At 47.3% G+C, this 283,465-nt stretch overlaps 8 protein-coding genes, 3 long non-coding RNA genes and 1 other non-coding gene across 55 annotated transcripts in view; 4 read left to right on the top strand and 8 right to left on the bottom strand.

The window, feature by feature from the left end:
- PARN (poly(A)-specific ribonuclease) overlaps positions 1-29,528 on the bottom strand; it is a 173,122-nt gene extending 143,594 nt beyond the window's left edge. For 6 of the 16 annotated variants that reach the window (XR_016226277.1, XR_016226280.1, XR_016226279.1 and 3 more), the window contains exons 1-13: positions 29,335-29,528; positions 28,870-28,947; positions 25,284-25,363; positions 24,744-24,811; positions 24,578-24,659; positions 21,599-21,659; positions 11,702-11,867; positions 10,423-10,488; positions 9,340-9,378; positions 8,224-8,266; positions 7,189-7,269; positions 3,533-3,589; positions 1,408-1,485 (exon numbers count right to left, since the gene is read on the bottom strand). Coding sequence is in view for 11 of the 16 variants with exons in the window: in XM_002711762.6 (XP_002711808.2) it covers positions 1,408-1,485; positions 3,533-3,589; positions 7,189-7,269; positions 8,224-8,266; positions 9,340-9,378; positions 10,423-10,488; positions 11,702-11,867; positions 21,599-21,659; positions 24,578-24,659; positions 24,744-24,811; positions 25,284-25,363; positions 28,870-28,947; positions 29,335-29,353 (918 nt within the window). In the remaining 5 variants the exon portion in view is untranslated. Of the gene's footprint in view, positions 1-1,407; positions 1,486-3,532; positions 3,590-7,188; positions 7,270-8,223; positions 8,267-9,339; positions 9,379-10,422; positions 10,489-11,701; positions 11,868-21,598; positions 21,660-24,577; positions 24,660-24,743; positions 24,812-25,283; positions 25,364-25,674; positions 25,791-28,869; positions 28,948-29,334 lie in introns of all 16 variants that reach the window. The other 10 variants (XR_016226281.1, XR_016226278.1, XM_070064792.2 and 7 more) reach the window with 8 other exon arrangements.
- Positions 29,529-30,248: 720 nt separating this feature from the next.
- Positions 30,249-55,381, top strand: BFAR (bifunctional apoptosis regulator). Of its 22 annotated transcripts, none has more exons than XM_089321796.1 (11): positions 30,273-30,569; positions 38,470-38,760; positions 39,491-39,536; positions 42,407-42,738; positions 44,966-45,170; positions 45,833-46,002; positions 48,538-48,682; positions 51,165-51,338; positions 52,543-52,745; positions 54,170-54,353; positions 55,192-55,381. In XM_089321796.1, the coding sequence occupies exons 4-11, from the start codon at positions 42,476-42,478 to the stop codon at positions 55,213-55,215; spliced, it is 1,368 nt and encodes a 455-aa protein (XP_089177922.1). In that variant the 5' UTR covers positions 30,273-30,569; positions 38,470-38,760; positions 39,491-39,536; positions 42,407-42,475; the 3' UTR covers positions 55,216-55,381. The 22 variants fall into 22 exon arrangements, 20 of the variants coding, with proteins under 20 accessions (XP_089177929.1, XP_089177927.1, XP_008255969.1 ...); XM_089321797.1 differs by having other exon boundaries at positions 30,312-30,569; positions 39,371-39,536; XM_089321801.1 differs by lacking the exon at positions 55,192-55,381 and having other exon boundaries at positions 30,257-30,569; positions 39,496-39,536; positions 54,170-55,158.
- Positions 55,382-56,759: 1,378 nt separating this feature from the next.
- PLA2G10 (phospholipase A2 group X) lies at positions 56,760-72,935 on the bottom strand. 3 transcript variants are annotated; one of them, XM_070064806.2, is made up of 4 exons: positions 72,758-72,935; positions 70,238-70,397; positions 69,173-69,279; positions 56,760-56,956 (listed from the first exon to the last, which is right to left on the bottom strand). In XM_070064806.2, exons 1-4 carry the CDS (start codon positions 72,822-72,824, stop codon positions 56,814-56,816), a joined length of 477 nt encoding a protein of 158 aa, XP_069920907.1. In that variant the 5' UTR covers positions 72,825-72,935; the 3' UTR covers positions 56,760-56,813. The 3 variants fall into 3 exon arrangements, with proteins under 3 accessions (XP_069920907.1, XP_089177930.1, XP_089177931.1); XM_089321804.1 differs by lacking the exon at positions 72,758-72,935 and adding an exon at positions 72,500-72,666; XM_089321805.1 differs by lacking the exon at positions 70,238-70,397 and having other exon boundaries at positions 72,758-72,926.
- A 5,321-nt stretch (positions 72,936-78,256) lies between these two features.
- Positions 78,257-150,738, bottom strand: LOC138847097 (uncharacterized). Of its 2 annotated transcripts, XR_016226284.1 has the most exons (6): positions 150,543-150,738; positions 148,456-148,630; positions 141,304-141,339; positions 111,679-111,771; positions 98,004-98,160; positions 78,257-82,146 (listed from the first exon to the last, which is right to left on the bottom strand). It is a non-coding gene; the product is annotated as an uncharacterized LOC138847097 (long non-coding RNA). The 2 variants fall into 2 exon arrangements; XR_016226285.1 differs by lacking the exons at positions 78,257-82,146; positions 148,456-148,630 and adding an exon at positions 93,194-93,420 and having other exon boundaries at positions 150,543-150,716.
- LOC149120610 (uncharacterized) lies at positions 114,883-119,184 on the top strand. Its single transcript, XR_016226287.1, has 4 exons — positions 114,883-115,004; positions 118,046-118,096; positions 118,226-118,288; positions 119,074-119,184. It is a non-coding gene; the product is annotated as an uncharacterized LOC149120610 (long non-coding RNA).
- Positions 124,772-128,793, top strand: LOC103348558 (uncharacterized). Its single transcript, XM_070064803.2, has 5 exons — positions 124,772-124,959; positions 125,067-125,102; positions 125,190-125,257; positions 125,369-125,463; positions 128,644-128,793. The coding sequence occupies exons 1-5, from the start codon at positions 124,876-124,878 to the stop codon at positions 128,655-128,657; spliced, it is 297 nt and encodes a 98-aa protein (XP_069920904.2). The 5' UTR covers positions 124,772-124,875; the 3' UTR covers positions 128,658-128,793.
- A 6,152-nt stretch (positions 150,739-156,890) lies between the features above and the next one.
- Positions 156,891-174,267, bottom strand: LOC138843076 (RNA polymerase I-specific transcription initiation factor RRN3). Its single transcript, XM_017342474.3, has 5 exons — positions 174,247-174,267; positions 173,671-174,128; positions 172,345-172,450; positions 159,358-159,456; positions 156,891-157,125 (listed from the first exon to the last, which is right to left on the bottom strand). The coding sequence occupies exons 1-5, from the start codon at positions 174,265-174,267 to the stop codon at positions 156,970-156,972; spliced, it is 840 nt and encodes a 279-aa protein (XP_017197963.2). The 3' UTR covers positions 156,891-156,969.
- On the top strand, positions 166,932-168,240 carry LOC149120609 (uncharacterized). The gene is made up of 3 exons (XR_016226276.1): positions 166,932-167,062; positions 167,718-167,795; positions 167,892-168,240. It is a non-coding gene; the product is annotated as an uncharacterized LOC149120609 (long non-coding RNA).
- A 13,467-nt stretch (positions 174,268-187,734) lies between the features above and the next one.
- LOC100341685 (group 10 secretory phospholipase A2) lies at positions 187,735-208,411 on the bottom strand. Its single transcript, XM_008257757.5, has 4 exons — positions 208,232-208,411; positions 205,690-205,849; positions 204,643-204,749; positions 187,735-188,016 (listed from the first exon to the last, which is right to left on the bottom strand). The coding sequence occupies exons 1-4, from the start codon at positions 208,296-208,298 to the stop codon at positions 187,874-187,876; spliced, it is 477 nt and encodes a 158-aa protein (XP_008255979.1). The 5' UTR covers positions 208,299-208,411; the 3' UTR covers positions 187,735-187,873.
- On the bottom strand, positions 196,040-196,222 carry LOC127491498 (U2 spliceosomal RNA). Its single transcript, XR_007920221.1, has one exon. It is a non-coding gene; the product is annotated as a U2 spliceosomal RNA (small nuclear RNA).
- Positions 208,412-212,559: 4,148 nt separating the features above from the next.
- LOC103348559 (transport and Golgi organization protein 1 homolog) lies at positions 212,560-223,871 on the bottom strand. Of its 4 annotated transcripts, none has more exons than XM_008257761.5 (13): positions 223,738-223,871; positions 221,390-221,461; positions 220,809-220,871; positions 220,504-220,570; positions 220,227-220,365; positions 217,906-218,007; positions 216,842-216,902; positions 216,708-216,743; positions 216,564-216,631; positions 216,364-216,449; positions 215,208-215,278; positions 213,812-213,953; positions 212,560-212,731 (listed from the first exon to the last, which is right to left on the bottom strand). In XM_008257761.5, the coding sequence occupies exons 2-13, from the start codon at positions 221,429-221,431 to the stop codon at positions 212,718-212,720; spliced, it is 891 nt and encodes a 296-aa protein (XP_008255983.3). In that variant the 5' UTR covers positions 221,432-221,461; positions 223,738-223,871; the 3' UTR covers positions 212,560-212,717. The 4 variants fall into 4 exon arrangements, with proteins under 4 accessions (XP_008255983.3, XP_089177915.1, XP_051703806.2 ...); XM_089321789.1 differs by having other exon boundaries at positions 216,570-216,631; XM_051847846.3 differs by lacking the exon at positions 223,738-223,871 and having other exon boundaries at positions 221,390-221,557.
- A 1,570-nt stretch (positions 223,872-225,441) lies between these two features.
- On the bottom strand, positions 225,442-264,347 carry ACSM1 (acyl-CoA synthetase medium chain family member 1). 2 transcript variants are annotated; one of them, XM_051847828.3, is made up of 14 exons: positions 264,240-264,347; positions 257,524-257,766; positions 252,553-252,763; positions 249,143-249,350; positions 247,963-248,103; positions 245,358-245,517; positions 242,312-242,391; positions 238,843-238,966; positions 237,773-237,853; positions 237,153-237,254; positions 229,775-229,902; positions 228,489-228,588; positions 227,480-227,599; positions 225,442-225,781 (listed from the first exon to the last, which is right to left on the bottom strand). In XM_051847828.3, the coding sequence occupies exons 2-14, from the start codon at positions 257,713-257,715 to the stop codon at positions 225,695-225,697; spliced, it is 1,734 nt and encodes a 577-aa protein (XP_051703788.2). In that variant the 5' UTR covers positions 257,716-257,766; positions 264,240-264,347; the 3' UTR covers positions 225,442-225,694. The 2 variants fall into 2 exon arrangements, with proteins under 2 accessions (XP_051703788.2, XP_051703789.1); XM_051847829.3 differs by having other exon boundaries at positions 257,524-257,762.
- Positions 264,348-283,465: the final 19,118 nt, after the last annotated feature.

Here is a 283,465-nt window from a genome sequence, read left to right as displayed (position 1 = left end):
GAGACATGAAAATTCTCAAGCACACCAAGTCTGAAAGCTGTCCATGTGGAGAAGTCTGGAGTCATGAAATGTGTATCCAATCAGGAGAGGCCACAGGTGGGGGTACAGATGGTGGTGTCTAGCTGAACTTATGAAAGCAGGTAAGATCATTACCAACAGAAAATATGGAGAGAAAACAAAGGAGTGGAGGACAGAGTGATGGAGGGGTGGGGGACAGTCAGCAGGAGAGGAAGCGCCAGAGAGGAGACCAAGAAGCTCGTGCTTCGGTGCACTGAGACAAACTGGCTGAACAGGGAAGGACAGCACCCAGGTCAACAGAGAACCTAAGGGAAGCAAGCGGGTTAAAGAATCCTGTAGGACCTGACACAGCCCAGTTGGCACCACACACCTTCCATGGCATTGTCACATCTAACTGTCGCAGTGCCAAACTAGCGGCCTACACCTGTGGCCTAGGAACCCCTGCCCAGTACTAGATGAACAAACCACTGACAGGTAGACAATGAAACAATGTTTACCCTTGCTCTGGCAAAGGCAAATGAGTGAAAACTCCTTAAAATGGCTCATTTATACAGCTTGTCAAAATTTTCTCTGGGGGCTGGCGCTGTGGTGTAGCAGGTAAACTCACTGCCTGCAGTGCTGGCACCCCATATGGGCGCTGGTTCGAGTCCCAGCTGCTCCACTTCCTATCCAGCTCTCTGCTGTAGCCTGAGAAAGCAGTAGAAGATGGCCCAACTCCTTGGGCCCCTGCACCCCACATGGGAGACCTGGAGGAAGCTCCTAGCTCCTGGCTTCAGATCGGCACAGCTCTGGCCTTTGGGGTCTTCTGAGAAGTGAACCGGCGGACGAAAGACCTCTCTCTCTCTCTCTCTGCCTCTCCTTCTCTGTGTAACTCTTGACTTCAAATAAAATACATAAATCTTTTTTTTTTTGACAGGCAGAGTGGACAGTGAGAGAGAGAGACAGAGAGAAAGGTCTTCCTTTGCCGTTGGTTCACCCTCCAATGGCCGCCGCGGCCAGCGCACTGCGGCCGGCACACCGCGCTGATCCGATGGCAGGAGCCAGGAGCCAGGTGCTTTTCCTGGTCTCCCATGGGGTGCAGGGCCCAAGCACCTGGGCCATCCTCCACTGCACTCCCGGGCCACAGCAGAGAGCTGGCCTGGAAGAGGGGCAACCGGGACAGAATCCGGCGCCCCAACCGGGACTAGAACCCGGTGTGCCGGCGCCGCTAGGTGGAGAATTAGCCTAGTGAGCCGCGGCGCCGGCCAAAATACATAAGTCTTTTAAAAAAAGCTTTAAAAAAATTTCTCATGGAAACATCTGCATCCAAGAAGGTGGCACCCAAGTAGAAAACACGTTCTCTGTAATAGAGCACTGTGGATTTTGAACCCAGGCTGGCCAGCCACTTACCGCAGGCAGAGGGCAGTAGAACTGATGGACCGTGTGCATCACATCCAAGAGCATGTTGTGCCCAATAACAAGCTTTCCCTGAAGAAGGTCAAAGTCAGAAAAAGATTTGAAGGTACAAAATTATACTGAGGTGTGAGAACAAAATGGTTCAAATTCCAAGTGAATTTTGTACTAAATATATATTTCTACATTAGAATACACACAGAATATACAAATCAATAAATCTGGTCTGGCTTTGTTTCTTTTCAATGTACTAGAGTATTAAATCCAGAATAAAAGGTCAAAGTACCAAATAGTTCTGGCTTCATTTCTCTTTATTTCTGATTTTTATTAACCTTGTCACCCTCAAGAACCAGCAGTACAATTCTGACTGAAAAGCTTTTCAAAGGTAAAAATCTAAAACATGCTGAGTTCCCTGAACAGTCAAATACTTTGTAAACAAAACTCTAAATATACATTTTAGAACTCTATTCTTTAAAACAAACTACATTTAAAAAAATTTTCAGCTTTATTTAAGACAGAGACACACACAGACAGAAAGAGTTCCTCCCATCTGTTGGCTCACTCCGCAAATGCCCACAGCAGCCCAGGCCTCCCACAAGGGTGGCAGGGACCCAACTGTTTGACCCACCACCTGCTGCCTCCAAGGTGCCCATTAGCAGAAACCTGGAATCAGAAGCAGAATAGGGTCTAGAATCCAGGCCCTCCACTATGGGATGCTGGAGTCTCGACAAGCGGTGTAACCACTCGTCTAGACCAGTGTGTGTCCCAGCCTACGTATTCTGAAAGCTATATTCAGGGGCAGCTGTTGAGCCTAGTGATTAAGACAACAGTTAAGATGTCCATGCTGCATATCGGCTTGCCTGGGTTCAGTGCCTCGCTCTGGGTCTTGACTACAGCTTTCTGCGAATGTGGGCCCTGGAAGGCAATGGTGATATCTCAAGTAACTGGGTTCCTCATTCCTGGGATTGAGTTCCTGGATCCAAGATTTGGCTTAGCTCAGCCCCAGTTACTGTGGGCATTTGAGGTGTGAACCAGCAGCTGGGTATGGGCATACCAAGTAGCAGCTTAGTCCTTGTACCAAATGCCTACCAAGATGAGTTATTTTTACCTTTTAGCATTGTTACAATGCATCATTATTTTTTAATTTACTGATTTATAAATTTTTTAAATTAATTTTCACTTTACTTATTTTATATTTATTCATTTTTAAAATTAATTAAAATTATTTTAAAATATATAATTTAGTAAATTTAAAAATATGCATGCACTGTAATAATTCAAAAAGGTAAAAATAAACATCAGCTTGGCGTAAGGACGCCCACATCCCATCACAGGTTTGAGTCCTGGCTCTGCTTCCAACCCAGCTTCTTGCTAAGGTATACACTGGGAGGCAGCAAATCATGGCTCAAGTACCTGAGTCCCTGCCACCCACAAAGGAGATCCAAATTAAGTTCTGGACTTCTGGCTTCAGCTTGGACCAGCCCTAGCTTTTGCCAACATTTGGAGAGTGAACCTGCAGACAGACGATCTCTCTCTTGTCTTGTCTGTCTCTGTTTCTCTGCCTTTCAAGTAAGTTTCTAAATATTAAAAAAAAAAAAAAACCACCTAATTTTTAAGCATATTAAACAGATTTTGAGAGTCTACATAATTTATATAAAAATTCACAAAGCATGTTCTTGAGTACATTTCAATGAAAATGTATTGCTTTTCATTTGTTTATATCTGCTGGATTCTTCTACTTTGGGAACAAAACACCTTCAGTCAAACATCTGATTTTTTCTCCCTTATTTTACTTATTTTTTTTTCTTATTCTATTTGTTATTGGCATAGAAAATAAACATTAGTTTCATGTAGCCAGACAAGTATAAGGACATTATAATATGATCCTCCAATGTATTTTATAAGAAAGTCTTTCCTGAAAATGGTTCAGATAGAATATAGCGATTTTGATGTCTCACCAAATGCATTATATAAATCTATCCTTATGAAATTCTAACTCCTTCCTCATATCAGGTCAACATTCTAAATGTGACAAAATGATTCATCTGTAATGATAATGAGGCACTTCATCTGAAATACTATATTCATAATCCAGCTAAAAGAAAAAGTCTGGTTCACTTACCGAATTTGCAATAGCATGAATGACTCTAGAAAAACCCACAGCATCATTCAGTTCTTCCTAATCAAACAAAACAAAAATCAAAATAAAACTACTCAAGTACAATTGACCTTCCATTTAAATGGGTCCTGCATTTGTGGGATCAATGAGGGATTGAAAATATCCCCCCAAAATACTACATCTGTATTGAACATTTACAGATCTTTGTTCTAACAATATAACAACCCTTTTTTTTTTTTTTTTTTGACAGGCAGAGTGGACAGTGAGAGAGAGAGACAGAGAGAAAGGCCTTCCTTTTGCCGTTGGTTCACCCTCCAGTGGCCACCGCGGCCAGCGCGCTGCAGCCGGCGCACCGCGCTGATCCGAAGCCAGGATCCAGTGCTTATCCTGTTCTCCCATGGGGTGCAGAGCCCAAGCACTTGGGTCATCCTCCACTGCACTCCCGGGCCACAGCAGAGAGCTGGCCTGGAAGAGGGGCAACCGGGACAGAATCCGGCGCCCCGACCGGCACCAGAACCCGGTGTGCTGGCGCCGCAAGGCGGAGGATTAGCCTAGTGAGCCGCAGTGCCGGCCATTTTTTATAAGATATTCAGAGCACAGCTCTCTGGGATCCATCCCTACTCACTTTCTTCTCTGCTTTGTTACTAATGGCATTTAAATAGTCTCAATGTCTCTTACCTTGAAAAGTCATCCTTAACTCTAAGCCCCATCCAACTACATCCCTTCTTGCTGTGTTGCAGTGAACTTGCTGGAAGGTTCCTCGCACTCATTGGTTCTAGATTAAGTCCCAGGTGCTCCTCGCCCTCTGCCCTCTGGCTTCACCCACACAGAAGCTGCTCACTTCCTTATCACTACTCAAGGATAACAAGTGTTTGCAAGGATGTAGGGAAACTGCAACCCTGTACACCACTGGTGGGATTGCCAGATGATGCAGTCACTGTGGAAAACAATTCAAGGGCTTCCTCAAAAGAACCACATGTCACTCAGAAATTCCACTTTAGGTGCCCTCCCGAAAGAGCTGAGAGTAGGACTGGAAATAGCTATTTGCACATCCACGTTCATAGCAGCACTATTCCCAACACAAAAGCAACTCAAGAGTCCAGCAGCAGATGAATGGATAAACAAAATGAGGTCCATCCGTCACATGCAGTATCTCTCAGTCATGGAAAGAAAAGTGTGGGGAGCAATTCGGACTATACTGTTACTGGAATTAAGACTTATTCTATGCATCTGCTCTCCCACAATATGGCGCTGGGAGAGAAGTAAACAGCTTCCGCACAGCTGCCTCCAGTTCAACCAATTAACTGTAGGACTTGCTCCTGATTGGAGAGCAGCGTACTCGGCGTGTGGGCAGCCGAGTTGGGATTGGCGGAGGAGGACTATAAAGGAGGAGAGAGACGGCATGCGCCAGGAACATCTATGGGGAACATCTAAGGGAACCCGCGCAGCCCCCGAAGAAAGCCGGCCGGCGGTGTGCCGCTCCCCTGCGGAAGTGGGGAATGCGGCCAGGGGGAACTGCCCTTCCACGGAGGTGGAAGGGATAGTAGCCAACCCGGGAAGAACCAGCAGCAAACCCGGGGAGGGCCGAGCAGACAGAAAGAACAGCGCAGGGTCCTGTGTCGTTCCTCCACGAAGAGGGGGAGCGACAGAAAAGAAACTCTGACACCTGCTATAAAGCCAGTCAGTCACTAAAGGAGAAATGCTGTATGATTCTACTCCCACGAGCAGGTGGAGAGGTCAAATTCCTGCAGAGAACAGAATGCTCCCGCCAGGGGCTGCGTGGGGGCTGGGGAGGGAGGGGCAGGGAGTTGCTCATGAGTGCTGCATACAACTTCAGCTTTGCAAGATGAACAGATGGTTGTACAATTATGTGAATGTGATGTCACTGAACCTTACACTTAAAAAGATGGTAAATTTTATGTTACTGTGTACTTTGCAGAATCAATATAAAAGTATTTTAAAGTACTATATATTTTAAAAAGAAAAAAACTACTAATAAATCCAAGGGGAGTAACCAACACTCATATACCACCCTGTCTCCCCCTGGCTATGTCACAGTCATCTCTTGGGACATTGTTTCTGCTTCTGCCCATTATATTTAAATGCTGCTGGTTCTCAGGACTACCCTCCCCCACTCCCCCCAGGCCTCTTCTCATTCCTAATGCACCTGTAGGTGCTCTGATCTGGGCCTGGTCTCTCTGCCAGTAACAATTATGTCTAGCCCTCCCCTTTCCTCACAGGGCCAAAGACAGAATGGGACATCTTTCTCCACTGTAAGGGAACATTTCTGCCTGGGTGTCCTGGCAATTTTCCATGTATCCAAATAGGCCACACAGGTAAACAGAAGAGAGAGGTTTTAAGGGGCTGATAGCAGGCCATCTCCCACCCACTCCTCTTTCTCTCTGGGGAATGGCATGAGACAGGGAGTGGGGCTTTTCCCCCTCAGAACAGAGCTACAGGACATAAAAGCACTGAGCTGCAGTGGCATCCCACAGTGGAGCACTTGGTTCAGTGTCTGGCTCCAGCTCCTAATTCCTGCTTCCTACTAATGCAGACTCCGGGAAGCAAGGATGATGGGCTCAAGTAAGTGGGTTTCGGCCACTCACATGGAAGATGTGGAGTGAGTTCCTGCCTCCTGGCTCTGGCCTTAGCCAGCCCCAGCCCCAACCCTTGTGGGCATTTGGAGAGGGAACCACAAAATGACAGCTGATTCTCTCCATCTGTCTCTATAAAATAAATAAAAGCACTGAGCTGCAGTCCAGTGGTGGCTCCTCAGTAGCAGGGTGGCTCACAAACCACACGGCAACCACCTGGCCCCTGTTGTCCTTTTGGGCATGAGACAAAGACCACAGACAGCTGCCACCTTTCACTCACCTTCCTTTCTCTGTGTTGGTGATAAGCTGTCTGAAATCTGAAAGTAGCTCACTGTATCTTTACTGGGTGAGTCAGCCAGGAGCGGCCCTGAGTTATCTAAAGCTTGACATTCATCCACACCCAAGCTCACTCCTGGCTGCCTCCACCAGCTAAATTCCCCACCAGTATCAGTCAGTTCACCCCGATCTGGGTGCACCATTGAGGTGTTCAAGTATCTGGCTTGAGCATCCTCTTTCTCCACCCCTTCCTCTTCCACCACTCACATCCAATCATAAGTTCCGCTGAGTCTACCTTCCATACCTCCACAGTCCTTTTACTGTGCTCCTAACCATGCCACACCAGGTCACTGCTGTCTCTTAGCTGGGTTACTTCATAGCTGAACTGGTCACTGAAACCATTCCTCAACACGGCAAATTGGGTGATGTTACAGCAATGCCTACGTGACCATGACATCCAAACCTGCAGCATCTGAACTCTGCTTCAGGAAAACTAACGTTGGATATGGAAACATCAGCCAATGGGCAGTGAAGCTGGCAGTCGTACAACCTGATTCACAATATGCTTAAAACTGTTTCATCTCAGTGGAGGGCAGTCAACCAGGATGCTAGACTCACTTTGTTGGCTACAGCTAGCCTAGGTTTTTCTGACAATTCAATACACTTATGGCAGAAAAATATTCATTAAACTGAATCCAATATGTGATCTAGAAATACACAGCAAGGAGCAAATCGGTGTCTGTGCTGTGCTGCCATTTCTCACCCAAAGGAAAGTAACAGCACCGTTACCTGTTCTTTAGCGAGTCTCTGCTGCTCTCGTCTTTTGCGTTCTTCTTCATCTACTTTGCTGATAACTATGTATCGCTCCTTCTAAAAGAGAAAAAGCAGATATATAATTGCCTGTAAGCAACTTGACCCAAAAGATTCCGCATCCTGCTACCATTAGAACTTAAAATTTCTATCACTGCATACTCACGAGCCTAACACACAAAGTATTTCAAAATGCTACCAAAAGTTGAGCTAATGCATCACAAACCAAAATTTTGCTTCTACATAACAGACTTCAGCAAGAATAAAGCCTTTTCTAGGATAAGCACTGAAAGTTACGTTGCCTTGGAACATTAATTTCTAAATACTTAGGTTTTAAAGTTAAATATTTAGATTAGATTTTATAAACGTAAGAAAGAAGTCTTGAATTTTTTGGGTAATGTTCTAGCTATCTAGTGCTTTCTTTTTCATATACTGTATTTTGTGTCCATTAAACAAACATACAATGAAACCTTCTATGCCAAAGTTTGAAATTCACCTTCTATCAAAATTCTTGATTTATTTAATACTAACTTGATATCTGACTTAAGAGCAACAATCAAATTCCAAAATGTTGCAAAAGGAACCCACAGAACCACATCCACTGCCCACCACAGTTCTGTCAGTTCAGGTTGGCAATACATGACAAGAGCGAGCCTCATGCTTCTGAACCAGATTCTAAAATCTACTTTTACCTGCCCACAGGACACACGCCATTTTTCGTATACTATCAACTTCCTGTCAAAGTTAAGGACCTGAAGCAATGTTTGTATATGTCCAGGTTTACAACACATGTTCATTCTATTTTCCTCCAAGGTCACTATAAAACAAGCTATGAGACAGGAATGGATCCCAACTGTCATGCTCAGCCTCAATGGATACGCGGAGAAAGGTTAAATGATTTGCCCGAGGTCACCCAGCTCACAGGTGACACAGCCAAGGTGTCACTTCTGACTTCTAACACATCGATGTGTTACCATATGTTTAATATCATCCTCAAATAATTCGTGGGGTTACCTTTTCAGTTTCTAAAGTCTCAACATGAATGCCTTTGGGATATCTACAGAAGAGAAGGAAAACATGCTATCAGTAGATGAGTCAAGGACAGCAAAAACCCAAGTATTTTTAAAATTATATAGCAATAAACTAAATGGAATGTTTCATTACATATGAAATAATGATCACTACCATGAAGACTTTATAATAAGCCTATTTCCTAATATTTCCTCTGTTAAATGTTTCCTTGTCCCTGCTCTTGAACACAAAGGGATGTATCTGATTTCAACTGAACTTTTTTTAGACTTTGGCAGGGCCAGCACTGTGGTGTAGCAGGTTAAACCACTGCCTGCAGTGCCGGCATCATATATGGGCGCTGGTTCAAGACCCATCTGTTCCACTTCTGATCTAGCTCTCTGCTATGGCCTGGGAAAGAAGTAGAGGATGGCCCAAATCCTTGGGCCCTTGTACCGGCATGAGAGACCCCAAGGAAGTTCCTGGCCCCTTGCCCTTGGCTTCAGATAAGCACAGCTCCGGCCATTGCAGCCAACTGGGGAGAGAACCAGCGGATGGAAGACCTCTCTCTCTCTGCCTCTCCTCCTCTCTCTGTGTAACTCTGATTTTCAAATAAATAAATCTTAAAAAAGAAAAAAAAAAAGACATTCTTTAAAATGTCTTGCATCTCATAATATAGTCAACTCATTATCACACAATCTTATCTTGCTTCCAAATATAATAATGCCTATTTCCTAATGGAAATTTTGAAGGTCTTTTTAGATTGCCAGGAGCCTATCAAGGGAAGGTTTGAGATGATGCACTCTGCTCTAGTTCTGCACGCCAGGCTGCATCCTGAGAGGTAGCAGCTGATATGTCTCAAGTACTTGGGTCCCTGCCAACATTATGGGAAATTCAGGTTGAGTTTCCGGCTCAAGGCTTCAGACTGACCCAACCACAGCTATTACGTAGGGAAATTTGGGATATAAACCAGCAGATGAAATATCTATGTGTCTCCTTCTGCCTTTCAAAGAAAAACATTTTTTAAAAAATTTAAGAAAAGGGAATTTGGTTCGGTTAAATTACTAAGAACTACAGAATTTCAAAAGGGAACAAGAGCTCTCATATACAGCATCAACTTACTTTCTGCTCAAGGTCTGATAAATTAATTTTCTTTGGAACCTACAAAAGAAAAAGTATTGATTTTGCATCATTAGAAGTAAACCCTAACTGACTGATCACACACTCGTTGGGATAAGACTTCATTAGAAATGACAGGTACTGGGGCCAGAGCTGTGGCACAGGTTAATCCTCCACCTGCAGTGCCAGCACCCCATACGGATGCCGGTTCAAAACCCGGCTGCTTCACTTCCAATCCAGCTCTCTGCTATGCCCTGGGAAAGCAGTGGAAGATGGCCAAAGTGCTTGGGTTCCTGCACCCGCGTGGGAGACCCAGAGGAAGCTCCTGGCTCCTGGCTTCAGACTGGCCCAGCTCTGGCCACTGCAGCCATTTGGGGAGTGAACCAGCAGATAGAAGACTCTCTCTGTCTCTCCCTCTCACTGTCTGTAACTCTACCTCGAAAGGAAAGGACAGGAAAGGAAGAAAGAAATGACAGGTACTGTGTGAACAAAGACAGGCAGGAAGTCCAAGGTGGGAGGATTCCTGTCACCTGCCCTTATCAAAATTTTGATATGATACTGCTTTAACAGAAGAGGAGAAGCTCTTATCTCATTAAAAGATTACTTCCTGCAGCTACACAGTATCTTTAAAGTAGACAATGCATGAAAACACTTGTGAAGCTCGACAGGAAGTAAAAGGAAAAAAACGATGTTCAAGTTACTAACTGTGAAATGCTGATGTTTTACTGCAGAGAGAAAGTAAACGGATGGAAGCAGACAGACAGTGAATTCTTCTCTTCTGAAGCCTTCATGCATCAAACACTCCTCAAGGCCAAAGAAACGAGGCCCCCTCCTGTGCAGAACTTAAAGTCGAAGTTGCACAACAGTTTTCTTCCCACCAGGTACAGAACAAAACATTCATTCAGCGTCTCAATATATAATCACCCCTGCTGTGTTAATGCTCAAGTTAGTGCTTAAATCCTGGGAGCGTACCGATAATAAAAAGGCTATTTATAAAAGTGTTTTTAAAGGAGCAAGTATATCAACTGTCAGAAATCATCTCCCTTTCCAGAAAAAGAACATGCAAAAATGTTCAGGACAACTTACCCAGTACATGGCTCTAAATCTAAGTTCTTGTTCTCTTCACTTTGTAATAAATCTTCTATCTTCTCTCTGAGGAATCAGAGTCAGACCATGACCATTAGTACCCTGATGAAATGAAGTCATCAACAGAGCAACCACATTCAGAAGCAGTCTGAGTATGAGAGTAGGTGTTTTACACATACACTCACTTCTGTGTATGCGGAACAAAGTAATTCCAACAAATCACGCTATAACCTTGAAGCTCAAAGACTTAAAAATGACTTATTTTGAACACATTCTTCTGAGGGAAGCAGATTATTCTTGACATTGATGAATTAGTGGCAGCTTATCAAGTAATTTTTGGCTTTTCTATTTGAGCAGTTACAGCAATAACTAAACTTAGCAAGACTGAAGTAGAAATGCTAACTATCCTGACTTGATCATCACATATTGAATACATGTACTGAATTATCAGTACCCAAAAATATGTATTAATTAAAATAACCATTAAAATCTTTTATAAAACACACTAAGCAACTCCAGATACTCCTTAGTGACACACTTCCTTGTCAGAAACCTCACTGCAAGAGAAAAAGCACACAGAGGCTGCAATCTGGATGGGCCTGACCCCCTCCTGTGCTTTGGGGAAAGTGGACAGTGGCTGTCAGCTCCCTTGGTCGAGGCAAGTTTGTCCAGGTACTGAGCTCTTGTGCCTATTGACATGTAGGAAATTCCAGTATGCAACATGTAAAACTGTATAAAACTGGCTCTTGGGCTGGTGCCGTGGCTCACTTGGCTAATCCTCCGCCTGCGGCGCCGGCACCCCGGGGTTCTAGTCCCGGTTGGGGCGCCAGAGTCTGTCCCGGTTGCTCCTCTTCCAGTCCAGCTCTCTGCTGTGGCCCGGGAAGGCAGTGGAGCATGGCCCAAGTGCTTGGGCCCTGCACCTGCATGGGAGACCAGGAGGAAGCACCTGGCTCCTTGCTTCGGATCGGTGCAGCACGCCAGCTGCAGCGCACTGGCCGTAATGGCCATTTCGGGGGTGAACCAACGGAAAAAAAGAAGACCTTTCTCTCTGTCTCTCTCTGTCTAACTCTGCCTGCCCAAAAAAAAAAAAAAAAAAAAAAAAACAAAAAACAACTGGCTCTTGTTGCACAAATACAGATACGGCACAACTAACTTCTGCCACTCACATACACCTGTGAGTACACTGCGTGTGTATGTAACACAGGTTTGAGACGTAAGTGTCGGCCTGGCCCCAGTGCATGTTACCCAATGCATTTTTGGTTTCAGTTTAGGAACTTACACCACTTGGTCAATAAACTTCTTCTGATCCTCAGGAATCGTCACAGGATGCTTTGAAGCGTTCGGGGACACGTATGCTAGAGTTCCTGCACCGTTGGTCTGCGAACGTTTTTCATCATACTGCTCTCTTAACTGTCTTTCTTCTTCCTGATTTAAATACGGAATTCCTAAACACAATTTTAAAAAGAATACAACAGAAGTGTTTAACATATATTTTTTTAACAAACCAAAGAGTCTAAAATACTCAGAAAAGATTTACCTTAAATATCTAACTACAGAAAAGACAAGTCATTTTGAAATATGCTGGTGTGTTTGTTTCTTCATTCTTCCTCAGAACAAATATTTATCTGGCATGGATGCTGTGTCGGGCAGTGCATGAGGTACTGGGGAACTGACAGTACACAGTAGATGCTGCTCTGTAGTGGAGGGCACCACTTTTGACAAGGTCATTAGAAGAGGTCTCTGTGATAGAAAATCCAAAGCATGAGAATGAGTCAGATGCAGAAAGAGCTGGGGGAAGAGTATTTCAGGCAGGGAAACATACATGACCAGAGGACAGAAATGACTCAGATGGTTCCAGAAACAGCAAGAGAGCTAGTGTGGCCACTAGAATGATCTGACACCAGGTTGAAGAGAAGATGGAGCAAGGCCACATAGGGCCTTACAAGCCATGCTAAGAAACGTATTCTGAGGGCACAGCGGGTTAAACTGCTGCCTGTGACAGTGGTATCCCATTATCAGAGTAACGATTCAAACCCCACTGCTCTATTTCCATTCCAGTTCCCTGCTAATGCACCTGAGAAAGCAGCAGAAGATGGCACAACACATGGGCACCTGACACCCACAAGGGAGACTTGGATGGGTTCCAGGCTCCTGGCTTCAGCCTGGACCAGCCTGGGCCATTGCAGCCATTTCAGGAGTAAACCAATAGATGGAAAAATCTCTCTCAATAAAAAAGAAACAAACAAATGGATAACATCCATCTATATAGCAGTTATACACCTTTTAAAAAAAAAGAGAAAATTATTTTGTTCTACAAGTGATGGAATACCCTTAGGTTTTAGACAAAGTAATAACAGCATCTGCTTTGTGTTTTAAAAGTTATGCTGACTATTAGGAGTGGAAAGAGACAGCCAAATTAGCAACAACTGTCCAGGCAAGAGGTGACAGCACGGAAGTCGGTAAACTTCATCTTACAGGGCCAGGTAGTAAATGCCTTAGGCAGGCTATATGGAACCCCTGTCACAATACTCAACCCTGTCACTGCAGCACAACATGTACATGGATAGGCATAGCTGTGTTCCAATTAACATTCCACTTATAAAGCAGGCAGCCAGTGGCAGGTTGTCATTTCAGATGCATAGTAAGATTATGGAGGGGAAATGAGTGACCTTTGAAACAGGAGAGAATTTCTTGATATCAAGGAGGTGAGAGAAAAGGAAAAAGTAAAATCAAGAATGACACCTAGAGGCAGTCATTGGGTGCAGCAGTTAAGATGTTACTTTAGACACCCACACCTCATATCAGAGCGCTTGGGTTTTGAGTCCCTGCACCACTTCTGATCCAGCTTCCTGCTAACGTGCCTGGCAAAACAGCACAAGACAGCCCAAGTACTTGGGTCTCTCACCCACAGGGAAGACCAGATGGAGTTCTGGGTCCCTAGTTTCAGCCTGGCCCAGCTCCAGTCCCAGTTGTTATGCGAATTAGGGGAATAAACCCGTGAACAGAAAAATCTCTATGTCTTTCTTTGTTTCTGTCATCCTGCCTTCCCAAAAAAAAGATATCGAGCTATCTGGTTTAAGCAACTGGAAGGATAGTAGAGTCACTAACCGAGATGGGGAAGCTGGGAAGAAATGGGAATAGAAATCAAAAGCTTCCTTCTGCACATATAAATTGTGTTGCATACACAATTTTTTTTAAAGGTCTTCCTTCCGTTGGTTCACCCCCCAAATGGCCACTACGGCTGGCACACTACCCCAATCCGAAGCCAGGAGCCAGGTGCTTCTCCTGGTCTCCCATGCGGGTGCAGGGCCCAAGCACTTGGGCCATCCTCCACTGCCCTCCCGGGCCACAGCAGAGAGCTGGACTGGAAGAGGAGCAACCGGGACAGACTCCAGCATCCCAACCGGGACTAGAACCCGGGGTGCCGGCACCGCAGGCGGAGGATTAGCCAAGTAAGCTGCAGCACCGGCCGCATACACATAATTTTTTAAAAGATATACTTTATTTATTTAAAAGGCGCAGTGAAAGAAGCAGAGACAGAGAAAAAGAGATCTTTTCCCAGTTGGTTCACTCTCCAAATAGCTGCAATGGTTGAGGCTGGGCCAGGCCAAAGCAAAAGGACGGGCCAGGAGCTCCATCCTGGTCTCCCACGTGGGTGCAGTGGTTCAAGGACTTGCTCCATCCTCCACTGCTTTCCCAGGCACATTAGCAGAGAGCGAGATCAAGAGCAGAGCAGCTAGAACTTGAGCTGGTGCTCATATGGGATGAGAGCATCATAGGCGGCAGCTTAATCCACTGAACAGCAACAGGAGCCCAAGTTGCATGCATTTATATATGCTGGGGTATGTGTGTGTGTTTATGTGTACATATGTAAAGAGAAAGAGAGAGAGAGGTGCTATAGAGCACAAGAGAAAGTCGTTGCAACATAAATTTAGTTATCATCAGGATATGGGAAGAATTAAAAGCCATGTGGTGGGGGAAGTGGGCATGGATGTTTAGCCCAGCAACAATACCCTGCACATCATACTGGAGTGACTAGGCTTGATAGCAGCCTCTGGCTCCCCACCATAGCTTCCTGCTAATGCAGACTCGGGGAGGCAGCAGTGATGGCTCAAGTAACTGGGTTCCTGCTACCCACATGGGAGGCCAGGATTGAGTTCCCAGCTCCCAGCTTCTGCCTAGCCCAGCCTGGGTGATCATAGGCATTTCGAAAGTAAACCACCCTATGGAACTTAGGCTCTCTGCCTTTAATTAAATACATTTTAGATAAATAAATAAATAACTAAATGGATACATAAATAAAGGCCATGCAACACTAATGGACTTTTAGAAAGAATAATGAATGTGTTCGGCACACGTTCCCTTGGACTAACCCCTAAGGGTAAAACCTGCCATGGGACTCCAAATCCCATTAAGTTGGCAGGTACCAATGCCATCTTACTAGTTGAAGTCATCAGTTGAAGTTCATAACTGATCATAAAGACAGGATTGTCAAAGAGATCACATAAATAAGACCAAGTGCGGGCTAATAATAATTGACAGAATTAAAAGGAGAGAAAGATCCAACATGGGAAACGGGATACACAGCAGACTCCTAGAATGACAAATGTCCTAAACAGCACTCTGGCCTCAGAATCAGCCATAAGGCATTGAGATCTGGCTAAAAAGCCCATGAGAGTATTTTAGGCATGGAAAGTCAAGACACTTTGCCAAAAAATGACCTAAATGAAAGATCTCTGTGAGTGAGATCCCAGTGGAAAGAAGGGGCCATCAAAGGAGGTACCTTTCTCTGAAGGGAGAACTTACACTTTGATTATGGCGTTGTCTAAAAAATGTTGGAGTTTGTGTACTCAAGAGGCCTCCATAGCCTTGGCAGCTCAAGACAAGAGCCTCGGGTGATCAGTGACATCATAAATAAGACTGTCAACAGGGCCGGCGCCGTGGCTCAACAGGCTAATCCTCCGCTTAGCGGCGCTGGCACACAGGGTTCTAGTCCCGGTCGGGGCGCTGGATTCTGTCCCGGTTGCCCCTCTTCCAGGCCAGCTCTCTGCTGTGGCCAGGGAGTGCAGTGGAGGATGGCCCAAGTGCTTGGGCCCTGCACCCCATGGGAGACCAGGAGAAGCACCTGGCTCCTGCCATTGGATCAGCGCGGTGCGCTGGCCGCAGCACGCTGGCCGCGGTGGCCACTGGAGGGTGAACCAACGGCAAAAGGAAGACCTTTCTCTCTGTCTCTCTCACTGTCCACTCTGCCAGTCAAAAAAAAAAAAAAAAAAGACTGTCAACAACAGGAGTCACTGTGCACTTGCTCCCCATGTAGGACCTCTGTCCTTAATGTGTTCTATTATGAGAATTAACGGTAAAACTAGTCTTCAAATAATACTTTATACTTTGGGTGTCTGTGTGGGTACAAACTGTTGAAATATTTATTTACTATAGAGTTGATCTTCTGTATATAAAGATAATTAAAAATCAATCTTAATGAAGAATGGGATGGGAGAAAGAGTAGGAGGTGGGATAGTTTGGGGATGGGAGGGCAGGTATGGGGGGAAAAACTGCTATAATCCAATAGTTGTACTTATGAAATTTATTTTTATTAAATAAAAGCTTTTTATTAAAAATAAGAAAAATGCCATTTGTGAACAATATTCATTGAAGCAAGAATCATAAATAGATGCTGAAGTTAACTGACAAAGTGATCCACATTAACATCACCACTACTGGGACTAATCAAGACCATGTTCCAGGGCAGCACTGTGGCATAGTGGGCAAAGCCGCCACCTGCAGTGCCAGCATCCCATGTGGGCACCGGTTTGATTCCTGGCTGTTCCACTTCCAATCCAGCTCTCTGCTATGGCCTGGGAAACAGTAGAAGATGGCCCAAGTCCTTGGGCCCCTGCACCCACATGGGAGACAGACTGAGCTCCCTGCTAATGTGCCTGGGAAAGCAGTAGAGCATGCTGGAGCCAGGGAGAAGAGAAGCACTTAGAGCTACAGACTGTTATAAAACCAGGTATAATTCTGTCAAAATGTACAGCCAGATGAGGACCAAGACTTGACTTGAGGGGTGCAGGCTCCAGTGGAGGCCAGCCAGTGCAGGGTCCACACAGAGGTGTGGAAGGAAGTGCATCCTGAGAAGAGTGAAGAGAAGACTGGGAGAAAAAAGCAAACAGTGAAGCACACCCCCTGTTCAAGGCGCTCCGCTCTGAGTAGGAAAATCCTAGGAAAGAGGAGATGTGGAATCAAGTGAGGGGGCTGGTGTTTATCTGATCTGGAACAAGATGAGGGTGTCCCTGCAGGTACACTTAATCTTCTGGTGTCATGGATCTCTTTGTTGGCCTGGTAAAGCCGACAGACCCCTCCTTCAGAATAATGTGGTTTTTTTTTTGTTTTTGTTTTTTTGTTTTTGGGGTTTTTTTTTGTTTGTTTGTTTGGTTTTTTTTGACAGGCAAAGTGGACAGTGAGAGAGAGAGACAGAGAGAAAAGGTCTTCCTTTGCCGTTGGTTCACCCTCCAATGGCCACCGCAGCAGGCGCGCTGCTGCTGGTGCACCGCGCTGATCCAAAGGCAGGAGCCAGGTGCTTCTCCTGGTCTCCTATGGGGTGCAGGGCCCAAGCACTTGGGCCATCCTCCACTGCACTCCCTGGCCACAGCAGAGAGCTGGCCTGGAAGAGGGGCAACCGGGACAGAATCCGGCGCCCCGACCGGGACTAGAACCCGGTGTGCCAGCGCTGCTAGGCAGAAGATTAGCCTGTTGAGCCATGGTGCCAGCCAGAATAATGTTTTTAAATGCCTATCATAAAATATACAAGATAATAAAGGAAAGCAACTGTATGGAAATGGTTGTAAAACATTTTTAAACATCTGTAATGTGACAGCAACTTCTTGATCAACACATTCAATAACACAATGTAATGACAGAAAAGCAACTATAATAACATAAAAATATTGTTGAACATAAATATTCAAGAAACCTGCAAGCAGTAAAACGTCATCTCAAGATACCTGGGATTTCCACCAATGACAGTGTCCCAAATACTGCTAACATTCCTCTGGCTGTAGCCTACATTCATAATGGAAGAAACTGGTAAAGTTCAGGTTTATAGAACTATAGATATTTTCTCCTCCAAGTCCCTAAGTCCATCTATCAGAGGTGGGGTGGGGAGGAAAGGGGGCCTGTGGACTAGCTGGCGTCAGTCTTGATGGCAAGTTTATAACGGTTCCTCTACTGACGCACAGAGAAGGAGGAGTAAGGATTCAGGAGACAGAAGGGCAACCTGGGGAGGTAGTGGCTGACAGGGAGATGGACTAGCCTTCAACAGGGACAGGGACTCTTTCTCCTCCATAAAGAAGGGAGAGAAGCAGCTGGGTTCAAACTTAGGATACATTGTGGTCTGGGGGTGAGAACAGGGAGCAGCCCTTCTTGGAGGCATCTATTTTCATGCAATAGACAATGTCACAAGCTGAAGTGGAGAAAGAAATGGTGGGGCCGGCTCTGTGGCATAGCAGGTAGAGCCGCCACCTGCAGTGCAAGCATCCCATATGGGTGCCAGTTCGAGACCTGGCTGCTTCACTTCCAACCCATCAATGGCCTGGGAAAGCAGTGGAAGATGGCCCAAGTCCTTGGGCCCCTGCACCTGCTTGGGAGACCTGGAAGAAGCTCCTGGTTCCTGGCTTCAGATCGGCACAGTTCCAGCCATTGCAGCCAAATGGGGGAGTGAACCAGCAGATGGAACACCTTTCTCTCTCTCTCTCTGCCTCTCCTTCTCTATGTAACTCTTTCAAATAAATAAATAAATCTTAAAAAAAAAAAAAAAAGAAGTGGTAAAAAAACATCTTTAGACATCTTTAGAACTAGAAAGGGAATTTCTAGGTCAAAAAGGGCAGGGTCTCTGAGCACAACTGAGTGCTTGTTTGAAGCTTGTGCCCCCAAAATTTGATGCCAAATCAGCTCAAGTGTGTCCTATTTTCCAGCAACCTGCAGAGGCTCAGAAGCGGAGAAGGTGGCTGGCACATTCAACCAGCCTGGGCCTTTGCAGAGCAAGCACAACGAAGGCGACAGGGAGGGGAGTGAGAATGGACAACGAGCCAGGGGGACACGAAGTCAGGGAGGAAAGGGCAGGTAATGGTGGGCAACACGGCGCTGGGATCAAGTACTAGAGTAAGTGAACGGTAACGAGGAGGGTGGAGTGCAGGGGGAGGCACTGCAGGTGATGCCATGACTGAGGCTGATGGTGCAGTGCAGGGAAAAGAGGCGAGGCTGCTGACCCCTGGTCAGGAAGCAGACAAGGCCGAGCATGCCCTGGTCACCCCTGCACACGCTGAGGTCACCAGAATGAGGAGAGAGGCAGCAACAGAGAAAAGGAGAGTGAACCAGAGCTGTGGCGGCTCAGCAGGCACAGGGTGGCAGGGGAAACCAGGATGACACCTGGCCCGGCCTGGCCAGAGAGCAAAAGAAAGAGGTGAAACCACGTGCCCTGAGAGGGCGCAGGGCAAGCAGTCATGGGAAATGTCCACTGGTTCCTGCTCAGACAAGGAAGTAGCACCTCAAAGACGGCCAGAACCCGAGTCTGGCACTGAAGAAACCAGCGCGGAGGGAGTGACGACACAGGGGATGAGGGCCTGCATTGGCCGACACAACAGAACCACAGCAGGGAGACCAGCCTTGGTGACAGCCGATGGCCTGCAGCCTGACTGTGCTGTGATTACAACGTTCCAAGGTCTGACGATGGAACAGTGAGGCACGCCCCACCTTGGGGATTCTCTTCTTTTATCAAAGTGAAACCAGCAACCTGGGTAACTACACACACCTATTGGTACTGTTCCAACTGTGCTCCTAAACACATTCGAAACTTCTGTTTTATATTGGCTTTCAGAGTCAAGATTAAGACAGATGAGCAAACCAAAGAATTAAATGAGTAATACCCCAGTGGTGTCGCCCAACTGCTGCTTCATGAGTTAAGCAGTTTTGTGTCCCGGGTCCTTCCAATTTTTTTTAGTATTTTCAAATATCAAAATTTTCATCAAGATTAAACACAGTACCCATGAAGCAATTAAGAAATAGGGCATGGGTTCTAAAGGCCTCACAAGATCATACTGAGAAGGGAATTGACCTGAAGTCTACCTATATTTTTTAAGAAAATCTACTTCTTTTGTTGCAATAAATCTCCTTCCTTACTTCACTCATTAGTTCTACACTCATTATTGAAAACAATGTATTCAAGTAATTTTTGAAACTTATTGGCTTTATAGCAGTATATAACACCGCTGGGAAAAGAAGGGGTTTTCCCAAACAACAGGAAAGAAAGCCATTCCTGTATTCACACACCTATTATTCACAAATATGCAAGGGTTGGCTCCCTGATGCACAAGATTCCTGCTGGGCACCAGGGATGTAAACGAAGGAGTTTCAGTCCCTCCTTGGAGGTGCACCGGCCTGCAACACCAGGAGCCTGCCACCCCCACTGTGCAGTCTATGTAGATGTTTCCCTCCCAAGAGAGACAAGAAACTGCCTCCTATCACAAAGCAAGTGGCAGGGCTGGCGCTGTGGTGCAGCAAGTAAAGCTGCCACCTGCAGGGCCGGCATCCCATATAGGTGCCGGTTTGAACCCCAGCTGCTCCACTTCCAATCCAGCTCTCTGCTATGGCCTGGGAAAGCAGTGGAAGATGGCCCAAACCATTGGGCCCCTGCACCTGCTTGGGAGACCTGGAAGAAGCTCCTGGCTCCCGGCTTCAGGTTGGTGTAGCTGCAGCCCGTTGGCAGCCATCTGGGGCATGAACCAGCGGATCGAAGTCCTCTCTCTCTCTACTTCTGCCTCTCTGTAACTATGCCTTTCAAATAAATAAATTAATTAAAAAAAAAAAAAAGTGGCAAGCACAAAAGAGGGTTTTCATTATAGTATTGCTGGAATACAGCTACTTTTAAAAAAATTTTATTTATTTATTTGAAAGGTAGAGTTACACAGAGGCAGAGGCAGAGAGAGAAAAGTCTTCCATCAGCTGGTTCACTCCCCAAACAGCCACAACAGCCAGAGCTGAGCCGATTTGAAGTCAGGATCCAGGAGCTTTTCCTAGTCTCCCATGTGGGTGCAGAGGCAGAGGCTTAGCCTACGATGCTGGCTGTGGCATACAGATACTTTTTTTTAAAAAAAAAAGATTTATTTGGGGAAAGCACAGTGGTGCAGTAGGTTAATCCTTTACCTGCAGTGCTGGCATCCCATGGAGTGCCGGTTCTAGTCCTGGCTGCTCCTTTTCCAATCCAGCTCTCTGCTGTGGCCTGGGAAAGCAGTAGAAGATGGCCCAGGCGCTTGGACCCCTGCACCTGCATGGGAGACCAGGAAGAGGCACCTGGCTCCTGACTTTGGATCAGCGCAGCTCTGAACATTGCAGCCATTTGGTGAGTGAACCAACGGAAGGAAGACCTTTCTCTCTGTCTCTCCCTCCACTGTCTGTAACTCTACCTCTCAAATAAATAAATCTGTAAAAATAAAAAACTTTTAATAAGATTTATTTATTTTTTTATTTGAAAGATAAGAGTTACAGAGAGGCAGAGGCAGAGGCAGAGAGAGATCTTCCATCTGCTGGTCCACTCCCCAAACAGCCAATCCAAAGCCAGGAGCCGGGAGCTTCCTCCAGGTCTCCCATGCAGGTGCAGGGTCCTGAGGACTTGGGCTGACCTCCACTGCCTTCTCAGTTTACAGTAGAAAGATGGATCGTAAGTGGAGTAGCTAGAGCTCAAAACAGCACCCATGTGGGATGCCAGCACTATAGATGGAGGCACTGGCCTCAACCATACAGCTACTTTTAAAAGTATTATTCACTCGTCATGCTGCAAGAAAACGGGGAAGCACCCCTGGGTGATGAGTTAGGTAACTAGGTCACACTAGTGGTAGAACAAGTTACACTCATTAAAATCAAGAGTTCAAAAGGCCACATTTGAACTAAATGAAGTAGCATCTACTACTTGTAGATGCTACAAGTAGTCCATGGTTGATAGGGTTTAAACAAGAAAAACATCAGAAGAGTTTGTAAAAATCCTAAGGCTGCATGTGGTGTACTAGAACTCTAAACTTGTCTCTGACAGCAGACAGACAGTGCGAATTCTAACCAAACCCAGGTTTACTTTGTAGGACATCTAGAAGGTTTAGAAGCTCTAAACGTAAATCACACATAATCTTACCATTGCAGAAAACTTTATTAAAATCAAATCCTTGGCTTGCTAGGAAGTCGATGCTGGAGCTCTGCAACAAGAACAGACAGAACACACATTGTGGGGACCACACGGGCAGGGAAGAGGACAGACGCAGGACAGTAACTCGGCCACAGGATCAGCATGCCAAAGATCTGAAGACAGCCACTTATTTCTGCTCCACGGCTGTCAAAACATGTATTCGTTTACTTAAAATATCGAGGTTCTTCTCCTCTACAGCTTATTTTTTAAAAAATCCTTGTTTCACACTATTTTTTAAAAACCCACTGGGTAAGCAGATTTTCTCCCAACAGACAGAAGGCTCCAGACTTCGACTGCTGTCCTGACTAGGAGGTTTTCAGTAGACAAGAGATGTATCATGTTATCCCATCCCAGGTTCAAGTTTAAGGTAGCTCACATGCACACCTTGTTAAGGCTTCATTATCTGGGTGGCCATTCAGCCTAGCAGTGAAGATGCTGCTAACATGTCCAGCTCAGAATGCCTCTGTTTCAGTCCCAGTTCCAGCTTCCTGCCAATGCAAATTCCGCAAACCAACTGGCGATAGGGTAGTTGGGTCCCTGCCACCCCCATGGGAGACCTGAACTGAGTTCCCAGCTCCTGGCTCCAGCCAGTCAGTCCCAACTACTGCAGGCATTTGGGGAGTGGACCAGTGGATGGGGTGCGTGCTATCATCTTCTCTCTCAAATATCTACCCTCCTACATAAATATATATATGTATATATAGGATGTATATATATATGTATGTGTGTGTGTATATATATATATACACACATATACTCACACACACACACATAGATATCACTGTTGAACTCAAGTTCAGATACTGAAAACTCAGTTATCTCAACGGATGTTCTTATCATCCTGCACTTCAAAACAGTCCATCTCTGACAAATGCACCAAAAGATGGACTGTAGAAACACACTTCTGTCCTTCTTCACGACTTCAAAACATCCTACTTTCCTTTATCCCATTAAACTCAGTGTAAAAGACTCATCTATTCCTTTCTTGACATTATTTTTCAATCAAATCACCCTCTGGGTTCACAAGAATGAGTTAATGACAATGAACAACACATTTAAAAATGGTTAGAATGGTAAATATTACATTATTCATACTTTATACGTAAAAAAAGCTTTGAGCCAATAAAATCTATTTGTGGTTTACTAGCCACATTTGATTTGTCCTAAATATACCTTTTTTTTTTTTTGACTGGCAGAGTGGACAGTGAGAGAGACAGAGAGCAAGGTCTTCCTTTGCCGTTGGTTCACCCTCCAATGGCCGCCGCGGCCAGCGAATATACCATTTGAGATTCAAGAAATAGCACAGCATTTGGTAGGACTATGTGAGGCATCTATCAAAATTTTAAACGCTTATGTCCTATTGCTCTATTCCCCTTCTAGGAAATCTGCCCTACGGAAAAATTCTTACATGTACCAAAAGACATATTTTATGGAAACAATGACTATGGCATTGTTTATAATCATCAGACAGCCTCCAAATTCCAACTAAGAAATTAAATAAACTATACAAGGTTCAGGGTTAGCGCACAATGGGGTAAGCCACTGCTTTGCTTACGATGCTGGCATACATACTGGGCATCCCAGATAGGAGGGCTGGTTTGATTCCCGGCTACCTTGCATCTGATCCAGCTTCCTGTTAATGTGGCTGGGAAGGCAGTGGAAGACTGCCCAAGTACTCGGGCCCCTGCCACCCATGTAAGAGACTAGGTTGGAGTTCTTGGTTCCTGGCCTCAGCCAGGTCCAGCCCTGGCGGGTGCAGCATTTGCAAAGTAAACTAGCAGATATAAGATCTGTCCTTCTCTGTCACTTTACTTTTCAAACAAATAAAACTTTTAATAGACAAATAAATTACAAATATTCATGCTGTGAAACATGAAGAAATTCTGTTCAAGGTAAAGTGTCAAGTTATATAAAACGTGAATATTAGAATTCCATTTCTATTAAAGAAAAATGCCAAAATGCTAAAATTATGTAAGTAGTTTAGCTCCTTCTATCCTTGCATAGGATATATACATACTATGTTCTTTCAGAAAGCAAAACTACCTAAGTGGGAAGAAGGAAAATAGGATAGGAAAAAGCCTGCACTGTAGGTTCAACTCAAAGGCAAGACATTAAAAATGTGAAATAGAGTCACATTACAAAGCCATATTCTCAAATTCTGCTTTGTTAGTGAGAAAGCTCATGTTCTGACTTCCATCTGTGCATCTTATTCCTTAATTCACCCTGAAGTAAAGGGGACAAGGGAACAATGATGTCATTAATTTACAATCCTAAAGTGAAGGTCACAGTGGTGAAATGATCAGGCCAAAGTCCAAAGGTAGAACCATTTTTTTTTTTTTTCTTTTTCTGCTAGAGAAAGAGAGACAGTGCATGCTCACATTTGCTGGTTCACTCCCCTGATCCCAGCTATGGCTGGGGAGCAGGACTGGGTTGGCCCAAAGAATCAGGAATTCAATCCAGGTCTTTCATATGGGTGGCAGGAACCCACTAACTTGAGCCATCACCACTGCCTCCCACGGTCTGCATTAACAGGAAGTCGGAGTCAGGAGTTGGAACAAGGTATTGAACTTATATACTTCAATATAGGATGCAAGCATCTTAACCACTAGTCTAAGCATTCATCCTTGAACCAGCTCTTTGCTATGGCCTGGGAAAAACAAAGCCAAGTGCTGGGGCCCCTGCACCTGCGTGGGAGACCGGAAGAAGCTCCCTGCTCCTGGCTTCAGATCAGCCCAGCTCCGACAGTTGCAGCCATTTGGGAAGTGAACTGGTGGATGGAAGACCTCTCTTTCTGGTTCTCCCCCTCTCTGGCTGTTACTCTGCCTCTCAAATAAATAAAATCTTAAAAAAATTTTTTTAAAGAAAACTCAGATTCCACATTGCTTCATCAGCAAGTCATGAAACAAAAAACTCATTTATGCTACTAACCTGACAAACAAATTTGACATCTGGCGAGGATCTATTGAAGGGTTTCGGGAAAACATAGAAGTTAAATGACTTTGTTATATACCTGAGAAAATAAGATGAAAGGAGACTTAAGAGGTTACATCACGCCACAATGAAAGAATTCCAACCACTTGTTAAAACAACCTACTTTGAATCTGTGTGGTCATACTTAAAAGTGCAAAGGCCAAACTGAAACAGCAAAAAGTCCATGGAATGCTGGAAAAGGGAAATAAAATATCTGTCACAACAGTGCTGCATATCTGACATGAGCAACAGTATTCTCAATCAGGCAGGCTTTCTGAATTACTCAACTTGACTTTGGAAGAATACTTCCAATTAGAACAAATCACATAGGTTAGGCTTTAGAAGCACTATAAATTCATATATATTCTTAATTTTTTCCCAGTTAAGCACTTATCCATCAGCCAGAGCATGATATTAGGTCTATTTCCAAATGAGTAACATAACCACATATTTCCTACAAATCAGATTAACATCAAAGATATTAACCTTTTCCCAAAATGTTTTCCAGCAAACAATTATTTTTGCTGTTGCTTTAGACATTTGGAGTTGAGAGTAAGTGTTACACTTAGAACACGTGAATGTGTGAGTTTAATGATCAGATTTCTCTAGATCTCAAGGAAGGTCAACATGGGAGTGAAAAAGCCTTTCTAGCACATCCACCTGCCTTTTTAAGCTTCTGATATCTTTCTTCTGGAGTGTCAAAGCCATTTGTTAATGCAGTTACTGAGGGTCCATCGCTGATACCTAAATTTTAAGAAAGAAAAGTTTTTAATTCATTAATAAGTGATAATATAAAAAAAGCACACTTTTAAATGCCACTTTAATTTCATGTTTTTATGAATTAAGATGAATTGGGTACTGGCCAGCACCATGGCTCAAATGGCTAATCCTCCGCCTTGTGGCGCCGGCACACCGGGTTCTAATCCCGGTTGGGGCACCGGATTCTGTCCTGGTTGCCCCTCTTCCAGGCCAGCTCTCTGCTGTGGCCTGGGAGTGCAGTGGAGGATGGCCCAAGTGCTTGGGCCCTGCACCCCATGGGAGACCAGGAGAAGTACCTGGCTCCTGTCATCGGATCAGCGCGGTGCGCCGGCCGCAGTCGGCCGCGGTGGCCATTGGAAGGTGAACCAACGGCAAAAGGAAGACCTTTCTTCTCTCTCACTGTCCACTCTGCCTGTCAAAAAAATAAATAAATAAAAAATAAAATAAGATGAATTGGGTACTGTACCCCCCATGTTTATAACGGCTCAACTCACGATAGCTAAGATGTGGAATCAATTCAGATGTCCATCCACTGATGATTGGATAAAGAAACTGTATATACATAATGGAATATACTCAGCCATAAAAAGGATGATATCCTGTCTTTTGCAACAAATTGGATGAAACTGGACACTATTATGATTAGTGAAATAAGCCAGTCCCCAAAAGACAAATACCATGTTTTCCCTGATTTATGCTAATGTATAGAGTACAAATAAAATGTAATGTATACAATTCAAATTGGCATTTTGAGATTTGATTGTTGCTTACAGCCCGTCTATACTCTTGAGGAACAGCAGTGTTTCTATTTAAAAACAAGGAAAAAAAGGTTAATTAGAAGTGTTCCCTACCAGATGTTCTCAAAATCAGCATTATTTTTACTAGCTATAAGGCTGAATTCTATAAAGGTTGAAAATCCTCATTTTGAACATCTGAAATGCTCCAAAACCTAAAACTTTCTGAGTGTCAACATGACAGCAAAAGTGGAAAACGGCCAGCACTGTAGTACAGCAGGTTAAGGAATCCATACGAACGCCAGTTCCGGTCCTAGCGGCTCTGCTTCTGATCCAGCTCCCTGCTAGCGCTCCTGGGAAAGCAGCAGTACATGGGCCCCAATGGGAAACCCGGATGGATCTCATGGAGTTCTGGGCTCCTGCCTTTGGCCCAGCCCACTCACACCATCACTGTCATTTAGGGAGTAAACCCGTGTTATGAAGACCTCTTTCCCCCATCTCTCCCTTTGTCTGTCACCCCATATTTCAAATAAATAAATCCTTTTTTTTAAAAAATGGAAAACAACATGTGATCTCACGCACTGAAAACTCAGGCACATTAACGTTAGTATACACAGCTGTTCTCAGGCTGTGTGTGTGACGCAGACAGCAAACAAAGGACTTGAACAGACTTGAGTCCCATCACAAGATACCTCATCATTTATATGCAAACAGTACAAAACCAAAATCTGAAACACTTTTGGTTCCAAGCATTTCAGATAAGGGATACTCAATCTGTGACAATAAACTTGTTTTGACTTGAGAATGGGCAGTTCAAATGCTAACACGGGTTTCACAACCAGGATACCACTTAAGAAAATAACCTTTGTGCTTGAGTAAGAATTGCTACTTTCTAAAGGACTAATGCAAAGTCAGACATTAACAAATCCTTTAGTGTATTACTATTAGAGTACCAGTCTGGGTCAACAGTTTGCAGTGACATCTGTACAAAGTCATTTTTAAGGTCAAGAGAATATTAACTCTGGTGAAAACTCTTAGCTTCCCAAGGAACTGACTCTAGCTAAAAAGTGAATACTTAAAACCAAGGATCAAATTGACTCCAGCATAGATTTATAAAGAAGTATATTTTTCTAAACATGTAAAATCAGATAACTAAAGGCATCTGACATTCACAATTCAAAAATTGGTCTTGGGGCCAGCATTGTGCAGCAGTGGGTTAAAGCCCTGGACTGAGGCGCCGGCATCCCATATGGGAGCTGGTTCTAGTAGCGGCTGCTCCTCTTCTGATCCAGCTCTCTGCTATGGCCTGGGAAAGCAGTAGAAGATGGGCCCCTACACCCACGTGGGAGACCTGGAGGAAGCTCCTGGCCCTGACTTCGGATCAGCTCAGCTCTGGCTGCTGTGGCCATTTGGGGAGCGAACCAGTAGATGGAAGACCTCTTTCTCTACCTCTCTCTGTAACTCTTCCAAATAAATAAAATTAAATTAAAAAAAAAAATTAGCTTCAGGACCAACACTGTAGCCTAGTTGGTTAAGGCACCATCTGTGACATCAGCATTCCACATGGCTGCTGGTTCGAATCCTGGTTACTCTACTTTCTTTTTTTTAAGATTTATGTATTTATTTGAAATGCAGAGTTACAGAGAGAGCGGAAGAGACAATGAGAGACGTTCCATCTGCTGGTTCACTCCCTAAATGGCCGCAATGGCCAGAGGTAGGCCAGTCCAAATCCAGGAGCTTCTTCCTTGTCTCCCATATGATGCAGGGGCCCAAGGACTTGGACCACGTTCACTGCTTCCCCAGGCACATTAGCAGGGAGCTGGATCGGAAGTTTAGCAGAGACTCAAAGTCACACTCTTATGGGATGCCAGCACTGCACGTGGTGGCTTTCCCCTCCAAGCCACAGCTGCTCCACTTCTGATCCAGCTTCCTGCTAATGCATCTGGGAAAGCAGTAGAAAATGGCTCAAATGCCTGGGCCCCTGAACCCATGTGAGAGACCCGGATGCAGCTCGTGGCTTTGGTCCTGGCCCAGTCCCAGCTGTAGCAGCCATCTGGGAAGTGAAACAGTGGATGGAAGATCAATCTCTCTAACCCTACCTTCCCAATAAATAAATAAATCTTTCAAAAAAATATTAGTCCTTGCACACCACAACAATGAAAAAAAAAAAAACTGTAAGCACTGGTAGACACACACACACACAGACACCTGCTGAGGTAGGCAGTGACTCTTTCCACGAATGCACAAAGCAATACCCGCATGTCCCTACAAAAGGCTGGCCCTATCTAGCGACAAAAAGACACTTTACGATGCCACTTCCACGAATGAGGTATCTAAAATGCCGACATGCTGCCAGAGGTTCGGGGCAGGGAAGAATGGATTCAATGTGCAGTTTCAGTCGGGGAACATGGCTGCAGCGGTGGGAAGGCACCTGAAGCCACTGTACTGGAAACCAGACAGTCCAAATGGCACATTTTGTGTTATGTCAATTTCGCCACAAAAGGGGACAGAAAGCCTGACCTTAACCCTCAAGCTTTGCACCACGTCCATGTCAAACTGTCTCAAGCACCCCCAAAGCCTCCGTTTCCGGCTGAACCCCTCAGAGACTGGCCAATGACAAAGCTGCTGCACCCCTTCCTCGCTCTGCAAACGTTAACACTCGGATGCTCGGCTCAAGGCTACGCAGGCAGGAGAAGCTGGGGGTTTGGAGGCGGGAGGCGGAAGAGGCCCCCGCTAGGCACGGCAAGGCAGGGATACCTGAAAACTCCCCATCGATGGCGAAGAAGTCCGCCTCCTCGATGGCCTGGTACACTTTGTGAAGATTACTCTTAAAATCTGCGGAGAGACCGAGAAGAGGCTCAGAACCGGCGGTCCGGCTTCAGGGCTCCTAAGGGGACACGCTAGGGGCTCCCGAGGCCGCAGGGCCCTGGGCGGGCCGGGATGGGTGTTCCCCCAGGGGTGCCTGAGCCGCTCGGGGCGCCCTGGTCGGGGAGGGCGAAGGCCCGGGGTCGGGGCCGGCCCCGGAGGGCACAAGGCCCCCTAGGGCTGCACGGCCCGCCCCAGGACGAGGCCCCAGGAGGCACTCGGGGTTAAGCGAGGGCACAGCCCTCAGGGGGGCTGACTCAGCCCAAGGCCCCGCCAAACCAGCTGGCTGCGGTCTGGGCCTGGGAGGCTGAGAGGGGGTCGCGGGGGCCCGCGGGGAAGTGCACGGCGGACACGCACTGCTCCGGATTATCTCCATTCTCGCAGAGCGGCCGGAACCCCGGCCTCGCCCGGGCCCGCCTCAGCCGTTCCACTCGCAGAGTTCCGCGGCGAATGCGGCGGCGTCCCCAGCGGCAGCAGCAGCGGAGCCCACACGGCCGCGACTTCCGGAAACAGCGCGCGCCGGCTGCGCCTGCGTCAGCGCTGGCGTCAGCGGCGGGGGCGGGGCCCAGGCTGCGCTCCCGCGCTCCTCCCAGGGACCGGAGAGGGGGCGTGGCTAGGGGCGTCCCCGGGGCGTGGCCTTTGCGTTGGAAGAAAGCGAGGTTTTTGCCTGGTTCCTGGTGCGGGTGAGGATACAGTGATGACCCGGAAAGCACAGGCCCTGCCCCCTCTGGAGCTTAAACGTGGGGCAGAAAAGGGGAAAGTCAGGAATTAAATGTGCCCCTTAGAAGCACTTAGCAAAATAAACAAACAATAAGCAAATAGTGCAAGAGAAAACAAGGGAGTGTGTTAGGTGATCATGGAAAGCAAATGGAAGCTCGCGCAAATACAGACGCTGTTTTTCTGCCATAAATGATGATGAAAATGTGTGCACACAATTTTTGAGTAATTTATTTAAAAATGTTTATCAAAAGGCATAAAAAATAAACATGTATTAGAAAAAGAACGGGAATCAGCCTGAGCTCCCAAAGGACCCGGATGCTGGAGGTAAGGGGGAAACCATGGTGATCAAACCATTTAACTCTGATCTTAATACTGCGGCTTGTAACGTGAGGTGTACAGTGTAAATCTGTAATTTTTAAGTTTCTGGACAAAACCGTTTCCTCTGGATACAGAAGGAGCCGCCCGACAATAGCGAGACAATCCCGGCCCTCAGGCTGCGGCTCCGAGGCCCCGCCCCGAGCCGGCACGCGAAGGGAAGGGGCGGGGCCCGAAGGCACGCATGCGCCCTGCCCGCCGGGGCTGGCCGCTCTAGGCAGCCGGGAGGTCGCAGGGTCGAGGGGGCTGGCAAACCAGCGCGGCCTCTCCTCTATGGTCGCGGGCCGGGGGCCGTCTCCTCGGCCGTTTGTTTGAGGTTACTTCCGGAAGTGAATCCGCTACCTCCGCTGTGCTTCCGCTGGGGGTCCGGGCGGAGGTCTGTCGCTGGAAGAGTGAGCGGTAAGCGGCGCGGCTGGGGACGGCGGAGCGAGCGGCCCGGGCTTGATCTTGGGGCGTGGTGTGGACGACGGAGCGGGAACCTCTTCGACGCGGTCGGGGTAGGTTGGCGCGCGAGCCCCGTCTCGCCCGGGCCCGGGTCGTCCTGAGCATGCTTGGTGCTGGCCGCGATGTGGGGACCCCTGCTTGGCCGCCTCTCCTCGCCCCTTCCGAAGAACCCTGCGTGGGCACAGTGGGTGTGACTGGACCCTGCTTGCGTTCCCTCCGGGGTCGGGGTCGGAGCCGCAGCCGCAGCCGCTTGCCCCAGGGCGGGAGAGCGGGCGCGGCGGCTGTGGGGGTGCCCGCCTGCCGGCAGAGCTTGCCCCAGCCCCGCCCGGACCCGTCGGGCTCCTGGCAGGCGCCAGGCTGAGCTTACGGCCCAGTTTGCGAGGCCCAGTCCTGCCCGAGTGTGGGGTGACCGCTCCCGCGTTATAAAATAGGGTAACGCAGGAAGGGGAAGACCAAACCCCAGAGTCGCTGGAACCCGGCTTTGCCAAGCCTCACGACTCGGAAACCTGAACTTGTGCAAAAAAGTTTTTGTTTTTGTTTTTTCCAAAAAGGAGGAAGGGGTGAGCAGATGAGAATTCAGGTTGTGTCTAACTGGGGGTCCTGGGAGGGGGGGGCAGGAGGCAATGCCCCCGCCTTGGAGATGAGAAACTAAGAACCCAGAAGCTGCCTTGCCCTTAACTGTCGCCGCTGGGCCCTCCCCACCCAAGCCTATTGGTCAGTTCTTTGGGTGGTCTTGACGTCACGCCTGAAAGGCCAGTGAGCAGGAGCTTAGCTCTGTGGCTGGTCAGGCACCCCGGAGCCTGCACAGGCCCTGCGTGTCAGCGGGCAGCCAGCCTGGCTGTGTCTGGACCGTCGTGCTCTGCGTGTCCCTGGGTATCTTCATACACTTGGTAGAAAAACTGGACTTCTCCGGGGGATTTTTTTTGGGGGGGGGGTGCCCCAACATTTTGCATTGGCATTAACTGCATAGCCTGCGCTCAGCAAATGCCACTGTTAATAATTCACCATCAGCCGTACAGCACGCTTGGTTGGGGTATCTGTGGGCGGAGTTTGTCATCTGATCTTTGGCCTGTCAAAGTTGATATATTTTCCTAGACTGATAAATGGGCTCAGGGAGAATACAGTGGAGACCGTGTTTGGAGCCCCGCTCAGTCTCACCCCGACACCTCAGTGTTTCAGCTCCACCAGCCTTTCAGGGTGCCTGCCGGCCAGGAGGTGAGCAACACGCACAAGGAAAGCTTACATCAACGCACAGATAGGAAACGTTCGTTTGGGTCCCAAGAAGTTAGTGATTAAAGGCTGGATTTGGGTCCCTGCTGTCGGATGCTTTTGTCCCAGAGGTGGGGTGGAGCTGTGTTACAGGTGGAGGGAATGGTGTAGCACTGTGGGGGAATGCCCTAGGAGCAGGAATTAACAGGTGGGACTGCAGTGCGGGGTGTGAGCAGGGGCTAAGTAACCTGAGTGTGTTTATATATTCATGCCTTTAATTCTCAAGGCGAGATTGTGCTCTGAGTTAAAAAGTTACGCTGCTTGCTGACCGGCCATAAAGATTACAATTATGGGTTTTATGTTCCAGTAGTAACGGAAGGTTTTGCGCGAAGAGGAGGCTTGATCAGTTTTGCTTTAAGAGGATTATTCAGGCCATGGAGAGGGGAGGAGTCAGCAGGAAGAGGATCAGAAATGTCATGCACACTATTTTGCTCCTTGAGGCATGCCTTGTCTGAGTCATGTTTAGGCATGTAAATGCTGTGCACGGACAGTTACTCAAGGCCTTGTTTCAAATGCACGTTCCTGGGCCGCTTTCCCAGACATACCGGTCCGAGTTCACCAGAGTTCCTGGTGAGTCTTACAGCTGCTCTCGTAGGGGGTCACATAGTCATTGATTTGATTTTTGTGTACCCGTATCTCGAGTTACTCTCAGTCATGATGCTAGAATTCAGTGATTTAGTTCCTGACCTCAAGGAGCTCAGGATTTGCCTGGAGAGACCAAGACATGACTGAAATAGTAGTGTGTAAAAAGTAAGCGTCAGCCGAATCAGAAAAGGAGATGTCAGCGTATGTGCGTCAAAGAAGTTATTTTAGGGGCTCGCACTGTGGTATAGAGGTAAAGCCGCCACCTGTAGAGCCAGCATCCCATATGGGCGCTGGTTTGAGTCCTGGCTGTTCCACTTCCTGTCAGCTCCCTGCTAATGAGTCTGGGAGAACAGCAGAGGATGGCTTGAGTGCTTGGGCCCCTGTACCCACGTGGAGGACGCAGGAGAAGCTCCTGACTGCTGGCTTCAGCCTGACCCAGCTCTGGCTGTTGCAGCCATTTGGTGAATGAACCAGTGAGGGGAGAAAGCGCTCTCACAGTGAAAATGATATGACAGGCTGGCGCCGCTGCTCACTAGGCTAATCCTCCGCCTGCGGTGCCGGCACCCCGGGTTCTAGTCCCAGTTGGGGTGCCAGTTCTGTACTGGTTGCTCCTCTTCCAGTACAGCTCTCTGCTGTGGCCCGGGAACGCAGTGGGCCCTGCACACGCATGGGAGACCAGGAGGAAGCACCTGGCTCCTGGCTTCAGATCGGCACAGTGCGCCGGCCATAGCAGCCATTTGGGGGTGAACCAACAACAGGAAGACCTTTCTCTCTAACTCTGCCTGTGGAAAAAAAAAAAGAAAATGACATGACAGCAGACAACGCAGCAATGTCTAGTCAGCCACCCCCCAAATACCCGTGGGATGAACTTAGATGACCTCGAGGCAATAACCATGCGAGGTCATCCCATCCGCACCCAGTGAGGATCCCCACATTTGTGGCAGTCCTTGGGCACCCCAGGCTCTCAGGGCAGCCACTAGACCTCATCCCACCTACATGTTTGCCTTTAATCTCGAAGTGGACACAGAATTCAGGCTCTGGATTCCAACACCTGTGGAAAGGCTTCTGCTAACCAAGGGCCTAGGATATGCTTGTGCCTTCCCAGAGAATGCAGGACAGCCCATTTGGGTACCAGCCAGAAACATCAAGCCTGCAACTGACAGCCAACCAGAACCAGCTGAACAAGACTGAGAGGCCGCATTGTTATCAGACGCACCTGCCTTATCACCCTACCCTGAGAAACTGCCCATAGCCACATCTGCTACTGTTTTATACCCCACTAGCTCTGGTCAGCCACTTGAACGGCCCACAGCCTGCATGCGGTCACGCCATTCCTGATTACCGTTGTTCCTCATTCCTACCCTCGTCTGAGCAAGCACTCCTGTGGTCTCCTGTTTTGAGCACTGGTTAGTCAATGACGGGTAAGATCCCCTGGGGGACAACCTAAGACAGGCACAGCTGCGTACGGAGACCACATGGAAACGGGGTCAACAATGGCATGGCCAAGAATCATGCCTCCCGTTGCTCAAAAATAAACGAAAAGGGGGAAATGTGGTGGAATGAGAAGGCCATGCCAAGATGGCCACTGGCAAGCAAGTGTCAGTTACTCAGGAATGGCTTTGAAACCTACCTGGCAATGGAGCCTGCCTGGCAATGGGCTGTGATTGGTTAGGGCATAAACTGCCCCTTGATTGGATTGGCTGCCTCGGCTGTATAAGCTGCTGTACCAACTGAAATAAACGAGTCTGTGGGCTTCTCGCCTCTGGCCCATTTTCACCCGACTCCCAGGGTCTATGTGGTGACTACACGCCTCTTGCCCCCACTGCGCTTCTCCTCTCAGGACGAATCCACAGCAACAAACCAGCAGATAGAAGATCCCCTCTCCTGCCTCTCTCTCTCTCTCTCTCTCTCCCTCTCCCTCTCCCTCTCCCTCTCCCTCTCCCCCTCTCCCTCTCCCTCTCCCTCTGCCTCGGCTGCCTCTCTGCAACTCTGTCTTTCAAATAAACAAATAAATAAATCTTCCACAAACACACACACACACACACACACAAAAGCCAGTATTTTAGAAGCAATAGTTAAAGCTTGGGTTTCTTGGTGGCCACCAGTAGTTCTTGGCAGCTTTCTGAGTCATATCCATCAAGAGACTTTATATGGGATAGGTCCTTGAGTATGTGCCAGATAACAGAAACAAAAGAGGACAGGCTTAAAAGAAAAAAAAAAGGCTATGCTCAGCCTGCCCTGTCTTGCCCAACACCACCCAATGGCAGTAAATCATGGGACTTCAGCTGTAGGCAGCAAGTCAACACAAGTCAACATCCAAGAGAACCAGCAGCCTTTACCCTAGAGGTCACCACCCCTGTCTGGAAAGGAAGTCTGTGGAGCTGGAAGAACACAAGGTGACACAGTGAGACACTGGGTATGCTCCCTTGGTGTTACTGCAGGAGCCAGTTTTTGCCCACTGCAGCAAGTGCATAATATTCTGTTCCTGTTGCCATCTCCAACTCTTGCCTTGCTTACCCTTGGGAACAGTTATTTCACAGTCCCTAGAAATGACCACTCTTGCCATCCAGTAATATCTAGTGTCCTGCCAGGGCCCACAGTGATGTCCCCAGAAGACGACCTGGGGTGCCAGGAGTAGGAGTTCCCCGAGCCACTCCTGTTTGTGTTGTAAATGGTTCTGTTTGGAACAGAGTGTTGATGCTAATGGCTACCAGGTAGAGTTCAGGTTCCAAAATGCAGCACTGTCAAATTCTAGTTTGTTTTCGCCAGTTTGTTTTTTTTAGCTGGGTGGTAGCAGCCCTGTGGTATGGCCTAGATGATGGAGGATTTAATCAGTCATTTGAGCAAGTCACTGTTGTCAGTTACATTACTGGGATAATGTGTTCCAAGGGTGGGCTTCAAAGTCAGGCTGTGATTTAAAGCTGGCTCTTGGGGCTGGTTTTGTACCATAATGGGTTAAGCCTCCCCAGTATCCCGTATGGGCTCAGTTTGATTCCTGGCTGCTCCACCTTCCATCCAACTCCCAGCTAATGCATCTGGAAAAGTAGTGGAGGATGGCCCAAGCCCTTAGACCCCTATACCCATGTGGGAAATCTGGAAGAAGCTCCTGGCTCCTGGCTCCTGGCTCCTGGCTCCTGGCTTCTGCCTGGCCCAGCCCCAATCGTTGCAGCCATTTGGGGAGTGAATCAGTGGATGGAAAACCTCTCTCTCTCTCTTCTCTCTCTCTGTCTCTGTAACTCTACCTTTCTTTCTTTTATTTTTTTTTAAGGTTTATTTATTTATTCAAAAGTCAGAGTTACACAGAGAGAGGAGAGGCAGAGAGAGAGGTCTTCCATCTGCTGGTTCACTCCCCAATTGGCGCAACGGCTGGAGCTGCACTGATCCGAAGCCAGGAGTTTCTTCTGGGTCTCCCACTCAGGTGCAGGGGCCCAAGGACTTGGGCCATCTTCCACTTCTTTCCCAGGCCATAGCAGAGAGCTGGATTGGAAGTGGAGCAGCCGGGTCTCAAACCGGCGACCATATGGGATGCCAGTGCTTCAGGCCAGGGCATTAACCTGCTGTGCCACAGCGCTGGCCCCTGTAACTCTATCTTTCAAATAAATAAAATAAATCTTAAAAAATAGAAATGATAGTAGAACTTATCCCTCACAATAGATTTTGAATGAAAAGGTGGAACCATGAACATATGCAGCTGAACATGAAGATTGGGCTTCCTGAGCATTTAGCGGTCATTATTAGCTGGAGTATAAAAAACGCTTACCTAGAATTAATACATTGTTTCATAAGCTCAATAAAATTACATTGTTAATTGACTTTCCTAAATGTTGGTTGGATGTCTTAAGAAGCAAACAGTAACAGCAATCAGTAACAGCCCCTGTGGATAAGCCCATAGTGAAGCACTGGACACACCAGCCAAGTCTGTCCCAGGGAGGAACGGCCATGTTCTTCCTGGGTTCTGTAGTTAATTTGCTTAGTATTACTGGGAGGTCATGGTGGCCTACCCCTATTCTTTGGGGAATTTTTGGATCACTGTACTGCCAGGTAGGTATGTCTTTGTGAAAACAGAAAAGATCGTGTTAATGGGTATCTTGGAATTGCCCAAGTCATTAGAGGTTATGAGAGTGTTTAGGTTTCTTTTTTAAATATTTATTTGTTTTCATCTACTTGAAAGGCAGAAAGAGAGAACAAGCAGTCTTCTATCCACTGCTCTACTTCCCAAATGCCTGCAACAACCAGGACTGGGCCAGGCTGAAGCCAGGAGTCTTGAACCTCCATCTGGGTCTCCCTCGTGGGTGGCAGGGGCCAGGTGCCGGAGCCACCATCCGCTGCTTCCCGGGATGCACCAGCAGGAAGCTGGATCAGGAGCAGGGTAGCTGGGACTCAAGCTGGCTCTCTGATATGGGATGCGGGTATCCCAAGTAGCAGCTTACCCTGCTGTACCACAATGCACACCCCGTGAGAGTTGTTTTCTGTCAGTTGTACCAACAGAACAAACTTGTAAACACAGTAGGAAAAAAAAATCAATTTTTCTATTTGTGCATATGTGCATGAATATTAGTGCTTTCTGAGGTTGCATTGTGTTTCTTGGCACCAAATTTCAGAGATGGTGTGTTCCTTAGGAAGTAAGGTTTTGTTTTTGTTTTTGTTTGATCTGTTTACTTTAGAGGCAGAGCTAGTGCCCCATCTGCTTGTTCACTCCTCAGATCCTACAACAGGGTCAGGGGAGTGTGTGTGAAGCTGCAGTGGAAACTCCAGGTCTCCCCCACGGATGCAGAAACCCAACTACGTGAGCCATTACTGCTGCCTCCTGGGGTGTGCGTTAGCAGGAAGCTGCCAGAGGCAGTCGGCACTTCGATAATGGACGCAAGCAACTTAACTGCCAGGCTCAATGCCTACTCCTAGGTGTAGTATTTTATTTTGTTTTCATTTATTTGAAAGACAGAGATGAAAAGAGATCATCCATCTGCCAGTTCGCTCTCTATGACACCACCACTCAGGTCTGGGTCAGGCCAATGCCAGGAGCCTGGATATCCATCTGGATCTCCCATGTGGGCGGCACCTGGTGCCTCCCAGGGTGCTCATTCGCAGGAAGCTGGAAAGAAGCAGAGCTGGAACTCACCCAGGTGCTCCGGGAGGGGATGCTGGTGTCCCAAGCCGCATCTAACCCCAGCGCTAAATGCCCATTCCAGAAACCCTGCTTTTTACTTTGAAACCCCAGCTCTTCAGAATGACTGGCGCTGTGGGATCCCAGAGGTGTTGGGTGTTGGCGTACTCTCCAGTTCTGTGGTGCTGCGTCTGTTGTTGGCCTTGTAAACCATTTTTTATACGCTGTTTTAGAGGCTTGTCCAAGTGCAAGCATTCTTCCTATTAGTTTGAACTAGGCAATGGACGCTTGTATTTCAGAAACAGCAGTGTATCCATGTGAACGGCGCACTGCGGGCGAGTGAAATGATTCACCTGCCGCCAGCCCTGCCCACATCCCCTCGGTCTGCTCGAGGCCTCAGAGACAAGGCAAAAACAAGTGGACAGAAGAGTGGCCGAGTGTGAGGCTCTGCCGCGTGCTGCCCTGTGCAGGAACTCAGCTGCTGGCAGCTCGTGCCTCTTGCCGACCTAGCCAGGCTCGCAGGGAGCGGCGGTACACATCCCCAGGAGCCGGGGCCTTCTCAAAGAGCCCTCTCATCAGCGCCGGCGCAGGAGGGCGTGCGCCCATGTAGAACGGCGCCGTGCCCCATGGTGGTGCAGCTGGATCCGGTCATTCACAGGCACTCCCTCAAAGGAATGCCTCTGCTCCTTGGAAGTGACCAGAGGCAGAGCTGCCAACTTGAGCTGGCCCCAAGGCAGCCTCAGCAGGCACCTCGATTGGCTAAATGACACCTTTTAAATACTCTTTACCAAGTGTGATTTGTTTTCTCGTAAGAAATACGCTTTCAGATCTGCTAAGCAGGGACTGCTGGTATTCTAGTTTGAAAAAGGCTCACTGGTAAGAAATTCATTTCAACGTGTATTATCTGTAATTTCTCAGCAAATGACTCTAAGCCCACATATTTAGCCTCTTTTGCTGCTGTTGTTTGTATTGATTTATTTTTATTTGAAAAGCAGAACTACAGAGAGAAAGAGACAGGAGACCTGTCCATGGGTTCATTCCACATACGGCTGCAACAGCCAAAGCCATGAGCCTGGAAGTCCATCAGAGTCTGCCACATGGGTGCAGCACCCCAAGTGTCCGGGCCATCTCCCGCTGCCTTCCCAGGCGCATTAGCAGGAAGCTGGACTGGAAGTGGAGCAGCGGGGACATGAACTGGCAGCCATATGGGAGGCCGGCGTCGCAGGCGGTGGCTTGACCCGCTGCCCCACGGCGCCAGCCCCTTCCTTCATCCTCTTTACAGCTTGGTATGTCCAGCTGCTCACCACGCTTTTCCACCTGCGAGTCTTGTCACCTCAGCTGAAGCTTCCCCGACACCTGGCGCTGCGTGTTTACAGCGGCCCAGTTTCTGTCTGAAGTAGTTTCTTCCCTACGTCTGCAGTCTGGCCTCGCTCTGCCACTGAGGCCCGTAAATGTGTTTTCCCACATCCGTGTCTGCATTTTCCTTTTGGCTTTAGGGGTACTGCCTCCTATCAAACCTGCCCTCGTTCCTTTCCCTGCCTCCCGCCTGCGCCTCCTGTGCAGTGAGCTTTATCATCTCCTGCACAGCTTGGCTGATCTCGAGGCTGTGAACCCCTGTGTGCGTCCCTCTGCTGCCTCCCCCTCAGCCGGCACCCAGGACCCGTGTCAGCCCTGTGTCCAGCTGTGTCACTCACTGCCAGATCTCTCCTGTGACACAGAGTCCACTGTGACTCAGTGTCCTGGAAGGACATGGCGCAGTACCCGGCTTGGAGCAGGTGCTCAGTAGATTCTAATGCTTGGTGACTGTTTCCTAGGAGAATGCTCTCTGCATGGTGTGATGTCACCACCGTTAGCACAGTACGTGAATAACAGCGGTTAAAGTGTTTGTGTTTCCAGGAACCGATACCAGATCTACCACTTCCTTAACAATGTGAACAGCACTTTTATCAATGTTACTGACTGTTGAAATCTGGAACTTGCCAGCAATGTTCATTTAGACTTTCTTTTCCCCAAAAGAACAGTTTTTGAAGAGTGTGCACAGCAGGTTGCTCCTTTCTTTAATGTAAGTGAATTTATCAATTTATAGTTAATCTTTTAAATTTGTGTTTATCTATCTTGTTTGAGCTGAATGAAGAAACTGTAATCCGCTTTTTTTTAAGGATTTACTTATTTATTTGAAAGGCAGAGTTACACAGAGAGAGAAGGAGAGGCAGAGAGAGAGAGAGAGAGGTCTTCCATTGGCTGGTCCACTCCCCAGTAACAGCCAGAGCTGGGCTGATCTGAAGGCAGGAGCCAGGAGCTTCTTCCGGTTCTCCCACGTGGGTGCAGAAGCCCAGTAACTTGGGCCATTTTCTACTGCTTTCCCAAGCCATAGCAGGAGATGGGTTGGAAGAGAAGCAGCTGGGACTTGAGTCAGCACCCACATGGGATGCTGGCACTGCAGGCAGCAGCTTTACCAGCTACGCCACAGCACCGGCCCCGACTCCACTTTTAACACTTAGTTTGAATTTAGCTGTGTTGATTCTCTGAGTTGGTATAATTTCATGTGTATTTTTGCAGTAATAGTAGTGACATGTTTTCATTACAAACAACTTGGTAAATACAGAAACCCAAACCAGAAAAATCACTCATGATCCTCCTCCATCAGAGACTTCTAACACTTTTCTTCTAATCATTGTTTATTAATTTATTTATTGAAAATGCAGTTCTGTCATGCATATGTGAGGTTGTATGGCCTGTAAAAGGTGATAAAATTCTTTTTCACTGCATTTAAAAATCAAGTAAATTGCTCTCCCTTATGGCATACATAACCACACAGCAGGCTCTGTGCTAGACACTACAGTGCATTCCCTTAACTTAATTCTACAAACATCCCAGTGGGGAAATACCTCCCTACAACCCCACCTAGTCCACCACCACCCGCTCTGTGTTGTGGAAAACCACTCTTTCCACAAAGCTGCGGCACAGAACCTGCACTGGCTGGGAACAACCAACAGGGATGCCGGCTACGTCCTCATGCTGACCTATACCTAGCCTCTCACGGTATCATTAGAATAACCATGACTGACACTCCGATTCCCATGATGTAGCTCGTACCAAGATGCTTCCCAGGCCGGCGCCATGGCTCAATAGGCTAATCCTCCACCTTGCGGCGCCAGCACACCGGGTTCTAGTCCCAGTCGGGGCCCCGGATTCTGTCCCGATTGCCCCTCTTCCAGGCCAGCTCTCTGCTGTGGCCCGGGAGTGCAGTGGAGGATGGCCCAAGTGCTTGGGCCCTGCACCCCATGGGAGACCAGGAGAAGCACCTGGCTCCTGCCTTCGGATCAGCACGGTGTGCCGGCCGCAGCGCACCAGCCACGGCGGCGATTGGAGGGTGAACCAACGGCAAAAGGAAGACCTTTCTCTCTGTCTCTGTCTCTCTCACTTTCCACTCTGCCTGTCAAAAAAATTAAAAAAAAAATAAATAAATAAATAAAAAGATGCTTCCCAGACTTCCAAAACAGGCAAGAAAATGGGAGGTACCTACACCCCACCCCAAAATACCACCCCATATGACTATTCAGTTCAATCCCGCCCCAGACTCGACACCTGTGCCTCCAGATCCCAGAACGGGACTCAGTGTCACGGGTGCAGCTCAGTCCCCCTCGTGCCCACCTCCCTCTCACGTGTGTCCTTTCGCTTTGCAAATAATCCCTGCTTTCTGTGGTACCTTTCTCGTGTCTTGTCCGTAAATTCCTTGCTGCATCAGAGACAAGACTCTGGACACAGCCACCCCACAGCATTAGCACCCCCATTGGATGTGGGGAAGCTACGTCTCATGGCAGGGGTTAGGGAAGACCGCCCTGGGACCCGTGTTCCTGACCATTGTGCCTCCAACGTGTGGCCAGCGTGGGTGATAGAGGGCAGTTGCCTTCCTCTCCCCCCCCCTCGGTAGGGAGGCTGAGGAACTGTCCTGCACCAGAACACGAGCAGCAGTGTGGAGAACACCTGTTCACACACTGCTTCCGCCATACACCATCCCAGCCGCTTCGCTTCACTCTAATCCTCGCCAGAAGCCTTTAGGTCTCTGTACTGTTGCCGCCATTCACTGAGAAAACAGGGCTCCGAGATCCCAGCGGCCTGCTGTGGCAGCCCCTGGGAAGCAGTGGTGATGGCCCAGGCAGTTGGGTGCATTTCACCCACGTGGCAAACCTCGATTGAGTTCCTGCCTCCCGGCTATGCCCTGGCTGTCTCAGCTGTTGCAGTCACTTGGGGAGTGGGCCAGCGAATGGGAGCTTACTCTGTCTCTCGAATAAATAGGTAAATAAAATCATATACCTGGGAAGAACTTCAGAAATGTAGCTAGGAATGCTGTGGCCAGAGAAAGTATCATTTGCAAAGAACTTAAGAGAAAGAGCAAATTCTCCACCCCTAGGCTCTAAGTCTATCGAACGTCTCGCTACAGTGTTTTACTTCACCTGATTTTGAAAGGTATAACAAATAGACCAAAAAGGAAATTTTAGTGATGGTCTTGTTTATGGAAAGTGAATTCTCATAAATCAAGATTTTTACATTTAAAAATGAGAGCTTTCAGGGTATGAGTGTTTGGCCTAGCGATTAATACCCCAGTTGGGAGAGCTGGTTCCCCATCAGCGTGCCTAGGTTCAGGTCCTCTCCTGGCTCCCTGTTCCAGCTTCCTGCTAATACACACCCTGGAAGGCAGCAGACGATGGCTTAAATAGTCGAGTACCTGCCACTGTCGTGGGAAGACCTGAGTTGAGTTCTGGCTCCCAGGTTTGACCTCAGCCAGCCCCAGCTATTGCAGGCATGTTCTCGCTCTCAAGTGAAAATGAATTAAGTTAACATTTATTTTTTAAAAAGTAGATCTTTACTAGAGTGGCAGTAATCTCAGACAACTACTACTTGTCCGTTTGTTTCTGCTTTTTTCCCCAGACTTGATGCTTCGCAGCAGCTTCCTGCATTTGAATTTGTCTATGGCTGTGCAGCCCAAAACTTGCTGAGATGGAGGAGCCTCAGAAGGGCGATCCGGTCCCCGCGGACCTGCAGGAGGAAGACCGTGTGCAACGCGCCGGCCCCCCGATTTCTGTTAGTGAATTTTCTTGCCACTGCTGTTACGACATCCTGGTTAACCCCACCACGCTGAACTGTGGGCACAGCTTCTGCCGCCACTGCCTCGCTTTGTGGTGGGTGTCTTCAAAGAAAACCGAGTGTCCGGAATGCAGAGAAAAATGGGAAGGTTTCCCCAAAGTCAACATCCTGCTCAGGTAACACCAGGCCCACCCCGTAGCTCGTCCGGGGTGCTTCGCCTCTGTGGGAGCTGCTGGGTTCGGGAGGGCCTCAGGCTCGCAGCCGACCGCCTCGACCTGGACCTGAGGAATGCGAGTGGGCACTCGGGGGTCTGGAGAGGCAGGCTCGCTGCCTCGCAGGGGCAGCCGTTGTTGCCTCCTTCCTGTAAAGGAAGCTGCAGCTCAGTTCTGATGACAAGGCCCTTGCTGTGATCCTGCGCCGTAGCCTGCCTTCTATTGATCTGTATTTACGGAGGAACAGAGAAAGAGGGAGACCTGATTCGGTGCTGCTTTCATGGTTTGTTTTCCTAACTTGCACAACTCTGTCCCAGTGTCACAGTAGTGGGGCTTGCCACGCAGCGTCACACGCCCACAGCGAGGCCTTCCAGAGGGCCCGCCCTTTCCTGCGCCCTGCGGTCGTCACGGCCCTGTGAGGTCTGGAGGCTGAAGGCCTCGTCCCCTCTTCTGTAGCTTTAGCAATACGCGCAGCCTTCCTGATAGGAACTGAGGAGCAGAGTGTTCTGAAAACGTTAACCCAGCGTTCTGTCTGTCACGGTGTTTGTTTACACTTGGCCCTTCTCAGATTTGCAGTATAGGAAGGTCACTCTTAAATTGAAGGAGTTCTCTGACTGTATAAAATTGAAATTGAAAGAGCCCTGCAGTGTAACCCGGGGGCCAGCTCACCTTGGCTTTTTCCTCTTCAGAAACTAATTTCTCACAGCTCTGTTAACTAGCTTTTTTTTTTTTTTTTACTATAACAAAATGCCTGAGGCATGCTACTTTATAAAGAGGTTTGTTTTGAGCTCACAGACAATGTAGCTGGCCGTGTCACATTGCAACAAGGAGCCTGTGTGTGTGTGGTCTCCCTTTATAAAGTCGCCAGGGTCTCCATGCTAATGCCTGACCCAGTCTGATCACCTCGGAAGCCCCCACCTCTCAGCATCAGACTTGGATTAGGTCTCTGCCCACTTATTGCCTTCAGTGTAAGACTTTGGGGACTGCACCTGCTGCATGAGTTCAAGGGGACAAGCATAGGAACCGAAGCAGTAACATAAGCAATGTGTGTATACATTCATTGTCTGCATTCTTTTTAGATACTGGAAAATTACTGGTGGAGCCACACACCCCTTGGACTCCGTCCTACTCCATCTTAGAGTCCGTCCCTCTTTTTCCCTAGAGTGAATAGTGCGCTAATAGAAAATGCACATCTTTGGCCAGTGGTGTGCCATCTGCAGTTTGCATATCCTCTGGCCATGTATCTGTCTTTATCCATCTTGACACATAATAATCCAAGAAATTCATTTTTAAAGGCATGTGGATGAAATACTATATTTCATTTTGCTGTTTCTCTAACAGTGGAAATGTAGATTGTTGCTAATTTTTTGCCTTTGTCAATATGGCTAGAAGACATATTCTTTTTTTAAAATTTTTTTTATTTTTTGACAGGCAGTTAGAGAGACAGAGAGAAAGGTCTTCCTTCCGCTGGTTCACCTCCCCAAATGGCCGCCACGGCTGGCGCTGCACCGATCTGAAGCCAGGAGCCAGGTGCTTCTTCCTGGTCTCCCATGCGGGTGCAGGGCCCAAGCACTTGGGCCACAGCAGAGAGCTGGACTGGAAGAGGGGCAACCGGGACAGAATCCGGCGCCCCGACCAGGACTAGAACCCGAGTATCGGCGCTGCAGGCAGAGGATTAGCCTAGTGAGCTGCGGCGCCGGCCATGGAAGACATATTCTTATCCATGCTGCTAGGTCCCTGCGTAACATTAAAGGTTGTCAGTTTTGGCCGGCGCCGTGGCTCAATAGGCTAATCCTCCACCTTGCGGCGCCGGCACACCGGGTTCTAGTCCCGGTCGGGGCGCTGGATTCTGTCCCGGTTGTCCCTCTTCCAGGCCAGCTCTCTGCTATGGCCAGGGAGTGCAGTGGAGGATGGCCCAGGTGCTTGGGCCCTGCACCCCATGGGAGACCAGGAAAAGCACCTGGATCCTGGCTCCTGCCATCGGATCAGCGCGGTGCGCCGGCTGCAGCGGCGGCCATTGGAGGGTGAACCAACGGCAAAGGAAGACCTTTCTCTCTGTCTCTCTCTCTCACTGTCCACTCTGCCTGTCAAAAAAAAAAAAAAAAAAAAAAAAGGTTGTCAGTTTTATTTTGGCCTGTCAATTGTAAGTCACACATCTGGCTTGTGATTTTCCCCCCGCTGTTCTCCATAGAGATGCCATTGAGAAGTTATTTCCTGATGCCATTAGAATGAGACTGGAAGACATTCAGCAGAACACTGACATAGTCCAGAGTCTCGCAGCCTTTCAGAAACACGGCCATGACCAGATTCCTTTAGCTGCCAGCGCAGGCCGAGGCAATCAGCAGAGAGGAGGGGGTTTCTTTTCCGGCGTGCTCACGGCTCTAACCGGTGTGGCGGTAAGTCCATCTCCTTGTTTCTCTGTTCCCCTGCCGCGTACCCCCGTCCCTGGTGTCCACTGAGGTCAGTTCTGCTGAAATTGTGGACATACTTGATGGCAGGACAGCATGGAATGCGGTGCATACGTGGAAATCTGCTTGGGTCGTATGATTTCTTCGGGAATGTTGCTTACGTGCATAGACCACATAATGGTCCGCACCCGGTCATTGTCGGCTTTATCCTGCTTAATCCTCTTCGTAACCTATGCAGCGGGCTCCGTTATTATTCTCGTGTCAAAGCTGAGGAAAGAAGCGCAGAAAGGAGCCTGAGCTGGGAATGGAGACTTTGCCTCCACCCTGCAGAGGCCGCCAGTGTAGACTTTCCTCTTTCAGTTCTGTGCTGTGAAAATCTAGATGTGCTCCGGCAGGAAAGGCACGAGTGTCAGTTTGGCCCAGCAAGTTGAAGGAAGAGGTCGAGCGTGCAGCTGCCCCCGGGTGCCCCGTGCTGAGCCCTGTTCTGGTCTCTGTGCAGAGAAGAGCGCGGGAGAGCTGCGCTCCCAGTTCTCCGTGGCCGTCGTGTGGCCCTGCTGCCGCGTCCAGACGCAGCCTCATGTCTCGCAGCTCAGCCTCCTCCCTGCCCTCTGGCCTCGCTGTGTCTTAAGGTCCCTGTCCCTTTTCCCCAGGTGGTCCTGCTTGTGTATCACTGGAGCAGCAGGGAATCCGAGCACGACCTCCTGGTCCACAAGGCTGTGGCCAAGTGGACAGCGGAAGAAGTTGTCCTCTGGCTGGAGCAGCTGGGCCCCTGGGCCTCTCTCTACAGAGACAGGTTTTTATCTGAAAGAGTAAATGGAAGGTGAGGAGCAAGATCTTCTGACACCAAGGCCACCTCGAGAGACAGCTCTGCTGAGACGCAGTTCGCAAGTAGCAGAGTCAGCCCGTTTCAGTGTACAGTATCGGTCGTTGTTAGCATGGTCACAGATGCGTGCAGCCATCACCCCAGAGAGGTCCTCCCCCAGCCCTGGCAAATACCATGCTGCTTTCTGTCCCGTGGATTTGCCTGCTCTGGACCCCCTTGACGACGTGGCCTGTGACGATACGTGGCCTTTTCTGTGCAGCTCCTCCCCTGAGCGTAGTGTTTTCAAGGCTCCCCACGCACAGCAGGCGTCCATACCCTTCCTGTTCACGGCTGGGCGTGGATAGCCCGTACTTTCTTATTTTTTTGACAGGCAGAGTGGACAGTGAGAGAGAGAGACAGAGAGAAAGGTCTTCCTTTGCCATTAGTTCACCCTCCAATGGCCGCCTCGGCCGGTGCGCTGCGGCCGGCGCACCACGCTGATCCAAAGGCAGGAGCCAGGTGTTTCTCCTGGTCTCCTATGGGGTGCAGGGCCCAAGCACTTGGGCCATCCTCCACTGCACTCCCGGGCCACAGCAGAGAGCTGGCCTGGAAGAGAGGCAACCGGGACTAGAACCCGGTGTGCCGGCGCTGCAAGGCAGAGGATTAGTCTATTGAGCCGCGGCGCCGGCCCCGTACTTTCTTTATTCATCAGTTGATGGACATTTGGGTTGATTCCATTTCGGGGCTGTAAGGTACAGTGCTGCTGTGGTCATTCACGTGCAGGGCTTTGAGAGGGCACAGGTTCTCAGCACTCTTGTCGTGCAGTGGCTGGGTCACGTGGGGACTGCGTAACTTTGAGGAACTGTCTGTTTTCCATAGCACCTGTACCGTTTCATGTCAGTGTCATCTGCTTCCTGGTTATAAAAGTAACCTGTGTTTGTGATCTTAAAAGAATAACATAGAACCGTGTGATACTGACAGTGGAGCTCCCTCGTAGGCCGGCCTTCCCAGAAGAACCCTGTTACCTTGTAGACCCCTTTCTAGACTTTCTCAGTGTTGATACGGATACAGACGTGCATCATTCCTTTATTTAAACTGAACTTGCAGTTGTACTAAACAGCAGTTTTCATATGTGCACTTGCAGATGTTCCCTCCCCTGTGCAGGTGTGGTGCAGGGCGGAGGGAGCAGCCGCTCTCCCCAGCCCGCTGACAGGCTCTGGCCTGCGCCACCTTCCAGCCCAGCCGCGTTGCCCTCCACTGAGCCTACAGCACCCTCCTCTGGGCAGGGGAGAAGCTCCCAATTTGTGTTTGTGAGAATTCGCCTCCCCCAAAATTATGGTTAAAAACAGTCTCTCTCCCTAGCTATTGTAGTGGACTCCGGCATAACCTTCTTCCATCGAGGGTCATTTTCCAGAACTGGAGTTTTTGGTCAGAGGGAGTGAACCTGGGCAACGCTACTGAATGCCTTCCCGTCACCCGCAGAAGGACCACAGCTCAGACTTCCCGGGGGTTGCATGTACCTGTTGGGCTCTCTTCTGCCAGGGTACGGGGGTGTTTGGAATCATGAATCAGTGTAAGCAGAAACAGATTCTAAGGTTTTTATTCAAGGGAGGGCTGGGTAAGATTTATTTATTTGTTTGAAAGGCACAGTAACAGAGAAAGTGAGTGAGAGATATGGAGAGAGATGCCATTGGCTGGTTCACTCCCTAAATGGCTGCAACAGCCAGGATTGGGTCAGGCTGAAGCCAGGAGCCAAGAACTCCGTCTGGGTCTCTCACGTGGTTGGCAGGGATTGGATCCTGGTACTTGTGCCATCATTTGCTGCTTCCCAGGCACATTATTAGCAGAGAGGAGCCGGGACTCGAACCGGCAACCCAATGTAAGATGTGGTGTTCCAAGCAGTGGCTTCACCCTCTGTGCCACAGTGCCTGCTTTCTCTTTCTTTTAAATTTGAGAGACAAAAAAGAAGCAGAGAGAGTGATTGCCCCTCTGGTCATCTGGTGCACTCCCCAGAAGCCTGCACTGGCTAAGGCTACAGCCAGGAAAGCAATCAGACCTCCCGCGTGGGTGGCAGGAACTCCATTACCGGAGTCGTTACTGCTGCCTCCGAGGGTCTGCGGAGGTGGGAAGCCGGAGTGAGGAGCTGGCGCTGGGAACCACACCCAGGCAGGCAGCTATGGGATGTGGGCAGAATGCACACGCCCGACAAATCGCTACGCTTCGTGTCATAATGTGTTACTGGATTTCCTTCTAGTCTCATTGTTTTGTGCACATACTTTTTTTTTGTTTTGTACACAAACTTTAAAAAGTAGAGTAATGTGTCAGACGTCAGAGTACATAACTGAGAATCAGAGACTTCCACAGAAGGGGCTGGTGCCACTCACCCTGCCCGGTGGCACGGGTCAGGGATATGGCCCATGATACGCCTCTGTTATTTTCTGTTATTAGTGGTATTGCTGTCTGCGGGGGCTCACCTCACCTCGGGCCTCTGAGTGGGGAGGTTTGCTCCCGCTGAGTCATCTCACGGAATCTCACCCTCCTGCCCCTGCACAGGTTGCTTTTAACATTGACAGAGGAGGAGTTTGCGCAGGCGCCGTACACCATAGAAAACAGCAGCCACCGCAGAGCCATCCTGCTGGAGCTGGAGCGCGTCAAAGCCCTGGGCGTGAAGCCGCCCCAGAATCTCTGGGAATATAAGGTGAGCGCGTCATCGGCTGGTGTGCAGATGGAAAGGACAGCAGTCGTCCGCGTGCCCGCTGCTCGGTTTAGGAATGAGGCGGCTGCAGGTGCAAGCGAAGCCCCCAGTGCTCTCCCTCCGCGGCGGGAGCCGTGCTCCTGAGCTCACGCCTGTTCCGATTGTGCCCGTGGGGTCGAAGGCTTCACTCCCTAGGAAGGGGCGTGGATTGAGCACAGCCTTCCGTCCGTAGCGTTTACCTCCTGAATGTACCAGGGACTTCACAGAGTCTTAGAAACTGGAAATAGAGGTGGACTGCAAGAGGAGCAACCGGGACTAGTACCCGGCGCCCCAGCCGGGACTAGAGCCTGGGGTGCCAGCGCCACAGGCGGAGGATTAGCCGAGTGAGCCACGGCGCTATGGCCCAGAGTGCAGTGGAGGATGGCCCAAGTGCCTGGGTCCCTGCACCCGCATGGGAGATCGGGAGGAAGCACCTGGCTCCTGGCTTTGGATCGGCGAAGGTCCGGCTGTAGCGGCCATTAGGGGAGTGAACCAACGGAAGGAAGACCTTTCGCTCTGTCTCTCTCACTGTCTAACTCTGCCTGTCAAAAAAAAAAGGTTGAAATCCATGAATAGTGTTTTCTAAGGTTTATTTTTATTGGGGGTGCGGGGGAGGCAGGAGAGACCCAGAGGCTCACTCTGGTCGGGCTTTGGTGTTGGGTGACACTGTTGTCCTGTGCTGTGTTTTCTTCCATGAGGAGGCTCCGGACACCCTGTTGTCTTCTGATGGTCCCAGCCACTGTGGTCATTGATTATTTAGATCCATTGGTTCATTAAGGGTTGCAAAATGACTATACGTTAATCCCCTCATCCTCCACTTACTAGCTGAAATAAGTCTTTAAGAGAGGAAACGTCGGGGCCGGCGTTGTGGTGTCGCAGGTTAAGCTGCCACCTGCAATGCTGGCATCCCAGAAGGGAGATGGTGCTGGAGCCCTTACACCCACATGGGAGACCTGGGAGAAGCTCCTGGCTCCTGGCTTCAGCTGACCCAGCCCTGGCTGTCGTGGCCATTTGGGGAGTGAACCAGTGGATGGAAGATGCCCCTCCCCCGCTAACTCTGCCTTTCAAATAAAGAAACCCTTACTTGTGACTTCCCGGAGTACACTCCTGACTCTGCCCCTTTCTTTGTAAGTTTCAGAGTACGAGACTTCCTCTCTCTGGGAGCAGTAACGGGGTCTTAACACTCCTGATGTGCTTCGTACGTGCTAGTTCCCACTCTCCCGAGGCTCAGATCGTCCTCTTTTCTGGACAGGCGCCTCTCCAGTTGTTTTCTGAGGCCATTTATTAACGTTCCAGGTGAAGTAGAATGCACCTGCCGGTGAGTCCTTTTGCCGTGACCTGGTGACTCTTCACTACTTCCTTGTCTCGTGTGCCAGCACGTTCAGGTGACTTTTGTTCCTGTCCTGCCTCAGGCCTGGAATAAGGTCTTACACAAGGTGAATTTTCTTTTTTTAAGATTCATTTGTTAATTTGACAGGCAGAGTTATAAACAGAGAGAGATCTTCCATCTGCTGGTTCACCCCCCCAAATGGCCACAATGGCATGGTGTGGACCGGGAGCTTCATCGGGGTCTCCCACAGGGTGGCAGGGGCCCAGGTACTTGGGCCATCTTCTGCTGCTTTCTCAGGTTTATTGGTAGGGAGCTGGATCAGAAGTGGAGCAGCTGGGAGTATGAACTGGTGCCCTTATGGGATGCTGGCATTGGAGGCAGCAGCTTAACCCACTCCATCACAATGCAGGCCCAGAAACCAAATCTATTTTTTTAAATCTTTCATTATAGAAAATTTCAGATCTATATAAAAATAGAGGAAAGATTTAATAAGTAAATAAATAAACAACTCCTGTCTTCAGCCTAGCCTAGGCCTGGCTGTTGCAGTCATTTGGGAGGTGAACCGGCAGATGGGAGGTTCTATCTCCCTCCCTCCCTCCCTCCCTCTCTCCCTCTCTCTTTCTCTGTCTCCCTCCCTCTCTCTCCCTCCATCTCCTCCACCTCTTCTCCTTCTCCCTTCTCTCTTTCTGTTGCCGCAGTTTTCAAATTATATCTGTAAAAAGTCACACTTAAAAACAATTGAATAATAAACCATTGATAGCATTACGTAGTTGAGTAAGAGTTTTACTGTGGCATAATTGACCTGCAGTATTTCAATAATCCTTGGTTAAGCTGTGACCTAGAGACCGCCGTGGAGTCACCGCCACAGCCCAGGTGTGAGCGCATGCGCCTGCCCCTCGTGAGCCATCCCTCCCCACCCTCCCCACTGTAGCAGGTGGATAAACTTACCTTTTCATTCATTCTCCCTGAGCTCACTGCAGCACTCTGTGTGAATCACTAGGCTGCTTCTGCCGTTCATCTTGCACACCGTGCACAAGGCCGACGGCTGGGGGCATGAGAGGAGGAGTGCAGTAGGGAGCCGGTGTAACGTGACCTTGGCCGCCTTGTCCTCTGCAGGCCGTGAACCCGGGCAGGTCCCTGTTCCTGCTCTACGCCCTCAAGAGCTCCCCCAGACTCGGCCTGCTCTACCTGTACCTTTTTGACTACACGGACACTTTCCTGCCCTTCATCCACACCATCTGCCCGGTGCACGAGGACAGCGCGAGGGAGGACGTGGTCTCCAGGTTTCTGGTAGGTCTGTCCCAGCGCCTCTGGGCGGGGAAAGACACTGGACACGTGGCGGCGGCCTGTTCCGTGCGAGCAGACGCCGGCCAGCCCTTGGGTGAAGTTTGCAGGCAGAGCCCCCCGCAAAAGAAAGTGAAGTGGGGCCTTTCCCGCGGCTGGAAGCTCACTTTGTTCCCTCTTACACAGCAAGAGGGGCTGCTCTGCGCCTGAGTGTTTAAAGACGGAACATGCTGTCCTGTTACAGAAGGAGATCGCGTGGGTCTAGAGCAGTGGATCTGTGGGCCTTCCGGTTTGGAAATCCCCCGCTGCCAGGACCCCCAGCTCCGCCTCTGTGCCCCTGGCCTGAGAACAGGAAGCCACAGCGTGGCTGCCGAGGCCACCTCCTTCTGGGGTCTGCCCCAGCGAGCCTGCGGGACTGCTGGTGGGCGCGGTCCCTGGGTTCCCTGCGTGGGGCTGGTCCTGTGAGAGCAGCGTGCTCATCTGTGTGTACCAGAAAGCGCCGAGTGCCGGAGTCATAACACACACTCATCAAGAGCGATGCCTGATTGCAGTCGGCCACACCTCGGGAACCGCGTGCTCGTTGCCCGCCTTGTAGGCGTTCCCTATTGCCGGTGCCGCTGTGACTCACTTGGCACCGTCAGCACAGAACCCTGTAGAACGTTCCCTCTCGGATCCGCCCCAGTAGCCTTCATCTGCGGTGCTGGGCAGCTCCTCTGCCCCCCGAAATTCCCTCGCTGTGGTGTCTGTAGTTCCCCACGCCGCCGGTCGCTGTCACTCTCCACAGCTGGGCCGCGGGCCCTCGGTGATGCTCGGAGCGCCCCTTGCCGTGCCGGAACACCGGGCTACGTCACTTCCTGATAACCCGGCTTAGGTTCTCATTCCTGAGTTCCCACAGTTGTGAAGTAAGCGCCTTGGTTCAGAGTATTTTGGTGAAGTTTAATAATTGAAGGTGAATTAGGGGCTGGTGCTGTGGTGTAGCGGGTAAAGCCCCTGCCTGCAGCACCAGCATCCCATATGGGTGCCGGTTCGAGTCCTGGCTGCTCCTCTTCCGATCCAGCAGAGGCTGTGGCCTGGGAAAGCAGTAGAGGATGGCCCAGTCCTTGGAAATGTCACTTCAGAGTGCTGTGTGTGTTAATAAACGTGGAACTCCCTGGGACAGTCACGGTATTTTGGGTATGTGATTTCTGTGTCCATGTGTTCCTTTCTCAAGGACCTTAGAGAGCCCACGTGGAAGCAGTGGAGAGAGTTCCTTGTCAAGTATTCCTTCCTTCCGTACCAGCTGATTGCTGAATTCGCCTGGGACTGGCTGGAGGTGCACTACTGGACGTCACGGTTCCTCATCGTCAACGCCATGTTGCTCTCGGTTCTGGAGTTATTTTCCTTTTGGAGGATCTGGTCAAGAAGCGAGCTGAAGTAAGTGTGGTTTCGTGTAGGAGATGCTTGGAGCACCGGGACTGGGAGAGAACGGCCGAGTGGGACAGAGATCCCCTCGAAATGGTACTGAGCACCTCCTGCTGCTCGGGCATGCGGCCCAGCAAGACGGAGCTGCCTGTGTTGGGGGCCAGGGAGTCAGAGCCGCGGTTAAAGTGTTCCCTGTGTATCTCTCAGTATGTGTAACAATTGTTTGAAGCGTTACAGAGAGAGAGATGTTCCATCCACTGGTTCACTCCCCAGATGGCCACAGCAGCAGCACTGGGCCAGGCTGAAGCCAGGAGCCAGGAGCTTCATTTGGGTCTCCAGGGTGGTTGTAGGGGCCCAAGTACTTGAGCCATTTTCTGCTGCTTTTCCCAAGCCATTAGCAGGGAGCTGGATGGGAAGTGGAACAGCCAGGACTCGAACCAGCACCCATTTGGAATGCTGGCACCACAGGTGGCTACTTTACCTGCTTCGCCACAACTCCGGCACCTATTTGTTGTAATTTTTTTAGTGGGAATTTGAACCTAGCTCTTTCCAATCCAAGCCAGAGCTTTGTTTTTGTTTTTGTTTTTACTTTGGGGAAGGCAAAGTGAGATAGTGCCCCTCCGTCCCCTGAAGGCTCACTCCTTCACTCCCCCAGTGCCCACGACAGCCTTGGCGATTGGATTGGGGCGCTCCCTGTGCTCACCCACAACTGGGGGCTGGTGGGGCCCCGTCCAGACCACATAGGAAAGAGAGGAGGCCAGTTCCCGAGAGGAAAACTCAGAGACCGAGAAGGAAGGGGCGTGGTGCCCCCACCACCCTTGCACGCTTTGACCGTGATGTCCTGTGACCTGAAGGGTTTTCTCCCTCCTCGTAGTCGGCAGCCATCTCCTTCCCGCCCTGACTCACGCAGAGAATTTGCGTGTCCCGGCCCTGCCCTCCCCTCTGCCCAGCAAGGGCCTCCAGCCTAGCAGAGACAATGCAGATGCCGAGGCAGCGAGTGAGGGGAGTCACTTGGCCTAGCGCTGAAGATGCCTGGCCCCAGCTCCGAATTCCAGCTTCCTGCGAGTGCCGACCCTGGCAGGCAGCAGGAGGTGGCTTACGTAGCTGGGTCCCTGCCGTGAGAGTGGGAGGCGAGTTCCTGGCTCCCCGGCCCACCCCCATCGTGGTGGGTACTGGGGAGTGGATCAGTGAGGAGGAGCTGACCCTGTCCAGTAATCAGTATGCACCCATGTGTGTCAGCTGGGTGAACGTGACAGAGCGGTGACGAGGGTGGGGCTGGGCTGTCTGGGGACCAACCAGGCCGCGGCGGCCTGTGTAGTGGGTTCACATTGGGTTGGGTTGGGAACTGAAGGTGGCCAGCGGGAGGCGCCGAGGCGAGGCGCAGGGCCCGAGCACACGGCCCTGACATGGCCTCAACTGCCGTCTCCCTTTTGTAGGACAGTGCCTCGGAGGATGTGGAGCCATTTTTGGAAGGTGTCAACGCAGGGCCTTTTCGTGGCCATGTTCTGGCCCCTCATCCCACAGTTTGTCTGCAACTGCCTGTTCTACTGGGCGCTGTACTTCAACCCCATCATCAACATTGACCTCGTGGTCAAGGAGGTCCGCCGGCTGGACACCCAGGTGCTGTGAGTGGCCTGCCCAGGCCCGCAAGACGCCGGTCTCCCCACCCCACGTGCCGGGGCGCAGCAGGGCTGAAAGGAGAGGCCTCCTGCTTCGGCCCCCACAAGACAAGGTGCTGCTGTGTGTCGGGCGGCGGCCAGGCCCCCTCCCGGAGACGGCCACCCCGCACACGCCCGGAGGGCCGCCAGCCGCTTTCCTCACTGGGACCTGGGAGGCTCAGGCCGTGATGGCTGCCAGGACTCGGGGTGCTCAGAGGACACGGCCTTCACAGTCCCCCTTGCCCTGGCCTCGGGGACCGACAGAGGCTCCCAGCACCCAAGACCAGGCCTGATGGGGCCAAGCCTGTCCCGGAAGTTGAGGTTCAGAAAGCAGGAATAAGCTGTCACAGGCAGACCGTTGCCCATAGAAAATGCAGGGGGAAATCTAAAATTCAATCAACAATTCCGCTTACAGAAGAGGTGCCAGGCTTCAGAATCAAACCTCCAAGAGGATCAGGTTTGAGACTGGGATGGCAGACAATGCTCGCTGTTCTCTGTGCAGTCCCTGGAGTTCGGGTGGGATGGCGGGCGGTGCGTGGAGGGCCGCTCCCAGCATCCCCAGCTGCACTTGTGTGGCCTAAAATCATTGCTTAGGGTTTGTTTTGAGGAACTCAATCTGTAAAATTAATTTCCACGGTAGTGCTTTGTTCAAGGAAGCATTTTGTAAATTGACCTTGCACTGTATAATATGTAATCTTTATTGTCCTGTCCCGGTGTATAAAGCAGCAAATACAATTATACCAAGTGCTGTGATTGTAAATATGAAACGAGCTGACTGATGGCCTTTCATTTCCTTCCAGCGTGAAAACAAGTGTGAAATGTGAGCTCTCTGAAGACTGGCTGCGAAGATGAGCTTGTGTCCGGTTTCCCCTGTGACTCTGTTCTTTCACCCCGTGTGTCTGTGAGTGAGGCTCTACTCAAACTCTGCATCTGGAAGTTTGAGGAAATTACTTGAAATAAAAATAAGAAAAGATTTTTATACAGGTAAAACCTGTAAACAAAGTAATTTTACAGAAAACATGGGAAAAAACCCGCCTTGCGCACAGGACCGACTAGCCAGACGTTTCTCCTGACCTGCTGTGGCACTGCAAGCGGGAGCCGGCCGGAGGTTCCCCGAGTGAAAGGAGGGAGAACGTTTCCCTCCCTCCCGCGTTTGCTCCTCGGGCCCCAGGGTGCCCGACTTGAGCTGGGGAACCCTTGCGGGCCCGGGGACAGGCAGTGTTTTACACCCCTGCTCCCCTGCCCTGGGGGACGCCAGTACTTCCAGATGCAGAGCTGGGGCTGCCAGCAAGGGCTGCTGAGCTTGCGCTGACCCCACTGGCGGAGCTGGGCCTGGGCCAGTCTGCAGGCTGCCACACTCAAGGCAGCACCTCCCTCCCCCAGCGCACGGCCGGCACACTCTCCCCACCTGCTCCCACATCCTGCTTCCAGAATGAGTAACACCCAGCTCTGCTGTCGGGAGGCAGGTCTGGGAGAGCGGGTGTGGAGCACACAGGCTGGGTCCTCGCCCCTTATCACCAGCAGGAAGGGGTGGGCACACTCAGATCAACGGTGCCTCTCCCCTCCCTCACAGACAGACCTGATCCAAAAATGGCACTTCTGGAAATCTGGGCTAAGACGTAATAAAAGGGGAGGAGTCCAGAGGCAGCCAAGGCTGACTGAGGTGTCCCCACCGCAGCCACTGACAAACACGGGAAGTGCCACCAGTTCCTACACGTTAGCAGTGTAGAAACTGTAGCCAATACGACCTTTTGAAATGACTTTTCCAATGATCGTTTTTAAGGACATGAAGAAAAGAGTAGGAAAATCATACGGTATAGTGTCCACTACCTTTAAACTCTGGAAAACTCAGGTGCTAACGGTGATTATCCCAGACTGTGGGAATCGGAATGCTTTCTCCCCCTGCTTCCTGTTTCTCTGTATTTTCCTTGGTCATAACAGCAATGAGCCTGTGCCACTCTTGTGATCAGGAAGTTCATTTTAGCCATTAAAGGCGGGGCGGGGCCGGGCGGGGAATGCCCTTTCTGACGCTAACAGTGCCTAGATTGAACATCACACAGGTGGGCAAGGTGTGGCCGTCTTCTTTATGGCTGTGTCCCAGAACCTAGAACACAGCCAAGCACATAGGAGGTGTTCATTCCTATTTGACCACTGGTCATCCGTAGCGGACAAAAACCACCCTTTCATAAAGGTGTCAACAACGGTACCAACCTCAGCACAGTGGTTTTGTGAAACAGGCACAGGACGTTTGACCTTCCCCCGATGAATGCAGGCTCCGGCGGGGCTCCAGGATGGAGAGAGCAGACAGCAGGGCTGCCGCTTTATCTCTTGGCCCCAGTCGCCTCCAGTAAAGAACTGAGTGCTGTTGTTCCTGGTGAAAAGGACCTTTATTTCCTTGTGCAAGCGAACACTTCAAGCCCGGCTAGTCACACTTGGGCGAGTCCTGCTCACACAAGAACTGGGGGTAGAAGAGGTACTTTAAGTTGTACTCATTTTGGGCAAAGCAGTGGGCAATCTCCTGGTCACACTTGCACATGAGTTCCTGGCATTTGTCCTCTGTGGGCCCTGGAAGAAGAGGGAAACTGAGGTCAGAGCAGGGACCTGCACACTTGCAGGGAAACACCCAGGGAAGCCAACAAAGCTGGAGACAGGAAGGGGTAGGAATGGCACGTGGGGCACTGGACCGTTCCCGCTCGTGGCCCTCGGCAGGCAGGTGGTGTCAGGCCCACTTCACAGCAAAGCTGTTGTTCCACATGGCAGGCCAACATCCGAGCCCCCTGTGGCTTCTCCACATCAGTGTTAACACTGGTCCATCTGGGGACTCACGTGGTAACACAGCAGGTGCCAGCAAGCCTTGCTGACCAGGTTTGGGACGCCTGCTCTGCTACGTCCTAGCGCCGTTATTGGACAGCCTGGCTGAGAAGTGTAGGAAAAGCGCCCGACACGGGGCGTGGCACTGGCCGGGAGTACTTGGTGCATTTGGCTCTCGCCTGCGTGTTTCTGCCTCTTTTCTCCAAGTCTCTTGCAGATGCTCCTTCAAGAAAAAGAGCTTCCTTTAGGTGACAGTCATGTGCTGCATCTCATCCCTCCATCCAAGGGAAGTCTCCTCACTTGGGAATTCCACTCCTAAAGACTCCCTGATTGGAGACACAGACTCAAAGACCATAGTAATGGGGGATTTCAATTCCCCGCTTTCAGCAATGGACAGATCAACAGAAAATCAGCAAGGAAACAGCAGTTAATCGACACTATAGACCAAATGGACCTAACAGATTACTACAGAACTTCCCATCCTGCAGTCATTTACAACAAAATGGAGGAATCTGGAAAACATCATACTGAGTGAAATAAGCCAGTCTCAAAGGGACAAATACAGTATGTTCTCCCTGATCTGTGATAACTAACAGAGCACCTAAAAGGAAATCTGCAGAAGTGAAATTGACACTTGGAGAAACAAGGACTTGAACAGTCCCTGTCTTGACTTTGGAGGAACAGGTTGTTTTTTTTTTTTTTTTCCTTAATGGAGAATTGGAATGGGAATGGGAGAGGAAGGAGGCGGTAGGGTGGGAGGGCGGGTATGGTGGGAAGAATCACTATATTCCTAAAGTTGTACTTAAGAAATTTGTACTTGGCCGGCGCCACAGCTCAACAGGCTAATCCTCCGCCTTGCGGCGCCAGCACACCGGGTTCTAGTCCCAGTTGGGGCGCCGGATTCTGTCCCGGTTGCCCCTCTTCCAGGCCAGCTCTCTGCTGTGGCCTGGGAGTGCAGTGGAGGATGGCCCAAGTGCTTGGGCCCTGCACCCTATGGGAGACCAGGATAAGCACCTGGCTCCTGCCATCGGATCAGCGCGCCGGCTGCGGTGGCCATTGGAGGGAAGACCTTTCTCTCTGTCTCTCTCTCTCATTGTCCACTCTGCCTGTCAAAAACAAAAAAAAAAAAAAGGAAAAAAGAAAAAAGAAATTTGTACTCATTAAACAAGGTCTTTTTGGGGGGCGTGGTGGGGAGGCTCCCTAATTGGGCTTGGAACGATTTTGCAGTCTTCAAGTCACATAGAAATCTCATCTAGAAGATATATAATGCCTTAAACAGCTATGGATGCATCCCTTAACCATGTCACCACTGCCCTCTGGTGTGGGCATTTAGTTCTTCACATTAAAAAAAAATCCCCACCATTAAATCCTTCCAAGTCCCTTCAAGAGGCACAGTGAGGAAGCAGGAGCTCTGCAGTCAGCCAGCTTCGTGCCTTTGGAAACACAGCAGGTGCGGCTGCCACTTGTGATGCCGCCATCCCATACCCGTGCAGTTTGGGTATCGGCTACTCTGCCTCCAGTCTAGCTCCCTGCTGATGCATTTGGAAAACCGGCAGAAGATGGTCCAAGTGCTTGGGCCCCAGCCACCTATGTGGGAGACCCGGATGGACTTCTGGGCTCTTGGCTTCGGCCTAGACAAGTCTTGACTGACTTATGGCCATTTGCGGAGTGAAGCAATGGATAGAAGATCTGTCTCTCTCTCTCTCTCTCTCTCCCTTTCACATAAATAAATACATCTTTAAAAAAATTTTAAAAAAGGACATCACTTCATCCGTCCTGGACTCAGTTTCCTCAAGACCACTATGGGGATAACAATAGTACCTACCTAAGGGCTGCTGGGAGAATCAAAGGGCCAGATCAGTAAAATGCAGGGCACAGAGTTGGCATGAAGGAAGTGGAAACTCCTTCCTTCAACTGCCAGCCGATCTTCGCACAGGTTCTTGGAGACCCGAGGGAGAGGAGGCCTGGAGTGAGACAGCTCACCAGTTCTAGGGAGAGGAGGCCTGAAGTAAGACAGATCCCTGGCTTTTTTCTAGGGAACATGGCCAGAGCGCTTGCTGGGACAGGTGAGGCTCAGTGCAGGGAGGCAGAGGGCCTGAGACCCTCGGAGGACCACCTGTCCAGGCCCGCGCAAGGACTGATGAAAGGAACTTAGGTGTGTGGTTACACACGGCTTCCCACTTTGGCTCAGGATCTGGCAGTTTTATTTTTTAAATATATATCTTTTAATAAAAATTTATACTTGAAAAACAGAGAGGGATCGATCTTCATCTGCTGATTTACTTCCCAAATGGCCACAATGTCCAGGGCTGGGCCAGGCCAAAGCCAGGAGCCAGGAACTTCTTGGTCTCCTTCATGGGTGCAGGCTCCCAAGCCCTTGGGGCATCTTCCACTGCTTTCCCAGGCACATTAGCAGGGAGCTGGATAGCAAGTGGAGCAGCCAGGACTATATGGGATGCCAGCACTCTAGGCAGTCCCCAAGAGCTTACAGTTTCAAGAGTTCTATTTTCTTTTCTTTTTCTTTTTTTTTTTTTTTTTTTTTTTTTTTTTAGGATTTATTTCATTTATTTGAAAGGGAGAGTGACAGAGAGATAGAGACAGAGACCTTCCATCTGCTGGCTCACTCCCCAGATGGCTACAACAGCCAGGGCTGGGCCAAACAAAAGCCAGGAGCTTCTGATCTCCCACAGGGGTACAGAAGTGCCATCTTGCACTTCTTTCCCAGCTGCGTCAGCAGAGTTGCATTGGGAGTGGAACTGCCAGACTCAAACTGGCATCCATGTGGTTGCAGTGCCATACGCGGTGGCTTACCTGCTGTGCCACGACACTGACCCACGAGTCCTGGTTTAAATAACCTCCCTTAAGGCAGTGGTGATGGCTCAGGTAATTGGGTTCCTGACACCTACGTGACAGACCTGGATTCAGTTCCTTCCTGCTCTTGATTTCAGCCTGGCCCAGTCCCAGCCACTGGGGGCAGCCGGGGAGTGAACCAGTAGAGGGGCACTCACTGTCTGCTTACCTCTCTGCCTCTCAGATAACTTTAAAAATTCAAATACCCTCCTTTTAAAATAATGTCAGTTATTAAATAATTTAGTTATACTAACATTCATTCACATACAATTCCATCAATGTCATAAATAGAAAATCAAAATATTGAACAAATATAAGGAATCAATTAAAAAAGAAACCTAAGCACAAACATCAATAGCAAAAACCCATGAAGATAAAAAAGTGTCATATCAGTCTAGTTACATACTTGAAGTCCGTGAACCCCCAAGTTGGGGTGTGCTGTTTAAATAAGGAGAGGTTATGGGGGCTGCCACCTGTAGTGTCGCCATCCTATGAGTGCCAGTTCAAGTCCCGGCTGCTGCACTTCCAATCCAGCTCTCTGCTATGGCCTGGGAAAGCAGTGGAAGATGGCCCAAGTCCCTGGGCTCCAGGAGCTCCTGACGCCTAGCTGTTGCCCCCATCTGAGGAGTGAAGCAGCAGATGGATGACCAACCTCCTCCCTCTCTCTCTGTGCCTCTCTGTAACTCTGCCTTTCAAATAAATAAATCTTTAAAAAGAGAGAGAGAGGTTAGGGAATGTAAGAGGTCTAACCCCTCTAACAGACTATCATAGTTTACACTGAAGAGAAAAATAAGAGGTACCAAACATGTTGCTATGTTCTTTAAAATTATGCATGTCAAACAGAAGGTAGAAAAACACCAGAAGCTTAGCAAAGGGGTGTCTGTGTGCGGCGTCTGTGGGATTCTGGCTCTTGCACCTGTATATTTTGTAATTGCAAGCTTTGCGACCAGATGATACATTCATCGTGGAAGAATCGATCTTATTAACAAAACTTGCAGAGTAACCACCCCAAGAATGTAACGTACAGGGGTAGGTGTTCGGCACAGTGGTTAGGATGCCACTTGGGATCGCCGACATCCCACATTGGAGTGCGCAGGTTCCAGTCTGGGCTCCACTTCCGACTGCAGCTACCTGCAGACGCACACTCTGGGAGGCAGCAGGTGATGGCTCAAGTACCTGGTTCTTGCCACCCACCTGGAGACCTAGACAGAGTTCTGGCGCCCAGCTCCAGCCTGGCCCAGCCTGACTGGTGCAGTCATGTGGGAAACCACAGATGGGAGCTTTCTTTCTGCCTTTCAAATAAAATAACTAAATAAATACTCTTTGAACAAACAATTAATGTACAGTGTGAGCTAAACACAGTGGCAGCTCCTAAAGGAAGTGACTTGTGAGACTTTTGGTTGCCTTCTTTCCTCCTAATCTTTATTAAGTACCCCCCCATTCTCTCCTTCCCTACCCCCTACAAATAAGCATAATCTACACTTTTACTACACTTTATCTTAGCCAAAAGGCCGAGAAGTGGTATAATTTACACTTTTAAAATGTAAATTATACATTAATTAAATTATACATACAAATGCCCCTTCACATAGTTCTCTATTCCCCCCTTTAGCTGTCCACCCCACCCCCAGCCCTTCTGCCATGTCAATTCTAGCAAAGCCTCAAGTAAACCATTTGCCTCAACTATTTAGGACTCTAGGATACAAAAACCCTCACAGAAACGCACACAAATCTGCGAGCACCCCTGGTCTTTGCAGCCATGTGTAGCAGCTGAGCAGGAAGTGGACAGAGTAAAGCACATTCATGTCATGGACCCAACGGACTCAACCAAGGGGGCACTCGCCAAGGTCTGCAGACATTTCTGCTTGTCACAACAGGGTGAGGAGGTGCCACGGGCATCAGGTTGGTAGAGGCTAGCAAAGTCCAGGAGGTCGTCCCACAACCAAGAATCATCTGGCCCAAGAAGCCAATGGTGTCAAGGCTGAAAACACCTGCCAACGGATTCTTAACTAACAAGCATTAAAAGAACGGGGGTCACGTACACATTCTAAGATGTCCAAGACACGGTGGTAAGTGGAAAAATAAAAAAAAACAAAGAAAATAAAAGCGGTGTAATCTCAACAGAAGTGTGTGTAGGGCTGGTGCTGTGGTGTAGCGGGTAGTCTCTGCCTGCAGTGCTGGCATCCATATAGGCCCTGGTTTGAGTCCCAGCTCCTCCATTTCCAATCCAGCTCTCTGCTAAGGCCTGGGAAATCAGTAGAAGATGGCCCAAGTCTTTGGATCCCCGTACCTGTGTAGGTGACATGGAGAAAGCTCCTGGCTCCTGGCTTCAGATAGGTGCAGCTCTGGCCATTGTGGCCAATTGGGAAAAGAACTAGCAGATGGAAGACCTCTCTCCCTCTCTCTCTCTGCCTCTCCTCTCTCTGTATAACTCTGCCTTTCAAAAAATAAATAAATATTTAAGAAAAAAAAAAGTAAGACTTGCCTACATGGTTCCATGGCCTCAGGAACCCAACAGAATCACATTGTTCAAGAAGAATAAACACAGTGGGTGGGCGGTTGTGGCACAGCAGGTTAAGCTGCTACCCCAAATGTCCACATCCCATATCAGGGGGCTGGCTGGAGTCTCAGCTGCCCTTTTTTTTTTTTTTGACAGGAAGAGTGGACAGTGAGAGAGAGAGAGATACAGAGAGAAAGGTCTTCCTTTTCCGTTTGTTCATCCCCCAATGGCCGCTGCGGCCGGTGCGTTGTGCCCAGCGTACTGCGCTGATGCTAAGCCAGAAGCCAGGTGCTTCTCCTGGTCTCCCATACAGGTGCAGGGCCCAAGCACTTGGGCCATCATCCACTGCACTCCCGGGCCACAGCACAGAGCTGACAGGAAGAGGAGCGACCGGGACAGAATGCAGCGCCCCAACCGGGACTAGAACCCAGGGTGCTGGCGCCGCAGGTGGAGCATTAGCCTAGTGAGCCGTGTCAGCTGCCCATTTTCAATCCAACTCCCTGTTACTGCATCCAAGGAGGCAGTGGTTCAAGAGTTTGGGCCCTGCCTCCCACGTGGGAGACCCAGATGCTAACTGGATCTCCTGGCTTTGGCCTACCCTGGCTGTTGCAGACATCTGGGAAGTGAACCAGCAGATGGAAACGCAATCTTTCTCTCTTTTTCTCTCTCTGCTGCTCTTTCAAATACATGAAAATAAATGAATAAACATTTTTAAAAATCCAAAGAATCACAATGTGAAAGAAAAAATAGCCACCACGGGTTAAGCTTACAATTAAGGCCTGACAGTAAATATTATTATAGCCTCAAAAAATGTAATGTATTTGTCAGGTCCATAAATGGAAAATGGGCAAAACCTGTAAACAAACAACCAAGTTCAGAATATCCCCAAACAGAGTAAGAGGATATTTTTAGTGAAAAAATGCATAACAGATACCTTGGTTCTTTCTGTTGGGTTCGGGAAGGATGGCCCTGTAAACAGGCATGGACCCCACCAGCACACACGGCAGTAAATGCTCCACAAACATTCGCACGTGAGTAAGAGCGAGCAGAACAGGCCGGTTGAAGGGAAAACAAAGATCTTCAGCAGCTATCCCAATCAGGCCTCACTTCACCTCCTCCTCTCTGTCCACACTAGAAGGCGGCAGTTTAAGGACGAGCTACTTCCTCTCCTATGGGCCTCAGTTTCCCCAACTATAAATGACATGTTTGAAACATGACATCAAGAGATTCTCAGGCCTCAAGATAGAGATTATGTCTCCACGTTAACTCGGCTTTGCTCTTATGCCAAATCCTAATGCGCAGTGAGGGAACATGACCCAGGATCCGCGTCCTCCCGGGGGCAGACATCTGGGACCCAGGGTGAAGATGCTGCTTGCTATGCCCACCCGGATCAAAGGGCCTGGGTCTGTGTCTTGGCTCTGCTTCCAATTCCAGCTTCTCACTGACACACCCCCTGGGAGGCAGCAGGTGATGGCTCAGGTACTCAGGTCTCTGCCAGCCTTGTGGGAAACGTGGACTGGGATCTGGGCTCCTGGCTTTGGCCTGGCCCGGCCCTGGCTATTGCAGGCATTTTTAGCTGAACCAGAAGATAAAAGATCTCTCCTTCTCTCTCTCTTTTCTCTCTCTCTTTCTCTGCCTTTCAATAAAAATAAATGAAACAGGACCCCTTATCTCACTCTACAAATTAAAATTAGTACAAAATGGATCAATTGCCTAAATGTAAGTTAAAACTATAAAACCATTAGAAGAAAACAAAGGGGAAAACTTTGATGACCTTGGATTTGGCAACAGATTCTTAGGACAACAAAAACTCGAGCCACTAAAGGCAAAACAGGTAAGTTGGTCTTCATCACATCTAAAAATATTCGTGTACCAAGTTCATTAGCAATAAAATTAAGACAGCCTACAGAAGTCAAGAAGACATTTGCAGATCACAGATCAAAGTTCCAATATCCAAAATGCAGAAACAACTCTGACAACTCAACAACAAAAAGACAGAAATGCAATTATAAAGGGACAAAGGGGCAGCAGGCACGTGGCCTGATAGCTAAGATGCCCGCGTCCCACCCTGGAGGACCTGGGTTTGATTTCTGGCTCTGGCCTCTGATTCCAGCTCCCTGCTAATGCAGACCCTGGGAGGCCGCATGATGGCTCCAGCTACTGGGTTCTGCTACCTTGTAGGAGACCTGGATGAAGTTCCTGGCTCTCAGCTCTGGCCCCAGCTCAGCCCCAGCCATTGCAGGCATTTGGCCAGTGAACTAGTGGAGGGGAATTTGTTTCTCTCTCTCCCTATTTCTCTGCCTCCCAAATAAACACTTTCAAAGATGGACAAAGGATATGAATAGAAATTTCTCCAAAGATACAAGAGTGGCTCAGAGGCACATGAAAACATGCTCAACATCATCAGTGATTAGGGAAAAGCAAGTCAAACGACACGACGAGATCCTGCTTCACACCCACCAAGAAAAATCCAAACTGCAACACAGCAGCGCTCACAAGACTGCTGAGACCCTGGATCCCTCACGCGTGCTGGAGGCACTGTGCAGCGTGGTGAACCAGCCGGAGGTTCTTCAGAAAGCAACGCAGACGCCCTGTGACTCAGCCATTCTCCTCCTGGGCACACATTCCACAGAACTGCAAACAGGGACTCACACAAACACTTGCTCATGAGTGTATGCAGCTGTGCTGTTCACAACAGCCAGGAGTTGGAAACAACGCAAATGCCCATAACTGAATGATGGGATAAACGAAACAGCACATTCATCACGGTGGAAGATGATTTGCCCATCAGAGGGCCAAAGTGCCAAGGCCTGAAGATGAATGAACTGCAGAAACAAGATGCTAAGTGAAAGAAGCCAGACTCGGCCTGCTCTGCGGCTCACTAGGCTAATCCTCCGCCTGCGGCACTGGCACCCTGGGTTCTAGTCCCGGTTGGGGCACCGGATTCTGTCCCGGTTGCTCCTCTTCCAGTCCAGCTCTCTGCTGTGGCCTGGGAAGGCAGTGGAGGATGGCCTAAGTCCTTGGGCCCTGCACCTACATGGGAAACCAGGAGAAGCACCTGGCTTCGGATCAGCATGGTGCGCCGGCCGCAGCAGCCATTGGGGGGTGAGCCAACGGAAAAGGAAGACTTTTTTCTCTGTCTCTCTCTCTGTCTACTCTGCCTGTCCAAAACAAAAAAAAAAAAAAAAAAAAAAAAAGGAAGCCAGACTCAAAAGACTCCTATTGTCCCTGATTTTCTGTGAATATCCAGACCAGGTAAATCCCTGCAGATGGAAAGCCAAGGGCAAGGTTGCCAGGTGCTGGTGGGGGTGGGACAGAGGAATGGGGACTGTTTGCTCAATGGGGATGGTTTCTTGTTTCTTTTCTTTCTTCTTCTTTTTTTTTAAAGGTTTATTTACTTATTTGAAAGGCAGGGTAAGAGAGAAAGAGAGAGACAGAGATTTCCCACACAGCTGCAACAGCCGGGCTGGGCCAGGATGAAGCCAGGAGTCAGGAACTGTGTTCCTGCTTCCCTCCTGGGTGGTAGGGACTCAAGTACTTGAGCCCATCCCTTGCTGTCTCCCAAGTGCAACAGCAGGAAGCTAGATGGGAAGTGGAGGTACTCCGATATGGGATGCAGGTGTCACAAGCAGCGGCTTAACCTTCTCTCCCATAATGCCTGTGCACAGGTGGGCGGTTTTTTGTTTTGTTTTTTTGAGAAAAGGTGAGGAAAACCTTTTGATGCTGACTGGATAACATTGAGAATTGACCAACTGGATTGTACACTTAAATGGCCGATATTACATTTACTTCCAAATGAAAAAAAGGGATGGAACCATTCATCTGGGTCATTTCTATCCTCAGATAACTTCAAGTGTCAGGGCCCAAACTCTGCCTTCCCTGCATTCTGCCTGCATTGTTACTTGCTTCTGAGTTTTTTTTTTTTTTTTTAATTGATTCAATTTTTTTACTTTTTTGGTAGGAACAAAACATGGAAAATTATCAACCATCAGAAGATCTCAAAAATAAAGCCCCCATTCCTTTCCCAATCAGTGTGTTAAAAAAGAAAACAAAACAAAAACAGTAAAGTTGCTCTGAGCAACACTTAACATTTTTAAGTTTTTGTTGTTCTTTTAACTTTAGAAATGACTGGTTATGTAAAATGGATCCTGGATGTTAGAATGGAGTATGGAACAGTTATCCTCATTAAATACAAGTTGCTTGTGGTGAGACGGAGAGGGAGAGAGAGACTTTTTTTAAAAGCCAGAATTAAAAGTAGGTATAGCCGGCACCGTGGCTCATTTGGCTTATCCTCAGATTGTGGCGCTGGCACCCCAGGTTCTAGTCCCGGTCGGGGCGCCGGATTCTGTCCCGGTTGCTCCTCTTCCAGTCCAGCTCTCTGCTGTGGCCTGGGAAGGCAGTGGAGGATGGCCTAAGTCCTTGGGCCCTGCACCCGCATGGGAGACCAGGAGGAGGCACCTGGCTTGTGGCTTCGGATCGGCTCAGCGCACTGGCCGTAGCAGCCATTTGGGGGGTGAACCAATAGAAGGAAGACCTTTCTCTGCCTGTCTCTCTCACTGTCTAACTCTGTCAAATAAACAAAATAAAATTATTATTTTTTTTTTTTGACAGGCAGAGTGGACAGTGAGAGAGACAGAGAGAAAGGTCTTCCTTTTGCTGTTGGTTCACCCTCCAATGGCCGCCACGGCTGGCGCGCTGCAGCCAGCACACCGTGCTGATCCAATGGCAGGAGCCAGGTGCTTCTCCTGGTCTCCCATGGGGTGCAGGGCCCAAGCACTTGGGCCATCCTCCACTGCACTCCCTGGCCACAGCAGAGAGCTGGCCTGGAAGAGGGGCAACCGGGACAGAATCCAGCGCCCCGACCGGGACTAGAACCTGGTGTGCCGGCGCCGCAAGGTGGAGGATTAGCCTAGTGAGCCGCGGCGCCGGCCAAAATAAAATTATTTTAAAAATGAAGTAAAAGGATTGAAAGAGATGGCTGTTTTGTTTGGTGGCTCAGAGTTAGAGCTATGTCTATGCACTGCCCCAAATCCTGTGCTGGTGCACTCTCAGTGTGTCACCCTCCCTGGAGGGGCTGTGTCTCGTCATTTCTCCACGACATCTGCTGTGCACGAGTCACCACTGCACTGTCACGTCCTTTTCTTAGGAGATAGCCCTTATCTCTGGCCCTGGTTTACAGATAACAAAACTAGGGCTCAGAGAACTCAGCACTTGCACCAGATCTTACAACTAGAAAGAAACCCAGGCAGAATCCGAATCAATGACTGTGATGTCGACCACTAGGCCAGGGTTTGCCAACTCCCATGTTCACCAGGACAGCTACGGTTCACGTGAGACACAGAGGAAGCGCTCCAATCACAGCACGGCTCTTCATTCTGACAAGCAAAGGGTTCACGCTCCCCTCCTTCCTGAAACATTCAGCCCTTTGGTTGATCTTCCGCTTTCCCAGAAATATTTCCCTTTCATAGCAAAATCATCAGGGCAATGACATATGGTAACTGACACCTGGCCTCAATGCTAGACAATGGAGCATGGTGGGGACTGCAGCAGATGGAAGAGAGAGGTCAGGCCTATAAGTGGCAGCCCCCTCTAAGCTCCAGCCAATGGGTTCTCCTGGGCCTGGTGCTGTTAGCGCCTCCAACTTTCTTTTATTATTTATTAAGATGATGATGATGGTTGTTAGTTTATTTATGCGAGAAGTACAGAGACAGGGAGAGAAAGACAGACAGGTATAGAGAGTTCCCATCTGCCGATTTGCACCTCAAATGCTTGCAATGACCAAGTCTGGGCCAGGTGAAAGCCAGGAGACAGGGACTCCATCCAGGTCTCCCATGTGGATGGCAGGGACCCAACCACTTGAGACATCCCTCACTGCCTCCTAGGGTCTGCATTAACAGGAAGCTCGAATTGGGAGTAGAGCTGAGAATTGAAACCAGGCACTCCGATATGGGAGATGGGTGTCCTGAGCACCATCTTTACCCTTAGGCCAAATGTCAGACCTTCCTTTATAACTTTTAATTCACAACTAATTCACAAAGGCATTCTCTTTGTAACAACTGGAACATAAAAACAACTCAAAGCTGCCTTCTACCATTGCCTCCCTCCATCTGATCCTGTCCCCAGACACAACCACAGCCATCCTTAGTTTGGAGAGAATCCTTACATACCTTTTTCTGAATTTTCTATGTGCCTATACATGGCCACAGAAAGCCATATGGCTTCTACTTCTCAAGTTTCTTTTCTTTTCTAAGTACAAGGGTGTTATACTGGCAAAATCATTCTGTAGTTAGTTTTTTCTCTCCACATCTTCCTATGCTGGCAGGAAAGTCCACCTTATCTTTTCTCCAGATTGTAGTCATGGGTGTGTTTACCCAGGCCTCTGCGGATGGGCTTGGTTGTTTACACCAGGTGTCATTGCTATCTTTTTTCATTTTGTCTAGACAGCAGAGAAAGGGGTTGTTTTGTTTGCCAAGTGCTCTGCATCATTTACAAGAGATGAACCCACAGGGTGGCCCGTGGAGAGCTGAGAGCTGTGGAATGTTATCACAACAAGGGCACACGCCCCTGGGCAGCGCCAGGGTGCTGGGGGACGGCTGGTGTGGGCAGCGCAGAGGACTCACCACACAGGACCTGCTGACCGACACACTCCCAGGGGTAGTGCTCCATCTTGGGACTGCAGCCGGCCTCTTCGGCTCGAGCGTAACAGCAGTCGTGGCGGTGGCAACACCTATGGGCAGCAGAGGGCAGACCTGTAAGTGGATGCAGGCAGGGTGCCCTCGTGGCCACCCTCCCTTGCTGGGACTACGGGTGAGTGAAGATTATCCCCGTCTGGGAGAGAACACCACTGGTCCCTGCGTGTCCTGCACTGACCCCGTCCCTGGAGCATTCCTGAGCCTGGTCCCTGCCTGCTTTACTCTGAGTCTCTGAGCTCTCACTCTGGGGCCTCCTCTCTGTTCTCAGAGGGCACCAGGCCCCGCCCCCACTCGCCCTGACATTGCCCAGGTTGTGCCCTCTGCCTGGGATGACCCCATCCACTCTTCATCCTTTTGGACCAGCCCAACCACCAACCCACACCCCAGGATCTCAGCCCGGCCTCCTGCTGTCTCACTTGGCTGTGGCCGCGCCCTTGATATGCCCTCCCATAAAACACACCTCCCTCTCTTCACTGCACTCATTAAAAACCCTGCTCATGTCTGCAGCCACGGTGTCTCCAGCCCTGCCCAGGCCCTGACATGTCATCAGGCCTCAGTAAACTTCCCCTGAACAATTCCATGAGGAACTCCCCCAGTAGCCCTTATGCCTATCAATCATTCATTCATCCTCCCATTCATTCATCCCCTGGCATTCTCTCCATCCACCCACCAGCCTCACTCGTGGAGCTCCTGCCCTGCCCTCTGGAAGGTAGGGGAGACAGGTCACCAGATACGTGCACAGCGAGGTGCGGGGTAAGCAGAGGGGACCTGGGAGGCCAGGGGAGGGGCAGACCCAGCAAGGCTTCAGGGAAGGTGTCTCTAAGTAGGAAACAGATCACCAAATTGTGGCGGCAAGCAACCAGAGGCAGGAGCATCCAAGGCCCGGGGAGAATCAAGACCTCTGCGTGACAATCCCAGCTCCCCATCTGGGTCTTTCCTCAAGGCCTTGACTAGCGGGGACCCTCTAGCCTGGGGGCACAAACGTGCACTCACCAGTCGACGGCATCGCGGGGCTGGCCGTGGCCGCCCAGGCCACAGAAGCAGCCATAGTCGACATAGGCCATGGGGCTCCGGGTGCCGACACAACTCACAGTCCCTGCCAGGTCCAGAATCCCACGCCGGTGCACATGTGACCTCCTGGAGGCTGGGGTGGCTGGGGAGGGTGGGGGTCAACAAAGGTCAGAGGTCACAGGACAGGGCCTCCTTGGCCCTAGGGAGGGCAGTAACGTGAGAAGGGCATTGCAGCTTCACGCCTGGGTTTGAACCTGCCTCCCTAGCTGTGGACACATCACTATCTTCTCTGTGCCTTGGCTTCTTCCCCTGTGAGGTGGGGGATGAGGCGGCCTCAGCTCACAGAGCGAAGCGAGGTAAGGCCTGTCAGGCACCTGGCACGTTCTGTTATCAATATCCTCAAGGCAGCCATGAAAGGAGAAATGAATCAGAGGTCACAACAGGTTGTGGGAGGTCCTACCACTGGGCCTTTGCACAGACTGGTGCTGCTCCCGGGAAGGCCCTGCCAACCAAGCCCTTGCACCTGGCACAATCCGACTGTAAGCCGTGTATTAGATGTTCATCCCACCGCCTATGCAGGAACTGGGCATCAGGACGCTAGCTAGCATCCTTGTCACTGGGGAGGGCTCCTCTGTGGGGCTTCCCAGTCCCTGGGCCTGCCCTGGGCCCCACCCTCCTTCCCCTCCAGACACTGGCCTGGAGATGGTTGAATCTCCTCCTCTTCACTGCCCACACACAGCTTCCTCCCAGACGGGGAGCTCCTTAGGCTGTACCCATCCACGTCCCCGTGTCCTGACACAGCTCAGATACACAGCAGGGCCCAATCAATGCATCTGACAGGTGAGGAAGAGGAGGCCAGCTGTGGGGAAAGTGACTCCCACACTCCACAGCCAGCAAGATTCTGAGCTCAGCCTGCAACACCGGCTTCTGGCTTGCAAAGCGCTGCTCCTTCCTCCTGGCCCTGGAACAGCAGGGGAGGGAGGCTGCCAGGGTGCCAGGCCTAGGGGCATTGGCAGCACAGCGGAAACTCGGGCCCAGGGTGGCCTGTTTGTGGGGAGGCTGCTGGAGAGAGAGCCAGTGCGCTGGGAGCTGAGCATGCGATCTGTACCTAGAGCGTGTGTCCCTCGCTCAGACTTTGGTGAGAAATCCAGATCAAGTTTAACTCCTGTTTGTTTTTTTCACATGAGGAACCAGGAGCAGCTTCACGTTGAGAGATGGAGATGAATCCATAGGCAGCAAATGTGAAAATGAGCTCAGGGTTCGGAGCCTCACCTTGTCCTCACTCTTCCAGCAGCCTCACCCCTGCCTCCAACCTTCCATGGCTCCCGTGGAGTATGGCTAAAGCTCAGGGGTCTCACTGTACCCCAAGGCCCTGCATGGGTCACCCCCCACTTCAGTGTCCTCTGTGCACTGACACTTGTCACATATGCCTTCTGCTGCAAGTGCCCTCCCTCTACCCTCCGACAGCTCCCAGCTGCCTCCTCCTGGAATCTGCCTTGCCTACCCTGGTGACCCTCACTACCTGTGCTTCTGTCTGCATGTTGGGGGTGGGGGAGGTTCTAGTCTGGAAGTCCTGGGGAGCAGGACCCTGGCAGAGGCAGCAGCTGTGCGGGCAGGTCCTCTGCAGCCACCATTGAACACTAGACTCTCAGCCCCCCTCCCACAGGGTCCTGGTCCCAACTCCACACACCAATGCTGTCCCCAGGTATTCTTCAACCTAGCATGACCACTTTCTGGTATCTCAGAGCCTTTGTCTCTGGAGGGCCCGGGCATGGGGCGGGCACCCAGCCCTGGGTTTGGAACCAAGGAAAACTCCCTTTGTGCCAACATAGGTGGAGCAGGTCGTGCTGGGGTCTGTTTGCTCTGTCTGCCCGCATAGCCTCCTTGGGGAGTGCCAGGGCTGCTGTGGGCATCCAATGCCCCCAGGTCTCTGACTGTGTGTGTGTGGACGCCCACTGGGCACCTGCATGTGCCCTGGGGCTGTCTCAGGTGTTCCTGTGCCACGTGAGCTTGGGCTGCTATCAGAGGAACTTGGCTGGTCTGCAGCTGGGCTCTGTCCGTGAACCTGTGCAGCAGCTGTGCACGTGAGTGCCCAGGTGAGTCTGGGGGCTGCTCCCTGTGAGGATCACCAAGGGAACTCTCCAGGGGTGGAAGAGGAGGGGACAGCATGATTACCCCACCCCCGAGCCGGGTCCCTTCTGCCCCTGCTTCTCCCACCCTGTGGTGTCCACCCGGTGATCTTACCTGAGACCCGGGGATAGGTGACAGGGTCACTGCACAGGACCACCACAGAGGGTGAAGAGGGCTCCGGGCTGGTGGGTGGGTGGGGTCTGGGATGGGCTCTGACCCCTTGGAGGAGTAAGTGAAAGGCAGGACTCTAAAGAGGGCTGAGGGACAGGGATCCTGGATCCCTGGGAAAGATGCAGGGAAGGGCATCAGAAGAGAGGGTTGGGGGCAGTAGGGAGGGCCGCGGGAGTCTCTGGAGCCTGCTTTCCCACTCACCCGCTGTGCGTCCAGGCCCGGGTCCCAGCGGCGGCAGTGGGAGCAGCAGCAGCAGCAGCAGCAGCATTGGCGGGCACAGAGGTAGTGGACCGTCGGTGGCGGCAGGTGTGGAACTATCCTGCCGGCTGCTGTAGTCACCCAGCCCGGGGCCGACCCCCACCCAGGCCTCCAAACAGCCCCGCCCCCAGCCTCACCTTCCTGTGCTGGGCGGAGCCAGGCAGGGGCGGGCACCTGGGGCCAAGCCCAGCACACTGATCTCAGCCTCTGGGACCCGGGACCTGGTGCTTCCATCAGGAGAGTCAGGCTCTGCGATGCCTCCACGGAGCAAAGGAGCACAAAGGTGCTCTGTTGCTGGGACCTGCAACCCCTGCCTGCTCACCTGGGCATCCAAAACAAGCAAAAGACTTGGGCAAAGGGTAGTGCTGAATTTACCTAACAATGTTTTTAGAAAGATTTCATTATGTGAAAGAGTTATATAGAGAGAGCAGACTAAATAAAAAGAACCTCCATCCACTGGTTCGTTCCCCAAATGGCCACAATAGCCGCAGGTTGGGCCAGGTAGAAGCCAGGAGTCAGGAGCTTCATCCCGGTCTCACATGAACGGTCAGAGCCCAAGTACTTGGGCTATCGTCCATTGCTTTCTCAGACCATAAGCAGAGAGCTGGGTCAGAAGTGGAGCAGCCGGGACTCAAACCACCATCCATACGGAATGCCTGCGGCTTATCCTGCTGCACCTGCACTGGTCCCAACCTTAACCATTTTCAATGCAGGAAACTGCTTCTGACACCCTCAAAACTGACTCCCCACAATCTGCCCACCCCCCCCACCATCACCACCCCCACCATCACCACCACCACTATCACCACCACCAGCATCACCACCACCACTATCACCACCACTACCATCACCACCACCACTATCATCACCACCACCATCACCACCACCACTCTAAAACGGTAGCCGGAGATTAGCCTGAGATCACCCCATGGGTTCTGGTGACAGGCAGGGCTGCAGGCTGCACAGAGAGGCAGGGGCTGCCTGAGCCAGCCCAGCATCTCACTCCCTCCTGCCTATCCAAGGCCCATAAAACAACTCCACCAAGGGACTGAGCTTAGGACAGTGTAGACAGTGGGCACTCAATATTGACAAGGGATGACAATTATGGTGCACAATATGTGTTCCCTTTTAGCTCTTGGAGCAGCAGGTCAATCAGTTACCCACTTCTGTTAGTGTGGCCTCGTCACTAATCTGAGTAGCCCTTGAGGACACGCTAAGGGCCAGCTCCTCCCTCCTCAGCCATTGTCTGGGGAAGACAGCAGCAGCCAAGGTGATATGGTGTCCCCAGGTGTCTATGGTGAAGATGGCGCTGCCAGCACTGGGTCTGGGGACTTCTCAGCACCTCAGCCCTTTGGTATTCCTTGCAAGGAAGACCCTGGGGCCAGAGAAGAGGAGAGCCCAGAGCAGGGGAACTGAGGGTCCCCGTCATTTCCTCCTTGCCCCTCTCAGCCTCTGTGGAAATCCGAGGCCTTGGTCCCCGTGGCTGCAACACTGTGGCCTCAGCGTCTCTCTGCTGGGGTGTGAGCCCCTCCAGGCAAATCCAGCAGGGGCTCACCCACAGCCTCAGGGCCAGGTCCTGTGCTGGGCTAGAAGGGGACCAGCCATGCTTTCTCCCTCAAGATGCCCATCTTGGGCTGGAGGGACAGGCTGAGAGCTTGGACAGTGATAGCTGTGGGTGCCCTGAATTGGGGTGAGTCTCCCCTACAGTCACTGATGGCTGAGTCTGGATCCAGGACTCTCAAACGTGTATATCCAGGGAGCTGAGGGAGCAACTGGGAGAGCAGAGGAGGAGCGAGGAAGCCACCACAAGGGACCAGCACACAGAGGGCGACTGAGGGTTTTTCCCAACAGGATCTCCCAGGGATCCTTCCAGAAGCATGATCCCCACTTCCTGTCTCCCAGTGGTTGAGGACTGCCCCCTGGGGAGCCAGGCAAGAAGTGAGATCACAATCCTCATGGCTAGAACCTGAGCTGAGGCCAGAGGATGGGAGCCAGCAAGTAGGAAGGCTCCAGTCCCTCCCCAAGCCAGGCCCATGGGGTCAGTGAGGTCTGAGAACATTCTCCAGCCCAGATGACTAAGCTGACCTTGCCCCCAAGTGGCTGGAGTTGGTGAGAGAAACATAGAAAGCAAGCTAGGCAGAGGGACCTGCGTACGCCAAGGGGAAGACACAGGACAGAGCCCAGTGCAAGAGGGGACTCTCAGAACACCAAGGGGCAGCGAACAATGCTGCAGACCTGAAGGTGAGCCTGGTGGGCAAACCAGGCATGAAAATGCAGCCAGGACCCCAGTGCTATTTCATCTTCAGATTGGGGTCAGATGGAAGAAACTGATTTTGTTGGGAAAGATTATGAAACCATGGGCAGTTATCCAGGGCAAACTTGAAGTTAGAAAGCGAATGTCAGTGGGAAAAACAAAATCCGAGGAAAGTACAACAAAATGCAAAACAAAAATTTCCCACTCTCTGGGTTGCAGGTGCTACTGTCACTTGCAGAGCTAGCTGAGCCCCTGTTGCTAGGACCGTACTTCCCCATGCCATCTCCAGGCAGGGGGGTGGAGCTTGGAACTGGGAGATGGGGGCGAGCCTGTTTCCCTGTGTGCCTCGGTCCCCTCCACTGTCAGGTGGGCCAGAGGGAGGCTGGGAAGAGTAGCAAGGAGAAGGGGCAAGGTTATTTCCCAAGAGGGGGAGGGGGAGGGGAGGGAGGAAAGGAAAGAGGAATAGGGGAGAGAGGAGAGGAGAGGGGAGAGAGATCTCCTGTCTGCTGATGCATTCCCCAAATACCCACAATGGCTGAGCCTGGAGAGCCATCACCGCTGCCCCCAGGATCTGCTCTAGCAGGAAGCCGAAATCAGGAGCTGGGCACTGAACCCGGCTTCTCCGACATGGGATACAGGTGTCTTGACAGCTGGACTAAACACCTGCTCCCTGGTGCTGGGTTTTAAAAAGAAATGAACACCCAGACAGCATGAGCCACCATGCAATAGGGATGGAGGCAGCGAGGAAAATGCCCAGGGGTTGCTGCCTCCACGAGAAGTCTCTGGGGTGACCTGGCAAAGGGTAGCTGTTTCCTGGGGTCACCCCCTTCAGTGACAGGCCCAGGGCTGGACCCAGCCATCCCAGGAAAATTGAGGGAATTGGGTATCCAAGTGAATGACGCCCAGGTACCTCTGAGCCTTGGGACCGGTGGTAGCACTGCCTTCCCCTCAGCCCCCTCCCTTTCACAGAGACCCTGATTTTGGCTCCACCCCCCCCCCCCCACTGCCTTCTTTCCTCCTGTGCTGTCTTTCTTTGTTTTTTTTTTTCCCTCGCTTGTCTCTCCCTATTGCCCTCTCCTCTCCCCATCCTCCTGCCTCCCCCTGACCCCTCCCGCAATAGCCTCTGTGCAGGAGGCAGAGTCGCGGCGTCTATCACTCCACACTAGACACCCTTGTCGAGGGCAGGCAGCAGGTGCTCAGGGAATATTTGTCTTTTACAGTTTATTTATTTACTGATAAGGTGGAGTGTCAGAGACAGAGATCTTTTACACACTAGAGTTCACTCCCCAAATGCCTACAACTGCCAGGGCTGACTCAGGCCAAAGCCAGCAGCCCAGAACTCCATCTCTCATATGGGTGGCAAGAACCCATGTACTTGGGCCACTGCTGTCTCCCAGTGCACTAGCAGGAAGCTGGATCGGAAGCTGTAGAACCAGGACCCCAACAAGTGTTCTGTAACACCCGCCCCCAGTGGATCTTGATTGACTGTGAACACAACCAGCACCCAGACCCAGGAAACACAATGCTTCCTGCACCCCAGACAGCTCCCCCAGGCCCCCTTTCAGCCAAGGCCACCCCCAAGGAGAACTTGCTTCTGCCTTCCTCCTCCTCTCCCTCTCCCTCTCCCTCTTCCCTTTTCTCTCTGCCTAATAAATAAACACAATAAATTTTTTTAAGAAAATTGGCCTATAACAACTCTGGCCCCAAGCTGTATATCTGAAAGGTGGATAGATCTTCTGACAGCAGAGTTAGAACCGTACTCCGTACGATAACAAATCTTGCTCACAGCTCTTGTTCCTGAGAGCCTTTGCAGCTTATAGGAAAGCACTGAAGCCACAGGCTTAGTCAGGAGGGCGTGGATTACACAGCCGGACGATTCCTTGTGGAAAATCCATGTTACTATCATCTTCTAATGACAGTCTGTGCCATATACTTTAAAAGGTGAGGGGACAAGAGGGTGAGGCTTTGTTTTTCTTTAATTAATTTATTTAAGGCAGAGTTACAGAGAGGCAGAGGCAGAGAGAGAGAGAGGTCTTCCATCTGCTGGTGCACTCCCCAGATGGCCGCAACGGCCAGAGCTGCGCCGGTCCAAGCTGTCCTTCCCTAACTGTGTCCCCAACAAGCCACAGGCTGGGACAGCCTCTGTGTTGATGCTTTTCCCTTCACATGGGATCTTCTTCCCCATTTCAACATTTTTTTGCTTATATATTTTCATTTTATTTGAAAGGCAGAGAGACAGACAACAGGCAGAGATCTTCCATCTGCTGGCTCACTTTCCAAATGTCCTCAGCAGTCAGGGCTGGGCAAGACCAAAGCCAAGAGCCAGGAGCCAGAATTCAATGCAGGTCTTCCATGTGGGCAGCAGGGACTTAACTACTTGAGCCATCACCTGGTGCTCCCAGACTGTGCACTAGGAAGCTAGAATTGTAAGCATAGACTAGACTCAAATCTAGGCACTCTGCTACAGGATGTAGGGGTGCCCCAAGTGGCATCTTAACTGCTGTGCCAAATATCTGCCTCTCCCTATCTTTTTTCATCCAGTGAGTACCTATTTCAGGATCTGACTCCAACATCCCTTACCCAGCCCACATCTGTATTCGCAAACAAAGCCTTAAAGCACGCTGTGGTAGTTCACTCCAGTGTCTCTCTTGATAGGTGGTGAGTTCCTGGAGAAGAGGGATATCATATTTAGCTCTGAATCTTCAGGGCCTTAATGCAATGTCTGAATTTTACTAGAAATTTTTAAAAAATGTAAGGCCCATGAATTATTTGAAGAGCACGACTCTGCCTGTCAAACAGATCAATCTACCATTCTGGTAGGGAGTCTACTCCTCTGCTGGTGCCTAAAATTCTCTCCTTTGCTTCTCCTTTGATTTAGAGAACAAAGACTACAAAAGGCAAGGTCTGAATCCTTTCATCTCTATGTCTTCCTCATTCCTGACATGTGCTAAGTGCTCAAGTCTCCAAGAGCTGCATGGAGAATTATTTCAATCATACAAATTACCTGAAACAAGAGAATCAGGGGAGAAAATAATGATCTCTTACAGAGACGCTGAGTCCTTTCCTTCCAAAATTATCATTTACAGTGTGGACGAGGTGGCCACGTGGTTAAGGTGATGGACTGCTAATCCAGTGTGCTCTGCATTCGTGGGTTCAAATCCCAAAATTATCATTTACTAGTGTTTTTCTCTTTTTTTCTCTTTTTTTTTCTGCCTTTTTGGCTATGGGCTGATATATTCCAAGGCAGCCACATGTGTCATATTTTGATCTTTTCTTCAAAAATAGAAATAAACATAAATTACTGAAAGTATTTCAAGGCCAAGTTTTCAAATTGCACAAAACCAAAACAGCCAGAATGCTTTCCCCTTATGGAAATCATAGAATATATATGTGTGGGGGCCGGCGCTGTGGCATGGTGGGGCCACCACCTGCAGTGTGGGCATCCCCTATGGGCGACGGTTCGAGTTCCGGCTGTTCCACTTCCCATCCAGCTCTCTTCTATGGAAAAGCAGTGTGGAAGATGGCCCAAGTCCTTGGGCCCCTGCACCCATGTGGCAAGACCCAGAGGAAGCTCCTGGCTCCTGGCTCCTGGCTTCGGATTGGCGCAGCTCCAGCCATTGTGGCCAACTGGGGAGTGAACCAGCGGGTGGAAGACCTCTCTTTCTCTGCCTCTCCTTCTCTCTCTGTGTAACTCTAATTCTCAAATAAATAAAAATATTTTTTTAAAAAGAATATATATGTGTGTATCGACCTAGAGAAGAAAATAAATATACCTTCTCTTCAAGGGGAGTTGGAGAAAATTATAAGGAAATGAAACCAATTCATATGAAATACAATGAACATGTTGTTGGCTAATATGTTGGCACAGTTTCAACAAGGAGCAGTTAACTCTGGCAACAAGATTGGAGAAAAGACCAGGATATTGACACATGGCAACACACACTATTACAACAGCATTTAAAACAGGGAGAAGCAGAACCACCAATTGTGACCTTCACATGATTCTTCCTACTTTCTAATTGACAAAAGCTGGGAACTCATGTGGAATTTGTCAACACAGCCTTGCCCATAAATTCATTAAAGAGGTTGGCACAAAAGGCCTTGCAGTTTAGTAGAAAGCTCACGTGATAGTGCACATAGCCAAATATTTTCCAAACTCCAGAATCATTCAAGTTTCACTCATATGATTAAATTTTTACTTTAAAACAGACTCACATAAAATGGTTTTTTACCTAAATGAATTTCAAAAAACAACAGTCACTGCTGTAAAGAGAAAATCAACATCACTTGTGGAACTTGTCCACTGAAGGAACTTTGTGAACCCAGATTACACTAGCTGGGTCCAGTTTTGGCCTAGAGCACCACTAGAGAGAGGTATTCAAGATCACTGACCCCAAACTAAGTCTCCCTGATAACAGTGAAAAACATTGAAAGAGGAAATAATTTCCTCTGGGGTCCACATGGTAGCTTGCAGGTAAAACCACCAAAATGGCTGCTCCTCTTCCTATTCAGCTCCCTGCTGGAGTTCCAGGGAAACCTGGGAAGGATGGCCCAAGTCTGTGGCCCCTTCACCCACATGCGAGACCAAAGAAGCTCGTGGCTCCTGGCTTCGGTCTGGCTCAGCTTTGGTTGTGCAATTTGGGGAGTGAACCAGTGGATGGAAGATCTCTCCCTCTCTCCCTCTAGCTCTCTGTAAAGTCTGCCTTTCAAATAAATAAGTCTTAAAAAAAAAAAAAAAGGAAATATTTTCCCACCCTAGGACTCAATGTCATTTAATGTTGGGTCCCTGCACCTCACCTGAAATCATCTCGTTCCAGAAATGCTACAGAGCCCAAATCACCCATCTCCCCCCGACCTGAGGACTCCCAAAAGACCTTAGTTCCCACCCTGCCTCCACGAAGCCCAAATGAAAGGAGCAGAGCTCCTGATCTGGTGGGGTTGGCAAACCTTGGCATGCGCCCATTCAGAGAACTAGGTTTAGAAAACCCGCCAGCTTCCAAAATTGCTCATCTCTGAAGGAGAAGGCCACTTCACTCCCACTCACTTTGTTTTTCAGACAGAAGGACCCTGCAGCAGTTGAAGCCTCAGGTGGCTGATTGTCCCTCCAAAGGCACTTACTTGGCAGAGCTCAGCACAGCCATTCAGATGGCTGCTGTCTGGCCCTCGCTAGACAGAATGACTTTTCTTCTTGGGCTCTGAGGCTGGAGATGTCTCAGTGGGGACGAGTGGTTGCCCCGGAGTGGCTGGAGGTGCAGCCTCAGAGGCAGGTGACGCGGTGTCGGGGCGCTGTCCTGGTAGTGGGGCCGTCTCAGAAGCCTGTGCAAGTGGCTCCGTAGGTGCCTCCAGGACAGGTGCAGCCTGACGTAGAGAAATCTGCACTGCAGAGGTGCTCTCAGTGGCCTGGGGAGGCGGAAGCAGGGCCCGCGCAGTCTGAATCTGCTGGGTCTACAGTCTGGAAAGCCTGGTCAGACAGACGCTGCAGCACAGGAACCTGGGTGCCCACAGCCTGGGTTCCAGAAGCCTGAACAGGTGGAAGCCGAGGTCGGGAGACCAGAGGAAAATTCCAGTGCTGCCTCTGTGAGGCCAGGCACCACAAGTTGGCTCTGAGAGGACACAGGGACCCAGAGATGGCACTGAGAGGCTGAAGAAGGCAGAGGCTGGCTCTTAAAGGTCACAGGGACCTGGAGGTGGCTCCATGAGGCCGCAGGTAACATGGTGTGGCTCTGAGAGGCCACAGGTGCCAGAGGGTGGCTCTGAGAGTCCACAGGAGCCAGACAGTGGCTCTGAGAGGCCCCAGAGACGTGGAGGATTGCACGTCGGGCCCGGGCACGCCCCTGGCTTCAGCGCTCCTGTTTTCCCTTTGTTGTTTGCCGCGGGGACCACAGGAACAGACTCGTGCTCGGTTATCGCAGACCCGGAGGTAAATTCTCTGAGGGCTTTCCACCGCTCCACTATCTTTCCTGTTGTGAAATCTGTGGACCTGTTTGCCCAGATGTTTAGTACTTGAAAAAGAGGGACTGCTTTCTCCTTACTCCCTCCGGAATAGGAAAAAGAAAACTGTCAAAAATGGACAAGTAGGGGCCAGCACTGTGGCGTTGTGGGCTAAGCCTCTGCCTGCGGCGCCGGCGTCCCATGTGGGCAACGGTGGGAGTCCCGGCTGCCTGTCTTCTGATCCAGCTCTCTGCTGTGCCCTGGGAGAGCAGCGGAAGATGGCCCAAATGGTTGGGCCCCTGCACCCACATGGGAGATCTGGGTTGAGTTCTTGGCTCCTGGCTTCAGTCTGGCCCCACCTTTGCTCCTATAGCCTTTTGGGGGAGTGAACCAGTTGGTGGGAGATTCTCTCTCTCATGCTCTGCATTCTAACAGGCAAATAATTTTTTTAAAGATTTACTTAGTTTTTTGAAAGGCAGAGTTACAAAGAGAAAGAGGAAGAGACAGAAAAAATAAATCTTGTAAAAATGCAATGTTAAATATTTAGAGGAAGGCATTTGGCAGAGCAATTAAGATGTCCCTGGGGACACCACATTCCCTATCAGAGGGCCTGGGTTCAAGTCTGCCTCTGCTTCCAATTCCAGCTTCCTGCTAATGTGTGCCCCGCACATTGTTCAAAGAACAATCTACCACTGTCATGCATGTGGTAGCTCTGGGCTGAAGTCCTGGCCTCAGTCTGACCCAGCTTTGGCTGTTGTAGGCATTTGACGAGGTGGCGGGGTCGGGGTCAATCCGTGGATGGAAGATCTCCAGCTCTAAGTCTCTGCCAAAGCTAGGATCCTGGAACTCAACCTCGGTCTCCCACGTGGGGTGCAGGGTCCCAGCTACCTGACCCAGTACCTGTTGCCTCCCAGATGCACATTTGTGGGAAACTGGATCAGAAGTGGAGCAGCTGCTACAGCCCAGAGTCTCGGATATGGGACACCCACGTCCCAAGTGACAACTTACTCACCGAGCCAAATGCCTGCCCTTAATCCAGTGATTTATACATTTCCAGGTTCCTCATTTTCAAACTCAGAGAGTAGACTCATGTGCATTGCTGGAGTTTTACATGCCTGAGGCATACTTTCAAAGCTGCATTCTCCCGCTGTAACCAAGGAATAATTACGTGGCCTATAAACATATTGTCAGGTATTCTTATTGGAGAGCTTTATGATTTTTTTCTGTTAATAATGTTCCATAATGATAAACTGACTAATATTCCACACCAATAAAGTTACATAAAAATGTGTAATCTATTTGCACCAAGATGGTTTTCACACACACACACACACACACACACACAATGCTTTTCAATAAAGTCAATTTATCCTTCATCTATTGCTATGATGTGAACCTAATTTACAATGACATATTTGTTTATGATGGGCTACATCTGTTTTATGATCAAAAAGTAAGGAAGGTGTTTTTCTTTCTGTATTCTTAGCAGTATTTCAGGTCTTGTGATTCCCTATTAGCACTGCAAATTCCTTTTTTTTGTTAAATATTTTATTTATTTTATTTGAGAGATAGAGTTACAGACAGTGAGAGAGAGAGAGAGAGAGACAGAAAGAGGCCTTCCTTCTGTTGTTTCACTCCCCAATTGGCCGCAATGGTCGGAGCTCAGGTGATCCGAAGCCAGGAGCCTGGAGCTTCTTTTGGGTCTCCCACGTGGGTGCAGGGGCCCAAGGACTTGGGCCATCTTCTACTGCTTTCCCAGGCCACAGAAGAGAGCTGAATTGGAAGTGGAGCAGCCGGGACTCAAACTGGCACCCATATGGGATGCCAGCACCACAGGCAGAGGATTTACCTACTGCACCATGGCACCGGCCCCACAAATTCCTTTTGAATTCTACTGCACAAATAAGGCACAGATTCCTTTCTATCATTAGCTCCATGACTAGCTACATAGACATGATCATAAACTCTGAAATCCTCTAAATCTGGAAAAAGTTCACAGTTTAGACTTCCAGCGCATCCTCTTGATCCTTTAATAAGAGATATATTATTTTTTGTGTGAAACATAACATCTAAAAACACAGCTGCCGGTGCTGCAGCTCAATAGGCGGATCCTCCGGCTGCGGCGCCAGCACCCTGGGTTCTAGTCCCGGTCAGGGGCGCTGGATTCTGTCCCGGTTGCCCCTCTTCCAGGCCAGCTCTCTGCTGTGGCCCGGGAGTGCAGTGGAGGATGGCCCATGTCCTTGGGCCCTGCACCCGCATAGGAAACCAGGAGAAGCACCTGGCTCCTGGCTTCGGATCAGCGTGGTGAGCCGACCGCAGCAGCCATTGGGGGGTGAACCAACGGCAAAGGAAGACCTTTCTCTCTGTCTCTCTCTCACTGTCCACTCTGCCTGTCAAAACAAAACAAAACAGCATATTGTTGTACAGTAATACAAGCCTCTGAAGGCTTCCCTGGGGCCTTGATGGCTTTCATATTTGAGGGTTCTCCTGAACCCATCCTACCAAACACTCAATATTACAGCTAGTACCAGTGACCGGAAAGATTTCCATTAGGATTGGGTGATAGACTTTGAGATAAAGTATTGAGTCATCAGAAACTTTTACATTATAAATACAAAGAAACTTTGAGAAAAAAATAAAATCTCAAAGCCCGTGCCAATGGTTGGTAGAGGTATCTACCATGAGATAATGAGGACTCTAAGTTTTTACTATTTGTTTGCTCTCCAAGGAGTCCTGCTTGCTTTTAATAAGAGATAATGCAGAACCAACCTTTGGGTGCTTTTTTTGTGAGATATACCTTATATTTTGTCATTATTATTTTTTTTTTTTGACAGGCAGAGTGGACAGTGAGAGAGAGAGACAGAGAGAAAGGTCTTCTTTTGCCATTGGTTCACCCTCCAATGGCCGCCGCGGCCGGCGCACCACGCTGATCCAATGGCAGGAGCCAGGTGCTTATCCTGGTCTCCCATGGGGTGCAGGGCCCAAGCACTTGGGCCATCCTCCACTGCACTCCCTGGCCACAGCAGAGAGCTGGCCTGGAAGAGGGGCAACCGGGACAGAATCCGGCGCCCCAACCGGGACTAGAACCCGGTGTGCTGGCGCCGCAAGGCGGAGGATTAGCCTAGTGAGCCATGGCGCCGGCATATTTTGTCATTATTAAGCTTACCTATGAGTTTAACTTGCAATACTCTCCATACATTTAACCAAAGCCTGCATATACTATAAAGTGATATTAACAGCATTATCTTCCCATTGTCCTATGTTGTGATCCTGTGACAACCAATGTGATTCATGGTTTTTGACAAGAACAAATATATAAAGTGTATACCAGAACAGCAGTCACCTTGTGGTGTTTCTTTTCTTTTTATTCCTTCTAACATATTTTTGGTAACAAAGTGTTTATTCAGTCATTTAAACATAACAATTTAAAGCTGGTCTGAATTGTTCCTAGCATTTCCATTTCTTCGGGTTTTCAGTAAGCTACAGTTAGGTTAGGAGGCACGTCTTTTCTTTCCTCCTGCTTGGCGCAGCCCCAAACTGAGGACTGAGCCTGCCTCAGGGCCTGCACTGTGGTGCGAGGCGTGAAGCTGCCACTTGGGAGGACGGCACCTGCATTAGAGCACCGGTTCCTGACTGCTCCACTGCCCACCAGCTCCCTGCTAATGTGGCTGAGAAGGCACAGAAGATGGCCCGAGTGCTTGCTTGACTCTGCCACCCATGAAGGAGACCAGGATGCAGCTTCAGGCTGGCCAAGCCCTGACGGTTGCTGCTACTCGAGGAGTGAGCCAGCAGATGGATGATCTCTTTCTCTCTCTCTCAAATAAATAATTTTTTTGATAGGCAGAGTTAGACAGTGAGAGAGAGAGAGAGAGACAGAGAGAAAGGTCTTCCTTTGCCGTTGGTTCACCCCCCAAATGGCTGCTACAGCCAGCGCGCTGCGCCAATCCGAAGCCAGAAGCCAGGTGCTTCCTCTTGGTCTCCCATGCGGGTGCAGTGCCTAAGCACTTGGGCCATCCTCCACTGCCTTCCCAGGCCACAGCAGAGAGCTGGACTGGAAAAGGAGCAACCAGGACAGAACCAGCACCCCAACTGGGACTAGAACCCAGAGTGCCGGCGCCACAGGCGGAGGATTAGCCTAGTAAGCCGTGGCACGGGCCTCAAATAAACAAATTGAAAGAGAAACAAGAAGAGAGTAGGAGACCTGAATTGCATTCCTGGTTCCTGGCTCCAGCCCTGGCCCAGCCCCATCCCAGTGTTTGGGAAGTGAAGCAGCTGATAAGATCTCTCTCTCTCTCTCTCTCTCTCTCTCTCTGTTTCTCTGCCTCTCAGATATGCTTTAAAATATTTTGGGGCTGGCACTCTGGCATAGCAGGTAAAGCCACTGCCTGTGGTGCCAGCATCCCATATGGGCACTGGTTCAAGTCCTGGCTGCTCCACTTCCAATCCAGCTCTCTACTGCGGTCTGGGAAAGCAGTGGAAGATGGCCCAAGCACTTGGGCCCCTGCACCCAGATGGGAGACTTGGAAGAAGCTCCTGGCTCCTGGCTTTGGATAGTCCCAGCTCCAGCCGTGGCAGCCAACTGGAGAGTGAACCGGTGGATGGAAGACCGCTCTCTCTCTCTTTCTCTGCCTCTCTTCTCTCTGTATAACTTTCTCTCTTTCAAATAAATAAATAAAAACATTTTTAAACTTCCGTTAAGTCTGTGGGGGCTCTGGTCCCATTTTATATGGTTTACTATCAAGTCATTGTTCTCAGAGACATTAGATAATGAAAGAATGGGTAGCCAATGATGAGAGCCATCAACCAAAATACTTCTTTAAAAAATTTTTTTTAAACTTTTATTTAATGAATATACATTTCCAAAGTACAGCTTATGGATTACAATGGCTTTTTCCCCACCATAACTTCCCTCCCACCTGCAACCCTCCCCTTTCTTACTCCCTCTCCCCTTCCATTCACATCAAGATTCATTTTAGTTTCTCTTTATATACAGAAGATCAGTTTAGCATACATTAAGTAAAGATTTCAACAGTTTGCTCCCACACAGAAACATAAAGTGAAAAATACAGGTTGAGTACTAGTTATAGCATTAAATCTCAATGTACAGCACACTAAGGACAAAGATCCTACATGAGGAGTAAGTGCACAGTGATTCCTGTTGTTGACTTAACAAATTGACACTCTTGTTTATGGCATCAGTAATCACCCTAGGCTCTTGTCATGAGCTGCCAAGGCTATGGAAGCCCCCTGAATTCACCGACTCTGATCATATTTAGACAAGGCCATGGTCAAAGTGGAAGTTCTCTCCTCCCTTCAGAGAAAGGTACCTCCTTCTTTGATGACCTGTTCTTTCCACTGGGATCTCAAGCGCAGAGGTCTTTCATTTAGGGTTTTTTTTTTTTTTCCCCAGAGTGTCTTGGCTTTCCATGCCTGAAATACTCTCATGGGCTTTTCAGCCGGATCTGCATGCCTTAAGGGCTGATTCTGAGGCCAGAGTGCTGTTTAGGACATCTGCCATTCTATGGGTCTGCTGTGTATCTCACTTCCCATGTTGGATCATTCTCTCCCTTTTTTATTCTATCAGCTAGTATTTGCAGACACTATTCTTGTTTATGTGATCCCTTTGGTTCTTAGTCCTATCATTATGATCAATTGTGAACAGAAATTGATCACTGGGACTAGTGAGATGGCATTGGTACATGCCACCTTGATGGGATTGAATTGGAATCCCCTGGTATGTTTCTAACTCTACCATTTGAGGTAAGTCAGCTTGAGCATGTCCCGAATTGCACATCTCTTCCCTCTCTTATTCCCACTCTTACATTTAACAGCGATCACTTTTCAGTTAAGTTTCAGCACTTAAGAAGAATTGTGTATTGATTACAGTATTCAACCAAAGGTATTAAGTAGAACAAACAAAAAAAATACTAAGAGGGATAACATATCAAGTTGCTCATCAACAGTCAGGGTGAGGGCTGATCAAGTCACCGTTTCTCATAGTGTTCATTTAATTTTAACAGGTTTCCTTTTTGGTGCTCAGTTAGTTGTCACCTATCAAGGAGAACAAGTGGTATTTGTCCCTTTGGGATTGGCTTATTTCACTCAGCATAATGTTTTCCAAATTCCTAACAGGGATCACTTTTCAGTTAAAATTTAAACACCTAAGAATAATTGTGTGTTAATTACAGAGTTCAACCAATGGTACTAGAACAAAAAAAATACTAAAATGGATAAAGTATTACATTGTACATCAACCGTCAGGACAAGAGCTGATCAAGTCACTGTTTCTCATAGTGTCCATTTCATTTCAACAAGTTTCCCCTTTGGTGCTCAGTTAGTTGTCGCCAATAGGGAGAACATATGATATTTGTCCCTTTGGAACTGGCTTATTTCACTCAGCATGATGTTTTCCAAATTCCTCCATCTTGTTGCAAATGACCGGGTTTCACTGTTTTTGACTGCTGTATAGTATTCTATAGAGTACATGTCCCATAATTTCTTTATGCAGTCTACTGTTGATGGGCATTTGGGTTGGTTCCAGGTCTTAGCTATTGTGAATTGAGCTGCAATAAACATCAATGTGCAGACAGCTTGTTTGTTTGCCAATTTCATTTCCTTTGGGTAAATTCCAAGGAGTGGGATGGCTGGGTTGAATGGTAGGGTTATATTCAGGTTTCTGAGGAATCTCCAAACTGACTTCCATAGTGGCTTAACCAATTTGCATTCCCACCAACAGTGGGTTAGTGTCCCTTTTTCCCCACATCCTCTCCAGCATCTATTGTTGGTAGATTTCTGAATGTGAGCCATTCTAACTGGGGTGAGGTGAAACCTCATTGTGGTTTTGATTTGCATTTCCCTGATTGCTAGTGATCTTGAACGTAACAACAGACACCACAGAAATAAAAAGAATCATCAGAAATTACTACAAGGACTTGTATGCCAGTAAACAGGGAAACCTATCAGAAATGGATAGATTCCTGGACACATGCAACCTACCTAAATTGAATCAGGAAGACATAGAAAACCTAAACAGACCCATAACTGAGAGACAGAAATTGAAACAGTAATAAAGGCCCTCCCAACAAAGAAAAGCCCAGGACCAGATGGATTCACTGCTGAATTCTACCAGATATTTAAAGAAGAACTGACTCCAATTCTTCTCAAACTATTCAGAACAATCGAAAAAGAGGGAGTCCTCCCAAATTCCTTCTATGAAGCCAGCATCACCTTAATCCCTAAGCCGGAAAAAGATGCAGCATTGAAAGAGAATTACAGACCAATATCCCTGATGAACATAGATGCAAAAATCCTCAATAAAATTCTCGCCAATAGAATGCAACAACACATCAGAAAGATCATCCACCCAGACCAAGTGGGATTTATCCCTGGTATGCAGGGATGGTTTAATGTGCGCAAAACAATCAATGTGATACACCACATTAACAGACTGCAGAAGAAAAACCGTATGATTATCTCAATAGACGCTGAGAAAGCATTTGATAAAATACAACACCCTTTCATGATGAAAACCCTAAGCAAACTGGGTTTGGAAGGAACATTCCTCAATACAATCAAAGCAATCTATGAAAAACCCACAACCAACATCCTATTGAGTGGGGAAAAGTTGGAAGCATTTCCACTGAGATCTGGTACCAGACAGGGATGCCCACTCTCACCACTGCTATTCAATATAGTTCTGGAAGTTCTAGCCAGAGCTATTAGGCAAGAAAAAGAAATTAAAGGGATACAAATTGGGAAAGAAGAACTCAAACTATCCCTCTTTGCAGATGATATGATTCTTTACTTAGGGGACCCAAAGAACTCTACTAAGAGACTATTGGAACTCATATAAGATTTTGGCAAAGTAGCAGGGTATAAAATCAATGCACAAAAATCAACAGCCTTTGTATACACAGGCAATGCCATGGCTGAGGAAGAACTCCTAAGATCAATCCCATTCACAATAGCTACAAAAACAATCAAAACTGGAATAAACTTAACCAAGGACGTTAAAGATCTCTACGATGAAAATTACAAAACCTTAAAGAAAGCCGGCGCCGTGGCTCAATGGGCTAATCCTCCGCCTTGCGGCGCTGGCACACCGGGTTCTAGTCCCGGTCGGGGCGCTGGATTCTATCCTGGTTGCCCCTCTTCCAGGCCAGCTCTCTGCTGTGGCCAGGGAGTGCAGTGGAGGATGGCCCAAGTGCTTGGGCCCTGCACCCCATGGGAGACCAGGATAAGTACCTGGCTCCTGCCTTCGGATCAGCGCGGTGTGCTGGCCGCAGCGCGCCAGCCGCGGCGGCCATTGGAGGGTGAACCAACGACAAAAAGGAAGCCCTTTCTCTCTCTCTCTCTCTCTCTCTCTCTCTCACTGTCCACTCTGCCTGTCAAAAAAAAAAAAAACAAAAAAAAACAAAAAAAACAAAAAAACTTAAAGAAAGAAATAGAAGAGGATACCAAGAAATGGAAAAATCTTCCATGCTCATGGATTGGAAGAATCAATATCATCAAAATGTCCATTCTCCCAAAAGCAATTTATAGATTCAATGCAATACCAATCAAGATACCAAAGACCTACTTCTCAGATCTGGAAAAAATGGTGCTGAAATTCATATGGAGGCACAGGAGACCTTGAATAGCTAAAGTAATCTTGTACAACAAAAACAAAGCTGGAGGCATCACAATACCAGATTTCAGGACATATTACAGGGCAGTTGTAATCAAAACAGCATGGTACTGGTACATTTTTTTCATGTGTCTGTTGGCCATTTGGATTTCCTCTTTTGTAAAATGTCTATTGAGGTCTTGGCCCATCTCTTAAGTGGGTTGTTTGTTTTGATGTTGAGTTTCTTGATCTCTTTGTAGATTCTGGTTATCAATCCTTTATCAGTTGCATAGTTTGCAAATATATTTTCCCATTCTGTCGGTTGTCTCTTCACTTTCCTGACTGTTTCTTTTGCAGTACAGAAACTTCTTAATTTGATGCAATCCCAAATGTTAATTTTGGCTTTGACTGCCTGTGCTTCTGGGGTGTTTTCCAAGAAGTCATTGCCGGTACCTATATCTTGCAGGGTTTTTCCAATGCTAATAATTTGATGGTGTCAGGTCATAGATTTAAGTCTTTAATCCATGTTGAGTGAATTTTTGTGTAAGGTGAAAGGTAGGGGTCTTGCTTCATGATTCTGCACGTGGAAATCCAATTTTCCCAGCACCATTTATTGAATAGACTGTCCTTACTCCAGGGATTGGTTTTGGATCCTTGATCAAATATGAGTTGGCTGTAGATGTTTGGATTGACTTCTGGTGTTTCAATTCTGTTCCATTGGTCTATCCATCTATTTCTGTACCAGTACCATGCTGTTTTGATTACAACTGCCCTGTAGTATGTCCTTTTTTCTATTTTGGAGCTGGTGTTGTGGCACAGCGGGTTAAGCTGCCACTGCCATACAAGGGCCAGTTTGAGTCCTGGCTGTTCCACTTCTGATCCAGCTCCCTCCTAATGTGCCTGGGAAAACAGCAGAAGATGGCCCAAGTGCAGCAGATCCAGATGGAGTTCCAGGCTCCTGGCTTAGACCTGGCAAGCCTCAGCCGTTGCAGCCATTTGGGGAGTGAACTGATGGATGGAAGATCTCTGTCTCTCCCTCTCTCTTTGTAACTGCCTTTTAAATAAATAAATAAATCTTTTAATATTTTATTTTATTTGAAAGGCAGAAGGAGATAGAATGTACAGAAGATTTCTCTTTCAAATAAAATGAAAGTAAAAATTGTTTTAGAAAGAAAATTTAGATTGTTCCTAATTTTCGGCTATTATTGACAAGACTGCCATGTACTTTTAAAATTTTTTTGAGAGGTGGAGAAACAAGGAGCTCCCATCTGGTGGTTCACTTCCCAAATGTCTAAATTGGCTGGGAATGAGCCTGGATCCAGAGTCAGAAGCTAGAAACTCCATCCTAGGGTGTGCATTAGCAGGAAGCTAGAATTGGGAGCAGAGCTAGGATGCAAACTCAGGTACTGTCATATGAGATGTGGACATCTCAAGTGGTGTCTTTCCTGCTACACCAGATGTTAAGTGTTGAATCTTATTTGCGATTTGCATTGTATGAGAATAGGAGATATTTTTCTGCCCAAAATGGATATTTTCTTACTTTGAGTTCCCACAGAAGCAGAACCAGATTCAGGCACAGGTAGTGTTTATCTGGCAGGAAACACCCCTCTGAGGGACTGGGAAAGTGGGATAAGGAAGGGAAGGCAGTTATATAAAGGCGGCTACTGTATCAGTCCTATGGGACAACTGGAGCCTGATCTGATTGGGAGTCAGCCCATGATATATGTTACCCCAGGATCAAGGGAACTAAGGTACCAGCTTGCCAACTCATTAATCATCAATTGAAGGCAGGTGACAATGTTAATTGCCTGTGCAGATGACAAAGTGGATTCTGGAGATAGGGATAAGCCCTTAACACTCCTCAAACAACTGCAAAGCCCAGGTTGGGCCAGGCCAAAGCCCAGAGCCCCGAGCTCCTTCTGGGTCTTCCATGTGGGTGGCAGGGTCCAGGCACTTCAGCCATCATCTGCTGCCTCCCGAGATGCATTAGCAGGAAGCAGGACCAGAGGAGTAACCAGGCTTGAACTGGCACTGATATGGGGTGGGAATCTTCCAAGCAGTGACTTAACCTGCTACTCCATGATGTGTGCTCCCTCCTTCTTCTTATAGAAGTTACAGTTCCCAAAAGTGATTGGTCACAGCTTTCCTCAGCTTTCTTGGAAAGGCAAGAGAGCCCAGGGAAGTCTGTTTTCAAGCACTGACACAGGTTCTGACCCCTCAGGGCTCATATGGCAAAGCTGTGGGCAGGTGATGTGTAGAATTAAGCTTCGCTCTTCACCAACCCCCAAGTTCCCAACTGAATTTTGATTGGAGTGACTTTAAATGTATAATTTAAGGAAAAGTCATCATTTTCACAATATAGAGGCTTCTATCTGGGGACCTGGTGATCAAGTCTTTTATACCTTTATAAAAGTTTTATAGTTATGTGTAGGAGGGGATCTTCAGATAATTTTTTCAGATTTTCTAGATATAGTATTTTTTGATTTTTCAGGTGAAGTCTTCAGCTCATAAGAAAGCAAGCATGCTTTAACAGAGTCTTTTTTCCTAACAAGCACTCGGTTGTACCTTAAATCTAAAACAAACAAAAAATACACACAAAAACACTACTTATTTATTTCAAAGGTAGAGTAAAAGAGAGAGGGAGGTCTTCTAACCATTGGTTTGCTCCCTAAATGCCCCCCCTGGTGGCACTGGTCCAGGATGAAGCTGGGAGCCAGGAACTCCATCCAGGTCTCCCAGTGGTTGGCAGGGGACCAAGCATTTGGGCCGCCTTCTGGCGCTTTCCCAGGTGCATTAGTAGAGAGCCGTATGAGAAGCGGAGCAGCCAGAACTCCAGTGGGCACTCAGATATGGGATGCTGGTGTCATAAAGGGTGGCTTCACCTGCTACGCCACATTGCTGGCCCCTGTGCGTTAGTATTTATACAACAAACTCTGGGCTTAAAATGCTTAACATCACAATTTTAACTATTTGCAAATGACCCCTCTAAGGTGGTTCTGTTTACAGAATACTTTTTTTTTAAGATTTTCATTTATTTATTTTAAAGAGTTAAACAAACAGAGAAGGAGAGAGAGAGAGAGAGAGAGAGAGAGAGAGAGAGAGAGAGAGAGAGAGAGAGAGGTCTTTCATCCTCTGGTTCACTCCCCAATTGGCCGCAACTGCCTGAGCTGCATGGATCAAAGCCAGGAGCCAGGAGCCTCCTCCAGGTCTCCCACGCTGTTGCAGGGGCCCAAGGACTTGGGCCATCTCCCAGGCCATAGCAGAGAGCTGGATCAGAGCTGGAGCAGCCAGGACTCATATTGGCACCCATATGGGATGCCAGCACTACAGGCAATGGCTTTACCCGCTATGTCACACAGTGCCAGCCCCTATGGAACACTTCTGACATCAAATGTGTGAGGATCTTCCTGGTACCAGAAACCAACTCCTCAACCCTCCAGACAGCAGCTGAGTGTTCTACAATTCCAATTCTGTCACCAGCTACCTGGAGTTGTTGAACCCCTAAAACCTGGGTCCACTCAGTGTGCAGTGTGTCAATCACTGACACCTCATGGGGGAAAGAAAAGCCTAATAACCTGGGCCATCCTTGTTTTTTTTAAAGATTTATTTTTATTTACTTGAAAGAGTTACAAGGAGAGAGGGAGAGACAGAGAAAGAGTTGCATCCACTGGTTCAGACTCCAAATGGCCACAACAGCCAGGGCTGTGCCAGGCTGAAGCCAGGAGCCTGGAGCTGCTTCTGGGTCTCCTACATGGTTGCAGGGGCCCAAGCACTTGGGCCTTCTTTTTCTGTTTTCCCAGGTGCATTAGCAGGAAGCTGGAATGGAAGTGGAAGAGCTAGTTTTTGAGGAGACAACAGAGGGGGTGCCAGTGCTGCAGGCGGATGCTTAACCCACTACGCCACAGCACCAGCCCATCTTTGACTATTTAAACAATTATTTATTTTACTTGAGAGTCAGAGATGGATCTTCCATATACTGGCTCACTCTCCAAATGCCCACAACAGCTAAGGTTGGGCCAGGCTAAAATAAGGAAACTTTAATCTGGGTTTCTTACCTGGGTGAAGGGACCCAAATACTGGAGCCATTATTTGCTGTCTCCCAGACAGAACAGTAGCAGGTAGCTGGAGCTGGGAGGGGAGCCAGGGGTAGATCCCAGGCCCTCTGATATGGGATGTGGGTGTCCCAAGCAATATCTTAACAGCTAGACTGAACACCTGTACCAGACTCCTTTTTTTTTTTAAACGGATGGAAGAAGTTTAATAGGAAAATAATTTTTGCCTTTCTTTATTCTGCAGGTCGCTGACTTTAGGATTCAGGAAAGGTCTAGTGAACTGGCTCTGAAGAGCTTCTTCCTAACCCTCTTCTCTTCTGTTGGCTATTTTATTGCATTACTTACTGATCTTTGTAGAGAACTTTGAATTACCGAGATGAAGAATTTTCCTTCTGCCCAAATACAGGAAAAGCTTTTTTTTTTTTTACAAATGGAAATGTCAAAAATCTTTATCATAGCCTAAAAACAAAATGTAGTTAAGATTTAATATGAGTAAATAAGATTTAGATGCATTTGAGGCCTGACTTTCTTTTTTCTTTTTTAAGATTTTTTAATTTATTTTATTTGAGAGGTAGAGTTACAGACAGTGAGAGGGAGAGACAAAGAGAGGTCTTCCTTCCATTGGTTTACTCCCTAAATGGCTGCAACAGTTGGAGCTACACTGATACGAAGCCAGGAACTTCTTCCAGGTCTCCCATGTGGGAGCAGGGGGCCAAGCACTTGGGCCATCTTCTGCTTTCTCAGGCCACAGCAGAGAGCCAGATTGGAAGTGGAGCAGCCGGGACTAGAACCAGCACCCACATGGGATGCCGGCGCCGCAGGTGGAGGATTAACCTACTGTGCCATGGTGCTGGCCCCGAGGCCTGGCTTTCCACACTATAATGGCTAACAGGCTAGTTCTGGTTCTTGCAAGCTGGGTTCATCCTGGACCATTGCCACCAGTGGGGGCATTTAGGGAGCAAACCAATGGGTAAAAGACCTCTTTCTCTGTTACTCTACCTTTGAAATAAATGCGTATTTTGTTTGTTTTAGATTTAAGATACACCTGAAGTGGCTGTTGTAGGCAAATTGGGACTGAATCATTGGAAGGAAGATCTCTCTCTCTCTCTCTCCACCCCCCCCCCCCCCGTCACTCTGCCTTTCAAATAAATAAATAAATCTTTAAAACAGAAGTTTAGGACAATACGACAGTGCAATCTAGAGCTGTAGGAGGAGCATCAGATTGGGAATCTGAGAGCAGGGCCCTGTGGTTCTCAGACACCTGGATTCTGAGATTCAGACACACACATTTTACCAGCCCTTGCCTCTAAACAGCTTAATCTGCTAGAAGACAAGAGCTATCAAACCTGTGCAGTAAAGTTTTACTGGTGTGACTGCAGACTGATGTGATAATGTGAGAGCAAAAGAGGTGATAGAATAAACAGGAAGGCCCTCTACCAATATGTGGACAATCTTAAGGCTGGTATATGCTAGGAGGGCATGGGAGGTGTCTTCCAGCTAGACAGGATAACTAAGCAGGGGTGGGTACTTGGCACAGTAGTTAAGAGAGAGACAGAGAGAAAGGTCTTCCTTTGCTGTTGGTTCACCCTCCAATGACCACCACGGTCTTTCTCTCTGTCTCTCTCTCTCACTGAAGGGATCACTTGGGATCCCTTCATCTCACATTTCAGTTTGAATCCCAGCTCTACTCTCAATTTCAGCTTCCTGCTCATGCAAACCCTGGGAGGCAACAAGGGATGGCTCAATGCTTGGGTCCTTGCTTTTCTCCAATGTAGGAGACCTGGCTTGAGTTCCAGGCTCCTGGCTTTGGCCTGGCCCAGCCTTGGTTGTTGTAAGCATTTGGTGACCAAACCAGTGGGTGGGAGATCTCTCTCTCTCTCTCTCTCTCTCTCTCTCTCTCTCTCATTTCTTTAAAAATAAGTAAATAAAATGAGTTCCACTTAAGAATGTATTGGCAGTGGGCAGATCTGTACCGTGGGCGCAGGAACTGTGGTATCCAGGTTCAAGCCCTGCCTCTGCCACTCCCCAGCTACCTGACCTGGATAGCTTGCTTAATCTCTGCTTATCTTTCTCCAACTATACAGGGAATGACAAAAATCGTGTTTACCTCACAGAGTGGCTGTATTACTCACTGCATCAGTGTACCTGCTCAACAGGTGTTAATTATTTTTCTTAAGTTAATGTACACTTTGTGATTGTTGCTGATATTGCAACATTCTAGTTAAGTCATTTTGAAAGATGAGGAGAACTCTAGTCAGTTAGAATATTTTAATTTAAAATGGATTAGGAAATTAGCAAGCATTTTCTGAGAATAACACATCAATGGATGTATTAAGTAAAGATATAAATAACATAATGAAGGGAAGCTACATTATGAAGAATAACAAACTTTCAGAAAAAATAGTGTGGTAGTCATTAAAAAAAATTGCCAAGCTTACTTACCTGGTCTAAAAGGAGGTTTTCAAACAAAGATCAAGCAACAGTTTCACAGGATTGCTGTTGTGACACAGTGGGTTAAGCTGCTGCCTGCCACACCAGCATCCCATATAGGCCCAGTTCAACTCCTGGCTGCTCCACTCCTGAGCCAGCTCCTTGCTAATGTGCCTGGGAAGGCAGCAGGGAAGGTCCTGGGAAGGTCCATGTACTTAGGCCCTTGGCACCCACATGGGACCACTGGGGCCATCTGGGGAGTGCAACAGTGGATGGGAGATCCCTCTTTGTCTCTCCCTCTCTCTCTATAACTCTGACTTTCAAATAAATAAACAAACCTTTAAAAAAGAAAAAGTTTCATGAACAAGTACCCTTCAAAAAAACCCAAAAACCCCGAATCACCAGAGGAAAAAAATGGCATCTCAATTTATATGAATTATCCTCTTAATTCGCTAAGCCAACAGGAATTTTCAAGAGGAGCCTATTATGACACTTCAGGTTAGTATTTTCCCTGAATGATTTTAGATATTTTAGATACTAGCTGTCAATCTACAAGTGGTTTTCCAAAATCACTTTCAAAAGCTGTCAATAAATACTAATTAGTTGGCAAGGAAAGCAATCTGAAAGTACTTTTAAAGCCAGCACCATGGCTCACTAGGTTAATCCTCTGCCTGCGGCGCCGGCACCGTGGGTTCTAGTCCTGGTTGGGGCGCTGGATTCTGTCCCGGTTGCCCCTCTTCCAGTCCAGCTCTCTGCTGTGGCCAGGGAGTGCAGTGGAGGATAGCCCAGCTCCTTGGGCCCTGCACCCGCATGGGAGACCAGGAGAAGCACCTGGCTCCTGCCTTCGGATCAGCGTGGTGCGCTGGCTGTAGCGGCAATTTGGGGGGTGAACCAGTGGAAGGAAGACCTTTCACTCTCTCTCTCTCACTGTCTAACTCTACCTGTCAAAAAAAAAAAAAAAAAAACTACTTAAAATTTGAAAGCATACACACTTAACTGATTGCCTTTCAGTTACTAACTGTCTTCTGTTGTCTTTTTATTTGCTTCCACTGTCAAAGTGGGAGGTGGGATCCAAGTAAAAGATAATTGTAAACTACTTCTTCATTTTAAAGCTAACCATCTCGCTACAAAATGGTTAGCTTTAACCATTTGATAAGAATGTGTACTTCTAAAAAATAAATGTTTATTATTTTTAAAAAGTAATTTTATTAAAAAAAATAGCAAGTGAAAAATAATGAAGGAAAATATATCTCATATAACAGGCAGAGACTGGAAGAGAATACACCAAAATGCTGGCTCAATCATGACAGTAGATACTCTCAAAAAACAATAAATTAAATTATTTTTTGTAAACTCTTAAGAAGGAAGAGTTCAGAATACTTTAATTACTTTCTGAAAGTGCCCCATTTCTTATTTCAAGGATTAAGGGGGAAAAAATCAAACCACCAAAGGGTAGTTGTTGCCGATACTAAAAACAGTGCCAAGGAATTGTCTTCATGAGAGATCGGGAGAGGAACTTCCAGGGATCCTACGATGACGAAAACCTTCCTGACCCCCTCTTCTAGTGATCAGCTTCACCCTGCTCATGGCATAAAGGCTTGGGAGTAGGGGACTTGGGATATCGGCCCTTTCCATAAAATTAGAACATGTGTGTTTTTAAAATTCTAGAAACATTCTGAGTATCAGAGTAGTGATATAAGCTAAATTGAATTACTTCAAAGTCTAAGAGCTCAGATCAGTTAAGATTGCTACTATATTTCCCTAATAACTTTAAAGAATATTCTGAGGTACAACAGCCATGACAATGCTTTCTAAGGTAAAGGAATTTAAGCTGACAGGAAACCTTAATATTAAGAGAAAGGCAAAAACTTTTGAATGACATCAGGACATTTTATAGGAAGTTTTCATGTGACTCACCTGTTTAAAAGGTAGTTCTCAGGCGATGAATTAGAAGGTGTTTCAAGGTACCGGAGCTGTGGTGTAGTGGGCTAAGCCTCCACCTGCAGCTTTGGCATACCATATCAGTGCCGGTTGATGTCCCAGCTGCTCCTCTTCTGATCCAACTAACCGTGGCCTGGGAAAGCAGTGGAAGATGGTCCAAGTGCTTGGGTTCCTTCACCCACATGGGAGACCTGGAAGAAGCTCCTGGCTTCGAATTGGCTCAGCTCTGGCCACTGAGGCCATCTGGGAGTGAACCAGCAAATGGAAGACCTTTCTCTCTCTCTCTCTCTGCCTCTTCCTCTCCCCCTCCCCCTCTCCCGCTCTCCATCTCAAATAAATAAAATGTTAAAAAAGATGTTTCAAGAAACAGACATGATATCCTCTAACCATCAGAGATAGTCTACTTCAGAAAAGAAATAAAACCTTGGGGCCAGCACTGTGGCATAGCAGATAAAGCCGCCGCCTGCAATGCTGGCATCTGTATGGGCTCTGGTTTGAGTCCCAGCTGCTCCACTTCCAATCCAGCTCTCTGCTGTGGCCTGGGAAGCAGTGAAGATGGCCCAAGTCCTTGAGCCCCTGCACCCACGTGGGAGACCTGGAAGAAGCTCCTGGCTTCGATCGGCGCAGCTCCAGCCGTTGCGGCCATCTGGGGAGTGCACCAGCAGATGGAAGACCTCTCTCTCTCTCTGCCTCTGCCTCTCTGTAACTCTGCCTTAAATAAATTAATTAAAGAAAAAAAAAAGCCTCACCCTCTTGTCCCCTCACCTTTTAAAGTATATGGCACAGGCTGTCATTAGAAGATGATAGTAACACAGGTTTTTCACAAGGAATCGCCCGGATGTGTAATCCACGCCCTCCTGACTAAGCCTGTGGCTTCAGTGCTTTCCTATAAGCTGCGAAGGCTCTCAGGAACAAGAGCTGTGAGCAAGATTTGTTATCGTACAGCACGGAGTACGGTTCTAACTCTGCTGTCAGAAGATCTATCCACCTTTCAGATAGACAGCTTGGGGCCAGAGTTGTGGCACAGCAGGTTAAGCTGCTGCCTGTGACACTGGCACCCCATATTGGACCACTGTTTCAAGTCCTGGCTGCTCCAGTTCCAATCCAGCTCCCTGCTAATGCACCTGGGAAAGCAGTGAAAGATGACCTAAGTGCTTGGCCCCTGCCATGCCACTCATGTGGGAGACCGAGGTGGAGTTCTTGGCTCCTGGCTTTGGCCTGGCCCAGCCCTGCCTGTTGCAGCCATTTGGGGAGTGAACCAGTGGATGGAAGATCTCTCTCTTTAACTCTGCCTTTTAAATAAACAAATAAATCTAAATCTAAATCAAAAGCAAAACAAGAACTCAATACCTCTGCTCTTCTCCATACCTACAGAGTAAGAATCTCTAGGGGTTAAGTCCTAAAGGCTCCTGAGGTTGACCTAAAGCTCAGCAGGGCTGAAAACTGCTGCTGTAAATAAAAGAATTTGAGGGTAATTGTGTATAGTGCATGCATTTTGTAATGCTTTTTTTGAAAGCCTCATCATTTTTTTTCCAGGTCTGCCTCAATATTTGTTAAGTTGTGTGGTAGGCCAATTTTCTTAAAAAATTCTATTGTATTTATTTATTAGAGTTACACAGAGAGAAGAGGGAAGGGGAAGAGGGAGAGAGGGAGAGAGGGAGAGAGGGAGAGAGGGAGAGAGGGAGAGAGGGAGAGAGGGAGAGAGAGGGAGAGGGAGAAAATTTACATCTGCTGGTCTACTCCCTAAATAGCTGCAACAGCCAGGGCTAGGCCAGGCTGAAGCCAGGAGCCAGGAGCTTCTTCCAGGTCTCCCATGTGGGTGCAGGAGCCTACAGTAGCTTCTGTTTCAATTAAAAACTACGTATTTCCTCAGTGCATTTCACCTTATGCTATTTTGACCCAGGTGTCACTTCTAAATGAAAGCTACTCTCAATGTGCACTCCCCAACCAGTAGCACCTGGGAACAGTTAGAAATGTAAATTACGAAGTCCCACCAAGACCTACTGAGCCAACAGTTCTGTGGATGGAGGGCAGCAGTGTTTTATAAAGCACTTTGGTTGGGGGGGCTGGTGCTGCGGTATAGCTGGTTAAGCCTCTACCTTCAACGCTGGCATCCCATATGGGTACCGGTTCGAGTACCAGCTTGCTCCTCTTCTGATCCAGCTCCCTGATAATGCGCCTGGAAAAGCAGAGGAAGTTGGCTGAAGTCCCTGGGCCCCTGCATCTGCGTGGGAGGCCCGGAAGAAGCTCCTGGCTCCTGGCTTTTAATCTCTGCAGCTCTGGCTGTTGCAGCCATCTGGGGAGTGAACCAGCGAATGGAAGACCTCTCTCTCTCTCTTTCTGCCTCTGCTTCTCTGTAACTCTGCTTTTCAAATAAATAAATAAATCTTTAGCAAAAAAAAAAAAAAAAGCACTTTAATAGACTTTAATAACCACCAAGCTATTGCAATACATTAAACCTAGAACCTTCAGATTAAATACAGAATATCTAATTAAATTTGAATTTCAGATAAACTGCATAATTTTTTACTTTAAATAGATCACAAATATTGCATGAGACATACTTACACTAAAAAAATTCAGTGTCTGAAATTAAACTAAGTAGATACACTATATTTTTGTTTGCTAAATATAACAACCCTATTTAAATCACCTCCATGTAACTTTTAACTTTAAGCAATAAGAATAAGTGTGTCCTTTTAAGAACAATAGCTTTTTTCTTCATAAAAGTAATTTCATGGGGCCAGCAGGGTAGCACAACATGTTTAGCAACTGTCTGTGACATAACATCCCATTGAGTCTGGCTTTTCCACTTCCAATCCAGCTCCCTACTAATGTGCCTGGGAAAGTGGTAGAGGATGGCCCAAGTACTTAGACTCCTGCACCTATGTGAGAGACCCAGATGGAGTCCCTGGCTTCTGGCTTGCCCCTGGCCCAGCCTAGCTCTGGCCATCGCAGGCATTTGGGGAGCGAGCCAGTGAATGTAAGTGTTCTCTCTGTCTCTGTCTCTCTCATTCTGTTACTTCCCCTCTCTCTAACTCTGCTTTCCAAATAAATAAATAAAATAAATCCTTAAAAGATCATTTCATAACGAAAATTTGAGAAAGATAACTAAGTTAAAAAAATGAAAAAGGAACACTCCATTCACTAAAAAAGCAGGGTGAGAAAATGTACCAAAATGTTTCCAATATTCATGTTTAGTGGAATGGTATCATGACCAGCATTATTGTCTTACATACTTGAATTGTGAATAATTCAGAACAGTTTGAGTTATTTGGAGGAATTATTCCTATTTTAGTGATGGCAAACCAAACACAAAAAGAACTTTGGATGATTTTAAAAATAAAACCAGAAAAGAAAGACAATCAAGATATTGTTCATGGAGCCGGAGCTGTGGTGTAGCCCTGGCCTGCAGCGCTGGCATCCCATATGGGTGCCGGTTCGAGTCCCTGCTGCTCCATTTCCAACCCAGCTCTCTGCTATGGCCTAGGAAAGCAGAGGAAGATGGCCTAAGTCCTTGAGCCCCTGTACTCGGAGGAGGCTCCTGGCTCCTGGCTTCAGATCGGCGCAGCTCCGGCAGTTGCGGCCATCTGGGGAGTGAACCACCAGCAGATGGAAGGCCTCTCTGTCTCTCTCTCTCTGGTTCTACCTTTATCTGTAACTTTATCTTTCAAATAAATAAAAATAAACTTCTTTTTTTAAAAAAAGATATTGTTCACACGGCAGACGTTGAGGTGCCCCTTGGTTCCAACTGCTCCACTTCCAGTCCAGCTTCCTCTCAATGCATTCTGGGAGGCAGCGCATTATGGCCCAAGTGCTCAGGTCCCTGCCACCCTGTGGGAGACTTGGATGGAGCTCCTGACTCCTGGCTTCAGCCTGGCCCATCAGGCATTTGGAGAGTAAACCAGTGGATGGAAGATCTCTGTCTCTCTGCTTTTCCAGTAGGTGAGACTAAGTAAATAAACATTAGAAAAAAAGATACTAGGGACATTTACAGGAAAATAGGGGGATGGCACACTCTGAGGCCCGTGGCTGTTTTGATCAGTCTTCACTCTGTCACTGGAGGACTTCCATGGGGAAGTGTTGGAGGCAGGTGGGACAAGTTAACTGTGATTAAGAGGTGAAAGGGATGGTACCTGTCTCTTGGCATTCCAAAAACCTGTTAAAAATTTTTTCTGTAATTTGTGCTTTAAGAAGCAACAAAACAATTATTTAGAAAAAATTATCTTATCTCTTAAAACATATTTTTCTGATTGAGAAGTAATACTTGGGGCAGGCAGTCGGGGCTCAATTAAGATGCCACTTGGGGCACCAGCATCCCATTATCAGAGTGCTTAGGTTGAATCCCAACTCCGTTTCTGATTTCAGCTTCTTGCTGGTGCACACCCTGGGTACATCCCATATGGGCACTGGTTCCTGTTCTGGCTGCTCCAGTTCCAATCTAGCTCTCTGCTATGGTCTGGGAAAGCAGCAGAAGATGGCCCAAGTGCTTCGGCCCCTGCCCCACATGGAAGACCTGGAAGAAGCTCCCGGCTCCTGGCTACAGATTGGCCCAACTCTGGCCATTGTGGCCATTTGGGGAGTGAACCAGCAGATAGAAGACTGACTCTCTCTCTCTCTCTCTCTCCCTCCCCCCCCTCCTTCCCTCCCTCCCTCCTTCTGTCTCTCTGGAGCTCTTTCAAATAAAAATAAATCTTAAAAAAAGCTATAGGTGCTGAAAGATGAAGTTGATTACCTTTTCCCCTTCATTTTATATAGTATAAAAAGTTGATTTGGGCCAGTGTTGTGGCAGAAGAGGTTAAACTACCATCTGTGACAATGTCACCATCCCATCCCATGTGGGTGCTGGTTTGTGCCATGGCTGCTCCACTTCCAACCCAGCTCCCTTTCAATGCATCTGGGAAAGCAGTAGAAGATGGCCCAAGTGCTTGGGTCCCTGCCACCCATGTGGGAGACCCAGATGGAGCTCTAGGCTCTGACTTTAGCCTGGCACAGGCCTGCTGTTAGGGCCATTTGGGGAGTGAACATGAGAATGGAAAATATCTCTGTTTTGTCACTCTGCCTTGCAAATAAATAAAATCAATCTTTTTCTTCTACTTTTTCCTTATGCAAGGTTTCTATCCTGGGTCTGTTAAAGACTCTGTCAACTAGTTCTGGGGCTATTTGCTGCTGAATTGCAACATCATACTGCTGAACTTTCTTTTTGGTGTCAAAAAAAGAACAGGTTTATATTGTTGCTTCTCCTGAAAATCCAGCAGATGGAGCTCTGACTACTGTTTCAATTTTCTTAGCTTCTGCAGCGCTTCCTCCTCCTCCTCCTCCTCTTTTTTTTTTTTTTTTTTTTTTAAGATTTGTTTATTTGAAAGGCAGAGCTACAGAGACAGATTGAAAGAGAGACAGAGACAGAGAGACAGAGAGAGCTTCCATTCACTAGTTCACTCCCCAAATGGCTGTAACAGCCAGAGCTGTGCCAATCTGAAGCCAGGAGCCTGGAGCTTCTTCCAGGTCTCCTACGTGGGTGCAGGGGCCCAAGGACTTGGGATATCTTCTATTACTTTCCTAGGCCACAGCAGAGAGCTGGATTGGAAGTGGAGCAGCCGGGACTACAACTGCCACCCTTTTTAATATTTTTTTAAATAACATTTCTATACTTGATGGTTTTTTTTTAAAAAAGCTTATTTATTTATTTGAAAGAGTTACGCAGAGAGGCAGAGAGAGAGAGAGAAAGAGAGAGAGGTCTTCCATCTGCTACTTCACTCTCCAACTTCACTCTCCAACTGGCTGCAATGGCCGGAGCTGCACAGATCCAAAGCCAGGAGCCAGGAGCCTCCTCCAGATCTCCCACATGGATGCAGGGACCCAAGGACTCGGGCCATCTTCTACTGTTTTCCTACGCTATAGCAGAGAGCTGGATGGGAAGTGGAGCAGCAGGGACTCAAACTGGTGCCCATATGGGATGGTGGCACTGCAAGCAGCGGCTTTTCCCGCTACGCCACAGTGCTAAACCCATAATCTTTTTTTTTTAATATTTATTTTTAATTGGGAGAAATAGAGAGGAGAGGAGAGGGAGAGAGAGAGAGAGAGAGATCTTTCGTCTGCTAGTTCACTCTCTTAATGGCTGCAATGGCCAGGGGTGGACCAGGCTGAAGCCAGGAGTAAAGAACTCAATCCAGGTCTGCCACGTGTGTAGCAGAGGATGAAATACTTGAGCCATATTCTGCTGCCTTCCCAGGCATATTTAACAGACAGCTGGAGCCAAGGCAGAGTAGCTGGGACTCAGACCCGTGCTCCCATGTGGGATGCCAGCATTGCAGGTGGCAGCTTAGCTTGCTATGTTACAACACCAGCCTTGGGCTCTTTCTTGTTCTCCAGGAGGCCCAGATGTTTTTGAAGGCTAGGCTGGCTTCACTCTTGGCGTTCCCCTTGCCAAGGCTTAGCTGCCCTCCATAATGCCCACTCCTGGGAAAGTTCAGTGGACAATGTCATTACATGAAAAAGTTTTTTTGAGATAACATATTTTTATTACATTACAATCAAAGACTTAATGGCTCTACTAAATAAATGCTTCAATAAATTAAATGTAAAGTCCACAATCCACCAGGAAAATAGGTAAGGGCTAAACAGTCAAATGAAAATGTTAAAATGTCAATAAAAATCATCAAAATTATAGTAATAAATAATTCCTATCAGTTTGACAAAGATTTGAAAGGCAATTTGACAGAACACTGTGCAGCAAAACTGATACACATGGGCATTTTTTTGAGTTTTTTTCTTTTTAATTTTCTTCCCACACATAAGGAAGAACATGTGATACTTGTCTCTCTGTATCTGGCTTATTTCACTAACATGATGTCCTTCTGTTTCAATCATTCTGCTACAAAAGATAGAATTTCATTCTTTTTTCTAGCTGAATATTCATTATATATGTGCCACACTTTATTTGTTTATTCATCTGGTTGAGTCCATATCTGGCTATTGTGGACAGTGTTGCCATAAGCATGGTGGAGCAGGTATCTTTTTCATAAAATAAGTTCTTTTTTTTTTTTTTGGTATATCTCCAGTAGTGGGATTGATGGATCATATGCCAGGTCTATTTCTAGTTCTTTAAGAAATTGCCCGTTTTCCACAGTTGCTGCACTAATTCAAATTCCCACCTACAACATGTAAGTCTGCCTTTCTCTTCATCCTTGCAGGCATTTCTTGCTCTCTGACTTTTGGATAATAGCTGTTGAGACAGGGGTTCAGCCCCCCCCCCCCCCGCATGCGGTCAGTGTGGGGGAGGGGCATTCTAGGAGTGGGTGGGGCTTGCATTGTGACACAGCAAGGCAAAGGCAGGGGATTGGTTGAGAGAGTAAGTATAAAGTCTGGGGTTGGTAAGGTGATCTCCAGACAGGAGAAGACCCGGAGGAAGACGGAGCCCTTGTCCGTGTCCCTCCACCTACTCCTGAGTGACGCACACTTGGCATGTGTCTGGTCTGTGGACCAACTCCCAGTGACTTAGCTTTGAACCCTACTTCCTGCCTCTACACCTGATTTGACCGAGACACTTTCCTGACTCCCTTGTCCTCTTCCTCCTCTTTACCTCCTCAGTACCCCTCTTCCCTGCCACACCCTCCCCTTCCCAAATCCTCATTCCCTTTCCCCTCCCCCTTCCCCTTCACCATCCCCACCTCCTATCTGGCCGCCCAGGCACCCTGAGGGGACCAGGACATGGAGGTGAGGAGGTGGCTCTTTTGGATCCTGGTGCTGGGGTTTCCCAGCAGCGCCAAGAGGAATGTGAGTAAACGCAGGAAGCGCCGTGGTGTCTTCCTTCGGTGGGGCTGTGTCACCCTGTGCTTTACCTAAGAGCCTTTTCAGGGGCTCTTGACAGCCCAGGGGCCTCAGCCTATGTCTTGACCAGGCTGGTCAGGCTCTGATTACACCTGTGACATCCATTTTGGCTTGGGCCAGGGGCGGGAAAGGCTGACAGGCTAGGATCCTGAAGTAGGAACCTCATGAAGAAGGAGGTACCTTTCTCTGAAGGGAGGAGAGAACTTCCACTTTGATTATGGCCTTTTCTAAATAACATCGAAGTTTGTGTATCAAAAGGCTTCCATAGCCTTTGAAGCTCAGGACAAGAGCCTTGGGTGATCACTGACGTAATAAATAGAGTGTCAACTGTTAAAAAGAGGAGTCACTGTGCACTTGTTCCCCATGCAGGATCTCTGTCATTAATGAGTGGTACTATGAGAATTAACGGTAGTCTTCAAACAGTACTTTACACTTGGTGTGCCTGTGTGGGTGCAAACTGTTGAAATCTTTACTTAGTATAGAGTTGGTCTTCTGTATATAAAGATAATTAAAAGTGAATCTTAATGAAGAATGAGATGGGAGAGGGAGTAGGAGGTGGGACAGGAATGGGGGTGGGAGAGCGGGTATGGAGGGAAGAACTGCTATATTCTAAACAGCTGTATCTATGAAATTTATATTCATTAAATAAAAGCTTTCAAAAAAAAAGAAAGAAAAAGAAAAAAAAAAAGCAACCTCATAGTCTCAAAAGGGAAGGATTAGTGAATAGACCAGAAGCCATGTGCTATCTTGGTGGGAACTATATGGTATGGGATTGTGTCTCATTAAAGTAGTTTTACCAACACGGGCAACTGTGATGGCATAGGAGTCATGGGAACAAGCCTGGCTCCTGGAGGCCCTAGGCAGGCCCTCAAGTGTCGCAAGCTTTTGTTCCCTGCCGTGCGGGCTGTTTCCCTAGTGAGGAACCACCCATGTGTGTGAAAGCTTGGCAGCCCCAGAGCAGCGGCACTGAGTCACTGGTGTTGGTACCAGTTTGCTAGGAGTGAAGTGTCACCTGTGCTTTGTGTTACTTGGTGTGTTGACTTTCAGCAACTTCTGAGTCCTCCCTCCCCTCTGCTCTTGGAGGCTGCCCCCAGGGACTCTGTTCCCAGCCTGCTTAGAGGGGACCTGAGATGCCCATCAGTTGGGACAATGAGTGGCTGCATCCTCCTGGGACACTGCTTATGGGGCAGTCACTAGGAGTGACCTGCCCAGGAGTGGGAGGGGTTGTAGTCCTTCCTTTTGTGAACCAGGTCATGTGCTGGCTGTCGATTCAGCCATGTGGGAAAGGATCCTTACTGTCCTTAGGATTGTCCAAATTTAAAGAAAGGCCAGATTCCTGCTGGGAAGGTCTTCATTCTGTCTTATAAAATCATAAGCCTCAGCCGGTGCCGCAGCTCACTAGGCTACTCCTCCGCCTGCAGCACCGGCACCCCAGGTTCTAGTCCCGGTTCAGGCGCCGGGATCTGTCCCGGTTGCTCCTCTTCCAGTCCAGCTCTCTGCTGTGGCCCGGGAAGGCAGTGGAGGATGGCCCAAGTGCTTGGGCGCTGCACTCGCATGGGAGACCAGGAGGAAGCACCTGGTTCCTGGCTTCGGATCGGCGCAGCGCACCGGCCTTAGCAGCCATTTGGGGGGTGAACCAACAAAAGGAAGACCTTTCTCTCTGTCTCTCTCTCATTGTCTAACTCTGCCTGTAAAAAAAAAAAAAAAAAAAAAAAAAAAAAAGCCACTGTCCCACATGCTCCCAGAAGGCAGTGTCTTTAAAAAATAAATAAATAAAACCATACCCTCTATGTGTAGGAGAGAAAGAGGGAGAAGGAGCAGGACTGGAACTTGGAACTCTTGCATCCCATATCATAGTGCCACGTTCAAGTCTGTCTACTCCATGGTTCCAATCCAGATTCCTGTTAATGTACCTGGCAGGCAGCAAATGGTGGCCCTAGTACTTGGGTTCCTGTCACTGACATGAGAAACTGTGATGGACTTCTTGGCTCCTGGACTCCAGTTGGCTTAGCTTTGGTTATTGTGGATGTTTGGGGAGTGAGCCAGTAATTGGGAAGATCTCTCTCTCTCTATGTGTCTCTACCTGTCTGTCACTCTTTCAAACAAATAAATTAATATTTTTGCTGTTGTCGTTATTCTATTTTTTTAAGGTTTATTTATTTGAAGGCAGAATAACAGAGAAGGAGGGAGAGTCAGATCTTCCATCTGCTGGTTTACTCCCCAAAGTGGCCGCAAGGCCAGTGCTGAGTCAGGCCAATGCCAGGAGCCTGAAATTTCCTTTCCTTTCCTTTCCTTTCCTTTCCTTTCCTTTCCTTTCCTTTCCTTTCCCTTTCCCTTTCCCTTTCCCTTTCCCTTTCCAGTTAGACAGTGAGAGAGAGAAATGTCTTCCTTCTGTTGGTTCACTCCCCAAATGGCCACTATGGTCGGCCCTGCACCGATCCGAAGCCAGGAGCCAGGTGCTTCTTCCTGGTCTCCCATGTGAGTGCAGAGGCCCAAGCACTTGGGCCATCCTCCACTGCCCTCTCAGGTCACAGCAGAGAGCTGGACTGGAAGAGGAGCAACCGGGACTAGAACCCGGTGCCCAAATGGGATGCCGGCGCTGCAGGTGGAGGATTAACCAAGTGAGCCACGGTGCTGGCCCCTGGAGCCTGAAATTTCAACTGAGTCTCCCATGTGGGTGACAGGGGGCCAAACACCTGGACCATCTTCCTGTGCTTTCCCATGCACATTACCAGGGAGCTGGAACAGAAGTGGAGCAGCCGGGACTCAACTGGAATGCTGGCATTGTAGGTGGAGGTTTAACCTGCTATGCCATGACACCAGCCCCATAGATGAATCTTTTATTTTTAAAAAAGTATATTTTCATATTCGAGGAAGATAGAAAAGGGCAAAAAAATAAAAAATGAAAAGGCGGCCCTAATACTAGGCCCTATTTCAGTGGCAGCTTCCGGTTCTATAGGGTTGAGGAAGTAAAAGTTGTCTGGGAACACCCAAACATCGTTGCTCTGCATGTTGTGATGGGTGGAAGTGTTCCAGCTGCTCACACCTCCACCTCACTCCAGACTATGTCCTGGAACTGTGGGGCAGCAGAAGCGCCCCTTCCGTCCCCATTTCCTGAGATGGCTGGTGGCCGTGTAGCTCTAGCAAAGGGTGAGCAAGAGCGGCAACGCACCCAGCACATGGGGAAGATGGCAAGCGGCACTTCAGGGACTATCCTGATCTACTTGACGCAGCTCCTACGCTGCCTCCCCATGAGCTCCAGGTAGGAGGCCTCAAAATACATCCTTAAAAACAATCCTGGTTTTTCCCTGGCTTCTTGCCAGGAGGGGTCTGGCTGTAGCCCTGCACCTCCAGGGTGCATCGCCTTCGGGCCTTTTGTCATGGTGACCAAACATTCCCAATTTGTTGCCTTCCTTCACACAGTGATCTCCCCTGCCACCATTGATCGGTTCAGGTGCAATACCAGGAGTCAGGAAGAGGAAGTCTTAGTGGCTGTTTGGAGTTGTGTTTCTAAATGACTTCGATTCTCATAGTTTCAGTTGGAACACACATCACTTTACCCTGCAAATCCTCATGTACTTCCAAACTTCACACAAAGTGTGCTGGTTCAGAATCATTGTGAACATTGGAGAAAACTTCAGGTTTTCTTGGAAATCTGGGTTCAACAATAATGCGTACTTAATTTTTGGGATAAATCTTTCCATCCTGCCATCCTAAACTGCTCAGCCAAATCTATCACATGTATAGAAGGAAATCAGACAGAATGGGTTAATATTTGCTGGGACAATAACTAAGTATAACTGTCAGAGCAGTTCCCATCTTTCTCAGTCATGTTCATGTGTGTAATGGATGTCTATGGATTATTACCATTGACAGCTTAGCACATTTTGTAACTGGTTTTCTCATTCTTCCATACAGATTGGCCATATTATTGGATTTTTTCCAAAACTATTCAACCGGCCATTTCCCGTATATCCAAAAGATCTTGGTTGCACATCCAAAGTAAGGTTATATTTATTTGTCAATCAATTATAAACTGACTTATAAATTCATAGGTGAAATTCTATTAACCATTTTAACATATTTTCCATGTTTTTGTCAGAAAAATAAAACCAGCTCAGCTTGTGTGTCAGAATTTGTTCTGCTGGCACCACAGCTCAATAGGCTAATCCTCCACCTAGTGGCACCAGCACACCGGGTTCTAGTCCCGGTCAGGGCACGGGATTCTTTCCCGGTTGCCCCTCTTCCAGGCCAGCTCTCTGCTGTGACCAGGGAAGGCAGTGGAGGATGGCCCAAGTGCTTGGGCCCTGCACCCCATGGGAGACCAGGAGAAGCACCTGGCTCCTGCCTTTGGATCAGTGTGGTACGCCAGCCGCAGCGCGCCAGCCGTGGTGGCCATTGGAGGGTGAACAATGGCAAAGGAAGACCTTTCTCTCTGTCTCTCTCACTATCCACTCTGCCCGTCAAAAAAAAAAAAAAAAAAAAGAGTTCTAACAGATTGTTTGGTAAATGTGCAGTAAGCAGTATGTCCTTAAAGGCAGGAGCCAGATGCTTCTCCTGGTCTCCCAAGGGGTGCAGGGCCCAAGCACTTGGGCCATCCTCCACTGCCTTCCTGGGCCACAGCAGAGAGCTGGCCTGGAAGAGGGGCAACCGGGACAGAATCCGGCGCCCCAATCAGGACTAGAACTTGGTGTCTCAGTGCCGCTAGGCGGAGGATTAGCCTATTGAGCCACGGTGCCAGCTGGAATTTATTTTTAACAACTGTGCACAGCAAGGAAATCGTTACCTCATTTAAGATGGCAAACTCATCCGTAACTCTCAAATATTTCCTCCTGCTCCTTGCTCATCCACCTGAACGTCTCCTTTCTCCCATTCCCCATCGAACCACTGATCCTAGTCTATTACATTCCATAGAAGGGGGACTCAGACATGATGAGCTTATTTTCTTTATTTCAGATTTATGTATTTATTTTTAAAGGTAGAGTGAGAGGGAGAGAGAGAAATGAGGGAGGGAGGGAGGGAGAGAGAGAGAAATGAGGGAGAGAGAGAGGAGAGATCATCGACCTACTTGTTTACTCTCCTAAAAGCCACAATGGCTGGGGCCTGCCTAGGCTGAAGCCAGGAAACTAGAGCTTCGTCCAGGTCTTCCATGTGGGTGGCAGGGGCCCAAGTTTGTGGGTCATCATCGCTACCTTCCCAGGTACATCAGCAAATAGCTGGACTGGAATTGGAGTAGCCGGGACTAAAACTGGTGCTGTCATAGGGGTTGCCAGCCAGAAAGCAGCAGCCTACCTTCTGTGCCACAATAGCGGCTCCAGTGGGCTTAATTTCTGTTGGGCTTAATAACTCATGTGTGATTTTAACAGAAATTTCCATCTCTCCAATCACACCCATATCTATAAACACGTATCTGTGAATAATTCCCACTGATATCTTAGCAAATATAGTAAATATATCCTGATTGTTCTATATAATTTGAACATATTTTTGGAATTGCTACAAAACAATTTAAACAAGCACTTCACAAACATTCAATAGGAGACCTTGGCTTTACATCCAAAGTAAGTTTGTATTCATTTATTAATCGATTGTAAACTGGCTTAAAAGTTCATAGATGAAATTCTATTAAGCATTTTAACAGATTTTCCATGTGTTGTCAAGAACAATTGAACTCTGTAAGCTTATGTATCAAATGTTTTTCTACAAGTTATTTGGAAAATTAGTATAGTAAGCAGTATCTCTTCAAAAAATAGGATATACTTGTTTTTTACATTTGTATTCAGCAATGAAATTGTCACATCATTCAAGATGGTAAACTCACCCATCGCTCTCATATATTTCCTCCTGGTCCCTGTTCATCCATCTGATCTTCTCCATCCGTCCTCTTGTCCTGACCTCCTAAACTGATATCCAGCTATTACAATAAATAGAAGAGACTCAGAATCATGAACTTGACTCTATGAATTATTCCCACTGATACTGTAGCAAATTTGGTAAATGTTTTCTTATTCTTCCATATAGTTGGACCACAGTTTTGAATTCGTTACACAACAATTTAACCAACCATTTCACAAACATCCAATAGAAGATCTTGTCTTCACCTCCAAAGTAAGTTTGTAGTCAATTTATTAATTGATTGTAAACTGGCTTAAAAGTTCATAGGTGAAATTCTATTAACCATTTTGACAGATTTTCCATGTGTTGTCAGAACAATTAAACTCTGTAAGCTTATGTATCAAAAGTTTTCCTACAAGTTATTTGGAAAAATTGTGTAGAGTAAGCAGTAGCTCTTCAAAGAATAGGATATACTTGTTTTTTACATTTGTATACAGTAATGAAATTGTCACATCATTCAAGATGGTAAACTCACCCATCGCTCTCATACATTTCCTCCTGGCCCCTGTTCATCCATCTGATTTTCTCCCTCCGTCCTCTTGTCCTGACCTCTTCCACTGATCCCCAGCTATTACAATTTATAGCAGAGAGCTGGACTGGAAGAGGAGCAACCGGGACTAGTCCCCGGTGCCCCTACGGGGACTAGAACTTGGATGCCAGCGCTGCAGGTGGAGGATTAGCCAAGTGAGCCTTGGCGCCTGCCTGAATTTATTCATTTTTAACATATGCATACAGTAATGAAACCATTATCTCATTTAGACTGTGAACTCGTCCATCCTTAGATATTTCTTTCTGCTCCTTGTTAACTCATCTGACCTCTACCCTCCCACCTCCCATTCTTCCCTGAACCACTCATTGATCCCAGTCTATCCTGTTTTATAAAAGGTAATTCAACATGATGGGTGTTCTTATTGTTTTTATGGATTAGTTAAGTCAGCATGTCCCGATATTGATCCTTATTTTTTTATATAGTAGTAGTTTGTTCCTTTCCATGGCTGAGTAGATTCTTTACCTTGGATATAGCACCATTTACTTATCTTTATTTTGGAATGGGTTGCAGGAAATGTATTTCCATTTATCTTTACCCTTAAAATAAAAACTCAGAAACTCACATGCTTGTGAGGTTTCCTAATATCTCTTTGAATTTTGCAACTCCACAATGAATTACCTGGAGAAAGATGCAATTGTGTTGTACCTATAATTCTTCAGGCATGAACAATCTCAATCATTTTTGGAACTCCTATTCAAAAAAATTCACTGACATAAAGGACATCTTGGTTCTGATAATTTTTTAAAGACTTTTTATTTATTTATTTATTTCCTTGAAAGGCAGAGTTATAGGGAGGCAGAGACAGAGAGAAAGAGAGAGAGGTCTTTTTTCTGTTGGTTCACTCCCAAAGGGCTGCAATGGCTGGAGCCGGGCCAATTTGTAGCCAGGAACGAGGAGCTTCTTTTGGGTCTCCCATGTGGATGCAGAGGCCCAAGGCCTTGGGCCATCTTCTACTGCTTTCGCAGGCCACAGCAGAGAGCTGGATTAGAAGTGCAGCAGCTGGGACTAGAACTGGTACCCATATGGGATCATGGCACTGCAGGCGGTGGTTTAACCCACTGCAGCCCCAGTTCTGGTAATTTTTTAAAAGAGTTATTTGATAGGCAGAGTGACAGAAAAAGGAAGGAAGAGTCAAAGTTAGAGAATTTCCACCTGCTGATTCATTCCCTGAATGGCTCCACAGTAAGTTTTGGGCCAGGTCTGAGCCACAGCGCCTGAGATTCCATCCAGGTCTCCCACATGGGCAGCAGGGACTCAAGCACTTGGGCCATCATCTGCTCTTTCCCAGGAACATTGGCAGGGAACTGGATTGGAAGTGGGACAGCTGGGACTTGAGAAAAGTGCTCCAGTATAAGGTGTTGGTGTAGCAGGCGGCAGCTTCATCCACACAGCCCCATCACTTGCCTGGTTTTGCTAATTAGCACTGCCATTTTGTTATGAAAATGTGCAGACATATAGCATTGGTTAACATTTTACCAAACATGAATTTACACATATCATCCATCCCTCTCAGTCCATCTTAGTTTCAGTATATTTCATAGTGAATTACAGACATCACTGTACTTCCTCCTAAGTAGTTCAGCATGACTGTCACGAACTAGAATTATCTATTTGTTGACAGATTTTTCTTTTCCAAAAAAGTTACATGGAAGAAAACATATAAATATTGAGTATAAGTTTCACTGTTTGGAAAATATATAAAAACCTTCTCAAGATCTACAATATGACAGTCACCCCAATAATTGCCCTTACTTTTTCCCAGTAAGTTCCTGCCCATATCATAGATGAACTTTGTTTATTCTAGAATTTTGTATAAACAGATGCATGCATACCATATTTATTCTTTTTGTCTGTCTTATTCTACTCAACACCTTATTTCTAAAATCACTCACATGTTTCATAAATCAGGAATTAATTTTCTTCCATTCCTGACTTGGCATAACACTTGCATCACTGGCTCTTTTTAAACCATCATCTTGAAGGACACATTTAGAATTCAAGTGTTAAGTTTTCGAAAAGCATGCAGTTAAATCCAGAGCAATCCATGGAGAGCAGTCAGAATTTACTCTGTGGGAATTTCTGTTTTCATTCCCATGAAGGCCTAATAGAATTAATATCAAGAATAATAATAAACCCCACACTTCAGCATCATTTTCGGTATCTTCATCTTGGTTTTATTTCATAAATAAAACTTATCTTTTTTCTAAATAAAATTACCTATCTATTCTACTTTTTTAATGATGCTGATGTTTAAATGAGGAAAACCAACGAATCCCAGAAAGAAGTGCAATGAAGGGGGTTTCTGTGCAGTGTTAGACCCCCGAGAGGGCAGGGCCCATGGTGACCTGGGTTCTCTATGTGAAGGCACCCACTTTCACAATGACTTTCCACACTCAGACACCCAGGAAACGCGAGACTGGCAAGTGTGACGTTTCTTGAGGCAGTGGAATTCCCTGCAGTGACCTGAGGAGTGTGGTGACCCCTGGCAGGCTTGCTCAGGGGTCCTAAGGGTGAGCCCTTGCGACTGTGTAATGTGTTTGAGGATTCTCACTGTTTCTGATGTCATCTTACAGATGGTTGAGATTCTGCAGTGCCGGTTTCATTTCGGTCTGCATTGTTTGGGAATTTTCCAGAAGTTGATTGTCGGTGTTTTCCTTGGGATTTCTACATTTAAGATTTTCTTCTGGAGAACTAAACTTGCTGTGAGTATACTACCATACCATTCAGGCATACTTTGCATTATAAATGAAGAGGAATTTTCAGCATTTAGTAGTGCATTTAGCACTACTCCTCATTGAAGCAACACTCTCCCTACATCCCACCAGTGTTTAAAACCCCATCTTCATTTACATTGCAATATTTCTGTATTTCTTTAGAGATTACTCCCTTGACTCATGTTCTTTAGAGTTATGCCGTTTAGTCTCCAAATAGTTTGTAAGTTTTCAGCTATCTTTCTACTACTGAAATGTAGATTAAGTCTGTGGCCTGAGAGGAAATTTCCTATTATGACTTTTAGCATGTGTTTTATGGCCCTGAGTGTTGTCTACCTTGTGAATGTTTATGAGCCTGGGAAGAACCTGTATTGTTCTGTTATGGAATTTTTAAAAAAGATTTATTTATTTATTTGAAAGTCAGAGTTACACAGAGAGAGAATGAGAGGCAGATAAAGAGAGAGAGGTCTTCCATCCACTGGTTCACTCCCCAATTGGCTGCAATGGCCAGAGCAGTGCAGATCTGAAGCCAGGAGCCAGGAGCTTCCTCTGGGTCTTCCCACACGGGTGCAGGGGCCCAAATCCTTGGGCCATCTCATACTGCTTTCCCAGACCATAGCAGAGAGATAGATCAGAAGTGGAGCAGCTTGGACTTGAACCAGCACCCATATGGATGCCGGCACTCTAGGTGGTGGCTTTACACGCTATGCCACAGCGCTGGCCCTATGGGATTAAAGTATGCAATAAATGTCAATAGTTTCAGGGTCTGGCACTGTGGTGTAGTGGGTAAAGCTGCCACCTGCAGTGCCAGCAACCCTTATGGGAGCCAGTTTGAGTCCTGGATGCTCCACTTCTGATCCAGCTCTCTGTCGTGGCCTGAAAAGGCAGTAGAAGATGGCCCAAGTGTTTGGGCCCCTGCATCTGGGTGGGAGACCCAGAAGAAGCTCCTGGCTCCTGGCTTCAGATTGGCCCAGCTCCAGCCTTTGCAGCTGTTTGGGAGTGAACTAGCAGATGGAAGACTCCTCTCTCTCTCTGTGTCTCTGTCTTTGTCTCTCTGTAACTCTGCCTTTCAAATGAATAAATCTTTAAAAAGATGCCAATAGGTCCTGTTCTTAGATTCCCTGTGTTGCTTTTCATCTCCTTTTCTTCTTTACATTTTTTTGGGGGGACTTCCTTCCTTCTTTCCTTCCTTTCTTTGAACTTACTTATTTGAAAGGCAGAATTAGAGAGACAGAGAGGTCTTCCATCTGCTGGTTCACTCCCCAAATGGCTGCAATGACCAGGGATGGGCCAGGCTGAAGCCAAGAGCCTGGAGCTTCTTCCAGGTCTCCCACCTGGGTGTAGGGGTCTAAGCACTTGGGCAATTTTCTGCTGCTTTCCCATTAGCAGGGAGCTGGATCAGAAGGAAAGCAGCTGGAACTCAGACCTGTGACCATGTGGAACTCAAACCAATGGCTTTACCCACTAGGCCACAACCCTGGCCCCCTGACATCCTAATTCACTGGTTCTTTCCTCATCTGTGTTGGGCCTGATAGTGAACCATCAAAGGGATGCCTCATTCTGCTATTGTGTTTTGATTTCTTGCCTTTCTTTGGAGTCTTACAATTTTCTTTCTCTGCTGATTATTTCTTCTTGCATTATGCCCAGTTTTTCCATCTGAGTCTTGGCCATATTAATCAGTGGTTTTAAATTCCAAGTCTGATCGTTCTATCATTGATGCCATAGCTCAGTGTGAGTTAAATGCTTTCTTTCTGTCAAACTGTGGGTTTTGTTTCCATTGGTGTATTTTAGTATGCCTTCTAATTCTTCAACAAACCCAGACATCGTATGCAGGTTAAAAGGGACTGAGGTCAATAACTAGTTTGTATGTGGGGGTTTTAGGTTTGTCTGACTACAGATTAGGTTGTTTTCTGTTTACTCCAACGGAGAGTGGCAGAAGCTAAGATTTCCTGTCTTGTCCGTGCCCTTGTGTCCTCGAGGAGATATCCCTGAGTCCATAACATTGGCACACAGTGCCTCAGCCTAAAGCTCCAGGGGCCATGGAGCAGCCCTGTGGTGGTGATCGGGCCCCAGGGTTCCTGACCAGCTCAGTCTTCCACGGAGCCTGAGCCCTGCAACGTTCATCTGTGCTGCTCAGTGTGATTCTGGTTTTCCCTCCAGGTTAGGAAGGGTAGAGAGAGGGAGAGTTGGCTATTTCCCTTCACAGTGGTCATGTAGTTTCTGGAAAAATCGCAGTTAGGCTCTGGGAAAACAGATTTTCAAGAAGGCTGGCCTTTTCAAAGAGAAGGAAAGACTCTGGGCTACTTTCTCCTACCTTTGGGGAAAGCAGGAGAGGCCTGTTTTCTGATGAGCACTGTGAGGACCTGTTGGGACTCCTAGAGAGAAGATGTGCAACACATGGTGCAGCCCCACGTGCAACATTGTGAAATGTCACTCTTATCCACACTGACAGTCAACTGTGTGAGCCTGGGGGCTGACCCTTCTACTGAGTGCTATTCAGCGTTCTTGTACCCATCACACAATGTCTTAAATGTAAAAGACTGACCTGAGTAAGCAAGCATTCAGCATTACCCTGCAAGTTGCAAAGAAAAACTGAGAAAATTATCAGATGAACAAGACATCAGGTCAAGTAAAGCAGTCCCTGACACTCTTGATGCTGAACAGAGAATTTTCTAGGTGAAGTGAGAGACACTTGGTTTTGGTTTCCTTTCTTATCTATGAAGAACATTTCATTTGCGCCATGTGACTTGAACACCACCTTCTTTGCTTTGCCCTCATTGTTTGCTCAGTGTATTCCGTTATCTCCTAAGCAGAAATGGTGTGATGCCACAAAACATTCATGCCTTGAGGCATTTCTTTGTTCCTCATTTCTGTGTGTTTGACATAGTTCCTGGCCCCAGCCTAGATCAACCACTTTTCCATCAAATATAGAGGTAGCTCCAGATAGATTTGCTCAACCTTTCATATTTTAAGTGTTTGGTCCAGTGTTTCTATGGCAATCACAATGCATGTTTTATTTCTATTATGTGCAGTTATTTGAAAAAGAAAAATCCTCAGAGAACTTGAAGAGAAATATGCCAGAGGTAAGCTACCTACAGGGTTTCCATTGTATACCTTACCTTTGATTCAGAACAAATATTTCATGATTGTATGGCTCCACATGGAATTTTGTTCTCGGAAATTACATCATTAACAAGCATGTTTTTCATTAGGTCAAAATTACCATCGATGAGTCCTTGCTCAGCAATATGATGCCGAAGTTCGAAGAGAAGGAGGTAAGAAGGGAAACGATTAGATGACAATCAAGGGTGAAATCCGGAGCCAGGAACTCCATCCTCTTATTCCCCCATGGGTGACAGGGACCCAAATACTTGGACTAACATGACCGACTGCTTCTCAGGCACATTAGCTGGAAGCTGGGTTAGATGTAGAGTAACCAGGGCTGGAACTGGCACTCTAACAAACAATGTCAATGTTTGTTAGAGTCAATGCTCTGGTATGTGGTGATTCACTATATCTGTCTGTCTCTCCTGTTTTGAAGGCAACAGTTCGCACTGTGACATCAGTTCTCTGATAGATCTAAAAGGTTTTTTGATTTTTAGTTACTTCATTGTTTTCCTTATTACAAAGACAGGCATGATAGTCTCCAAGCTCCTTACAACCCAGACCAGAAGTCAAGGGTCCAGCAATTTTCTGACTTCTAGATCACCAATATGAGCACAGTTAATGCTGGAAATGGAAATTACCCTTGTAAATACACATTATATTACATTTATTACTAATTGTATTGTGTTAGCAAGACAACTACATATGATCAATGATAAAATTACAACTCACAAATATGTTTCCTCCAACCAGAAGAACTGAATGTTAAATACTTGGTGAACTCATTGCTTTTCCATTTGCCCACCCTTAGCATTGGGTGACAAGGGTATGGAAATCACTGTTTCCTAATGTGGCTGGGAAGCAAAAGGAATACCTATGATTTTCTGTCTGCTCTTCCTGGATACATTTTCCCATAACAACTGATAATGAGTTCTTTTTTGATGTTTTGTTGAAGGATAATGACAGAAAAGTTGAAGACACGAACAATCTAGTGAATGACCTTATTCAAAGTCCATATGCTAAGCTTCCACCTGGAACAGATCTGAATGCCAAGAAGCATGACTTGGTAAGAATTTAGCTGTTACATTTTTACCATTATTTAGCTTCTGAGCTTTTCAGTTTATTCGGTGAATTGAGATGCAGATTTTTCCTTGCTGTTCATGATAGTACAAGTGTGAGAGTCTAGGGGCTGAAACTTCTGTGCAACGTTCAATGTTGTGTAAATCCTTCAATGACTTATTAAATTTATTTATTTATTTGAGAGGCAGAGCTATAGACTGAGAGAGGGAGAGACAGAGACAGAGTTCTTCCATCTGCTGGTTTACTCCCCAAATGGCCACAAAGGCGGGGGCTGGGCCAAGCTGAAGCCAGGAGCTTCCTCTGGGTCTCCCACATGCATGTAGGGGCCCAAATACTGGGGCCATTTTCCACTGCTTTCCCAGGTCATTAGCAGGGAGCTGGATCGGAAATGGAGCAGCTGGGGCTTGAACCAGCACCTATATGGCATGTTGGTGCCGCAGGCAGAGGCCCAACCCATTATGCCACAGCACCGGCCCCCTGGTTGACTTTCATCTTTTTAGTTTATCACTCAGAGTTTCTATGGAAATTACAGTGCAGATAGTAGAAAAAGAAAACTTCAGAGAAACTGAAAGATGTTATACCAATGTTATTTTATGCTCAGGATTGTTAGAAACTACCCATACTTGCTACAGGATTTCCATTGTACATCTTAGCTTTGATGTAGAACAAATATTTCATTTCTTTTAAGATTAAAATTGGGGGCAACACTGTGGCACAACAGGTTAATCTTCCGCCTGTGGCACCAGCATCCCACATGGGCTCCAGTTCTAGTCCTGGACGCTCTTCTTCTAATCCAGCTCTCTGCTAAGGCCTGGGAAAGCAGTAGAAGATGGCCCTCCTGGCTCCTGCCTTCAGATTGCCCCACTCTGGCCATTGTGGCCACTTGGGGAGTGAACCAGCAGATGGAAGACCTTTCTCTCTCTCTCTCTCTCACTGTCTATAACTCTACCTTTCAAATTAAAAAAAAAAAAAGATTAAAATTGTATGATCTCTACATGGAATTTTGCTTTGGGAATTGTCATTAGTGAGAACTTCCTGTACTAGGTTCAAATTACCACTAATGATGCCAGGTCAGGAAAGTAAAACTAAAGTTTGAAGATGATAAAGTAGACAAAGAAAATGCTCAGTTGAAGATCAAGAGGGAGCAGATAACAAAGTTACTCCTATAGATGATATAAATCAGAGAACTGAATTGTAATTACTTATTTTTCAGATACTTAAAAACTTTAATTTAGTAAAATATATAACACAAAATTAGCCATCTTAACTATTTCGTTTAAAAAGCTTTATTTATTATTTCTTTGAAAGGCAGAGTTACAGAGAGAGAGAGAAAGATAGATCTTTCATCTACTGGTTCACTCTCCAAATGACCACAATGTCTGGGAGACCAGACAGAAGCTAACTATTTTTAAGGGAAAAATTGAGTAGTGTTAAATGTTCACAAAGTTGTGCCATCATTATTTCTTGAATGTCTCTTCTGACATTTGTCTTAAAGTCTACAGAGTATCATGATGAAGCCAAGGAAGCCAAGTGGGAAGCCCTGAGGTCCAGCATATGTGAACTGGAAGGTACATTGTTGGGAAAAAAAAGCCCAATAGAGCAAAGATCAGTTTTCACTGGGAAGGTGAAGAATGGCTTACTGCCCCAGGGTCCTTGCCCCAGCCATGTTCTTAGGTCCAAGTGCACATAACACAAAGAACACTGTTTTATCTTTTGCAGAAGATAAAAAGAACCTGGAAGAAAACTGTCATACATTGAGCTCTGCATTGGCAGAAAAGGACGCTGACTACAAACTACGGAATATGACTTTGAATAGTCTTTATGAAAACCATGTACAAAGAAAGATGACCCTAACAAGGTAAGATGCTCACATGTTCTTAGATACAACTACTGTTGTGTGAACAAGTGTGTCCACCAATGTAGGCAGCTGTAACTGTCAAAGCAGAGCTTTTCCTTATGATCCAGGTTTTGTCTTAGTCCGTCTCAAGGCTGAGGCAGGGGTTGTTATATCTTCAGTGGTATCTTGTTTGCACTGAAATGTGAGCTCTCTTAGGGTGGGACAGTGCCTTGCTCCACTGTGTCTTCAATACCTCACTGCATTTGGGCCTCTCCAGAAATCATTTGCTGAAGCCTTGCATGGATGGCCAGAAAAATAAATACAGAAACTTTCTGTATTGTTTTGTGCCTATTTCCTTCCAATGGCTCTTTAAATGTTGTGGGTAATCCCTATTAGAACAGAGATCAAATTGAGAATTTTTTTAACTCAAAACCATGGACAAAGCAGTTCAAGGGCAGCACAGCAAGTGTAACTTTCCAGACCCCAGGATTTGCAGCCTACACCATCAGTGAATTCCACCTTGTGAGAGTAGATGACACTGAGGTTGAGGGCTTCCCAGCTGTTGGCTCCAGGTTTACAGGAGCTAACACCCTGACTAGGTGGCAGTTCACAACATTTTCAAATTCAGTCAGTGTTGGTAGTACTATGATTTGCTTTTTCCTTCTCTAAACTTGAAGCAGTAGGTGGCAGGGGTGCCACACCTGTATTTAGACATGTCCACAAGTCACTAGTGGCCCCGGAAGGATCTCTGCAGGTCTGATTGTCTATGTCAGGGCACCCACCTGAGACTGAGAATCAGTCTCGCATGGGAGGAGACAGACAAGTATGGATCCCCTGTCTTATAAACAATGGAATGAATTGGGATGAATTGGTCTGGTTTTCCACCTGGAAAGAAAATGAGCATTTTCTTGGGGGCAGCACTGTGGCACAACAGGTTAATCCTCTGCCTGTGGCACCGGCATCTCATATGGGCTCCAGTTCTAGTCCTGGCTGTCATGACTGACCAGGGCATCATTCCATAGGTGCTATGTATATATTTTTACATACATAGGAGTCAGGTGAAAGCAGGCCAGAGGCGAGCAGCCTGCAGACTTGTTTATTTTTGAGCAACAGGAGGCATGATTCTTGGCCATACCATTGTTGACCCCATTTCCATGTGGTCTCTGTACATGGCTGTGCCTGTCTTAGGTTCTCCCCCAGGGGATCTTACCCATCTTTCACTAACAAGCCCTCAAAATGGGAGACCACAGGAGAGCTTGCTCAGATGGGGGTAGGAATGAGGAACAATGGTTATCAGGAATGGCGTGACTGCACACAGGCTGTGGACCATCTGAGTGGCTGGCCAGAGCTAGTGGGGTATAAAGCAGTAATGGATGTGGCTATGGGCACTTTCTCAGGGTAGGATAAGGCAGCAGCTTGACAATCGGTAGCAGGTGTGTCTGCTAACAAGGTGGACTCTCAGTCTTGTTCACTTGATTCTGGCTGACAGTCAGTTGCAGGCTTGATGTTTCTAGCTGGTACCCAAATGGGCTGTCCTGCGTTCTCTGGGAAGGCACAAGCATATCCTTGGCCCTTGGTTAGCAAAAGCCTTTCTACAGGTGTTGGAATCCAAAGCCTGAATTCTGCATCCACTTCAAGATTAAAGGCAAACATGCAGGTGGGATGGGGCCTAGCAGCTGCCCTGAGAGCCTGGGGTGCCCAAGGACTGCCACAAATGTGGGGATCCTCACTGAGTGCAGAAGGGATGACCTCACATGGGTTATTGCCTCGAGGTCGTCTAAATTCATCCCACGGGTATTTGGGGGATTGCTGACTAGGCATTGTTGCGTTGTCTGCTGTCATGTCATTTTCATCAACTGTCACTTGTGAGGCAGAGGCCTGGAGTGACAGGCTCTATCACTCACAGATTCATTATGTTTGGTAATCTGTGTGGGCTTCTGAGGGTGGGGGGTATCTTTCCCATGTCTGAGCACTTAAGAGAGGCACACCATGCCAACTCTAGCCAAAGACAAGACACCCACAGCACTGCTGCCATAACAAAACAAATTCCTAGCATCTCACTGGCTGATGGCATTATGCAGGGGGTTCCCTATGTTAGATGAACAGTGATGTATCAGATTGTAAGTATGTCCTGTGCTTAGTGGGGGACTTCCTTGATTCGTTAGGTCAAGGCCGTATGCCCACACGGTGTCTCCGGAATGTCACCTCTCTCAAGTGGGGGAAGATGACTTGGTTCCGAATTCTGGGATGATCTGTCCCTTACGTGAATTCGCCTGGCAAACTGAAAGTAAAAGGAGGAGCCGAGAAATGGTGTTACGCTTCTGGGCAATGTGTGCCTAACCTGGGGTCACTTAGACCGAGGACAAGGACAAGGAAAGGGGCGTAGGAGGACATTCTGTGCTCACCCTCACAGAACCAAACAGCACACAGAACACCAAGGAGTCTACTTGTCAAAATCAAGGGGGGACCTCACCGAGTCCGACACACTGTTTCTCAGTCATGTTGGGCGCCAGATGTTGCTGTGGATTCGTTCTGAGAGTAGGAGCGTGATGGGGGCAAGAGGCACAGAGTCACCACACAGACCCCAGGAGTCCAGTGAAAGCGGGCCAGAGGCGAGCAGCCGGCAGACTCGTTTATTTCAGTTGGCACTGCAGCTTATATAGCTGAGGCAGCCAATCTGATCAAGGGGCAGTTTATACCCTAACCAATCACAGCCCATTGTCAGGCAGGCTCCTTTGCCAGATGGGTCTGAAGCCATCCAATCACAGCCTTTTGCCAGGCAGCCTCCTTTGCCAGGTAGGTCCAAAGCCATTCCTGAGTAACTGATGCTCACTTGCCAGTGGCCACCTTGGCACGGCCTTCTCATTCCACCACAAGGAGGAGCTTGAAATTGCAGAGGACTTGCCAGTGGTCCAGAGTCTGATTTTCCTCTGGCCCTCAATGGACAGCTTTAATTCTGTTCTCAGAATGTGTTTGTGGGTGTGTGCATTATTACAGAAGGCTGGGAAGGAATTTTGCATTCAAAGCCATTAGACTACTGGGTGGTCAGAAAGGCAGAGTTTCACATGGGCTTCTGGGTGAGGTGCATTTCTTTCCCACTGTAGGGAGCTGGCAAGGCGGCAACAGGAGCAGATGGAGAGCGAGAGGAAGCTGTTAGAGAAAGAGGAAAACCTGAAACAGGCTGAAGAGGAGTTAAAAAAATACAAGTGAGTTCTGAGATTGAATACCAACTACTCCAGAAACCCTTGTTGGATTTTGTTTTTAACTCTATTTAGTGTATAGACATGATTAACACAGAAATATGAACAAACGGTCTGAGGACATACCCAGAGGGGAAAAAAAAAGCTCACAGCAGGGAAAACACAGCAAATTAAATTTTACTAATGATGAGAAAATGTCAAGTTTCTGAACAGTTGCTGATCCCTAACAGTGTGGGAGGCTGGGCTCGTGTGAATGTTTGTGGGGTGGTGGCAGTTATGATAATCCTTAGGAAAGCAGTTTGATATAGGAGAGATCACAGCCATAGAAGAGACTGTAGCATTTTGTAAACCCAGTTGTTGCCACCCTGGGGAATGTGGAAGCACATCAGTAAGAGGAGAATAGAGCTTTGTGAGAAAAGATACTCAAGTAGAATAAAGCAGGGTAAGGAGATTGTGCTAACTCAGAACCCTGCAGGCTTTATATACTACAGTAAAGCAGCAGTTTGCATTCCACTGTGCCTTTATTATCATGGTACATATAAGGTGTTTGATCTGTGTGCATGTTTTGTGCACATGTGTGAAGATAATGACCACTTGGGTACACTGAATAAAATCATCATCAAAAAATGTTCCTCATCTGATGACAGTAAATCTCAATCACAGGAGAAAAATACAAGAACTGCAGGCACGGAGGGAGCAACAAAGGTCTATGTTCAGAAACCAGGTAATCTGCATTCTGCCAATCATTGCAGAATCCTCAGCCCCTATGCCGATAATTACAGTACTACTTAGAACCCCTGGACTTAGCTGCGGATGTGTGGACTTTTTCAGATAGCCTTTTACGCCCAGAAGGATCGGGAAAACAGGGTAAGACTTTTTAAAGACTTTTTCTTTGCTGCCTTCTTTTGTGCCCAGTCTTCCACAGCTAAACAGGCATGCGTTTTCCTCCCACAGCTCAGTGCCTGTGCTTTTGAGCAGGAGGTGATGAAAAGGAGGAAGGAGCTGGTCTACTTGCATCACAGGTGCCGAATGGGGTTGGCATTTTTACGGGTGTTTCTGAAGGCTTAAGATTAAGCTGTTGAGTGTCTAGTAGAGAAGGTGGTATTGAAGTCCACTTGTTTTCTGTGTTCAAGATTGGAAATAATGGAAATGCAGAGGATGGCAGAGGAATATTGGAGGTGGATGCCAGCACCAGGACGAATGATCTGGGGGAGCACTCCAGGGAGAGGTAGGAGCAGCTGGTTGGGGGGAGCAGCTTCATTTCCACTGTAGAATCCACATCCTCCCCTTATTCCAGAAGTGACTGTTCCATATTCTGAAAACAGTCCAGTGCACTAACTAAAGAGAAAGCATTGTCCCAGAAGGTGGTAGGACACTTTTCCTCAGGTGCCCTAGCAAGGTGGTTCTTTGGGCTGGACCCCAGGGAAAGGTCCCTGCACTGGATGTGGATTCTCCTCTACTCCCACTGGTGATTTTTTTTAAAAGATGTATTAGAGGAGCCGGCATTATGGCATAGTCGGTTGGGCCATTGCCTGCAATGCCAACATCCCATATGGGCACTGGGTCTAGTCCAGGCTGCTCCACTTCCAACCCAGCTTCCTGCTGAGGTGCCTGAGAAAGCAGCAGAGTATTGCCCAAGTGCTTGGGCCCCTGCACCCACATGGGAGACCCAGAAGAAGCTCCTGGCTTCCACCTGGCCCAGCCCAGCCTGTTGCAGCCATCTGGGGAGTGAGTCAGAGGATGGATGATCTCTCTCTCTCTCTCTCTCTCTCTCTCCCCGACTCTGCATTTCAAATAAAATAAATCTTAAAAAAAGATTTATTTGAAAGGCAGAGTGACAGAGGGGCAAACACATACACAGAGACAGAGAGAGGAGAGAGAGAGAGACAGAGTGAGCGAGCGAGCTTGATCTGTTTGTTTACCCTTAATGCCCATAACAGTTGAGGTTGGGCCAGGCAGAAGCCAGGAGCCAGGAATTCTATCCAGGTCTCCTGCATGGGTTTCAGGAACCTAAGTATTTGGGTGATCATTTCCTGCCTTCCCAGGTGCTTTAGCTGAAAGCTTATCAGAAAAGGATGTGCTAGAACTCAAAATGGCCCTGTGATATGGGATGTGGGTGTCCTAGAGGAAGAGTTTATTTTGTGTGCTTTGTGCAATTTTGAACACTCTTGGAAAAAGCAAATCACCATCTTATTTCTCTTGGAAAATATGCTATGCAGAAATCCTTCAGTGATGCCCTCCATAAAATATTCTGCATTAGCAGGGATCAAATATTTGTAATAGAAATGTACACTTGTAGGGTGGTAGTGAAGTGTGACAGTAATTATCTCCAGGGCCAATTTCCAAGAAAGTCCTGAATTATGTTCCCATGAACAGGTTCTCTTGTGGCCTGTGTAGTTATTACAGTGGATGAGTCCTCTGTTCAGACACCACAGGCCGTTTACAGTTTGAAATCAAAACAAACTTGTTTTAATGTTCTTATTTAGTTAGTTGGAAACTCTCATTGGACTTTAAATTCAGTATTGCCTGTGAATTATGATAAGTATTATACCTCTGTGTACCTAACTTCTAGGTAACAGTTTCTGTCAAAACACATTCCCAGTTTCCCTGCAGAACATCAGGAATCCACGTCCCCTCCCAAGAGATTCTGGTGTCCAGGGGTGGCAACACTGAGACCCTTAGCTAAGGAGAGAAGCAGAGGGGACAAGGAGGCTGGTGGCCCTCGATTCTATGACTGTCTGTGATCATGTGTGGAGGGTGAACATTCCTCTCTTCTCAGTATCTGTTCTTACTGTGCAAGTAATGAGCTTTGGATGTGGTAGGCAGGTAGGCTCGGGAGTGGTCTGGATATACAGGTCCTCCGTTTAGCATCCGTGTGTTTATTAATCTGGTTTGGTTCTGCATCTCCTGCAAGATAGGCTGTGTCTTCTGACATCTGCAGACATAGTGACATGTGAGGACAGCAGTCTATACCTGTGACTTCCCTTCCTGCCCCAAGCTGTCAGGACCCAGGGGAGAGTCAAGTTGTGTGTCACGAGTTGCTCTAAATCTGGTGGAGGGGAAAGGTGCCTGGGACTGTCACTTACTTTATTGTGGATCAGCTTTTATTGGGATGAGTGTTGGTGCCATTGTCCATCATAGTAATACATTTCAAATATTAACTTCGGCGGGAGGCTGCAGAGGACCACTACTTTTCCCAAATTTCTCTGTATGCCCTACCCCACAAGTGGCCCCTCATCACACTGTTCCCATGCTATTACTCTCTACACCAGTAGCCTCAGTCAGTGCACACAATGAACTGACCTGGAAAGTGTCCTCATCTTATCTCTCATTTTTGATATACAAAGAAAAATGTCCCAGATGGTACTGCAGGGTGTTACAACTTAAGGGTGAGGTTGTCTGAGGACCTTGGAACATTGCTCCAGTTTCTGAGGACACACAATTGGCAGTATCACCTCTCTGCTGTGCACTGGGCAGCAGAGGTGTGTTTACATAAGGAAAGAGGTGGCTTATGGAGGCCAGAAATATCGGGGTTTTTGCTGCCCTAAAGCCCTTCACCCCTAATCTGCAGGAAAGACAAGGGATTCCTGTGGGGGTGTCAAAGTTATGGGTCAGTGAGGACACATGCTCTGGAGGTCCAGGAAATTGACCTTGGTCCTGTGAGTAGACTTTGCTTGATGATGCCCCAAAGACACTGACTGTGTAGCTGGGTCTGGGGCAGTGGGCAGCTCCCTCCAATTGCGATGAGCAGGCTCCAGGGGGAGCTGACGCTGACTCTGTGCTGCTCAGCTGGGCACCTCTCACCACATCCCAGCCTCCTGTAGCCTTGCTCTCAGCTCCACATCAGGCACCATGGGGGCTCTCCCTGTGGCTCTGCTGCCTCAGGCCCTGATGCCCATGCTTTGTGGGGCCTCCTCTGAGCCCCACTCAGTCATCTGTGACACGGGGATCCTGTTGGTTTCTGAGGACACTGTCAGGAGGAAGAAATAAGCCCATGGCAAAAGTACCTGGCAAATGTCTGCACATACTGGGCGCTCCCCTTCCCACGTCACATGAAAACTCTCCTCTCGTAAGATCATCAATAGATGTTCACTGGAGTACAGTAAACAAATCTAAGGGTGCAATAGCTCAGGCCAAGACATGACTTGCAACCCTGTTTGCAAAGATGAGGCAGAGTCTCCTCTCTGTTATTCAAATTCAGACATGACAAGGTGAGGCAGTGATGAGGATGGGCTCACAGGAAACTCAGATCTGCCTGAGATGTGCAGACTGTGATGTTTCATGACCTAGAGACACAGAAACAGTCACACATGGAAGTACTCGCTCATAGCCCAGACCGATGAGAGGAGACATAGTGTGGATAAGAAAATCAAGTCTTATGGAAATAGTCTTAAATCTTGCCTTCCAGGACAAACCTTTTGAAAGTCAAAGAGGAGCCTGAGCCATCCTAAGCATGCTGTGGTGATGATACACATCGAAGAGTATTCGCTCCTGAATGGTTTCCCTGCTCCTTGCTGCCTCCTCCCTCTCTTATTTTTCCTAAAATTTCCCCTAATAAACCTCGTGAGATCCTCTGTCTCAGTGTCTGTATCTCTGGGGAGCAACCGAGACTAGACTAAATTACTGGAACTGCTAAGACTAATTCTATGCATCTGATCTCCCGCAATATGGCGCTGAGAGACAGTAAACAACTTCTACACAGCTGCCTCACCAATTCGACTGACGAGCTGCAGGAGCTGATCCTGCTCCTGATTGGAGGAGAGCAGCATGCTCAGCGTGTGGGCAGCAGAGTTGGGATTGGTGGAAGAGGACTATAAAGGAGGAGAGAGACAACATGCACTGGGAACATCTGAGCAACCCCTAAGAGAGCCGGCCAGCGGTGTGCTGCTCCTCTGCGGAAGCGGGGAAAGCGGCGGGGGTGCCACCCCTCCGCGGAGGCGGGGGGTCGGCAGCTAACCCGGGACGGCGTCGTTCCTCCGCAAGTGGGGGAGCAACAGTATCCTAGACAATCAACTGATACCTCTAGGTCATTCACAATGTGATTCACATCCACACAGTTCAAACATGGGCGGACACTTTGGTGTCGCAGGCAGAAGCAAGATCACCATTTCTGGTAGTACGGACCATCACAGGTAGGAAGGAGTCTTCTGGGGGTAGGAACATCCAACATCTAGAGTCAGGTGGTCGCTGGGCTACGCACTGAGCACTGTGCTAGAGCCTGTGAGCAGACACACAGGCACCTATCCTCCTGTGAAGCTGACTCAGACGGAAGGCAGCGGTTCTGCAGCAGTGGCGGAGCTCCGTGAGGAGGACCCCAGTGGTCGAGTCTGTGTCACAGCCCTTCTCTCACTGTGCTAGCTGCCCCTGAGGCACTACGTCCAGGAGGGTTCTGAGGAAAGCTGAACCTGGAACAGAGATATCTTGACAAGTCCTGTGAGCCCCCAAACCCTCCTTCATTTTCTTTGGTGAGGGATGGACAGCACCCTAACCAGAGTTACTGGACAAGAAGAATAAATAAGTGACATTGACATTCAGACAGCAAAGACCAAGTGAAGGGTGAGTTTTAAAATACAGGAACAAGGGAACAGGTATTTTAGCCTGAAGTTAAGATGTCCCACATTGGAGGGTCTGGGTTCAATTCCTAACTCTGGCTCCTGACTCCAGATTCCTGCTAATGCAGACCCTGGAAGGCAGCAACAATGACTCAAGTATTTGGGTACCTGCTCTCATGTGGGAGACCTGATTGCATTTCCATTTCCTGCTACTTGCCTAAGCCTAGAGCCAGCCATTGCAGGCATTCTGGGAAGTGAACCAGTAAATGAGACTTCTGTCTCAGAAATCAATGAAAATTTTAAAATAAAATAAAGAAAATGTTGGTAAGCAAGGGTCAGTGAGGGAGAAGATGGAAGAGAAAAGAGGTGAAAATCTAGAACATCCTCCTCCTAGGTCTGCTCATCCAGGAGAGTTGGAAGATGAGGTGTGGAAGCAGGACAAGGGTATGGGGAGCGGTGCTAGTTAAAGTTCTTGTTGATAGCTTCTGCAAGGAGGAGGAGGTGAGATTGTCTTAGGGCTGTTGAGGGAGGTGCAGCTGGGAGTACGGGAGACAGAAGAACAATCACAGTGGGGAATAAAGCAGGATGCTGACAAGGGAATGCATTCATACCACCAAACATTCACTGACCTCTCACACCATGCTTGGTGCTTTGTTAAACATTCCCACGTGTTCATTTCATTCCCAAATAATCCCACAGAGTAAATATTATCACTGCTCAACCTAATGGAGGAGGAAAATGAAACTCAGAGAGGTTTAATTTGGATAAGTAGCCTGGGTAAGCTGGGATTTGAACCCAGGTCTTCTGAATCCAAGAGCCTTCGTGTTAAACCAGTATCCCAAATTGTCTTCCACGGCTGAAGCTGCCTAGAAGTGTTGAAAGCTTTTCTAAGGCAGGAGATGATGATTTTGAACTATTGATCAGCAAAGCATGTACTTTTTGTTTCATTTTAGAAATACTAGCACTTCTGGAATAGATAAGATGAACAGCTTATTGGCTCATGGATGGGATGTTGCTGATCAAGTGAGGACAATGGTGAAAGGAAGTTGAGGATACTAGCAAGATAAGGGTTGAGATGGAACTAGAGAAAAAATAGAAGTGTGTTATGAATTGATGATACAGATAGAGTGATAGGAAACCAAAAGGTATTAGGGTAGTGAGCTCAATGATCATAGAAAAGCAGGTGCAGTGGAAATAAGTGACAAAGAACTGAAAGGATCTTGAGGTTAGAGATGAATAGTAGTGCTCACAGCTTCAGAGGAGGTGAGGAATTGGTGATAAAGGTAGAGGTGGCTAAGAGTAGGAGTGGCAAGTTTGGATTTAGAACCCAAGACTCCTGATTTATGATACAAGGATTGTCGCCACCTTAAAAATTTCCTGTACACAAGCTTTATCTTCCATAATGATTATAATTAATTGACCTTCATAGACTCTATTTTGTACACTTTATATCCTCCATTGTGTTTCATACCAAGTTCGCCCACAGGTGGCAGGTTCTAGGTAACTGCAGGTGAAAGGATAGATGAAAAATGGGTGGGACCTACCTCAATGTCATCAAGAACACTTAAACACTACCCTCACAATTCAGGTTACACAGTCACTTCACTAGGCTACAAGAGTTTATAACTCAGCTAAATGGCCTTAAATAAATCTTTTAATCAAGGAGAATATGAGTTGTTGGGGACTTAGGACTTGTTATTGAGTTGCCATGTTTTGATTCAGATGGAGTTTCTGCAAGGATGGCTAAAGACCTTCAATGGGCAACTTCTATGGATCGAACTAGAAAGAAACCATGACAATGCCACCCAGCATCCATAGAATGCACTTGTGTTTGGCTAAAGTTGACAAATGGTGCATTCTAGGGACTGGCTCCTTGGGAAGGCAGCAGTGTGCTCTGCACCAGGAGGCATGTTGTGATGGGCTAAGATCCCCTTGGCCTTCTCTACTGTTGGGGTCTCTGAATATCTTTGAATGGAGTCTGGGTACCAGACCAAGGAGATATTTTCATGTTTCTAAGTTTATAGTCAATATTGCTTTGTTTTTACATTGAATACTAAACTCTTCTGGGAAATGAGAGCAGAGAGATTAAATTTAGAATTTGATCCCTTTTGTCAGGGTCTACAGGTTGAAAATATCTGAGTGCCACAGCTTTACTGACACAAGTAATAAGTACCACATTCCAAATACAGATCATAAGCCTGTACTTATTTATATTATCAGACTGAGTTTGCATAACTGAGAGGGTAGATACTACTGTTAGCCTCATTTCATAGGGACAGAAACTAAGGTAAGAAATGAGAAAGTTGAATCTCAGGGAGCTGAGGAGAACATATGAAGCTGTTTTACCAGAATCCCAACCATTCATCCATTCAGGTGATCCTGTCACTAAAAGCTTCAGTCACCTCTAAGCCACAGCACCAATCATAAACTGTGAACTATGAAGAAGCAAGCAGAAGCTCTGGAGGAATTTGAGAACCATGTGGGGTAGTTAGGAAATGCAAGCAAAGGAGCTTCCAGGTTCCCAAAAGGGAAGAAGGATAATGTCTGTGGGTGCCTCAGTATGCTAACGGCCCAGAAGCGGAAAGGAAGGAGACCAGGAGATTGAGAAGGATGTCCTTGGCTCTCCCTTTCTAGAGTGGCGAGAGGGACAGAAAGGGAACACAAACCCACGTGGCATTTAGAATGATGGATTCTTTTTGAAATCTACTTGCTGAGCCCCACAAGATACAAGGTGATTTCACCTCTAATTTCTCATTTCACTTCTACAAATTTTTTTGAAATGGGAACTACTTGTATCCTCACTTTGTTAACAAGGTGAGCCGAGCTCAGTGAATTGGAGTAGTTAGGTGATTTGCCTTTGTAAGTTGCCATGCCAGAATTCCAACTTCAGCATCTGACTTTAAGTCTCATGATCTTTCTTCTTTGTAATGATCACTAGAAAGAAGAGTTTAGGAAATCTTCAAACTGAAGAAATCATCAGAGGGAAGGTAACCAGTGGAAGAAAAGCAAATGTAAAGGGAAACTGGATGAAGCAGAGGCCACAGGATACAATGATAACAATGGATACTTACCTGCAGTGCTGCTTCTTTTTAACCTCTGTAACAAATAGCTAACAGAAACTGTGCAAAGGGGTTTGAGGAAACAGAAAAAGCAGTTTGCCTCTAAGACTATGATAGTTTTGTCAATAGACCATAAGAATTGCTCATTACAATGATGCTATGTAATTATCTCAATGGAAGTCAAGAATAATTTATTAAACAAATATTTACTATTTATGTGCTGGATACAATTTGAAGTCCTGAGTATATAATATTGAGAAAATGAGACAAGAGCACTACTTTTGCAGTGTAATGAGGAGCCAGTAAATAAGTAATTAATCAGTAAATAAGCAAATTAATCAGCAAACAGCTCAAATTGAAGTGAATATTAGAAAGGAAATGATATAAGGAGCACTACTTTAGAATGGGGTAATGAAGTGAAATTCTGAAAGAAGTGACATTTGCATTGAGACCAGAAGAACAAGAATTGATTCTGTGGAAACATAAGGTAACACGTTGTAGGCTGAGGAAACAGAGAATGCCAGGTCTTGAGGTAGGTATTGTTCAATACACAAAAAGAAGGCTGGGGTATGATGACCCTAGGGGCAGAAGGGTGGTGTAGATGAGGCTGAAGGCTTGGGCAAGAGCCAGAACAAGTAGAGCAGTGGTTCACAATCCTCATTTCTCATTTAATTATCAGGAGGGGTTTTTTTGATAACATGGGATTGCTAGGTTTTTGTTTGTTTTTAACTAATCCTCCGCCTTGCGGCGCCGGCACACCGGGTTCCACTCCCGGTTGGGGTACTGGATTCTGTCCCAGTTGCCCCTCTTCCAGGCCAGCTCTCTGCTGTGGCCAGGGAGTGCAGTGGAGGATGGCCCAAGTGCTTGGGCCCTGCACCCCATGGGAGACCAGGAGAAGTACCTGGCTCCTGCTATCGGATCAGCGTGGTGCGCCGGCAGCAGCATGCTGGCCGCAGCAGCCATTGGAGGGTGAACCAACGGCAAAAGGAAGACCTTTCTCTCTGTCTCTCTCTCTCTCACTGTCCACTCTCCCTGTCAAAAAATAAAAAAAAAATTTTTTTATTTATTGATTTGAGAGGTAGAGTTACAGAGCGAGAGAGGGAAAGACAGAGAGTCCATCCACTGACTCACTCCCCAAATGGCTGCAATGGCTGGAGCTTTGCCAATCCAAAGCCAGGAACCAGAAGCTTCTTCTGGGTCTCCCACATGGGTGCAGGGGACCAAGGTCGGGTGGTGCTGTGATGTAGTAGTTAAGCCTCCGCCTGTGGTGCTGTTGTCCATATAGGCATGGGTTTGTGTCCTGGATGCTTCTCTTCTGATCCAGCTTTGCTTATGGCCTGGGAAAGCAGCAGAGAATGGCCCAGGTGCTTGGGCCCCTGCACCCATGTGGGAGACCTGGGATCAGACCATGTGACAAGTTCTGGCCAATGACTTGGTAGCTGGAACAATTTCTAGGCTAGAGCATGTGATTGCTTTCTCTTTGCTTACTGGCAAATCCTTATCCTTCAAATAAGGGTTCTTCCATCAGGTCACAGAAGATATCTCAGCTGATCTGTACTGGACAATTAGCAAGAACAAGAAACAAACTTCTGTTGTTTTACAGATCAGTGAGATGTGGGAGATTATTTATTATACAGCATAGCATAGTTTATTTTGATACTTGATCCCCCCTCTCTGAGTCTGCCTAGAGAAGACAAATTATCAGCTCTACTTATGTATAAATCATGCCCAAGAGGTGTGCACGTATCACTGTGTGTTTTGTTTTGCTGCCAGTAAGTTTAGTAAAAACAAAACAATCCAAATTTATCAGTGGAAAACTTTCCTCTGGATTTTTTTTCACTATAAAAGGTTGAGCAATTGTTCTATCTGACATGGAAATTCAAGAATGAAAACTGAAGAATAGCCACATTCAGGTCATAAATACTTCTCTTGGGAGGAAAATGCATATATGAGCCAAGTAAGGACAAAAGGGAGGTCCCTGAAGAAGAGCCTGCACATATTAGTGTTGCTAGGGGAGAAATGTATTACTTCACTTAGCAATGTTTTGAGAAAGCTACTATGTCCCAAGCACTGTCCAAGGTACTAAAAAATATAATAGTGAAAAGAACAGATAAAAATCTCTCCTGTCAGAGTTTATATTCCAGTGAAGTGAGAACAGATAATGACATACCTTTAAAGCATTTAACTGTGCTGTTAGACTCTCTATTTCTGGTTTTCATAGCATACAACATTTTCTTGAGAAATGTGGCAAGCCAACAATCTCCCTCTTACTTTTTTAAAAAGATTTATTTACTTATTTGAAAGTCAGTGTTACAGAGGTAGAGGCAGAAGCAGAGAGAGAAAGAGAGTCTTCCATCTGCTGGTTCTCTCCCCAGATGCCCTCAATAGATGATGCTGTGCCGATCTGAAGCCGGGAGCCAGGAGTTTCTTCCAGGTCTCCCATGCAGTTGCAGGGGGCCAAAGACTTGGGTCATCTTCCACTGCTTTCCCAGGCCATAGCAGAAAGCTGTATAGTTAGTAGAGCAGCCGGGACTTGAACTGGTACCCATATGGGGTGCCAGCACTGCAGGTGGCAGCTTCACTCACTATGCCACAGCGACTGCCCCCTCTTACTGACATTTAGAGTAAAGCCTAAAACAATATTTGTGGTAATTCAACCTACACCATTTAGAGCCCTGAAATGCAAGTCATTAATTAGGCTAAAACTCTTATTTTATTTTATTTTATTTTTTATTTTTTGACAGGCAGAGTGGACAGTGAGAGAGAGAGACAGAGAGAAAGGTCTTCCTTTTGCCATTGGTTCACCCTCCAATGGCCGCCACGGTCGGCGCGCTGCGGCCAGCGCACCACGCTGATCCGATGGCAGGAGCCAGGTACTTACCCTGGTCTCTTAAATACTAGTTTTTTATTTCCATTCATAAGAAACAACAGCTCTTTCTTCTCCTGGCTGCACCTGGGGTCCTGCCCACTGGCCTAGAGAAAGATGTAGGGCTGATGTATTGTTCATTACATCTGGCATCTAAGATTCCCTTCATCCCTTGGAAACCTCTGAAGATATAAAAGTAGTATTTAAGAGCAGACTCTCTCAAAGGCACTCAGGCTAGGAATCTCAGGAAGTAGAGCTTGAAGTCAATAGTAACAGAGTCCTGGACTCCAACTGTTCTTTCTGCATGGAGAATACTGCAACTCATGGCCAGCTTATTGTCTAATGCATGCACCTCAGTTCCAAGGGGGCAAGAACAGAAAGTGGCAACCTTGATCCATTCTTTTTATCCCAACAGTTATGAGCCACTGTACACCTATGCCTTGTGTATCTCTAAAACCCTGCACAAAGTATATTAATTCATAAATATCTGATATTAAATGTATCCAAAATAATCATGGTCCTCAACCAAATACAGGCAGACACAAATATGTAACGCTGACTACCAAGAGCAGAGAGTCTACTCAACTTACTATCTTGCCTTATGGCTCCTTTCTAACACAGCGCACTATGGACCAAAATTCCACAATAAGGCCAAACCTGGTTAGTCATCTTATTTTAGTTAAGCACAACAGCAATGATGGTTGATTATCTGATTGTCAAATACCATTTCTTTCAGGACTCCTCGTAGAAATGGCTGATCTTAGAGCTAGGACAGGAAACATACAGGGTGAATGTGGGACATCTTATTGTGCCAGAAAGTAAGTTTTCAAATATTAAGAGGGTCACGACAAAGTGACACAGAAGCTATCCTGAAGGGGTTTCTGGGAGTCATTCTGGAAGAATCTGAGCTTTTTTTGATTTTTTAAGTCTGCACTGGGGGCAGGGACATGGCACAAGAGTTAAGATGCCACTGGGGATGCCTGCACGCCAATCAGAGTGCCTGGGTTTGAGTCCCCACACCATTTCTGATCCAGCTTCTGCTAATATGCATGCTGGGAGTCAGCAGGCAATGGCTCGAGTACTTGGGTCCTTATCACCTCTCTGGGAGACCCAGATGAAGTTCCAGTTCCTGACTCTGGCCTGGCCCAGCCCTGGCTATTGCAGGCATTTGTGGAGTGAACCAGTGGACAGAAGATCTCTATCTCTCTGCTTTTCAAATCAATAAGAAATAAAACTTTTTAAAAAATGACTGCCCCAGACTGAAACACTGTATGTGTGTGTATTTATGAGTTCATAATTAAAAATTTATCAGTCAAAAAAATTTTAGTTACCATTACAAATTTTGGGGGGTACCAACTCTTTGTGCTGAGAATTGATGATGATAATAAAGAATCACAATTATTCTTAGGCATTTAAAATTAACTGAAATGTGATCCCTGTTAAATATAAGAGTGAGAGTAAGAGAGGGAGCAGATGTACAGTTCGGCACATGCCCACTCAGACTTACCCCAATGGTAGAGCTAGAAACGTGCCAGGGGATTCCAATTCAATCCCATCAACGTGGCATGTACCAATACCATCTTACTTGTTAAAGTGATCAGTTTAAGTTCATAATTGATCAAAAAGATAGGATTAAGTGTCAAAGGGATCACATAAATAAGACCAGCGTCTGCAAATAATAATTGATAGAATTAAAAAGGAGAGAATGATCCTACATGGGAAGCAGGATACACAGCAGACTCATAGAGTGGCAAAAGCCCTAAACAGCACTCTGGCCTCAGAATCAGCCCTTAAGGCATTTGGATCTGACTAAAAAGCCCATGAGAGTTTCACAGACATGGAAAGCCAAGACACTGTGGCAAAAAAAAAAAAAAAACACCACCAAACCTAAATGAAAGATCTCTGTGAGATCCCAGTGGAAAGAAGGGGCCATCAAAGAAGGAGGTACCTTTCTCTGAAGGGAAGAGAGAACTTCCACTTTGACTATGGTCTTGTCTAAATAAGATCAGAGTTTGTGAACTGAAGAGGCTTCCCATAGCCTTGGCAGCTCATGATAAGAGCCTCAGGTGATTACTGACTTCATAAATAAGAGTGTCAATTGTTAAATCAACAATGAGAGCCACTGTGTACCTACTCCCCATGTAGGATCTCTGTCCTTAATGTGTTATACTATGTGAATTAATGGTAAAACTACTACTTAAACAGTACTCTATACTTTGTGTGTCTTTGTGGGTGCAGTCTGTTGAAATCTTTACTTAGTATATACTAAGTTGATCTTCTGTATATAAAGATAATTCAAAATGAATCTTGATGAAGAAAGGGATGGGAGAGGGAGTGGGAGATGGGATGGTTGCGGTGGGAGGGAGGTTATGGGAGGAAAGCCGCTATAACCCAAAAGTTGTACTTTGGAAATTTATATTTATTAAATAAAAGTTGAAAAAAAAAGAATCAAGTATGTGGATGAGTGATGTGGATCTTTCCAATTTACTTAGCCTCTCAGAGTTTTTTTCTCACCAGATAATGATAAGAGTAGTACCTACTTCATATGATTTTTGTGAGCACTGGAAGTTATAATAGCTTTTAGGATCCCAGTAAATTATAAAGCACATATGCATGCCAAGTATGGCTGCTATTACATGTGGACACTTTCCCAGAGAAAAAGATCTCCGAGAATTCACAGATGCTGACCTTCTGGAATCATGTGATTTTAGACCCTGAGGAGCGATTTGACATCCTCAACTTCTGGTCCAAGTTGCTTCCTCTCCTAAGGGGTTAAGGTAGATTCTCTATTCTGACATGATTTGCCATTTTCCCATTGAAATCTATCTGGGTTATAATTACTTTAGTTCCACACTTGCCAGCATGTGCTCTGTAGGCCCAGCTAATGATCCAAGCAGCATGTCCAGAGGCTCCCTCGGGTCTCCTGCATAACAAGGTCCCTGGTGCTTATCATCTCTAGAAGAAATCTTGGTCCTTCCCAAAGAATCATTAGAGGGATGATGCCAATCCAATGGTGACTTGTTATCTAGCCTTCTGAGTTTAAGCAAGAGGTTCCCATAGGATCCCTGAATAATCAAGTAAGGAAGCACGGAACACATACTGTCCCTTGTAGGGAATGTAACACTTGCAATCCATATGAAGCATTCAAAGACCTAAGAGATTATTAAAGAACCAAAGGATCCCAAGTGACTATTGTTTGATGACTTTGGTCTCAAATACTGGATGGAAGTACTGAGGGTAGAGAATATCTGAGTAGTTGAATTCTGGAACAAGTTGTCCAAGAATTAGTAATTTTCTTTTCCCATAACAACCCTGAGAGAGAAGATTTGGCACTATTTCACATCCCTAGCTTCTGGACCTGAAAATGGTGTGTAACTAGCAGGGGCTGATGCTATGGTATAGCAGGTAAAGCCACTGCCTGCAGTGCCAGCATCCCATGCGGGTGCCGGTTTGAGTCCTAGCTGCTCTACCTCCCATCCAGCTCTCTGCTATGGCCTGAGAAAGCAGTAGATGGCCCAAGTCCTTGGGCCCCTGCATCCACATAGGAGACTTGGAGGAAACTCCCAGCTCCTGGCTCCATATCGGCACAGCTCCGGCCATTGTGGTCAACTGGGAAATGAACCAGCGGATGGAAGACCTTTCTTTTTCTGCCTCTCCTTCTCTCTCTGTGTAACTCTAACTTTCAAATGAATGATTAACTCTTAAAAAAAACACACACACACAAAGTGAGTCATCAGTCTGGAAGTTTCTGCCCATTAATAAACTTCTTGGAAGTCTGTCCTCTTGACTATATGACTATCATGACAGCTGCCATGCTATTTCTTGATCCTATCCCCATCTTAGCTTCTATGGATTGTAGTGGTTGGCACTTAGCCCAATCCAAAGCTCTTCTCAAGAATTTTTCAAACTATAAATAAGTAGCCACTCTTTTCAAAGGTCTAAAGAGCAATCAGCATTGTGGCATAGCAGGAAAGCTACCACCTGCAACACTGGCATCTCATACGGCACCTGTTTGTGTCCTGGCTGCTCCACTTCTGTTCCAGCTCCCTGCTAATGGCCTAGGGAGAGCAGTGGAAGATGGTGCAGGTTCCTGGACCCCTGATACTCATGTGGTAGACCTGGAAGAAGCTCCTGGGTCCTGGCTTTAGCTTGACCCAACCCTGACCATTGCAGTCATCTGGGGAGCGAACCAGCAGGTAGAAGATCTTTTTCTCTCTCTGCTTCTTCCTCTGTCTCTGTAACTCTGACTTTCAAATAAATACATAAAAAAGTCTTAAGATGAAAAAATCTAAGAAATGACAAAGGGCTATGTTTTTCACCATGTAGAGAAAACCAGTTTTCAGGGAAAGAAAATGTAATCAACCCGTATATAGAAACAGACATAAAATGACTCTTGATGGTGTTTGAGCCCCTGACTTTCCTAAGGTCGAGCTGCACCTTAATGTTCCTATGGTTTGAATGATCAATACATTCTTGAATTGGCAAGATACTTAGTTTGGGATTCTGTCACAACCAAGTGGGTCTTGGTTAATACAATATTGTCCCTCCCAGTTTCATGTAGGACAGACAATAAACCTTTCTATTTACCTCTGGAATACCTCTTAACTTGTTGGACTCTGTAATCATCGTTTTCCTTCACAGTCTCCACATCATTGCCAAAGCAAACATCCTAAAACAACCTTTTTTTAATAAAGTATTTCTTGGTTCCCATATCTTCTTCTCCCCTCCTCCATGACCAGTGTCTGTCTTATCATTTACTCTTTCCATAAAACTGTTCATGTGTTCACAATAAATATAACACTTCCATGCACTAGTTTCTTTACTTATCTCTCTCTATTCAGAATGTCTTCCATGTCTTATTCATCTATATCCCAATTCCTAGATATTGGCCTGAAAAAGTATGGGTGACCAATGATTATTTGCTCTCCTGCCCTGTTTCCGTGTGGAGTTGATAAAGTCTTTATCAGACTTTACTGCACTTTACTGATCAGCTGAAGTAAGCACCAACTGGAATTGATGTACGAATAATAATATATAATCATCTTTGTTATCTCAAGCACTAGGTAACTGCTGAGTTTTAAACAGCATTACAGAGAGAAACAAAAACTACAAGGCCACGATGCTCCTAAATGTGTATATATGAAATACATGAAATGCGGTCCTCGTATATAAATGCAAAAATTATTTTTAAAAATACAAGGCAAGAAAGCCCTCTTAGAGATAAGTCAGTCTTTCCTGATACAGTATCCTTCCCAGATTAGGCCTCCCCAAATGCCCTTCAAATCCTATACTCTAGAGCCTCCATTTATCCCACTACGGTATGCTTCCAGCAATGAGGATTTGACAGAGTAAGTGACCATCCATAATTCAGGACTGCCTTTCCTGTATAATAAATAGGACCAGTAAGACCGAAATGTTAAATACATGTACATCATGAAAATAGAACATGGCAGTTGGCTGTACTAACTGCACTCTTTACACTCACATAACATTTATCTGTAGTAGATCTCAAAAAATCTCACATTATCATTATATCCAAGCTTCATTCATAGGTGAAGTCATCATTCAAGCTATTAATAAGTAGTTAGTACCTGTGTTCCGCATTGGTTCCAAAACCCTTCATGTGTCTGAAAAACAAATACAGTAACATAAATTGACTTTCCTGTTGCAGGTGGTGAAAACTTTTGTTGTCTTATCAGCACCCTTTAAATCCTCCAATTTAGAGAAATTAACCCTTGAGCTTCAGGATCATGTTAGAAAATCAACTGCACCTTACAAATATCCAAGAAAGGTAAGTGTTTGGCCTAAAAGTTAAGTTTGTGTTACTAAACTAGGGTTTATGCTAATATGAGGGGACTTCAAAATGTTTGTGGAAAAGTGAAATTAAGATAAAAATAAATAATGTAAACTATTTTTCAACATAAGTTCCATAAAGATTGAGATCTTTTTGTAAGCAATGACACCAGCCATTTAGTCCATCCCTAAAGAACTGAGGGTCCTGGTAATCTGTCAGTGCACTCTTTTTAAATTTTTTCCCATTTCTAACTGAAGAAAAACGGGTGCCTTTAAAGATTTTTTAAGATTAGGAAACAAAAAGAAGTCAGAAGGCGCTAAATCAGGACTCTAAAGTGGCTGCCTGATTATTCCCCTCTAACTCTCACAAGATCCCTCGTTTGATGAGAGGAATGAGCGGGGGCATTGTTGTGGTTGAGGACTTTCTGGTGAAGATTCCCTAGGCAGTTTTCTGCTAAAGCTTTGGCTAACTTTTTCAAAATCCTTTCCTACTATGTAGATGTTTTTTTCCTTTGGCCCTACAAAACAACAACAAAATTTCTGAACATCCCCAAAAGCTACTGCTATGACCTTTGTTTTGGACCAGTATGCATTTGCTTTGACTGGACCACTTCTACCTCTTGGTAGACATTACTTGGATTGTGCTTTGTCTTCAGGATCATGCTGTAAATGTTTAATCTCCTGCAACAATTCTTTTTTTAAATACTTTTTTTATTTGAAAGACAGGTAGAGGGAAAGAGACACACAGAGAGCTCTTCTATCCACTGGTTCACTCAAGACAGCAGCAATGGCCCAGGCTGGGCCAGGCTGAAGCCAGGAGCTTCACTGGGGTCTCCCACGTGGGCAGCAGTGGCCAAAACACTCAGGCCATCCTCCACTGCTTTCCCAGGCCATTAGCAGGAAGCTGGATCAGATGTGGAGGAGCTGGGACATGAACCGGTGCCATTAGGGGATACTGGTGTTGCAGGTGGCAGCTTTATCCACTACACCACAATGCCAGTCCCTCCTGTCACAATTCTTAAAGAACTGCTTCAGGATCTTGATCCTGCTTGTTGAAAAGTTTCATTGAAAGCTCTTCTGTTGTCTGCCACTGATCTGGGCAGCTTTGATATCCATTGAGCAGAAAGTTTGTTCCACTTTTTCTGTCAAAATTTTGTAAGCTAAACCAATTGAGACATCTATGGTATTGGCTATTATTTTTGCGAATTGTCTGTCCTATTCAATTGGGGCAGGAACAAAATTTTTTTTTCCTCTCAAACTGATGTGGACGGTCCAACTCCAAAACCTTTATCTTCAACATTATAATTTTTTAAAAAAAAGATCTGTTTATTTGAGAGGGAGGGAGGGATAGAGTTAGAGAATCTTCCAGCCACTGGTTCACTCCCCAAATGGTTGCAATAACCAGGGCTGGGCCAAGCCAAAGCCAGGAGCCAGGAGCTTCATCTAGGTCTCCCACATGGGTGCAGAGCCCCAAGCACTTGGGCCATCCTCTGCTGGTTTCCAAGGTGCATTAGCGGGGAGCTGGACTGGAAGTGGGGCAACTGGGACTTTGATCAGAGCCCAAAAGGATGCCAGCACCACAAGGGTTCGGCTTCACCCACTATGTCACAGCGCCAGCCCTCATTTCATTCATTTTTAAAATGAATCCTATATTTGTAAACTGCTGATTTCCTTAGTGCATTGTCACCACAAACTTTCTGGAAGCCATCAATGGTTTTGCCACTCTTCTACCCAAGCTTCACCAACAATTTGATGCTTGTTCTTGCCTCAATTGTAGCTGAACTCATGCTGGTCTGAGTCCTTTTCAAAGTAAATTCTTAGTCTTCTTAATGTCTCATTAGATAGATACTAGATACTGTTCAGTGATGTTTTTAGTAGTACCCATTTTTTGGTGCCAAAAAAAAAAAAATTGAAAATCATGTATAGCTCTTCCGTTACATTCATTTCCTAGGAACTCTTTGAAGACCCCTTGTATTAGACTTTATTGGGTTTTCGGTTTATAGTAGCATGCTATATAGTTAGAGGCCATCTTTTCAGTTTGTTTAGCCCTAAGGATTTTTGTCTTGAAATGTTTTGTATTAGGACACTATAAATACAGAATATAGATAATATAAATTCTTAAATCAACTCTGTAATACTCAGTCACTGCAGGACTAATTGGGCCCATTCCATAAGAATTATCTTAGTACTCTTGGTCATAAAATCCTTAGAAACTCAAAGCATGTGCCTTTAATAAAGTTCAAGTGACCACATTCAAGGCAGGAAAAAGGTAGTGCCCAAAGAAACTGTGGAATCCTTCCTGAAACCATCATAGAAGTTTTAAGAATAATTCTATACAAGACTCAGAGATGGCACTGCTGCTTCCTTCTAGTACCAAAATCCTTTTGGTTGATCTCCAGTTGGCATCATTTCATCCAAAAGGTAGTTAATTTCACCTAAGACCTGGGTAATACAACTAAGAACTGGTTTTTTGTTGTTGTTGTTGTTGTTTAAAAATTTATTTATTTATTTGAGAGGAAGGGTTACAGAGAGAGAAAGAGAGGTCTTCCATCCACTGGTTTACTCCCAAAATGGCCACAACAGCTGGAGCTGGGGCGATCCAAAACCAGGAGCAGGAGCCAGCAGCCTCTTCCAGGTCTCCCATGCAGGTGCCGGGGCCCAGCACTTACTGCTTTCCCAGGCCATAGCAGAGAGCTGGCCTGGAAAGTCAGTAATTCTTTGGTTTTCAGAAATGTTTGAGAGCATTTTAAAAGATAGCACATTTTACCTTCACAGGGGAACAAGGAGGATTTTAAGGTCAAGTCACAGCATGAGAAACATCATATATATTCCAAATTATGCTAAAAATTCCCTCCTCAGAACTTCTAAGACCCAGCTCTTAAACTCAAAAGCCAAGAACTTCTTTTTGCCTTTAAATAAAACCTCCATTTTCAAAGGGCCACAGAGACACTAGGTCTAGTTTGAACCAGGGGAAAGGACTGTGGAAAAGGGACTGTCTTCTGGCAAAGCATGTAAGTGACTTTGCAGTGCAAATCCATTAGGTGGTGTTACACTGTCGTCCTTAGTATATAAATGGACAAGATACTCATGTCTACAAAGTTCAGTGAGCTTAGGTTAGGACAATCTATATTCTCTCAAAATAGCCTCAGGTTCGTAAAAGCTCTCTCCTACTGTACTGACAGTTAAGTCAAAATGATATCAAGAGTCCCATAATGTTTTTCTGTGAATTAGGTGGAATTCGTTCAAGAACTCCCAAAGACAACCACTGGGAAAATCAAGAGCAACATTTAAGAAACCAAGAATGGGGAAGAAGATAGCTTGATCAGAAAATGGAAGGATTAAGTAGCAACATGGTTGCTTTCTTTTAATTCAACTCTGTTTTTTAATTCTTTTAATTCTACTCTGTTAAAATGTTTAAGATTTCTCCTAGTTGAAAATTCCAGTTTTTGTTCTGTACTTAGCTAAAACATAAAAAGGAAAAAAAAAACTCTAAAAATACTTGGGAAGAAAACTGTTATAATGATGATGAATCCAATGATCAGTAATGTTTAAAATAGTGGGGCTCAAATTATTACTTAGCAAAGGACACTGTACATGAATCTTTCATTTGTTTTATACCTGATTAATTAAAAATAAAGTTAATGGGGCAGATGCTGTGGCACAGCAGATTAACACCCTGGGCTGAAGCATCGATATCCCATATGGGCGCTGGTTCTAGTCCCAGCTGCTCCACTTCCCATCCAGCTCTCTGCTATGGCCTGGGAAAGCAGTAGAAGATGGCCCAAGTCCTTGGGCCCCTGCACCCACATGGGAGACCCGGAAGAAGCTCCTGGCTCCTGTCTTCAGATTGGCACAGCTCTGGCCGTGGTGGCCAATTTGGAGTGAACCATCAGATGGAAGACCTCTCATCTCTCTCTCTCTGCCTCTCTCTCTCTAACTCTGGCTTTCAAATAAATGAATAAATCAATCTGAAAAAAAGTTTAAAAAAATAAAGTGAATAACTTTTTTTTTTTTTTTATTTTTTGACAGGCAGAGTTGACAGTGAGAGAGAGAAAGAGAGACAGAGAGAAAGGTCTTCCTCTACCATTGGTTCACCCTCCAATGGCCACTGCGGCCGGTGTGTTGCGGCTGGCACATCGCGCTGATCCGAAGCCAGCAGCCAGGTGCTTCTCCTGGTGTCCCATGCGGGTGCAGGGCCCAAGAACTTGGGCCATCCTCCACTGCCTTCCCGGGCCACAGCAGAGAGCTGGACTGGAAGAGGGGCAACCGGGACAAAATCCGGCGTCCCAACTGGAACTAGAAACTGGGGTGCCAGCGCCGCAGGCAGAGGATTAGCCTAGTGAGCCGCTGCACCGGCCTATGAATAACTTTCTAAGAGAAATATTTAAGACAGAAATTGTTCTGCTTAATATTTTTGAGACCAAAACTTTAAGCTAGATTAAAATATTTAAGTTAAGGAGTACAGGTAATTCAAAGACCAGGAAGTGAATTTAATGAAATTAAATACTGAATTACTATAACTTGTTTTGAACAAATTCACTATAAAATATCTGAACCTTGGATTATTTCAGAGTATTAATTATACAAGAATAAATAATAATTTTCTATATATGTTGTAAGAACCATTTGCATGACTTTTTTGATAGTCTCACAAACAAACATGTTTTATGATGATATACAAACACAAGAGATTTACTAAGACACAGAAATAAGAAAAAAGTACAGAACACCAGTCTTTAAGGAACAGATTTATTTTGATTTTTCTAAAAATACCAGGAGTTACAAAAAACAAGCTGAATATTTGGCCGTATCAAAAGCAAAATAGAAGTAAAAATCATGGTTACCCATGGAAAAACATGTTTCAAAGACTGAGTTTAACACTGTTTCCTACATAGAGCAACACAATTATATTAAACCAAAACATTTTGTTTTGTTAACTTCACTTTTTAAAATAAAAAACTGAACAACAACCAGAAAAAAGCACTCAATTCCTACCAAGGAATCTTGCAATTTATAAAGTAATACACTGAGATGTCAGTGAAAAGAAACCGTTGACAAAGCCAAGAACAATCTTTCAGTGAATAAATTCACAATCCAACAGAATGCAAAGTTATATTGCTGGAGAAGAACAGCTTGTGTCACACTCAGGTTTCACCAAATATAAATAAATACAAAAGACAAAGCAAACAATAAAGTGAAAATCATTCTGAGAGAAAGAGAGAGGTCTTCCATCCACTCACTCCTCAACTGGCTACCATGGCTGGAGCTGCGCTCACCTGAGGCCAGGAGCCAGGAGCTTCTCCTGGGTCTCCCACATGGGTGCAGGGGCCCAAGGACTTGGGCCATTTTCTACTGCTTTCCCAGGCCATAGCAGAGAGCTGGATGGGAAGTGGAGCAGCTGGGACTTGAACCGGTGCCCACATGGGATGCCTGCACTGAATGCATGGCTTCACCCACTATGCCGCAGTGCCGGCCCCTAACACCATATCTAATATTTTAACTTTTCATCATTGTTAGAGCTTTTACTAAAAACAACTGTTTGGGGCCGGTGCTGTGGCGTAGTGGGTAAAGCCATCACCTGCAGTGTCGGCATCCCATATGGGCACCAGTTTGAGTCCCGGCTGCTCCACTTTTGATCCAGCTCTCTGCTATGGCCTGGGAAAGCAGTAGAAGATGGCCCAAGTGCTTGGGCCCCTGTACCCGTGTGGGAGACCTGGAAGAAGCGTCTGGCTCCTGGCCTCGGATCGGCGCAGCTGCAGCCGTTGCGGCCAGTTGAGGAGTGAATCAACAGAAGACATCTCTCTCTCTCTGTGTAACTCAGACTTTCAAATAAATAAATAAATAAATAATCTTTAAAAAAAAACTTTTTTGACATGAGTGTTGGCACAGCAGGTTAAGATGCCACTTGGGATACCCACATCCCATATCAGAGTGCCTGGATTGATTCTTGCCTCTGTTTCCCATTCTACTTCCTGCTAATGTGTATACTGGGAAGCAGCAGGTGATGGCAAAAATATGAGTCTGTGTCAGGCATGTGGGACACCCTGATGGAGTTCTGAGCTTTGTCTTGGCCTAGCCCCAGCTGTTGTTGGCATCTGGGGAATGAACCAGTGGATGGAAGATATCTCTGTCACTCTGCTTTTCAAAAAATAAAACTAAATAAACCTTAAAAAAAAGTTCAAGGAAATGAAACTAAAAGATCTTTAGTAAAAAACTGCTCATGTAGACATTAGGGTTAACAATTTTGTAATATCCTAATTTATGCAGCTGTAACACTCAGCTGTTGTTTTCCTCTATAACAGCAAGTAGCAGAACAACAAACATTAAACACTACACAATTTTACAAATGCAAAAGCCTGCCAGTCACTTAAAATAAATGGGGCCGGTGTTGTTGCATAGAGGGTAAAGCTGCTGTCTGTGGTGCCAGCATCCCATATGAGCACTGCATTGGGTCCGGACGCTCCACTTCTAACTCAGCTCCCTGCTAACGTGCCTGGGACAGCATTGGAAGATGGCCCTTGCATCCACATGGGAGGCCCAGAAGCAGCTCTGGGCTCCTGGCTTTGGTCTGGCGCAGCCTGGGCTGCTGTGGCCATCTGGGGAGTGCACCACCCAATAGAAGCTCTCCCTCCCTCTGCTTCTCCCTCTCTCAGTAACTCTTTCATATAAATAAAATAAGTCTTTAAAAAAAATTCATTCATAAATTAGCTAAGTTAGTAGAGAAGTCTAGATCTCAGACCTGGAAGGAATCCCAGAACCACATAGTGTACAAGTTCACCAACTCACTCTATGGCTCCATATGCCTAGTACTACTACAACGTACAGAGGACATGATCAAATGATTAACTGAGCCACATGCTGATGCCATTTTTAAGAAATGTTCCCTAGGACAGGCAGATGTCCAGAGACCATGAAATTAAGACTCCTGAAGGGGTGTTAGTCAGACCCACCTATCCCAACTGTCCTGATGAACACTACGTTATTGCTCCACTTTCCACTGACTGGAATCTTCTGAGCCTCATCTCCGTAGATGCCTTAATGTTGCCAACTTCTTTCTTCAGGGCAGCCTCCACATCATCATCTTCTCCCTCACTTCCGGAGGGCTGTGGATCCCTCTCTGTAAAACTGCTTGCACAACTTAATGAGCAGAAATGACACAACAGCTCATGTTTAAACACTACAACTAACTATTTAGATGACACTCCCAGTGGCAGATGGCTCAGTTTGAACTCTAAAGCTTTTTACTGAGACTGAGACACCACTCCCTTCACAAGCAGAGGAAGAAGGGGCTTCCTCAGACTGCGGTACACACAATTCCCAAGTGTTCTCCGAAGCACTGTGGCAGTCTGGGACATAGAGAAATATGCTCACCAGCTGAATTATTTCAGGACTGACCTGAATACTATACCTAGGTATCTTGGTGCCAGATACATGGCAATCTCCTTTTGGTGAGACTAGACCAAATATAGTTATACACATTTATGCAGCCTTTATTATATACCAGATGCACGAGTTTACCTCAAAAGGTTTGTGGGAAGTAGAATTTAAAAATAATTCTGTGCAAAAAAGTTTTGAAATCCACACATACACGGGGCCTTCAAAAAGTTGGTGCAAAATATGCATTTTAAAAATATGTATAGGGGGGCAGCGCTGTGGCACAGTGGGTTAAAGCCCTGGCCTGAAGCGCTGGCATCCCATATGGGCACCGGTTCTAGTCCTGGCTGCTCCTTTTCTGATCCAGCTCTCTGCTGTGGCCTGGGAGGGCAGTGGAAGATGGCCGAAGTCCTTGGGCCCCTGTACCCACATGGGAGACCCGGAAGAAGCTCCTGGCTCCTGGCTTCGGATAGGCACGGCTCCAGCCGTTGCGGCCATTTGGGGAGTAAACCAGTGGATGGAAGACCTCTCTCTTTCTCTACCTCTCTGTAACTCTTTCAAAGAAATAAAAATTTTTTTTTAAATATTATGTATAAATGTTAAAATTTGACACCAAAATTAATTCCATTTCTCATAAACTTTTTGAAGTATCTGTTAATTTATTTACACAATTATTTAAAAAAATTTATTTTTGACGAGGTAGAATTACAAAGAGGAGGGTGTTCCATCCACTGGTTCAGTCCGCAAGTGGCCCCACCAGCCAGAGCTGCGCTGATCTGAAGCCAGGAGCCAGGAGCTTCTTCCGGGCCTCCCACGTGTGTGCAGGGGCCCAAGCACCTGGGCCATCCTCCACTGTTTTCCCAGGCCATGGCAGAGCGCTGGATGGGAACAGGAGCAGCTGGGACTTAGAACTAGCGCCCACATGGAATGCCGCGGCAACAGGCAGAGGCTTAGCCTCCTATGCCACAGCGTCAGCCCCTACACAACCAACTTTCTAATCAGCCTTACACAGCACTATCATTATTCGCTTTTTAAGCCTAACCCAGTAGGGTTAAGTAAAGCGCCCACGTCCAGGTCCCAGAGCTGGTCAGTGATGGGCCTGAATTCAAATCCCACCCATGCTATTCCTCTTCCTCGAGACGTACGTAAGTGCAGTGGCCCAGGTTCTAAAATCCAGAGCAATGAGCGGAAACGGTGACGGGGCAATGAGAACTTGAGTGGTATCGGCACAGAAATGTTTACTTTTTAATCTATCTTTACGTTTGTTCGCAATGTAACCAGCACTGGCACCAAACCCACTGTAGGAGGGTTACTTGGGCCAAACACGTTACAACAGGCAACTTCACACAAGACTGTCGTGAGAAGTGTTCGTGTTTCCGAAAGAGCTTCAGCACACCGCCTGGCACACGGGAAGTACACAATAAATAGGAGTTATTACTGAATGAAAGTAAAGTCCAAGATGAAGACGCTTCAAGCTCAAGGGCGAGTCGGCGGGACCCCGGAGCGGGACGGCGCGAGCCCGAGCGAACGCAGGCGAAGCCGCGCTTTCCCGTCACTGCGCACGCGCCACATCGCGCGCATGCGTACCAAGGCAGCCGGCCTGCCCGCCGTCCCTCCGCCCTCACGGGCCCGCCAGCCGGCACGCCCACCCCGGGACCAGCACCTTCTCAGGCCTATACATATCGTCGCCGTACTCGTTGAGCAGGCTATAGGCCTCCTCCACACACTTGCGCTCGTTCATACTGCTGGCCGGCGTCCGCCATAGGCATGGCGTCTGAGCTGAAGCGAACGAGAAGCGTTTCTTCACGGTGGTCGCCGTCCTCGCCTCCGCTGGCGCGGGCTGCTGACGTCACGCGCGTGCGACAGCCTCCCTGAGCCCGCCTCCCAATTTCTTCCTGTGCTGCGCGGGGTCCTAATGCCGGTCGCCCGCGGCGGGCCGCGGGGTGGTGACGTGAGGCCTTGGTGGATTGACAGACTTGCTTTCACCGCCCCACAGGGGAGGATATCCCCGAACCCGGGTGCAGCCCGCATGTAAACTGTGGAGTCTGGACTCTAAGTGGATAGATCTTGGTTGCAAACAACTGTTTCATTCATGTTCACTTATTTTCGGTTATTATTTATTGAGCGTCTATGAGCACGCGCTTGTCATTGAAATACTGAGGTTGGGGCCATTAGCAGAGCAAGACGCCATTCACTGCCTTTATAAGGCCAGTGTTTCTCCTATAAGTCAGTGAGAGCTTTTAAATCACCTACTTGATTTTGTTCCCTCGAAAAGCGTGCATTCAATAGACTGTCTTCTGTGCTCTGTTGCAGGACCCCGATGCACTAGAAAAATAGGAACGGTGCAAGGGACTCTGAAGGCTGAGGGGCCTGTCAGAATGAGCGATTTTAAAATACTCCTACAGGGACACTCGGTCAAACTTGGGGAGATTTAATTATCACTGAAAACTCAGCACTATGGGAGCTGTATATTTTAACTTGTAAAATGTTTATATTAGTACCAGAAATACTATACTTTTCAATGTCTTCACACTTGTGTTTGACATGGATGTCATAGAGTCATAATGATATTTCGGTGAACTGTTCCAAGTGGACTTTGGATAGGAAAGTCATTCCTCACTTCTGAACAAAATCATTAGGAGCCGAAAGAGGGTTGCCCTAGGATGGATTGTCTAGTTCTGTGACCCAGAAACGTGGAGAGGATGACAGGGAATCAAGAATCAAGACTGCTTACTTGCTGTCGGGATCTCTCAGCTCTGCATTCTGTGACTGTTACGGAAAAGTCATCATATGACTTTTCATATCACATTTCATATGATATGAAATAATGGCCTGAAACCCACACAAGTATAAAAGAATCCTCATTAATATAAGGGGGAATATTCATCTTCTTTCCTCCAATGAGTTATTCCTTCTCATGCTTTCTCCATGCCTGTTCCCAAAATGTTTAAAAGCCCATTAGTTGGTCTATCAGGTAAACAGTCCCCCAAGGAGTTAGTGGCCTGATCCTGGATCAGGAATCCGTCTCCTTACACTTCACGTAACGAGAAGCCAGCTTGTTGAGGACGCACCTTTGGCGGTGTATTGCTTGTGGTGAGCAAATGCGGAATTCCGTAGCACCCAGCATTGTGGTGGAGCGGGTCGAACTACCTCTTTGGAGGGTGACTGCATCCCACATCAGATCACTGGTTCAAGTCCCTGAAGCTCTGCTTCTGATCCAGCTCACTGCTACTGCGCATGGGAAGGCAGTGGAGGATGGCCCAAGTGCTTGGGCCCTTGCACCCATATGGGAGACCTGGATGGAATTCTGGGCTCCTGGCTTCAGGTTGGCCCAGCTCTGGCTGTTAAGGCTATTTTGGGAAGTGAACCAGAAAATGGAAGATTTGTCTCTCCATCTACACCACTCTGCCTTCCAGATAAATAAATCTCTGAAAAAAACAAAATACGGGGTCTGGCACCGTTGTGCACTGAGTTACCTTCCGCCTGCAGTGCCAACATCCCATATGGGCACCGGTTCTAGTCCCGGCTGCTCCTCTTCCAATCCAGCTCTCTGCTATGACCTGGGAAAGCAGTAGAAGATGGCCCAAGTGTTTGGGCTCCTGCACCCGCGTGGGAAACCAGGAAGAGGCTCCTGGCTCCTGGCTTTGGATCGGTGCAGTTCTGGCTGTTGCGGCCATCTGGGGAGTGAACCAGTGGAAGGAAGACCTTTCTCTTTGTCTCTCTCTCACTGCCTGTAATTCTACCTCTCAAATAAATAAAAATCTAAAAAAAATTTAAAACAAAGTATGGACATTTTACTGACACATTTATTTCATTTCACATAGAAAAAGTAGTTAGCCTGATGCTGAACTTCATGGTTAACTGGCCTTTTTCATTATATGTGATTATATGTATTTCGTCTTTGCTTCTTTAACTTCCATGGTTAACTTTGTTCCCCATTATAGGTGACTTATTTTTCTTTGTGTAAATATATATTTCTTATTTGCTCAACTTTATTTTCTACTAAGTTCTTTTTTTATATTTATTTATTTGAAAGAGTTACATGGAGAAAGGGAGAGGCACAGAGTGATAGCTTCCCTCCATTAGTTCACTCCCCAGTTGGCCGTAATGGCCAGAGCTGCACTGATCCGAAGCCAGGAGCTTCTTCTGGGTTTCCCATGCGGGTGCAGGGGCCCAAGAACTTGGGTCATCTTCTACTGCTTTCGTAGGCCATAGCAGAGAGCTGGATCAGAAGTGGAGCAGCCGGAACTAGAACCGGCGCCCATAAGGGATGCCGGCACTGCAGGCGGCGGCTTTACACACTACACCTGCCCCTATTTTCTACTATGTTCTTTTGCTTAAGTTAGTGTAATTAAGATTAGAGCTCCTGATAATAAGATGTTAACTTGTTAACATTCCAAACTGCAGACGAGGGCAAATGGAAAACATCGATTTCCTTCTCAGGATCCTCCCTTCTGGCCAATTGTGGAGGTGATTTCATAAGAAACTACTTGAGGCAGGGCTTTTCCAAACATGTTTTATTTCATAGTGTTATTCTAAGGGCAAAGGCAGGGAAATAACCAGATTCTGTTACCAGCAGAGGAAGACTATGGAGGCCCCCTATGACTGTTTTCTCTGTAGTTTTGGTCTAAACTGTGGTTAACATTCTTGTTTGTCTGACAAATGACCCCCTTCCTTTTGGGGGGATAATCTACCATGAAGTGATTCTGAGTGGAAGGCAGGTCCCCACCTTGTACCATGGAGGCTTGAATGTAGCAGAGCCCTTCTCCCCCGTCTGTGGTGTGGGCACATCAGCTTCAACAGTTGGATGCCCTGGCTGGAACTGAGAATTGGAAGCAAATATGGAAAGACACAAGGCCTGTTTGAAATTCATTCTACCTTTGACAGTGATTTCTGAAGTCCAGTGTCAGGAGTTGAGCGGCCATTCCAGGTGTGGTGACCGTGGCACACTTGCCAGAATGTTGATGCTGGTTCCAGCCTTCTGGCTTCCCCCACCCATCATGGGCACCTGTTCCTGCAGTCTTCCCTTTACTTTTGTCAACTACCCAAAAGGCTTCCAGCAAATGTCATTTCCACAGACATTTGCCAGAATGTTTCTATTTGACGTACAACCAAGAATATTGGCTGGGGGAGAGATGAGTCTTCCAGAGGAATAGCCAGATAGTGTTTATGTTTAGTCCTGACCAGTTCAACAGATTAGTTTGCTGAGCTCTAGGACAACCCATGCTGGCCTTTCAACTTCTTTCCCTTCTGTTGCAAAATCCCTCTTTATCTTCTTCCCACTATTCTTTCCTCCTCCTGGAAAAACCAGACAACTTCCTCTGCCCCTTCCCTGGACTAACTTTTCCAGCAACTCCCTAGGCACTCTCTTGTGAAATAAATGACAAATAAATCTGTATATAAATAAATGACTTTCCCTGCCCCCTAAAAGCTTGTGTATATAAATCATTACCTGTAGGAGGAATGGCCAAGGATTGTGTAAACTTCCAGTGTAAACATTGCCCACAGCTCCTGCTCCTTCCTCCAGACTGTCTCCACCAATCAGAAAGGTGCTCCAGGCAAGTGTCGCTCCTTCCAGTTGTCACACTACTTCTAGCTCTTCTGCTGGCTACTGCCATGACTAAGCAGCAGTGAGAATTCAAGCTTCAGAGCTGTTCTAGGAAACAGGTCTGCATCACCTGCAGCTGTGCTGGAATCTGTAACCTGAGTGAGTACCTCTCCTATCCTTGTAAAATTTCCTGTGCTGGCACATGTTGTGTGTGTATGTTTTTATTTTTAGCAATGATAACAACTGCGCAAACAAGACTAACAAATCAACAATGCTGTCATGGAAGAGTTAGGCAACCCAGGTGTCTACCTTACAGAGTCTGAGCTGTGTGATATTGTTTAGTAAATTATGAAGAGTATGCACACATAAGAAGTCATAAACATGGCAGGTGAGTTTTCATATCAAGACTTTTGGTGCTATGTGATTTAAAAAAAAACTATTTGTTAGCTTGATAGATAGTTTTAGAAAAAAATTGAGTCTGAGGAGCAACTGAATTTTTCACTGGACTCTCTTCTTGGCAGGTGGGAATCTATCTTCTGTATTATTTGGATTGAAAACTACCACTAGTAAATTTTGGGAAACATACATGTGCAAATCTATGAAAATATCCTGCAGCCAACTACTTTTCTCCACTGAGGGCAGCTCCAGAAGTTCTGTACAGGAGAGGTTTAAGGCAGGGTCCTGCCGAGCTTGGGGAGCAAGTAGGGCCTTGACTTCACTTTGAGGCCGCATCTGCCAAGCCACTGTTATTGCTTGGACTGCAGAGGAAGGTTACACATGGAGATGCGGGGAGGCTGCAGCTCCCTTGGCACGTTAGCACATATGTGGATGTGAAGCTTGCATTTCCAATGAGACTTTAAATACTTTCAAACGCCCATACAACTGGTAGTGGTGCTTTTTCTTAGAAGAGTTTTCCTTAGCAACATTACTGTGGCTCAGCATGAAAATCTTGACTGGGGAAAGTATCAGTTTTTCCACCTACAAAGAACTTGGCAAACCTAGAAAATGGTTGCAAAATGCTAAGATCACTGAACAGGTAGGAGCAGAACTTGGGTCAGGGAGCAGGCAACTGCATGGTTTGGTGAGGCGGATGTTAATATTTTCTTTGTGATAGAACAGAAACAGGTCCCTCTTGAGCTCCAAATGTTTGATTAACTTTCTGTTCAGTATGTGTTTTCAGAATTCTAAATGTGGCAAGAGTTTTGTATGGAAAATAGGCAAGAAATCAAACTGAACTCTAATTCTATTCAGAATCAGCAAGCGGGATAGAGTATTTTTATCCCCACTGACATTGGCATTTGCATAATTGCTTAATGTCTTCCTTAATAATCTGTAAGTTTCATGGGGCAGGATCAGCTGTGTCTTATTCACAGTTGTATTTTCAGCATTTCGTATAGGTCTGATATATAGTAAAGGTTCAATAAATATCTTGCTAATGAATGAATACATTGTCCACTGTGGACAGGGTGTATACTTGTGGTGTATGTGTTCCTGTCTGTAAAATGGAAGTAATAATAAACATACATAAACTGATTACCACAGCAGAGGCATATGCCAGACTTCAGTAACAATGTCACCTTCCTGGAGAGAGCTTCTAAAAGAGTCTTCCTTTTCTCCCATTAGCTTCTTATTTTTTGGTGTAGATCTTATTTATCTGTCATCTTGCTTATTATATGTGTCTTCCCATGTCTCTTTCATTCATCCCTGTATCCTCTATGTCTGAAACAATTCATAGTAGGTGCTCAGTAGAATTGGCTGAGTAAACAAGTTAATCATTGTCAACATACCAAGAATCAAACACAGGGCCCTAAGTAATTGTTCTCTTCAAGGAGAATTTCTGCCTCTTATATTAATAAGACCAGACATATTTTTTCTTATCCCTTTTAACCATTTTAAAATACTGTTTGGGGACTGGTGTTATAGTGCAACGGGTTAAGTCACCACTTGGAATGGCAGTATCCACATCAGAGTGCCAGTATTTCTGATCTAGTTCCCTGCTAATGTGCCTGAGAAGGCAGCATTAGATAGCCCAAGTACTTGGGCCCCTGCCACTCCATGGGAGACCTAGATAGAGTTCTGGTCTCCTGACTTCAGCCTGTCCCAGCTCCAGGCACTATGGTCATTTGGGGAATGAACCAGGGGATGGGTAATTCTGTCTCAACCTCTCTTTCTCAATGTGTAACTCTGCCTTTCAAATAAACAAATAAATCTTAAAACAAAAAACCTGGGAGTGAACCAGCAGATGGAAAACGCCTCTCTCTCTCTCTCCCTGACTCTCCTCTCTCTCTGTGTGGCTCTTTCAGATAAATAAATAAATCTTTAAAAAAAAATACAACCATGAAAAGATCAGTGCATTGAAGATAAATATAACTGAGCCTGAATCCCAGTCCCACCATGTTAAAGTTAAGTGACGATGGCAAGTATGCTGAACCCTAAACCTTTTTAGACCCATACTCAAAAGAATAATTTTATAGTTTTATTAGTACTAGAGATATCATATTGAAAATGCCCAGCAAGGAGCCAGACACATTAGCTGCTATTGCTATAGGTCATTACCATCCACAGAGCACACATCCTTAATGTAGGAAAAAACAAGGCCAGCAAGATGTCCAGGCGTGCAGCTACGGGATGGACCATCTATCTGATCAAGCCATTCTGGATCAGTGTTGGTTTCATGCTCAGTTTCTTCATCTTCATCCTTTGAAGATAAAAAATAAGAACTGAGATTTAAAAAAAAAAAATGGTTTAGTGGGAAAACTGTTGCAAGTGATTATTTCCTCTCAAAGAAAGTCTCCTTAGTCCTAAATCTTCCCTCACCTTTGCTCCATGCCCTCCTCTCACCACAAAGCCTGAGATTTCAAACAGCCATCCCCACTGGGCTCTCGGCCTCCTCCAGACATGGCCCTCCAGCCATCTGTCTCCATGGTAAAGACCACCTTCCAACCGTCAAATCCAAACCAGGGACTTACGTTTTTCTCATCCTCCTTCAAAATGTCAACGCCTGCTGGAGCTGATCAAACCCTTCCTTCTCAAAGGTCTGCCCCAGACACTGCATCATTCCAACTGCAACTCAACTGCCTGGAAGGTGTTCTGCTTGTTCCCGACCCACAACTCAACCTGTCCAAAATGGAACTCAGAGCTCCCAACTCCTCCTCTTGATACTTCTAATTAATGTTATTGGCAACACCAAGATTTTATTTCAATCCCTCTCTATTCAATTCATTTCTTATCATCTGCTTCCCTAATTCCAACCAGTCTCAAAGACTACTGCAAGTATTTGGCACAGTAATTAAGATCCTTATAGTGCAATGTCTGGGTTCAAGTCCTGGCTCCACTTCCAGCTTCTTGCTAATGCATACATATCCAGGAGGCAGCAGGACATAGGTTAAGTACTTAAGTCCCTGACACTCATGTGGGAGACCTACATTGACTTCAGGGCTTCTGGCTCCAGCCTGGCCCAGTCCTAGCTATTGCAGACATTTTGGGAGGATGTGTCTTTGTCTCTCTGCCCTTCAAATAAATAACAAAGAAAACCCAACTCACTTTTCCTGAACAATGTTGCTAGAATCTACTGCTTCTTTTCATGTCTCCTGCATTTTACTGCAGGACACTTTTATAGATTTATTTATTTGGAGCGAGTGCTGTGGTGTAGCAGGTTAAGCCACTGTCTGCAGTGCCAGCATCCCACACGTGTGCCAGTTTGAGTCCTGGCTGCTCAAACTTCCAATCCAGCTCCCTGCTAATATGCCTGCGAAGACAGCAGAAGACAGCCCAAGTGCTTGGGCCCCTGCAACCACATGGGAGACATGGAAGAAGCTCCTGGCTCCTGGCTTTAGCCTGGCCCACGCCCCCCTACCCCAAACCCCATTTCAGCCATTTGGAGAGTAAACCAGCGGACGGAAGAGCTTTCCCCCCATCTCTAATTCTCACTTTCAAATAAATAAATCTTTTAAAAAATTTACTCATTTGAAAAGCAGAGCAATAGAAAAAGAGAGGACAGAGAGACACAGAAGGTGAGAGAAAGAAATCTGTTGGTTCACTCCCCAAAAGGCCAGTTCACTCTTCAAATGGGCCTGATGGTCAGGGCTGGGACAGAAACCTAAAACTCCATCCTGGTCTCCAATGTGCACGGCAGGGACCTAGGTACAGGGGCCATCCTTCACCACCTTCCCAGGTGCACAAAGGACTCAGACATGAGATGCTGGCATTGCGAGTAGCACTTCCCTCCCTGTGCCACAATGGCTGGCTCTGCAGGCTTTTCTTTTTTTTTTTTTTTTTAAGATTTATTTTTATTTATTTGAAAGTGTTACAGAGAGAGAGAGAGAGGCAGAACCAGAGAGAGAGGTCTTCCATCCACTGGTGCACTCCCCAAATGACCACAATGTCCACAGCTGATCTGATTTGAAGCCAGGCACTTCTTCTGGGTCTCCTAAGGATATGGGCCATCTTCTACTGCTTTCCCAGGCCATACCAAAGAGCTGGATTTAGAAGTGGAGCAGCCAGGACTCAAATAGGTGCCCATACAGGATACCGGCGCTGCAGGCTGGGGCTTTAACCTGCTGTGCCACAGCGCCAGACCCCCTGTAGACCTCTTTAAACAAAACAGAAAGCTTTCAGCATCTCATCTCAATGTCATTCCTCAGGAATGACTTCCTCCCTGACTATATCAGGTTCTTGAGCTCATAATAACACATGCATTTTCCAAAACCATACTTGACAGCTGTGTGGCTGTGTATGCACTGCATCGACCCCGGCACTGTGAGAGCCGCTTGTAATTCCCAGCACACAGATGGAGGTGAAGAATGAAGCAAAGGATGGTAGAACTGGGGATACTGCTCCACTGTTGTTACTGCTGTTTCACATGCTCTGATTATAACAAATACCAAATATTCAACGAATTAAACTCAAGGAGAAAAAATTCAATACTCACATCCAACTTGAGTAGTTTTTCAATAACAACTTCCAGAATTTCATGCCTCAAAGTTGGAAAATACACACTTATCCTCACTAAATTATGAACGTAACATTCCTAAAGCACAAAACATAAAAAGATAGATATTTCAACAGAGAATATTTTATAATTCCATAACCAAAATATCAGTTGAACTTCTTTTAGTTTAAATACTCAAATAAAATAGGTGATCCAGCAATACAGAAATTGGTTCCTTAAAAAAAATTATTTGTACTATTATTATCATCATCATTTGGGAGACAGAGTGCAAACAAAATGGAAGCAGGGAGGCAGAGGCAGAGGGAAGCTCCAATCTGTTGGTTTACTTCTGAAATGCCCCCCGTGGCCAGGCCTGGATCAAGCCAAAGCTAGGAGCTGGGAGCTGAATCCACGTGTCCTAATTCAGCCACAAATGCTGTCTCCCAGTGTCTACATTAGCAGGCAGTTGGAACTGGGAGCCAGAGCAAGACCTGAACCCAAGTACTCTGACATGGAATGTGTGTGTTTTAACCTCTAGGCCAAATACTTGCCCTTATTGTTTTATATATGTATTATATTCAAATAATTATCCCAATTATCTCTAGTAAATTGAATTTGTAATTTACATACTTCCAAAGAGTTTTTTTTTTTTTTTTAAAGATTTTCTATTTATTTGAAAGTCAGAGTTACACAGAGAGAGAAGAAGAGGTGGAGGTGGGCAGGGAGGGAGGAAGAGGTCTTCCATCTGCTGGTTCACCCCAACTGGCCACAATGGCCAGAACTGCACCGATCCGAAGCCAGGAGCCAGGAGCCTCTTTCAGGTCTCCCATGTGGGTGCAGGGGCCCAAGGGATTGGGCTTGAGCCATCTGCTACTGCTTTCCCAGGCCATGGTGGAGAGCTGGATTGGAAGTGGAGCAGCCGGGTTTCGAACGGGCGTCTCGAACTGGCACCCACCCTTATGGGATGCCGGCACTGCAGGCGGTGACTTTACCAGCTACGCCACAGCGCTGGCCACAAAGAATTTTTAAAATAACTTTTGGGGCCATCATCGTGATGCAGCAGAGTACCAATTGCAACACTGGCAGCCCTTTTGAGGACTGATTTGAGTTCCCTGCTGTTGCTCCATTTCCAGTCTAGCTCCCAGTTAATGCACCTGGGAAAGCAGAGATAGCCCAAGTACTTTGGCCCCTGCCACCCATGTGAGAGACCTGGGTGGCATTCCAGATTCCTGGCTTTGGCCTGGCCCAGCCCTAGCCATTAAGACCATCTTGGAGGGGCAGCACTGTGGCACAGTTGGTTAATCCTCCGCCTGAGGCACTGGCATCCCATATGGGTGCTAGTTCTAGTCCCAGCTGCTCCTCTTCCCATCCAGCTCTCTGCTATGGCCTGGGAAAGTAGTAGAGAATGGCCCAAGTCCTTGGGCCCCTGCACCCGTGTGGGAGACCCAGAAGAGGCTCCTGGCCCCTGGCTTCGGATTGGTGCAGCTCCGGCCGTTGCGGACATCTGGGGAGTGACCCAACGGATGGAAGACCTTCCTGTCTCTCCCTCTCACTGTCTGTAACCCTCTCAAATAAATAAAGAAAATCTTAAAAAAAAAAAAAAAAAGACCATCTGGAGAGTGAATGAATAGATGGAAGATCTCTAACTCTGCCTTTCAAATAAATACAACAAATCTTTAAACAAACAAACAAACAAAATGTAAAAGGAAGAGGCTCCTGGCTCCAGACTGGCCTAGCCTAGGTCGTTGTGGCTTGCTCTCTTTCAAATAAATCAATCAATCATCTTAGATAAAGTTTCACTCCTTCCACTCCATCTAGATGCCTCTTTTCACCTAACTGCCCTGTCTAGGTAAGTGGTAGGGGTGCACATTCTCGTCTTGTCCCACATTTTAGGGAAAAGCTTTTGGTTTTTCACTGAGTATATGTTACCTATGGGGTTTTTCTGTCACAACCACCAGCAAAGATTAAATAAATGGACTAATTACATAACTAACACATTTAAGGCTGATGGTTACATATTAATACCAAAATAAAACACAGATTCTGTTAAAGGTGATCATTGCTTCAGTCTACTTTTCGAAGAGATGCTGAAGCCAGGAGCTTCTTCTTGGTTGGGACCCAGGGACCTTGGCCATCTTCCATTGCTTTCCCAGGTGCATTAGTAGGGAGCTGGATTGGAAGTAGAGAAGCTGAGATTCAAACTGGGGCCATACGGGATGTCAGCACTGCAGGCCGAGGCTTAATCTGCTGTGCCACAATGCTGGCCCTGATGCCAGAATATTCATCATTCAGCATACATTCTCTATGACACAGGAGGCATTCTTGGCTTTATCCATTATTATACTTACTGTCATCTTCATCATTAGAATCTGAAACATCTACGTCACCCTCTCTGATGATCACTCATGCTTTTGAGGAAAAAAGAAAAGGTATTACTCTGTCACTGACCTAGACAATGAACAGCTCTACAAAAGAAAATTAATATTCTCGGAATTCAAAGTGTGATGATTAAATTTACAACTTGAAAAAAAGAAAAACAAGAATTAAAGCAACTACACATTCCTAAATAAGACTTCCTCAGAAGCTCACTGAAGCAAATCACAATGCATAAAAATCACAGCAAAAAATGAATCCAGATACCTCCATAGCGGACTAACATTTTTATTTTTATTTTTATTTTATTTTTTTGACAGGCAGAGTGGACAGTGAGAGAGACAGAAAGGTCTTCCTTTTGCCATTGGTTCACCCTCCAATGGCCGCCGCAGCCGGCGCACCGTGCTGATCCAATGGCAGGAGCCAGGTACTTATCCTGGTCTCCCATGAGGTGCAGGGCCTAAGGACTTGGGCCATCCTCTACTGCACTCCCTGGCCATAGCAGAGAGCTGGCCTGGAAGAGGGGCAACCAGGACAGAATCCGGTGCCCTGACCGGGACTAGAACCCGGTGTGCCGGCGCCGCAAGGCGGAGGATTAGCCTAGTGAGCCACGGCGCCGGCCATAGCAGACTAACATTTGCCAGGACTGGTACCAACACAAGTACTGAAATCTTTCATGGTGGCAGGCTCTCCAATGGGTAAGGGGAAGGTAGTATATTAATGATGAGGAATTTTTTAGGAAAGAAAAATCAGAGCAAGCAAAGAAAAGTCACTTACGAGGTACAAAATGAGAAGCAATCATGCTGAGACATGGCTTGAGGAAGACAGTCTGTGCAGACAGAAGATTACCAAGAAAAGCCAAATACTCTTCTACCACTGTTTGACTTCTATTTAACCATGGCAATTTCTGGAGTTGGGGGAGGGAGATAATGGAAATAGTTTACTGATACAATATATACTATTTTCAAAGTATTGAATTACATACTAGTCAGTGAAATAAATAGCAAACTTACCAACAGCATGTTGATGAGCTGCTCAAAGTCTGGTCAGATACATAATAGAAGAGCGGAATTCTAACAGCCAGTTAATGATCTGGTCATCCTTAATTTGAACAAAGAAAAGTACTTTTATAAATCCCTAAGATAACAGAAAATGCAACTACCTTACACCAGTCATTTATCAGTAATATGCAAACTGGGGGGAAGTCACAAACTTGGAATAAACCAAAGTTGTGTATAAAACAGAAAAGATGTCACAATAAGCTTTCCTGTAGTTAACTCTGCTATACAGGAAAATGAATTAAATGCAATACTTCAACCTGGTCATTTTGTTTGCTTTTAAAAAGTGAAAAAACACCTGAATGAACTTTTTTTTTTTTTTTTTTTTTTTTTTTTAAAGGCACACAGAGATCTTTCATCCACTGGTTCACTATCCAAACGCCCTCAACAGCTAGGGTCAGACCATGCTGAAGTGTGCAGCCCTGAACTCAATCCAGGTCTCCCTCAGCTGGCAAGGACCCAAGCACTGGAGCCATTCCTGCTCACTTCCCAAGATGGGCATTAGCAGGAAGCTGGGTTGGAAGAGGAGGAGTCGGGACTTGAGCCCAGGCATTCGGATATGGGACATGGGCATCCCAAACAGTGTCGTAACCCTGCACCAAGCACCTGCCCTGATAGCTGAGATTTTTTTTTTTAATCAAACTTCATATATTCCCATAGGCTACTTCTTATTTTTTTTTTTTTTAAGATTTATTTATTTATTTAAAAGACAGAGAGTCACAGAGAGGCAGAGAGAGAGAGGTCTCCCATCCACTGGGGTTCACTCCCCAAATGGCCACAATGGCCAGAGTTGGGCCAATCTGAAGCCAGGAGCTTCTTCCAGGTCCCCTACACAGGTGCAGGGGCCCAAGCATTTGGGCCATCTTCTAGTGCTTTCCCAGGCCATAGCAGAGAGCTGGATAGGAAGTGGAGCAGCTGGGGTTCAAACCGGCACCTATATGGGATGCCGGCCCTGCAGGTGGCAGCTCCTCCATTCATTGTTTTTTCCAGCATATTTCTGTGACAAACTTTCACAGGATTGACTGTTTTTCTGATGAAACCCCAAGCAATTTGGCTAAAAATGAAGTAAATCGCAACCATCCACACAATGGTAATTTTATAAAGTCCACAACCATTAAGGATAACACTATTGGTTGAGGCCTGAGGCACAGAAAAAACAAGCTAAGTTAAACTCAAAAAAAGATGAGTAAAATCTATCCTATCCCCTTTCACTTTTTTTTTTTTTTTTTTCACTTTCAAACAGCAAAACCACAAGGCTACCATTTACACTGCTCCACTTTAAAAGTAAACCAGTCACAGACTTTGAAGACTGAACACCGCCTATGAGAAGCAAGCTACTTGTAACAATCCTCTGAAGCAGCAGACACACTAACTCGTGTGGTTCTTGGGGTCTCGATCCACCATCAAAACACAGCAGAACACAAAGAAACTGGCCTTTGTATCCATGAGAGAAGGCAAGAGTGAGGAAGTTTATAGAGCAAGCAATGCTTCTGCTGTCTTCAAAGGGCTGGCGTGAGCATTTTCTAGAGGTCACACTCCTACGAGACAGCAAGGCCTGTTTTCAGAGAACTGAGACTCCTTCAGGACGGCTGGCTATTATGACGAGGAAGTCAACAGATCAAATTGGGGAGCAACGAGCCAAATAAATGAGGACGGCCTGAAAACCAGACCTTTCAACAGATCTGCTACAAGGGCAAGAAACAGGTGGAAGGAACCAGGGATTACTGTTTGCTTATTTTTAAGATTTCTTTATTTAGAGAGATATCTTCCATCTGCCAGTTTCCTCCCCAGATGGCCTCAATGGTCTGGGCTGGGCCAGGTCAAAGCCAGGAGGCAGGAGTTTCAGCTAGATCTCCCACATGGGTACAGGGGCCCAAACACTTAGGCCATCCTCTGCCACTCTTCCCATGTCATTTGCAGGGAGCTAGATTGGAAGTGGAGCAGCCAGGACAAGAACTGGCACCCACATGCAATGCCAGTATTGCAGGCTACAACTTTACCTGCTGTGCTACAATACAAGCCCAGAACAACCAGGAGTATAGAGAGAACCAGGAAAAGCTCCATTAAAGAAGCTGACCTTTCAGCTGGGACTCAAAGTGAACAGCTTTATGGATCACAGCGATGACGGTAACAATGGTAACAGCAATAAACACTAATGCAGCACTTGGGGGCGACACTGTTCTAAGCCGTTAACACACATGAACTCATTTAGCCCTTACAAGCGTCCCATGTGATAGCGACTACTGCGGATCTCATCTTAAGATGAGATCACTGAGGCACAGAAGGGCAGTGACTTGCCCTTGATCACACAGCATTTCCTAGTAAATAAGGGAAGCAGTGTGCCCAGCGCCATGCTTAAACAGGCAGCAAATAAAGTAGGCACAGAAAACTTCTCCCAGCCAAAAGAAGGCACAGGCAAAGGTATCAAGATGCAAAGTAGACCCTGCAGGGGATGAAGCAGCTGCTGAAGGGCAAGCATTTGGCACAGTGGTCATGACACTGCTTGGGCTATCTGCATCTTATATTGGGGCACCTGGGTTCCTGTTTCAGCTTTGCTTTCAACTCGTTTCCTGATCATGCTCATTTTACAAGGTAGCAGGTGATGATCTGGATTGAGTTTTGGGCTCCCATGTTTGGTCTGGTTAAACCCACCTGTTGAGGGTATTTGGGGGTTGACAGCACACAGAGCGATTTCTCTTTCACTTAAGATAATAAAAATAGGGGGTCAGTGCTGTGGTGTAGTGGATAAAGCTGTCGCCTGCAGTGCCGGCATCCCATATGGGTGCCAGTTCAACTCCCAGATGCTCCACTTCCGATCCAGCTCTTTGCTATGGCCTGGGAAAGCAGTGGAAGATGGCCCAAGTCCTTGGGCCCCTGCACCCATGTGGGAGACCCAGAAGAAGCTCCTGGCTTCAGATCACCATAGCTCTGGCCATTGCAGCCATCTGGGGGAGTGATCAAGCAAATAAAAGACCTCTCTCTCTCTCTGCCTCTGCCTCTCTGTAACTCTGTCTTTCAAATAAATAAATAAATCTTTTAAGAAATACAATAGAGAAACATAAAAAGTTATCTAGTGAGATCAAACCTAGAAAAAATGGTGCAGGTCATGCTAAGAAACTGGTCCTTTATTTTTCCATAGGCATTAAATGTGTTAGTACAGGAATGACATAGGTATGTGCTCTAAAGAGATCATTTAGACTACAGTACTGAGGGTAAACAAGGGGAGGGGGAGAGGTGAGGGTAGTTGGAGAAGATAAAGACAGGGGTGGGTGTCGTGGCACAATGGTTAAGACAGCATCTGGGACACCCCACATTCCGCATCAGAGTGCCTGGAATTGAATCTCACCTCTGTTTCTGATCCGGCTTCCTGAGAGTATTCACCCTATGAAGCAGCTGGTGACAGCTCAAGTACTCAGGTCCCTGCCACCCATGTGGGAGACTCAGAAAGAATTCCTGAGGGTCAGTGTTGGGGCACGGCAGGTTAAGCCTCAGCCTGCCATGCCAGCATCCCATATGGGCACTGGTTCATTCTGAGATGCTCCACTTCTGATCCAGCTCCCTGCTTATGCGCCTGAGAAAAGTAGAAGATGGCCTAAATGCTTGGGCCCCTGCTACCCATGTGGGAGACCCAGATGAAGCTTATGGTTTTGGCCTGGCCCAGCCCTGGCTATTGCAGCCATTTAGGGAGCAAACTAGTGGATGGACTGTAACTACTTCAAATAAATAAATAAGTATTTAAAAAGACAAGACAAGGCCGGCGCTGCGGCTCACTAGACTAATCCTCCGCCTTGCGGCGCTGGCACACCGGGTTCTAGTCCCGGTCGGGGCGCCAGATTCTGTCCTGGTTGCCCCTCTTCCAGGCCAGCTCTCTGCTGTGGCCCGGGAGTGCAGTGGAGGATGGCCCAAGTGCTTGGGCCCTGCACCCCATGGGAGACCAGGAGAAGTACCTGGCTCCTGCCATCGGATCAGCGCGGTGCGCCAGCTGCAGCTTGGCGGCCATTGGAGGGTGAACCAACGGCAAAGGAAGACCTTTCTCTCTGTCTCTCTCACTGTCCACTCTGCCTGTCAAAAAAAAAAAAAAAAAAAAAAAAAAAAAGACAAGACAAAATCGAAACAGTCCCTGATGGCCCTCTGTCCTGGGCCTGTGACGTTCTGAACTAGTTCTGTTCTCAGCTGTGGCCGAGTACAACACATGTCCAATAAGTCATCTCGGCTGTCTTAACAGAACAGAAGAAGAATAAAAAGCCACCGAAGAGGCTACTGGAAGAATCCAGGTAAGAACACCAACAAAACAGAAAGACTTGAAAGATGTTTTCCCCTGGCAGGTTCCTAGTTCAAGAAGTAGTGAGCAATAAACAGTTAGGCAGATAAAGAAGGCTACGGAAGGACTTGGTCAGGGACATAGAAGTGAATTTAATGCTAGGTTTAGAGTACCTAGGACAGCTTTGGGTAAAAACACCCAACCAACAGTTAAGAAACAAGTCTACAGTGCACAAGAGCAATCTGAGCTGAAGACCCAGATGTGGGAGTTATTAGGATACAGGTAGATTCCAAAGCCTTGAGGGCACAGAAGAATCTGCCACAAAAAGGGTTACGTTGAAACCAATCAATACCAAATTTAAGGAGAACCTACCAAGGTAGTGATTAGAGAGAAGTGATCATGAGACAGCAAGATCAGAGACACTGAATGAGAAGTTTTAAGAAGTGGCTGACAATTGTGTCAACTGCCACAAAGCATTAGTACAAGGCTTTAAAAATAAAGTCTGTGTGACAAGTGTCTCAAAGTTTAATTTGTCTACAAAGTATAGCACACCTGGATGGTTATAGACAATAGGTTAGTTTGGTTGTTTTAAACCGAGGCCTGTTCTTCATAAAAATGTTAGCTTGCAACTGGCCCATTTCTAACTTCTGTACCTCTGTTCACTTGAGAATGGCCAAGGCCACCAGACTATGGTTTCTCCTGTCTTCTCCCGGCTGCAGCCACAGGATACAACAGGTGGCGCCAAGGTCAGTGAGGCCATGCTTGACCCCTACCGGGAACAATTGAATAATTGAATCATTACATTTTTTTGTTTCTTTTCTTTTTTTTTTTTTTTTTTACAGGTAGAGTTAGACAGTGAGAGACAGAGAAAAAGATCTTCCTTCCGTTGGTTCACCCCCGCAAATGGCCACCACAGCCGGCACTACGCTGATCTGAAGCCAGGAGCCAGGTGCTTCCTCCCGTTCTCCCATGTGGGTGCAGGGCCCAAGCACTTGGGCCATCCTCCACTGCCTTCCCAGGCCACAGCAGAGAGCTGGACTGGAAGAGGAGCAACCAGGACAGAATCCGGCGCCCCAACCAGGACTAGAACCCGGGGTGCCGGCGCCGCAAGCAGAGGATTAGCCAAGTGAGCCGCGGCGCCAACCTTGTTACATTTTTCAATAAGGTTATTAAAAACCTGGCTGACTAGCTAACTGCTTCTCACTCCAGATGCCTGCTTTCTGCTTGCACAAGCGCACACACATAATCAAATGTCTGATAAAAAGCAGGTTTTGCCTTTAAAAACCCCCCAGCACTGCCACCCGGGGCTGCCTTCTCCGGACTTGCTCTATCAGAGGGCAGCTGCCAGCTGGCTAAGACAGACTCCTAATTTGACCTCAAAAGTCTCACTATGCATTTACTCTGTGTGCCCCACAACATTCTGCTGAAACCAGTGTTTAAGAAATCGCTGGTAATCTTTGTCAGGATAATTACAGCAATCTTGAGTACAGTGGACTTAGATGTGAATAAGAAATGAGACAGTACAGTCAGCAGGGACAGAATACCAGCTGGGGCAGGCACTGTGGAGTAGCGGGTAAAGCCACCTCCTGGAGTGCTGGCACCCCATATGGTTCAAGTCCCAGCTGCTCCACTTTTTTTGTTTTTAAATATTTATTTATTTGAAAGCAGAGTTACAGAGAGGCACAGGCAGAGAGAGAGAAAGAGAGACAGAGAGAGGTCTTCTATCTGCTGGTTCACTCCCCAGATGACTGCAACAGCTGGAGCTGAGGCAATCTGAGGCCAGGAGCTTCTTCTGGGTCTCTCACGTGGGTGCAGGGGCCCAAGGACTTAGGCCATCTTCTACTGCTTTCTCAGGCCAAAGCAGAGAGCTGGATCGGAAGTGGAGCAACTAGGACTCGAACCGGAGTCATAAGGGATGCCGGCACTGCAGGTGGCAGCTTTACCTGCTACACCACAGCACCGGCCCCCTGCTCCACTTCTGATCCAGCTCTCTGCTGTGGCCTGGGAAAGCAGTAGAAGATGGCCCAAGTCCTTGGGCCCCTGCACCCACGTGAGAGACCCGGAAGAAGCTCCTGGCTCCTGGCTTTGGATAGGCAAAGCTCCTGCCATTGCGGCCATCTGGGGAGTGAACCAGCAGATAGAAGACCTTTCTTTCTCTCTGCCTCTCTGTAACTCTGCTTTCAAATAAATAAATCTTTAAAAATAAACAAACAATAACAACGAATTGGGGTTTTATCCCAGGTAATCTACCGCTGTCATAGCAACAAACCACTTTCCAAAACTGGGCAATAAAGAGAGGTGAAACAAAACACACTGAGTTGCTACAACTTGACCTTGGAAACACTGAAGCACTAGTAGCTTGAAGCCCAGTTAGCTCTTGATGTGTTTTTGGTTTGAGCTTGGAGAGACAAGGGTTGCAGGCAGCAGAGGAAGTAGAAAGGATTAAAGCCGGGTGTCCTAACCTCAGTACTGCTGGCAATGGGGCTGGATCATTCTTGGTTGCTGGGGCTGCACTGTCCATGGTGAGAAAGGGTTTAGCAGCATCCCTGTAATCCACTCCCAAATTGTGACAGACAAAAACATTTCCAAACATCACCAAATGTCCCCTAGCGGATAAACGGCCCTGAGTGAGGAGTAAATCCAAAAGAATAACGGAGAGAAAGGTCTGGAGGATAGAACAGAACCAAAAGTGCAAACTAATGTCTGTTCAAAATAGCAGTAACTTTGCTAAGAGTCAAACAAGCAATTAATTACCTTTATGTCTGGATCTGACAGCTGGTTCTTCAACAACCCAAAGTCATTTGTTTCACCCGTAACAAGAATGGGGAGAAAATGAAGTTTCAGTTTCCTGTTAAATATCAACAGCAAGACTTTTTAAGTACACTTTAACATTTGATGAAATCACAAAAGGAGCACTGTGGGGCGGGCAGATGGCCTAGCAACTTAAGACTCTGGTTTAGATGTGCATATCCCCATCCCATAGTGGCGTCATATCTGGGTTCAACACCAACTCTAGATCCTGACTCCAACTCCCTGCTAATGCAGACCCTGGGAGGCAGCAGTGATAGTTCAAAAGGGTTCCTGCCACCCGAAAAGTAGACAGACCAAGATTAAATTCCTGCTCCCGGCTTCAGCCCAGTCCTGACCACTGCAGGCATTTGGGAAGTAAGCCAGGGGATGGAAGTTCACTTTGTCTCTTGGCCTCTCAATTTTGAAAAATAATACTGTATGTTTCACCCATCAGTTGCAGATTATGAATTCATGACCACAGGTTTTTTTTTTAAGATTAATTTTACTTATTTGAAAGGCAGAGTTACAGAGAGAAGAAGATAGAGATCTTCCAGCCACTGATTCACTCCCCAAATAGCCACAATAGCTGGGGCTGGGTCAGGCAAAAGCCAGGAACTTCATCCAGGTCTCCCACATGGCTGCAAGGGACCAAGAACTTGGGCCAGTTTCTACTGGTTCCTCAGGCACATTAGCAGAGAGCTGGATTAGAAGTGGAGCAGCCAGGACTCAAACTGGCACCCATATGGGATGCCAGTGTTGCAGATGGCAGCTCAATCCACTGAGTTTTATTGCTAGCCCCAGGACTACAAGATTTTAAAAGGCAGGCCAGCATTGTGGCACAGGGGGTTAAGCTGACATCTGTGATGCCAGCATCCTACACCACAGCACTTCAAGTCTCAGGCTGCCCCACTTCCAGTCTTAGTTCCCTACTAATGAGCCTGGGAAAGCAGTGGAAGTTGTCCCATGTACTTAGGCCCCTGCCACCCACATGGGAGACCTTGAGAGAGTTCCAAGCTTTTGGCTTTGTCCTGGCCTAGCCCTGGCCATCACAGTCATTTGGGGAATGAACCGGCAGATGTAAAATCTTTCTCTCTCTCTCTTTTAGTCACTGTGCATTTCAAATAAATAAATCAAACAAAATTTTTTAAATACATGTTAGTGGAACCAGAGGCTTGGAAAAAATAAACAACTATAAAGCCTTTTATATTTAGTTGCATTTGATTATGATAGTCGATACTCCTGAGTTTCAAAAAATGAGAGGAAAACTGAACAGGTGACAGCTCAAGTAGATTGGTCCCTGCCACCAACATGGCAGACCTAGTTTTGAGTTATCAGCTCCTGGTAGCCCCAGCTGTGGCAGGCATTGGAGAAGTGAACAAGCAGATGGGAGCTCTAACTCTAATAAGTGAATAAATATTTATTTTTCAAAGAAAAAAAAAAAAAAACCTGCTGCAGTTAGGCATTTGAAAGGCACAGCATTTAAGTCGCTGCTTGGGATTTACACATTCCCGTCAGAGCGCCTGGGTCAAGTCAGGCTCTTCTGCTTCTGATCCAGCTTTCTGCGACGTGCATCTGGAACACAGCAGATTACGGCTCAAGTGTCTGGGTCTCTGCCACCTTGGCTTTGCTCGGGCCCAGCCCCAGCTATTGCAGGCATCTGGGGCAGTGAACTAGGGGATAAAAGATTTCTAGGTTTTTCTCTCTCTCTCTCTTTCAAATAAAATGAAAATACATTGTTAAAGAATAACATTTTTAAAAACTAAAAACAAACTGTTGTGATGATCTAATTTTGGGAACTAAGACAGGATCTATTCACATGCATGGACATAAGTGGATATTATATATAAATGTACAGTTATGTACGTTTTCTCCTTACTGCTGAGATTTGGAAGGATCACTTGTAAGCTAACACAAAAACAAATAAACAAAAATGCTTACGTAATTCCTGAAGAAATAAAACCTTTCTAATGGTATTTTATTGGAGCAGTTGCTAAAGTTTGAAAAATATTGTGTAGGGGCCACCACCTGCAGTGCAGGCATCCCATATAGGCACCAGTTCGAGTCCTGGCTGCTCCACTTCTGATCCAGCTCTCTGCTATGGCCTGGGAAAGCAGTAGAGGATGGTCCAAGTGTATGGGCCCCTACACCGACATAAGAGACCAGGAACAAGCTCCTGGCTTCAGATCAGCCCAGCTCCGCCGTTGCGGACATTTGGGGAGTGAACCAACGGATGGAAGTGTTCTGTCTTTTCTGCCTCTGCCTCTCAAATAAATAAATCTAAAAAAAAAAAAAAAAAAAAAAAAAAAAAAAAAAAGACCCTATGTAAATAAAGCATTTGAAGAGGAGAAACCTCAGCAAAGACATTATCACTCTCGTTTTGAGCAGAAGGCATCATACATCTTTTTATTTCAATGCTGGTATCTCACATTTCAGTGTATCTACTAGTCCTGAGCAGAAAGCTAGAATAACTGTATTCTGACCAACAAAAACCAAACCTCCTCTTACCTTTTTGTACTTCAGTAAGACTTCCGTCACTGTTCCACCAAATCTGACAGTTTTTCTCAGAGGAGAATTGAAGAAATCACTCTCTATTGCAAGCATATCTGAAATCCTGTAGAATCAAGATCACCAAGCTATTACGTTCACAACAGACAATAATAAAAACGGTAACAGCCAACATTTATTGAAACAACATTGTGTAGAGGGAATACTGCTAAGGCCTTCTAATTAGACACCTGCTTCCACTCTTATGCCCCAACAATCCATTCTTAATTCATCAACCTAATGATCTTCCTGCTGCACTTAGAATAAAAATCCAAACTCTTGCATTAATCCTACAAGGCTCTACCATTAATTTGGCCCCTGCCTACGACTCTGACCTCACCTCCAATCACCCGTTTTACTGCAGGCATAGTGTCCTTTCTGGTCTTCAAAGTTCCCCAGCTGGTTCCCATTTCCCCTCCTGCTCATTCTACCAAAAACACACTTTCCCCAGACCTGTGTGTGGCTGAATTCCTGGCTTCATTCAAGGTGAAGTTCACATGTCAGAGGCCCTCCCAACCAGAAATCTAGAGCACCCAATGGGTCCCCCCCCCTCCCGTCACCCTGTTCCATTTCCTTACAGCACTGCTCTCGGTCTGACGCCATCTTGTTCATGTACTCGTCTTTCCCCACCTAGACTGTACACTCCGGTCGAGAGCAGGAGCATCAGTCTCTCTGGAGAGACTGCTGTCCCCCGATGCCCAACACAGTGAGGAGGCTTATGAGGGACTATGAACGATACTACGACACGTGTTTTACAAGGTTTGCTTCATTTAAACAGCGCAGACTGGGGCAGGGACGCAGCATCCTTCTAAAGACTGCGAAAGCTAAACCTCAACGTGTTTTATGGAGGTTGGGACTTGCAAGATTGGGCAAGATTAAGACGGTTAAACACACAGGAGCGTCGAAACAGATTTCAAACAAGGTTTCAGGATTCAATTTGCCATCAGTGACAGCATCTAGATGAAACCCCAAACAGGCCAGAGAGCCCCTTCCACATCCAGACGAAGAAGCGGGAGGGAAGACAACGCAGTACCCGGGCTGGGACGCTGAGGGGCCCGGTGGGGAGAATGGGGACCGTGCACACTGACAGCCCTACTTTTCCAGATCCCTTTTACTTGCAATGCCTACGAGGAACGGTCTCGCTCTTCAGAACCTACGATGCCCCTCTACCGCCCACCTCCTACACACTCCATTAGCTTTGTCTCAGATCCCTCCACATCTGCTCCCCCCAAACCCGGCCCTGGGCTTTGGTCCCAGACGCGCATAAGGAAGCGACCCGAATCTCACCCAGCTCGCGACGCGCTCAGGTTCTTGACCCCAGAGCTAGAAGCAGCCGCATCCCCCGGCAACCGCGTCTGAAGTAGCGGTGCCGCCATTGGGCCGGACAAGCCAGACTGCGACGCCTCGCGCCGGAAGTCGGGCGCCTTCCCGCTACCGCCCTGTCCCGGAAGAGGCGTGTGCGAGCAGCGGGCCTTCAGCCAATCAGGACCCCACGAAGAGAGAGCGCTCCTTGAGCTCGGCGGGCTAGAGCGCCGCCCAAGCCGCCTTCGCAACTCCGCCCGCGTTAGCCCCGCCTTCTTCCTGGAGGACTTTCTCCGCCCAGAACGGCCGAGCGGACTAAGCGCATCCTCTGCTCCCGGCGGAGGGGAGATACCGAAGCTGGGCTCCGGGAATCCCAAAGAAGGGAGGGCGGGAACTCCCAAGGAGAGCCAAGCGGCGGCTGGGTTCCTCGGAGTATTAGTTTTCTGTAGTCAAACGGGAGAAACGGGAGAGCCTGTCATTTAACCCTCACTGAGCGAAGGGGATTAAAATTCGGCGTTGTGACCCGGGGGCCGAGGCTGTTTACCCACTGCACATCCTCACGGACAGCCCAGACAAGGACATAGGCGTGACAAAGGCATCTACGCCAAAGCCTCAGAGATCCTGGGGATGCGAAATGTGAGGCAAGAAAGGAGAATTTCCAAGAGGCGTTAGCCCTTGAACTTCAGTTTTTAAGTGAGGAAAGGGAATCAGCCAGAACAAAGCAAGGAAGGGCCTTCGAGTCTTAGGAATAGCAGAGGCCGAGGCACGGGGCTCCCAGGATGCTGCGGGACAGCAGCAACTGCCTCTAAGAGGGGAAATGTTAAAACTCTGGGCAACTAGGGAACCCCCGCAGCAGGTTTATGAGCACAGTTCTATTCTGAAAGTGTTAAAGTTAGTAACTTTCTGCGGCCTCCATTTAGTCCCTCACTGCTGTAGAGCACCCAGAGAATGTTGGGCAAACAGCAATGTCCCAGTGTCACCGACTAATCCCCATCAACAGCTCGTTTTTATTGTGGCATTTCTGTTTCAAGACCCTAAGAGCACCTGATGTTCTCCAAAATTGTCTGTCAGGTTTTCAGTTGGTATTCCGGGGAAAGATGCAGCCCCCACTACCCTGCACTGGTCCAGACCTTACTGCCAGAGCAATGCTTGAACAGATGGGGTATTAAGCATCCAGTGGGCTCCTGTGCTTATTTTTTGAAGGGGGGGGAGCGGTGCTCCATGTAAGTAAGCATATTGTTTGCATGTGTGAAATCCCCTTCTGGAAGCTGGCATTGTGGTGTAAAGGGATAAGCCACTGCCTGCAGTGCCGGCCTCCCATTTGGCCACCAGTTTCAGTCCTAGCTGCTCCACTTCTGATCCAGCTCCCTGCTAATGCACCTGGGAAGGCAGCAGAGTGTGGCCCACGTCCTTGGGCCCTTGTACCCGTGTGGGAGACCTGGATGAAGCTCCTGGCTCCTGGCTTCAGCCTGGCCCAGCCCTGGCTGTTGTGGCCATTTGGGGAGTAAACCAACAGATGGAAGACCTCTTTTTCTCTCTCTCCCTCTTTCTGTAACTCTACCCTTCAAATAAATAAGACTTAAAAAAAAAAAATCTGCAGCACCTAAGCCCGGCTGCCCCCCCGGGAGGCTGTGGTTGTCCATGTGTTCAGCGTCTTCTGGAGGAAGTGCCTGGGTTGGCTCGCTCTTTGGACTTAGCTGAAACAATTGCTGAAGGATCTGCCAGCGCCATCGCTCTAGTCCAAATGCAAAGAAATCTGCCCCTGCTCCTGGTTAAACCGAGTGAACTCAGGACAGGGAGCAGCGTCAGCGTTCAGCTCCCACCCACCCCTGCCCATTTCTTCTTCTTCTTCTTCTTCTTTTTTTTTTTTTTTTTTTTTTTTGGTCAGGCAGAGTGGATAGTGAGAGAGAGAGAGAGACAGAGAGAAAGGTCTTCCTTTTGCCATTGGTTCACCCTCCAATGGCCGCCACGGCCGGCACATCACGATGATCTGAAGCCAGGAGCCAGGTCCTTCTCCTGGTCTCCCATGCAGGTGCAGGGCCCAAGGACTTGGGCCATCCTCCACTGCACTCCCTGGCCACAGCAGAGAGCTGGCCTGGAAGAGGGGAAACCGGGACAGAATCCGGCGCCCCGACCGGGACTAGAACCTGGTGTGCCGGCGCCGCAAGGCAGAGGATTAGCCTAGTGAGCCGCGGCACCAGCCCCATTTGTTCTGAGCCCTGGATAGCGGAAGTGGAGTCAGGTGTGCCCCGAGGACGCCCCCAGAGAAGCTGTGAATTCATCTCAGCAGGCTGCAGAGGCAGGGGTGGCCGGGCCGGGATGGTGTGGGGTGGGTGGGTGGTGGGTGGGCAGTGCCCCCTCTCCTGCCTCCTGCCCCACTCCCTTCTCTGGCTTCTTCCACCTTCCTGGTGATCCTCGTGTGTTTGAGTAGAGCAAGTAGCAGATTGCTTTTCCCCACCACTATTGGAAAGAACAAACGGTACATGTTTCCTTTGAATATGTCTCAGTGATGTCACGGGCTACACGGTGAGGGAGCTTGGGTAGCTCCGTGTCCTGCTGGCTCCCGGTTTCCGAGGCTGTCTTCCAGCTTCTGTCTGCCCTGACAGAACTGGCAGGTCTCTGGGTAGCCTCGAGCCAACAGCGGGCACTTGGGTTACGTTGAAAGCAGGTGCGATGATAATGGCTTCTGTTAGAAGTCATTGGCGGCCTGGAGAGAGCCTGTTCTGGGTCCTAGGCAGATGGTACTGCTGACTGCTGCTTTGTGCCCATCCCCTAGCACAGAATCCACCTGCAGCCAGCGGCCGGGTGGCAAGGCCAGGCTCAGCAGGGACCCATGAGGGCGGCACTGGAGACCCCATGGCCACCCCAGAGCAGCAAGTGCTCTCTGCATTAGGAAGAGCGATTTACACAGCACTGATGGGCAAGAATGGATTTTCCTATCTGATTTCATGATGTGGTCAGGTAAGCAGGCAATGTAATTTCCAATCCTGTGGGGAGGCGACTGCTGTGTAGAACCCGTGGTGTCAGCTGAGAGGGGATTCCTGTTCCTGTGCAAGGCGGAAGCAGTGATTTTTTTTTTCAAACTCCTGAAAAACAAACATTCCTAAGTGTATCTGGGAGACAGTTTATGTGTGAATTAAAAAGCTTTTTGCTCCATCTCTTAACTTATGGCTTGCATGGAATAGGAATGAGTTGTTTTTCCAGGAAAGAGTTGTTTTCTTGTCCGGTCACAGACCCCTTAGGAAGAGGCGATTTGAATGAGTACTTTAGCATTTCTTTGCCTGGTTCTGATCTCAGGAAATACCATATAGTATATGACAAAAATATTTTAAGTTTACCTTTGACATCTGTCTGACTCTGGTTTGCTTTATGACTTCTTCATTCAACAATAAATTACCTTAAAAATAAATCTTTTCTGGTTTTTTCATTTGATTTGAAAGGCAGAGAGACACAGAGAAAGATCATCCATTGGCTGGTTCAGTCCCTAAACTCCTGCAATATCCAGGGCTGGGCCAGGCCAACGCCAGGCACTGGAAACCCAGTCTGGGTCTCCCATGCAAGTGGCAGGCACCAAAGCAATTGAACTATGCCCTGCTGCCTCTCTGGGTGCCCATCAGCAGGCGGCTAGATCTGACACAGGGTAGCCAGGACTGGAACCAGACACTCCAATACGGCAGACAGGCACCCCAAGCAACAACTTAACGGCCGAGTCAAAAGCCAACCTCTACTCTTTGAGAAAGAGCGTGGTGTTATTAGCATAATAGCAACCTGTGTTGACCCATGTTTCTGAACTGTGCCTGCTGTGTGGACTTGTAGTCATATATGCAGGTGAGAACAAGAACTTTTATGTATTCGTTTTCCTTTAAAATAACAGATATCCATTCCTCCTGTTCATAGAGTCAGGGCTTCGGGATCTGGAAATTATTCCCCATGGCCTCCACATTTGCTGCAAATAAACCACCTTGTGTGACAACTCCTTCTGACATGCTTCATAGAACTCACCAGGAAACAGTCCAATTGTTTCAGGTAGGAAGCACCAAAGGCAGAGGAAATAATTGCACACTAGCTCACAAGGACTTTTTCAAAAAACTTTTAACTTTCCTTTATATAATTACCACATACATATATTCCTAAACAATGTATTAAATAGTAAAAAAGAAAAAATACTTTGGCTTCTCTTTGAATTTTATAAAATGGAAATTGCTTTACTATACTTCTGCTTGTTTTCAATCAATATTATCCTTCAAATCCATCCCTGTTGTACGTGGTTGCAGTTTATTTTCTCTGCTACTGAGTAGTTCATTACATGAATATGTTGTGATTTATCTGTTTCCCTGTCACAAGCATTTAAACTGTTTCCTTTCCTTTCTTTCCCACCCCCAACTATTTGCGTTGCTGCTGTGACTGTTCTTATACAGTGTCCCGATGTGTGTGCGCAAGCATTTTTCCAGGGTGCAAGTGTTGCCTTGGCAGACACCTTCCAAAGAGGCCATGCCAATAAATGCGCCCGACAATACCTTTTCCTTAAGTTTGAGAATGGCTGCTTATTTTCACAAAGCACAGCTAAAGCTAGGCTGCCATATTTTTAAAAAAATCTTATAAATGGGACCCTAAGAATAATGTAACAAGAAACATAAAACTAAATAGCGTAATAATTCAGTGGTGGTGTTCCTTGGTTGCGTACCTTCTTTGGGGGGTCTCTCGTCAGTCACTGGGTTGCACAGAACAATTCCTTTTGCTAGGATAAAACACTCCTTTCCCCCACAGACCTGTTTTCCTTTGTTTCCGGCTCTAATAAAAGAAAATAAAGACACCTCCTCACTACACCTCCCCACACACACATCCAAAACAACACTAACAAGTTAGCTTGTCCACAGCCATAGCCATCCTTTAACCACCTTTCATTACAGTTGTTAGTAATTGTTCTAAGCTTCCTTATTCCAGAGTGAATTTTTGCTTTACTTCCATATACCCAGGAAACCCATTAAACTGTTTTTTGAAAAGAGCATTCTTCTCCCAGAGATGAATTTTACAACCATCCCTGGAGTAGTCATGTTGGCTAAAGTCTCTTGGCTTGCAAGCCACAGACATGAACTTGAGCTAGCTTAAGCAGAAAAAGATAGGATACAAGGTTGTTACAAGGAACCACGAAAGAATTTCTCATTAGCCAAATGTGGGTTCAGTGCTCTCCAGGAACTCAATCAACACTTGTCAGAGGGATGAGTTCATATTGCACCTATGTGGTTCTATAATGGGCAGAATTCACCTCTTCAGAAAGGTCACAGGAATAACTGAGTTGAGATCTGAGAACCACAAGAGGGTGAGGAGGTGTCAGAAGGCTGTGAAGGGAGAATTTCTTGAAGGCAAAAAGAAAAGGATGTGCAAAGGTCCATGACAAGAGTAGAATGGGGCCATGTGTTGGGCTTTTAGTCAACCATCCAAGGCGGAGGTGATAGTCATTGGGAGGAGGGGCTGGTGGCTGAGATGAAGAGGATCAATTGAGAAAACAGCCCACATTGGAGCCCCTGAAATAAACCTGGGAAGTCTCTTGGAATTCAAATACTCATCTTTCCTTTATATTAAAATTGCCCTATGTTAGTCCTTTGTAAAGTAAAAGACAAAGGTACAGAAATCTAAGGTGAGTGGAAGTAAAATTTCAAAGAAGTGAATTAATATCTTGTAATTTATTTTAAAGATTTGTTTGGGGCTGGTGCTGTGGCACAGTGGTCTAGACCTTTGTCTGTGACTCTGGCATCCCATATGGGCTCCAGTTCTAGTCCCAGCCGCTCCTCTTCTGATCCAGCTCTCTGCTATGGCCTGGGAAAGCACTAGAAGATGGCCCAGGTACTTGGGCCCCTGCACCTACGTGGGAGACCCAGAAGAAGCTCCTGGTTTAGCCCACCTCCAGCCATTGCAGCAATTTGGGGAGTGAACCAGCAGATAGAAGACCTTTCTCTTTCTTCCTCTCTGTGTAATTCTGCCTCTCAAATAAATTATTTTAAAAAAGATTTATTTATTTGAGAGGTAGAGTTACAGAAAGAGGGAGAGACAGAGACAGAGAGACGGGGGGGGGGTCTTCCATCTGATGGTTCCTCCCTAAATGACCACAAACCAGAGCCCATATGGGATGCTGGCACCCCAGGTGACAGCTTTATCCGCTATGCCACAGCACCAGACCTGTGACACAGTACTTAACAGGGCATTTTCTAGAGATGCTCAGATCCCATATCCAAGAATCTGGGTTTGAGTCTTGGTTCCACTTCCAATTCCAGCTTCCTGCTAATGTGCACTCTGAGAGGCAGCAGATGATGACAGCTCAACTACCTGGCTCCCTGCCACCCACATGGGAGATCTAGATGGAGGTACAGACACCTGGTTTTCACCTGGCTCAGCCCTGGTTACTGCAGGCATTTGGGGAGTGAACCAGTGGATGGACAATCATTGTCTATGGCCCCACACTAAATGATTTAACTAATAAGTTATTTCTGTAACAGAGGAGAAAGAAAGTCTTAGCAATATGATGTGACCTTGCTAACAGGGTTACATAGCAGCTCAATCAACTCATTCAGCCCAATTCAGAAAGAACCAGAAAACTAATCTTTCTCAGGCTAATCAAACCAGACTACTACTGAAATAATGACTTAATTATTCCCATTTCTACTTTTCTAAAAGTAAACAGAGAGACCAGTAGCCTGGAACTCTATCCAGGTCTCCGACATAGGTACAGAAGCTCAAGTACTTGGGCCATCTTCCACTGCTTTCCCAGGCACATTAGCAGGGAACTGCATCAGAAGTGGAGCAGCTGGGACTCAAATTAATGTTCATATGGGATGCTGGTTTCAGAGGCTATAACTTAACCCACTGCACGAATCAGCCCCTTCTTTGGCTTTTAACCATTTATTTATAAACAAATACTTCACATATTTGATTCTCTCCAAACCAAAGTTTGACAGGTGGGTGTTGTGACACAATGATTAAGATATTGGTCAAGATGCTCACTTCCCATATCAGAGTGCCTGGGATGGAATCCTGTCTCCAATTTCAGTGTGCCTGGGAGGCAGCAGGTGATGGCCCAACTACTTGGCTCTCTACATATACCGGGGGACCTGGATGGAGTCCCTGGCTCTTGGCTTAAGTCTGCCCAACCCCAGCTGTTATGAGCATTTAGGAGTGAACCAGTAGATAGAAGATTCTCTCTCTCTCCCTTTCTGTCACTCTTCCTTTCAAATAAGTAAGAAAATAAAACTTGAAAAAAAATTCTTTGACACAATACCACTGACTTCAGCCAGTAGGAGAATGGAGTGATCTGACTCATAGATGCTGTCAGTGGTGCCCCCTGCAAACAGTTGAGGTTTAAAACTGGCTGTTAAACCTGCCTTTGACCTTGTCGACCTCTGCCACATTCATCTGGATGAGCATGGTCCTTGGTCTCAATGATGTGGCTGTTGGTGGAGCATTTGTGCAGCATATACACTGTCCATGAACTTGCTGGTTTCATTCCTTGCCTGCTACCATCATGAGTACAGTGCAGGAGAGCATCATAGTCCAGTAAAGTGAAGCTACAGCAGATTTTAAGATGGAGGAAAATTCCCACTGGGTTTATGGACAGAGTTTTGGAAGTCTTGGTTATGCCACATTAAGTGTGCAGTTACACTCAAGTAATGTCTGATATTCAGTACTTGTCAAAACACTTTTCTTGTGCAGGTGACTAAAAGGGACAGAGTCTTTACATTTATTTGGTACAATGGGGGGGTAATGGGGGAAGGGTCAGTAACCACATTTAATAATATAAAACTTGAAATGTTTTTATATTTGAAATTCATTGGTTTCACTGATAGAATTCCAGTGCTTAGAACCCAGTCACACAGAGGATTCAAATTCCAGCTCTGTTGTTTAGTCTGTTACTTTGGGCAAATGCCTTATGTTCTCAGCACTTCAGTTTCCTTATCCATTTATTTATTTACTTATTTTTTAAACTATGTTAGAGCTATGTGAGGATTAGAGCACACAAAGCACAAAGTATGTCATGGAGTATAAGGCAGGAGGCTCTCATTAAATAACAGAAGTACTTGCCCACTCTTTCACCATAGTATGAGATATATTGGGATACTTGATAGTTGCAGTCAGGTGGAAACTGACCTGTGAGGTAGACAGAGACATGGATATTATCGTAGTCCATTCATGCTGTGATAACAAAATACCAGAGACTGGATAACTTATAAACAACAGGAATTTATTTCTCACAGAGCTGGAGGCTGAGAGGTTCAAGATCAAGGTGTCAGCAAGTTTGGTGTCTGCTGAGGGTCTGGTGGCTGGTTCCAAGTTGGTGCCATCCTGTTGAGTTTCCCACGATGATCACTGTGTCCTCACAAGGCAGAAGGGACAGGGGGCAAAAAAAGGGCCCAGCTAGTTCCCTCCAACCCTCTCATAAGGCTACTAATCCCCTAAGTCACCTCGTAAAGGCCCAACCTCTTAATGCTATCACATTGGCCATTAAGCTGCAACATGCACTTTGGGGGACACATGCAGACCACAGCAGACACAGTGTGGAGAAGAAGAAAATAATTCATAGGCTTCCCAGCAGGAACCTATAGGTTTTTGAGGTTTTTACCTTTAAAATGACAGACAATGCCTGATCACTTAGGGCTTGATTATCTGGTTATGGACTCCCCTCAGTACCTTAATTTCTTGCTGTGAATAGTAGAAACAGAGAGAAGGCAAGTGACCTCAGCAGAGACTGAATTACTTTGCATCCTCCACAGTAGCTAGCACTTAGTATAGACTAAATCACTTTTTGGAAATTCCAGTTCTGGGGCCAGTGCTGTGGCAAAGCGGGTAAAGCCACCCCCTACAGTGCCAGCATCCCATATGGGTGCCAGTTTGAGTCCCGGCTGCTCCTCTTCTGATCCAGCTCTCTGCTGTGGCCTGAGAAAGTAGAGGATAGCCCAAGTCCTTGGGCCCCTGCACTCACGTGGGAGACTTGGAAGAATCTCCTGGCTTCTGGCCTCAGATCAGTGCAGTTCTGGCCATTACGGCCAGTTGGGGAGTGAACCAGTAGATGCAAGACCTCTCTTTCTGCCTCTGCTTCTTTATGTAACTCTGACTTTCAAGTAAATAAATCTTAAAAAAAAAACCACTCCAGTTCTAAAAATATTGAGCTGTTATTCTCTTTAGCAGTGCCGTGATAAAAAAATAGCTTTGACTATGCCAGAAAAATGAAATCAAATGCATAGAATGGTGTTGACTAGAATACATGTACACATTAATTCTTAAATATCAAGCATGACTTTAATAACTAGAATAAAACTAAGTCCAAATACTCAAACAAAAGAAGAAAGGGAGACATGATTCCAGACCTCGAAACCAGATTTTAACTTGCCTATTAACAACTTTAGAGAAAGTTGAAAAGGGGACAAAGAGGGGAAATGTAGAAAAGTATACACAGTATCCTATCATTGATATTTTTTTCAAAAGCACATACACAAGGATACTGGGTTATGCATAGACTCTCCATATGGATACCCTAGACACTAACAGGATGGGGATATGGGAAAGGAATATGGAGGCCTAGAGGCAGGGAGGAATAATTTTCATTGTGTAGCTCTTAGTACTAGTTTGCTTTTCCATTTTTTAAAAACAAGGTTCACATACTACCTCTTTAAAAAAAAGGTTCTGGTGGTAAGGGAAAAGTTTATTCTTTCTGAGTTCAAATTCAACCTCTAAGATGATTTTTAAAGGGAGATTGTTTATAATACAGTGAACTGATACTTATATGACTTGGTAGAAAAAGGTCTGTTCTGTGGGATCTCCGTCTAGCCTCTGCTACTATTTATGTGGGCTTTTTTTTTTTTTTTTAAAAGAAACCTAACACTATTGTTGTTTTAGAAATACAGGTAGAGAGAAAGCTTGACTTCTTTTTAAAATGTATTCAATTTTTGTTTACTTTACTTAAGAGGTAGGGGTGGTAGTTGTGGTGCAGTGGGTTAAACCACTGCATGGGAACACCACATCCCATATCAGGGTGCCTGGTTCAAGTCCCAACTACGCCACACTTCCTATCCAGCTTCCTGCTAATGCACCTGAGAGGCAGCAGATGGTGACTTAAGCACGTGGGTTCCTGTCCTCATGTGGGAGAGCCAGATGGAGTTCTTGGCTCCTTGCTTTGGTGTGACCTAGCCCAGCCCTGGCTGTGTAGGCATTTGGAGAATGAACTAGCAGACAGAACATCTGTCTGTGTCTTTGCCTCTGTCTCTCCCTCTGTCACTTTTTCAAACAAGTAAGTACATCTTAAAAGAGGAAGAGAGGAGGGAGGCAGAGAAACACAAAGAGCTCCCATCCGCTGGTCTCTTCACAAATGTCTACGATGGCCAAGGCCGGGCCAGGCTAAATCAGGAGCCAGGAATTCAGTCTAGGTTCCTCATATAGGAACCACACGTGGGCAGCAGGTAGAACTCTGGTGCCAGGCACTCAGGTATGGAAGGTGGATATCCCAATCTTTTTTTAAAAAGATTTATTTTATTAATTTGAAAGTCAGAGTTACAGAGGGAGGTAGAGACAGAAGGAGAGGTTTTCCATCTGCTGGTTCATTCCCCAGATGGCTGCAATGGCTGGAGCTGCACCGATCTGAAGCCAGGAGCCAGGAGCTTCTTCTACATCTCCCACGTGGGTGCAGGGGCTCAAGGACTTGTGCCATCTTCCACTGCTATCCCAGACCATAGCAGAGAGCTGGATCAGAGGTGGAGCAGCCGGGACTAGAACCGGTGCCCATATGGGATGCTGGCACTTCAGGCCAGGGCGTTAACCCACTGTGCCACAGCACAGGCCCCACATCCTTATATTCTATGGTGGGTGGCGCTGTGCTTCAGTGGCTTGTGCCGATGCCTAAATTGCAAGCATCCCATATGGGTGCCTGTTCAAATCCCAGCTGCTCCTCTTCTGATCTAGCTCTCTGTATGGCTTGGGAAAGCAGTGGAAGATGGCCAAATCCTTGGGCCCTTGCAACCACATGGGAGACCTGGAAGAAACTCTTGGCTCCTGGCTTTGGATCGGCTCAGCTCTGGCCATTGTGGCCATCTGGGGAGTGAACCAGCAGATGGAAGATCTCTGTCTCTCTCTCTCTCTCTGGCTCTACCTTTTTCTACAACTCTTTCAAATAAATAAAAATAAACTTTTTTTTAAAAAAAGAACTTGTCCACAAGGGCAGACATTGAGGAGTCCCTTGGTCCCAGCTGCTCCATTTCCAGTCCAGCTTCTTGTCAGTGCATTCTGGGAGGCAGCGCATCATGGCCCAAGTGCTCAGGTCCCTGCCACCCTGTGGGAGACTTGGATGGAGCTCCTGACTCCTGGCTTCAGCCTGGCCCATCAGGCATTTGGAGAGCAAACCAGTGGATGGAAATCTCTGTCTCTCTGCTTTTCCAGTAGGTGAGACTAAGTAAATAAACATTAGAAAAAAAGATACTAGGGACATTTACAGGAAAATAGGGGGATGACACACTCTGAGGCCCGTGGCTGTTTTGATCAGTCTTCACTCTGTCACTGGAGGACTTCCATGGGGAAGTGTTGGAGGCAGGTGGGACAAGTTAACTGTGATTAAGAGGTGAAAGGGATGGTACCTGTCTCTTGGCATTCCAAAAACATGTTAAAATTTTTTCTGTAATTTGTGCTTTAAGAAACAACAAAACAATTATTTAGAAAAAAATTATCTTATTTCTTAAAATATATTTTTCTGATTGAGAAGTAATACTTGGGGCAGGCAGTCGGGGCTCAATTAAGATGCCACTTGGGGCACCAGCATCCCATTATCAGAGTGCCTAGGTTGAATCCCAACTCCATTTCTGATTTCAGCTTCTTGCTGGTGCACACCCTGGGTGCATCCCATATGGGCACTGGTTCCTGTTCTGGCTGCTCCAGTTCTAATCCAGCTCTTTGCTATGGTTTGGGAAAGCAGCAGAAGATGGCCCAAGTGCTTTGGCCCCTGCCCCTACATGGAAGACCTGGAAGAAGCTCCTGGCTCCTGGCTCCAAATTAGCCCAGCTCTGGCCATTGTGGCCATTTGAGGAGGGAACCAGCAGATGGAAGACTGACACTCACTCTCTTTCTCTCTCTCTCTCTCTCTTTCTCCCTCTGCCTCTCTGTAGCTCTGCCTTTCAAATAAAAATAATAATAAATTTATAAAAAGCTATAGGTGCTGAAAGATGAAGTTGATTACCTTTCTCCTTCATTTCATATAGTATAAAAAGTTGATTGGGGCCGGTGTTGTGGCAGAAGAGGTTAAACTACTGCCTGTGACAATGTCAGCATCCCATGTGGGTGCTGGTTTGTGTCATGGCTGCTCCACTTCCAACCTGGCTCCCTTTTAATGCATCTGGGAAAGCAGTAGAAGATGGCCCAAGTGCTTGGGTCCCTGCCACCCATGTGGGAGACCCAGATGGAGCTCTAGGCTCTGACTTTAGCCTGGCACAGGCCTGCTGTTAGGGCCATTTGGGGAGTGAACAAGAGAATGGAAGATATCTCTCTGTCTTGTCACTCTGCCTTGCAAATAAATAAAATCAATCTTTTTCTTCTACTTTTTCCTTATGCAAGGTCTCTATCCTGGGTCTGTTAAAGACTCTGTCAACTAGTTCTGGGGCTATTTGCTGCTGAATTGCAACATCATACTGCTGAACTTTCTTTTTGGTGTCAAAAAAAGAACAGGTTTATCTTGTTGCTTCTCCTGAAAATCCAGCAGATGGAGCTCTGACTACTGTTTCAATTTTCTTAGCTTCTGCAGCCCTTCTTCCTCTTCTTCCTCCTTTTTTTTTTTTTTTTTAAAGACTTGTTTATTTGAAAGGCAGAGCTACAGAGAAAGATTGAGAGAGAGAGAGACAAAGTCAGAGAGCTTCCATTCCAAATGGCCGTAACAGCCAGAGCTGTGGCAATCTGAAGCCAGGAGCTTGGGGTGCCCGACTTGAGCTGTGGAACCCTTGTGGGCCCGGGGGCAGCGCAGTGTTTTACACCCCTGCTCCCCTGCCTTGGGGGACACCAGTACTTCCAGATGCAGAGCTGGGGCTGCCAGCAAGGGTTGTTGAGCTTGCGCTGACCCCACTGGTGGAGCTGGGCCTGGGCCAGTCTGCAGGCTGCCACACTCAAGGCAGCACCTCCTTCCCACAGCGCAGGGCCAGCACACTCTCCCCACCTGCTCCCACATCCTGCTTCCAGAATGAGTAACACCCAGGTCTGCTGTCGGGAGGCAGGTCTGGGAGAGCGGGCGTGGAGCAAACAGGCTGGGTCCTCGCCCCTTATCGCCAGTAGGAAGGGGTGGGCACACTCAGATCAACAGTGCCTCTCGCCTCCCTCACAGTCAGACCTGATCCAAAAATGGCGTTTCTGGAAATCTGGGCTAAGACGTAATAAAAGGGGAGGAGTCCAGAGGCAGCCAAGGCTGACTGAGGTGTCCCCACCGCAGCCACTGACAAACAGGGGAAGTGCCACCAGTTCCCACACGTTAGCAGGGTAGAAACGGTAGCCAATACAACCTTTTGAAATGAATTTTCCAATGATCGTTTTTAATGACATGAAGAAAAGAGTAGGAAAATCATACGGTATAGTGTTCACTACCTTTAAACACTGGAAAACTCAGGTGCTAACGGTGATTATCCCAGACTGTGGGAATTGGAATGATTTCTCCCCCTGCTTCCTATTTCTCTGTATTTTCCTTGGTCATAACAGCAATGAGCCTGTGCCACTCTTGTAATCAGGAAGTTCATTTTAGCCATTAAAGGCGGGGCGGGGCCGGGCGGGGAATGCCCTTTCTGACACTAACAGTGCCTAGATTGAACATCACACAGGTGGGCAAGGTGTGGCCGTCTTCTTTATGGCTGTGTCCCAGAACCTAGAACACAGCCAAGCACATAGGAGGTGTTCATTCCTATTTGACCACTGGTCATCTGTAGCAGACAAAAACCACCCTTTCATAAAGGTGTCAGCAACGGTACCAACCTCAGCACAGTGGTTTTGTGAAACAGGCACAGGACGTTTGACCTTCCCCCGATGAATGCAGGCTCCGGCGGGGCTCCAGGATGGGGAGAGCAGACAGCAGGGCTGCCGCTTTATCTCTTGGCCCCAGTCGCCTCCAGTAAAGAACTGAGTGCTGTTGTTCCTGGTGAAAAGGACCTTTATTTCCTTGTGCAAGTGAACACTTCAAGTCTGGCTAGTCACACTTGGGCGAGTCCTGCTCACACAAGAACTGGGGGTAGAAGAGGTACTTTAAGTTGTACTCATTTTGGGCAAAGCAGTGGGCAATCTCCTGGTCACACTTGCACATGAGTTCCTGGCATTTGTCCTCTGTGGGCCCTGGAAGAAGAGGGAAACTGAGGTCAGAGCAGGGACCTGCACGCTTGCAGGGAAACACCCAGGGAAGCCAACAAAGCTGGAGACAGGAAGGGGCAGGAATGGCACGTGGGGCACTGGACCGTTCCCGCACGTGGCCCTCGGCAGGCAGGTGGTGTCAGGCCCACTTCACAGCAAAGCTGTTGAGGTTCCACATGGCAGGCCAACATCCGAGCCCCCTGTGGCTTCTCCACGTCAGTGTTAACACTGGTCCATCTGGGGACTCACGTGGTAACACAGCAGGTGCCAGCAAGCCTTGCTGACCAGGTTTGGGATGCCTGCTCTGCTACGTCCTTGCTCTGTGAGCCCCAGACCTCATCTGAAGTGGATGCACTCTCACTTAGCGCCGTTATTGGGCAGCCTGGCTGAGAAGTGTACGAAAAGTGCCCGACACGGGGCGTGGCACTGGCTGGGAGTACTTGGTGCATTTGGCTCTTGCCTGCATGTCTCTGCCTCCTTTCTCCAAGTCTCTGGGAGATGCTCCTTCAAGAAAAAGAGCTTCCTTTAGGTGATAGTCATGTGCTGCATCTCATCCCTCCATCCAAGGTAAGTCTCCTTACTTGGGAATTCCATTCCTAAAGACTCCCTGATTGGAGACACAGACTCAAAGACCATAGTAATGGGGGATTTCCATACCCCACTTTCAGCAATGGACAGATCAACCAGACAGAAAATCAGTAAGGAAACAGCAGAGTTAATCGACACTATAGACCAAATGGACCTAACAGGTTACTACAGAACTTCCCATCCTGCAGTCTAGGAATACAAATTCTTCTCACCAGTTCATGAAACATTCTGTAGGACAGACAACAGGCCACACCATAAAGCAAGTCTCAGCAAATGCAAAAAAATTGAAATCATACCATGCATTTTCTTGGATCACAATGCAATGAAGCTGGAAATCAGCATCTGAGGAATCTCTAGAGCATATGCAAACACATGGAGACTGAACAACATGCTCCTGAATGAACAGTGGGTTATAGGAGAAATCAAAAAACTTCTGGAAACAAATAAAAATGACAAATCAAAACTTATGGGGTACAGCAAAAGCAGTCTTGAAAGTTTATAGCAATTGGTACCAACATCAAGAAATTGGAAAGGCACCAATAAGTGAGCTATCAATGCATCTCAAGGATCTAGAAAAACAACAGCAAACCAAACCCAAAACTAGTAGGAGAAAATAAATAATTAAAATTAGAGAAGAAATCAACAAAATTGAATTTAAAAAACAATACAAAGGATCAGTAAAACAAAGAGCTGGTTTTTTGAAAAAAAAAAAATAGACAAAATTGACAAACCAACTAACCAAGAAAATTGGCCCAACTAACCAAGAAAATGAGAGAGAAGACCCAAATCAATAAAATTAGATATGAAAAAGGAAGTGTAACAACAGACACCACAGAAATAAAAAGAGTCATCAGAAATTACTACAAAGAACTGTATGCCAACAAACTGGGAAACCTAGAAAAAATGGATATTCTTGGACACATACAACCTACCTAAATTGAGCCATAAAGCCATAGAAAACCTAAACCACCCCATTACCAAGATGGAAACTGAATCAGTAATAAAGACCCTCCCAACAACAACAACAACAAAAAAGCCCAGAAATAGATGGCTTCAGTGCTGAATTCTATCAAACACTTAAAGAAGAACTAACTCCACTTCTTCTCAAGTTATTCAAAACCATTGAAAGGGAAAGAATCCCCTCTAATTCTATGAAGCTGGCATCACCTTAATTCCTAAACCTGAAGAATATAACACAGTGAAAAAGAACTACACAAAAATCCTCAACAACATTCTGGCCAATCGAATCCAACAACACATCAGAAAGATCATTCACTGGAACCAACTGGGATTAATCTTTGGTATGCAAGGATGGTTCAACATTTGCAAATCAATCAATGTGATATATCAGATTAACAAATTGAGGAACAAAAGCCATATGATTATCTCAATAGATGCAGAGAAAGCCTTTGATAAACTACAATACCCTTTCATGGTGAAAACTCTAAGCAAATTGCGTATAGAAGGAATATTCCTCAACACAATTAAGGCAATGTATGACCAACCCACGGTCAGCATCCTATTGAATGGGGAAAAGCTGGAAGCATTCCCACTGATATCCAGAACCAGACAAGTATGCCCACTCTCACCACTGCTATTCAATATAGTCCTGGAAGTTTTAGCCATAGACATTAGGCAAGAAAAAGAAATCAAAGGGAGTCAAGATGAGAATGAGGAAGTCCAACTATCCCTATTTGCAGATGACATGATTCTATATACAGGGGATACAAGAGACTATTGGAACTCATAGAAGAGTTTGGTAAAGTAGCAGCATATAAAATCAATACAGAGGCCGGCGCCACAGCTCAATAGGCTAATCCTCTGCCTGCAGCACCAGCACCCAGGGTTCTAGTCCTGGTTGGGGTGCCAGATTCTGTCCCGGTTGCTCCTCTTCCAGTCTAGCACTCTGCTGTGGCCCGGGAAGGCAGTGGAGGATGGCCCAAGTCCTTGGGCCCTGCACCCACATGGGAGACCAGGAGAAGCACCTGGCTCCTAGCTTCGGATCAGTGTGGTGCGCCGGCCGCAGCGGCCATTGGAAGGTGAACCAGTGGTAAAGGAAGACCTTTCTCTCTGTCTCTCTCTCTCTCACTGTCCACTCCACCTGTCAAAAAAAATCAATACACAAAAATCAATTGCCTTTATATGCACTGACAAAGCTAAGGCTGAAAAAGAACTTCTAAGATTGATCCCATTCACAATAGTTACAAAAAGAATCAAATGTCTTGTAATAAATTTAACCAAGAATGTCAAAGATCTCTACAATGAGAATTACAAAACATTAAAGAAAGAAACAGAAGAAGATACCAAAAAAAAAATGGAAAAATCTTCCATGTTCATGGATTGGAAGAATCAATATCATCAAAATGTTCATTCTTCTGAAAGCAATTTACAGATTCAATGTTATACTAATCAAAATACCAAAGACATTCTCAGATCTAGAGAAAACAATGCTGAAATGCTTATGGAAACACAGTAGACCTCAAATAGCTACAGCAATCTTATACAACAAAAACAAAGCTGGAGACATCACAAAACCAGATTTCAAGACATATTATAAGGCAGTTATAATTAAAACAACCTGGTACTGATACAAAAACAGATGGCTAGACCAATGGAACAGAATAGAAATGCCAGACGTCAATCCCAGCATCTACAACCAATTTATAATTGACAAAGGAGCTAAAACCAATCCCTGGAGCAAGGACAGTCTCTTCAACAAATGGTGCTGGGAAAATTGGATTTCCACAGTAGAAGTATGAAGCAGGACCCCTACCTTATACCTTACAAGAAAATCCAGTGGATTAAAGACCTAAATCTATGACCTGACACCATCAAATTACTGGAGAACATTGGGGAAACCCTGTTAGACACTGACACAGGCAAAGAGTTCTTGGAAAAGACCCCAGAGGCACAGACAATCAAAGCCAAGATAAACAAATGGGATTGCATCCAATTAGAAGCTTCTGTACTGCAAAAGAAACACTCAGGAAAGTGAAGAGGCAACCCACAAAATGGGAGAAATTATTTGCAAACCATGAAACTGATAAAGGATTAATAACCAGAATATATGAAGAGATCAAGAAACTCCACAAAAACAAAGCAAACAGCCCAGTTAAGAAATGGGCCAAGGGGCCGGCACTGTGCCATAGTGGGTGAAGCTGCTGCCTGCAGTGCTGGCTTCCTATGTGCGTGCCAGTTCAGGTCCCAGCCATTCCACTTCCAGTCCGGCTCTCTGCTGTGGCCTGGGAAAGCAGTGCAGGATGGCTCAATTCCTTGGGCCCCTGCATCCACGTGGGAGACCTGGAGGAGGCTCCTGGCTTTGGATCGGCATTGCTCCAGCTGTTGCAGCCAGTTGGGGAGTGGACCAGTGGATGGAGGCTCGCTCTCTCTCTCTCTCTGCCTCTCTTTCTCTGTGTAGCTCTGACTTTCAAATAAATAAGTAAATCTTTAAAAATAAAAAAGAAATGTGCCAAGGACTTAAACAGACATTTTTCAAAAGAGGAAATCCAAATGGCCAACAGACACATGAAAAAAAGTTCAGGATCACTAGCTTTCAGAGAAATGCAAGTCAAACCACAATTAAGTTTCACCTCACCCCAGTTAGAATTTCTTTCATATAGAAATCAACAAACAACAAATTCTGGTGAGGATATGGGGGAAAAGATACCTTAATCTGCTGCTGGTGGGAATGTAAACTGGTAGTAAAACCACAACCACTATGGAAGACAGTATGTAGATACTTCAAAGCCATCCCACTCCTGGGAATTTACCCAAGGGAAATGAAATCAGTAAATAAGAGTTTTCTGTACCCCCATGTTTATTGCAACTCAATTCATAATACCTAAGACATGGAATCAATCCAAATACCCATCATCAGAAGACTGGATAAAGAAATTATGGGATATGTACTCTATGGAATACCACACAGTGGTAAAAAAAATGAAATCCAGTCATTTACAACAAAATGGATGAATCTGGAAAACATCATACTGAGTGAAATAAGCCAGTCTCAAAGGGACAAATACAATATGTTCTCCCTGATCTGTGGTAACTAACAGAGCACCTAAAAGGAAATCTGCAGAAGTGAAATTGACACTTGGAGAAACAAGGACTTGAACAGTCCCTGTCTTGACTTTGGAGGAACAGTTTCTTTTTTTTTTCCTTAATGGAGATTTGGCATGGGAATGGGAGAGGAAGGAGGCGGTAGGGTGGGAGTGCGGGTGGGAGGGCGGGTATGGTGGGAAGAATCACTATATTCCTAAGGTTGTACTTGTGAAATTTGTATTCATTAAATAAAAGGTTTATTGGGGGGGGAGGAGGAGACTCCCTAATTGGGCTTGGAATGATTTTGCAGTCTTCAAGTCACATAGAAATCTCATCTAGAAGATATATAATGCCTTAAACAGCTATGGATGCATCCCTTAACCATGTCACCACTGCCTTCTGGTGTGGGCATTTAGTTCTTCACATTAAAAAAAAATCCCCACCATTAAATCCTTCCAAGTCCCTTCAAGAGGCACAGTGAGGAAGCAGGAGCTCTGCAGTCAGCCAGCTTCGTGCCTTTGGAAACACGGCAGGTGCGGCTGCCACTTGTGATGCCGCCATCCCATACCCGTGCAGTTTGGGTATTGGCTACTCTGCCTCCAGTCTAGCTCCCTGCTGACGCATTTGGAAAACCGGTGGAAGATGGTCCAAGTGCTTGGGCCCCAGCCACCTATGTGGGAGACCTGGATGGACTTCTGGGCTCTTGGGTTCAGCCTGGTCCAGTCTTGGCTTGTGGCCATTTGGGGAGTGAAGCAATGGATGGAAGATATCTCTCTTCTCTCTCTCTCTCTCTCTCTCTCTCTCTCTCTCTCTCTCTCTCCCTTTCACATAAATACATCTTTAAAAAAAAAAAAAGGACATCACTTCATCCGTCCTGGACTCAGTTTCCTCAAGACCACTATGGGGATAACAACAGTACCTACCCAAGGGCTGCTGGGAGAATCAAAGGGCCAGATCAGTAAAATGCAGGGCACAGAGTTGGGACGAAGGAAGTGGAAACTCCTTCCTTCAACTGCCAGCTGATCTCCGTGCACGCTCTTGGAGACCAGAGGGAGAGGAGGCCTACGGTGAGATGGCTCACCCGCTTCTAGGAAGAGGAGGCCCAGAGTGGAACAGTTCACTGGCTTCTTCATAGGGAACACGGCCAGAGCGCATGCTAGGACAGGTGAGGCTGTCAGTGTAGGCAGAGGGCCTGAGACCCTCGGAGGACCACCTGTCCAGGCCCGCGCAAGGACTGATGAAAGGAACTTAGGTGTGTGATTAAACAAGGCTTCTCACATTAGCTCAGGATCTGGCAGTTTTATTTTTTAAATATATATCTTTTAATAAAAATTTATTTATTTAATCGAAAAACAGAGAGAAATTGATCTTCCTTCTGCTGATTTAATTTCCAAATGGCCACAATGTCCAGGGATGGCCAGGCCAAAGCCAGGAGCCAGGAACTTCTTCTTGGTCTCCTTCATGGGTGCAGGGTCCCAAGCCCTTGGGGCATCTTCCACTGCTTTCCCAGGCACATTAGCAGGGAGCTGGATAGCAAGTGGAGCAGCCAGGACTATATGGGATGCCAGCACTCTAGGCAGTCCCCAAGAATTACAGTTTCAAGAGTTCTATTTTCTTTTATTTTTCTTTCTTTCTTTCTTTCTTTCTTTCTTTCTTTCTTTCTTTCTTTCTTTCTTTCTTTCTTTCTTTCTTTCTCTCTCTCTCTCTCTCTCTCTCTCTCTCTCTCTCTCTCTCTTTCTTTCTTTCTTTCGGATTTATTTCATTTATTTGAAAGGGAGAGTGATAGAGAGATAGAGACAGAGACCTTCCATCTGCGGGCTCACTCCCCAGATGGCTACAACAGCCAGGGCTGGGCCAAACAGAAGCCAGGAGCTTCTCCTGGGTCTCCCACAGGGTGCAGAAGTGCCATCTTGCACTTCTTTCCCAGCTGCGTCAGCAGAGTTGCATTGGGAGTGGAACTGCCAGACTCAAACTGGCATCCATGTGGTTGCAGTGCCATACGCGGTGGCTTACCTGCTGTGCCACGACACTGACCCACGAGTCCTCGTTTAAATAACCTCCCTTGGGCAGTGGTGATGGCTCAGGGAATTGGGTTCCCGACACCTACGTGACAGACCTGGATTCAGTTCCTTCCTGCTCTTGATTTCAGCCTGGCCCAGTCCCAGCCACTGGGGGCAGCCGGGGAGTAGATGGGCACTCGCTGTCTGCTTACCTCTCTGCCTCTCAGATAACTTTAAAAATTCAAATACCCTCCTTTTAAAATAATGTCAGTTATTAAATAATTTAGTTATACTAACATTCATTCACATACAATTCCATCAATGTCATAAATAGAAAATCAAAATATTGAACAACAAATATAAGGAACCAATTAAAAAAGAAACCTAAGCACAAACATCAATACCAAAAACCCATGAAGATAAAAAAGTGTCATATCAGTCTAGTTACATGCTTGAAGTCTGTGAACCCCCAAGTTGGGGCATGTTGTTTAAATATAGAGAGGTTATGGGGGCTGCCACCTGTAGTGTCGCCACCCATGAGTGCCAGTTCGAGTCCCAGCTGCTCCACTTCCAATCCAGCTCTCTGCTATGGCCTGGGAAAGCAGTGGAGGATGGTCCAAGTCCCTGGGCCTCAGGAGCTCCTGACGCCTAGCTGTTGCCCCCATCTGGGGAGTGAAGCAGCGGATGGATGACCAACCTCCTCCCTCTCTCTCTCTGCCTCTCTGTAACTCTGCCTTTCAAATAAATAAATCTTTAAAAAGAGAGAGAGAGAGAGGTTAGGGAGTGTAAGAGGTCTAACCCCTCTAACAGACTGTTATAGTTTATACTGAAGAGAAAAATAAGAGGTACCAAACATGTTGCTATGTTCTTTAAAATTATGCATGTCAAACAGAAGGTAGAAAAACACCAGAAGCTTAGCGAAGGGCTGTCTGTGTGTGGCGTCTGTGGGATTCTGGCTCTTGCACCTGTATGTTTTGTAATTTCAAGCTTTGCGACCAGATGATACTTTCATCGTGGAAGAATCGATCTTATTAACAAAACTTGCAGAGTAACCACCCCAAGAATGTAACGTACAGGGGTTAGGATGCCACTTGGGATCGCCGACATCCCACATTGGAGTGCGCAGGTTCCAGTCTGGGCTCCACTTCCGACTGCAGCTACCTGCAGACACACACTCTGGGAGGCAGCAGGTGATGGCTCAAGTACCTGGTTCTTGCCACCCACCTGGAGACCTAGACAGAGTTCTGGCGCCCAGCTCCAGCCTGGCCCAGCCTGACTGGTGCAGTCATGTGGGAAACCACAGATGGGAGCTCTCTTTCTGCCTTTCAAATAAAATAACTAAATAAATACTCTTTGAACAAACAATTAATGTACAGTGTGTTTGAGCTAAACACAGTGGCAGCTCCTAAAGGAAGTGACTTGTGAGACTTTTGGTTGCCTTCTTTCCTCCTAATCTTTATTAAGCCCCCCCCCCCATTCTCTCCTTCCCTACCCCCTACAAATAAGCATAATCTACACTTTTACTACACTTGATCTTAGCCAAAAGGCCGAGAAGCGATATAATTTACACTTTTAAAATGTAAATTATACATTAATTAAATGATACATACAAATGCCCCTTCACATAGTTCTCTATTCCCCCCTTCAGCTGTCCACCCCACCCCCAGCCCTTCTGCCATGTCAATTCTAGCAAAGCCTCAAGTAAACCATTTGCCTCAACTATTTAGGACTCTAGGATACAAAAACCCTCACAGAAACGCACACAAATCTGTGAGCACCCCTGGTCTTTGCAGCCATGTGTAGCAGCTGAGCAGGAAGTGGACAGAGTAAAGCACATTCATGTCATGGACCCAACGGACTCAACCAAGGGGGCACTCGCCAAGGTCTGCAGACATTTCTGCTTGTCACAACAGGGTGAGGAGGTGCCACGGGCATCAGGTTGGTAGAGGCTAGCAAAGTCCAGGAGGTCGTCCCACAACCAAGAATCATCTGGCCCAAGAAGCCAATGGTGTCAAGGCTGAAAACACCTGCCAACGGATTCCTAACTAACAAGCATTAAAAGAACGGGGGTCACGTACACATTCTACGATGTCCAAGACACGGTGGTAAGTGGAAAAATAAAAAAGAAACAAAGAAAATAGAAGCGGTGTAATCTCAACAGAAGTGTGTGTAGGGCTGGTGCTGTGGTGTAGCGGGTAAAGTCTCTGCCTGCAGTGCTGGCATCCATATAGGCCCTGGTTTGAGTCCCAGCTCCTCCATTTCCGATCCAGCTCTCTGCTAAGGCCTGGGAAATCAGTAGAAGATGGCCCAAGTCTTTGGATCCCCGTACCTGTGTAGGTTACATGGAGAAAGCTCCTGGCTCCTGACTTCAGATAGGTGCAGCTCTGGCCGTTGTGGCCAATTGGGAAAAGAACTAGCAGATGGAAGACCTCTCTCCCTCTCTCTCTCTGCCTCTCCTCTCTCTGTGTAACTCTGCCTTTCAAATAAATAAATAAATCTTTAAGAAAAAAAAAAAGTAAGACTTGCCTACATGGTTCCATGGCCTCAGGAACCCAACAGAATCACATTGTTCAAGAAGAATAAACACAGTGGGTGGGCGGTTGTGGCACAGCAGGTTAAGCTGCTACCCCAAATGTCCACATCCCATATCAGGGGGCTGGCTGGAGTCTCAGCTGCCCTTTTTTTTTTTTTTTTTTTTTGACAGGAAGAGTGGACAGTGAGAGAGAGAGAGAGATACAGAGAGAAAGGTCTTCCTTTTCCGTTTGTTCATCCCCCAATGGCCGCTGCGGCTGGTGCGTTGTGCCCAGCGTACTGCGCTGATGCTAAGCCAGAAGCCAGGTGCTTCTCCTGGTCTCCCATACAGCTGCAGGGCCCAAGCACTTGGGCCATCATCCACTGCATTCCCGGGCCACAGCACAGAGCTGACAGGAAGAGGAGCGACCGGGACAGAATGCAGCGCCCCAACCGGGACTAGAACCCGGGGTGCTGGCGCCGCAGGTGGAGCATTAGCCTAGTGAGCCGTGTCAGCTGCCCATTTTCAATCCAACTCCCTGTTACTGCATCCAAGGAGGCAGTGGTTCAAGAGTTTGGGCCCTGCCTCCCACGTGGGAGACCCAGATGCTAATTGGATCTCCTGGCTTTGGCCTGCCCTGGCTGTTGCAGACATCTGGGAAGTGAACCAGCAGATGGAAACTCAATCTTTCTCTCTTTTTCTCTCTCTGCTGCTCTTTCAAATACATGAAAATAAATGAATAAACATTTTTAAAAATCCAAAGAATCACAATGTGAAAGAAAAAATAGCCACCACGGGTTAAGCTTACAATTAAGGCCTGACAGTAAATATTATTATACCCTCAAAAAATGTAATGTATTTGTCAGGTCCATAAATGGAAAATGGGCAAAACCTGTAAACAAACAACCAAGTTCAGAATATCCCCAAACAGAGTAAGAGGATATTTTTAGCGAAAAAATGCATAACAGATACCTTGGTTCTTTCTGTTGGGTTCGGGAAGGCTGGCCCTGTAAACAGGCATGGACCCCACCAGCACACACGGCAGTAAACGGTCCACAAACATTCGCACGTGAGTAAGAGCGAGCAGAACAGGCCGGTTGAAGGGAAAACAAAGATCTTCAGCAGCTATCCCAATCAGGCCTCACTTCACCTCCTCCTCTCTGTCCACACTAGAAGGCGGCAGTTTAAGGACGAGCTACTTCCTCTCCTATGGGCCTCAGTTTCCCCAACGATAAATGACATGTTTGAAACATGACATCAAGAGATTCTCAGGCCTCAAGATAGAGATTATGTCTCCACGTTAACTCGGCTTTGCTCTTATGCCAAATCCTAATGCGCAGTGCGGGAACACGACCCAGGATCTGCGTCCTCCCAGGGGGCAGGCATCTGGGACCCAGGGTGAAGATGCTGCTTCTATGCCCACCTGGATCAAAGGGCCTGGGTCTGTGTCTTGGCTCTGCTTCCAATTCCAGCTTCTCACTGACACACCCCCTGGGAGGCAGCAGGTGATGGCTCAGGTACTCAGGTCTCTGCCAGCCTTGTGGGAAACGTGGACTGGGATCTGGGCTCCTGGCTTTGGCCTGGCCCGGCCCTGGCTACTGCAGGCATTTTTAGCTGAACCAGAAGATAAAAGATCTCTCCTTCTCTCTCTCTTTTCTCTTTCTCTCTTTCTCTGCCTTTCAATAAAAAAAAATGAAATAGGACCCCTTATCTCACTCTACAAATTAAAATTAGTACAAAATGGATCAATTGGGCTGGCGCTGTGGCTCAATAAGCTAATCCTCCGCCTTGCAGCGCCAGCACACCGGGTTCTAGTCCCGGTCGGGGCGCCGGATTCTGTCTCGGTTGCCCTTCTTCCAGGCCAGCTCTCTGCTGTGGCCCGGGAGTGCAGTGGAGGATGGCCCAAGTGCTTGGGCCCTGCACCCCATGGGAGACCAGGATAAGCACCTGGCTCCTGCCATCGGATCAGCGCGATGCACAGGCTGCAGTGCGCCAGCCGCAGCGGCCATTGGAGGGTGAACCAACGGCAAAAGGAAGACCTTTCTCTCTGTCTCTCTCTCTCACTGTACACTCTGCCTGTCAATTGCCTAAATGTGAGTTAAAACTATAAAACCATTAGAAGAAAACAAAAGGGAAAACTTTGATGACCTTGGATTTGGCAACAGATTCTTAGGACAACAAAAACTCGAGCCACTAAAGGCAAAACAGGTAAGTTGGTCTTCATCACAACTAAATATATTTGTGCACCAAGTTCATTAGCAATAAAATTAGGACAGCCTACAGAAGTCAAGAAAACATTTGCAGATCACAGATCAATTTCCAATATCCAAAATGCAGAAACAACTCTGACAACTCAACAACAAAAAGACAGAAATGCAATTATAAAGGGACAAAGGGGCAGCAGGCATGTGGCCTGATAGCTAAGACGCCTGCGTCCCACCCTGGAGGACCTGGGTTTGATTTCTGGCTCTGGCCTCTGATTCCAGCTCCCTGCTAATGCAGACCCTGGGAGGCCGCATGACGGCTCCAGCTACTGGGTTCTGCTACCTTGTAGGAGACCTGGATGGAGTTCCTGGCTCTCAGCTCTGGCCCCAGCTCAGCCCCAGCCATTGCAGGCATTTGGCCAGTGAACTAGTGGAGGGGAATTTGTTTCTCTCTTGTGGGGAGCAATCCGGACTGGACTGAGTTACTGGAATTAAGACTTATTCTATGCATCTGCTCTCCCACAATATGGCGCTGGGAGAGAAGTAAACAGCTTCCGCACAGCTGCCTCCAGTTCAACTAATAAACTGTAGGACTTGCTCCTGATTGGAGAGCAGCGTACTCGGCGTGTGGGCAGCCGAGTTGGGATTGGCGGAGGAGGACTATAAAGGAGGAGAGAGACGGCATGCACCAGGAACATCTAAGGGGAACATCTAAGGGAACACCTGTGCAGCCCCCGAGAAGAGCCGGCCGGCGGTGTGCCGCTCCCCTGCGGAAGTGGGGAATGCGGCCAGGGGGAACTGCCCTTCCACGGAGGTGGAAGGGATAGTAGCCAACCCGGGAAGAACCAGCAGCAAACCCGGGGAGGGCCGAGCAGCAGAAAGAACAGCGCAGGGTCCTGTGTCGTTCCTCCACGAAGAGGGGGAGCGACACTCTCTCTCTCCCTATTTCTCTGCCTCCCAAATAAACACTTTCAAAGATGGACAAAGGATATGAATAGAAATTTCTCCAAAGATACAAGAGTGGCTAAGAGGCACATGAAAACATGCGCAACATCATCAGTGATTAGGGAAAAGCAAGTCAAATGACACAACGAGATCCTGCTTCACACCCACCAAGAAAAATCCAAACTGCAACACAGCAGCGCTCACAAGACTGCTGAGACCCTGGATCCCTCACGCGTGCTGGAGGCACTGTGCAGCGTGGTGAACCAGCCGGAGGTTCTTCAGAAAGCAACGCAGACGCCCTGTGACTCAGCCAGTCTCCTCCTGGGCACACATTCCACAGAACTGCAAACAGGGACTCACACAAACACTTGCTCATGAGTGTATGCAGCTGTGCTGTTCACAACAGCCAGGAGTTGGAAACAACGCAAATGCCCATAACTGAATGATGGGATAAACGAAACAGCACATTCATCACAGTGGAAGATGATTTCCCCATCAGAGGGCCAAAGTGCCAAGGCCTGAAGATGAATGAACTGCAGAAACAAGATGCTAAGTGAAAGAAGCCAGACTCGGCCTGCTCTGCGGCTCACTAGGCTAATCCTCCGCCTGCGGCACTGGCACCCTGGGTTCTAGTCCCGGTTGGGGCACCGGATTCTGTCCCGGTTGCTCCTCTTCCAAGCCAGCTCTCTGCTGTGGCCTGGGAAGGCAGTGGAGGATGGCCTAAGTCCTTGGGCCCTGCACCTACATGGGAAACCAGGAGAAGCACCTGGCTTCGGATCAGCATGGTGCGCCGGCCGCAGCAGCCATTGGGGGGTGAGCCAACGGAAAAGGAAGACCTTTTTCTCTGTCTCTCTCTCTGTCTACTCTGCCTGTCCAAAACAAAAAAAAAAAAAAAGGAAGCCAGACTCAAAAGACTCCTATTGTCCCTGATTTCTGTGAATATCCAGACCAGGTAAATCCCAACAGATGGAAAGCCAAGGGCAAGGTTGCCAGGTGCTGGTGGGGGTGGGACAGAGGAATGGGGACTGTTTGCTCAATGGGGATGGTTTCTTGCTTTCTTTTCTTTCTTCTTTTTTTTTTTTTTAAAGGTTTATTTACTTATTTGAAAGGCAGGGTAAGAGAGAAAGAGAGAGACAGAGATTTCCCACACAGCTGCAACAGCCGGGCTGGGCCAGGATGAAGCCAGGAGTCACGAACTGTGTTCCTGCTTCCCTCCTGGGTGGTAGGGACTCAAGTACTTGAGCCCATCCCTTGCTGTCTCCCAAGTGCAACAGCAGGAAGCTAGATGGGAAGTGGAGGTACTCCGATATGGGATGCAGGTGTCACAAGCAGCGGCTTAACCTGCTCTCCCATAATGCCTGTGCACAGGTGGGCAGTTTTTTGTTTTGTTTTTTTGAGAAAAGGTGAGGAAAACCTTTTGATGCTGACTGGATAACATTGAGAATTGACCAACTGGATTGTACACTTAAATGGCCAATATTACATTTACTTCCAAATGAAAAAAAGGGATGGAACCATTCGTCTGGGTCACTTCTATCCTCAGATAACTTCAAGTGTCAGGGCCCAAACTCTGCCTTCCCTGCATTCTGCCTGCATTGTTACTTGCTTCTGAGTTTTTTTTTTTTTAATTGATTCAATTTTTTTACTTTTTTGGTAGGAACAAAACATGGAAAATTATCAACCATCAGAAGATCTCAAAAATAAATCCCCCATTCCTTTCCCAATCAGTGTGTTAAAAAAGAAAACAAAACAAAAACAGTAAAGTTGCTCTGAGCAACACTTAACATTTTTAAGTTTTTGTTGTTCTTTTAACTTTAGAAATGACTGGTTATGTAAAATGGATCCTGGATGTTAGAATGGAGTATGGAACAGTTATCCTCATTAAATACAAGTTGCTTGTGGTGAGACGGAGAGGGAGAGAGAGACTTTTTTTAAAAGCCAGAATTAAAAGTAGGTATAGCCGGCACCGTGGCTCATTTGGCTTATCCTCAGATTGTGGCGCTGGCACCCCAGGTTCTAGTCCCGGTCGGGGCGCTGGATTCTGTCCCGGTTGCTCCTCTTCCAGTCCAGCTCTCTGCTGTGGCCTGGGAAGGCAGTGGAGGATGGCCTAAGTCCTTGGGCCCTGCACCCGCATGGGAGACCAGGAGGAGGCACCTGGCTTGTGGCTTCGGATCGGCTCAGCGCACTGGCCGTAGCAGCCATTTGGGGGGTGAACCAATAGAAGGAAGACCTTTCTCTGCCTGTCTCTCTCACTGTCTAACTCTGTCAAATAAACAAAATAAAATTATTATTATTTTTTTTTTTGACAGGCAGAGTGGACAGTGAGAGAGACAGAGAGAAAGGTCTTCCTTTTGCCGTTGGTTCACCCTCCAATGGCCGCCACGGCTGGCGCGCTGCAGCCAGCACACCGTGCTGATCCGATGGCAGGAGCCAGGTGCTTCTCCTGGTCTCCCACGGGGTGCAGGGCCCAAGCACTTGGGCCATCCTCCACTGCACTCCCTGGCCACAGCAGAGAGCTGGCCTGGAAGAGGGGCAACCGAGACAGAATCCAGCGCCCCAACCGGGACTAGAACCTGGTGTGCCGGCGCCGCAAGGTGGAGGATTAGCCTAGTGAGCCGCGGCGCCGGCCAAAATAAAATTATTTTAAAAATGAAGCAAAAGGATTGAAAGAGATGGCTGTTTTGTTTGGTGGCTCAGAGTTAGAGCTATGTCTATGCACTGCCCCAAATCCTGTGCTGGTGCACTCTCAGTGTGTCACCCTCCCTGGAGGGGCTGTGTCTCGTCATTTCTCCACGACATCTGCTGTGCACGAGTCACCACTGCACTGTCACGTCCTTTTCTTAGGAGATAGCCCTTATCTCTGGCCCTGGTTTACAGATAAGAAAACTAGGGCTCAGAGAACTCAGCACTTGCACCAGATCTTACAACTAGAAAGAAACCCAGGCAGAATCCGAATCAATGACTGTGATGTCGACCACTAGGCCAGTGTTTGCCAACTCCCATGTTCACCAGGACAGCTACGGTTCACGTGAGACACAGAGGAAGCGCTCCAATCACAGCACGGCTCTTCATTCTGACAAGCAAAGGGTTCACGCTCCCCTCCTTCCTGAAACATTCAGCCCTTTGGTCGATCTTCCGCTTTCCCAGAAATATTTCCCTTTCATAGCAAAATCATCAGGGCAATGACATATGGTAACTGACACCTGGCCTCAATGCTAGACAATGGAGCATGGTGGGGACTGCAGCAGATGGAAGAGAGAGGTCAGGCCTATAAGTGGCAGCCCCCTCTAAGCTCCAGCCAATGGGTTCTCCTGGGCCTGGTGCTGTTAGCGCCTCCAACTTTCTTTTATTATTTATTAAGATGATGATGATGGTTGTTAGTTTATTTATGCGAGAAGTACAGAGACAGGGAGAGAAAGACAGACAGGTATAGAGAGTTCCCATCTGCCGATTTGCACCTCAAATGCTTGCAATGACCAAGTCTGGGCCAGGTGAAAGCCAGGAGACAGGGACTCCATCCAGGTCTCCCATGTGGATGGCAGGGACCCAACCACTTGAGCCATCCCTCACTGCCTTCTAGGGTCTGCATTAACAGGAAGCTCGAATTGGGAGTAGAGCTGAGAATTGAAACCAGGCACTCCGATATGGGAGATGGGTGTCCTGAGCACCATCTTTACCCTTAGGCCAAATGTCAGACCTTCCTTTATAACTTTTAATTCACAACTAATTCACAAAGGCATTCTCTTTGTAACAACTGGAACATAAAAACAACTCAAAGCTGCCTTCTACCATTGCCTCCCTCAATCTGATCCTGTCCCCAGAGACAACCACAGCCATCCTTAGTTTGGAGAGAATCCTTACATACCTTTTTCTGAATTTTCTATGTGCCTATACATGGCCACAGAAAGCCATATGGCTTCTACTTCTCAAGTTTCTTTTCTTTTCTAAGTACAGGGGTGTTATACTGGCAAAATCATTCTGTAGTTAGTTTTTTCTCTCCACATCTTCCTATGCTGGCAGGAAAGTCCACCTTATCTTTTCTCCAGATTGTAGTCATGGGTGTGTTTACCCAGGCCTCTGCGGATGGGCTTGGTTGTTTACACCAGGTGTCATTGCTATCTTTTTTCATTTAGTCTAGACAGCAGAGAAAGGGGTTGTTTTGTTTGCCAAGTGCTCTGCATCATTTACAAGAGATGAACCCACAGGGTGGCCCGTGGAGAGCTGAGAGCTGTGGAATGTTATCACAACAAGGGCACACGCTCCTGGGCAGCGCCAGGGTGCTGGGGGACGGCTGGTGTGGGCAGCGCAGAGGACTCACCACACAGGACCTGCTGACCGACACACTCCCAGGGGTAGTGCTCCATCTTGGGACTGCAGCCGGCCTCTTCGGCTCGAGCGTAACAGCAGTCGTGGCGGTGGCAACACCTATGGGCAGCAGAGAGCAGACCTGTAAGTGGATGCAGGCAGGGTGCCCTCGTGGCCACCCTCCCTTGCTGGGACTACGGGTGAGTGAAGATTATCCCCGTCTGGGAGAGAACACCACTGGTCCCTGCGTGTCCTGCACTGACCCCGTCCCTGCAGCATTCCTGAGCCTGGTCCCTGCCTGCTTTACTCTGAGTCTCTGAGCTCTAACCCTGGGGCCTCCTCTCTGTTCTCAGAGGGCACCAGGCCCCGCCCCCACTCGCCCAGGTTGTGCCCTCTGCCTGGGATGACCCCATCCACTCTTCATCCTTTTGGACCAGCCCAACCACCAACCCACACCCCAGGATCTCAGCCCGGCTCCTGCTGTCTCACTTGGCTGTGGCCGCGCCCTTGTTATGCCCTCCCATAAAACACACCTCCCTCTCTTCACTGCACTCATTAAAAACCCTGCTCATGTCTGCAGCCACGGTGCCTCCAGCTCTGCCCAGGCCCTGACATGTCATCAGGCCTCAGTAAACTTCCCCTGAACAATTCCGTGAGGAACTCCCCCAGTTTCCCCTATGCCTGTCAATCATTCATTCATCCTCCCATTCATTCATCCCCTGGCATTCTCTCCATCCACCCACCAGCCTCACTCGTGGAGCTCCTGCCCTGCCCTCTGGAAGGTAGGGGAGACAGGTCACCAGATACGTGCACAGCGAGGTGCGAGGTAAGCAGAGGGGACCTGGGAGGCCAGGGGAGGGGCAGACCCAGCAAGGCTTCAGGGAAGACATCTCTAGGAAACATCACCAAATTGTGGCGGCAAGCAACCAGAGGCAGGAGCATCCAAGGCCCGGGGAGAATCAAGACCTCTGCGTGACAATCCCAGCTCCCCATCTGGGTCTTTCCTCAAGGCCTTGACTAGCGGGGACCCTCTAGCCTGGGGGCACAAACGTGCACTCACCAGTCGACGGCATCGCGGGGCTGGCCGTGGCCGCCCAGGCCACAGAAGCAGCCGTAGTCGACATAGGCCATGGGGCTCCGGGTGCCGACACAACTCACAGTCCCTGCCAGGTCCAGAATCCCACGCCGGTGCACATGTGACCTCCTGGAGGCTGGGGTGGCTGGGGAGGGTGGGGGTCAACAAAGGTCAGAGGTCACTGACAGGGCCTCCTTGGCCCTAGGGAGGGCAGTAATGTGAGAAGGGCATTGCAGCTTCACTCCTGGGTTTGAACCTGCCTCCCTAGCTGTGGACACATCACTATCTTCTCTGTGCCTTGGCTTCTTCACCTGTGAGGTGGGGGATGAGGCGGCCTCAGCTCACAGAGCGAAGTGAGGTAAGGCCTGTCAGGCACCTGGCACGTTCTGCTATCAATATCCTCAAGGCAGCCATGAAAGGAGAAATGAATCAGAGGTCACAACAGGTTGTGGGAGGTCCTACCACTGGGCCTTTGCACAGACTGGTGCTGCTCCCGGGAAGGCCCTGCCAACCAAGCCCCTGCACCTAGCACAATCCGACTGTAAGCCGGATTTGTGTATCAAATTGCATATGAAATGTTCATCCTGCCACCTATGCAGGAACCGGGCATCAGGACGCTAGCTAGCATCCTTGTCACTGGGGAGGGCTCCTCTGTGGGGCTTCCCAGTCCCTGGGCCTGCCCTGGGCCCCACCCTCCTTCCCCTCTAGACACTGGCCTGGAGATGGTTGAATCTCCTCCTCTTCACTGCCCACACACAGCTTCCTCCCAGACGGGGTGCTCCTTAGGCTGTACCCATCCATGTCCCCGTGTCCCGACACAGCTCAGCTACACAGCAGGGCCCAATCAATGCATCTGACAGGTGAGGAAGAGGAGGCCAGCTGTGGGGAAAGCGACTCCCACACTCCACAGCCAGCAAGATTCTGAGCTCAGCCTGCAACACCGGCTTCTGGCTTGCAAAGCGCTGCTCCTTCCTCCTGGCCCTGGAACAGCAGGGGAGGGAGGCTGCCAGGGTGCCAGGCCTAGGGGCATTGGCAGCACAGCGGAGACTCGGGCCCAGGGTGGCCTGTTTGTGGGGAGGCTGCTGGACAGAGAGCCAGTGCGCTGGGGGCTGAGCATGCGATTTGTACCTAGAGCATGTGTCCCTCGCTCAGACTTTGGTGAGAAATCCAGATCAAGTTTAACTCCTGCTTATTTTTTTCACATGAGGAACCAGGAGCAGCTTCACATTGGGAGATGGAGATGAATCCATAGGCAGCAAATGTGAAAATGAGCTCAGGGTTCGGAGCCTCACCTTGTCCTCACTCTTCCAGCAGCCTCACCCCTGCCTCCAACCTTCCATGGCTCCCGTGGAGTGTGGCTAAAGCTCAGGGGTCTCACTGTACCCCAAGGCCCTGCATGGGTCACCCCCCACTTCAGTGTCCTCTCTGTGCACTGACACTTGTCACATATGCCTTCTGCTGCACGTGCCCTCCCTCCACCCTCCGACAGCTCCCAGCTGCCTCCTCCTGGAATCTGCCTCGCCTACTCCGGTGACCATCACTACCTGTGCTTCTGTCTGCATATTGGGGTTGGGGGAGGCTCTAGTCTGGAAGTCCTGGGGAGAGAACCCTGGCACAGAGGCAGCGGCTGTGTGGGCAGGTCCTCTGCAGCCACCATTGAACACTAGACTCTCAGCCCCCTCCCACAGGGTCCTGGTCTCAACTCCACACACCAATGCTGTCCCCAGGTGTTCTTCAACCTAGCATGACCACTTTCTGATATCTCAGAGCCTTTGTCTCTGGAGGGCCCAGGCATGGGGCGGGCACCCAGCCCTGGGTTTGGAACCAAGGAAAACTCCCTTTGTGCCAACATAGGTGGAGCAGGTCATGCTGGGGTCTGTTTGCTCTGTCTGCCCGCGTAGGCTCTTCATTGAATGCCAGGGCTTCTGTGGCATCCGATGTCCCCAGGTCTCTGACTGTATGTGTATGTGGACGCCCACTGGGCACCTGCATGTGCCCTGGGGCTGTCTCAGGTGTCCCTGTGCCACGTGAGCTTGGGCTGCTATCAGAGGAACTTGGCTGGTCTGCAGCTGGGCTCTGTCCGTGAACCTGTGCAGCAGCTGTGCACGTGAGTGCCCAGGTGAGTCTGGGGGCTGCTCCCTGTGAGGATCACCAAGGGAACTCTCCAGGGGTGGGAGAGGAGGGGACAGCATGATTCCCCCACCCCCGAGCCAGGTCCCTTCTGCCCCTGCTTCTCCCACCCTGTGGTGTCCACCTGGTGATCTTACCTGAGACCCGGGGATAGGTGACAGGGTCACTGCACAGGACCACCACAGAGGGTGAGAAGGGCTCCAGGGCTGGTGGGTGGGGTGGGGTCTGGGACGGGCTCTGACCCCTTGGAGGAGTGAGTGAAAGGCAGGACTCTAAAGAGGGCTGAGGGACAGGGATCCTGGATCCCTGGGAAAGATGCAGGGAAGGGCATCAGAAGAGAGGGTTGGGGGCAGTAGGGAGGGCCGCGGGAGTCTCTGGAGCCTGCTTTCCCACTCACCCGCTGTGCGTCCAGGCCCGGGTCCCAGCGGCGGCAGTGGGAGCAGCAGCAGCAGCAGCAGCAGCATTGGCGAGCACAGAGGTAGTGGACTGTCGGTGGCGGCAGGTGTGGAACTATCCTGCCGGCTGCTGTAGTCACCCAGCCTGGGGCCGACCCCCACCCAGGCCTCCGAACAGCCCCGCCCCCGGCCTCACCTTCCTGGGCTGGGCGGAGCCAGGCAGGGGCGGACACCTGGGGCCAAGCCCAGCACACTGATCTCAGCCTCTGGGACTGGGATGTGGTGCTTCCATCAGGAGAGTCAGGCTCTGCGATGCCTCCACGGAGCAAAGAAGCACAAAGGTGCTCTGTTGCTGGGACCTGCAACCCCTGCCTGCTCACCTGGGCGTCCAAAACAAGCAAAAGACTTGGGCAAAGGGTAGTGCTGAATTTACCTAACAATGTTTTTAGAAAGATTTCATTATGTGAAAGAGTTATATATAGAGAGCAAACTAAATAAAAAGAACCTCCATCCACTGGTTCGTTCCCCAAATGGCCACAATAACTGCAGGTTGGGCCAGGAGTCAGGAGCTTCATCCCGGTCTCACACGGACGGTCAGAGCCCAAGTACTTGGGCTATCGTCCATTGCTTTCTCAGGCCATAAGCAGAGAGCTGGGTCAGAAATGGAGCAGCCATGACTCAACCCACCATCCATATGGAATGCCTGCGGCTTAATCCACTGCACCACAGCACTGGTCCCAACCTTAACCATTTTCAATGCAGGAAACTGCTTCTGACACCCTCAAAACTGACTCCCCACAATCTGCCCACCACCCCCACCATCACCACCCCCACCATCACCACCAGCACTATCACCACCACTACCATCCCCACCCCCACTATCACCACCACCACTATCACCACCACTATCACCACTGCAGCCAGAGATTAGCCTGCGATCACCCCATGGGTTCTGGTGACAGGCAGGGCTGCAGGCTGCACAGAGAGGCAGAGGCTGCCTGAGCCAGCCCAGCATCTCACTCCCTCCTGCCTGTCCAAGGCCCATAAAAGACCTCCACCAAGGGACTGAGCTGAGGACAGTGTAGACAGTGGGCACTCAATATTGACAAGGGATGACAATTATGGTGCACAATATGTGTTCCCTTTTAGCTCTTGGAGCAGCGGGTCAATCAGTTACCCACTTCTGTTAGTGTGGCCTCGTCACTTATCTGAGTAGCCCCTGAGGACAGGTTAAGGGCCAGCTCCTCCCTCCTCAGCCACTGTCTGGGGAAGACAGCAGCAGCCGAGGTGATGTGGTGTCTGCAGGCGTCTATGGTGAAGATGGTGGTGCCAGCACTGGGTCTGGGGACTTCTCAGCACCTCAGCCCTTTGTTATTCCTTGCAAGGAAAACCCTGGGGCCAGAGAAGAGGAGAGCCCAGAGCAGGGGAACTGAGGGTCCTCGTCATTTCCTCCTTGCCTCTCTCAGGCTCTGTCTGTGGAAATCCAAGGCCTTGGTCCCCGTGGCTGTGACACTGTGGACTCAGCGTCTCTCTGCTGGGGTGTGAGCCCCTCCAGGCAAATCCAGCCTCATTGTCTAGCCCACTGCAGGTCCTCAAGAAAAGCTTTTCTGTATAGGTTATGGATTTGCGGTGGTCCAGGTCTTGGGGCTGCAGAGCCTCAGTGAGCTGTGTCCATTAGGAAATGGGGCTAACTCAGAAGTCGGGGCTCCCCTGGCCTCTTTGCCCATAGCCCTCCCTGCCTAGCATGGCCCCCAGCAAATGGTCATGTGCACTGGCTCAGTATTGGCTTTGAAACTGAAGCCTGAGGAGAGCGGGTTGCCCATTTGACAGGTGACAAAGCTGAGCTCAGAACAGGGACAGGCCAAGAAAGGAATGAGGGAGACAGAGCTAACCATGAGGCTCACCCTGTTTTCCATTCAGTCATCCTCTCAGCCCCCAGCAGGGGCTCACCACAGCTGCAGGACCAGGTCCTGTGCTGGGCTAGAAGGGGACCGGCCACACTTTCTGTCTCAAGATGCCCATCTGGGGCTGGAGGGACAGGCTGAGAGCTTGGACAGTGTTGGCTGTGGGTGCCCTGAATTGGGGTGCGTATTCCCTGTGGTTGCTGATAGCAGAGTCTGGATCCAGGACTCTCAGGCATGTATATCCAGGGAGCTGAGGGAGTAACTGGGAGAGCGGAGGAGGAGAGAGGAAGCCACCACAAGGGACAGCACACAGAGGGCGACTGAGGGTTTTTCCCAACAGGATCTCCCAGGGAACCTTCCAGAAGCATGATCCCCACTTCCTGTCTCCCAGTGGTTGAGGACTGCCCTGAGGAGAGCCAGGCAGGAAGTGAGGTCACAGTCTGCATGGCTAGAACCTGAGCTGAGGCCAGAGGATGGGAGCCAGCAAGTAGGAAGGCTCCAGTCCCTCCCCAAGCCAGGCCCATGGGGTCAGTGAGGTCTGAGAACATTCTCCAGCCCAGATGACTAAGCTGAACTTGCCCCCAGGTGGCTGGAGTTGGGTGAGAGACACAGAGAAAGCAAGCTAGGCAGAGGGACCTGCGTACGCCAAGGGGAAGTCACAGGACAGAGCCCGGTGCAAGAGGGGGCTCCCAGAACACCAAGGGGCAGCGAACAATGCTGCAGACGTGAAGGTGAGCCTGGTGGGCAAACCGGGCACGAAAATGCAACCAGGACTCCAATGCTATTTTCGTCTTCATACTGGGGTCAGATGGAAGAAACCGATTTCTGTTGCGAAAGATTATGAAACCATGGGCAGTTATCCATGGTGAACTTGAAGTTAGAGAGAGAACATCAGTGGGAAAAATCCAAGGAAAGTACAACAAAATGCAAAACACAAATTTCCTGCTGTCTGGGACACTGGTGCTACCACCACTTGCAGAATGTGCTGACCCCCTTTTGCCAGGACCATAGTTCCCCATGCCATCTGTAGGCTGGGGGTGGGGGTGGGGTGGAGCTTGGAAATGTGCATGGGAGGGGCCCAGTTCAGGGTTTAGCAGACACAGCCAATGGCCAGGCTTCCTTCCTGCCATATGACTGTTGCTGTTCCCCAGGACAGGCTACTCCCTTGTCGTGTGGGGGAGTGAGCCACTGAGCACTGGGGTCACTTGTTTTCCTGTCCTAGCACTGCTGGACCTGACGGATGCACCCAAGGCACTGATGTCATGAGAGCAATAAAGTGAGGGGGTTTACCCGTACCTGGGAGATGGGGGCGAGCCCATTTCCCTGTGTGCCTCGGTCCCCTCCACTGTCAGGTGGGCCAGAGGGAGGCTGGGAAGAGCAGCAAGGAGAAGGGGACAGGTTATTTCCCAGGAACGAAGTTAAGGTTAGGGGTCGGCGTTGTGGTGCAGCAGGTCAAGCTGCTACCTGTGATGCTGGAATCTCATATGAGCACTTCCAATCCAGCTCCACTTCCAATCCAGCTCCCTCCTAATGTACCTGGGAAAGCAACAGAAGATGGCCCAAGTGCTTGGGTCCCTGTCACACATGTGGGAGACCTGGATGAAGATTCTGGCTTCAGCCTGGCTCAGTCCCAGCCTTTGCAGCCATTTGGGGGGTGAACTAGTGGATGGAAGACCTCTGTCTCTCTCCCGCTGCCTGCTCCCCCTCTGTACCTATACCTTTCATAAATAAAATCTTTTTAAAAAAGTTACAGTTAGGTAGGAATAAGACATTCTGAGGTTCTGTTGGATAGTAGGGTGACCACAGATAAAGATAACGTACTGAATATTTTTCCAAAAAAAAAAAAAAAACTAGAAGGAGAGGATTTTGAGTGTTTTCAACGTTTCTTTATGATAGACGTCTGAGAGGATAGCTATGTAGACCCTGACGGGACATTACCCAGCATACACATATATTGAGCCATCGTGACTGCACCTCATAAATACATACAATATTCATGTGTCAACTAAAATTTTATTTTAAAAACAGATGACTGGGAAAGTGGAGTCGATAAGATAACTCTGACAGAATTTTGCTCTGGGTGTAGTAAACAGCTCAGAGCGAATCCTCAATACTTTTTGTCTAACATTAGTCTACTGCTCGCTCTGTGACTATTCTGGTGGGCGGGAGGGGAGACCAGGTCTGCCAACTCCAGCCGTGGACCCTGGGGCAGCACAGCATCTGTCAGTAGGTTTGAAAAACTTAGAGAGAGAGAGAGAGAGGTGGGGAGGGAGAGGGGAAAGGGAAGGAAGAATAGTGGAGAGGGGAGAACTTGCTTCTGCCCTCCCTCTGCCTGGAATTGAACTTGAACACACTGAATTACAGTGTGTACACTCTGGGTGGGGTATGTCAGCTGGTCCACCCGGAAGCAGGTGCTGAGACGGATATAGGAGTGCCAAGGTTTATTAGGGAGAGACACTGGCCCAGATCAGAGGGATGCAGAATGGCGCAGGGGAAAATGTCAGACTCATAAGCAGACCTGATGCCGTTTCTTCATTTACCATAACCACAGCCTGCAGGCCACCTCCGAGAGTTCCTTTCCATGTCACAACAGTGGTCCTAATGGGGCACAAAGGGTTTGGGTCATTTGGATCAGGTCCCATTTTCCCATGGACACATTCTGTCTTCCCTAACATTCTATAGCCAAGGATGACCGCTGGCGTGTGCCTGCACCCACAGATCCTTGTGTAATGAAATCATATCAGCCTTCAGCTCCCAGCTCTGTGACGTTACACTTTCTCATAACCACACTTTCTTTATCTGGGGAAGCTGAACTTGAACAAGCCAGGGTGTTTTGCAGTGGGGCTTGTAAATCTCTTGGCCTGAGCGCCACGTGCACCCAGTTCAATCGCACATGCTGCAGTGGACCTTGCTGTGTAAGTACGCGAGCCCCGTGGTTGCTGGCTCTTCTGCAGGGCGCTTTCTTTCCCTGTGTGTTCTAGCCGCCTCTTCCTCACAGTGTCCTCAGGAACCAGCAGGGTCCCCGGGTCACAGATGCCTGGGCTGGGGTGCACAGGAGCCCCCACAGCTCATGGGTATCAGCAGGGGCACAGGGAGAGAGATCCCATGTTGCCCCAGGTGGAGCTGAGCAGTCAGGGCATGGCTGGAGGAGGCTGGGATGTGGTGAGTGGCGCCCAGCTGGGCACTGCACAGTTAGGCTCAGTTCCCCTGGAGCCTGCTCACCATGAGGCAGAGGCAGCTGCCCACTGCCCTGGACCCAGCTTCACAAAGTCTCCTGATAGGACCATGGTCAACTTCCCTGACCTCCAGGGCATGGGTTCTCACACCGACCCAGAAGTCGCCCACCCTGGGAATCCCTCAGCCTTCCTCCCTCAGACTAGGGATGAAGGGCTCCAGGGCACAAGGGGACTCTGAGCAGGGTGGGGCGGTGGCCCACCTGGGGTGGTGAGGATGCTTCTGCAGCAGCCACCTCCCATGGCCTTCCCACGCCCTGCTCTCACTGCCTGCCCTGCCTGGGTGCCTTCCAGCCCCAGGTTCCTGGCCAGCCCCATGCTGGTGTTGCCAAGCCCTACAGTAGGGCAGCGACATTACTGTCTGGATTCCCAGTGAGTCAGAGAAGAGTACACTTTGCAAGTCAGTCCCCCCGCTCTGCCCCCACCGCCATACAGATCAACGTACCGAATGCTGGGTACAGAGGCCCCCAGAACGGAGAGGGCAGCTCACAGCCCATGAATGGCTTGAAAGGGCCGCCCCTGTAGTGGGAGTAGGGCATGGAAGGCATTCCCCAGCCAGGAAGGTGCCCCCGTGACTCCGTGTGGACCTATGGAACACAAGTTACAGCAACACTGATGTGACGGAGAAAAGCACTCGCCCGGGAGCTGGGCCCCAGTGAGGCAGCGGACAGTCCCTGGCACCTTCCCCGGGCTTCAGTACAGCAGCATCAGTGCCACAAAATTGCCCTTCTCTGCTGGGCGTGAGAGGGATTCTGGAGGCCAGGACAGTCAGCTGCTGTTGCCATGCGTCACTACCTGCATCTGTCTCAGAAATGGGGGCTCCCAAGGGATCAGAAAAACTCACTTCAGGGGGTGCAGCGGGTGACACCAGTGCCCCTGCAAACCCCTCTCACTCCTGCTGCTTCCCTTGACAGAAAGGGTGTCCTCCCTGGAGGTGCCACCCACAGGCACAGAGCTCTCCAGGTGACGTGGAATCCTGGGGTCATGCAGCAGCAGTGTCACCTTTGGAAGCTAGGCAGAGGGACAACGTTCACTTGAACTCACAGGTAGGACTGAATTTTAAGTGCACAAGGACGTGCAGGCACATGCTGCCCTAAGCAGAAATGTGCTTGGGATGAAATCATTTGGAAATCAAAGCAGAGACGTCCTGGGAGGTGAGAGAAGACCCATGAGCTGGTACAGCTCCCCAGGTCTGCTGGAAGCTGGCTGTGGGCACTCCAGATCTGATTTCCCCCTTCACTCTGTCCCAGCCTGTGTACACTTCAGGCACAGAGGAGCAAGGCCGGGTAGAGGGGACATGGGCTCCAGGCCCACCCTGGGAGGGACTCGGCAGCAGCAGAGGGGACAGCAAAGAGGTAGGAACTTAGCAAAGCCCGGACTCTGAATAGACACTCAAGATTGCACCCAGCACAGGACCTTGTCGGAGGGAATGGGCTTTCATTTCCGATTATCACAGCAGGTGTGCTAACAGATCAGTCACCTGCCCCCACAAAGGAAAAGGTCAAGTGGCAACCACCAAATACAGGAGCTCAGGAGCAGTCATCGCGCGGCAAGGCCCGGAGTCAGGAGATCGGTGCCGTCCTCCACCCGGGACCGCCAGTCACTGACCCGGACCCCCTCGGGTCCCAGCCTCAAGCATGAAACCTTCAGAGGCGCCACCGACACGCCCAGCTGGGAAGGGTGAGGCCCGTGGATCCTGGGGAAGATTTTGCTTTTTGAAAAGTGAAAGACACAGCAAAGGTATCACAAGACCCACACAGTGCAGACGGGGCCAGGAGAGCAAGCCTCTGCAAAGTCAAGTGTCCCTAACTGGGGGCGATGAAAATGACCCCGGTATGTACCTGTGCGTTCTGAGCGTGCTTGTCCAGGACCGGGCCACTGCATCTCCCAGGGCATGCGAGGGCGCCTGCATCTGCGGAAGGCAAGAAGAGACCGGGCTTGGCTCGCACACGTTCCATGCCCCGCAGCCCTGCACACCTCCCCCACCACCTGAGTCTAGAGCCCACGGGGGCCCTGACCAGAGGCCTGGGTTCACCAGGTGCCACACAGGAGCCCTGAGGATGACCCCAGCAGGCGTTTGCCCAACACCTCACCCCGCTGTGCACAGGGCAGAATGCAAGGGAGCTGGAAATCAACAGGGAAACCAAGGTTTCCTTTCACCGTAGGGGAAGTCAAAATTCAAACACGGATTAAAAATGACAACAAGGCAGCCTTGGGTGCAGAGGACACCCACGAGCCCTGCCCTGAGCAGCACTGCTTGTCCTTTGCTTCTGGCCCTGGGTGGATTTTCACTCCCGCGGTCGCCATGTGTTCTGCCTTCTGTTTCTGCCTCGGCGTCGTCTACATATTAAGGGGCACAAATGGGCTGCAAGAGACTCCTATGCAGCGGTGAGACAAGCAGGCACCGTGGGGGTCAACGGGATCGTGCGACTGTGAGAATTTCACTCATGACACCAGGGACACCGACACTGGGGGACATCTACTCACTAACGGAGGTCCAGAGCACGCAGTGCAAGATGACAACGGAAAGAATCAAGGCACCTCCAGAAACACCCACTCCCTTAAAGCGAACGGTGGCAGGATATTTATCCACAAAGACAGAGCAAAGCAGCTGCTTGTCTCACAGGACCTTCTGCCCCAATCCGAGATTATTGTTGGTGTTAGTTTTCTCAAATAAAAGAACAATAAAGCTTCTGCCCCTGACTCAAGGGGGCAGGAGGAGCTGGCCCAGTTCCCCACTTTGCACAGAGCAGCTGAGAGATCAGGGGTAGTGGGGAGTCCACGGCCAGTACAGGGGCCTCGGCTCCACCCTTCATGGGGTAAGTCCCAAAGGGCCACGTGGCCAGGACACCTGAGTGTGCTGCCTGCCCAGGCGTTCCCTTTACTAAGTGTTTGGGGACAGTGTTCAGAGACCCTCATGATCACCCCCAGAACAAGAAGCAAAGCATACAGTCTGCCACAGAAGTGCAGCTGCTGCCCCTCCCCCACTGCTCCTACCTCTCCATGCCTGGTTCTCCCAGCCGGGTCCTCCCAGGGCTGGCCCCTGCCTCTTGTACCCCTCGGCCAGCTTCATCATTTCCAATCTTGAAGACAGAGAAAAAAACTGCGCTTGAATGACAGCGAGAACATCACGGCACTCAACACAACCTTATCTCAAAAATGCAAAAATGGGCTCGAGAGTCCAGCCGAGCCCGTACCTGTACCTCAAGTACTCAGCCTCCCTGTCGAGGTGCACCAGCTCCTGCTCCAACGCATTGGCCCTGTGCTGTGGGAGGAACACGTGGGCTCGTCAGTCACGGAAGACAGGGCACAGAAGGAAGGAAGCTAAGAAAGGGTCTTACCCAGCTGTCCAGAGACTTTCTGTACTGTGCGGAGACCTGAGAAAGCCAACGCATCACAAGGGTCTGGTGAGGGCTTGTGGGGGGCGTCAGGGTCGGGGCGAGGGGCGCTCAGGGCTCTGCAGAACGCAGCTCACCTGGCACGCAAAGCTGCGTTCCTCCTGCTGCAGCTCCTCCTGCAGCTGGTGAATTCTGGTCCTGTGATTTAGATTCGCTTTCATGAGTGAAAGGGCACCGCTGGGTGTGGTTCTCAGTCCCCTGCCCGAGCCCCTGCTGCCCTCACACTGAGCCTCACACAGTTTATCCGCACCGCTGAAACAGTCCCCTGTCTGTGACAGTGTTGCAGTAGCACCGCTGTCTCTCTCACGTCCTTGTCTATTTGGAACGCACACCTGAAGCTTCCGGGCTGGCACCGCTTCCTGGTCCGTTCTCAGTGTTTCCCTGCTCTCTCCTCCACCCCCAGCACCTGTCCCCCTGAGGCCCTACTCTCTGACTTAGGCCCTCACTGTGTTTCCCCGGGGCCGCCATGGCTGGGTTTCCAAATGGCACAGTCACTTTCAGAGATGTGACTCAGCCCACATCAAACTGCCGGCGCTGTGGTGTAGCAGGTAAAGCCGCCACCTGCAGTGCCGGCATCCCATGTGGGTGCCCGTTTGAGACCCAGCTGCTCCACTTCCAATGCAGCTCTCTGCTGTGGCCTGGGAAAGCAGTGGAAGATGGCCCAAGTCCTTGGGCCCCTGCACCCATGTGGGAGACCCGGAAGAAGCTCCTGGCTTCAGATCAGCACAGCCCCCATTGGTGTGGCCAACTGGGGAGTTAACCAGCAAATGGAAGACCTCTCTGCCTCTTCTTTTCTCTCTGTGTAACTCTTTCAAGTAAATAAATAAGTCTTAAAAAAAAAAAAAAAAAACCTGCTTTCCAAAGGCTTAGGACCGTTTGTCACCAATCCCAGAAACATTTGCATGAACCAAATTTCCACACGGTCTGGCCAGTGTCGGGGATCAGGAAATGTCTAGCAACTTTACATTTTTTCTAATTTGTAAAGGTTGATTATTTTTTTCTGGCTGAGTTCGCTCTACACACATCTTCTAAATATTTGTCTATTTCTGTGTGAATCGCGTGTAAACATCGTACAAAGGTGAAAAATTTAACAATCTGGCAGAGGCTTCGTGAGATGCTGGTGCTTAGCGTCTGAACTCACTTGCATTCCTCTATTTCTGCTGTAGTCGAATTCAGCTTTTCCTCTTTTGCAGACAGCTGCTTCTCCGTATTGGCCTGCTCCTGTCTTCCCCTAGCCATTGCCCTGAGACAGGAAGGAAAGAGACATCATCCAGTAGCTCCGGTGAAACTCTGTCTGTCTCCCCGCCAGCGGTCTGCAGGCCAGGAGTCAAAAGGCCCCCTCCCCCACAACCCGCACCAAGTTCAGTAGGAGGCCACTGGCCTGGGGCGGTCCCGTATTCTGAGTTCCTACATAAAACTGCAACCTGGCTTAGTGTGGCATCCACTAAGAACCTAACTAGGAATATAATGAACAGCTGAGTCTCAGCCAGTCACAAGCAGCCATGCTTCAGCCAATCAGAAGCAGCCAACAGATGAGCCCACAGGTGTGAGGCAACCACCTGGTTGGAACCCATGAAGCTACTTCTGCACTTGCTTACTCTGTGAATACTCACTTACTGCAGAGATGTCTCTCTTCTGGTTCTGAGTGCTGCCCCACTCATGAACAGTTTTTTGATCAGCGAGGCTTTGGTTTAAATTTACTTGTTCTACAGTTTTTCTTAACACCCATAAATGCATAGACTGAGCCCCACACTCAGGGGAAAAACCTAAGCTTCCATACAGGGACAAAGAAAAATCCATCTCTGGCTACCAGCAAGTCCCAGGCCATCCTGACTGCTAATTCCTCTCTCTCTGCTCCTACTCCTAAGTAAATAAAGTCAACGACATGAAAAGCACTTTACGATATGCACTGTGCACCCCTCTAGGAGCAGTCCCTTGTGTTTGGTTGGGGAAAGCTCATGTCAGTTCAGTGTGGAAACCAGGCCTGGCCAACTCAAAACAACTCAGCTCACTCGGATGAAGCAGGAGATCTTGACTGTCTGGTTTTTCCATGGGAGGAGTGGACTTCTCCCTGCAAGGCTGGTGCCATGGCACAGCCAGAGAGACCCTCCCCAGGCACATCATTGCCAGCATGGCATAGCAACCGCTGGACACCTGGGCAGGTCGGGGGAGGAACTCCTATTGCCTACTTCAGAAATATCGTTTCGAAGGCTATAAACTATTTTACTATGTATCATCTTTGTTAAATGCTATAGGAAAAAGTATAAACACTGAAATGTTGATTATTCTAAAAACAAAGACATTGGTTGAGGACAACGGAAACACTGTTGACTTTAAATGTTCCCAACTGCCACCTTGTCAAGGTGTTATAACTTCGAAAGTGGCTTCTGCTGGAACCCTTCACGTCCAGGCAAGTCCACTTGAACAGGACTGGCTGCAGGGATAGTGAACTCAGCAAAAGGCAATGGCCTCCCCACACTCGATTTTCTATGGGTCACGTAGAAAATTAGAGAGCTCTATGGAAAAGGGACAAACATCCTTAAAAGAGAGTTTCGTGCGTTTGTTCCTGGCCATCTAAGCAGTCCCTGAGCCATGCTTTCTGTAGTGACTCTAATGAAATGTGTACATTGTAAGGTGTGGTGGACAGAGCCGGGCACTGTCCTCCCCACCCTAAGAGACCTCATGGTTTCACAGAAGAAGCCAGTGAGGACACAGCAGCCCCCGCCTCAGATGTCAGAAGCAAGTTCCCAAAACCCGAGTCTTGAGGGAGCATAAGGAAGAGTTCTGGCTTTGAACGTGGGTGGAGGGGTCTGCAGTCCCTGATCTCACCAGAGAACAACAGGAAGCTCTGCGAGAAAGATGAGACGAGTGACTGAAGGCATCGACCAGGTGACAAGCCAGGAAGAAAACATGAGGTCACGGTGCAAAGGAAATCCAGGACTAAGGTCAGCCTGGCATTTGGGGCCACTTTCCCCTGTTTTGTCCATGCATTCCAGAAGAGACTACTGAGAAACAAGGAAGGTGAGCAGCCTTTGCACAGAGGCAGGGACTGAGAAGGAAGACAACTAAAGAAGGGACCTGGGGGGCGACCGCCTGTCTGCAGCCAGACCTCAATGTTTTTTTTTTTTTTTCCCAAGGTCTGGCATTGAGTTAAAAATGACTAAGCATACAGCAAGCCAAGACCAAGTGGTGGGACTGAAACCTAAAGGGCAGGGCACATGGACCCCGAGGGAATTCAGATAATGAGGTTGTCAGTGCTGGTGCCAGTGTCCCCTCTGACACCAAGTAAATGATAGACAGAAGTTTCTGACAACCAGCCAGATGGGAAGAAAAAACACGGATTCTAGAAATCAAGGCAGGAAGGACAACCGCAGATGTACTGACACCCTAAGAACTGGGACTTGTTTCTGTTTTGTCTACACGTGTGTTGACGCAGCAGTGCTATCGCAATGGACATCTTACTCCTCTTCAGCCTTCTCGATGCTTTTAGAGATTCCACAGAGATCATCCAGCTGCATCCTCAGAGATTCGAATTCCCAATCTTTTGCTGTTTTCACAAAGGCCAACGTGTCACAGCTGGATCGTAGGTTCTTGTCACATTCTGTAAAGGACAAAGGAGTTTGCTTTGTGTGTGTGCACGTGCACCTGAGGACATGAGGTGAGGGGGGAGATGGGGAGGGCCCCAGGACATGCTTCACCTTCCCAGGGCACGCTCCTTTCCTCCCAGCAAGCAGCATACCTTCCAGCTCATGCACGTTGGACCCCAAGGCGGTCAGCTCTGCTGCCCCAGGGTCTTCCTTCGGGTCCTGAGACAGATAAAAGACATTCAAAACAAAACTGCACAATGATTCGAATGCACTAATGCTACTGAATTGTACACTTAGCGGGGGTTGAGATGGTTAATTTCATGCTGTGTGTTTTTTACCCAAATTAACTTTTTTAAAAGAAAGTGATGATGTTCAGTTCTCCAATTCATGTCATTTATGGGAGTAAGGTTTTGCTAGCTCCTCCCCCTTGATCTTCACCTGAGAATGTTCTCCTTACCTCTTTGTCTTCAGACTTCAGTATCATTTCCCCGAGCAAGGATTCATCAATGGAAATTTTAACCTAATGCAAAACACACTGGGTAATGTCTTTTTTTTTTTTTTTTTTGACAGGCAGAGTGGACAGTGAGAGAGAGAGAGAGACAGAGAGAAAGGTCTTCCTTTGCTGTTGGTTCACCCTCCAATGGCCGCCGCAGCCAGCGCACTGCGGCCGGTGCACTGCGCTGATCCGATGGCAGGAGCCAGGTGCTTTTCCTGGTCTCCATGGGGTGCAGGGTCCAAGCACTTGGGCCATCCTCCACTGCACTCCCTGGCCACAGCAGAGAGCTGGCCTGGAAGAGGGGCAACCGGGACAGAATCCGGCGCCCCGACCGGGACTAGAACCCGGTGTGCTGGCGCTGCAAGGTGGAGGATTAGCCTAGTGAGCTGCGGCGCCAGCCACACTGGGTAATGTCTTAATTCTCAAAAACAAACTTCTTCATCACAATCGTACAAGTCTGACCTCCTACGACATGAAATATTCGACCTTCGTGGAAGGCAAGATGTGAAATGGAAATCCTGTATTGGATGTAGGGGACTTACCTCTGACAATCCTGAGGTGTTTGTGGACATAACACTATTCATGTTCTCTGAAGGTTTTTCCTTTCCCGGTATCTGCACGAGGGAGAGGAACAAACCATGTAGCGGGATTCCCACAGAAGCATGGGTGACAAGCTGAAAACATGAAAGGTCAACTAGACCTGGGCCACAGCTGCCCCTGTGTTCGAAGGGAGAGTGGCTGGGCCAGTCTAGGGCCAGGGGCTAGGTCAAGCCTATAGAGAAATGAGGAACAAAGCATCCCTGGAGGCATGAATGCCTCGTGGCACCCATACCGGTTCTGCTTAGGAGATAATGGGGCAGAAGAGTGAATGAAGAGGGCAAAGCAAAGGAGGGGAAAACTGTTCAAGTCAAATGGCTCAAATGCTTTTCTTCATAGTCTATAAATAAAAGAAATCCAAACCAAATGTGTCCCAGTTCATACAGTGAGACGGGCATGGACTGCTCTCCACCTGGCCTGAAAGCTTCCTTCACCTCCCACCATTTTCTCTGGTTTTCTGTGCGTCGTGCAGGGCAGTGCTGAATTTTGGAATAAATGTGCAGGTTTGAAAAAATAAAACACTTCCTTCCAGATGGTGAACGAAACAGAGATGGTAATGCAGGTTATGCTGAGTCAGGAGTGGAAGAAAATTAATTCCTGATTCGTGGGACATATGAGTGATTTTAGACACATGGTGCGTGCACACTAAGGCAGACAAAAGAGTGAGTTTAACATGCATGCATCTGTTGAAATCGTTACTTAATATATACTAAATTGATCTGTATATAAAGATAATTGAAAATGAATCTTGATGTGAACAGAATGGGAGAGGGAGCGGGAGATGGGAGGGGTACGAGTGGGAGGGAAATTATGGGGGGGAGCCATTCTAATCCACAAACTGTACTTTGGAAATTTATATTTACTAAATAAAAAATGCTAATTAACATGTTAAGAAAAAAAAGAAAATTCTAGACCGAGACAAATTAATTAGAGGGCAAGGACTGATTGGGAAAAACTGGGGGTATTTACATGACAGTCATGTTGTAGATCTTGAGAGGAGTTGGGCTATGTATGTGTAGTTTTAAGAGTTAGTGAATGTACATTTAATATTTGTATGTTTTCCTCTGTGTAACTTTTTTGGAAAAGAAAAATCTGTTAAGAAATGTTGAATTCCACTTTCAGACAGTCCTGCTGAACTACTCTACTGAGGAAGTAGAGTGATGCTTGCAATTCAATATTAAAGGTACTGAAGACAGACTGACAGAGGGATGGATGGATGGTGGATGGATGTGTGAAAAACATGTGATAAAATATTCATCCAGCAATGCTACATGTTTGCACATTTTCATAAGAAAATGGTGGTGGTAATTAGCAAAACCGAAATGTCTCATGTCAGTGAGATTTTGAATATAAGTTCAAAAAGTGACTGAAATTGTATGTACTGGAAGAGTAACAGGTACAATCCCAATCGGATTTTTCTTCAGTCAATCCCTTGTGGAACTGCAAAATGCAAAGATATACTGGGAAACCTCACAGAAGTGATAGTCCCTGGGTTTTTGTTTTAAGGGTAAGGATCAATGGGAAAAACAATTCCCACATTGCTTTCCAAGGTATTGGATAAGCCAATTGTGATATAGCCAATAAAAAGGAATTCTACTCACCCATGCAGAGGATCAAACCACTGATATAGAAAACAACATGGATCAGTATCTGGTTGTACAGACCCAATTAACCCAGGAAAACTGCAATAAGCCCATAACATCTGATTCCCATGGATAAAATGTAATTGGCTGGAGTCCAGTGTTTCAGGGGAAGGTGGTAGGACAGAGGGAGAAGGTCAGGTGGGTTGAACAGGAAGTTACTGAAGTCAGCATGGCCAGGGGATGAAGCTCCGGGGACAGAACGTAAAGAGGTACCACTAACTAAAGACACAATAAGCATGGGTCCAGGCTGGGTGGGCTTCATCCTGATTACTGAAGCTCTGGAATCTCTTAACAAAATAATTCGCCTCTTTCAGATCTCAGCCAAATAACATTTTGTTGCTGCCTAGTTGTGCAGAACATCCTAACCCTGACCCTCCCAAGGACTCTCCAGGAACTGCACTGGCATCTGAGACACCCTGGGATCAGACCCACAATGGCTTCAGCCCCGGGCTGTCTACTCCTGACTTGCCACTGGGCACGTCCTCAGCAGCCTGACCTCCCTTTGCTCTCCTGAAAAGCTCTAAACTGCCCTCACCAAGTAGGACAGCAGTTCTTGAGACTCCCAGCCTGCCGCCATCCTCATCTACCAGTAGATTAGATCTCCTGTTTTCTTTATCCCCAAACCTTGTCCTCGTTATTCTCACCAGCACCTTTTACAAGGAACAGATTTTGGCAACAATAGGTCAGCGGTGACAGGTCTGTAGGACAGGCACACACAGCATGTGTGGGATGCTCAGGAGGAGGCAGAGGGGCTTGGACCAGGGATCCGTTTGCCTCCAAGTCTTCTCCTGTTTGGTGATCACCTTACCAACCCGGACCCTTTATACTCCCTCCCAACCAATCCGCTGCCATCCCCCCTGGTGTGTCACAGTGGAAGCCCCACCTGTGTGCAACCCCGCCCTGTTCTTAGAATGTCCCTCCCCTACTGAGCATGTGCCTGGAGCTGAGCCCAGGAGAGGGCGTCTCTGCAAACCTCTCAGCTTTTAATTCTGGTCCCGCCCAACCCAGCTCCTCCGCACCCCCTTCTGGGAAGATACTTCCTCCTTAACTCTCAGGGCCTGCCATGGTCGGTCTGGACTACAAAACATGCTAAGTAACTGAAGACAGACTCCGGAAGCATACAATACACAGAGAGAGCGGTTCAATCCCTCTCTCGGGAATGGATACAAGAGTAGACAGAACACCAATACGCTGTAGAAAGTTTTCATGGGAAAAAAAGATTTATTTACTTATTCGAACGGCAGAGTCACACAGAGAGAAGAGGAGACAGAGACAGAGGGAAGCTCTGTTGGTTCACTCCCCAAATGGCCATAATGACTGTGCTATGCCAGGCTGAAGCCAGGAGCCAGAAGCTTCTTCTGTGTCTCCCACACGGGTGTCAGTGGCCCTGGGGCTTGGTCTAGTTTCTGCTGCTTCCCCAGGCATATTAGCAGGGAGCTAGATGGGAAGTAGAGCAGCTGGGACTTCAACTGGTGCCCACAGGGGATGTCAGCTTAATCCACCGCACCAAAGCACTGGCCCCAAATCATCTTAACTCAGTCATGTTTCTATACCAATACAGACCACACAGTGACTTTAACCACATATTGTACATTTATAAAACCTAGCCCTCTGCATGGGAAACCCAGATGGAGTTCCAGGCTCCTGGCTTCAGCCTGGCCCAGCCCCTGCTCTTGTGGCCATTTGGGGAGTGAATCAATGGATGGAAGACCTCTCTGTCTCTTCTTCTTTGTAACTCTACCTTTCAAATAAATAAATAAATAAAAACTTTAAAAAATTTATGTACAAAAGAAGATGGGATTAAAAGATAATGTTATTCTGGTGCATCTGGGGGATTCCTGAGCTCTGGAGAGTGAATGGGAAGGAACGGGTGTATGGGTGCTTATGGGAGTGACACGAGGGTAGGGCTCCCGGGGCCCTGAGCAGGGCTAGAGGAGTCTGTGGGACCCCGAAGTCTCCAGAGGAGGCTCCCTGAGTCACCCACACCAGGTCTGGGCCGGCACAGGTGCAGCAGCAGTGTCACTGGAGGATGCAGAGGCAGAGGATGGTGGCAGGGAGGCGACAGCTGGCAGGTGAGCATGGCCAGGGCTCACTGCTCCAGGTATTCCTGCCTCAGCCTCTCGGGGTCTCACCCTTCTGCAGGGTCTGGGCCAAGCCTTGCAGCACCAGGTGCTTGAAGCCACTTGGAGGGTCCCTCCTGGGCCTCTGTATTTTGGATCCTGAATGGGTGCCCCAGGGTAGCCCAGGGCTCTGGAACCACCAGGTAGACTCTGCGACAGGACTGTTTTGGACTGGGGATTATGGAAAATTTGGCACAGATCCATTCATGGAACAAAGGTGCCACACAGGTGCTGTTGATGTCGATGACTGCATTTTATTATCTGCAACCCCAGCTCGTGCACCTACATGGGCAATCCAGACCAAGGGGGGACTTGGAGGCAGCGGAGTCATGGAATCTACCATAAAACAACAAAACTTCTTGGCACCCCTGACACCCTTCCAAATCAGCTCTCTCAACTCCTCATCTGCATCCCAATCACATGGGGGAAACTGAGGCAGCCAGGGATTGGCCCAAGGTCACACGGTGGGTTCCGGCTGTGCTGTCAATCACATCTGGCCAAACTCCTTTTTCCGAAGTTCATTCCGCTTAATCTTGCCGGTGATGGTTTTGGGCAGCTCTGGGATGAACTCCACCTGGTTGAGATAAAGGAAATCCCACTTGACTTAGTCCTGCTCTCACCTCCCCACTCCTCCTTCCTGGACATTGCCCTCTGTGTGCTGGCCCCAGGTCAGATGGCCGTCACGTGATGTGTTTTGAGCAAGGAAGTGCGAGTGGAGGTAAACCGGGTCACCTCCAGGCAGAAGAGCTTGGGGCCACTGGAGTGGCCACTCCCCTCCATCTCTTAGCGCACCTGGCAGGTTTCTATTTGGTGGCTGCCCCTTTATCCCGTCCCAGGATGAGCAAAAGTGATGAGTGGGCCCCCAGAGAGCCATAGTGGACGCGTAGCATGAGCAAGAAAGAGATCCTCAGAGTCGGATGCAGTGTGTCACCCACCATAATCCACAGCCCCTCCTAACTGGGAGATGTCACCCATTCGAGGCAGCCTCACCTAATGGCAGAAGCACAAACTCTGCAGTCAGACACATGTGGGTTGGAGTTCCAGCTCTGCCTTTATTAACTGTGACTGCAGGCAATTTACTCTGTGCCTCTGAGGCTCAGTGAAATGGGTTGGTGTTGTGCTATCTCAGATTGTAGAGAGATTTAAACAAAATACTAATACATGAAGAACATAGTAAGGTGGTCTCATAATGTGCCAATCGTAAATGTCCCAACAGCACCGTATGGTAGGACACATGGAGGAAACATTAGCTTTTGATGTATTTCATGTGTCATTCGAAACCAATGAGATAATACCATGTATATTCCTCCATAGTCTGCTTTTCTCTTTTCATCCTATATCATTGAGGTGTTTGTATGTCATAAATAAATAATTGGCACCATGATTTTAAATCACAGGATAATATTTAAGTCCATGAATAATTTAAACATTTCTCTAAAGGTTTTTGTAGGTTGCTCTTAGCATTTAAAACCCATGTAGCCAAATCAACCTACCTGAAGTCTTGAGTGTTGAAGGGTCAGAATCACTCTGCTAATGTCTGTTTGCTACACACACGTGTAAATGTTGGTGTTGGGCTATAACATAGAACATGCCTCTGGCCAGGAATCATGTTTGTAAAAGCTTTGAAGCTGCTGAATGTATTTCTTTTTCAAACTTCACAGGATTGTACATTATCTGTTTGAATATCTTGGGGTGCTTGTCTGGTTTCTCCCCCTACAGGTTGATCTGCTAGCTCTGGGTTGCTCCTGGGCTATCCGGCAGAAGACAGATTTCCATCTGGTTAGGTGGTTTCACCCCATGCCCCTACCAGACTTCTGCAGTGTTGAAAACGTCTGTGCTTAGGGGCCAGCACTGTGGTGCAGTGGGTGAAGTGCCACCAGTGCCCCTGGCATCCTATATCAGAGTATCTGTTTGAGTCCCTGCTGCCCCACTTTTGATCCACCTCCCTGCTAATGCATCTGGGAAAGCAGCAGAGGATGGCCCTGGTGCTTGGGCTCCTGTACCCACATGGGAGACCTGGAAGAAGCTCCTGGCTTTGGCCTGGCCCAGCCCTAGCCATTGGGGCTATTTGGGGAGTGAACCAACAGATCTCTCTCTCTCTGTCACCCTGCCTTTCAAATAAATAAAGTAAATCTTTTTTTTTTTTTTTTTTTTTTTTTTTTTACAAAAAACACCGTGTGCTTTTCCCTTCCTCTCCACAACATGAGAAGTGGAGTGGAGGACTTGGAAACCATCCTGGGGGGCTGGAGCCCCCGCGGCCACCCCCGCTCACCTTCCGTGGGTACTTGTACGGGGCCGTCATGGCCTTCACGTGCTCCTGCAGCTCCTTGGTGAGCTGCTGCTGGTTGTGGGCCAGGAACTGCGGGTTGAGGACGATGAACGCCTTCACCACCTGCAGGAGCGGAGCAGAGCCCACGGTGAGTGCCATGGTGAGTGCCTCGGTGAGTGCCATGGTGAGTGCCTCAGTGAGTGCCACGGTGAGTGCCATGCTGAGTGCCACGGTGAGTGCTGCCCGCTACACAGAGGCAGTTGCTTGCTGGAGGCTGCATGGGAGGCTTTGGGAAAGACTGGGCTGGGGTGCCAATCCCAGGGCTGCCGATTTCCACGGCACACCTCGGAAAACTACCGGACTGCTCCTCATCGATTTCTTTTCCTGGTAAATGGGGACAAAAAAGCTTCATTCCTCATAGGGGCTTCTGTACAGAGTCCCTGAGATGAGCCATAAACTCCTGGGTGATTCTATTTAATATTTCCCCTATCATCATCATGTTTCTCACCAGTATGCCTGCAGCTCTGGCTGGCACTCAGTAGGCCTTCAACACTTGTCAGTAACTTACTATGTTTACCTTGGTATCCATACCCCCCATGTGACTGCTCAGGGCCCAGCGCAGGGAAGCTGCTCCACCACCACCTGTTGAATCTTGGGAGCCAGGCTGCACAGGGTACAGTCATGGTTTATAATGGTTTATAATAGCTGTGTGATGTGGGCAAGTTAACTAACTCCTTTATGTCTCTGTGTCCTTACCTACAAAGATATGACCACGGTCCTGGACCCCTAGGGCCGTTGGGAGGGCTGAATGGGCTGGCACACAGCTAGGGATCCAGCAGACACGGTGGGTGTCCTTTTCAGAGTGGGGCCACAGCGCCCCCTGGTGACCACATCGTGCAAATGCGAGGTTTTCGCTTCCACCAAAGCGCAGGAGAGAACAGCTCAGGCTTCCCCTGGGCCTACCTTCCCCTGTGGCCCCACGCACGCCCGACACCTTCCTTGTGCTCCTTACCTCCCCTCGAGATGTGTCCGGGCTGCTCACTACGGCTGACTCCTTCACGGCTGGGTGCTCCGCCAGGGCATTCTCCACCTCTGTCGGCCCAATGCGGTACCTGCAGGACCCATTATTGTTCTTGGGGGCAGATGCCAGGGCAAGTCTCTGACCGGGGAGACTCCCGTCTCCCGTGGGGCATAGAGCACACAGGTCATAGGGAGCCCGTGTCACAGGCCCATGTGGAACACCTGGCTACCTGGGGCTGGCAGCTGCAGTGCTTGGGAGTCTCCCCAGGGCTTCTGCATTCACTGCCCTGGGGAGGGGGAGAGGAACGCTTGGTCTCCAGGGGCTCTGTGTCCTCGGCCCAAGCAGCTCCCCACACCCTGGCGTGTGATTCCTTGAAGGCATCAAGCTCCGTCTGAAATTCTGCATCCTAGTCCCCATTCCATGCTTAATTTTACATCTCTGGCTTTTGTTACAGATACTTAGGGTGTACACTGGGGTGCTTTGAAATCCATATCCATCGTGCAATGGTTATTCCAGCCAGGCCAATCTGCACAGCTATCATCTCTCATAGTTACTGGGTGTGCATGGTGCATGTGTGTGTGTATGTGTGTGCAGGTGTGCGTGTGATAACACCACCTCCAAATTCACCCTCCTGGCAAATGTCCAGTATATGATGTACATATGGGCATCAGCATGATGTAGTAACTGACAAATAGGAGGAGTCAGTGCCAGTGTGCTGTGTGCTGCAGGGTGACTGTGGTTCACAATAATCTGCTGTACATTCCAGAACAGCTACAAGGCACAGGGGTTTGAGTGTGCTCTCTCTGAAGGGGTGACAACTGCATGACATGATGGATATGCTAATTACCCTGATGCTCAGTTCATCACCTGTACGTGTATCCAATCATCCCATGCATATGTACAAAATTGTTGTGTCAGAGAAATTGTTACAGTGGTGTCACGTGTCTTTTTTTCAAAGCCACGTGGGGGTCAGAGACAAGGGTCTCAGATCCAGGCTACCAGGAGGAGCTGGAAGAGAAGGAGAAGGAACACAAACATGAAATAGGGTCTTCCAACCACCGGGGACTGGAAGAAAGTCTCTGCTCTGCGCCTCCCTCTTTAAATGGCAGGATGTCTTGTTATGGGTCCCCCTGCAGCCCCTCTGAAACGTTGCTGTGATGGAATTGTCTGGACACAGGCTTGGGGGTGATGCACAGATACCAGATCAGGGCAGCACAGCCTGGGCTGAGGGTTCTGTCACCGAGGAGGGCGAGCAGCCTGGGGCTGGTGGCACCTACCCAGAGGCGTTGATGACGTCATCATCCCTCCCCAGGAACCAGATGTAGCCCTCCTCATCCATGGTTGCTCTGTCCCCAGTGTTGTAAAAGTCCCCACACTCCACCTCGGCTGTCTTCTCCGGGTTGTTCTGCGGGGAGAACAGGAGGCCCTGCTGCAGGCAGTGGGATCGGCAAGGCGGAGCTACGCACCCAGACCCCGCCTCTGCTCCACCGGGGACCTGGATGAGTGATCGCCGCCGACTCTGCCTCCTTCAGTGTAAGCACTCAGTGCGTGCAGCAGCCCCAGCTCAGTTAGCGGACACCATGAGGCCAATTTCAATGACAACTTTAAAAAAGCAACTTGGAGAGGCACTCTGCTAAAGACAGCGTCTGTTATTGCCTGCACTCTGTCTGTTTTGTTCACTCCTGTAAGCTTGGCGTTCACACCGTGCCTGGGCACATGATAGGGGTCAGTAAATATTCTCTGAACACGTTTGGTTTACAAAACACTATCTCATTTGACCCTCAATAAAAGCTTTTGGGGCTGGTATTTATTTTAATTTCATTTGAAAGGCAGAGAGAGACACAGAGACAGATGGAGAGAGATCTTCCATCTACTAGTTCACTCCCCAAATTTCTGCAATAGCCAGGGCTGGGCCAGACAAAGCCAGGAGCCCATGAGCTGCCCAGGTCCTCTCTCCTACTCCCGCTCCCTGCCTTCTTCCATTCCTAACGCCTTGGCAGTGATGCATCTGCTCTGAATCTGCTGTCAGAACCGCTATGAGTAGAATGCTATGGATGTAAGCGTTTATTTCTCAGCACAGCGTTTTGGAGCTTCATCTGGTGGCTGTGTTCAGCAGGAGCCTGAGCCTCTGCCATGCTGAGCAAGATCCACGTTAAGGACGGAGCTCAGTTTTGTTCTAGAACTCGCTCGCTGAAGAGCATCTGGGTTGTTTCCTGATTTTGGATATGATGAGTGAACATTTGTGGACATATTTTTGTGTGAGGCTGGCATTTAAAATTAAAACAAAACCCAAACTTATTTGAGAGACAGACACACAAACCTCCATATGAGGTATGAGGGAGACAGAGGGAAAAACACAGAGAGAGAGGAGACAGTACTCTCTCATCTGCTGGCTCACTCCTCAAATGCCTACAATGGCAGGGGCTGGGCCAGACCCAAGCTGGCAGCTGGGAATTCAATGCAAGTCCCCATATACATGGCAGGAGCCCAAGTACTTGAGCCATCACCACTGTCTTCTAGGGTCTGTATTAGCAGGAAGCTGCAGTAAGGAGCCGGAGCCTGGAATTGAACCCAGGTCCTCTGATGTCAGACACCAGTGTTTTAATGGGAGTCCAAACCACCAGGCTAAGTGCCTGCCCTGAGGCTGACATATTTTGTCGCCCATTTTACATACCAGGAAACTGAGGCTCAGAGAGGCACTGCTGGAAGCCACCCAGCAGGTCAGGGAGGGGCTGGGATTTGAATTGAGTTTTGCTCCACAGCCTGTTCACCAACGCCTAAGCGCTCCCACAGGTGGAACAAGAAAGTATTTTAGGAAGTGCCCCATGGGAAAAGACTAAGACTGTTCAATCAGCTCCTGTATTGAATTCACCTCCAGTTTCTCCAATGGTAGCAAGGAGACTCTTGGTTTGATGCCGACCTGTTTTTAACAGCTCTGGGAGTTTCAGGGGAAGGTAAGCCTCAGGATCAGTGCTTCAGCAAGAAGAGGAGTTAGAAGCTGGCTAGAATTTAAGAGAACTGCACTTCATAAATTACCGTTACGGTTATCTTTGCCTTCAGTTTTTAGCAAATGATACTGCTTTCCTCTTGTGATAACAGTCAATGATGAGTTGATTTAAACAAAATTGGGGGCAGCACTGTGGCGTAGAGGGTATAGCTGCCACCTGCAGTGCTGGCATCCCATATGGGCACCAGCTCGAGTCCTGGCTGCTCCACTTCCGATCCAGCTCTCTACTATGGCCTGGGAAAGCAGTAGAAGATGGCCCAAGTACTTGGGCCCCTGCATCCACGTGGGAGACCTAGAAGTTTCCGGCTCCCGGCTTTGGATTGGTGCAGCTCTGGCTGTTGCGGTCATCTGGGGAGTGAACCAGCGGATGGAAAACCTCTCTTTCTCTCTGCATCTGCCTCTTTATAACTCTGTCTTTCAAATAAATAAATAAAAATAAATCTTTTTAAAAAAGATAAACAGAAAACAAGTGATAACACAGATGGTGCGAGGATCTAGCAGGAGACAGTGTGGACACGGTGCACCAAAGGGTACCGTTAGGCCCACCACAACTCCGGTGCCATTTGAACTGCAGTCCAGCTCTGCGTGCTATGCCACAGCTACAGTCGCACTGACACTGATGGGCAGGCCTTCCTCCAAGGGAATGGATTTTCTTGAAGTCAGCTGTCTGAGATAAGGGCTTGGGGCTTGACCCTGAGAATGGGCCCTGTGTATCCTGACAGGAAGCGGGGAAAGCTACCTCATCCAACACACAGAGGTGAGAGGCTTCCTCCTCTATCCCATGGAGGGTGACAAAGCTCACAAAGACACTCAAGTGAGTGCTTAGCGTTGGCTACTTTTAAACATACAATCGGGAATTCATGGCAGGAAAAGGTCAACCAGGGAGCTTGGAGCTCCTGCTCTTCCACAGAACTATCAAGCCCAAGACACGACAAAACACACAATTAGCCATTGTTTAAACTGGTTTTTTCTGTTACTCTGGGAAACAGCCAAAGGTTTACAGCAACTGAGCAAGTGCCCAGCCAAGAGAAAGCCATCTTCACGATGGTGGTGGCGGGGAAAGCCTGTGGCCTTTCTCCACCCTTCCTCCTGCACAGCGCTCTTGGTCTAGAGCAGGAGGCAGCCCAGTTCCCAGACTCCTCCCCTCCCCCAGTCGGAGGGCACAGAGTGAATCTTATCTGAAAATCCTGGTGCGCATTTGTTCTGACCTGTCTAGGTGATACCAGAAGGATGCATGCAGGTGTTCCTTTCATATAACTCAGAACACAGCAGGAAAAGCAGCGGGCGATACTCCTAACATTTGCAGAACAGATCACAAAACTATAGGCACCTGGGGCAAGAGACGACTGGTGAGACATGCAGTGGACTGTGGTGCCTGCTGGAGAAGCTGGGGTGAGACTCTTGGAAAAACAGCTAGGTATGGGGGGAGCTTAGAGAACCCTACACACACCGCAGCAAGATGTGCACTCAGAGAGATCCCGAGGACCCGAGCTGCCACTCCAGCTGATGCTGGACTCAGAGCAAGTCCATCTAACTGCTGAAGGAGGGCCCAGCCCAGAGCCAGTCTGCAAAGACTGGGAAAGGTGGGTGTTCTTCGCTTCAACTCCTGTCATTCAAGGAAATCTCTGTCCAAACACGCTCTAACATGCTCACGTGTTAGTGAGCACGCCTGATGAACAATAGTCTTTGCAAAAAGAGTTTGGGAGGGTTGCAAAACAAGCCATTTTAGCCTCAAACAATAACAAAAAGGCTTCCTGTAGGGAGGGAGGAGGCACTGATGCTTAGAGCTGCCTCCATTACAACAACTTCACAGGCATACATAGAAACAGGGAGGGGGGTCTGCGCTGTGGTGCAGTGGATTAAAGCCCTGACCTGCAGTGCTGGCATCCCATATGGGCACAGGTCAAGTCCTGGCTGTTCCACTTCCGATCTAGCTCCCTGTCGCGGAAGACAGTCCAAGTCCCTGGGCCTCTGCATCCACTTGGGAGACCTAAAAGAAGCTCCTGGCTTCTGGATTCGGCTCAGCTCAGCTCTTGCTGTTGCAGCCTTTTGGGGAGTCAACTAGCAGATGGAAGATCTCTCACTGTCTCTACCTCTCTCTGTAAATATGTCTTTCAAATAAATAAATCTAAAAAAAAAGAAACAGGGACTCCTGGCCCACCACCAAGAGCAAAGTTAATTGACAGGAACTGTCCCTGAGGAATTCCCGACAATGGAATTACTAGAGAAACAACTGAAGACAAAAGAGCTAAACACGCTCAACAAGCCAGCAGGGAAAAATGTTCAAAGAATTGAATGAAATCAGGAAAATGATACATGGATATCAACAGAGAGAGAAATCATGTTTAAAAGAGTCAAATAGAGGGTGTGGGTGAAGTCATCACTTGGGATATCCACATCCCATATCTGAGCGCCTGGTTTGAGTCCTGGATACTCTGTGTCTGATCCAGCTTCCTGCTAATGCACCCAGGAGGCAGCAGATGGTGGCCCAATTAGTTGGGTTCTGCCACACACACGAGATCCAGATGGAGTTCCTGGCTCCTGGCTTCAATCTGACTTAGCCCTGGCTGTTGCAGGCATTTGGGGGAGTGAACCAGTGGATACAAAATACAAAACTCACCCTCTCTCTCTTGCCCACCCTGCTTTTCAAATAAATACATCTTTTTTTTTTTTTTTTTTTTTTTTTTTTTTTTTTGGACAGGCAGAGTGGACAGTGAGAGAGAGAGACAGAGAGAAAGGTCTTCCTTTTCCATTGCTTCACTCTCCAATGGCCGCCGCGGCCGGCGCGCTGTGGCTGGCGCACTGCGCTGATCCGAAGCCAGGAGCCAGGTGCTTCTCCTGGTCTCCCATGTGAGTGCAGAGCCCAAGCACTTGGGCCATCCTCCACTGCACTCCTGGGCCACAGAATCTGGCGCCCTGACCGGGACTAGAACCCAGTGTGTGGGTGCCGCAAGGCGGAGGATTAGCCTATTGAGCCGTGGCGCCGGCCAAATAAAAACATCTTAAAGAAAAAGAGCCAAAAGAAGCTGTGGAGCTGCAAAGAACAACAGAATCACAAGAGCATATTGAAAGAAAGAACCAGGGAAATGGAAGTAGAGCAAATGAAATAATCAAGTTTGCAGAGTAAAAGAATGGAGCTAAGTGAAGAGAGCCGCAGGCCCTTGCTGCACATCAAGGGGCAGACCCAGTATGCATCAGTGGAGCTACAGGAGGGTAAACAGAGAGGGAGAGAGGCAGAGAATTTATTCATAGATAAACAAAAGCTGGTGGAGTTCATCACCGCTAGACTTGCCCTACAAAAAAAAAAAAAAAAAAAAAAAAAAAGTAAAAAGACTCCTTCAGGTTAAATGAAAGGATACTAGACATTAACTCAGATACAGGAAGATCTGAAGATCCCCGGAAACAATAAATGCAAAGGAAAATACAAAAACCTGTATAATTGCGATTTTCATTTATAAAACTGATTTTTATTTTCTAAAAGTTTAAAAGAAAAATGGCTATGTTATTGGGTACATAATAATAAAGATTAATTTGTGATATCTAATACATAAAGGGGAGACAGAACTGTACAGGTGTATAGTTCCTGTATGCAACTGAAGTAGGTGTCAATTCAAATTTGCTTTTAGAATATTATATGTATTTCACATGGTAACCATGAAGAAAATATCTGTAGAATATATTAAAAAATAGGGGCCAGCAGTGTGGCATAGCAGGTAAAGCATCCATCTGCTGCCTGCATCCCATATGCGCACCGTTTTGAGTCCTGGCTGTTCCACTTCTGATCCAGCTCTCTGCTGATGTTTCTGGGAAGGAAGCAGAAGTTGGCCCAAGTGCTTGGGACCCGGCACCCTTGTGGGAGACCAGGAGAAAGCTCCTGGCTCTTGGCCTTGGATTGGCCCATCTTTGCCAATTGAGGCCATTTAGGGAGTGAACCAGCAGATGGAAGATTTCTCTGTTTCTGCCTCTCCCTCCCTACCCATCTCTCTCTAACTCTGCCTTTCAAACAAAATAAATAAATATTAAAAAAAAAAGAATATAAAGAATGAAATTCAGAGGGGGACAAAATGTGTCATTACAAAAATTAGCAGCACAAAATAAGTCAGTAACAAGGGGAATAGGGAAAAAAAAAAGCTGAAGACATACAGAAGACAAGTAGCAAAATGGCATAATAAGTCATTCCTTATCAGTGAATACAGAAAATGTAACTGAGTTCAGTTCTCCAATCCAGTGGACTGTTATCCATTGGCTAAATGGATAACAACACATGGAAAAATATATGCTGTTCCTATAAGAAAATCATTTGGGGCCGGCGCCGCGGCTCACTAGGCTAATCCTCCGCCTAGCGGCGCCGGCACACCGGGTTCTAGTCCCGGTCGGGGCGCCGGATTCTGTCCCGGTTGCCCCTCTTCCAGGCCAGCCCTCTGCTGTGGCCAGGGAGTGCAGTGGAGGATGGCCCAAGTGCTTGGGCCCTGCACCCCATGGGAGACCAGGAAAAGCACCTGGCTCCTGGCTCCTGCCATCGGATCAGCGCGGTGCGCCGGCCGCAGCGCGCCAGCCGCGGCGGCCATTGGAGGGTGAACCAACGGCGAAAGGAAGACCTTTCTCTCTGTCTCTCTCTCTCACTGTCCACTCTGCCTGTAAAAAAAAAAAAAAAAAAAAAAAAAAAAAAAAAAAAAAAAAAGAAAATCATTTGATTTGAAGACACAAATTAGTTGAAAGTGAAAGGATGAAAAAACATATTCCCTGAGAATAGCAGAGAGAGAGCGGGGGTGGTTACAATAATATCAGACAAAACAGACTTCAAGTTTAAGCCAAATTGTGAGAGACAAAAAGGACATTATATATTTTAATAAAAGGGCCAACTGACCAAAAGTTAAAACAGTTATATACATATATATGCAAGAAACATCAGAGCCCTCAAATACATGAAGCAAATCTGATTGAACCAAAGGGAGAAATACACAAGAGAGAGAGGCAGAGAGTTATCCAATAGTAGTTGGATGCTTCAATATGCCACCTTCAATAAGGGAAGTCCAGGCACAAGATCAGCAAGGAAACAGAGGACCTGAACTGCACCACAAACTTAGCTGACACGCAAAGAATATGCCACCCAGCACCAGCAGAATACACGTCTTTCAAGTGCCTACGGAATATTCTTCAGGGTGGATCATGTATCAGGCCACAAGAAAAATATTCACAATTTTTAAAAGACTGAAATCATACAAAGTATCTTATCCAATCACATGAAGTCCAACTGGAAATCAATAACCAAAAGAAAACTAGAAGATTCTCAAATATGTGAAAAATCAAACATGCTCTAAAGCAACCAATGAGCAGGACAAATGATTTGTTCACACTCTGTTGTGGTAAGTGGAAGAGTATTATCTGAGCCACACCAAGGCCTATAGAAGATGCTAGAACCCCAGCCTGGGGACTCTGAAGCCAGTCTTTGCTCTACTCCGTCCATCAGCCTCCTAAGTCCCAGATGCTCAGGGTCAGGAAAAGGTGTGGCAACACATTTGAGCTTCCAGTTTAATGAAAACAGTTTTCACTGAGTTGGTGGCAACAGAGGGCAATTTGACAAAAGGTCAGGAAACAGAACTCCATGCAGGGACTCTTGGGGCCAGGATGGGGCCAGGTGCCCTTACCTCATAGCACATGAAGAGACCAGTGGGCCTTGTGGGCTTTATCCTGATGCCAATGCTCCCCTCAGTGTTGGGCGGCAGGACATTGCCCTTGCTGTCAATGATCTGGAGCAAGAAACCAACGAATACCACTTTACTTCACCTCTTCTACCCAACCCACACATGGTCTGGCTCATTCATAGGATACTAGGGGAGCTAGATGGGGTAATGATGGAGGAACCATGTCTCCTTGAAATCAGCCAATGTGATTCCCAAGTCACGGGACTGTAGATATCAACAAGGAGTCTTCGGGATAGAAAATGCTGGTGAAGAAAATCTAGAAGCACCAGATGGTAGAAAGGGCAGCCAGTGCCACCCCCAGGTTTTCTGTTTCATCTACTGGGTGTGATGCCTCTGGCTGTCAGGGTGAGCTGTGTTAGTACCCATGATAATGCAGATCCCAAGGAAAGCCAGAAGGTTTCATTGGAAAAAATAAATCCATAGGAAATCAGTGGGAAAACAGGACGAGAGGTAAAAGGATGAATGGGGCAGGGAAGCCGGCTGGTGCTGCCACATGGTGTCACCCAGTCGTCCAACCCCAGCTAAGCCCAAACTGTTCCCTTTCAGTGCCTTTAGGACCAGACCTGGACGTCAAAGGGAGAGATGGCCTTCCCCATGGAACCCGGCTTGATTTTCGTTCCTCGGGGGACACCACAGCTCATTCCCTGCTCAGAAAAGAAAGGACCGGTGTTGGCCAAAGGTTCAGAATGATCCCAGAGCAGCAAGAATCATGCATAGCTGCTCCCACTCTCAATGTCACTGGTGCTAGGCAAGAGGTCCTGGTGAGGAAGCTGAAGGCCTGGCTCAAGTCCATTGGCACATGCTGACTGCACCCTCCAGGGGCTGAGTCTGTACCAAGAGTAGGCTCTACAGAGTCCAGTGGGGTAAGGCACAGACATAACCAAGGGGCAAGCCCACACCCATGGGTGTGCAATGTGAGGCACAGAGTGCCCACTGTGTGCCAGGTATGTGTCAGGTGGCCAGGGAAGGTCATAAGTCCATTTATCAAATGTTTCCTTGAAGCTATTGATAGTGACAGGAATCTTGTTCGGACTCCTTCCATGGCTGTGTTGCGATTGCTCTGCTAACACTGCCCCACCTTTGTTTGTCTTCCTGATGAACTTGATTTCCCTCAAGCACACTGCTTTCTACAGCTGAGTGTTTTACAGTCAGACCAGGCTTTGAATCTCCACTAGACACTGTGTCATTGAATTCTGGACTGTCACCTTCCTCCAAAGGGGATAACCATGACACTTAACTCCCAGAGTGCTTAAAGGGCACAGAAAACTGTTTGCACAGTGTGAGGTACACACCAAATGTCCAATGAATGACCACCAATTGCTACTTCTCAGGCCTCATGAAAAGTCATTTAGAAGATTCTCTAGTTTGATTGTTTTCCCCATAAGATGTCCAATGTCCTTAGACTCCTATTTAAGTTTTTGCCCAAGAGTCTTTAGCACTTTGGTCTCTGGATGAGTTCATGAGCTGGAAATCGAATTGGGACTGCTTGGCCTAGGACTCTGGAGCCAGCCATGGACTCCGAGCCATGCTGTGCACACAGTGGGGCTTCGGCACCCAGGTGTGGCGTGACTCGCACCGTGCTGTGCTCGGTGGTAGAGTAAACCCTCCCGGCCCGGAGGTGCTGCTCACTCACCACTTCCGACTGTCCGTAGATCTCGTGCAGCAGGAGGCCTGTCTGTTTCTTCCACTTCTCCTGCTCCTCAGGCAGCAGGGCCTCCCCGCCAGTGGAGCAGTGCTGTAGGGTGGGGAACCTGAGGCTTAGGGGAAGAGAAAGTGTCAGGTGGTCGCTGTGCCGGGCCCAGGGAGTCAAGAATTCATAGCCTTGTGTCTGGGACATTCATCCTTCTGCTTCCTTTCTCTTATTGGTCATTTCACTGATGGTCAAGCCAAGTGGATGTGACTCACTTCCTGTCTGGTCCTGTTAACTCTTCTGGTAGAGGATGGGTGAGACTATTGGGTTAAATCAGGGAAATTTGGAGTAAACTTAGATGCCAGTGTAACAAGAGGAAAAAAATGTGTTTGTCAGAACTCATCTTAGGAAAGCCTTGTCTGTGGCTAAGAGAGATTTAAAAAAAATTTTTTTTTGACAGGCAGAGTTAGACAGTGAGAAACAGAGAAAAAGGTATTCTTTCCGTTGGTTTACCCCCCAAATGGCCACTGCAGCCGGCGCGCTGCACTGATCCGTAGCCAGGAGCCAGGTGCTTCCTCCTGGTCTCCCATGTGGGTGCAGAGCCCAAGGACTTGGGCCATCCTCCACTTCCCTCCCGGGCCACAGCAGAGAGCTGGACTGGAAGAGGAGCAACTGGGACAGAATCCAGTGCCCGGATCGGGACTAGAACCCAGGGTACTGGCACCGCAGGTGGAGGATTAGCCTAGTGAGCTGCGGCACTAGCCAAGAGAGATATTTTTATAAAGCACAAGGGGTAAGGGACAAGACCCCAAGGGGCAATGCTAGGGTGACAGTAGAACTACCCAGGCTTTAGCAGGGACTGTGCTAGGTTAACTGAAGGGCTTTTGTGTTTCTGAGTGGAGGCTGAAAATTAGGGGTTAGAAATAAATTGCTCAGGATGTCAGGGCAGATTGGGCTGAGTGTAGGAGAAGAGTAAGGGTTATGGGAAGCATTCCCAAGAGCTTGGATTTCAGAGGACAGAAAAATCTGTTGTGACCATTAGTGGTTGGTTGCTAGGTACACTGTGTAAAATAAAGCCACTCCTCTGTTTTCCCCATCATGCTTCCCCAAATAATGATTGGATTCCTCAAAGAAAATAGGGGAAGGGATTGAGGTCTGAGAGCCGGCTGAGTACAGCTGTCACCAGGCTAAGTGCAGCGAGCTCTGGACGGTGAGGGGAGTAGCACCATCTCCTTCTCCTGGCACACACAGAGCTAAGAGTGATGGACAGGAGGGCAAGTCCCATGAGATGTCTTCCTCATTCTTCTGCAGCTTTATGCAAGGCATGGGAAGTGGGCAGAGTGGCAAGAGGAGCCATTAGTTATGCCCTGGTGAGATTTTTACTGGGTTTGGACCAAGGCCATCACCACCAGGGAACATTGCAGAAGGGAACTGTAACACGAGCTTTGAAACACACAGGGAAACAGGATCCTGCCAGACTGAGGTTGCAGGCAGAGACTCTCAGCTGTGATTCGGATGGCTTTGCAAGCGTGGTCACTAAGCCTCTTTGCTATTTTAACTCTTAGATCTACAGTTGCTAGCTCTGATTTCTGAGGTAGCCAATTCAATTTCAGAGGTCTCTAAAAGATACATCAGTGCTCATGAGGTCCAAAGATTAGATTTCAGATTAGCTAAAAATTAACCCTCAAACACAGGGAAATGTAAAAATAAAAAGTGCAGTAGGCAGCACTATACATCCATCAGATTGGCAAAAGTTAGTTACTCTGACAGTAACAAATTGTTGGCAAGGACATGAAACAATGGCAGTTCTACCCTGGCAATGGGAGTATAAATTAGTTTAATACTTTAGAAAATGGTGCAGTGGCAGTGTCTCCTCATAATTTCTCTCCCTAAAAACACTGTGTAGAAATACATGTTATGTACACCAGTGTTCAACTCAATATTGATCATCAAAAGCCCCAAAGTGAAAACTACTAAAATTTCCACGAAGAGCAGGAAGGATAAAAAATTGAAGTATTTTCACAGAAATAAATATTACATAGCATGAAAATAAATGAACTGCAGGGCTGGTGCTGTGGTGTAGAGGGAAAAGCCACTGCCTGAGGTGCCAGTATCCCACAGGGGCGCTGGTTCAAGTCTCAGTTGCTCTACTTCCCATCCAGCTCTCTGCTATGGCCTGGGAGAGCAGCAGCAGACCTTGGGCCCATGCACCCACATGGGAGACCCAGAGGAAGCTCCTGGCTTTAGATTGGCACAGCTCCGGCCGTTGCAGACAATTGGGGAGTGAACCAGCAGATGGAAGACCTCTCTCTCTCTCTCTCTCTCTGTGCCTCTCCTTCTCTCTGTAATGCTTTCAAATAAATAATTTTTTAAAAAGAAAATAGAAAATAAACAAACTGCAATAATAAGCAATAGCATGGGTGCATCTTCAGAACATCATGTTGGAAGAAAAAAAGGCCAATATCACAAGATACAGGGGGTCTCCAACTTAAAGTGGGGCTTGTAATTTTTAGACTTTATGATGGCATAGGAGATATACATGTAGTAGACACTGTACTATGACTTTTGCATGTTGATCTTTTCTCAGGCTATCAATGCATGGTGTGGTACTTTCTTCAGAGCTGGACAGCACCCGCAGCACCAGGTCTCTCTCCCTTCATGCAACCAGCAACTGATACTCTTACAACATGCTGTGCTGGCAGTGTTTTTTGGGTACAGATGTTCAAGAAATTACCTGACATATTCAACATTTGATTATAAAATAGGCTTTGTGTTGGATGACTTTGCCTAACAGTAGGCTAAGTGTTCTGAACATGTGTGAGGGAGGTGTCTAGGCTGTGATGTCAGTAGGTTGGGAGCATGGGATGCATTCTTGGCTTAGGATATTTACAACTGGATGGGTTTAGCAGGATATAACTTCAGCAGAAATTGAGGAAAATATGTAATTTAGTTCCATACATGAATTCTAGGGTATGTGAAATGCAATGATTTGTTCAGGGCTATTTCCTCAGGAGGGAAAGTAAGGGAGTGAATGCCCTAAAAATCAAGATGCTGGTGTCCTTTGGAGGAGCCGGGGAGCTGGAGGGCACAGGAAGTTTCCTGGGCGCTGGCCAGGCTGTTTCTGTGACTAACGAAAGTAGTTACACAAATATCTTCTTTTCAAAAAGTCATCATTCTCTGAATTTGTGTCTTCTGCAGTTTTTTGGTATGTGTGTGACAAAAAAAAAAGTGTTTAAAGAGTAAACTCACAATGATGCAAGGCTCACCATGTGTTTCTCTTGGGTTTCTGGGTCCTGCTTTTAACTCATTAGACTGCTTGGTAATTATTACCACCAACACTCACTCACACATACACACACACACACACACACACACACACACACACTCTCAAAGAACCCAAGGAAAATGACCATGACACAGGGAATTCCTCCCAATCCTCCCCATGGTTGTCCTCACAGCCACGTGTACACACCTGGTGAAATTCTGCTGCAGAATCATTCGGAACACAGAGGGTGCAGCAAGAAACTGGGTGATAGGGTATTTGGATAATACCTGGAAATCGGGGAGAGAGAGAACTTTATTTTGAGAATAAAGGTTAAAAATATCAGCCAGTTTCCTAGGAGAGCCCATTTGCTTTTTCATTAGTTCTTTCAATACAGGTGTATTGACCATGACTGTCAGACACGACAGGTATCTGGTACAGCTGGGGCAATGCAAAGAAAGTGAGATAATATTTCAAGTCTTCTGGGGAGGAGGGGCACTCAGAAAGGCACGGCAAAGAACTCAAAGGCGAACACAGAAGTGGGAGGACGTCACAGGGCATTGCAAGTGGACATGGTGTCCACAGGCAAAGAAATAAGGCAGGCTTTTGCAGACAGAAGGGCCAGCTGGAGGCAAAGTCCCCAGAACTGAAGAAAGATTTCCATCAGGTCACACAATAGGACTTATTTAGAAGTAAATTTAGGAGGGCTGAGGTCCCTTGGAGCCAAATTACTCATGGTCTAAACTCTCCGGATTCCCACTTGTTTAGTCTGAAGTGCAGATCATTCTGAGGAGGGTGGGGATGATGCTGAGAAAGTGAGGAACAGTGACGAGAAGGTGGGATTTGAGTCTGCCTGGTCTGAATTTAAATGCTGCTCAGTTTTTTGCAATTCTGTTTCCTTATCTGGGAAATGGGAATATTCATATATTCCAAGCCAAGCCCAGATGAAGTGTCCCAGATGAGAGAGGTCTTCCTTCTTCTGCTGTTTCACTCCCCAGATGGCCGCAACCATTTACACCTTCCAATGTTGGTGGTTTGGAGAGTAGACATTTGTAGCACTGACATGTATTTTTTAAATTATTCAAGCTTGGGGCTGACACTGTGGCACAGCAGGTTAAGCTGCCATCTGCAGGGCTGACATCCCATAAGCCGTAGGTTCAAGTCCCAGCTGCTCCACTTCCGATCCAGCTCCTTGCTAATGCACCTGGGAAAGCAGCAGAAGATGGCCCAAGTACTTGGACCCCTGTTCCCACATGTGAGACCTGGAAGAAACTCTCGGCTCCTGCTTTTGGCCTGGCTTGGCCCAGGCCCGGCTGTTGTGGCTATTTGGGGAGTGAACCAGCAGATGGAAGATTTCTCTGTTTCTACCTCTCTCTGTAGCTATGCCTTTCAAATTAAAAAAAATATTCAAGCTTTAAATGCAAGAAGACTATGAGGATACCTCATCTAGTGGAGGGGGAAGTAGGTCTGAGCAGGTGTGGTGTCAGCCTGTTCATGCCACTTTAGGTGTCAGGTGTAGGCACTAATGACCGTGAAGCAGGAGGAGAGACTGTTATGGGGGGAGGATGTGCTATGGGAAGTGCAGATGGAGGTGCTGGGAGGATGATCAGATGAGCTTGTCTGATGGGAGATATTAACCTGGGAGATGGAAGACTAGACCCTAGGTATGTAGAGAAAATAAGGCTGCAACCAGAGACAAAGGAAGGAAAGTGGACCCCTGACACTCACCTTGAAAAGTGGCTGCTACAATTATCTAGTGAAGCAGTTGTGTGTGGTTATCTTGTCTAGGGAGGGAAGATGTCCTAAGTTCTGCTTCTGTAAACTCCAGTCACAAATCTGTCCCATAAATAATCCCCTGGTATCTCTTTTACAAACATACTGGGCCCACTGACCTCTGAAGTGTGGTCTTAAGTCACGTAGGCTGCAATTTAAACCCATCAATGCTGTGATGGTTAAGGTATGATGTTGATGAACCTAAAAATATTGTAAGAAACTTGGGATTGTTGCTCAGGTCTCAGGAAATGATTCCAGCTGAGCCCGCTGGTGTTAATAAACTGCTTCCACCCTCCACTGTCTCTGGTGCCTGCTTGAATGAAGGGGGCATTCCCACCCCAGGTTTCTGTAACAGGTATAGGACTGAGAGTTGCTGGCCTCCATGTGCTTGCTGACAAAGTGGAAGTGCAGGGGATTGGTTAGAAGGGAGAGGGAGCCTACAGTGAAGCAGAAGTGGCTGCAGCAAGAAGAGAATGTTCTAGGAGAAGTTTGGTGTTAAGGGTGGAAAGATGGGGTTGACTCATTGTGCAGCAGGGTCAAGGGGAACTCTGGGTAGGAGGAGGACATGGGATGTGCTTAAGAACTGAGAGAGTGGAGCTAATGAAAAGTGAGAGATTGAAAATACAGAACAAAAAGGCTTAACAGAGTAAAAGTTAATAGAGAGTCACTCCTAGAAAGGCAGGGAAAAGAACAGGATCCACAGTGATGGTGGGGTCGGGGTTGGACCTGGAGAGGTACAGGGACAGGCCCATCTCTGAGACGGAGGAACCTAGAGTGTGAGTGGAGACGCAAAGAGCATTTCTCAAGAACGGACGACTGTGGCGGGGATTCAGGCAGGTGATGTCAATGATCATCAGTGGTCCAGGACACAACACAGAAGATAACAGCTATGGTGATGGCACATGGATTGTCTCCCACACACCAGCCTTGGGGCTGAGCACTTTACACACATTGTCACCATCAGGTCATTAAAATTCCCAAAGTTTCTATGTGACTGTAACTCTTAGAATCCTCCCATTTTACAGATAAGGAAACTGAGTGGTAAGGAACCTACTAATTAATTTCAAAGGTGGGATAAGAAGCTGTATCTATCCAAAGTCTTGTTTTAAAAAACTTCAATATATTGAGTAACAACACACAGGTAGGCAGATACACACAAACACATACACCCCAGCTACCTGGTCCTGGTAGAGCCAGGGTCTAGGAGACCTGGCCTTGTAGAGGTTGCTTTAAGTTCACACAGTGCATATTCTGGGGCCCACGTCCACAGTCTGATCTACATGTTGGCCTAATGGACCTGCCATATGCAGTTTCTTCCAGGTCAGGTTTTGATGTGATTCTGACACACTGATTCCGGTTCAGGGCTCGAGACTTTGAGAAGCCCAGAGCCAGGATCATCTTGCGCTCAGGGTTTCCTTGCTTAATAAAATCTCTCTAGCTTTTCCTCTGGGACTTTGTTATACTGGAAGGGCAAGCTTCTTACCTCTACCATGAGCTTGGGATCAAACTGAGGCAGAGAATGGATGAAGATGGTGGATCCTGCTGTCCACGGTTCCAGCAGGGACCCCACCACAGCCAGAATCCAGCCGGGGTCTGAGGGGCACCAGGAGATGTCAGATGGCTTCAGCTGCTGCAATTTCCTGCTAACTCCAAAATGCAGTGACTTCAGCCGTGTGATCACAGAAGGTTGTGATCAAGAGCCAGGGACTCTTTTCAGTAAGGGACCCCCTCTCCCCACTCCCAGCCCACCCCAAGCCCAGTTCCCAGAGGCATCCTGAAGAATCATAGTTCCTGATCACATGTGGCTGAGCCTGGTTCAGCCTGGTTCAGCTAGGAATGCTGGGACCAAGTGTGCTTCTCCTTTGCTGCACTTGAATCTGTTCCTGATACAGTCCCCAGTGATGCTGGCAGGCCTTTGGGGACAGTCAGGAAAGGGTCTTTCTGGGAACAGCAGCAGCGCAGCAGAAAAGGAACCGAGAGGCAGAGAAAGACGATAGGTCATCTGGAGGCCGTGCAGCTTTGGGCTGCTCTGGTTCATGAATTACTAAGGTCTTGGGTTCGCTCTCTGGTTGAGACAGGTTTGGGTTAGGCTTTGTGTCATTTGCAATAGAAGGAGGATGGAGGGAGGAAGGGAGAGAGGGAAAAAAAGAGAGAGAGAGAACACTAATTAGCATCCCCATCTTGGTAAAGAAGTAGAAACAAACAATAAGCCCAAGGGGAATTACTGGAAGATTGGGGGGTCGGTCCCTACTCATTGTTTCTGAGGGACCTCTGTGCTTAGCTATTTGAGAAAACAACTCTGTCGGGGCCTGGTGCTATGGTGTAGTGGGTAAAGCCGCCACCTGCAGTGCTGGCATCCCATATGGGCACCGGTTCGAGTCCCGGATGCTCCACTTCCAATCCAGCTCTCTGCTATGGCCTGGGAAAACAGCAGAGGATGGCTCAAGTCCCTGGCTCTCCTGCAGAGGAGACCTGGAAGAAGATCCTGGCTTTGGATTGGCATAGTTCTGGCCACTGCAGCCAACTGGGGAGTGAACCAGTGGAAGGAAGACCTCTCTCTCTCTGCCTCTCCTTCTCTCTCTGTGTAACTCTGACTTTCAAATAAATAAATAAATCTTAAAAACAAAAAAAACTGTCATGATCAAGTTGTGGCTTTGGGGAGCTTCCCTATTGGTAGGAAGGGCTTGGATGGACCATCAATACTCCCTCATCCCATCCCTCTTAGGAAATCATCAGCATGGGAGACTCTCTACCCAGCTTCATGCCCAAACTGCCCACTGGACATCTCTTGTGTGTTGTCTCAGGCACAGCCAACCCAGCAGATCCTGACTTCCCCCTGCCTTTCTTGAAATGATTCTCTCCCTGTGTTTTCTGCATTTCAGTGGATGTTGTCACCATGCATGGAATTGTCTAAGCCCCACACCTGGGAGTCAACCTTGCCTTGCCCCCTCCTAGTTCCTGCATCCAGCCTGACAATTCTGTGCATTCTGTCTTTTGGACTCTCAGATGTACCAGCTGCCTTCACCTTCCTTCAGGTGGCATCTGGTCTGGGCTACCACTGTTTGTTCTTGGCTTATTCTGAGAGCCTGTGCCTGGTCTTCTTAACTGAATTGCAATGCTCTGTAATTCATTCTGCATCCTGTAGCCATAGTGAATATTTCAAAATGCAAAACCACAAACAGGTGTCTCCTTCTCTAGAAAATTTTCAGTATCCCTCATGGTTTCCTAATAAGGTCCAAAGTCTAGGCCACGACCCACAGAGCCTGCATGTGCTGGGCCTGCTCTCTCTTTGGACTCCTGCCACTGGTCATGGGCACCAGCTACTCTTAAGTTCTTGAAGTCCTGTGAATACTACTTGTTTTCTGTCTTTGACACATATTATTCCATCTGCACAGAAGCTTCCTCTCACCTCCACTCTTGCAGGGGTTTTGCTAAGTTGTTATTGTTCGTGCAAATCCAAACTGCCCACAGAAACCCTTCTCTGCCCTCTTTCTGCTTAACAAATCATAAAACAGATAGTATTTGGTCTCACCTGAATATTACTCATTAGAGAGGAGGAGGGGTAGAGGAACAGAGTTTTACTTTAAAGTTGATTCAATAATTAACCTAAGGCCAGAGCTTCCGTTTCTATTATTATTTGTCCTAGGTTAGGGGCAGTGACTTTAGGTAGCCTTTTCCCAAGCATTTTCTTCCCTAGAATTTCATGATTGGGAAACTCCATGTGTGATGTGCCCACAACAGTGGAGAGGAGGTGCCCTTTCAGCTCAGGTCACACTGCTAGAACATTCTATCTTCCCCTGCTACTGTCAGGGACACAACGGCTGGTCCTTTGTGTGGCCCTTACCTATGTGTCTCCCATACCCCCTTAGGAGGGGCTTAGGTAGGACCCAGAGGTGGCTTCCTGGTTGTTCTGAGTCTCTGTCGGCAAACATTCCAGGTTTCCAGCCCTTGGCCCTCAGCAGTCTGAACCCAAGGGAGCAGGTGGGAGACACAGGGCGGAGACCGCATTTCTCCTTGGAGCTCCTTTCCCATAACACCCTCACCACATCTCCAGGGCCCAGCCTCTTAAGTTGGGACTTCTTCCCTACCATGAAGGGAGGTAGGAGCGTAAGGCAAGTGAGTGGCTATGCTTTGCCATCTTGGGGAGGCCCGTGGTCCCACTGGTGAAGAAGATGGCCATGGGGTCCTCGGTCTTGGATTTAATACAGGTGTGTTCTGGGGATGCTGACCTGCAAAGGGATTCGAGACAAAAGGAGACAAAGTCAAGTCTGCTGCTTTTTTGTCCCCTGAGGAAGCAAAAGAAACAGCATGAGGTGTGCAGTCAGGAAACAGGGGTTTGTAGCCTTGGAGGGAAACCTGGCTCTCCCAGTGCTGGGCACCAAGCTGACTTTATGGGGCATTTGGAAAAGGGACTGGGATGGTTTTTTATTTGAAAAATGGGAAAATACAATGGATTTTTAAAACAAGAGATGAATCCTGAAGGACCCAGTAGAGTTGCCGATTTTGCTAAGAGATGGTGTTATACTGAGTCTGGGCAATTTGAGGGACTTTTCAAGAGTATTCTTGATGGTGAGCTGTTTTCATTTAATTCCATGACTTCAGAATCCATGACTTCAGACTTCATTGTCATTCACCTCTTGGGGTTGGGGAAAAAGCTTTATAACGGGGGTGTTCTCTGTGGCAAACCAACGCAGCACAGTCTGTGGATGGGATGTGAGATGAGCCCCGATGCCTACAGAATCCAAGTCTGGGAGCTGCAAGTGGCCTTTCATGCCTCCCACATTTCCCTGATGTGCCTGGAAGGAGTTCCCACAGGCAGCAGCCCCTAGCAGAGCGGTAGGGTTTGCTCTCAAGGCCGCCTGCCAGCCTTAGCCAGCAAGTGAGCTTTTCTAGGAGTCTTCAGTTTCATCTGTCCCTTTTCAATTTTCAGTCAACTCTCTCATCTATTTAATTGTTATGTAAATTCCAGACTTTAAATTGCCCATCTACAAGGAAAGTGCCATACAACCCCTCCTGACTACATACCTCTCCCTGCATGGTCACAGGGGAGAGGAACATGGATGGTCACCTTCCTCATTTTATAGACGAAGCAACTGAGACCAAGAGGGGTGGGGAACCAGCCAGGGGTCACGGCCAGGGAAGTTTCTGGCCTCTGACCTGGTGAGCTCCCTACTTCTAGCCTTTTTTTTACCTGGACCTTAGAAATGGGTGGTCTTCTCCCACCCACTCTGTTATTTAGAGACTGCATTTGTCAGACCAGACACTCACTGTATCAGTGAGTGGAAGTCCAGCCACCCGTCTCGGCTGTGATCGGACACCAGGAGCTTGGCTTTCAGAGCAGGACACTCGGAAGCCACGGAGTCCACCTCTGGAGCAAGGGTATCTGTGGTCACGACAGCCTTGGCTTTCGACGCTTGTAGCCGGTAGAGGATGTCCTTGGCCTTCAGCTGGGTTGTCCCGGGCATGAAGACAATCCCTGAGGATGAGAAGGGAGCTGGGTGTTTTGGTTTCTCTGTCATGACCACGGGCTTCAAAGCTGCTTCTCTGTGGCGAAACCCTCAGGAGGCAGCTGGGCCCTGATGCATACAACTCTGCCCTGGGCCTGGGAATATACATGTGTATTGGACAGCATCCCCGACATCAGGACTGGCTATGTGCCTGACTGCATTTTACCCCTCTTATTCCCTTCTCTGTCCATCCCTTGATGTCATCTTCAGTCTTCCCTCTTCCCTTCCTTCCAAATTTAATCACCTTCCTTACCTTCCTTCCATCTCCATAGACAACAGTGAATTCAAGCCTTTGGGTGCCCTCATTAGAGCCTCAGCCCACCAGGAGATGCCCTGCTCTGAAACTTCCTGCCCCCCATGCTTTGTTTTATCACCTGCTCGAGGGCTCTAAAGCACTGATATTCTCCCTCCCCAGTTTGTCTCTGCACTGACGCCTGTGCCCTCTCTCCAGGGAAACAACACACTGTTCTCCTGACCTTGAGAGTGGCGCCCACTCTTCACTCCTCTCCCACAGCTCTCCATTTCTCTCTCTTTTTAAAGACTTATTTATTTATTTATTTGAAAGTCAGAGTTACACAGAGAGAGGAGAGGCAGAGAGAGAGAGAGAGAGAGAGAGAGAGAGAGAGAGGTCTTCCATCCACTGTTTCACTCCCCAGTTGGCTGTAACGGCTGGAGCTGTTCTGATCTGAAGCCAGGAGCCAGGAACTTCTTCCAAGTCTCCCATGCCGGTACAGGGTCCCAAGGACTTGGGCCATCTTCTACTGCTTTCCCAGGCCATAGCAAAGAGCTGGATCAGAAGTGGAGCAGCCGGGTCTCGAACCGGCACCCATATGGGATGCTGGCGCTTCAGGCTAGGGCATTAACCCACTGCACCACAGCACCAGCTCCTATTCCCTCTCTTTTTAAAGAATTATTTATTTATTTATTTGAGAGGCAGAGTTACAGACAGAAAGGTCTTCCATCCACTGGTTTACTTCTCTAAATGGCTGCAATAGCTGGAGCTGGGCCGATCCAAAGCCAGGAGTCAGGAGCTTCCTCTAGGTCTCTCATATGGATGCAGGGGCCCCACCACTTAGCCATCTTCCTCTACTTTCCCAGACCATAGCAGAAAGCTGAATCAGAAGAGAAGCAGCCAAGACTTGAACTAGCACCATATGGGATGCAGGTGATGGCTTTACCCACCGTGCCACAGTGCCGGCCCCTCGATGCTCTCTTCCCAAGTGTCCATTTTTCACAGGGGCTGCTCCTGACTCATGAGCTCTGCACCTATGTGGGATGCCCCTCCTTTGCTTCTCATCCTCTCTCCTTGTGCTTATCTCAGAGGGCTGGGCCCAGGTCTTGGGTGTCTGTGGACCATCTCCTAGCTCTACAGAGGACATGGCTTTTCTTCCCTGTACTCTTCTTGCCATTGTTCATCCTGGATTCCCCAGGGCCTGGTTGAATTAATCAACTATTTTGTTTGTGAGAGAACAGGAGCAGTACGGAATATATAAGCAAGATCATGATGGTGTTACAGAGCATGCACAATAGAGTAGGGAAGGATTAAGAAAATCCACGAGTCTAAATCACACAGGCAAAAAGATACATGGGGAAGGGGAAAGCGGTCTCTGCATAGAGTTCTGATCATCAATGTGGAGGGAATGACAGAAACAGAAACTTCTTACTTAAAACCCTGAAAGCAATATTCAACTCAGTCAAGGATTATCAATAATACTCAAACCACAGTGTGAGACTGTTGGAAAGGATATCCACCCAGTCTCCCAAGTACGACACCACAGGTGACTCACTGATTACAGAAGCAGAGGTGTATTTACAGAGGAGAAACTGGGTGATGACACAACTCGACTGATGATGGGGGAAGCCAACTTCATGTAAACCTGATGTGATGCACGGAACTGACATGACAATGCCCTATCATACTCCTGTCCAGAGTGTTTAACCTGAATAGGACCAATATGATAAAAAGTCATAAAGATAAATTTTGAGGCACATTTTGCAAAACAGCTAGCTTGGGCCTTTCAAGATGTCATTGTCTGGATAGGCGTTGTAGCGCGGCAGGTTAAGCCACGCTGAGGATTTGTGCTTTCCACACTGGAGTGCCTGAAAGCAGCGCCTGCCTCTGCTCTCCACCCTGCTTCCTGCCAGTGCACACTGGGAAGGCAGCAGGTGCTGACTGACTCCAGTACTTTGACCCCTGCCACCCATGTGGGAGACCTGGGTGGAATGCCTAGCTCCTAGCTTCAGCCTGGCCCAGTCCTCGATATTGCAGGCATTTGGAGAGTGAACCAGTGGATCGAAGATCTCTCTTTCTCCCTTCAAATAAAAAAAAGGAAAAAATGTTATTGCATTTTTTGGAAAAATCCTGAGGAATCATTTGAGATTATAGGGGACTAGAAGACATCAAAACTAAATGGAGTGTAAGCTTCTTGATTGGACTTAAAGAAAACAATTGGCAATTACAGATATTGTCAGGGCAGCTGAGGAATTTTTATATGGATGTGTGTCAGGTAACTATGTTGGACTGATGTTAGTTTTCTTGTGCAATAGCTATTGGGATTATGCAAAGGGACTATCTAGATCTTATGAGATACATGCTCCCGTGTTTAGGGGTGTTTGGTGTAGATGTTACCACGGGAACAAGTAATTCTTAAATGATGGAGGGAGGGAGAGAGGGAGAGAGGGTGAGAGGGAGACAGAGAGGGAGAGAGGGAGAGAGGGAGGCGGAGAGGGAGAGAGAGAAGATGGAAGGGGAGGGAGAAAGACTCAAATATGGAAAAACATTAACAATTGATCTTTGAAAGTAAGAACATCTGAGACAGTATGTGCATGACAGCAAGAGCGAGAATTAGAATGAGAGCAACAGTGAGAGAGAATGTATGACATTGTGCTGGAGAGTGTACGGATGTGAGCGTGAGGGAGAGAATAAGACAGGGTAAGAGGGTTCATGAAGGAGTGTGCATGTGAAGACTGCCGGGGAACAGCAAGTGTCTTCCTGCAGCTGAGCTGTTCATCCCAGAGGGCCTGGCCCTGCAGTCCCAGCACTGGAGCCAAGGTGAGAGCCTCAGAGCTGTGTCTGGGCTGGGCTGGGCTGGGCGCCCAGCACCCAATATCCAGAACCAATGGGCTCTGAGCCGATCATGAGGTCCACTGGGGCTGCCCTGTGTCACTGACCTGTTCGAATGCAGCCTATAGCCACCAGCCACCACTCAGGAATGCGAGGCAGAATCAAGGCCAGAAAATCTCCCCGCTGCAGGCCGCAGCTCTGTGTGAAGACGTTGGCTGTCCGGCGAGTTAAGCTGGCCACCTCTGAGAAGCTCCACTTCACTTCATCTCCTTCACTATTCACCCACCACAGGGCTGGGTTTGGACCTCTCCTGCCCTCCTGGTCAAGATAATACACTGTGTGTTACTCCACGCTTCAGAGGGAAGGGATGCCTCCTGGGCCAGCTCACTGCCAGAGCTGAGATCCCATTTCAAAGCATTCACAGAGCAAGAGAAGCTGGGAGCGGGGTGGGGCCGGCTGGCTTTGCTTAGCCTGCTGTAGCCACTCAGCTTCAAGCCACCTAAGATTAGGAATGGCCTCTTGTATTCCATGTGTCTGTGTCCCACAGGGACAGTGGGTTCTGCTCTGTGTCTCAGTTTTCTCATGTGTGAAATAGGAATAATGATACTGCCTAGCAGGTAGCAAAGTTGAAATGAGTTATTTATTGAGTAAAGCACACTTAACAGTGCCTGGCAGAAACTAGGTGCTCAATAAAGCTGTAACTATTTGGGGGACATTTGAAAGAACTCAAGGTAATTCTAGAGGTTGGGACAGGAAGATAGCAGACTTGGAAGCCCCAGGTTCCTTTCCCCACTAGAAACACTAAGTAAGCAACAATGGACTAAAGTAGCTTCGTGGAAGCTCCAGAAAGCAACCAGGAATATGTAGCAATGAAGCAAATGCCTACAAGAAAACGTCATGTGCAAAACTCTAGGAAAATCATGAATTTTCCTTGTTTCCTTGCTTTTTCCTCAGCCCATCCCTGATGTGGTGCATCTAATTCCCAGCTCATCATTTTCAACAGAAGAAAAAGAATGGAACATGTTTGTGTGTTCTAGCTTGTCCAGGGGCTGCTGGAGGAACCAGCTTCTGTCTTGCCTGACCTGGGGGTTAGATGTGAGCAGTGGCACGGTGTGCGTATCACATCAGAGGTCTCTGACAGCAGCAGGAGGTGCCACGGTGAAAACTGCACATGTGTGTGTGCTGGGGAGGGGGGTGGGAAAACACCACCGACACCAGAACACCTAAGGCTCTGGGAAGAACAGTGAGACTTTTAGGGAAGCAGCCACACAAATCGGAAGACTGGGGAAGAAGAAACACACAGGTTCAGGGGAGACAAGTGCTAGAAAAGGCCTGAGAAGACCTTAAACCTTAGCACTGGGCAGGTGGGTGAGTGAGGCTCCTCCCCTGCACGGAGCCACTCTTCAAGACCAGGAAATGCTGCCATGAAAAGGCACGAGCAACTAGTAGACTAAGCAACACAGGTGAATCTCAAAAACGTGCAGAGGAAAGAAAGACACAGAACGGTGCCTTCCACAAGATTCCATTTCTAGGTAACCCTTGAGCAGAGAAATCTAATCCCTGGTGACAGCAAGCCAGCAGGCCAGGGCTTCTTGGAGCCCAAGGTGGGAGTGTGTGGGGATTGTTTGGGAAAGGCCAAAGGAAACTTTGGGTGACAGAAGTTCTAAGACTCATTAAACCTTACACCTGAAAAGTGTACATTTTATTCTAGGTGAGTTATCTCTCAATATAATTGATTTAAATAAATAAAAACTACATACCTACTTCCTGCTCATCTCTAAATAAAATGCATTCCTTCTTTTTTGACAGGCAGAGTTAATGAGAGAGAGACAGAGAGAAAGGTCTTCCTTCCGTTGGTTCACCCCTGAAATAGCCACTATGGCCGGTGCGCTGCACAGATCCGAAGCCAGGTGCTTCCTCCTGGTCTCCCATGTGGGTGCAGGGCCCAAGCATTTGGGCCATCCTTCACTGCCTTCCTGGGCCACAGCAGAGAGTTGGACTGGAAAAGGAGCAACCGAGACAGAACCTGGTGCCCCAACCAGGACTAGAACCCGGGGTGCCGGCACCGCAGGCGTAGGATTAGCCTAATCAGAAAAGGCAACACTGTTTTTTGAAAATATTAATAAAACTGATAAGCCATTAGCAAGACTTATCAAGAAAAAATTAAATCCATAATATCAAGAGTGAAAAAGTGTATGCTATTATAGTTAATACAGACATCAAAAAAGCAATGAGGCAATTATGAATACCCTTATGCAATAAAATTGATTATTTAGGTGAAATGAAAAATTGCTCAATTTGTCAAAGTTGATGGAATAGAAATATTAATAACCTGTTGTTAAAAGTCTGCCTACAGTTAAAACCCTGTATTTTAGCTCTAAGATTTTTGGTAAGCCTATTACATGTTAAGAATTTGACTTGAATCACTCCTGGACATTTCGGCTAAGATCAGGTATAAAGAATTTGATTTGAAAGACTTATACTACTTTTTTATTTAGAAAATACTCTCAAAAAAATAGTGATGACTGGGGATGACACTGTGGTAGAGCAGGTTAAAGCCCTAGCCTGCAGAGCCAGCATCCCAGCCGGTTTGGATCCCAGCTACTCAACTTCCAATCCAGCTCTTTGCTGCGGCCTGGGAAAGCAGAAGATGACCCAAGTCCTTGGGCCCTTGCACCTGCATGGGAGACCTGGAGGAAGCTACCAGTTCCTGGCTTTGGATCAAATCAGCTCTGGCCATTGCAGTCATTTAGGGAGTGAACCAGCGGATGGAAGACCTCTCTCTGGCTTTACTTCTCTCTGTAACTCTGCTTTTCAAATAAAATAAAATAAAAATCTTTTAAAAATGGTGATGACCTTTAAATTCTTTCTGGAAGCACTTAGAAAAATATCTGGCACATAGGAATTATTTAGTAAATACTTGTTGAATTAGTGATTCAGCAAAAAAAAAAAAAAATGAGGAACGATAAAGATCTTCAGGATTAAATTAAACCTAAATGTCAGGCTTTAGTTTCTTTGGACAAAGACAATGATAGCTTTTTAAAAATTCGACAGTGATAAAACGTTTCTAGATGTCAATGATAGCTTAGCAAGAAAATAGTTAAATATATTTTTAAAAGATATATGCACATGATTTCTTTAGTAGATTGTCACTGATAAGGAATGGGTGTGCTCCTTACAGGCTTGCCGAATGATCATACACTTGGATAGCTTGGCATGTCAACTTATGAGACAAGATCAAGGAGCACCCGTTTCCATAGGTGGGCTAATTGCTTGATTCCTGACTATAAACACATTTACCAAGGGAGAAAATCCTCTGGGTCTGAAAGTAAATGCTTTTTATATTATGTTAAATTGGCAAATTATATGGTTAGGTTATAAATATTTAGATAAACTGAGATACTCATGTTTTAAAACTTGAGATCATAAACTCAGTGCCCACAGGGGCCAAGGGAGTAACATACATGGGAGCAACCTGCCAGACTCCACACAAGAGGCTAGCAACCACTCAGCTCTACCCGTCATGGTCATGCAGCAATGATGGTCCCATCACGAGATGGGGTTTTGCAAAAGCAGCCAGAACTACAAAAGCCTCTGCATTAGACCTGCCTGTGCCAAAGCTTCCACTATTCCTGTGTGTATATTTAGAGAAACCTATGGAAATTCTTGGGAATTACTTGTTATAGCCTTTTGCTAAAATACAACCAACCACGCCATGGCCAGGAGCCAGTGTTGTTTATCTTGTGCATTAGTGTTGCTGTCCAGGGTCCTGCATTCATTTAGATTTAGTTAAGGAGTAGTTAATGCAGCAGTTATGTTCAGCAATCCAGGGATGCAACAGTGAACAAAGCAGTAAAAAATCCACAACCTCACAAAACTTAAACTTCCACGCATCAGAATTCAGAAGAAGGGACTCTTCGAAATACTATGGGATGCCAGGACAGACAAAAGTATCGTGGTTTTAAAGGAAACTTAAGAAGTTTTCTTCAAAAGATATTAACTAGATTTCTGGCCTGGCAATGAGGAAAATCAATTTACACTCTGAAGGTAGAGATGCCTTGGCATCATCAGACCTTGTAGCTTGTGGAATCAGACACCTTTTATCCAAACTCTGCTCTCTAGTTAATACATGTATCATCGAGTAGGTTGCTTAAGTCCTTGAAACCACTTTATCAAGAAAATGGGGACAATTACAGTGCTCTTTGAATCACAGGAGTAAACACAAAATGATTTGACACAGTTACAAAAATCGCTTTCCATCACTGAAGGGTTTATTACTCTTGAGGTTACTAAGGGAATTCAGGGAAAAGACAAAGAAGAGAATGGGGAAGAAGACACCATGTAATATATATATATGCCTTATATAAAAGTAACACATGAATGGAATTCAAGGGAAACAAAATTTAAATCAACTCTCTAACTCCCATCTCGGGTGTGAATTCTGTCTCTGTGCCAAGATGGTGCTGGGTGCCAGCTGGAAGCCCTACCATTATCTATCCTAAGTCCTCATGTCACCACTGCTTCTCTCATGGTCTGTGTCTTGGGAAAATACAAGACAAGCAGGAACAGATCAACTCAGCAGGCCTCAGGGGTGGGTTCTCTGGACCTACCCCAAAGTCACACTCAAGTAGGTAGTTGATAGGTAGCACTCCTGTTAGACTGGCCAGGCTCAGAGGAAAATGGATGACCTGACATACAAATACATCAGAGGCTCATAAGCATATTCAGGTAATCTACCCTCCTCTGGATGTAGCTTAAAGCAATGAAGTGAATTTCAGTTAGACTCACTGTCCCATTAGCTGAAAGTGAGAACTCTGACCAACATGAATTTGCTAATTTGTGATGAGAACTGGAGCACTGATTGTATATCAGATACTTTACCCTTACTGTTTTCAAAGATAAGTTTACCCCCATTTCACAGATGAAACCACTGAGGCTCAGAGGAGTGAGAAAATAAATACTGGACTGAGAACTGAACCCTGAAATATGAGTTTCTTTCATGACACTGATACACAGAGGCAGAAGAGAAGTCCAGTGTGGCCACCCCTGCTTCTGTCCCCATCACGATGCCCCCTTACCTGCTCCATTTGAGCCCAGTAGTCCATCACATAGCTCGCAAAGTTAAATTCCTCAGGTTTATCAAAGTCATTCCATCTTGGGGCTCCAGCTCCTGATACAGACTGGCAGCGCAGTGGCCAAGGGGCAGCTTGGATGCCATGGAAGGATTTTCGGATTCCTCGGAGAGCCCGGAACCTCATCAGCCACTGCATGGTGGGGTCGCCCTCAGGAACTGGACTCAGAATTCTCACGTTACCTCCTGCCTCGGAAAGAGATGGTTCACAGGTTGGTTGTGCACAGGAAGCTTCTCCACAAAAGTGCTGCACTTTCCTAGTTGGCTGCAAGAGTTATGGCTTTGTTTCAGCTCAGTTCAACCTGGAAGATGCAACTTACTGGAGCTATCCTTCCAGTGGGGGAGCCACAAGGAAGAATGTACTGGAGAGGGCGTGTAGCTACTACAAAAGGTTGGAACACATTCCTGGGGGCCATTCTTCAGCCTCCTGGGATTTAAGCCCAAAGTGGCAGCCATGTGACCATTCCTTTTGTGCTAGAAACTCACCATTTAGCAATTTTGATATCCTTACCCTGGACATCTCTCTTCCTGCTAAACCCAATCATGTGGTTTCCATGGAGACTGTCTTCTTAGTTAATTTAAAAATTTATTTGTAAGGGAGAGAGCACGAGCATGTAAGAGATCTCTCAGCTGTTGGCTCATTCCCTAAATGCCTGCTATGGCTGGTGCTGGGTCAGGGCTAGAGCCAGGAACTGGGAACTCAATCTAATCCTCCCAGGTAGGAGAGAATTACTTGAGCCATGGCCACTGCCTCTCAGGAAGTGTATTAGCAGGAAGTTGGAGTTACAGGCAAGAGCTGGCTATAGAACCCAGGTACTCTGACATATTATGTCAAATGCCCCTCCCAAAGTTGTCATCTTTAGATGAACCATTACGAGCAGTCACTCCCTATTATTTTTAACTTAAACGGGGCCAGCCATGACTGCTATGTGGATTTTCCTGTGTGTTTGGTGCCAAGGTGTAGGTAAAGTTGTCTCTTTCAGGGAGAAGCCAGGAAGTGCACCTTTAGGCAGCTGTCTGGGGTTTGATTCCTGTCATGTGGAGAGAGCCCTGCCACAGGAGAGAATGAGGCTGAGATGTGGAGATGAGGGACAGCGAGGATCCTGGGGATACTCAAGCCCCTATTCCTACTGCTCCTGAGACCCCTTGCATCTCTGGTCCTCTCTTGCTAATATCCTTTCCTGGATTTTGTAAGCCAACAATTTCTCTTTGCCTGAAATTGGGCTTCTCTTACCTATCACTCTATGTATACTGACAAATACACACCAAAGTCCTCGGGGCAGACACTGCCAACATCACAGCACCTTCCCCGCTGGCACAGATGTGGCCTGCAGATCTCCCTGAGGACAGCATTTCTGCAGTTATTTCCAACCCATCAGAGTTGACACAGGAAGTGAAACCTGACAACTGCCCCAAACATGGGAGCGGAGCCTCGCTTATTAGGGTCCTTTTTTTTTTTTTTTGACAGGCAGAGTGGACAGTGAGAGAGAGAGAGACAGAGAGAAACGTCTTCCTTTTCCATTGCTTCACCCTCCAATGGCCACCGTGGCCGGCGCGCTGTGGCCGGCGCACCGTGCTGATCCGAAGCCAGGAGCCAGGTGCTTCTCCTGGTCTCCCATGGGGTGCAGGGCCCAAGGACTTGGGCCATCCTCCACTGCACTCCCTGGACACAGCAGAGAGCTGGCCTGGAACAGGGGCAACCGGGACAGAATCCGGCGCCCTGACCGGGACTAGAACCCAGTGTGTGGGTGCCGCAAGGTGGAGGATTAGCCTAGTGAGCCACAGTGCCGGCCATTAGCGTCCTTTTTAAAGTTCAGTCATGAAAATTGGCTTAATCTAGAACCTCCATGTCCATGAGGATATTCTTGTTTTTTCACTGTTAGGCAATCCTTTACTTGAGAGATGAGACATCGGGAAATTAGATTTTAGAAACTGGATCAAGGTGCCTGAAGTGATGACAAAAACTGGACTGTAGGCCCCTTGAGAACTGCAAGCCCCAGCTGTTTTAAAGATTTTTAATTTATTTATTCAAAAGGTAGAGTTACACAGAGAGAGAAAGACAATGAGAAAGGTCTTCCAACCACTTGTCCACTCCCCAAATGGCCACAATGGCTGGAGCTGGGCCAATCCAAAGCCAGGAGCCAGGAGCTTATTCCAGGGCCATCTTTCACTGCCTTCCCAGGCCATAGCAGAGAGCTGGATCAGAAGTGGAGCAGCTGGGACTCGAACCAGTGCCCACATGGGATGGCAGTGCTGCAAGTGGAGGCTTAGCCCACTACACCACAGCACTGGCCCTAGCTGTTTTATTTTATCCATGAAACTCTGACTGACTCAAGACAGCCACTTTGCCAACAGCTTTGGGATACTAGCACCTTATCATCACTAACAACTAACTTCTTCTTCTCAGTTTCATCAATAATACAATATTGTTTGACAACAGATCTACAGAACAGACCCATCAAACTGGCAATGACCAGCAAACACTGGCCTTTATTTCCACCTGACCCCAATTGGCTGTGGCTGACAAATGTCTGCTTCATTTAAATAGGATGTTCCCCACTGTGACACAATTCCCACCACTCCATTTTGTCACCTGTGCTTCCTTCCCCACTTGCTGGAACTGACCAGCCCCTGTTGACATGTGAACTTCAAATCCCTGACCTAGGCTAACACTGCAGGAGGGTCAGGGATTTTCTTGAGGTTGTACAGCAAGTTTGATAGCAACACTGGCTCTAGAAATTCACTCCCTCTGCTATTTTTCCCAACTCCTACCTACCTGTCTCCCCAGGTGTGAGCTGATTACAATGAGAATGAGAGATTTGGTTGCTCTGTCTACACAGCTGTCTATGTGATCTTTAGGTCTTCTTCAAATGACGGACTCACTGTTTCCCCCAAAGACGGTACAAACAACCCCTTAATAAATGGCTGAAGACCCAAACAAAAAGGAGCAATGTAATGAGGAAACCCAGGAATCCTTTATGATGGGCCACATCATGTCCCCTGCAACCTGCATATCGTAACCGCTAGTAGTTCACAATGTGACTATCAGGAAGAAAGGATATTTGGAAAAGTAATTCTGTTAAAATGGCAGCAGTATTCACAGTAGCCAAGAAACGGAAGCAATCTAAGTGTCCATGCGCTGGATAAAGACAATGTGGTACCTATGCACAATGGAATACTACTCAGCCACAAAAAGGATGACATCTTGCCATTTGCAAGAACAGATAGAAGGGGAGGTCATTGTTAAGTGAAATTAACCAAGCACAGAGAGACAAGTACCACACGATTTCACTCACAAGTGGAGTCTAACACACAGGAGATCTCATAAGTTAACAACGTAGTTGCCAAAGATTGGAGAGAGAAGGGGTGAAGGATGGGAAAGATTGATAAATGGGTGCCAGGTTATAGCTCAATGTGGGTAAGAGGTTCTGAGAGTCTATTGCGCAGCAGAGTGACTGCAGCAATTGTTAATGCACTCTGTAATTCTCTACTAAACAAAGTCACCAGAAATGGGACTTTGGATGTCCTCATCATAGAGAGATGTTAAATGTTTGAAGAGATAGGGGGTGGCACCGTGGCTCACTTGGTTAATCCTCCACCTGCAGCGCCAACATCCAGTATGGGCGCCGGGTTCTAGTCCTGGTTGCTCCTCTTCCAGTCTAGCTCTCTGCTGTGGTCTGGGAGGGCAGTGGAGGGTGGCCCAAGTGCTTGGGCCCTGCACCTGCATGGGAGACCAGGAGGAAGCACCTGGCTCCTGGCTTCAATTAGGCATAGCTCTGGCCATAGCAGCCATTTGGGGAGTGAACCAACGAAAGGAAGACCTTTCTCTCTGTCTCTCTCTCTCTCTCTCTCACTGTCTAACTGTGTAAATAAATTAAAAAAATGTTTGAAGAGATAAACATATTTACTTTGGCTGGACATTATACAATGTGCACATGTTCTGAAGTATCACATAGTACCCCATAAATAGTACAATTTTAATATGTCTGTTAAGACTTCTTTTTAAAAACAATAGTATGTCTTCCTTATAAGAAGACAATAGGGGCTTGCGCTGTAGTGTAGCAGGTAAAGCTGCTGCCTGCAATGCAGGCATCCCATGTGGGTGCTGGTTTGAGTCCTGGCTGCTCTGCTTCCGATCCAGCTCTCTGCTACGGCCTGGGAAAGCAGTGGAAGATGGCCCAAGTCCTTGGGCCCCTGTACCCACATGGGAGACCTGGAGGAGGCTCCTGGCTCCTAGCTTTGGATCAGCCCAGCTCCGGCCATTGCCGCCAACTGGGGAGTGAACCAGAGGATGGAAGACCTCTCTCTCTCTCTGCCTCTCCTCCTCTCTCTGTGTAACTCTGACTTTCAAGTAAATAAATAAATCTTTTAAAAAAGAAGAGATTAGGACACAGACACACAGAGAGGGAGAATGCCATGTGATTATGAAGACAGCTCTCTGCAAGCCAAGGAGGAAGACCTCAGAATTAACCACCCTCAGTCTCCTAAACTATGAGAAGATAAATTCTTGTTAAGGCTCCTAGTCTGTGGTCATTTGCCAAGACTACCCCAGCAAAATAATATGCCCCCTCTTAGTCAGACAAGGAAGAAATGGGTTAGCATCAACTTCTAAATGTGCTGCTATTCTAATTTAATCTTTGTCACGAGACAGAGCCAAACACAGTGCTCAGCAGAGGAGGGCCATGGAAGCAGAGAGCATGGCCTTAGGAATCGAACAGCTTAAGTTCAAATTCCAGCCCTACCCTCACCAGCTAGGTAACTTTGGGAAATTTACTTAACCTTTCTCTCAAACATGAAAATTTGGCAGCACCTGTTGCACAGAACCTGGCGCAGAGTGAATGCCAACCGCATAAAGCTCTTAGCTGGGCCCTCGTCCAGGTAAGCATGCTGGAAATTGGAGACACTGTTAGTTACCGTCTTTCGGGAAGTTCTCACAGAGTAATGAAGCCTGACAGAGAAAGTGGCCTTTTCACCTTTGGAAGTGGAGTCCAAAGAGAAGGGATGGGGATACATTCTTACACTGGGACACTGCAGGGTCCGGCATTTGCAGTGATTAATACAGATTTATAAGCAGCTGATCTTCACAGTGTTCAGAGGACCAAGCACCAGAGAGATTGTGGATGTCTATACCACTATAGCTACAATGACGTCTGTACTACATCTTTTTTTTTTTTTTTGACAGGCAGAGTTAGAGAGAGAGAGAGACAGAGAGAAAGGTCTTCCTTTTCCATTGGTTCACCCCCCCAAATTGCCACTACGGCCAGTGCGCTGCGCTGATCCGAAGGCAGGAGCCAGGTGCTTCCTCCTGGTCTCCCATGCGGGTGCAGAGCCCAAGGACCTGGGCCATCCTCCACTGCACTCCCGGGCCACAGCAGAGAGCTGGACTGGAAGAGGAGCAACAGGGACAGAATCTGGCATCCCAACCGGGACTAGAACCTGGTGTGCTGGCGACACAGGTGGAGGATTAGCCAAGTAAGCCAACACTATATCTATAACTATATCAGAAGCTACAGTCATATCTTCCACTCTGTATCCATGTGGTATCTATATCTAAACCCTAACTACTCATACAATAAGAACTGAATGAAATGTTAAATTCTTCCCTTCATTTTCTAATTCCAAAAACTGAAAGATGAACATTGCCCATGAAATGTCCGAATTATAGAAATTATAGAAATAGGTTTTTCATATTTTTCTATTTCTTGTGGATGTACCATGAATGGTTTTGATACTATCAGAGACTAATTAGAATGAAAAAGCCCCTACCCTCTCAGAGTGTATAGTCTAAGAACATCCTATGGAACAGCTCTAAGGAACAATCTCTTGAAGTGCCTTAGAGTAGATTCAGAAAGCTGTTTGATGTGTAGCTTGGCTTGCACTACATGTCCAGGTACACAGCACCTTGAATCATTCCAGAAACCAAACTTGGGCTTCACAAGCCCTCGGACTGAAAAAGCCACTTACTGAGACAACATACTTAGTGTCCCAATTATCTTAATTATGTGAAGACAGCAGCACAATTCACAGAGCCACAGTTGTACTTCTGGCCCCAGCAGCTCCAGCTGAGCAGCCCTGGGGAGTGTTCATGTCTCTGAGCTTGGGAGTACAGTGATGATCCCTGCTTCCTGATTCCCCATAAGGACTGGTGGGATAGTGTACATAAATCATTTGGTTGGCACTCAGTCTGGTACACAGTAAGGGCTTAATAAATGTCCAAGTGCCCTGTAACTGCTGGCAACTTCTGAAACCAATCCCCTCACTGTGAGAGAAGAAAAAAACGAAAGGCATTCACTTCACGGGAAGTAAACTGCCTTCCAGTGACGTTTCCGTGCCTTCCTCCCACGTCCCATCACAAGCAAGAAGCCTGACGTTCCATCAGTGCCCATCTGCGTCCCAGCCACAGTGCTATACATACCATATGCATGTTCTCACGTACTCCCCTTGGCCAGCATCACCACCCTCACTTTTCCATGAGGAAAATGAAGTATCAAAGAAGTTAAGCCACCTACCCAAGGTCACCCGGCTTGTAAGCAGCATTGCCAGAACTTGAAATTGGATTTTAAGTTCAGGGCACCATATGTAATTTACAGCTCTGTGGCTTTCTGTCACACACGCACACCCCCACACACCCAGTAAAGAAGCTGTCATTAGCCTTGGTCTTACCTGGTGTCGTTCAGGACACAGGTGGGCTAGGTCTCGGATGTATATATAGAAAAGGAGGCTTTGTCTGCTCCCTCCTGTCTGCCCAGGAGCGTGCAAGCTGCAGAACCTGGCTCCTGGCCATGGCTCAGGGGAACCTTGAGCGGAGAACTTGTCAGGAATTGGATGATTCAGCAGGGGGAGGAGGTGCTGGGGCAGAATGGGGCAGAAAACAATTGTCAGTCTCCGGGAGAGACAAACCACCAGTCTCCAGAAAAACAAACCATTCCTATGAAGTACCCCCAATCCTTACGGGATGGCTGGAGTGAAAGAACACGGTGAAGGGCAGTACTTCCACTTGCTCACTGCAGCCAGTCTGCTCTGCTTTCCCAGCCTTGTGCCCCCAGGTTTTCACTTAAATGACAGCTGAGGGGCAGAGAGGCATAACAGGGAGGGGTGTATACCTTGGAGGAGGGAGGATCTGGGTTTGAACTTCAGGTCGGTTACTTAACACCCGTGTGACCCCAGCTCTACTTTGGTGAAGTGGGAATGTTAATAGTAACACCTGTCTCCCAGGGTTTTTGAGTGTTTCTTAGGTTTAGATGAAATTATTTCTAAATAGCACATGGCTGGGCATAATCAATATTGGCTTTAAATTATTAAATTGGCATTTTAAGAGAAACAATTTAGAATCCCAAAATTTAAAGCCTGGCTCAGCTCCTTTATAAGAAGCCTCTTGGGAAAACCTTTACCCATGTGAAGCCTGGTCTTAATGTAAAATGAAAGAGCAGTGTTGACAAGATTTATTCCATGAGATTCATTTTGTTTTTTTTTTTTTGTTTTTTGTTTTTGTTTTTTTTTTTTTTTTTGACAGGCAGAGTTAGACAGTGAGAGACAGAGAGAAAGATCTTCCTTCTGGTCTCCCATGCAGGTACAGGGCCCAAGGACCTGGGCCATCCTCCACTGCACTCCTGGGCCACAGCAGAGAGCTGGACTGGAAGAGGAGCAACCAACCGGGACTAGAACCTGGTGTGCTGGCACTGTAGGCAGAGGATTAGCCAAATGAGCTGCGGCGCCAGCCATTCCCCGAGATTCTTGAGAGAGCTGTGTGACATGAAGTCTGTAGAACGCGTGAACCAGGCATTTACATGCTGAATTGATGTTACGCTGATTAACCTGGGTGGTCCTGGGTAGTGGCCTGTACTACTGGTTTTGTACTGGAGTCATTCTGGGGGGTGCTTTTTTGGGGGAATGGGTGATCTCCTGTATCATGGCCCAGTGTTCCCCAAACCCTTCCTTCCCAACTGCTACTGGGCTCAGGGGCAAACCTGGCCAGTGAGAGGTGGGTCTTGCCCTTGCTTGCCAGTGCATTGAAGATGAACATTTCAGCTCAGAATGGGCTTCAGTTTCACAGTGAGGAGAGGATGAGAGGGTAGGGCTAGTTGGTTTGCCACTGGAATTGGAAGCAGAGTTAGGACTTACTCCATTATGGGATGTGGGTGTTCCAATCAGTGTCTTTAACTGCTGAGCCAAACACCTGCCCTGAGCTAACATTATTGAGCACTGGAGGAGAGGCAATGTGGCAGATTACTGAGTGAGAAGAAGTGTGACAGTGACGTTAGAGACACAGGCAGGAAACCTGAAGGACCTTTATGTCCATAATAATGAGATTGGTTTCCATTCTAAGTGCAATGGGAAGTCTCAAGAGGATTTTAAGAGGAAAGAGACATGTTCCAATTAAGTAACTACTTTGATTATATAATTTTGAAATAAAATATTACAGGAAAGTAAATAAGTAAAATATTCAAAACAGAAGCATTTAGATTTGCATTTTAGGAGGCTTCCTTTGATAGTTCTAAGGAGAAGGGATTTTAGAGGTGGCAAGAATGAACCTGGGGCTGGCAGTTAGGAGGCTATGGTAACAGTCTAAGCATACAATGGTGTTGGCTCAGACGGGGGTGATACCCTGGGGATGGTAAGTGGATCACTGTAGGATGGGCTCTTGGGCTATCATAGGGAGAACCTGCTAATGGTTTAGATGGAGGAAAGCAGACAGACAAGAATTAGGCATGAATCTCAGCCTTTTGGCTTCTGCAATGGTGCATACAGTTTATCATGCTTTACGTATGAAGAAACAGAAATCTTCACTGAAATAGCTCAGTTAGGATAGCGTTAGACTGAAGAAACAGGTTATATAACATATCCAAAGGTGCTGAGGCCAAAGAAGGCAGCGATGCTACTCAAATCCTGGTTTTATTTAGGCTGGCTCTCTGTGCTCAAGTCCCTTCCACCTCTATCCTACCTGAGTTGCCTCTCCATCTCTGAGCCTGGCTTCTCCCATGGAAAGAATGGATATAGGTTGGTCAGCTGAGGTAATTTTGGTTCTGCAGAACTGGACAGTGGTGGGGAAGAACACACTACCTTTCTGTCACCTGGTCAACCTTATTTTCCAGCCCTAGGAGAAAAAATATTTGGCATATGACAAACCTATAGTACCTTCATTCATTTATTCGATGTATGTCTAGTAAACATCTTCTAGGTACAGATATAGTTTTGAACTCAGTCTGTAACTGAGAACAGTATAAAGTCTCAGTGTGGTTTCATCTCAGCTTGGCCAAGCCCTAAGTGTTTATCCACGACTTTCCCATTCATCTCAGACCCAGTACTGCATGAACTTTGTCCTGCGGGTGGAACTACTCAGAATAGCTTGGGGAACACTTTATTGAATAAGTGCTTTTCAAATGGCAGCTCGTATTACTTCTTAAAAGAGCTTTCAGGGTCATGGGGGCAGGACTGGGCTACTTGTTTGACCAGTTACTAGGCCACCCAAATCTTGACAGATTATTGCAATGCTCTGCTTCTGTTTCCCCATCTGAAAGTGAGAAAAACATGCTGGCCTCATAGGACTGTTGTGGTTGATCATAGAGATAATACATGTAGGCTGCTGAGAACAGGGTAGGTGCACTGTGAAGACTATTATCATTTCTTAGGAAAGGATAATGGAAAGACAGAAGAAATGGTTACTCTTTTTAAAAAGATTTATTTATTTAAAAGGTAGAGCAAGAGAGAGATCATCTATGCACTAGTTCATTCTCCAAAGACCACAACAGCTAAGTCTTGGCTAGGCCAAAGCTAAGAACCAGGAACTCCCTCTGAGTCCCTCAGATAGCAGGGGCCTAAGCACTTGGGCCATCTTCTGCTGCATTCCCAGCAAGAAGATGAATCAGAAGAGGAGTACCTGAACCAACTGGCACTCCAATGTGGGATGTGGGCATCATAAGTGGTGGCTTAATCCACCACCCATAACATTGGCCCCTGATGACTTCTTCTGTTTTTTAAAATTTATTTATTTGAAAGGCAGAGTTACACACACACACACACACACAGAGAGAGAGAGAGAGAATCTTCCATCCACTGAATCACTCTGCAAATGGCCACAATGGTTGGGGCTGGGCCAGGCCGAAGCCAGGAGCTTCATCACAGTCTCCCACAAGGGTGCAGGGGCCCAACACTTGGCCATCTTTTGCTGTTTTTCTCAGGCACATGAGCAGGGAGATGGATCAGAAGTGGAGCAGCTGAGACATGAACCACTGCCCATATGGGATGTCGGCAAGGCGGGAAGTGGCTTTGCAACATTTTGACAACCCCCATTACTTCTTCAGTGCCTCTTGCATGATAATATTTATAAATATAATCTCATTTATACATTTATTAAGGTCTCAAGATGGGCATTATCTTCCTATTATAGAGATGAAGAAATTAGGACTAAAAAATTGCCATGACTAAGTCATATGGATTCACATTTATTGGATACTTATGATCCAGGCAATGTTCCAATCCTTTCCCACGCATCAAATCATATAACACATGGAAGACACTACTGTTACCACCATTTCCACAATGAGAACATTAATGCCCAAGATTTTTTTAAAAATTTTACTTAATGAATGCATTTTTACATAGATACAACTTTAGGAGTATTGTGGTTCTTTCCCCCATATAACACCCCCCCTCCAGCTCCCATCCCTGCTCCCTCTCCCTCTCCCATCTCCTTCTTCATTATGGTTCATTTTTAGTATGACTTTATATACAGAGGACCAACTCCATGCTTATCATAGACTTCAACAATTTGCACCCCCCCCCCCACAACATATAGAGTACAGTTTGGGGAGAGAATTTGCAGTCGATTCTCATAATTCAATAGGGACAGAGGTCCTACATGGGGAACAAGTGCACAGTGACTACTGTTGTTCCTCTAACAATTAACACTCTTTTTTTATAATGTCAATGATCATCCAAGGCTCTTGCCATGTGCTGCCAAGGCTATGGAAGCCTTTTGTGACCATAGACTCCATCAGTATTTGGACATGGCCATAAGCAAAGTGGATGTTCTCTCCTCCCTTCAGAGTAGAGTGTCTCCTTCTTTGATGACCCTTTCTTTCCTCTGAGGTCTCACAGAGATCTGCCATGTAGGATATGGGTTATTTTTTGTCATAGAGTCTTGGCTTTCCATGCCTGAAATGCTCTTGCAGGCCTTTCAGCCTGACTAGGAGGTCTTAAGGGTTGATTCTTTTTTTTTTTTTTTTTTTGACAGGCAGAGTTAGATAGTGAGAGAAAGACAGAGAGAAAGGTCTTCCTTCCATTGGTTCACCCCCCCAAATGGCCACTATGGCCAGCGTGCTGTGCCGACCCAAAGCCAGGAGCCAAGTGCTTTCCTCCTGGTCTCCCATGTGGGTACAGGGCCCAAGGACTTGGGCCATCCTCCACTGCCTTCCTGGGCCACAGCAGAGAGCTGGACTGGAAAAGGAGTGACAGGGACAGAATCTGGCACCCCAACCAGGACTAGAATCCAGGGTGCGCCGCAGGTGGAGGATTAGCCTAGTGAGCTGCGGCGCTGGCCAAAGGGTTGATTCTGAGGTCAGAGTGTTATTAATCGCAAATGTCATTCTAGAAGTCTGCTATGTGGACTGTTTCCCATGTTGGTTCTTCCTTCCTTTTTAATTTTATTATTTTTACCAGGTACTTGATGTTATTTATATCATCCATTTTAAACTTGGACCAGTCTATCTGTTGCCTTTAATATGATCATTTTAACAGTGAAGATGACATTTATACCACTGATTCTTATGGGTTTGGAGCCCCATGACTAGTTCTTAGGATGCCCAAGATTTTAAGATACTTTTCTAAAGTCACACAGATAAGAAATGACAGAAAGAGCATTTAAACCCATTTGAACCCATGTCTACCTGGCTCTAAATTCTAGTTCTCAATCACCATGTTCAATTATCAACACATTTTGATCATGGGAATAACTTCCAACTGAAAGAATATACATTTCTTTGAAATTCATCTTTGTTTTGATTTCTAGAATCAACATCTTTGGATTTCATCAGGTAAAAAAAGCTCTGAGGCAAAATAAAACTCAGCTTGAAGCTTGATTCTAATCTACAATTCCCTCTTCCAGTCTCATGGGAGCTCCGGAGGCATCTTATCATAAGATAACTTTTTTTTCTGGAGTTCAATATTAAATACTCACAAAGCCTGTGGGTGTGTGGCAGAAGTTAATAAAATAATTGATGAGCAGGAATATAATTACAGAGCTTTTACTTCAAGTAATGGAGGTGCATCATCCACAGGACCAAGCTTCTGACAGATACCAACCACAAACTCCAAATGAAATATTAGAAACCATATCTATCACAATGTCCTAGAGAGCAACCAAGGCAGGTGGAAATGGTAGGGAGTCCACACATGGAGGGATTATATGAGTTTTCCATTTTAAAATAGAAAATCCAAGAAAGAGAGTTGAATTAGGAAAGCTCTAAATTCTATTTATAAATTCTCCCCAAATCTGTAACTAATCCCTGAAATACAAAGATTCCATGCAGCTCTGGGCTACAACAACTGAGCAAAGTCTTCAGTGATTAGACACTGCAGAGTGGAGTTTCTAGTTTGAGTATGGCCAAGCTAACTGCCTACTAAAGCAAATAAGAAAACAATACCTCAGAAAAACAAAGCAAAATCCAGGTTCTTTACAACAAATTAAGACAATGCTCAGCATAAAATCCAGAAAAGAAATGGGAAAATGTGACCCATTTTCAAGAGAAATAGGATATTGATGGGGAAGTAAATAATCCAGATGTTGGAATTTATGGATAAGGATTTAAATAGCTATGCCATAAATACAATGATTATGCTTGAGGAGCAAGAGAAAATATGCTTAAAGTGAATAAATAAAGTCCTGGCAGAGAAATAGAAGTGATTTTTTACTAAGAATGTTTAACTGAAAAATCTATTACCTTAAATTAAAAATTAACGGAGTGGCCTCTACAGAAGATTGGAGAGGTTCAAAGAAACTCAGTGAACTTGAAATCCGGTCAAAAAATGATCAGTCTGAAGAACAGAGAGAAAAATATTGGAAAAGAATGGCTGGTCTCAGAGCTGGTGCTGTGCCACAGATTAATCCTCTGCTCCTGGCGTTAGCATCCCATATGGGCGCCGGTTCGAGTCCTGGCTGCAACTCTTTCAATCCAGCTCTCTGCTATGGCCTGGGAAAGCAGTAGAAGATGCCCCAAGCACCAGGGCCCCTGCACCCACATGGGAGACCTGGAAGAAGCTCCTGGCTCCTGGCTCTGGACTGGCTCAGCTCCAGCCACTGCAGCCATTTGAGGAGTGAACCAGCGGACGGGAGACCTCTCTCTCTCTCCCTCCCCCTCTCAATGTCTAAAACTTTACCTCTCAAATAAATAAATAAAATCTTAAAAAAAAAAAAAAAAGAATGGACGGTCTCTTGGTCAACTGTGGAATAATATACACAAGTGGAGTCCAAAAAGAACACAGAAAGCAAGATTTTGAGAAACAATTGCTGAAAGTTTTCAGATTTTGGTAAAAATACATATTTACAAATTAAAAAAAAAATCAGAAAATCCAAAACAAGAAAAATGCGAAGAAAAAAAAAGGAATCATACTTAAGCATACCTTAATCAAATTTCTTAGAACCAAAAAAATGAAGAGAAAATTGTAAAAGCAGACAGAGCAAAATGATCCAGCACATGGGGACAGAGATTTCAAACAACCACAGAGCTCTCTTCAGAAACAAAGGAAGCTGGGGAATGACCAGGGCAACACTACATTAGGTCATCCTCCGGCTGTAGCCCCCACAGCAGAATTTCTTAGCCATTCGTAGACAAACCAAAGTGCCTTTGTGGGAGACTCAGCATCTGAGTAGGAGTTTGTGAAAGCCCAGGAGAGCCCAAACTCTGGGAGTGTTGTTTAGAGGGTGGACTACACCTGGGTGGCAGACACTTTGCCTATGGTTTCTTTGTTTTGTTTTTTTTTTTCTTAAGATTTATTTATTTATTTGAAAGTCAGAGTTACACAGAGAGGAAAGGTAGAGAGAGAGAGAGAGGGAGAGAGGGAGGGAGGGAGAGAGGAAGGGAGGGAGGGAGGGAGAGAGGAAGGGAGGGAGGGAGGGAGGGAGGGAGGGAGGGAGGGAAGGAGGGAGGTCGGTCGGTCTTCTATCTGCTGATTTACTCCCCAACTGGTTGCAATGGCCAGGGCTGTGCTGATCCAAAGCCAGGAGCCAGGAGCCTCTTCCAGGTCTCCCAAATGGGTACAGGGGCCCAAGGACTTGGGACACCTTCTACTGCTTTCCCAGGCCATAGCAGAGAGCTGGATTGGAAGTGGAGTAGCCAGGACTTGAAACGGCACTCATATGGGATGCCAGCACTGCAGGCAGTGGCTTTACCCGCTATGCCACAACACAGGCCCCTTGCCTATGGTTTCAGCTCCAGAAATGACCCACATCAACCTAAAGCTTGGCTAAAACCCTATCTGGCCTTGGTCAGATGGTCTGCAGGAGTCATCTGTCAAGTGGCCCAGCATGAGTCATGCACACCAATGCATCAGGAGAGGGCTAGCACACTTGATCTTGACCATGGCCCCTGAAACAACCATTTAACTTGTCTGCTCTAACTCAGCTCCAGCCCATTGCAGCTGCAGTGTGAGATCAGTCCTGCTTGCATAGGGACCCAGGTCTACTGAACCCCAGGGGCAGGCTTGCTGATCTACATCCAACACAAGATCCTGAAAGGGACCTGAAAATTGGCTCCAGTCCCTCTACGCTGGAGCCCAAGGGCAGGTCTGCCTTCCCAGGGAACAGCTGGAGATTTGCCCATCTGTGCCACTGGGGAAATCTTGCCAAGTTCAGCTGCACAGTGGATCCCAAAATGACCCCAATGCTTGACTCTACCTCCTCAGAGCTATGATCTGATAGCAATTGTGCCCAGTCAGGACCCATGAAGGGCCACACCAATCTGAGTCCTCAGGGGCAGCTGACAAGTCTTGGTCCCATAGCAGATACTGAAATAGCCCCGAGTCTGAGCTCTGGCTTCTTTCAGCTGCCGATGAGAACCCCCAGGAGACATGTCCGTGTGTGACACTAGAGTCAGGCCTGAAGACTTGAAAGTCTGCTATAAAGCCTGAAGCAGCTTTGCAATGTGGTTTCTGCTCTCTCAGCTTCAGACTGGAGCAGTGCTGCCTGCCCAGGGTGACCCACACCCTGATCCAACAGGAGGTGACCCAGGGACCTGGAGGACATCACACCAAACTGCAAACCAGGTTACAGGCCTGCTGTCTGTATACCCCAAAGTAGACTCTTGTCCCTGCACCAGCCCTTTGGATCACGGTTCTGGAGTCTACCCAGGGATCCTAGCAGAATACTTCAACTGGCCAGTCAGTTCATAAGGACTGGCAGCAGTATTACTCCTTCACATGCACAGATATCATTGCAAGGCTGTAAGAAAAAAAATCAGGCCAACAGGACACCAGGAAAGAAAACTAATAAAGCATTGGAAATCTATGAATTGCCTGGAAGTGAATGAAAAATAATCATCTTAAAGGTGCTCAATGACATTCAAGAAAATCTATATAGGCAACTAAATGAATTAAAAAAAAAAACACTGCATGAAAGCTTTTGCTCTAAGATTAGGAATTAAACAAGGATTCCCCTTTTGACACTGTACTTTTTTTCAACACAATAGAAGTCCTCGCCAGAGCAGTGAGTCAAGAAAAAAAAATAAGAGGCATCCAAATCAGGAATAAGGAAGTAAAATGAGCTGTCTGCTCATGATTTATTTATAAAAAATCCTAAACACTCCACCAAAAGAAAAAAAAAAAACAGAACTAATAAACACATCGAGTAAAGTTGCAGGAATCAAAATCATTACACAAAAATCAGTACTATTTCTTCCATCCAAGTACTAACCACGGCAAGATTAGATAAGATTGGGTGGATTCAGGGTGGTATGGCCATAGACAAGTAATGTTTCTATACACTCACAATTAACTATCTTAAAAAGAAATCAAGGCAACAATCCCATTCACAATAGCAATAAAATAAAATAAAAGTAAATATTTAGGAATTAAATTAACCATGAAGGTGAGAGACTTACTGTAAACTATAAAACACTGATGAAAAAAATTGAAGAAAAAAACAAATAAAAAGATGTATCCCATCCTCATGGATTGGAAGATTAATATTATTAAAATGTCCATCCTACTCAAGGCAGTCTGCAGATTCAATGAAATCCTTATCAAAATTTCAATGACATTTCTTGCAGATATAGAAGAAGTATCTTAAAATTAATATGGAACCACACAAAATAACATAATTAGCCAAAACAACCTTGAGCAAAAAGAACAAAACTGGACTCATATCACTACCTGATTTTAAAATATACTACAAAGCTTTAAGTAATCAAACCAATATGATAAAAAAATGCACATAAATCAACTGACTTCTGACGAAGATGTTCAGAACACACAATGGAGAAAGAACAGTCTCTTCAATAAATAGTATTGTTACAACTTGATATCCATTTGAGAAGGATGAAATTAGGCCACTCATGCCAAATATTAATATCAACTCAAAATGAGGTAACAATGTAAAGATAAGATCTGAAACTATACAACTTAAAGAAAACATAAAAGGAAAGTTTCATGGTATTGGTCTGGACAATGACCTTTCTGGATGTGAAACCCAAAGAAAAATTTGCAAATTGGATTCCATGAAACTACAATGCTTCTGCACAGCCAAGGAAAAAAATCTACAGAGTGAAGACAAACATATGGAATGGGAGAAGACATTTACAAGCCAAATATCTGATTTGGTTAATGTTCAAAATATATACGGAACTCAAACAACCATAGCAAGAAAGCAAGTTATCTGATTAAAAAGTAGGCCAAAGGTCTGAATGGACATTTCACAAATGGCTGAAATGAAAAATCCTCAACATCACAAATCATCAGAGAAATCTACCTTAACATCACAATGATTTTAAACCTGTTTAGTATGTCTGTTATTAACAGGACAAGAGAAAAAGTGGTTTTGGTAATGATATAGAGAAAAGAGAATCCTTACGCCTTGCTGGTGTGAATGCAAATCATTGCAGCATTATGGAAAACATTATGGAGTTTTCTTAAACAATGGAAAACAGAACTATCTTATGACACAGTAATCCCACTTCTGTAAATATACCCAAAGAAAGTAGAATCAGTATTTTCCAGATATATCAACATGCATGTTCACTACAGCATTATCCACAATGACCAAGATACAGAAACAACCTGAGTGCCTGTCAACATATGAAGGCATGAAGGAAATGTGACTTATACACTGTTACTACACTGCATACTATACTATATCCTATGGAATGCTATCAACCTTACAAAAGAAATCCTGCCATTTGTAACACCATGGGTGAACCTGACAGACATTATGCTCAAAGGAACCAGGCATAGAAAGGCAAGCCCTGTATGATCTCACTTATATGTGTGAGGGATACAGTGGGGCAAAACAAAACCAAAGCCAAATTCAATCTCTCCTACTATATGCCCACAACATAGATCCAGTCTGTGACCCCAAAAGGTGTGGGGATTTCTCCCAACCAGCAAGCAAGCAATCCATTCCGCCAAAACACCAGCTAGGTGTCACCTCATTCAGTTCATTTATGACACTGTCTTCCCAGAGATAGCACTGGAGCCAACAGGTGGAAGACTCAGTCCCAGGAAACTGCCCCACTTCAGACACCAGTTGGAAGTCCATTTCTCCAGAACTTCTCCCTGGCTGTAACTTAGAATTCTTAAGATCTCCCCTCTTTTAGCCTTGATTGATTTGCTAGAAAAGCTCATAGATCTCAGTACAAAACACTTGTATTTACTACTTATTATAAAGGATGTTTTAAAGGTGACAAACATTCAGCTGAAGAAATACATAGAGTGGCACCTGGAATGGTCTCTAGTGCAGAACCCTCTATCCCTGCTGACTTGGGGTGTGCCACCTTCCTGGTCATGTGGATGCGTTCTGGCTCACCTACCCATAAACCTCCATGTGTTCAACTATACAGAAGCTCTCTGAAAACTGCCCTTTTTGGGTTTTTATGGAGATTTCATTGCATAAGCATGATTGAAGCACGAACAATCATGTAGAAATATAACTGGACAAAACAGCTATGATGTGATGTCAACTGGCTGACTGGGGAAGCCTACCAAGACTGGTCTATTCAGATTCTTCTTGGCCTTCTTGTATAGCTTTCTTCCAGGTATGGGTCAGAATTCCTTCTGAAAAGTGTCTTAGCGTCCACTATCAGACAAGGCAGGTCAGAGGATTTTTTTTGTGTGTGTGGTCAGCTCTAAGACAGAAAGACAAGGAAAGATTGGTGTTTCTATGACCTGCACTGTGGGAAGGAAATTCTAGTTTCTGTGATCTGCCTTGAGGAGGGAGTTATGAGCCAAGAACTGTAGATGAAAACCAAAATAAGTATCCTCATAGCACAATGTGGGATCTAAAAAGTTTAACTCAGGGAAGAAGAGAGTAAAACAGTGGTTTCCAGGAATTGGAGGGAACAAGTGAGGAGGAGGAAACAGAGAAGTTGTTCAAAGGGTACAAAGTATCAGTATGACACTTTCTGAAAATCTATTGTTCAACATGATGACAACTGTTAGTATTAACATATTGTCTGCTGGAAAACTGCTAAGAGAGGGGATCTTAAATGTTCTCACTACACACACATGCAAAATGCAGCTATGCGAAGTGGTGGATAAGTTAGCTCAATTATGGTAATCATTCCACGATGTATGCATATATCAACACATCAACTTTTTAAAAAATTATTTATTTATTTGAAAGGCAGAGTGACAGCAAGTGAGAGGCAAAGAGAGAAAGAGAAAGAGAGATCTTCCATCCATTGGTTCTCTCCCTAAATGGCCTCAACCACCTGGGCTGGGCCAGGCCAAAGCCAGGAGCCTGGAGCTCCATCCAGGTCTCCCATGTGGGTGGAAGGGAACTGGATGGGAAGTGGAGCAGCAAGTGCTTGACCAGGGCTCTGATATGGGATGCTAGCAGCACAAGTGAGGGCTTAATCTGATGTGCCACAACATATGGGTCAGGATTTAATGGTCAGTTACACCTTGATAAAGCTGAAAAAATTTCAAATAAAAAATCAGTTAATGAAATGAAAACTTACCTGAATCTAAAACAAAATCCTACAGTGACTCCCAAATGCCCTTAGTACAAATTCTGAACTCTGATAGGGTCCACACTGCCCCTGACTACATTTCCTGCCATTTCTTCCTGGGGCTATTGCCTTCATATCACGCTCTGGTGCTGTCATAACAAAGTAAAAAGCATAGGTAGCTTCAGTGACAGTACTTATCATCCCCCAGCAACGAAGGCTGGAAGTACCCCGCAGGTGCTGCCAGGTTGACTCCTAGGGAGGGCTGAGAGGAACGGGTCTCTTCCCAGTTTATAGATGGCCATCTTGATGTGCACATGGTGCTAGCTTTGTACTTACATGCCTCTGCACCCACAGTTCCCCTTTTTATAAGTACACTGTCATACTGGATTGGGGCCCACCCAATGACCTTACTTTAATATGATGGCCTCTATAAGAAGGGAACTTTGCTTCTTTAATTGTGGCCCTATCCTACCCTCTGCAACAATCCCTGAAACTTAATAGGTGCTTGTGGTGGACTCAAGATGGCTGCAGATATTTTTAGCAATCCTATTGGAAGGTGGGGCCTATTTCAGGCTACTCATCCTTTAATCTTGGCTGAAATGCGACTGCTCTTCCCCAGTATAATGCCACAGAAATATGCTGCTCTGGGCCTAATCTTTAAGAATACTGGGGGCTTCTGCTATGGTCTTGGGAGGGCCTGAGCTATCATGAAAGGAATCTGACTGCCCTGCTGGAGAAACCACACGCAGGACCCTAAGATGGCATGGAAAGGGCAAGGGTCTTAGTCACCCCTGCCAAGGGCCCTGGGCTTATGTGTGAAGCAGTCTTGAAACCTCCAGCACAACTCAGCTGGTGGCTGAGAACCACTGAGGATCTCAGCGGATGCTGCTTGGAGCAAAAAGATTCCTGCCAAGCTCAAATTCTTGACCCACAAACTCATGAGATGAAAAGAACGGAGAGCTGTTCAGAGCTACTGTGTTCGGGGGTGGTTTGTCACGCAGCCATTCACACCCACAACCAGGCTCAATGGATTCCCCTAACCATACCACAAGGAGCACCCAGAAACCAGTGCTTTCTAACAGGGAAACAGAAACCCAGAGGAGTTAAGTCACATGACTCTGCTCTTGTGCAAGTGAGTGGCAGAGTCAGTTCAAGCCCTGAACTAGGAGTCACAGAGTCACACATCTCTCCAAGCCTACATCTGCCACAATTCTCGGATTCCAGTCACTTTGTTTTGCCAGAGAGGACAGCAATGCAGCTCCTTTGGATGGGCAGCTGGTAAACTCAGAAAGCAGCAGAGATGAGAGTCCTTGCTCACTTAGAAATGCATCTCAAGCCTTGCTGTCCAGAGCTCAGCACTGCTGGGGGGAGTCTGCCCTCAGTAGCAAGGTCACATAGAAGACCACAACATCAGATGAACCTGCTCAACCCTGGCCAGTGGGAGGAAACAGTGGTGATGGCCCACTTGATAGAGTCAGCACTGGTTTGAGTCAGAGATGTCTCCCTTGGAGTGAGAAGGAAGGATGGTAAGAAGCGAGCAGACAAGTCCCTGTTCTGCTAATGATCCTGGTGAAGAACTTGGACAACTGCTCATCTGTGAAGTGAAGGAGCTAGACTAGAGGATCCCAGCATTGCTGCTCATCACATGTCAGGCCTCGTAATGCTTTGTTGTGGGTGCTGTCCTGTGTGATGCAAGTGGCACCTACCCTCTGCCATGACAATGTAAAGCAACTCCAGACATTATCAGTGTCTATAAGGGACAATTTTACCCCAGTTGTAACCTATTGGATTAGAGGATCTTTTCAGTTCTGATAGTTTGTAAGCCTCAATTACCTAATCTATACAAGGAAAATTTTTAAAAATATATCATTTGGCTGACCTCACAAGACAATGCAGGGGACCATATGAATGAGTGGCTTAAAAAGACACAAGAAGAAGATGATGGCGGAATAGTGAGGGCGCGCACCGATAGTCCGGGAAAATTTAGTTTAATAAAAGGGGAGTTACGGTAGCCGCAGAAAATAGAACCAAAAAAATTGCAGGGGAAACCCTTCTGGATGGAGCAGGCGTGAATTGGAGGACCTACTGGGAGAACAAGGTCGCCCACCACGCGGAAGCCAAGTCGCAGGACCCAGCCGCAGAAGCCCCAGGGTCTACGCGACAGTGCTCCAAGGGGAGTGCATGCCACACAGACAACAGCGGGGAGACTTGGGACGCTCAGGGCTCCGAGTCCACACATTGGCGCTGGAAGGGGAGGTGAGCTCAATAACCCGAGACATTGGTGGGGAAACGGGGGTCAGAATCTAGAGGGGGGCCGGAAAGTGCAGCAAACTCACTACCGGAAAGAAGGAAAAAAAAAAGCTTCGGGGTTTCTCTTCCCCCTAACCTTGCAAAGGTTACAAGGCTGCAAGGCTTGAAGAATTCCCAAGAGACAAAGAGCAGGCCTCCTCTTTGGATTTACATATCAATGGGGGAGAGTTAAGGAACTGAGTCACTACAATTCAGTAGCCTAGGCAACCCAGTGGGAGTCCAGAGGAGCCAAAGACTGGAAGCTAAATACCATCAATTCTGCACAGCCCTGCCCTGCGGTGTTACTTACCCCCTGAATAAATAAAATAAATAAATAAATAAAAAGAGAGAGATTTACCACGCATAACCTGAGGGTGTCACCTTTGCACACCCTTAACCAGGAAGAACCAGGCAGAGCTCTCAGGCCGCACCCATCTCAAGCCTCCAAGGCTCCTCCAACAGCAGGCAGTCCACTTAACACGGACACAGTATAAAAAAAAAAAAAGAAAAAAAAAACGCACAGTGACGCAAGAAGAATTAACTATGCCGAGTAACAAACACAGAAATAGAGGGAGCAAGATCAACGATGACACTATGATGCCTCCAAATAAGCAAAACACCCCAAGCCAAGAGTATGAAGATGATGAGATAGAAGAAATGCAAGATACGGATTTCAAAAAAATTTATGATAAGAACATTTAGAAGTTTTCAAAAGCAAATCCTTGAACTACAGAAATCCTTAATGGACAAGATTGAAAATCTCTCTCGTGAAAACGAAATTTTAAGGAAGAGTCAAAATGAAACTCAGAAACTAGTAGAACAGGAAAGTGTAATAGTCAAGAGAAATCAAAATGAAATGAAGAGCTCAATAGATCAAATGACAAACACATTAGAAAGCCTTAAAAACAGAATGGGTGAAGCAGAAGAGAGAATATCGGACTTAGAAGATAGAGCACAGGAAAACATACAGTCAAACCAAAGAAAAGAAGAGGAAATTAGAAACCTAAAAAATATTGTTGGGAATCTACAGGATACTATTAAAAAAACCAACATTCGAGTTCTAGGAGTTCCTGAAGGCATGGAGAGAGAGAAAGGATTGGAAGGCCTTTTTAGTGAGATACTAGCAGAGAACTTTCCAGGTTTGGAGAAGGACAGAGATATCCTAGTACAGGAAGCTCATAGAACCCCCAATAAACATGACCAAAAGAGATCCTCACCACGACACGTGGTAATTAAACTTACCACAGTGAAACATAAAGAAAAGATCCTAAAATGTGCAAGAGAGAAACGTCAGATTACTCTCAGAGGATCTCCAATCAGACTCACAGCTGACTTCTCATCAGAAACCCTACAAGCTAGGAGGGAATGGCGAGACATAGCACAGGTGCTAAGAGAGAAAAACTGCCAGCCCAGAATATTATATCCTGCCAAGCTCTCATTTGTGAATGAAGGTGAAATAAAGACCTTTCATAGCAAACAGAAATTGAAAGACTTTGTGGCCACTCGTCCGGCCCTGCAAAAGATACTTAAAGATGTGCTACACTCAGAAACACAGAAACACGGCCATCAATATGAAAGAAGGGAAAGGAAGAACACCTACCAGTAAAAGAGCATGGGAAGCTCAAAGCATATACTAGAAAATATTTCCGGGAAAATGGCAGGGCAAAGTCACTACGTATCAATTGTCACATTGAACATTAATGGTCTGAATTCTTCAGTTAAAAGACACCGTTTGGCTGACTGGCTCACAGAACACAACCCAACTATTTGTTGCCTACAAGAAACACATCTCTCTAACAAAGAGGCATGCAGACTGAAAGTGAAAGGTTGGAAAAAGATATTCCATGCCAACAGAAACCAAAAAAAAGCAGGTGTAGCCATATTAATATCAGACAAAATAAACTTTAATACAAAAACTGTTAAGAGAGACAAAGAGGGACACTATATAATGATTAAGGGTTCAATTCAACAGATGTAACTATTATAAATGTATATGCACCTAATTACAGGGCACCGGTCTATTTAAAAGATATGTTAAGGGACTTAAAGGGAGATTTAGATTCCAATACAATAGTACTGGGGGACTTCAATACTCCACTCTCAGAAATAGACAGATCATCTGGACAGAAGATCAACAAGGAAACAGCAGATTTAATTGACACTATTGCCCAAATGGATCTAACAGATATCTACAGAACTTTCAACCCTACATCTACAGACTTCACATTCTTCTCAGCAGCACATGGAACCTTCTCTAGGATGGATCACATACTAGGCCATAAAGCAAGTCTCAGCAAATTTAAAAGAATTAGAATCATACCATGCAGCTTCTCAGACCACAGCGGGATGAAGCTGGAAATTAGCAACTCAGGAAACCCCAGAAAGTATGCAAACACATGGAGACTGAACAACATGCTCCTGAATGAACACTGGGTCATTCAAGAAATCAAAAGAGAAATCAAAAACTTTCTGGAAGTAAATGAAGACAACAACACAACATATCAAAACTTATGGGATACAGCAAAAGCAGTATTGAGAGGCAAATTTATAGCAATAGGTGCCTATATCAAGAAATTGGAAAGGTACCAAATAAATGAGCTTTCAGCGCACCTCAAGGACCTAGAAAAACTGCAGCAAACCAAACCCAAATCTAGTAGGAGAAGAGAAATAATTAAAACCAGAGAAGAAATTAACAGGATTGAATCCAAAAAAACATTACAAAAAATCAGCCAAGCGAGAAGCTGGTTTTTTGAAAAAATAAACAAAATTGACACCCCATTGGCCCAACTAACTAAAAAAAGAAGAGAAAAGACCCAAATCAATAAAATCAGAGATGAAAAAGGAAACGTAACAACAGACACCACAGAAATAAAAAGAATCATCAGAAATTACTACAAGGACCTGTATGCCAGCAAACAGGAAAACCTATCAGAAATGGATAGATTCCTGGACACATGCAACCTACCTAAATTGAACCAGGAAGACATCGAAAACCTAAATAGACCCATAACTGAAACAGAAATTGAAACTGTAATAAAGGCCCTCCCAACAAAGAAAAGCCCAGGACCAGATGGATTCACTGCTGAATTCTACCAGACATTTAAAGAAGAACTAATCCCATTTCTTCTCAAACTATTCAGAACAATCGAAGAAGAGGGAATCCTCCCAAATTCTTTCTATGAAGCCAGCATCACCTTAATCCCTAAGCCAGAGAAAGATGCAGCACTGAAAGAAAATTACAGACCAATATCCCTGATGAACATAGATGCAAAAATCCTCAATAAAATTCTGGCCAATAGAATACAACAACACATCAGGAAAATCATCCACCCAGACCAAGTGGGATTCATCCCTGGTATGCAGGGATGGTTCAACATTCGCAAATCAATCAATGTGATTCACCACATTAACAGACTGCAGAAGAAAAACCATATGGTTATCTCAATTGATGCAGAGAAAGCATTTGATAAAATTCAACACCCTTTCATGATGAAAACTCTAAGCAAATTGGGTATAGAAGGAACACTCCTCAATATAATCAAAGCAATTTATAAAAAACCCACAGCCAGCATCCTATTGAATGGGGAAAAGTTGGAAGCATTTCCACTGAAATCTGGCACCAGGCAGGGATGCCCACTCTCACCACTGCTATTCAATATAGTTCTGGAAGTTTTAGCCAGAGCCATCAGACAAGAAAAAGAAATCAAAGGAATACAAATCAAGAAGGAAGAAGTCAAACTATCCCTCTTCGCAGACGATATGATTCTGTACTTAGAGGATCCAAAGAACTCTACTAAGAGACTATTGGAACTCATAGAGGAGTTTGGCAAAGTGGCAGGATATAAAATCAATGCACAAAAATCAACAGCCTTTGTATACACAAGTAATGCCATGACTGAGAAAGAACTGCTAAGATCAATCCCATTCACAATAGCTACAAAAACAAATACCTTGGAATAAACTTAACCAAGGACGTTAAAGATCTCTACGATGAAAATTACAAAACCTTAAAGAAAGAAATAGAAGAGGATACCAAAAAATGGAAAAATCTTCCATGCTCATGGATTGGAAGAATCAACATCATCAAAATGTCCATTCTCCCAAAAGCAATTTATAGATTCAATGCAATCCCAATCAAGATACCAAAGACATTCTTCGGAGATCTAGAAAAAATGATGCTGAAATTCATATGGAGGCACAAGAGACCTCGAATAGCTAAAGCAATCTTGTACAACAAAAACAAAGCCGGAGGCATCACAATACCAGACTTCAGGACATACTACAGGGCAGTTGTAATCAAAACAGCATGGTACTGGTACAGAAACAGATGGATAGACCAATGGAACAGAATTGAAACACCAGAAATCAATCCAAACATCTACAGCCAACTTATATTTGATCAAGGATCTAAAACTAATTCCTGGAGCAAGGACAGTCTATTCAATA

The sequence above is a fragment of the Oryctolagus cuniculus genome, chromosome 19, assembly GCF_051225735.1.
Source record: "Oryctolagus cuniculus isolate XC-2025 breed Fujian yellow rabbit chromosome 19, ASM5122573v1, whole genome shotgun sequence".
Taxonomy (NCBI): Eukaryota; Metazoa; Chordata; class Mammalia; order Lagomorpha; family Leporidae; genus Oryctolagus; species Oryctolagus cuniculus.
Note: the sequence above shows the minus strand (reverse complement) of the source record. Positions and strands in the feature narration are given on the sequence as shown.

Excerpts from the sequence above, each read along its gene's own strand:
- BFAR (XM_008257747.5), top strand. The coding sequence starts at position 42,476 with ATGGAGGAGCCTCAGAAGGGCGATCCGGTCCCCGCGGACCTGCAGGAG. Across the intron at positions 46,003-48,537 it reads TCTGAAAGAGTAAATGGAAG|GTTGCTTTTAACATTGACAG; the intron begins GTGAGGAGCAAG and ends GCCCCTGCACAG. Across the intron at positions 52,746-54,169 it reads TGGTCAAGAAGCGAGCTGAA|GACAGTGCCTCGGAGGATGT; the intron begins GTAAGTGTGGTT and ends TCCCTTTTGTAG.
- PLA2G10 (XM_070064806.2), bottom strand. The coding sequence starts at position 72,824 with ATGCTGCTGCTGCTGCTGCTGCTGCTCCCACTGCCGCCGCTGGGACCC. Across the intron at positions 69,280-70,237 it reads CCCCGCGATGCCGTCGACTG|GTGTTGCCACCGCCACGACT; the intron begins GTGAGTGCACGT and ends TGCTGCCCATAG. Across the intron at positions 56,957-69,172 it reads CGGTCAGCAGGTCCTGTGTG|GGCCCACAGAGGACAAATGC; the intron begins GTGAGTCCTCTG and ends CTCTTCTTCCAG.
- LOC103348558 (XM_070064803.2), top strand. The coding sequence starts at position 124,876 with ATGACAGTAAATCTCAATCACAGGAGAAAAATACAAGAACTGCAGGCA. Across the intron at positions 125,103-125,189 it reads AGAAGGATCGGGAAAACAGG|CTCAGTGCCTGTGCTTTTGA; the intron begins GTAAGACTTTTT and ends TTCCTCCCACAG. Across the intron at positions 125,258-125,368 it reads CTGGTCTACTTGCATCACAG|ATTGGAAATAATGGAAATGC; the intron begins GTGCCGAATGGG and ends TCTGTGTTCAAG.
- LOC138843076 (XM_017342474.3), bottom strand. The coding sequence starts at position 174,267 with ATGTCCTTGTCTGGGCTGTCC. Across the intron at positions 174,129-174,246 it reads TGTCCTTGTCTGGGCTGTCC|AAAACTAATACTCCGAGGAA; the intron begins GTGAGGATGTGC and ends GTTTGACTACAG. Across the intron at positions 172,451-173,670 it reads CTGAGCGCGTCGCGAGCTGG|GATTTCAGATATGCTTGCAA; the intron begins GTGAGATTCGGG and ends TTGATTCTACAG.
- LOC100341685 (XM_008257757.5), bottom strand. The coding sequence starts at position 208,298 with ATGCTGCTGCTGCTGCTGCTGCTGCTCCCACTGCCGCCGCTGGGACCC. Across the intron at positions 205,850-208,231 it reads CGGGCCTGGACGCACAGCGG|CCACCCCAGCCTCCAGGAGG; the intron begins GTGAGTGGGAAA and ends CACCCTCCCCAG. Across the intron at positions 204,750-205,689 it reads CCCCGCGATGCCGTCGACTG|GTGTTGCCACCGCCACGACT; the intron begins GTGAGTGCACGT and ends TGCTGCCCATAG.
- LOC103348559 (XM_008257761.5), bottom strand. The coding sequence starts at position 221,431 with ATGAATAGTGTTATGTCCACAAACACCTCAGGATTGTCAGAG. Across the intron at positions 220,872-221,389 it reads ACACCTCAGGATTGTCAGAG|GTTAAAATTTCCATTGATGA; the intron begins GTAAGTCCCCTA and ends GTTTTGCATTAG. Across the intron at positions 216,450-216,563 it reads GCTGAGTACTTGAGGTACAG|ATTGGAAATGATGAAGCTGG; the intron begins GTACGGGCTCGG and ends TCTGTCTTCAAG.
- ACSM1 (XM_051847828.3), bottom strand. The coding sequence starts at position 257,715 with ATGCAGTGGCTGATGAGGTTCCGGGCTCTCCGAGGAATCCGAAAATCC. Across the intron at positions 245,518-247,962 it reads CGCTCCTACCTCCCTTCATG|CAGGAAATTGCAGCAGCTGA; the intron begins GTAGGGAAGAAG and ends TTTTGGAGTTAG. Across the intron at positions 225,782-227,479 it reads CGTACAAGTACCCACGGAAG|GTGGAGTTCATCCCAGAGCT; the intron begins GTGAGCGGGGGT and ends TATCTCAACCAG.